Genomic DNA, 269,149 nt, shown 5'->3' on the forward strand with positions numbered 1-269,149 from the left:
AAAAATTCAAGGTAAAACAGTTCACACAAAAATAGAGAAAAAATCAATATAGCAAAGAAAAGTTATTGTTTAAGAAAAGATTTGTTTAAAGCTTCTATATCGTGTTTGTTTCTTTAAGTTTGCTCATACAGTAGAGCCATTTCTAAACTGTCTGAAAGGTGTATGTCTATTTAGAAACGGTAAAAGGGTCTTTCAGTCCATGCTAGCAGTGGGACTGTCCAAACACACACTGACTTCACTAACACACTGCATTACAGATGTAGCAAAGAGAATTCTCTCTCATATTAACCTAGAAGGGGTGAAGATTATACCATATTCAATAGCTATGAAAGAAAACTGTATTCTATTCTACTGAAGCAAACACTAGTATGAGTTTAACTTTCTAAGATTGGCTCTTACATCAGGTAAACATTGGAATATTTTTGCTATTTATTATTTTTGCTTCAAAGGTTAATTTTGAACTAAACTGTGAATGTGATGTTTTCTAAGAATTCATTTGATCAATTAAGATGAAATGAATACTTTAACCTGTGTATAACGATTGGTTTGGTCCTCTGAGTATAATTTGGAGTAGAAATCTCTGCTTGATCTGAGGAGCACACAGGAAGATAAAGAGTAGTGTGGGCCTTAACAGATTGTGCGGCTACTTCCCCCTGACTGGTGCTTTCTTGAGTACACCACAGTTCACAGACGTCTCTCACAATGCTTTGCATAAGATTGCTGTTTGAAAATCAAGGTCGGAAACTAATTTGGGTTAGATTTATCAGAGTTCATGTTTAAGAAAAATCCAACAAAAATGTGGCTGATAGTTAATTTGTGTTCTTGTGCATTTGGACAGTTTTGTGTCTTCTTCCATGGGATCCATCAGAATTGAAACTCAAAAGTCTTTCCTTTTGGTCCAAATCCATCTTCACACTGGCTCTTATAGTTTGTGTTTTTTTCATTGATAGGAGTGTCTTTTTTTTTTTTTTCTCAAACAACAAAGAGGCCTGCCATTTTCGTAAGCTGTGGTCTCTCCTAATGTTCAAATATTTTTTACAACTTGGTCTGTCCTCATTAACCTTATTTTGACTTTTTCTTGATCCTTGTAAATTTTGTGTATTGTAATATCCTCCTCATGTACTTAATCCTGTATTTCTTTCTGGTTTTACGGAAATCATTTGCTAAGTTTTGTTTTAACTGATGTAAAAGAATAATTAAAAGCAAAAACTCTAGTTCTAGTGTTGCAGGCTGGAGGAAGTAAAATTCCTTGCACTGCAGACTCTCCATGAACTCTGTCCTCAAGAAGATTATGTTTTGAATACTTTAAGAAGAACCCCTTTTAATTAAGACAAAGTGAAGCCTCCCTGTTTGTTTGACCAAAATTATTTGCACTTTGAGCTGATTCAAACGGGAAGTCTTAATCAGACACATCCTACTCTCCTCCCTGTAAGCTTAGTTTGCCTCCTTGACCATGCAGACATATTTGTTATAAATTACTTTCCCGGCAGGGTCATGCATCATTATATTTGCAAGAGTTCTGAAAAGATCTTTAGGCATGCGTTTTTTTTTTTCTTGCTTTGTGGCAGACAAATGACATTGTATGAATTGTTCCCATTTTAGGATCCTGGGTTCAAGTGGGTAATTTGTTTATTCAGGTCTGTACAACAGTGCAGATACGTCTGTATGGAAAATTCAGAAACATAGTGAATAAACAGGCTTTGTTTTGTGGTACTTGCAGGCTCAAAGCCCACTGCCACACCTTTCTGGACCCACATAATGCAAATGCACGCTTGAAGAGGGTCATGGAAAATGTAGCACATAATGCAAAGAACATTCTAGAACTTCACTATACAGGATTGATAAAAAAGTAACAGAGGGAAATTTAAATACAATCGAGAGAGAGTCTTGTAGCTCAACAACATGGAAGTCCTGATCCACTGTGCGGCAGTGTCGGAGATGCCTTGTCTGTTTGTTTCTGTGTAGAAACGAAGGAAATTAGCAAGTACCACCTCTCAAAGCTAAAAGCAAATATAAAGAAATGGTAATTCAAATTTGCCAGAGCAGCAGAGACACAAGTGAGCTTGTGTTTAGGAGGAACTGCTGTAGGCCCACTTCACTGTCTTTTTATTTATTTATTAGCCAACCCGCGGCGTAGCATACGATGCATAATCAGGCCGCTTTTTAAATGATTTTTAAGCACAGACGAAAAAATAAACATTTGAAAAATCCGTAATTTAATAAACCACCAAGAAAAGTAACATTGCAACAATGCACGCTACGAACCAACATACAATTGTCCGTGACTGAAAACCGGAGGAGCGCCGTCGCGCTTTCTTCTTCAAAGCGAAGGGCGGGGTTGAGCGGCGCTCGTTCAGTACGCACTGCCGCTTATGTGCCCGCCCCAACTCCCTACCTGAGTCGCTTTCGTCTGTGTACAGTCCACACGCACCTGTGAGTCACGTTGACTGTTAATTTTCCAAACACCGCCTCAGTCGGTTTCCATGTTGATTTTTCATTGTTCTTTGCGGTTCCGGCTGCTTTTTTTTTATATATATATAATCCACCAAGTCACCCGACCATGGGGGGCTTTACAAAGGGCAGGGACGAAATCAGTGCGAGTGTATGACCCGCACGTACTGGGAATTTCTCGTTCGTGGGGAACAATTGGAAGCCACGGTCTCCATCACGAATGGAGTTCAACGGCTTACACGCCCCGCGCGGGTAGACACACGTTGATCCATTCAGTGTAGCACGCGTGCAGTACCGGACATACAAGTGCATCACAGACCTGTTAATGCTCAATCTCACGTGGCTGAAAGCCACTTGTCCCTCTAAGAATTTGGACGCCGACCGCTGTTGGGTCGTGTAACTATTTAGCAGGCGGGAGTCTCGTTCGTTTTCGGAAATAACCAGCCAAATTGCTTCACCAACTAGGAACTGCCATGCACCACCACCCACAGAATTGAGAAAGAACTATCAATCTGTCAATCCTGTCCGTGTTTGGGCCGGGTGAGGTTTCCTGTGTTGAGTCAAATGAACCGAAAGGCTCCACACCTGGTGGTGCCCTATCGTCAATTCCTTTAAATTTCAGCTTTGTAACCATACTCCCCCCTGAACCCAAAGACTTTGGTTACCCGGTTGGCTGCCCGGCGGGTCATGGGAATGATGCCGCCGGATCGCCTGTTGCGGGGCCTGCATTGGTGAAGCAGGCGATACGGTAATGAAACAGAGGCACAGGGCTTATTGGTTTTTAAAGACTGCTTCCTTCATTGGGTTTTAACCAATGCACAGAACGAACCAACACACAATTGTCCGTGCGGCACTCAGGGTGGAACGGGAGGAGAGGAGAAGGACATCCACTCCGCTCCCTCCATCATGCTAGTCTGCTGATTTCTCGTTCAGTATGCACTGCCTGCTCATGTGCCCACCTTCAACTCGTCACTCGAGTCGTTGTCGTCTTTGTACAGTCCAGATGCACCTGTGACTCACGTAAACTTTTCATTGCTCTGTGCGGTTTTGGCTGTCTTTCTATATATAATCCACCAAGACACCCGACCACGATGGGAGGGGGTTTTGTACAAAGTGCAGGAGTATCTAAGAAGACGCATGTTTGTCGCGGATGCGAATTGCTGTATGTAGCGTGTAAAACAGTTTGCTATAGTGCACGATGCGTCGCGTCGTAACCGAAAACTCATTTTTTAAAGACTGCTCACTTAATTGTGTTTTAACCTCAGTTGTAAAGGAACGTTTTAAGGATCCCATGGGATACCCCTCGCAAACAGTTTTACGCATATGGCGATTCACCTCCGCGAGAAACATGCCTCTATTAACAGTCAACGTGGGTCGGAGCTGCATGTGACCTCTACGACAGACGAATATAAATGACGCCGGTTTTTCTGTGTTGTCGCGTCCGAGTTGGTGGGCGTGGCTCTCTGAGTTTTCGTTGTATCCAATGGTCTTGGAGTGGTGGGCGTGGCTCCTTCCTGCGTGCACCATAGGTGTCTCACTTGTCGGCGGCTTAGTGAATCCACGCCCCTTCCATGGTTGTCTTGCCTTAGTGAATTATATATATAGATTCTTTCCTGGATGGAAAAATCAGGAAGAAAGTTAATTCGCTGACCTTATAAATTGTGTTTCCTGTATTACTGAAGCACATTGTGGTGATCTGAATAATTAAGGAAAATGTTTTATTAAGGGTCTGGGATGTGGGGGATGTACAGTCATTTGAAAAAGTTTGGGAGCCCCTCTTAATTCTTTAGATTTTTGTTTCTCATTGGCTGAGCTTTCAAAGTAGCAACTTCCTTTTAATATATGACATGCCTTATGAAAACGGTAGTATTTCAGCAGTGCCTTTAAGTTTATTGGATTAACAGAAAATATGCAATATGCATCATAAGAAAATTAGTCAGGTGCATAAATTTGGGCACCCCAACAGAGATATTACATCAATACTTAGTTGAGCCTCCTTTGCAAATCTAACAGCCTCTAGACGCCTCCTATATCCTTTGATGAGTGTCTGGATTCTGGATGGAGGTTTTTTTGACCATTCTTCCATATAAAATCTCTCCAGTTCAGTTAAATTTGATGGCTGCCGAGCATGGACAGCCTGCTTCAAATTATTCTATAGATTTTAATGATATTCAAGTCAGGGGACTGTGACAGCCATTCCAGAGCATTATACTTCTCCCTCTGCATGAATGTCTTTGTAGATTTCAAACTGTGTTTTGGGTCATTGTCTTGTTGGAATATCCACCCTCTGCATAACTTCAACTTTGTGACTGATGCTTGAACATTATCCTGAAGAATTTGTTTCTATTGGGTTGAGTTCATCTGACCCTCGACTTTAACAAGGGCCCCAGTCCCTGAACTAGCCCCACAGCATGATGGAACCTCCACCAAATCTGACAGTAGGTAGCAGGTGTTTTTCTTGGAATGCGGTGTTCTTCTTCCGCCATGCAAAGCACTTTTTGCTCTGACCAAATAAGTCAATTTTTGTCTCATCAGTCCAAAGCACTTTGTTCCAAAATGAATCTGACTCGGCTAAATGAGCAGTTGCATACAACAAGCGACTCTTGTTTGTGGCGTGAGTGCAGAAAGGGCTTCTTTCTCATCACCCTGCCATACAGATGTTCTTTGTGCAAATTGCGCTGAATTGTAGAACGATGTACAGATACACCATCTGCAGCGAGATGTTCTTGCAGGTCTTTGGAGGTGATCTGTGGGTTGTCTGTAACCATTCTCACAACCCTGCACATATGCCGCTCCTGTACTTTTCATGGCCTGCCAGACCTGCTGAGTTTAACAACCACTGTGCCTGTGGCCTTCCATTTCCTGATTCCATTCCTTACAGTTGAAACTGACAGTTTAAACCTCTGAGATTGCTTTTTGTAGCCTTCCCCTAAACCAGGATACTGAACAATCTTTGTTTTTAGATCTTTTGAGAGTTGCTTTCCCATGCTGTCTGTCACTCTTCAGTGGAGAGTCAAAGGGAAGCACAACTTGCAATTGACCACTGTGGTGAGTGGCTGGGGGTGGTACCCAGCCGGGATGCCCAGAAGGACCACGAGGGGGCGACCACCCTGGTGGCTTTGGGGACCACAGGAACAGAGCTTAGACGCTCAACCCTATACGGGCCCGTGGTCTCCGCCAGGGGGCGCCCAGATGCCTGAGGAGCCCTGGCCCTCAGCACTTCCGGGTGTGGAGGAAGTGCTGGGGGGGAAGAAGACCAGGGACACCCAGAGTGCTTCCGGGTGCACAGCCGACACTTCTGCCACACCTGGAAGGTTATCAGGAGGCACCTGGAGCTCGTTCAGGTGAACATAAAAGGGGCCGTCTTCCTCAATTCGATGGCTGGAGTCGGAGAGGACAAGAGTGGATGTGGTGGTGGTGGCAGTCAGGAGAAGAGAGAGGCATTGTGTTGAGGGCCTGGACTGAGGGTGATTGGTGCTGCTGCACTGGGTTAAAAAAATTACATAAATTAAAATTAAATGTGTGTTGGGTGATAACACAATGTCTACCTGTCTGTGTCTGCGCTACTCCCCTCACCACCTTAAATACCCTTTCTCATGGTTGGACACACCTTGTCTATGAAGTTTAAGGCGTAACAAGCTAATCCAACCAAGTAATCAGTTTTGAGCAGTTCCATGCATTCAAATCAGCCGAATTACTTGGGTACCCAAATTTTTGCTCAGCCAGTTTTTCACATTTGATTTAATTTCATACAACTAAATACTGCTTCACTCGAATCTTTGTTCGGAGAACACCCCCCCAGTACTCAGATGTTCCTAGGAAATGAAAGACATACCACTGTTATTTCTTTTGTTGAAAGAAGAGTCAATTATGCAGGCTGAGAGGGGTTCCCAAACTTTTTTTATATGACTGTAATTGTTAGAACTATACACCCAACGGGGGGCGTCTTTTGATTACGGGGCATAAGTCCTGTAACCCAGGAAAAACTGATGGCCATAGTTTCTTTAGGAACCATTTGTGATCTTCTCCTTCTTCTGCATTCTCCATGATCCCAACAAGACAAACATCGCTTCTTTTATTTCTGTCTTCTAATTCTGTCCATTTAAAAGAAAGATTTGCCACTTGGTTTGAATCCTCTTGTTATGTTGGCTTACTGAACGTAGCAAACCTCCAAGATTGTAGGATGTCTGGTTTTGTTCATCTTTTATAATTGAGATATCCTGACAGATTATAGAAAAGTCTTCATATGGTTGCAGATATTTATCATGAAATCATTTTAAATCATTGTAGAACATGACCATGTTGGAATTGCCAATATCCTTAGAGTCTGTGTGGGGGGATTTTTCACTTAAAATTCACTACTAAAATGTAATCAGTTGTCCCCATGGGACTATAGAAACAACTATAGTCTTTATCATTTATCATTCCGTTTGTGAATGGAGAGTTTATTGTGTGCCTAGCAGTTAGGAGACCCGGGTTCGCTTCCCGGGTCCTCCCTGTGTGGAGTTTGCATGTTCTCCCCGTGTCTGCGTGGGTTTCCTCCCACAGTCCAAAGACATGCAGGTTAGGTGCATTAGTGATCCTAAATTGTCCTGTGTGTGTGCTTGGTGTGTTTGTGTGTGTCCTGTGGTGGGTTGGCACCCTGCCCAGGATTGGTTCCTGCCTTGTGCCCTGTGTTGGCTGGGATTGGCTCCAGTAGACCCCCGTGACCCTGTGTTCGGATTCAGCAGGTTGGAAAATGGATGTATGGAGTTTATTGTGATCTCTGTGTAGTTACAAGTACGTCGGAGTGAGAACGAATAACTGCCACACAAACAAAAAAAGAACATAAAAATTGTGTTTACTGCTCAGGAGAGAGGAACGAACAAAGGGAGTATCCACAAAAAACAGTGAAACAAAAGGCCACAAACTTCGACAAGTGTGTTTGGGTCCATCGTACTCCTTTCACTTGACATGTTTATTGGGTTGTTTTTCTCTGACTGGTGAGGCCTCACCCCAGATTGCCTCCCAAGTCCAAGCTATTGACTGCCTTGAGGCTGCGGTAAACCTGATATCACTTCTTGCCAAGCCCTATATTACTTTTTGGGGTCAAGAGTACATCTATAAAGTCTTGGTGCCAGCCTGGCCATCTTCTGACTGCCACTGAGACCTCTGTGCCCCCTTTTAGATGGTTTGGCCTTAAATTTCCTCTGTGTGTTTGTGTTTGGGTGTTTATTAAATTTGGCATTTGTGTGCCATCTAGTGGACAGCAATTGTAGTTGTTGTGTTCACTTTGTTTTATAGATAAGATGTCTGATTGTTTCATTTTTTTGGTCCACTTCTGGTTTGTGTAATTGCTGACACATTGGTGCTTTGTGCACTGGCACAAGTATAGCCCACATATTAATGAAGTGATGAGTCTGTGCTGCTCTATAAGGCACAATGCCTTTCTGTGTTTCTGTAAATGCCTTACGTAAACCAATATGTGCAGAACCTTTCTGATTTGTAAACTTCTCTCAAGAAGAGCATCACCTAAGGAGGATAAATGTTGCTAAAACGTTATAATCAAAGATTGTAGTTACTTTTGACAAGTATGAAAATAACAGCTATACTTAATGATGTAATCTGTATAGTTTTCTGAGCTTTCAAAGCTTGCCTGCTTGGTGGGCTAAGCCCCCTGATTATCGGCAGCTTGTGTCCAACAGTGGACTGACGACCACTCATTGTTTGTTCCCACCATGTTTTCCACTTGGCTGTACCATAATGTCGGCACCCATGCAACCCATAGTTTAGGAAATAAATAATGTGAATATTTTATTAAAACTGGTTTTATAAATAAAAGAATTATTTAAAATGTTTAATAAAAAAAATAAGAAAGAATTGAATGTCTGACAAGCAGGACCAGATGAACCTCATACAGCAACATATGCAACACAAACCGCTTTAGTTAAAAATCCATCCAACCATCCATCCATTTTCCAACCCGCTGAATCCGAATAGGGTCACGGGGGGTCTGCTGGAGCCAATCCCAGCCAACACAGGGCACAAGGCAGGAACCAATCCTGGGCAGGGTGCCAACCCACCACAGGACACACACAAACACACCCACACACCAATCACACACTAGAGCCAATTTAGAATCGCCAATCCACCTAACCCACGCAGACACGGGGAGAACATGCAAACTCCACGCAGGGAGGACCCAGGAAGCGAACCCGTGTCCCCTAACTGCAAGGCAGCAGCGCTACCACTGCGCCACCGTGCCGCCCTTAGTTAAAAATGACTTCTTTTTTTTCTAACTTTCAGTGCATTCAGAGCGTATTTTAGTTACAAACCAGTAACGGCACATTGCAGGATAACGTGCAGTGAATACACTTGATTTGAGCCTTCCTAGTCTTCATCCTCTTTCTCTTCATGTTTACCATTCATTTGCTCAGAGGTTGATGCGTTTGCTGCTTTCTGAGCAGCTCATCTTTTCTCCACCCTAGCGGCCCGCTTCTTCTCTTCTTTTGTTGGCATCTTTTCGCGTTAAAACTGATTAAGTCAGTGTTTGTGTTGCAATTACTTAGTACGTTTTCTTTAATTGTTCACTTAAGCTGGCACTTGAGTCTTCAATCTGCCTCAAGAATGATTTAAGATACGAAGAGGTAGTGGAAGTGACGGCGACGGTAGTAGGGATGAGAACGACGCCCGTACACCTGCGCCACATAGCCACCCTGCTGGCCGCTGCCGAGAGTTGATTCTACAATAAAATAAAAAGAGGAATAACCTTGGAGGTCAATCATCACCCCGAAAGTGGATAGTAGACGTCACGTTGTATTTGTGTACCAAATTTCAGGTCAATAGTTCAAACGGTTTGCGAGCTTCAGGTGATTTAAAATCCTGGACAGACAAACAAACAGCCACAGTAATGTATTATATATAAAGATGATAACTCCATCATGAAACAACACAACTGCTCTAAAGTATACTGTACTCCTAAACATTGAATTAAGAAAAACGACATTTTAATTTTAAATTGTACACTCATTGTAAAACAACACAAGCCAAGATTAGAATATGCAAATAACAATTCATAACTTTGCATAAAATGTTTGACCATTTCAAAAGCTCAATTTTTCATTAATCCAGCAATCAGTGCCATTTACTGAATAAAGATCTCAATCGTTGGAGACCGAGCAGTGCGGGTGCGCATTACTACGCAATGTCATTTTGTGCCACTAGGTGGCAATGTTGCCACACGGCTGCGGTACTGAATTGGCTTAATATGAACGGCTGGGTGTGCCATCCGGGGTCAGTTTCTGTTATGTGCCCAGGCTGTCCAGTCTAAGCTGCAGCTCCCCTGGTACAGTACACGAGTTTGATAGATTAGGAGATTACGTTTAATAATGTTGTGCATTAGGTACAGATGACTTTTTAATAACTTTTATTCTTATATTATTGAAGATATTTGCCTGTGGAGATGGCATTGACTGGCTCCTTTCAAGAAGATTCAGTGTTGTGCAAAATATGAAGCTAAGATTCAAGTTTGCAAAACTCAAAATTTGGAAATCGAATTGAATTATGTTTCCTTTTCTTAACTATAATGGATCTTGCCATACAGGAAGGCAGTGGGTGATGTTTGTTTTTGGGTGATGTATTCATTACTTTATTTTACAAAAACAAATTGGGTTCTTGAAACACAGGATAAGACGTTACTATCCGTTGTGTGGGCACTCACAGAGATGATCTTGGTGTTAAAGATAGTGAAGGCTGGTTGGCACAGAGGTCTTTTCAAGTGGGCATCCTCCTCCTTGATATTTTTACAATTAGCCCACCTCATGTCTGAAATTGCCCCCCTCTGTGTCTGCCTAATCTTCAGAATAACTATTTTGGAGACCACCCGACTGAGGTCATTGCCCCTTGAACCAAACCTACCGACTGCTCGTTTCTGCTGTATCTGAGACAGATTTCATAGTGTTTGATCCACAAAGCAGCCTGGTGGTAGAGGTGGTCACAAAACATCTGCGTCCCACCTGCACTGGTTTGGCTTTACTTCTCCCACCTGAATCTTGTACTTCACGTGACGTCACCCAGATGTCTTATTCACTGGTTCTTCCCAGTGTACAGCGAGCTGCCCGTATGTACTGCAGCAGAGCCGGGCACCAGGGCAGGCCATAGAGCTGTAACGCCAATTTCCAATGGAATGGTGATCAGTTTGCCAATGTATGCCGCCTTCTCCCAGTTGCAGGCTGAGTTGTAACTGGTCAATCTCTGGGGTTGAGGAGACATTTCTGGCTTTTTTCCCTCACATGGGTGAAGGTTTTTGTTTTATGGGGTTTAATTGTTCTTGGGGACAATAATTGATAGTAACTTGCTGTATTTCCAGGGCTGAAGTAAGCCACTTTTAGTTACACCGCCAAGTGTATGCCCTTTTGCAAGGCTCACCTTACCCCCTTTTAGGATGTGTTTGAGGGGTGATGGCATGGGCATGGAGTACACTTTGGATCTTCCTTTAACTGGCCAGGAGGCCAGAATGACAGGGAGGGACAGAGCAACAACATCCCCTTGTGGAAGGACGTTATGACATCCAAACACCATCAAGTGGCAAATTGGATGGACCGCACAGTGGGTGACTGCATGCTGTGGGCAGAGCGTCCCCCCAAGCACTAGGTGGCAGTATCCCATCGCTGTGGTTCCCAGTATGCACATCTGCAGGGCAGCAAGAGAGTTGTGGTCCCATAGCACTGCCCTGTTGGGTTCTGTGGGGGTAATCCATGGGGGCTTTTGGATAATGATGACACAAGGACCATTGGGGTCCTGCCTGACCCGGAAAAAAGAATAAGCATCTCAAATCCCCAAGACGAGTCCGGAGTTAAAAGAGAGTCCTCAACTCTGCTTAGGGAGTCAGAGGTGGAAGAGAAGACTCAGCTTTGGTGGGTTTCAGGAGTATGGAAGGAGCAAAGGGGGCAACTAATGTTACTTTAAACTGGACTGCCTTGTGAAGGAGCCACTGTGCCACCAAGGGAAGGACACCTGTAAATTAAACACAATATTGTATTGTTCTTGTACCCGCAGCTGCGTATCTATAGCTGTGTCTGGGATTTGGGGCTCTGCAATGCCCCCTACTGGCCCCAACATCTGTACGGCTGCATTTTGTCAGATGATGACCATGTCAGAGGTTATCACAGAGATCTGATGCCAGTCGACAGTTACAGACAAGGTGCCAGCATCCCACCCTTTGATTATTTTGTGACCTGAAAGGTGTTTTACTTTGGATGCTTTGCTTGTCGATGACGTGATTAGTTAGGTAACGTTAGAGATGTCCATACACATACTGGAAAATTCTGCTGTGGCCCCACCAAAATTTTCATGTATAATATACGCTGCCCTCCTAGAGCAGCAGCAAAGGAAAAAGAGAGAAAAGAAAATAAATAATCCGGGGTGCGAGTGACCAGCACTACTTTCCTACCACAGAGGCACACCAGTGAAAGCAGAGTTAAGTAAAAAATGATTATTGGCAGAAGATACACACACTTACTGTAACATAAAAACTCCTATATTCATGATATCACGCTGCAGCGCTTCCCGCCCAACACAAATCACGGTACAAAACACTTAAACACATACGCTACTAACACAGAAATTTGAGCAAGAGGAAAAAAAAAAAAAGAATGTATTCGTAGTCCTTTAAATATTCTCTGTACGGAATGATTATCTCAGTCTGCGGTGGGTAACGAGGTGCTGAACCATACCGCCCGTTCCAGGAAACAGATCAACAGTTCTTTGTGCTGGCCCGTCAGGTCCTCTCCTGAATATCGTCGCCAGAAAGGAAAAATAATTTGTCCTGAAGCGATCCTGGGTTCACCTGACATTTTCCATGCGGTGTCAGTCCTTTCCCTCTTGCTTTTTCCTGTGACGGCGTCCACTTCCTTCTTGGCTCTGTGCTTCTCCTCTCCTTATTCCCACCACAATTTACATACCGTTGGCTCCTCCCCTTACATACCGTTGGCTCCTCCCCTTACAGTCTGTTGGCCGTCCAAGCTCCCCTCCCCCTGTACAGTTGGCCGGCCTTACAAATTAAGCCATTCCACTAACAGGAATGGGGAGAGGTACAAACTCACAGTGACGCACACATATTCCAGACGACCGTTACAATATAACCTCATGTCGTATTAAATTTACAGCATCTGACATCAAATCACAAAAGTAACAGACTGCGTTTACTGTTGCTATAATATATACGTAGAAACAATGGAGAGATTCTTAATTTAAATCACCGGGATTCTTGCTCAAAGTTTAAAGCCTGAAGTGGATTGAGTTGATTTATTAGTAAATAGTGTGACGGGTGGGCAGACGTGAGGGAGCACCAGCTCCGTGTTTAATTGTGGGCATCTGGCCAAAGAGAGAAACAAAAAGAACGTCGGTCAGTCTTTGAGCACAACAAAGGAAAAAAAAAGGGTTCAGTCCGCAGGCTGCCATGTCTCCATTGCTGGTTGGTTCCAAAATGAGCAGCCATCTTTCCGAGGACCACCTGCTTTTATTGTGTCTTGACCAGAATAGGTGGAGCCTGCTTGGGGCTGAAGGCGGGCACTAGGCATCTAGGAAGGTGGTGTTAGAGACAGCGCGCCCCCTGTCGCTCCGGGGTGGTACCACACTTAACCTCAACAGAGCCAGGTTGGTGATCTCCAGGCACACACGTGTGTGACGACAGATAAAAATGATGACATTTGAGCCCAAAGCTTTTTGTACTCGGTGTACGTCTTCTAAAGCAGGGATGGCCACCTCCAGTCCTGGAGGGCTGCAGTGGTAGCAGACAGGATTTCATTCTAACCCTTTTCTTAATTGGTGATCAGTTTTTCCTGCTAATTAACGTCTTTTGACCCTTTCATTGTTTCTTTTTTTCATTAACCAGCAGCCAGATGATAATGAGATACAAAATGAGCCAACACATGACAAGGGAGCCAGTGTCCATCATGCAATATCTGAAAATGCAGAAAGGCGAAGGTCTTAGTAATGCTGATATGCTCAGCTCGCCAAAGCAAAAGAAAAATCAAAATCGGCCATTTCCGAAATGAGAGCAGCAGCAGGCTATAAAATTAAATTAACAACACCAAGAATCAACACTAATTAAGAAACTGGCTAGTGTCTGAGGCCCAGACGTAGCTGGTCATCTGTTGGCTCGCTTTACGGCTCATTTTTGTCTGACTGCCATTTAAGTAAAATACTAAGGACGGAATCTTACAAAACACGGTAATTAAAATGAAGGGAAAAGAAGTCGATTAACGGCATAAATGTGTCACCGATGGAGAAAGTCCAGGAAGGAAAAACCTGCAGCCATTGTGGTCTTGCAGGATCAGAATTTCGACCCCTCTGTTCTCAATTGTACTGTAGATACAACGTGATGCCACTAGAGGGCAGCCTGAGATACTTGAAATGCCCGTCACACGTCAGTTTTATTTTCTTCAGATCTAAAATAAAATATTAACAAGCTTGTCAGGTTTGAGAATGTATTGTTACTCTTTGCAGATTATTTACGAAGCTTGTGCTGTTGTATGTAGGCTGTGAGGCCTCTTAACTCCTTGTCATTCGAGTATAGTGAGACCCTGTGTCAGGCACAATTAGTCATCATTATTATAATAATAATTTTTTGGGGTTTTGAAATTATGACTTCATTTGTTCCAACAGGGAAAATTAGCCCAAACCCCATAATGTATTTATGACATAGACGCAGCTGTCTTTGTGGAGTCCTCCTGGTGCACGTGTCGGTTTTTCAGGCGTGCTCTTCATTTAGTCGCTAATTCTGAACTGGCTGTGCCTGAATGTAAGTGCGGGTGTGTGTAGGTATGTGCGTGAGAGACCCCAGCCACGGATAGGCACCCCGCTCGTCCCTACCTTGATCCCACATCCACAGACAGGTTTGGGTACGGACAGCTCAGTGGAGGCCGCAGTCAGAACAGCACATGCTGCTGATTCACGGGCCACTTAGCCTGAGCTGGTGGTCCAGCATTTTCGCTGCCCTAGGCAAAGCTGTAATTGGTGCCCCGCCACCCCGTTTGTTTTAAATGTGATCCTCATTGCCAGACCCTTACATATAAATTTGGAGCCGGGGCTGAGGAGAGCCAAATATGGAATGTCTGGATACAAAGCAGTGAATTTAGAACCTGAAAAATGTTGAGGGGATGTTTGATTACTTATTGCAAGTTCTGATTATAAAACTCTCAAGGGGGTAATAATTCAGAAGCACGGAGTTTGAATTGAATTGGGCTGTGTTAGGTTTATTTATTTACTGTAGTTTGTAATATTTCTTTAAAGAAAGAAGTCAAAGGCCTGCCCAATTAACACCGTAGGCCCCCATCCAAACATGAACCTTACAATGATGGTGACAGTCTCATTACAATTGTACCGTGCCAGTTCCCTAACATACTGTATGCATTTTAATTAAAGCAATGAAACAGACTGACAAACTGAAACAGAAGTATAGTGACAGTCCTTAACTCTTTCAGGGCTAATGTCGACTTTTGTCAAACGCAGGAGCTGACAATGGCAACTGTTATGTTTTAGTTGGACTCCCGTTGCTAGAAGGAAAGTTAACTTCATTGGTTTGACGGAGATTTCCTGCACTCATACGAGTAGCAAGGCGCAAACAACGGCACAAATGGCACTGACATCTGGCAAGAGATCAAAGTGGATGTGTAAAGCAAAATATTCAGTGGACAACGTTTTGCCTATTATCTCTGAACTAGACTATGACTTGTCGAACTCCGATTTTGATACAAGTGATCGATAACAAATGTGAGGTTCCCGGTTAATCATGGTGCTGACAATGTTTCCCAGAGAGAACTGTTACTTATCATGTAACAATGATAAGCGGTAGACACCAGATTGCAATGCATTGCGACCGTGACCGCTGCTGCTGCCCCGGCCACACGAAGACAACCTTGGCAAACTGGCAGCCACAGCATGCAGCAACAGACGTTTTATGTTGATTTCTGTGTGAAATCATTGCTTTTCAGAAACTATGTTTTTTGGAACAAATATTTAGCCCTCAAAGACTTAAACATTTACCCATGATTCCCACTTATGGTATCCATATGTATGCAAATAATGGATGCAACCATCCAATCAATGCAGGACTTCAGAATGTTGTTCCGTGACGGGCCTTCTAATTTTTCAAGTTTCTAAAAGCGGATCTCATAGACGTTGCTGGTAAGCCCATCTGGGAGACGATAAATCAACCTTTGGCGTGGCGTTCAAGAGCCGCAGGCCCGGTGACATTAAATCCTTTCATTTTGCCGTGTTCTGTGCCTTCTGGGCTATGCTAGTTTGAGAATTATTATTTTGATTATCACTATCATTACTGGTGTTGTTCATGTTTGGGTTATTATCTCTGCTGATGAAAACAAACGTAAAACTACAAACCCGCAGCACATGAAGACGCGTACGGAAGCTGAGTGCGGCACATCCTGAGATTTGAAAGACCGCAGGGAAGTCGTCAAATCTGAAGGCCAAACATCACAAGCACACGATAAAAAATATAAAACAATGTCGTCCAATAGTCGTATTGAGTCCGAGTGTTTGCAGGTCTGTTTTGTTTAAGTAACGTAACCCCAATTTTGCTACCCGGTTTGCCTAAATGGTGGAGCCGTCCCTGCACCTAACTTTAAAAAGAGAATCGGGTAGACATTACCGTGATATGATTGAGGGGGCAGCATTAGGTGTGAGGCAGGGAGCCACCTGGATGGGACACCCAATCCTTCAAGTGCTCGTGGAAGCCCCCGCATTCACGTAAGTGGGAGGAATATCCCAGCAGACTTGAGACAAACGGGATCGGTGAGGCAGTAACGCCATTAAAAGCAGAGCAACAGCTCATCATGCCGTCGTACGTTATCCTTAATATCAACAAGGACACATTGGGTTTATTAACATAGCGTCTCTCCCAGGTAGTTAGCAATGTGAAGTCTAATTTAGTGGCGCGTGGAGACGCAGTTAGCAGACTGCTGCTCCGCTCCTGTGACTTGAGTTCACTTTCAAGCCCGCTCGGTGTCCATGTGGAGTTTGCATGTTCTCTCCATACCTGGGCTTCTTCCCACATCCTAAGTATGCACACGCCACTTTTATCTGCAAGTTTAAATCAGCCTGGTGTAGAATTGCGTCCCACTCAGCCCCGACTGATTTATACCTTCGGTCTGATGCTGCCGGAAGGAGCTTTGCAGTGGAAGCATTGGGTTCAGACATGGACTTGTGGACAGCCTTCACACACACGCACAAACACATGTCAGTGGAAGCTTTACTGCGACTGCTCTGGAAATTCGTCAGCCTATTAGCACCCATCATATGCTCCTTCGGTTGAATGGAGACTCCAGGGTGCCAATGTATGAGCGAGTGTGGCTGTGCCTTGCAATGGATGGCATCTTGTTCACGTTTAGCACTGATGTTGTCGGGGAAAAAATATAGTACCACAAAATGGCCCTGCAAGCATTAGGTAAATTGTATGTCTGAACACCAATGGGAAATCAACGTTATATAGCACCTTGCTCATCAACCCCTCCAGCTCAGGACATCCATCCATTATCCAACCTGCTATATCCTAACACAGGGTCACGGGGGTCTGCTGGAGCCAATCCCAGCAAACACAGGGCGCAAGGCAGGAAACAAACCCCTGGCAGGGCGCCAGCCCACCGCAGGGCACACACTAGGGGCAATTTAGGATCGCCAATGCACCTAACCTGCATGTCTTTGGGCCGTGGGAGGAAACTCACGCAGACACGGGGAGAACATACAAACTCCACGCAGGGAGGACCCGGGAAGCGAACTTGGGTCTCCTAACTGTGAGGCAACAGCGCTACCCACTGCTGCCCACCAGCTCGGGACATTTCAATCTAAATTTGAAGTTCATGGAAAGCGTTATGGCCACTCAACCAGAAAAAAACAAACAAACCAAGGATACCCAGAAGAGAGGGGTGGCATGGCCATTCATTTCTGTCCCATTTATAGATTGTGTAATGGCCATACACAGGTATATAAAAGGGTGTAAATGATGGGATTTAATTCCACAAATGCCTCCAGGAAATCCATTTGCTGTAATTTAAAGGCCTTGGACGCGATTTAAATGGCATGGCTGACTTCACATCCCCCTTTACTCCCCACCACCCACTACCTTATCATTAGCAGCTTCAAATTCAGGAGCGTTGTGTCAGATTTAGTAAGTCCTGTCACGGTGTCAGTTTTATTGACGGAATATGCTCAGCTCAGCAATTATTACATAAAATGTTTGATTACGGTGACAGGGCCCTAACATAGCACACATCAGGAAAATTGACACTGAGTGCTGCAATTGTACATAAAATGAAATGAAGGTTTAAGTGAAATAATAAAAAGTCCTTCCAGAAGTCCTGCCAGTCTAAGGTAGTCTGAACCCCTTTGTTTTATTTATAGTGCCTTTTAAATTAACACGGCGTCTGCCGTCTGCCTCCCAGATCCAGTGTTCTGAGGCCTAGTCAGCGTCTATGGAGTTCTCCCCTTGTCCCGGGTGGGTTTCCTCCAGGTTTTCCAGTTATTGTCCCACATTCCAAACATGTGCATGTTAAGTTAATTGGTGATTCTAAACTGTGCCAGTGTGCGATGGTCGGGCATCCTGTCCAGGCTTTCTTCCTGTCTTGTGCTCCATGCTGGATATTTGACATACTAGCCACAGTACCTGGCATTGCCCAGGTATGTCTGTATAATAGGTTAAGGAAAGAAAGCTAATGTTTATACATTTTTTAAATGTTGATGCTTTTGTCACTGCTGGCTGTCCCATCGGTCATCTGCTCTCACGAGTCGACAATTTATTTATTTTTTTTTTATTTGTTTGAATTCCATAATTGCTGGGTTGGGACCATATGTGCTTCTTCTTTAGCATGCCATATTCTATCCTGCTTAATCCAGACCTTTGAATAGGCTTTGTTGGGACTCCTTGGCGCCTATAGGATGCAACGCAAGAACAAACCCTTGACAGGACGCCAGTCAATCACAGGGTTAACACCCACCAAACACTCTCACCAGGGCCGCCAATTCACTAACCTGCATGTCTTTGGACTGTGGGAGGGAACCGTCGACACAAGGAGAGAACCTCCACACGGCGAGGACCCGGGCCACAAACTCTGGTCTCCCACTGCGCCACCTGCTACTTCTTAGTATTTCCTGGTTTAGAGTTTAATCCAGTGGTTCTCAACCTGTGGGGCAGGCCTCCCTAGGGGGCGCAAAGTAACAGAAAGGGGGGCGCGAAGATGTGAAAAAAAGAAAACAAGAATCAAAAATATGAAAAATACATCTATTGAAACCAAAACAAATTAACTTAAACTACTCTGATACTAGAAAATAAATATAGAGTTAGATAAATGTCGATAAAAGTTAAGTAGGTATAATAAAATATACATCTATGATATATCATTAATTAAAAAAAAACAAATTGGTATTAGTGGGCTCCTTTGAAAAAAATGTTAGGGGGGCGCCATTAAAACTGTTATGAAAACTCGGGTCGCAAATACGTAAAGGTTGAGAAACGCTGGTTTAATCCTATGTCGAATAACTCAATCTGTGGACTGTGGAAAGCATCTACAGTAGAGGACCAGGACGTTCTGATTGGAGTTGCATTGCTGCAAGACTCTGCGTTATTACAGGTGATCTCACCAGTGGTGACATTCAATAATGTTCTAAACGTCATTCAGAATTAATTCACACAACAGTGACTTAAAATTGCTACAAATCATGACACTGTATTGACATCAAAGCCTAAAATTATCACTGAACTCATCATAAACTGAACATGACCTCCTTGGTATTAACGGGCGCAGAATTCCATGTAATCACGTTTAAGCCTGACTCAGATTTGGGGTGATGTACGATGATCTGCTTTACCATGTTAAGCCTGAGTAACTGTCGGGACTAGTCTGCTGCCGTCTAGTGGATGAAATAACATCATGCAATAAACAATCATGAATATTTCTATGCATTCTGCCACTTTATGGTAACTCATCAATATTCATGAGAGGGCGGAGCCTTTAACCAAAACCACAATGGCAAATGAAAAGCCATAAAGCTAGTTTTAGAACAAGCAGAGACTGAGCCATTGCTCAAATCGAGTGATAGTGATGTGAGTTGGTCCTCAGACGTTGACACGGACAGTGAAACTGACCCTTGTTCGGTAGATTCCGACCCGCCAAGTTCCAGTAATGTTTATGTTAGGTGACAACTTCATATTATTGCTGATAATCCTGCACCTCCTCATTGCCCGTATAGGTGACTGCGTTTTAACGATGTCAGTTGATCAATTTGTCGATAATAGTCTGATGGAGAAACAAACTGCTCTGCTGAGTAGTGTCGGAACAACTCCAGCAAACTTGCTTGTCGCAGTCACTGGCAGACAACATGTGGGTGTTTTTCAGTCTCCTGATACTGCATTGCCAGTGCAGAGATGGTAATGGTCCACAAACCCATTGATGCAGACACCCACTTTCAGCAAAGTTATGAGTATCTATTTTCACTCATTATGAAATACCTGCATTTCACTAATAACGATGACTGCCGTGAAGCCAGTCAGCCAGCACCAAACCTGTATAAATGGGGGGATACGTATCAGACGATCATCAAAAATATGCAGAAGGCGTGTGATCCCGACTGTGACGAAAGCAGGGCCGTTTGAAGGAATTTGGGGGCCCCAAGCAAAATGGACATGGAGGCCCCCCGCACGCACGCACGCACGCAAAGGAACCACAGCATAGCCATACAGTTTAAATTCACTCACACTTTATATAAATAAAAAAGGTTTACAGTGCATATACTGCTGTTGCATATAAAGTGCATAAAATTTGAACATTTTCAACAATTGAACATTTGCAAAAAACACCACTGTACCATAAAATCAAATATACATTAAAAAAGTGCACAATAACTAAATCCAACATACTTAAAAACACACACACACATACATACTCACATTAACATTTTTCAGTTCTCTCAAACATGTGCAAATTATCTAAAACTGCTGTTTGCGAGCCTTGTTTTCTGCAAAGGCAATCACAATGTCCTCCATGTCCAAAGACTGGCGAACATCCCGCTCAATTGACATAAGTGCCAGTCCTGTGAGCCTTTCTTGGCCCACCGTGGACCTCATGTAATTTTCTCTTCTTTCTTTTTTGGCTTCCTGAAGCATAATTCCGCTTCAAGACTGCCGAGGAAGTTTTGTATTTTGCCGGCAGCAGAGATCGCGTGGTTGGCTGGCTGCTGTCAGCGAGGGGGGCCCCCTTGAGGGGGATCCCGATAACAGTGTCATTGCACTTTACTGCATTCACTATCAATGGGGCGCTCACACAGTTTGTCGCTGCATTTTATTCTAAACCAGTCGTTTTCTTGGGGTCCCAGGCCAGCTCGGTTTGCTTGGTTTGCCTGCCTTGTCGTGACGGGCCTGGACGAAAGGCTATCATGAGTAACAAGGGGAGGCTGTTGTGGCTGAAGAGCATCGCATCCAAACAAACACGATTCAGAATCAAGTTCTTCGTGCTGTATGAAGCAAACTCTGGGAACATCTGGAACTCAATGTCTTACACCAGAAGATGGACCAAGTGGGCTGGAAAGCATAGTCATTAGGACTTCAACTGTGCTGTCATTAGCGGGCCGTACCTCGGCTGAACTGCTTGAGATTTTACATCAAAGGAAAACCGATGCGTACGGCACTGAACAAGCAAACCGCCATGATATGCCAGATGACTCGAGGCTCATGAATGCATCAAGCTGCTGGGTGGTGCAGTAGCCGTGAGGCAAAAAGGAAAAATGAATGTGATCAAAAGGAAGGACGAGGAAGACGTTCGCCCGCTTTGCACTCTTCACAAGGCACGCGTCAAGTGAAACGTGGAAGTCACTAAGCCTTGCAGCGTGTTAGCCTGCAGTAACACAAGGGGTGCGTCGATCAAGCGGATCAGGCAGTGATATTCTACCCTCTCATACACAAGCAACAGATAAAATATTATAAGAAAATCTTTCGACATCTGCTCAGGCACTGCCAATATGCATTTGTGACTCAAATGATGTGTCTGTGTCTCAAAATGGCACACAGAGGACATGTAGTAAATCTGCACCAGCACACCAGGGGGCACTAGACAGGCCTTTCCTACTGTGATTGTGCGGGTTTAAGAATTGTTGTGTTCTGTTCCTTTGTTATGTCACCTTTCATTGTATTCCTCAGTAGAAGGCAGAGCAGATTACTCGAATGCATTGCGTACAACACAAAGTGAATGTCATCTTTGTTTGACCATACACCTTTTCGAAATAAAGAGAACAGCTCATGAATTATACAGTATGTGAACGTGACTCCTGTCCGTTACAGAGCCCACTCACTCACAGGGGGACAATTTAGAGTCATCGGTTAACCAAACAGCCATTTCTTAGGAACATGGGAGAAGAATCCAAGTGAGTACCTCTGAGGTCCGCAGTGGCTCAAAGCCCGTGTCACAGTTACATCACAAATAATGAAGTACTAAATGGGAAATGCAATGAGCGTCTGGCTGGGAAGGATTGACGCTGCTGATCATCAAAGATGAGTTTCAGATCCCACCGCTGCCACCTGCTTTTATCGTGAGTGAGTTGTTAAATAATTACGACATTTAGTTTAGTGGAATTAGACTTGGGGGCCACATAGTCATTTAGGGGTAATATAGTTACTGCGTATGAAGTGTTTGTGGTATGCTTTTCATATTAAAAATATAGCAGTAGCATAAAAGGTTCATAAATGTCACATACTTGTTCAAGCGTATCAGGAAAACGAGATAAGGGTCAAGTGAACACCAAGAACCAAGAAGGTCCTGGGTGATGGTTTCAAAAGTGGCTGACTGTCATGTACCCCGTCAGACTGCAACAACAACAACAACATTTATTTATATAGCACATTTTCATACAAAAAGTAGCTCAAAGTGCTTTACATGATGAAGAATAGAAAAATAAAAGACACAATAAGAAAATAAAATAAGTCAACATTAATTAACATAGAATAAGAGTAAGGTTCGATGGCCAGGGTGGACAGAAACAACAAAAAAAAAAACTCCAGACGGCTGGAGAAAAAAAAAAAAATCTGTAGGGGTTCCAGACCACGAGACCACCCAGTCCCCTCTGGGCAATGTGCAGAAAACCCCATAAAAGAATAAGAACTGAATTCAGAAATTATTGGAAGGGACCGGAAAAGACAAGATTGTAGTGAAATGCGACTTTTATTTTGGGAACATATTTGGGTGTGTAAGTTAATGAATCAATCCGAGTAAATGTCAGATGTTGTGGAAACGTTAATGTCTGTCTGCTTTGGAAATTCTTTTGTCTATAAATGTGTCTCTCTGCCTTATCTCTGCCCAGGACACGGCCCTTTACTAGATTGCTTTAATAGGATGTTCCCTCTTCATGATTAGAAATTAAAGACGCATTGAACAAGTTTCCTCCTGCCTGGTTCTCGACTCAAAGAGGTCCTAGTTGAGGACACGATTTCTTTCTTTAATATATCCATCCATCCATTATCCAACCTGCTATATTCTAACTACAGGGTCACGGGAGTCTGCTGGAGCCAATCCCAGCCAACACAGGGTGCAAGGCAGGAACCAAACCCTGGGCAAGGCGCACACACACACCAAGCACACACTAGGGACAATTTAGAATCGCCAATGCACATAACCTGCATGTTTTTGGATTGTGGGAGGAAACCCACGCAGACATGGGGAGAACATGCAAATAACACAGGGAGGACCAAGGAAGCGAACTCATGCCTCCTAAGTGCAAGGCAGCAGCGCTACCCACTACACCACCCTTCTTTAATATATTTCTAATGTATTTCTTCCACAATATCAATGACAATCCATTACTATCAGCAAAGAAAGTGGACCAGAGATGACAACATTGGTTCAAGTTTGTCCGTTACCGATGCACAAATTGCAGCACATTGAAATGTGAAGCTTATAAACACATCTTAGCTGAGTAAGAACCTTTTTAAAGCCACTGAGGTCAGAGACGCAAAGATGACGAGGCGTTCATTTCAGGTCAAACAAGCGAGTAGCTTCAGACTAGAAACTGAGCTGCAACAAAGTGCAGAAGCTAATGTGGAGTTTGAAGGCCCGTGAGTGGACACTTCACTGATGACTTAACATCACTTAAAAACAGAAAAGGAGTGTAAGCCGTTTGCTGCATTAGATGAGGGGGAGTCAAGCTAGAGTTAGAAAATGGGATTTATTAGAAAATGGAGCGAACCTTCACAAAACTGCTCATGTCATTCGCCCATGTCGTCTCCTGCCTTCTCAGTGCACTTACGCCACCTGACTGGAAGTGCCGGGATTCCAGCAGAATAAAAGGTTTTGTCTCAGTCCACTCATATCTAATCTATTATATAGTGCCTCTCATATCTATCTATCTATCTATCATATATTGTCTTTACTATCTATCTATCTATCTATCTATCATATAGTGTCTTTCATATCTATCTATCTATCTATCTATCTATCTATCTATCTATCTATCTATCTATCATATAGTGTCTTTCATATCTATCTATCTATCTATCTATCTATCTATCTATCTATCTATCTATCTATCTATCATATATTGTCTTTACTATCTATCTATCTATCTATCTATCTATCTATCTATCTATCTATCTATCTATCTATCTATCATATATTGCCTTTACTATCTATCTATCTATCTATCTATCTATCTATCTATCTATTATACAGTGCCTATCTATCTATCATATAGTACCTTATCTATCTATCTATCTATCTATCTATCTCCTTCCTGTTCTTGCTGTCGCTGTGCATGCTGGGTGGTTGTCTCGAGTGTGAGCGAGTGGAACTGGTGGTGGACGCTGAGGTGAGTGTGGTGATTCTTTTTTCTTCTAATTTTCTAGTTTCTTATTTCTATCTTTTCTTTGGTGAAAACAGCTACACTTGTTTTTGTACTGAGTGGCTTAGGCCACGGCAGCCGCAATGGCTGCTAATCTTGAACGTCTGAGCCGCCGCCATGGGATTAAACTTATATCGGAGGAGTTTGTTCCTTTAGAGGCGGGGGTTTTGGCGGTAGGCGAAGTGGTCGGATGTGACAATATTAAGTCAGCTTCACGAATGAGCGGGAATATCGTGGTTTTTTTGAGCTCTGTGGATTTAGTTCCGACAGTGGTTGAGAAGGGGTGGTTATTAATGGCTCCTTTGTACAGGTTTCCCCTTTAGCCGTCCCGTCCCGTAGAGTAACAATTTCAAATGCGCCGCCTTTTCTCAAAAATGAAACTATAGCGAAAGAGTTGGAGCGGCATTGGCGTCTGGTATCGAAAATTCGGCACATTCGTTTAGGTTGTAAATCGCCTGATTTAAAACATGTCTTGTCATTTAGGAGACAAGTTTTATGGTTTTAAATAGAATGGATGACGAATTAAATGTGGCAATGAAGTTTAGAGTGGACGATTTCGATTATGTGATTTTCGTCACTTCTAACGAAATGAAATGTTTTGGGTGCGGGAGTGAAGCACATTTAATTAAACAGTGTCCTGAGAAACACCACGGGAACAAGAAAACTAGCCGTACAAATACAGAAATAGAGGGGCAGAAAGTGGAAGATCACGAAATTGTGGCTGATGGCGCAGAGGCGCAAGGTGATAAGAATATAAATGCTACTAGAGCTGAAGGGCAGGAGAATCAAGTGCCGCCCAGAGATGAGCCGAATGAAGGCGGTAGTGAAACGGTAGATCAAACAGCGACTGCAGCAGAAAGTGTGTGGGGAGACATTGATATGGATGAGGGAGGCAGCAACGAGACAGAGGAAAAAATTGAATTTAAACGTCCTGCTCAAAAAAGGCAAGGAGAAAGAGAAGATCGGGCACGAAAGAAAATTGTTTTAAGTCAGGGCTCGGGGGTCGTTGGAGAGGATCCCGCCTATGGTCCTTGTCAGGAGGATTTTTCCGTCTTCGCGGAGACGGCCGATAACGTCTCAAATGTCGGGAGTGTCGGGGAAGAAACGACGACGGTAATATCTCCGATGGGTCTGCTGCCTCGGAGCCCCCAGAGTTAAAAGCCAGGGGGGGTTACAGCGCTCAAAGTGTGAAAGAGTTTTTGGTGAATACCGCCGGAAAAAAGGGGGTGGATGTGGCCGAATTTTTCCCTGACATTGACCTCTTTCTATCGTCTGTCCGCGGGTTGCGACGAGACAAAGCAGTCTCCGCAATGTTTGATGTTAAAGAGCTCGTGAGGCTAAAGAATTTAACAAGTAAACTGAGAAAACAGTCCAATCTAAACACCACCTAATGGCTAAGCCCCCTGTTAAATCTACTCCACAGTCTTTGTGGTGGTCCCTGTGTTTCATTGTGTGTTCATCTATCTATTCTGTTACCATGGCAAGTGTACACATAGGAACCCTAAATATTAACGGTGGGAGAAGTCCAGATAAGAGGGTCGCATTGTTTGATTTTATCAGACAAAAGACTTGAATGTCACCTTTCTACAAGAAACCCACATTGATGAGCAAAATCAGTGGGAGTGGAGCAGAGATTGGAAGGGGGACATTTTATTTAGTAATGGGACAAATGTTAGTGCTGGAGTGGCCATTTTATTTCTTGGAGGACTTCAAGTAGAAGTTTGCAGCACTGATGAGCTGGTGAAAGGGACTCCTGAAAGTGACGGTGAAACTTCAAGGCAGTGTCGTCACTTTCATTAATGTGTACGCTGAATGAGGGTGAGGAGAGGCTCCACTTCTTTAACAAGTTAGGAGATCTTTTATCCAAGTGTGACCCTGAGGAAGTGGTGGTGTTAGGAGGGGATTTTAATTGTACACTTGATACCAGAATAGACAGAAATAATGGGCTGGAACGCACCCTCGCTCAGCACGAGCTTTAGGTAAAATAATTAAGGACATTGGGCTGGAAGATGTATGGAGGGCTAAAATGGGGCCTGTCGGCAATACACCTGGGGACGAGTGGAAATACGATCTCAATGGCGAGACTCGATCATTTTTATAGTTTTAAGCACCTGTTAGGTTTATTTAAGGTGTGCTCTATTGTGCCTACTGGATTCTCTGATCACAGTTTGGTGTGTTGTACACTTATTTGTAACACTTACAGACCCGTAGTCCATACTGGCATTTTAACACACTCCTCCTTAAAGATCAAACTTTAAAGAGTTATTTGTTCATTTCTGGGGAGGCTGGAAGGCTATGAAGAAGGAGTTCACCAGCTTACAACAGTGGTGGGAGGTTGGGAAGAGTCACATCCGGGCCTTGTGTCAGGAGTATACCAGAAATGTCACCCAAGTATTGCGGTCAGAAATGGCAGCTTTAGAAATTAAAATAGCTGAATTTCAACAGCTTCTAGAGAAGGGTCCAAATGAGCAGCTTCAGGCGAGCCTGACTTCTGCTAAACTGGGGTTGGCTCACCTGCTTGAGACCAGAGCTCAGGGGGCTTTAGTGAGGGCCCGGTTTCAACGACTGACTGAGATGGATGCACCAACTCAATATTTTTGGTTTAGAGAAAAAACTCGCAGAGTAAAATCTTACATTGCATAAGAACACCCGATGGCAGTGAGACACAAGAGCCCAGTGAAATAAGGCAGGTGGTCGCGAATTTTATGAACTTCTGTTTGCTGCAGATGGAGATGGTGGCAGTGAAGACCAACAGGCCTTTTGCAGGACTTACGCAGCTGCCCAATGCAGATGTGGCACAGCTAAATAGAGAGGTGACCTTTGCAGAACTCACCACAGCCCTGGGACAGCTGAAAACAGGGAAGGTCCCGGAATCGATGGAATACCAGTGGAGTTTTATAAAGAGTTCTGGGATGTCATCGGCCTGGACTTATTGGAAGTGTTCGATGGAGTTTTAAAACTGGCTTGTTACCGCAGAGCTGCCGTGAGCCGTGATCACGCTGCTGCGAAGAAGGGAGACTTGTGTCTCATTAAGAACTGGCGGCCTGTGTCTCTCTTATGCGCTGATTATAAAGTTCTCTCTAAAGCCTTAGCCAACAGGATGGTCCAAGTTTTAGGGAGAGTGGTGCATCCTGATCAGAATTACTGCGTGGCTGGCAGGTCCATCTTTAATAACATTTTTTTAATTCGGGACATTTTGGCTGCTGCAGAACTGTTTGGTTTTCAGACTGGTCTTATTTTTCTTGACCAGGAAAAAGCTTTTGACAGGGTCAGTCACTCATTTTATGGAATGCCATGAAGGCGTTTGGGTTTGGGGGGTCTTTTATTAAACATATTCGTTTACTTTATAGTGACATTTCTGGTATCATAAAGGTCAATGGTGGCTTGTGTGCACCTTTCAGTGTCAGAAGAGGAGTCAGACAGGGATGTTCTTTGTCCGGCATGTTATATGCTCTGGCGCTGGAGCCTTTCCTGGTGCACCTGAGGAAGGTGCTGACTGGTCTCTCCATCCCCAACTGCAACATGGACCCTGTGAAAGTCACTGCTTATGCAGATGATCTTGCTGTGGTCATCACAAGCCAGAAGGATTTGGACAAATTAACTGATTGTCTGAGGAATTACAGCAAAGCATCTTGGCTAAAGTGAATTGGAACAAAAGTAGTGCAGTGTTGGTTGGGAACTGGAAAGGATGTAGTCCTCCTCGACTGAAGGGGTCTGCAGTGGACAACTGGAGGCTTCCTGTACCTGGGAGTCCATCTCGGAGATGACCACTACATCCAAAAGAACTGGGAGGGTCTGTTGGACAAGGTTACAGCTCGGCTTGCCAAGTGGAAGTGGATACTCCCTCAGTTATCCTATAGAGGACGGATGCTGGTCATTAATAACCTGGTGACCTCCAGCCTGTGGCATAAGTGTATTTGTCTACAACCTCCACCTTTGCTTGTTCAGCAGATACAGAAGGCGATCATGGATTTTTTTTGGACTGGTACCCATTGGATACAGAAGGGCGTTCTATTTTTACCATTGGATGAAGGCGGACAAGGACTTATTGACATTACCAGCAGGATTGCTGCTTTCCGCCTTCAGACCATTCAAAACTGCTGTATCCTGTCGAGCAGAGCCAGTGGATGAACTTAGCCGTACTCTTCTTTAAACAAGCCAGGCATATGGGACTTGGGAAAAGTTTACTGCTGTGCCACTTAGATAAGATCAAGACTTTACAGGTGCCAGGTTTTATAAAAGCCTTCTAGCAGCGTGGCAACTGCTGTTGATAAAAAAGGACTGTGATGACCTCTCCACATTTTGGGTCCTTCATGAACCACTGTTCTACAATCCTGCTGTTGGCACTGCTACAGGACTTTCTGAAAATTGTATTAATCATTTCATAATACATGGAATAACCACAATAAAGGACATAATTGACTGGGAAAATTACACTTGGAAAAGTGCACAAGTGGTAGCAGTGGAGACAGGGGTACACTCAGTCCGCCTAATGGAGAAGTTTCTGTGGCAGGTACAATCATCAATGGACAGGGAATCCATGACACTCCTGCACGGAATTTTCTCATCACAATTGAAGCCAACTGACGAAACACCTTTTCCAACGCTTACTGTGTCTCCGGCTGTTGAACTGAGGGATGGTGAGACTAATGTTTTAGCCTTAAGTTCTCTAGAGGCGTTATCTCTACCTACAGTGCCGGGGAAACAGCTGTACAGGATTTGTGTGAAGGTGAACAACCTGGAGCAGCTGAGGACACGAAGACACGACACACCATGGAGAGACAAGCTTGGAGCCCCTCAAGGACTGAACCCCGCATGGAGGTCGTTGTACAAGCCGCCATTGGCCAGTAGGGTGGGAGACCTGCAGTGGAGGTTGGTACATGGGATACTAGCGGTGAACTCCTTCTTATCGATTATATGTCCGGGGGTCTCAGATTGCTGCCCTTTTGTGGTCTGAGGGAAAGTGTCTTTCATGCATTTATGTATTGTGAGAGGCTCCAGACCTTTTTAGTGAAATTGAAAGAATAGTAGAAGGGCTGGGGTCCGTATAATGGCACGGTGTTTGTGTTTGGGGTTAGAATTACAAAACACACCAGAGAAAATATGAACTTAATTAATTTTATTATCGGGCAAGCAAAACTGTCAATATGGAAGACCCGTAAAAACAAGATTACTGGGAGTGGAAATGAAAATGTTGTTGTATTTTTAGAAAAGTATGTGAAAGTAGGATATTAGTGGATTTTAATTTTTATAAGTCCACAAATAATTTAGCAAAGTTTAAGGAAATGTGGTGCGTGAATAATGTGCTTTGTGTATGTGATGAAGATAATTTGCAATTTGTGCTTTGACTTTGGTGTTTCATTCCTTTATAAATTGGGTGAATAAATTGAGAATAAGTGGGATTGGAGGGTGGAAACAATGGGGGGGATTAGATAAATATATACTCCAAGAACAATATGAATATGTAATGGTTTAAAAATGAATATTCATCATTAGGAAAGTGTGTACGTGTTTTTTTGTAAGACTTAAGATTTTGAGTTTTACTGTGTTTTTTTGTATTTATTCCTGTGTTTATTTAATAAAGTTTGTTTTTAAAAATAAAAAATATCTATCTATCTATCTATCTATCTATCATATAGTGCCTTTACTATCTATCTATCTATCTATCTATCTATCTATCTATCTATCTATCTATCTATCTATCTATCTATCTATCTATCATATAGTGTCTTTCATATCTATCTATCTATCTATCTATCTATCTATCTATCTATCTATCTATCTATCTATCTATCTATCTATCTATCTATCTATCTATCTATCTATCTATCTATCTATCATATAGTGTCTTTCATATCTATCTATCTATCTATCTATCTATCTATCTATCTATCTATCTATCTATCTATCTATCTATCTATCTATCTATCTATCTATCTATCTATCTATCTATCTATCTATTGGACATGTGTCTATGGGTGTGTCGTCTCCTCTACATGAAAGTCCTAATCAAAGAGATTTTCAAGGCTCAGGTGCCTCAGGTCACTGGCTAGCTGGCCTCCCCACACAGGTGGTTTGTAACCCGTCAGAGGACCACATGTCTGGCCACGCGCTGTGCCCACTGCATGCCGCCCTCTCATCTCCTCATATTTATGTTTTATTTTGGCTTTTGTGCCACGCTGACCTCTGGCCCCTAAAACACTCTACTGGTCAAGGCAGGTGAAAGTAAAGAATGAAAGTGATGGCGTGTAGTGCGCAGAGTTTGCTGTACATAACAATACATTACCGGCCCCCAATGAACGTGATCCGCAGCTAACACAAAGAAGACGTGCAGAGGATCACATCTGTGACTTGACCGCCCAGTGTCTACTGCGTCTCCCTGTTAGGCACACCAGCCAGCTGATCCCGGAGTTCTGGCTGGTGACGTCCGAGGGCTGAGATGTCCCCATCCAAATCGTCCTTTATGGGCTGCGCTTCTCCATCCCGCCATCTCCCTCCAGACCCTGGTGCTGTGCACGCTGACTTCCCTTCAGCCCGTCAAGTATATTCTCTTTCGTATTTAATATTTCCATTTTCCTTTTTTCATTCAAGATGTTAATTCCTTCTGAAATCTCCAGCAATAAGCAGTCGTGATTTCCTGTGTGCTAATTTTAGGAATTTGCTAATTAAAGGAAAATGAACAAATAACACGTGTAAGACGAGCATATGCTGCTGTGGCTCACAAGGTTCTTCTGTCATTAAATAAAGAGTCCCACACGATGCGGCAGTAAATAACATTCCATTGGCAGCTGAAGCAAACAAGGATATGCAAACCGATGAACAAATATGCGGTAGCCGACTCCATGCCCGCCGAGTGCTGAGCAAACTGCTGTATACCAGGCAGTGGGGCGGGTGTGTACAATGAAACACTGGCTACGGGTACAAGTCAATGCCACTTGAATGGTTTACCAGTTCAGCACATACCATCAAAGCCCATCCACCCATCCGTTTCAAACCCGCTGCATTCTCCACAAGGTTTCAGAGAAGCTGGAGGCAATCCCAGCAAACACAGGGCGACAAACCATAGCCGGGTGAAAACACACACAAACAAACACACATGCGCACTATGGGCTCCTCTCACAGTCCAAAGACAACTCAAGTCGCCTCAGCTTATTCAGCACTGCCTGTGGCCGAGCAGAGATGGGCGTCAGCCTGCCCACTTAGTGCCACTGCTTTCTAGAGCCCGAGTCCAATCACTTGTGCTGCCTGACTGAACACGGGTGTCCACAACGACAACATTTACGGTACTCCTGTAGCACATTTTTATATTTTTATATATTTTTATCAGTATGCTGCGCTGCTGGAGTATGTGAATTTCCCCTTGGGGATTAATAAAGTATCTATCTGTCTATCTATCCTTGCTTGTATAGTACATTTTATTATCTATCTATCTATCTATCTATCTATCTACATAGGATATAGCGCAAAGCGCTTTACAAGACCGTGACACCCATTTCAAGTGGGGTCACAATAAATAAATAAATAAATTAATTAATTAATTAATAAATAAACAATGTGTTTGCTAGGATTAGCATTCTCCTTCCCTCCCAGATTGTATATATAATATACGTATCTGTGATCTTCTTCTCGCGACTTAGAAGACATAGCGGATGTTTGCCGACTGGCAGACCAAACACACAATGTTACGTGGAAGGTAACCATCCATATAACCAGATTGCCAGTCAGACATATGAATACTGTATACCGTATATATGTACTGTATATAAAGCCACAAAGCCTTCTACCACTAGAGGGCAGGCTTCTCCTCACAGGAGATATTACACCAGGGCTATTCAATTGGCGGCCCAGAATCAACCTCCGAGTGGCCCAGCCCGTGGTTCCGCCCATAGATAATAAATTAATATATATTATTCATAAATTGTTATAATATAATATATATTATAATATAATTTAATATATATATTATATTAATATAAACATATATTGTATAATAATAAAAATATAAAGTATTTATTATGTCTATGGTCCCGCCAAAAACGCAGCATTCCTACGTAAATTACTTAGCCTGCAACGCGCAAACAATGCAGTGCGTGCCGGTAGTAGCTTAGATTACTATCAATATGTCTTTCTCAACACTGAAACGTAAAATTGCCAATGAAAACCGTACGTTTAACCCTGCCTGGACTGACAAATATTTGTTTATTTTACCGCCACATCCAAACGCCAAACCGATGTGTTTAATTTGTAATGACTGCGTTGGAGTATTTAAAGATTACAATGTGCGGAGGCATCATGTTGAGAAACACCACACTTTTCGCACCAATTTTCCAGAGGGATCTCAAGAGAAGGCTGCAAAAGTGCAGAGTTTGATTGCATCTTACAACCGGAGCAGTACTACCATGGTGCGGTCATTCACAGCCCAAGAGAGAGCTACTGCAGCTAGGGTTGCCACCCGTCCTTTAAAATACAGAATCGTCCCGTATTTAAGAATGAAATTGCGCTTGGCCCCCAAGGGATGTGGCCCCCGCTGCATTATGCGTCCCTTATTTTTTTACATTAAAAGTGGTGACCCTAACTGCAGCATCCCTTCGTGTTTCCTGGACACTGGCAAAAAAGAGAAAAGGCCATTCACAGACTCTGAAACGGTGAAGGACTGTATGCTGCCTGTCGTGGATGAGGTGATAAATGACGCTAAAATTAAAATGAGCGTGGTATCTGCTATAAAAAACGTACCCCTGTCAGATACTTCAAACATTCGTAGGGTTGAAATTCTTGCTGCAGATGTGTATGAAACGCTGTTAAGAGACCTGTTGAAAGCTGATACTATGTCTATAGCAGTAGATGAGTCCACAGACAAAACTGATACTGCTCAGTTGTGCATATATGTCCGTTTTTTTGATGGCAAATGCTTCCGAGAGGAGCTGCTCGGCCTACTGCCGTTAGAAGGACACACAACTGGCGATATAGTCTTTGGGAAAATTTCCGCCTTTTTTAAAGACAGTGGTCTGGATATGAAGCGTGTGTGCATGCTTGTGACAGATGGGGCTCCGTCCATGACAGGGAAAGTGAATGGTTTGGCAGCACGTTGGTCCGCTGTTGCACCTCAGTTGATCTCCTTACACTGCATTGTGCATCAGGCGGTGCTGTGCGCAAAACTAAGCGGGGCGCTCAAAACGACAATGGACAGCGTTATGGCTATAAATAATTTTATTCGCTCCACATCAAGCCTCCAACACCGCTTATTCCGCATGCTGCTGTCAGAAATGCCTGCTGAGCACCACGACCTTCTTTTGCATAATGACGTGAGGTGGCTGTCCAAAGGCAAAGCACTGGAGCGTTTCTGCGGTCTCAGAGAAGGGATCATAACTTTCCTCCGCGGCAGCAAGCAAAAAAAGGCAGAAACGCACTTGATTCGCATACTGGACGACAACTTCATGGCCGATGCCTGCTTTCTGAGCGACATATTCAAACACCTGAACGATCTCAATTTGGGACTACAAGGCAGAGACAAAACTGTCATCGACCTTGTGGAACAGATGCGCGCATTCCAAGTTAAACTGGACCTTTTCGCAAATGATTTGAGCACAGGCCGAATGCTGCATTTTCCGACACTCCGCAAAGGCATCTTACCCCCCGCACAAATCACGGATGTGATGACAGATTTCATTGCGATGTTGAAAAATAACTTTGCTGGTTGATTGGATGGACTTGATCTGCCCAGTTGGCTGTTTTTGTCAGAGACCCGTTCACTGTTGCAATAGAAAGGGACTTATCCGCCGGAGCTAAGAAACTGGTCCCTTCCATTGACACTCGAACTTGTTGACATGCAGTCATCTGTAACCATGGCACAGGAGCTTTCCACCAACGGGTCTGCAATGTTTTGGACTGATGTCAACGCACATCAGTTCTCTAACATTAAGAAAGTAGCGATCGTCATGCTCAGTATGTTTGAATCAACATATACATGCGAGTCAAGTTTTTCACACATGAACTCCATAAAAAGCAACTCTCGTTGCTCCCTGACTGACCATACTCTCCACCAATGGCTTCGAATTGCATTGACAACTTACGAGCCTAAAGTCACTGCTCTCGTTCAAAACAAAAAATGTCACTTCTCCCACTAAGTCAGCAGGGTAACTGTAGCCTACAATACATTAATATAATGTGGGATGCATAACAGAGGCATGCCTAATCACACATGGTGATTTAAAATATGTTCCCTCAGTGTTGTTATAGTTGTGAATACTGTGCACTTTTTATTTTATGCACTTTGAGATGTTCCTGGGTCAAATGTGTGCAAGTTGTTTATTTTGTTTCAAAAGGGAACAATGTTATTTCTAATAGCCTACTACTGTGCACTATTTTGTTTTATGCACTTTGTGATCAGATAGGTCAGATATGTAGCCTAGGTCAGGTTTTTTTTCTTTTGTAAGTGGAAAAAATAGGAGCTACCTCAGATTCTGTTAATTCAGCTCTTTTTGTATGCACCTTTTGCTCTGCAAACTGACCAATGTTAAAAGAGAAACAACGAATAAACCTTATGTTTTTCAATAAATTTGTTTGTGTTGGTTTTAAAATGTGTCATTACGAGCTGCATTGCCGCTAAAATGACTGGCCCAGCTAACCTTCTTGGTTTGACAATCTGGCCCAACTGAATTTGTAATTGAATAGCCCTGTATTACACTGTTGTGCCAGCTCGCTTTCTTAAAACTATTGGTTGAGGTGAAGTCAAGGAAGAACGCCATGCTGTGTTCCTATTAGTTATTTTCCTGTTGATTTCAGTTTATTATAGGAATACAGAGTCTGTTTGCTGGTACCTGTAACAAGATGTCAAAGTAAAAGTAACAAGAAAAGAAAAATCAAATTAGACAAGAAGAATAAAGAGTAAGTAACAAAAAATAAACCAATAAACACTTACATAACATACTGTATATATATATACACATATGCAGTATACAGTGGTGTGAAAAACTGTTTGCCCCCTTCCTGATTTCTTATTCTTTCGCATGTTTGTCACACAAAATGTTTCTGATCATCAAACACATTTAACCATTAGTCAAATATAACACAAGTAAACACAAAATGCAGTTTTTAAATGATGGTTTTATTATTTAGGGAGAAAAAAAAATCCAAACCTACATGGCCCTGTGTGAAAAAGTAATTGCCCCCTGAACCTAATAACTGGTTTAGCCACCCTTAGCAGCAATAACTGCAATCAAGCGTTTGCGATAACTTGCAATGAGTCTTTTACAGCGCTCTGGAGGAATTTTGGCCCACTCATCTTTGCAGAATTGTTGTAATTCAGCTTTATTTGAGGGTCTTCTAGCATGAACCGCCTTTTTAAGGTCATACTATAGCAGCTCAATTGGATTCAGGTCAGGACTTTGACTAGGCCACTCCAAAGTCTTCATTTTGTTTTTCTTCAGTCATTCAGAGGTGGATTTGCTTGTGTGTTTTGGGTCATTGTCCTGTTGCAGCACCCAAGATCGCTTCAGCTTGAGTTGACGAACAGATGGCCGGACATTCTCCTTCAGGATTTTTTGATAGACAGTAGAATTCATGGTTCCATCTATCACAGCAAGCCTTCCAGGTCCTGAAGCAGCAAAACAACCCCAGACCATCACACTACCACCACCATATTTTACTGTTGGTGCTTTACTTTTACTTTTTCTGAAATGCTGTGTTCCTTTTACGCCAGATGTAATGGGACATTTGCCTTCCAAAAAGTTCAACTTTTGTCTCATCAGTCCACAAGGTATTTTCCCAAAAGTCTTGGCAATCATTGAGATGTTTCTTAGCAAAATTGAGACGAGCCCTAATGTTCTTTTTGCTTAACAGTGGTTTGCGTCTTGGAAATCTGCCATGCAGGCCGTTTTGCCCAGTCTCTTTCTTATGGTGGAGTCGTGAACACTGACCTTAATTGAGGCAAGTGAGGCCTGCAGTTCTTTAGACGTTGTCCTGGGGTCTTTTGTGACCTCTCGGATGAGTCGTCTCTGCGCTCTTGGGGTAATTTTGGTTGGCCGACCACTCCTGGGAAGGTTCACCACTGTTCCATCTTTTTGCCATTTGTGGATAATGGCTCTCACTGTGGTTCGCTGGAGTCCCAAAGCTTTAGATATGGCTTTATAACCTTTACCAGACTGAGAGATCTCAATTACTTCTGTTCTCATTTGTTCCTGAATTTCTTTGGATCTTGGCATGATGTCTAGCTTCTGAGGTGCTTTTGGTCTACTTCTCTGTGTCAGGCAGCTCCTATTTAAGTGATTTCTTGATTGAAACAGGTGTGGCAGTAATCAGGCCTGGGGGTGGCTACGGAAATTGAACTCAGGTGTGATACACCAGTTAGGTTATTTTTTAACAAGGGGCAATTACTTTTTCACACAGAGCCATGTAGGTTTGGATTTTTTCTCCTAAATAATAAAACCATCATTTAAAAACTGCATTTTGTGTTTACTTGTGTTATATTTGACTAATGGTTAAATGTGTTTGATGATCAGAAACATTTTGTGTGACAAACATGCAAAAGAATAAGAAATCAGGAAGGGGGCAAATAGTTTTTCACACCACTGTATATATATATACTAAATATATATACAGTAAACCCTCGTTTATTGCAGTTAATCCGTTCCAGACTCTACTGCGATAAATTCATTTCCATGATGTAGGATTCTTTATTTATAAATCTAATATTTTCGCAGTTAGAACATAGAAAACCTGTTTACGACCTTCTAAATACATTTTTTAACATTATTAGAGCCCTCTAGACATGAAATAACACCCTTTAGTCAAACGTTTAAACTGTGCTCCATGATAAGACAGAGATGACAGTTCTGTCTCACAAACATATCTTCCTCTTCAAAGGAGTTCGCGTCAGATGCAGAGAATGTCAGAGAGAGTGAGAGAGAAAAGCAAGCAATCAAAAATCAATAGGTGCTGTTGGGCTTTCAAGTATGCGAAGCACTGCACGGGAAGCATATCGTATATCATTGAGGAGTTTTATTTAATATGTGATACGTGCTCTGATTGGGTAGCTTCTCAGCTATCCGCCAATAGCGTCCCTTGTATGAAATCAACTGAGAAACCAACTGAGGAAGCATGTACCATAAATTAAAAGATCCATTGTCCGCAGAAATCCGCAAACCAGCGAAAAATCCATGACATAATATTTAGATATGCTTACATACAAAATCCACGATGGAGTGGATCGAGGGATCACTGATATATATATATATATATATATATATACGTATATATATATACAGTATATAAAATCCTAACCCTAAATATGCAACGATTTTATGTGACTTTTTTGTCACGTTTTACCAACATATATATGTTTGTCATCATTCTTTTCAGAATTTATCGAACTTTAATGTGATGTTGTTAGATTTTCAGATTCTTATTCCATTTTTAAATTATAAACTCAAAAATATCATGAACTCACATCCCGCGAGATGAGACTTTGTGCCAAGAGATTCAGCCACGCCTGGGGCCGGAAATTAAAGACAAAGAGTAGGACACCTGCTGTACAGACATTTAAATGTTTGAAGCGTCGTGCGAGATGCAGATCGCACAGCACAGCAGCAGCAGCTGATCAAGCAAAGAGGAGGTTAAAAAACCTATTTGTTTCCCATTGTATCACCGTTTAAGAGGGGGTTTCAGAGGAGCGACCGCGTCTCCTTGGGGTGCGTTCAGCCCGCCTCTTCACAATGTGAGCGGCAGAAACGTGAAATGGCTGGCGCATAGTGCAGGCTGGGGGGTGGAGGGTTTGACAAGCGGAGTCAGCAGGGTGTGAACCCCCTAGTACTATATATATGTGTGTGTGTTTGTGTCTAATTAGTAGAAAGGTTGAGTCTTTATATATAGATATTGTATTGCATTTGTCCAAAGATGAGTGAGTACAATGATAAGGTCAGAAGGCTGGGTTAAAGCATAAAGTGCCGGGAGTTTTGTCTTCAGAACTGAGTCTTGATATTTTTAGGTCACGTTTCGATGTTTCAGTGTTTTCTTTTCTGTGAAATACTGCGGTGTCAGTGTCATTTATAGTCAGGACTGTGTCTGAATGAACGTTGCTTTTATTTGCACATCGGTATTTCTCTCCATGAGCAGAGCACACACACAGAGTCCCAGGGCTGTCTTAACATATGGGCACAATGGGCACTGGCCGGGGGACCCACGGTGTCTCTGATGCCCCCCCAGTGTGTTACTTTTCCCGAGGCCTATGATGCTGGTAAGGTGGCCCTGCACAGTCCACTAATGTCTTTGTAAACACTGAAATCTTCACTATTTCTCTGTCACACGAATCTCATAGTTTTCTAGAGTTTTAAAGTAGATTTTTTTAAAGTATTGTGTTACAGCTGTCAGTTTACAGCCTCTTTCTCTCTCATCAAGTCCAGTGTGATCAGGCAGTCGAGACTCACATACGATTGGGTAGAATATTCAAAATGAAATAACACTCGATGTGCAATCTGGATGAAGTAAACCATGAAGCGGCCTACTCGTCAATGCGCAGGCGTGTCCATGAAGTGTGGCCTGCATTATGAATATCTTCCTGGCAGCAGCAGCATTCTTTCCTCCTCTGTGCACTTAGAGCCAATAGACCCCCCTAGTAGGCCACACTGGTTATGACCCCCGAGGAGTTGCTTATGTCCTAAAATATAAACTGGAGCTCGGGGACAGAGCGCACTGAGGGCAGCCCGCTACTGAAGTTGAGATGAATCTTATTTATTAGCCTTTGAGTCGTTTGGGGGTGTAAAGAGTAAAGTGGTTAGTTTGCTCACAGCTCCAGGGGGCTGACTTTGAACCCCGGCCTGTTGGCGTCGGTGGAGTTTCCATGGCCTTTCTGTGCTCCTACATCCCAAAGAGGAGTGTGTTAGTTGAGCTGGCGCAGCATGTGTGAGTGTGACCAGCTGCGGACTCATGTCTTGGCCAGAGTTGGCACCTGCCATGTCCCTGATGCTGCCCGATTAGCCTTTGTGCTCATGTCTATACAAATGGATTAGGTGGTCTTGTAAATAGGTGGGGTGTCATGTTTAGTCTAACAGGTGCCCACAGTATGTGGCTGGCACAGCGTGGCAAAGAGAGGTCTACTGTCTGGTCTGGTCCTGCTGTTAACAGTTGTGTTGGTCACGTTAGGCCTAACAAAAATTTAGAGCAAAACACGAAGCAGTGCTTATGTCATAATTAATGTCATCCCGATTGGTGCCTGTAGAGGACACCAGGAGACTGCCAAGTATCTCTTTTTTAAATTTAGAGAATGATAAAGGCACCACATTGGCTTTATTCATTCCTGTCCATTTGAAATCTCATTCGTTATCTTCAAAGAGGCCATTGAAGCGGTGACCCTCTAAGAAAACAAGCCTGCTGACAGGTGGCCTTGCCTTCTGCCTGCCCCGTCCGGGTCTGCTGGTCCTTCTTGGTCCACAGATTACAAATGAGGCCTGAGTGGCTCCAGGATTAGAGTGCTTTGGTATGGTGGGAGTGTGCCGCTGCCAGAGATTAAGAAGACAAACTGTAGCCACGCGTCAAATCCCTCGTCTTCACTTATTAGCAAGCAGCGGTGGGGATGGAGCTCCTTGTGACCCCGAGTGGGATAACCAGCTTATCATTAGGGGCCGACAGGTGAAAAGAAAGAAACAAAAACACCAATAAGCGAGCTCTCCGAGCCTGCTGCTCATTTTCAATGAGGCTCACGAGACGGCCTGTTTCTCATTTCACTGACCTCCTCTCCGCTTTAAATGAGCTCCATTTTCACTGATGTGCACCTTTTTTAATTCTTCCGGCAGCTGCAGAGTGGGCCGATAGACTACTGCCTGTCCAAAAATTAACCAACGGACCTCGACTGAATCTGTTCATCCAAATCTACATCTGCAGCTGGGCAAAGCGGTAAAAGCACTGAGAAATAATGAGCAAGAAAAGCTGTCATTAATAAGGGAAATTCATCGGGCATTTTGAAGGTTGCTTTATTATTCAGCACAGGGTCGCCCTGCTCTGGCACAAGCTGTCCCAAGGCGGGGGTCACTTCTGAACAGATTCTTACTGCAAAATATGCATCAGTACACAGGGTGCCATTTTTAAAGCTGTGAACTTTTTCTTGTTGTCAAGTTTCTTTTCCACGTTTAGATGATGATTTATGTGAAACTTCTAGTCTTTGAAAAAGCGTTTGAAAGTGTGGGCAGGCAGTGGATATGGAGCACACTGAGCCACTATGGTGTGCCAGAAGAGGTGACAGACATCGGTCAAGAACTGTGTAATGGCTTTACTTGTCGGGCTGTCGGATGGATTCTGTCACACAAGGTTGCCTGCTGTCTCCTTTGCTCATTCTAGCTGTCTTTGACTGGATTACTCAAACAAAGTTGGAAGACCTGGAATTTACAGAGGATCTAATAAGCTCATCGTCTGCAGTGCATTCATGGAAGACTTGGATGCCCTGAGAGAAGCAGCACACCAAGTAGGGCTAAAGATAATCCAAGACAAAAAATAAAAAAACGAAACATCTGAGAATCAATACCACTGGCCAAGGAACCAACCCCACCGGAGGGAAGGCGACTGAAGATGGAAAGGAATTTGATCACCTTGGAAGTGTCATCAGTAAAGCAGGCAGATATGCTAAAATCGAAGACAGAAAGCCCTGCGGTCCTTTGCTGCTCTTCGACCAGCCTGGAAGTCGACCATCATATCCATCAGTGCTACCATTAGACTGTCTGTTCAGCTCTAATCTTATAGCGCAGACTCATTGAGATCAACTCCTCCTGGTCCTCAGGAAATTCAGACCTTTGTGAACAAATGTGTTAGACAGATACTGGGCCTGAAGGATTTCGATAAAGTCCCAAATGAAGCCCTTTGAGCCTGAACAGCACAGCAACCAGTGGAGACCCAAATAAGGATAAGAAAATGGAGATGGACAGGACATGCACTGAGGTTGAGAAAAGACCACTGAAGCATCACCAAGCAGGCACTTGAATGGAACCTCCAGGGAGAAAGGAAGAGAGAACCCCTCGGACAGAATACCCTGGGAGGGTGGAAAAACAAATTGCTAAGGACTGAAGGAAGTAGAAGACGATGGTAGAGACCCTGCGTTCCATTAGGATCTGAAAGGAGGCAGAGAATGTGACAAGGCTCTTCTTTTTCAAGTACGTGGTTCTTTGTTGTGCAGAATGGCGAAAATCCAAATTATGTGGCAGATGCTGAACATGTGACGTTTACACTGAACGTATGTGGCAAGTGTTGTGGTTCTCATGGTAGGAGTGTCATGTCATGAGTGCCTGCCCAACCAACACGCAACACGTCGCCACTCTTCTGAGCCACGGAGGACAAGAATGGATTAAAATTACCCTTACAAAAATGACATATATTGCAATATACCTCAAAAATACCTTTTAATATAAAATAAAATATTTGGGGTTCAAAATTATATTTTTACAATTATATATGAAATAAAATGAAACATTAATTTCCCATTATATACATGCATTGTGTATCAGAAACACAATATTCTGTGTGCCCAGGCGAGAGGCCAGTCATGCTGTGTCTTTCTACAAAGAAAACGTTCAACACCCAATGAATCCAATTTATTTTAAACTTCAAATAACTTGTATAAATTGTTCACGTAGGTGTTCTGTATCTGATTTGTGTGTTTTATATTTTATTGCAGTTTTTCGTAATTTTGAGTTATTATATTTTATGTTATTTTGGTTGGATTCATATATGATTTTTTTAATTGTATTCCATCATTTTAAATGCAGTTATGCTCCTTGTTTTTTGTGGGTGGAGCCCCAGGAGGCGGGGCCACCCTCAGGCTATTAAGATTGACTGAGAAGGCTCAGGAGCTGGGAATCACTTGTCTGTTGGTGTCGTCTGTATGAATTGCTGCTTCTTGTTGGAGTTCTGGATTTTTGGTTATATTATGTTTTGTTTTAAGGATTCTGATCTTTAGATATTGTATGGTTACATGTTTGCTGTGGATTGCCTTTTAGACAACTCCATTGTGCCTCTTTTTGCTCTTTTGAGGCTTTTCTTTGTATTTTTTGAAAATAAAATTGTTAACTTATCAAAGATTTTTCATTTGCCTTTTAATACAAGCCAGGGTTTATGGCTATCCCTCCTTTTGTAGGGGTCTGTTATATTTGTGGGAGATTTATAGCTGTTTTGCTAGATTCCCATTTTGGGCCTGCTCCAGACAAAGCCAGCAGATAGCTTTAGGGGCCTGGCAGTAGTCAGGTGAGCCTCTGCTGGGTAGACAAGGTGGGATTCCCGCCTGCTCGCTGGCTTGTTTTTAGAGGCTTCACACCTAATTTTTTTTTTCCAGGAGACTCCATTTCATAACAGTAGGTAGATGTGTCAGCATACTGTATTTAGGCCGTAACGTACAGTATTCCACGCTGAAACATGATCTGTAAGTTTGGTGTTTTCTAACATTTCAGGGAGAACAGTATAAAAATGAGTCAGGAATTGTAATTTATTAAATGTGTATGGTAGTTTACCAGATATGAATAACAATTTTAACTGTAAATGAGTCTGAAATATTAGAGCACCTCTTCACAACATTTCTATTTGTTGAAAGTTGTAGATCGGAATTAAAATATAAAGCAATGAGCTCCAGTCAAAATGAACACCAAGAATGTTAAAGAATCAAAAAGCTTTTTAGATGCAAGTTATTTGAAATCCATCCATCCATCCATTTCCTAACCCACTGAATCCGAATACAGGGACACGGGGGGTCTGCTGGAGCCAATCCCAGCCAACACAGGGCACAAGGCAGGAACCAATCCTGGGCAGGGTGCCAACCCACCGCAGGACACACACAAACACACCCACACACCAAGCACACACTAGGGCCAATTTAGAATCGCCAATCCACCTAACCTGCATGTCTTTGGATTGTGGGAGGAAACCGGAGCGCCCGGAGGAAACCCACGCAGACACGGGGATAACATGCAAACTCCACGCAGGGAGGACCCGGGAAGCGAACCCAGGTCTCCTAACTGCGAGGCAGCAGCGCTACCACTGCGCCACCGTGCCGCCCCTTATTTGAAATCACCTCCTTTTATTATCAAGTAGTGCACCGGTGACAGAGCACAGCAGGTGACAACCTCATTGCTTACTTGTCCTCGGCTGATGCTGGGGTCACAGTTTATGCTGGCGCAGTGCACTCGGGTCTGGGAGACGTCTCAGTCTATTAGATTGTAGTGGTCCAGCGCCACTAAGATTCACACCATCACAGGAACAGTGATTCATTTAGTTTTTTGCTGGGGACCCCAGGAGCGCACCCAACCTTGTCCCGACTCGCACGCATTCAGTCACAGACACACAGTTACACAACGGATTAAATCAATAATAGAGCGGTATATTAAATGAAAAATAGAAGGTAAAATATAACTAAATGCCAAACTAAAACAATCCCTCCTCTGAGTCCCAGCCAGTGGTCACACATATAGCAAAACCCGTAAATGACAACAAGCGCGATAAACACTGACGACAAAGTCCAAAGCACAGTCCAAATGTAGCGGCACCAGATGATGATTGGAGACCAGAAAATCATGTGAACGGTTCGTTGAAAGGAATGTGAAGTTTGTCCTACCGGGTTCCTGTAGCAGTATGGGAAGATGAAGACGTCTCCAATCCACAACTCACACGAACAGGTGGGCACGAGACAGACCACATATTCAAACAGGACCAGTAATCCACGATTAACCACAGGAAATCCAAACGGGCGAGAGCAGCAACAGAACACTTCCCAGCAGCCCCCGCGTCCTCCGCTGTCATCCAATGGAGCAACACCCTCAGGGCAGCTGGGATAGGCAGTCCTTTTGAAAGGCAGATTTAAATATTACATATGCTTTATTGCACAAGAATGATAAATATATATTAAAATGTATTGAAATATCTTTATATTCTACAAAATAGTGTATAGTATAACTAGAATGTATATTTAAACAGTATGTATACAGTATATTATTTCTAGTATTTCAAAATATACTGATTAATATATATTTTTTGTGTTTACTATTACTTGGCTGACACCTTTATACAAAGCGACTTACAACATTTTTTTGAAAATATGTTGAAAATATATTGCAATATACAAATACGGCAATAATTTACATATTTTTTACGTATTTTGTATACATATATACATATACTGTACATGTTCTTTATATATTTCAGTATAGGATATTGCAGTACATTTATCTTTGAAGTACTGCATGTTGTAACGTAATTTAAAATATATTCATATCGGTAGCAATATATTTTTTAAAAATATATTTTACACATTTAATTCTTTTGAGGGACAAAGCTTTATTTTTTTGATCAGGATAGGGTATTGTACTTGCAATTCTATGTGTGTACGTTTGCACTTGTAAAGTTGTTTTGTTCTGCGCGTATAGAACTGTTCACATGTTGAACTGACGTGTATAAAATTGTTATTTTTGCCGGCTCCTCAAGTTCAGCCCTGGCGCCCCCTATGGCTGCATGTTTTTCGTCCAGAAACGTCTCCGTTGGTGACTCATTTGTACCTCTAATTGATCTCATAATAAAATAACATAATAACAAGTAAAAATAACATTTTGAGAACCTGCATTATTTACTTCTCTGTTCTACCACTAAGTCCCACAGAGTCTGTAATGCAAATGATCAGCATTATATATCCAATGTTGGCTGTTACAGCTCCAGGGGATGATGTGCTGGCCTTGCAAAGAATTATGGGGTGCTGGGGCTGGATTATTGGTAAATAATTTGATGAACAAGGGTGAATGGGGACGCAGTAAATTCACTGCGAATAACACTTTGGCGAAATTCAGCAGCAGATCAACGCTAAATGAAACTAAAACTTGTCATAAATGAATGAAAATGCCAACGAGTTAAATATCAAATGTCATTATCAGCAAAGACTGAGTTCTAATTAGGAACGTGGCTGGATTGAAAATCTGTAGCCACTACAGCCCACCAGGACCTCTAAACAAATCAAAATATTTAGTTTCTCCACGAGTATTAGCATTAGAGTGGATTTGGCGTCGCTCTAAAAACGCACAAATTTGCTGTTATTCGGTCCTTTCTTGTTGCCACCGTGATCCTCCATGATCAAATGTTTATGAAGACGTTACTGGCCATGGACATGTGTTGGCTACAACATCCTTAACTGCAACCTGGTTAGGGGATAGATAGATAGATAGATAAGGCACTATATGATAGATAGATAGATAGAGAGAGAGAGAGAGAGAGATAGAGAGAGAGATAGATAGGAGTGGCACTATATGATAGAGAGATAGGCACTATATAATAGATAGATAGATAGACAGATAGATAGAGAGATAAGGTACTGTATAATAGATAGATAGATAGTGTGGAAGACGAATGTTCTCTTCGTTCCCTTGTACTAATTCATGTCTGAGAGGTAAGCTTTACGAAACCAAGTAACAGCATGCTTTGTTTTAGCAAACAGAAAAATGTTTGTGCAAAGGACTCAAGGTCTGAGCATTCCACACATGAGTCTGCCTTATCACGTTGTCCCTTAGCTTACATCTGAACGCCATAACAAAAGGAGCCAAGAAATCAAGTTTTACAAGGGACGTTAAAGGGGTTCAAGGTTTGTGTATAATAAATGTGTTGACTGTTGCATTTTATAATGATATTAAATCACGCATTCTAGGGGTATAAAACTGGACCCCACCCAACAGACGGGGTTCAGAAGAGCCCTGACGCTGTCATGTATATTTGATTGTCTACTTTTCTGAAACTCTTCTCACCGTGACTCTGAAAAATAAAGCTGCTTTATAACCGCACCTGCTGTGTGGTCTGAAACCTTCGTCCACAATAGACAGACAGACAGACAGATAGATAGATAAGGCACTATATGATAGATAGATAAGGCACTGTATAATAGATAGATAGATAGATAGGCACTGTAAGATAGATAGATAGATACTGTAGATAGACAGACAGATAGATAGATAGGCACTGTAAGATAGATAGATAGATAGATACTTTATTCATACCCCTCAAGGAAATTTAGACATCCACTAGCTCAAACACATCAATAAAAATTATTATAAAAGCAACAAGATCAGACATAAATAAATAAATTAATAAAGAAATAGTAAAAAACAAAGTACAAATGGTCAATTGTTACATAATCGGGTTACTTGCAGAGAAATCTTCAATGTGTTAACCCAGTTTCTCTGACCAGTATACCAAGTTTTCTAACCAGTAAGATCAACACAAGGGAGTTTGGGAAGCACACGTATCTGCAGTGACAGAGAGCGAGACGCCCGCTTAGTGCTCCTTATCAACCCACTCTGCGTTACTCCCACTGTCTGTTCTGCTGTCTGTCACGAGTGCTCCTAGTATCAGCAGTCCTGAGGATCGAGACTCTGACTTTAAAATGAGGTCATCAAGAACACGGGACGCGGTTAGGAAACCTGTTAAGGGTAAATTTCACACAAACCTTAGGAAGTCTTTCTTCACACAGAGAACCACAGACACAGACTTGCAATAAGTAATGTGGTAGACAGTAGGACTTTAGGGACTTTCAAAACTCAACTTGATGTTTTTTTAGAAGTGAGTAGGACTAGCGAGCTTTGTTGGGCTGAATGGCCTGTTCTCATCTTCATTGTTCTGATGTTCCCCTTCACCACTGATTGACCTAACTATGAAAGGAACTCAGTAAACAACTGCAAAATGCAACCAGAGGCACAGACTCAATAAATTGTATTCTTATACCAATAACTGCTGCCATAAACAAAAAGGAATCAGAGTGTGGCAATCCACATCACGCAAAGCAGACAAAGATCAGCCAAGCATTCAGCACGTATGTAGTCGTTCCAGGCAACTCTTCTCTTATAACTTTGGCAGCGGCTCTATGCATTTTTCCTTTGGCTTACCTTATTGATTGATCAGCTCATTATCTGACCTTTTTTCATTTATATTTGGATGAGGTGTGGTCCTGTTTCCCCTATGGCTTATAATGCTCACTCATCTTTCCTCCATTGCTCATGAAACTAACATCTGCCTGTCCCCGAGACGACTCACCTCTCAGTCACGAGCATATAAAGTGAAATCCTACCTGTGAACAAATACGACTCGCCTTTCATTTGAGACTAACGTACACTTCTGACTTCACACATGAGACTGCCGTAGAAAGGTGCATGTGTGTATTCATCTTCACCCTGCAATGTTTCTTATTTCTTATCGGTAAAAACTTACATAGCCAAGTAATCCAGCATCCCTAAAACAAAACTTTTTTAGACTTACAGCGCCACAGAGTCTTGACACTTTCTACTTAAACTAATTACCAAATTACTATTAGAATTTATTGCAAGATGAGTTTGAACAAAAATGTTTGGCTGTGATAAGGACCATCTTTCTTGTATCATCACAGGCTTTATTGGCACAGAAGTGACTTTGTAAGGTCCTGGTAAGGTCAGTGCCGGTCACAATTCCGCCGCGGTGCAGGTGCCTCGCTATCCTGCACAATAATTCACTCTACAAAGACACACAAAGGATGCAAGAAACTTTCTGCCCCTTCTCCGCACATTTGGGATGAGCAAGTTTTCACTATTCACAAAACTGCTGGGCTTCCAAATTATCCCAAGGCATGCCTGGTATTTTATCTTTTTTAAAGTCTTATGTCTCAACAAACCATCTAATTGGGGACGTACTTACTGTATGTTTAAAACTATTAATATTAATCTAGGCTGACATACAAACGTTATTTCATTGGTTAAAAACAACCAATGACATAGCCCTCTTTCATGACGAACCTTCAGCCTTGAGCCGTTTCCTAGAAGTCTTCTGCACATCTTCCGTGTAACATTTGTGTGGCTCTGGCTGCATTTTATGAACATGCTAATTATTTTTGTATTTCAATAAACAAATGCTCATTATTCTTAGATTTCACAGTGGGATGTAAATGGATAGGTACTTGAATAAAGGAAGAATAAAGCAATGCAAACTCCCAGCATGCAGAGGCTAGAAATTTTGGGCAGGATGCTGCAAGTCGGTCTTCTGTCTCACGTAGGCTGACGGATCAATTCAGTCTGCTTTAGACAATGAGTTGTGAATAAAAAATAATGATAAATAAGTGAAAGGATGTGTTTGAGAGCTGCCCCTGTATCTCGGTGCCACAAGCGAGGGCATTCATCTTTAAAAAATCAATTTAGACTCCTGAGTGCCCTCCAGACAGATTTGATAGACAATTCAGGCCGAGACTTCATTCTGCTCTGACAGGCGTGAGATCTTCACTGAAACAGGATGCTTACCTCTGAGAAGAGCAGGTCCAGAAGGCAGTTTGGAATAAGACTGGCGTACCCCAGTGTCAGAAGTGTGAAGGCATGACAAGGGACCATCAGTAAGCCGGCCATTTGATCAAGTCTGTTGGAACGGCACTCGACTATCACACGTTGCACGAGGCGTGCGGCAGTCTGTGTCTTAACCTCAGTTGCCATTCTAGTGGATATCTCTGTCTAGGCAGGTCCTCTCTGTCTTCTGCTCCATGTCATGGTGTAAGCATTTGAACGGAGCACAAATAAGCCGAAGACCACAGAAACAGAGCATCAAAGGCCTGCAACTCCATGGGAGTCGATTGGAATTGAAAACTACGTCCTTTACTGCGGAGTCAGGAAGTATTCAGACTTTCTGCATGCTTTATTGTGTTGCAGATTAAATTTTAAATGGATAAATTTGCCATTTTTGCTCATCAGTCTACACTCAAGAACCCATCAAGATAAAGTGAAAACAGGTTTACCGAAACGTTTGCAAATTTATTAAAAATTAAAATTGGAACTCTCTTATTCATTGAAGTACCGTATATACTCGTGTTTAAGTTCTTCTGCGTATAAGTCGGGGCTTGATTTTACCGTATAATTTCAGATACAGTAATCCCTCGCTATATCGCACTTCAACTTTCGCAGCTTCAGTCTATCGCGAATTTTATATGTAAGCATATCTAAATATATAACGCAGATTTTTCGCTGCTTAGCGGGTTTCTGTGGACAATGGGCCTTTTTACTTCTGGTACATGCTTCCTCAGTTGGTTTGCCCAGTTGATTTCATACAAGGGATGCTATTGGCGGATGGCTGAGAAGCTACCCAATCAGAGCATGCGGTTAAGTTCCTGTGGGCTGATTGGCTCAGCGATGGAACGCCGAATTCGATTGCGCTGCGTTAACCAGGAAGTCTCGTCTCACTCATTCAGCATCAACGTGTTTCGCTGTGTAAAGAGTTATCTTTTGTGCTCTTTTGTGTTTATCTTTGTGCATAGTCAAGCCCTTCATTATGGCTCCAAAACGATCTGTCTATCGTAATGGCTATAACATATGTGATATCGGAGACGCTTGATATCGTTAAAATAATATTTAGGTTTTACTGTATATAAACAGTGTGTTTGAATACATAATTTCAACGAATCTTACCTAATATCTAAGAGAATACAAAGGGTTTATGCTGGATAACTGTGCGGGAAATGTTTATAAGAGTGTGGGAGAGTTTATAAGGGCTTAAAATATATAAAAATAACCATATGAACATATAGTTTTTACTTCGCGGATTTTCACCTTTCGCGGGGGATTTTGGAACGCAACCCCCGCGATCGAGGAGGGATCACTGTATTTTATAATGTCGGCCGTATAAGTCGAATGTGGAAAACTCATGCTATTGGTCCAAGAGATTATGATATGCTAACGCCCACCTGAGAGACTAAACCATGGAGCACACTGCCTTTTTTTTCTATGTAGGTGCAGCAATACGTTGTATCAGCGTGTGCTCCTAACGTCTCTCTCTCTCTATCTCTCTCTCTTTATTGTGCCTACGTTACCACACGGTAATACCCAAACTATTGCGAAGTGACGTTTGCACTGTTTTGTGTTTTTTGTATCTCACACACTCATATACCTTTATCGTAAGAGCATCCTTTATCTACGATGGAGCGTTCGACCAGAAGAAAATATGAAGCTAGTGTTAAATTAAATGTCGTTGAAGTGGCGAAAGAAATTGGTGACTGTGCTGCTGCAACAAAATTCGATATGTCTGAGAAACTGATGCGAGATTGGAGGAGACAAGAAGATGAAAAAAAAAATTAAGTGTCGTATTTTTGAACGGGCGTATAAGTCGGGGTCTGATTTTATGATCGATTTTCGGGTTTCAAGACCCGACTTATACGCGAGTATATATGGTATTTAGAAATCAGATAATTTATCCAAAGTGAGATTTGTAGGGCATGCGGCTGGCACTTTTTTTTACCTTTTTTTTTTTCAACCATCTCTTAATGGTGTTAGGTAGCTCTTTTTGATGTTGCACTTTTCTATTCCGATTGTTTCCTTTTTTTCTCTCTTTAAAAAGTAGTAAAAAATGTTGATTACAAAAAAAATGCTTTGTGATCTGTGTAGGCCGAAAGCCTGCTTCTTGAATTTGTGTGGAAAGCTTATTTTTATGTCCTGGCTTCATTTGGAGCTTGAGGCCTAGTTTTTTTTTTGTTTTTTTTGGAGGTAAGGTCTCAGTCTTAAGTTTTTGAGTCAGGCATTGGGGGGTCCAAGCTGACCAAGTGGTCTGTGCCACTGCACCGCATGAGGTGAACTGGGACCTGTGCTTTAAATGTATCATCACTGCCATACTGTAACTCTAAAGGTGTAAGCAAGTGTTTATGGTCTTCTTCAAGTTCTGTGAATGACATTTCTGCTTTTATAATCATCCTGTCAAGTTCAATTCCAAAGAAATGTAGGGTGCAAAAATGGGAACTGACCTTAGATGGCATGCTGGTCCTTTTCTGCTCACTATGATAGGACAACATAAATATAAGATCACTGATCCCTCTTCACCGAGCGGCACATGTTAAGGTAGGTGGGATGCGTTGCCCACATGCTTTCTCCTGTTAAAACTACATTAGGGACCCTGGCGGTATTTTCCTTTAAAAATAAATAGCAAGTTAAGCACGCGGGACCCGCTGCTTAGTGGTCTGTGGCCGACTGAAGATGCTGACGCATTACTTATTGATGAGAGCTCCTGAGGCTTGTGCTTTAAGCCGATTTCCGACATCTGAATTCTGAAAGTGCTATTAACTCTGTGTTAGAGGTGAGTATTTATTTATTTGGAGCCCCCGCATGGGGCTCACGTGTTTCCATATCTTATGTGTGCCAGTCAGTGGTGTGCTTTGGTTCCTTCATGAATGTAGGAGGCTGAATTGAGTAAAAGTAAAATTCAAATAGAAAGAATATTAGAATATTATTAAAAAATATTATTAAAGAATATTATCAGAATATTACCAATGTTGTCGTTTTGGATTTGTGGGTCTTTTTACAGTCTGCAGGGTGGCAGAGCATTCTGGGGAATTGAGGTGGGTACTGAAGATGGGACAGGGTCATGTTCTGGCTCGTGTACCAGCATTAGTGTCATAGGTCAGTATGGTCTCCAAAGTGCTTATGACGCCCCACCCCATTGGTACTGAATCTGACCTCCATCCTTTGTCTTGCTGGTTCTGATGATTATCTCCATTTAGCCCTCTTTTAGCTGACTAGTCAAGTTGGGTAACATGGGGGTCTCGTTAATGAATACTCTTCTCCCATTGGCTTGACTTCCATTACCTGTGCCAGAATGACATTCCCATTTTTCCTTATATGGCCTACCATGAGGGTTTTGTTGTGGATAAGCCTTTAATGACCTCCTTGTCATCACAAAGCATTTTGGTAAATCCGGTTAGCCGCACAATTTAGATGACATCCTTTGCATTAAAATGTGAAAATCCCTTGAAAAAATCACCAGAGTAATCAGCGAGAGACGGGTGATTAAAGTAAACCTGGGCTTAGTCAGATCAACGGCTGTTTGTGGGCAGCAGAGGAGCCATCCAGGAGCTACATTCTGGGAGATCAGGCCACATTAGAGATCTGGACCCCTGACCATTCCATGGTAGCAGATTTTTCATTCTGGATGACACCTTGACTGGGCTCCTTTCGGTTTTCACCTTCTAACAGATATGCCACACAGCAACATAATATACGGTAACATTTCTTATCCTTGCCCAATCCAGCTCACCATCTTGGAGGTGCCTATCCTGGCAGCAAAAAAAAGGATGGCAACATTGGCACAGAAGATGGTATGTGAGACCTTTAAATGTATCACATCATTACGATGGGGAATATGTGATGCTTATATTGCAATGTGATGAAATGGATGAAGAAAAGCACCATGAATACATTCACATATCAGCATTTATTCACCGCATCGAACCATTCATCAAACATCAAAGCATGCAGATTTATTCTGTTGGAGTGGCATTGTGGTTGGCCCTCACATGTTAATAGCAAACAACGATGCTGACGTCATGTACCAAAAATTGAACACACACACACACCACCCATATTTTTACTGGTATTGCAACTTGCACACACATCGTGTTAATTCCTGAAGATGTGCTCAGAAGACACATCAAAAGAGCGCTGGGACACAAATCAACTGGTAAATCGACAGATTCTCCTTCTGGCTCGGCTTCTTCTTCACTGCTACAGATCGATGTAGCGACCACAAAGCTATACTCGCCACCCCTATCTGTCTGTTGATCTCACCATCCCTTTTCTTCTCACCTGTGATTAAGACCACAAGATCCTTAAACTGCTCTACCTGAGGTAACCAGTAGCGCACCTCCCACTCAGTCCACTGTTTTCCTACTAAGGACCATGGCCTCAGATTTGGAGGTGCTGAACCTCATCCTTCCACTATACACTTGGCTGGAAACCGTCCAAACACAGTTCATAGCCTGATGAAGCCAACAGGACCTAGTCATCTGCAAAAAGCAGGGACACAATTCTAAGGCCACCGAACTGGACCCCCTCCACTTCCTGACTGTACCTTAATACCCTGTCCGTGAAAAGCACAACCAGGACAGGAGACCCAGCACAGCCGCGTCTACAACTCCCAATAACCATGCAACATCGAAGAGGCGTTGTTTTGTCTTGGTAGAGTAATATATTGCTCTACTTTCCCCTTTTGTATTATTAATATGTAGCCTTTGTCAGAATGCCTCAGATATCATAGACTTACCACTGTTTATAAGGTATTATAGTATATAACTTCTCTCCAACTTCCCTCCTACATCTATAACCTCAGGCAATTAGATATAGTAAAAGACAAGCAGGAGTTAAGTTACACATAAAATAATGTATTATTGATAATATTCATAAATAATAACAATATGAAAAGTACATTTGAATATTGGCAACCATATGACCTGATAAATGGTGATGTGTAGTTTCAGGCGGCACACAGACTTGTTTGTTACTTAATGTCTCTAGTCACAAGGCATCACTTGTGGTCTGCTTTCTTCAGAACAGACCACATGCCTCTCTCAACATGGCGGCCAAGCTGTACTCTCCATTGTGTTGTCCTTTCAGTTCATCAGTTTGGTGAGAGAGAGAGATGCTCCTTCATCAGATGTTAGTAAGAGAAAGAGTGAGGTCAACCAAACAAATTTTATAGATGTTCTGTCCAACCCCTACAGCCAATAGGGTGTCGTGGTACTTAAAGGCTTCTGATACAAGCCAATTCAGACCAATGGGGGAATAGAACATCTTAACACCTGCCATCCCCCCAGAACCATTAGTTGAGGTAAAGCTTGGCAGTTAGGCGACCTGGCTTTGTGTGGGGGATGACAGAGAGACCCCACCAGAGAAACATTTGTTTCAAGCACTTCCCCAACTCTGTCGTTAAATTTCATTTTCCTGACTTAGTTACAAATAAAGACATACAAAATATTTATCAACTTATATGCAAAATTTAACATCACAACGGACATGAAACTAACGATAAAATTAAAAAAAAATGGAAGTGATTTAAAGAATAAGGGCGTCAGCTCTGAGTTTATTCGCTGTGTGTTTTTCCCAGCATTACGATTTCTCTGGTCTGCTATACTCCAATATCCCAGCATTGGTTTCCCGGCAGCTGCTTTTCATCTTACATTCAGGTTTGCTGCCATTCGCCTTTACTTAAGCCTTGAAATTCAATAAATCAAGTAAAACAAAATATTAAATCCTAATTCAATAATTAGGCCATTTATTTCGGCTTTGTAAATCTCAGAAGGACGTGGGCTTTGAGTGTTGGTGGTGCACTCTGTGTTTGAAAGCCCCTAAGTGGACACTGGGGGTGTGTGGGGGTGCCGCAGCACTGATATGCTGCTTTGTAATCCATTTTTACTTGCTGATTTTTATCCTAATTAACTTAACCTTGTCTGTCTCCCTTCGTGTGCCCCCCAACCTCGCCGCTCACATGCTGATGCAGCATTCCTCCTTGTCAGCTTATCAGGTGTGGCTTTCATTCCAATTTATGAACGCCCCGGAATTCACAGATGATGAATCGTTTGGAGTCGTAAGGTCCTTCAAGGTTGCCCAGCTAGAATTCATCGGGGAGCAGTCAATCCTCATCAAAAGGGAGAACAAGCAATTCTGACATTTCAGAAAGCGCTTGAGGTAAAAGGCAACTTTTCACGCATAGATAAGCACAGGTGAAGGTTTTACGCTGCCATTTGTGAGTTTGTCAAAGTGATTTAAATGACAACTCTTTTGTACTCTGTAGAGAGAATTCCTGCTATGAACAGCTGCTTATTATGTGATATTAGTGTCTTCAGTAAATCTGGGCTTAAATTGAACGTAAATGTTAGTCGATTTCCTTATGTCTTCACATTGAAAGGAAGGGCATGTTCTGACCGCGCCAGTCTGATTCATTTACACTGCAATGTATGACGACTGTAACTTTATATGCACTGAGTGGCCACTTTATTAGGATCATCCACTCTTAACACAAACAGCCAATCACATGCCTTACCTGTATATAAACACTCTGCACAAGTATATGGTGAATAAGACACAAGCAATCAGGGTGATGACCCTTGCTGGGGTATCTAGTAGTTCATTAACCGGGGCTGGACCAGCAGCAAGTTAGGAGACAGACAAGAAGTAAACTGCAAAAAAGAATGAAAGTGTCCATGCTGCTTCAATAAAACGAGTGTCTTCAGATGAGTAGATTACTCCATTAAAAGCAAGTGAGCAACATGAAACTGTCCGTCAGTTTAAAAGAGAGATCAATTAAAGTCAGTGCGTTAGAAAGTAATTTAAAACAGACCTCTCGTCTCTTCTGAAGTGTAATAGGGTGCTGACCCTGTGCGTCACTGAGTTCGGCCCCTCCCAGGAGTTCAGGTCGGACCCCAGGTGTCTTGCCCTTGGCCGCCATTGTCCCAAGCCCCGCCACGCTCAGCTGTGCCTTGTATGCATCCCTCAAGACTGCTCCTTTCCAATGGCTGGTCTGCTTCTGCCATCACGGCTACTTTAGAATTGATCAGCAGATTTGTGCCTCTCCTCCTAAGCGCACGTCACACTAGGCGACTTTTCCAGCCATTTTTTATCGTAGCTTTCATTTACAGTGCATAATCTTAGCCAGAGGGAGGCAGTAGGTGGTGCGCTCCTGTGAAGTCGATCGTCTAGGCTGTGATTGGCTAGTCTGAGGGGCGGGCTGTGCAGACTGAAAGCTAAATGAACCAATGAATGCTCATCCAGATGTACAATGCATAGAACATAGCGAAGAGGAATTAGGAGCATGCACGTTTTGAACCTCACAAACAGAAGTTGAAGCTCATCTGTCTGATGTCTTTTGTTTTTTTTTTTTTGTTCCATAAAAGAATAGAAAAGCGAATTTAAAGGACTGAGCTCGCTGCAGCTGTAAACGTCCATAAGGCGCTGCTCTGTCAATCAACACGCTGCTGGGTTGTCAGAAAAAGGGATGAACACGACCATGTGGGAAGATCAGTGCTCAGTCAGTAAATGTGACACGGGCAGCTGTGTAATTTGACGAGATCAGCGACTGTGACATAAACCACAACAAAACACTGCGTAATGTGACATCAGCTTTAACTGGATCGCACCGTCTTTTTCTTCTGCATACCGCGAATAGAGCTTACGCCATCTTGTTTCGCTCTTGTTTTTGTTTTGAGCTCGTGCTCACTTCCTTTTTTCCTTCCAATTTCGATTCTCCCTCCTTCTTCTTCCTTTTGAGTTAATGGGGGCTCACACCAGTCTTGAAGGTGCATTATCACCAGCTACTCTATCGGAATATGAAGCAGAATAGGTCATATTAGATTCTTCCAGATAACCCTGTATTAATTAAAAACTAGTGGTATACTCTGCTCTCCAACTCCATAGCAATTTATTTTTACTAGGCCATGCAGCCTTCTACAGACCCAACTGCATGTTGCAGACGTAACGCTGATTACCACCATCATGTAGTACACATTCAGATGGCGTGTCTCCTCTGTTCAAGGGGCAAACATGAGGGGTCTATGCCATGAGCCTGAGGTTCAACCACTCAATTTCTAGCACAGACTCTTCAGGAGTGCCGACCATCCTCTTCCTCTGTTATTTTACGGGTGGCCTCTGCAGATAAGCCTTATTGAACAGTGAGGTTAATAATCTCCTGTTCAACACGGCGAAAGCTTAGTGTAGCTCTAAAATATTTATATGAATTATGAGCAGGGCCATCTTACTCAGCTCCTCTGGTGTCTTGATCCTAATGAGCCAACTGATTTTTCTTTCTCTTTTTATGCTGATACAGTATATTGAAATTGATCATTAAATAAAAAAGGAAATACAGATAGATTATACTGTTTTCTGGAGCATTAGGGAAGGCTTATTGGAAATAATCACACTGGAAGCGAGCTTAATGCGGGAAATGGCTGTCGCTTTTATTGCCTTCCTTTAGCGAGATTATCTGCTAATTTATGAAGATGAATGTCTATCTGTCACTGTGCTCTTATTGTTGAAGCTGACCAAGCCATTCTATGTGCCGCTCTGGATTACATGAGCTCAAAGGTCTTCGTTTCGAAAAATCTAATTTCTATAGCACTTTAGGATGAACAGATGAAGGACGGACCGCCACTCTGTGTCTTTAAACTGAATGGGGGGCACATCCTGGATGGACTTACAGCGTCACTCAATCCAGGCAGTCCTTTTCAGGTGTGTGCCACATGCAGCATGCAGGATTGTGCTGTAAATCGATGAAAAAGGAGGGCTACGTTACCCCTTACAGTAGAACTGGGTGTGCGGGACAGTTGGGCACACTGGGGCTTTCTTTGAGGAAGTGAGTGAAACATAGACGGCTTCTGCTGATCTCTGAGACAAAGAATGTCCAGCACTATTTTTATATATTTTTTTCCATTATTATTTGTAACCCTTGAATGAAAGAAGAAGTGGTCAACTAATGGCTAGTCTTCTATTTTTCATTTCAGTTGCTAATGAAGAGAGAGCCCAAGGTCAACACTAGGACAGATTTAGCCGAGGGGCTTTGGGCTTTCATGGTGGGTCTGACGTGTGATCACAATACAAATAAAACTCAGTATCTTTGATTAACAACAAGATGGTGCATAAGCAATGGTTTCAAGAAAGCAGAACTTCAATCTACACAACACAACACCTCTAGTGGATCCTGTCATTCAACAAACCCACAGAACTGGGCAACCCATTAGATGACATGTACCACCATCTGTGATGTAGACGCTGTTAACTACTGGGCACCGTTTCTGAAAATAAGACTGTGCACGCTCTGTACACCAAGGGGCATATGCTCCATAAAGTCCATGGTATATACACAAAGAGGTGCCATTTGTGCTACTGAAGGGGTGTGTGCTCCAGACCCAAAGTTGGGCACCCAGCCTGGTCGTCAAACTCTGCTGATACAGAGTGGGCGCTGTTACCCGCAGGGCACCGTTTGTGTAAGTAAAAGTGCACACGCGCTATATACCAAGGGGAGCATGCACCTTAAAGTCCACAGTATATACACAAAGGGGCGTCATTTGAACTACTGGAGGCGACAAACGTTCGAGATACCGAGCGGGGAAAAACAGGTCGTCAAAGTCGAATAATATCAATGACCTGCTATGGATAATGAGGGGAGAAGTCCATCCACCCCACCTAGGGCTCCAAATGGGCCTCGAACGGCACTGAATACACTCTTCATATAATAAAACTAAATGTAAAAATGAAAGAATGACTCTTCTGTAGCTTAGCCTACTACTGCATGGTGCTAACAAGGTTACTAAAATAAAGCCATTAATGTACAGCTCCCTTAATATTAAATTACTAGCCATGTGCACCCAACTACATTACGCGTGTTAAAGTTGTCTGTCAAGGGCTCCCTGTTTAAACGCGGCTGCCAGTCGTGAACTGGGTCCTTCATCGCATAGCATTATGATTTTTTATAAGGGAAACAAAATTACAAAAGAAAACCCTTGGACATTGATTTGATAGGAACGGCCTACTCGGAATCACTGTCCGAATCGTAATTATGTGGTGGTGTAGGAGCATTTCTGCTTCTGTCCGTTCACAGTCCATCTTGTTTTCATGATGCTATCGTTTCCTCTCACAATGTCTTCTCAACCTTTCTCTAATCTCGCAGGTTGCTTTGTGGCAATCCAAAGAGTAAGGCGATATACACGGAGCAATGGTTATAAAAGGGGGACACATAGGTATCCAGGCTCTTTAAGGCATAAATAGGGATCACTTCACTGACATGTGAGCAAGCCACGGTACAACTGTGAGACACGCATCACTCGCCGCGTCCAACGTAACAATAATCATTTCCGGAACGTGTTGTTACGTTGTCATTCATTTTACCCACTGTTTTTCTTTCTTTCATATGTTACGTAGGTATGTACCTTTTATCTTCGGCAATCTCATTCTGCTCTATGTAAGAGAGGTCAGAGCAGACTATACTTTCTGAGAAGGTTGGCATCCTTCAACATCTGCAGTAAGATGCTGCAGATGTTCTACCATACGGTTGTGGCTAGTGCCCTCTTCAACGCGGTGGTGTGCTGGGGTGGCAGCATAAAGATGAGAGATGCCTCACGCCTGGACAAACTTGTTAAGAAGGCAGGCTCTATTGTAGGAGTAAAGTTGGACAGTTTGACATCTGTGGCAGAGCGACGGGCATTAAGCAAACTCCTGTCTATCATGAATAATCCACTGCATCCACTTAACAGTGTCATCTCCAGACAGAGGAGCAGCTTCAACGACAGATTGCTGTCACCATCCTGCTCCACTGACAGACTGAGGAGATCGTTCCTCCGCCACACTATGCGACTCTTCAGTTCCACCCGGGGGAGTAAATGCTAACATCATTTTTTTTTTTTTTTACTATTTAATTTAATATTGTTTCTTTGTATCAGTATACTGGAAATGTGAATTTCCCCTTGGGATTAATAAAGTATCTATCTATCTATCTATCTATCTATCTATCTATCTATCTATCTATCTATCTATCTATCTATCTATCATATAGTACCTTATCTATCTATCATATAGTACCTTATCTATCTATCTATCTATCTATCTATCTATCTATCTATCTATCTATCATATAGTACCTTATCTATCTATCTATCTATCTATCTATCTATCTATCTATCTATCTATCTATCTATCTATCTATCATATAGTACCTTATCTATCTATCTATCTATCTATCTATCTATCTATCTATCTATCTATCTATCTATCTATCTATCCTTCTCTAAGCAGGCCTCAGGAGCTGACCAGCGTAACACTGTCCACCACCCCTTTCGTTATTCCGGCACATTGTTGACATCCGTGAGTAACAACGACGTACTAAACTGGACGGTGGTCTACGAATGCGTGGAATTCGCGGACAAACAAAGATCAAGATCCAAATGAAGATTATATATAGAGATAAAAACATTTCACCTTTGATAAAGTAAAGTAAATCTGTATACCAGTCTGATGTCTGACGTTTATTGTTGGATTTGTTGTTAAACCTCAGCAATTGGAGAGTTGAACTCAGTGGGCCTGAAAACCAAATCTCTGTGCAGTGCAGAACGCACTTAGCAATGTTGAAACTTTTACGATAAGGTGAGCCATACAAACGAGGTTTTTTGAAACAAAGACCTTTGAGCTTGTCTAATCAGCGGCTGTGCATAGAATGGCTTGGTCAGCTTTCAATACACGTATAGTACAAATACCGTATAAATATCATTTCAACTATAATCTACAAGCCACTCATGAATTGTGATTTTAACACTGAATTGTTTAGAGGAAAGATGATTTTTTATTTATAACAATAAAAAATAAAGAAACTAAAATGAGGCAAAATAAAACATTAATGCAAGAAAGAACACAATATACAAGTGGATAGAAAACACAAAACTCTATAAATAAGAAGGTAACAGTACTGTGGATGTGTGATGTGGAGTGCAAACCCTCACATAAAAAGTCAAAAAGCTGCACTCATCCATTTTTTGGTGTTAACTGCCACAGGTGACAATTGACCAGGAGATGTTTTAATGTGGACACCTCTAGCTCTGGAGTGGGAGTAACCACAAGCTCTTCAAAAGCAGCAGACAAGTCACCTCAAAACTTAAAGCAAATCTTTTTTTTTTGTTGTTTTATAATTATCATCTAAATAAAATTCCTATACTTTTGTTCATAAAGGTTGTCCGTGAAAGAAAAAGCAACCAGTTAACTACATCGTTGGGGAAACAGTTTTGAATGCATTGTGGAAAATATGAATTATATATACCTGGCAGTAAAGACAAAGCGATAGCTTTAAACGTGAGCACATTTGTCACAGTGCATAGTTATTGGCATTCTTGTGCCCCACCCATGCAGTGCTGTCCAGGAACGTTGTCACAATTCACATTATTTATTTGTCAAACAGTAATTTTTATTATGAAAAACATGCATTAAGAACATATACTGTATGCTGCGATGAGCGGCCGGGACGCCCCTGCTGCATATGTTTCGGGGGAGCCGCCATGGGCAGCTCAGTACCTCCCCCAGGACTCTTGGTGGCAGCCTCCCTGGCCGACGGTGATTCCCCAGCCTCCCATATGGCTCCATGGGAGATGGAGTCCTCCACAGCCTGGCTGGGAGCTGGGGTGGCCCGTAGGGGGTGCTGCCTGGACTCAAGAGCCCGGCTGGACGAGTCTTCAGCCCCACCCGGAGGTGCAATTGGGACCAGGTGGTCAAGCACCTGGAGCACTTCCGGGTGGGCTATAAAATGGGCCTGCCTCCACCACTCGAGAGCCAGAATCGGGAGGAAGAGGATGAGGTTGCCTGAGAGGAGTGGTGGTGCCAGAGGAAGGCTTGATTTGGTCTGTGTATTGTGCTTTGGGGCTGTGTTGGGCCGGTGGGACACGGGGAAGACGTGCCCCACGGCTGAAGAAAAAAATAAAAGTTTTGTTATTTGCACACATGCCTCAGTGTGAATCTGTGCCGGGTCGGGCGCCTGTATAGCGCCTTATACACAATACATATATAAAAATATGCTTGTAATGAATGCATGTTGGATGTAGGAGTTTGGACCCTGCCAGGCCTCACTGGTACCAATTGTGAAGGGTGGAGGGCCCTGGATAGGACAGGGGATACAGACAGTTATGTATGGTAGTGGACAGGAGCTGGGCTGTCAGACACGCTGGACGAGAATGCAGTGTGTTAACGTATATTGGCTTAGGACGTTACCTAAGGTAGAGCAGAAGGGTACTTTACAATTGTTAAAGTACTTTGTTACAATTAAAGTACAATCAGGGCAAGGGACTTGCACAGCAAAGTGGAAGTGGGGGGTAAATCATCAGCCTTAAAGTTGTTAAAGTTTTAAACCCCAACCACCATCCCACACGTCCAAAGTAATTCAAGGTGCATTCATTCTTCATGGGGTATTAGGCCAGCATCCAGAGAGGTTGATGTGCTTTTTCACTGGGGTGGAGATCTGGAGATGGAGTCAGTCTGGAAACAACTATTCAAAAGACTAACAGTGCGAGGCATCAAGTAATGAGTTATGTTGTAGAAGAGCGACCTGTTATTCTGTATGTGGCTCAGTGATACCCATTAGAGTGGACAAGTTATCTGGAAGTTAAGGTACCAGGGCCTTTAAATTGGAGGTCAGTAGAACATCCATCCATTTTCTAACCCGCTGAATCCGAATACAGGGTCACGGGGGTCCGCCGGAGCCAATCCCAGCCAACACAGGGCACAAGGCAGGAACCAATCCTGGGCAGGGTGCCAACCCACCGCAGGGTCAGTAGAACAGTGGCACCTCTTAGCAATACAGTGAGCTACAGAGCATTGCATTCTCAACTAGAGTTTTAATCTCATTTAGAGTTGTGGTGTGATCAGGCTTTGTGGTGAAACAAGAAGAGGTGGGTGTTTTGGCTTCTTTAGCTCAGGTGGGCCCTCAGCTGGAGAAATGGGGTTAAGGCAGATAAAGCTCAAAAATAACCAGAAATGTACAAAAAAGAAGAAAACCATGAAACCTCAAATCCAACAAAGCTAAATAAGGTCCTTTATAATGATATAATTTATTAATGAAAAAAAAAGAAGAAATATGTAAAACCAAATGAGAACAAATCCAGTGTAAGTGCCAACTGGGATGAATGGGCATTCCGACCAGGAGAGGGGACGGTTCTTTACCCGGACACGATGTGTTTTCAGTACTTTTTCTGGCCAGGATGAAATGGAAGGACAGGGTCTCTGGGGTCTGCTTGTTCCCCCAGTACACTAGGTTGCAGCTTCCCTTGGGCAGAGATCCCATTCACACTCCCACAGGGTAACTTGGGAATGTAGTCTCAGAGAACAACCCTGTCAGGGTGTGTCGGTGCCACCAGAGAATGTTTTAAGAAAGGCGCACGTCTCCAAGGAGGTTCTGCCGGACCCAGAAGTGCTGCCAGGCTGTAATGATTTGACACTTGAAGTACTCCCAGGTCCTGAGATGAAAAGAGCCACCCAGTCTCATCCAGGCGAGCTGAATCGGTAGGAGGTGGACAAAGCTTGGCAGCTGGAGAGAGACGGAGGATTTATGGTGAAGGAAAGTCTGTTTATGGAGTATTGAGACTTGTGTAAGGTACTGGATTTAATACAATCACTTTCACTGAAGCCTTTTGACTGTGCGACAGCACTTGTGTTCTGGGTTTGAGGAGCTGCAGCGGCCCTCTAGTATCCACACCTGACAAAATTCAAAGACAGTACTTTAATCCAAGAGCCATGGGTCAAAGTCAGAAGAATCCTACAACCAAGAGTCAAAAAATGAAACACCGAAAAGAAAATGAAGCTTTTCAGAAGGAGACATAGCCCTCTACATCACCAGGTGAACCTGCCACCTTGAGCTCCACATCAAGGAGACATGGCAGATAACAAAAAACAGAAATGTGACTAGACTCACAATAGCAAAATAATTCACAATATCAAAGAAAATCATGATATTAAAATTATAAAGAATGAAACAAAAAACAAAAACAGAAGTAATAACAAAATTAGAAAAAAACAGATTTAAATAAAAACAAAAAGACTAAATGAACAAAATGCAAACTTGTGCCTGGGCAACAACCCTGGCTTACCATAATAATAACCTGCTTGCATTCGGCCCCATAATTCCAAATTTGTCACCACATTAGGAGCTCAGATATTGTCAAGTGGGCAGGCCTCTGGCATGATGGACATTGTGATGGTTGCAAGTTGACAATCACTGGCATGCCAGGCCTCAACTGAACATGCCATCCCATTCCCCTACAAGTTCCTTCAGTGAGTATTCCTCATTTTTCTTTTTTCTTTTTGTTTTCTCTTTCAAAATTTTCCTTTAAGCAAGACACAAGGAGCAGATCTTAACTTCAAAATCTACTGAAAATTAAATAACTGTAAGTGCTGGTATCGGAAGCTGGCAGTCTCTGAAGAGCCCTGCAGTGATTGAGAGAGGTTCTTACTGCCTGAAGCAATGGCGAGATCCCAGCCTTATTGCTTTATTAAACCTTTGAAAGAGTTCTTTGAAAAATGAAAGACAAAATGATTGCTTAAAGCATTTTTATGTCGTTCTTTCGAGCCGATTGAAAAGCTAGTAATGACGGCCGAGGCAGACTTGGCAGTGAGTAGCTAAGGTGAAAGTTGTTGCTGATTAGCAGAGTTTCAGTAAAACGTGAGAGTTTCATGCACTGAAGCCTCAGGATTATTCTGACCCTCAAATGAAGTCTCTGCCGCACTACGTGAAATTGTGTGTCGAGATAAGAGGCCACCAGATTGTTTCTTATTTCACCATTATTACTTAAAGCACCACACTGCCTAACACAATTGTTTCTGAGCACAGAGGGAAGTCTCCCCACGATGGAAGTGTGAAATGTGAAACTCTTTAAAAAGCTTTCGAGGGATGGAAAACAAGAAACGCTGCTCCCTGATGCGTCTTCCACTCTGCAGTGTTTCCCTGTGTAATCTGTAGCACTCGACTCGGTTTCATTACCACAATAGGGTGCAGTGTGTTATTTTGTTGCAAATTTTCCACACAAAGACACACCAACAGATACCAACCATCATGCACTTTACTGTGTTGTCTCCACAGGAGAGTCCCACCACACAGGTGGTCTCTGCTCCCAACATCACACCAGTCCCCATCTCTAACCAAGTGACCGCTTTATCCTAATTGAGGATATGCACAATTCCAGTGATTTAATTTTCTTTTTCACTATTTAAATACTAAATGACATGCAGATGCATGCAAAATGAATGTATGAAATCACTTGCAGACAGGAATTGAACATATTTCTTCTGATGTGAATGGTACAAATCTTATTGAAAGTGAAATCATTAATTTTTGTCACTTTTTTGCAAACCAAAACATTGAATTACATTGTAAATTCTGTGCAAATTAATTTGCTCATCACTACTGCCAACATAATCCAGACATATGCTGGGGTATGTACTCATGAAACCGCATCCCATTTGGTAATTCCACTGCACACGTGCATTCAAAGGTATTTCTCATTTACGTCTTATTTATTGGGTTATTTATTGTTATACAATGTAAAGGGGCACTTTACCAAATCATTAACCTATTAGTGGTTCAAAATGTAAGACTACAAATCTTGGCACTGATGAGCTAACAACTCGAAAAAAAAAACTAAAACCTTGTCGAGTTTCATATAAGAACTCCTCACTATTTTTCTCCGAATGATCGAGCACATCGACCCCACAAACAAGTGAGAGCATATGAAGAGGAAGAAGAAGATGACTCATTTTTCATTTGTAGTCTCCCAAATGATCAGTTGATTTTTGTCAAAGTGGGCCATTTGTGTGCCGTCTGCGGATTTAGAAAGCAGCAATGTCCTGTCCTCTCTTGGACATGACTTCAAGGCGCAGTCATCTAAAGCCTTGTTGACACCTGATGAGTCTGCGCCGGTTGCGAGGGCTGCGTGGTGAAAACAAGATCAGACTTCATTGACACGACTGATTGCTGAATTTTCACTGAGCATGGAATCTTTTTCTGACTGCATTCCAAAGCAGATGCTCCACCTTGCATCCAAAATGGTGAATTTAAAGGGGAGGCTGGTGGCAGACCAAGCTTAGGTGGGTGCCAGAATGATGAACAAAGAGCTGAGTTTATAATTCAACAGGTCATTAAAGCTTAAGGAAGACATGAAAAAAATATTTGAAGTGTATCTCTTCTTCATGAATGCCTCCCACTCACAAGAACATCGTATTTGCCCTCTCTTTGCGCTTTTAGTTAATGGATTTGATGCTACATCTTGTCTTTTCTTTATTTTCATAAAGTCAGTAATGATAGGCACTGTCACTACCTGATCTGCTCTACCTGCCTGCTACCATTGACATCTTTTGCTGAAAACTCATATAAACAATTCATTTCCTTTTGTGGAAACGGAGTGAGATTGCAGAGTTCCAAAGACAGTTGGGGTGCCAATCGGGTCTCCCATTTTAATATTCTTTTCAAAATCCAAAAACTGCACTGAAATAAACAGGCGCACGGGTTGGTCACTAAAACACTAAGTACAGGTTTGCTTCGTCCAACTGGGAGCTCCGTTCTGCTGTGAGTTTTGGGTCGAAGTAGGGCACCTCCTTCCGGGGGGCGGGCTCTTTTAATATGTTTCACACCAGAAGGGGCGGGACTTGAGGAAGGGATGGGGGCATGGTCAGTCAGCTTCCTGGGTGGCCTTCTCTGTGCTGTAGAGGGCAGAGACAAGTGAGTTAGACACAGTGCCACCCCTCACTCTGGTGGTGGTACCGCATACTTGATCAGAGCTGTCAAGTTGGTCCTTGGATGTGCCTGCATGACAGACTGTTATAACATTGTAACGTAAGTGACACTGAACAAACACTGTCACCAACTGGCTAGAAGGCTGTCACCAACTGCCACTAGTAGAGATGAATTTTGTTGCTGACCGCATGCGTTCAAGGTTCAAGTGATAAAACATGGCATTAGCCAATCGAGCTAAAGTGAAGCCTGTGGCCCCTTTAGGTGGGATGTGTTTCCTTTTCACAATAGGTCCTGTCCACTTCAGTATCGCTACACAGGGGGGCGCAGTTTTGTGATTTTAGATTCTTATTGTTATATATTTGACTGATTTAACCAAGGTGACTGCCAAGGTCAGGATGCGTTACGGTTACTCGCATGTAATATTAACAGCTTTAGCACAGGCAGGTTAAGTGACTTACTAAGAGGCACAGAGTGAGTCGATGGTGGGATGCGAGCCTAAGGCCTTTCGGTTTGAAGTTGAATGCCCTGGGTACTGTACTGTAGTGAGGGGCATCGACAAAGCATTTGACGTGTTAATCAGAAGAGTCCTCGTAAATCAGCCCTGTGTGCGCCAGCCTGTGTACTGCTGTGAATATTTCATCATTCCCTTATCTTGGCTACAAAAGAGACATTTGTTTGTTAGCACATTACATGACGGGTGTGATTTTAAAGTACATTAAGCACCGTATCACGCGATCTGCCTGACAAAGTAATCTTTCTTATACCTGCCCTTGAGGATACAGCCTTCCCAGTTTGAGATCATTTTAATAAGCTTCTGAGCGCTGTGTATACATTAAGGCAGAAGCTGGGCGAAATAATCTAAGCTGCAGAGGGATTAAGCACACTTACAGTATTGATGGACTGAAGCTCCAAACAGAAATGCAAGCAAACGACAATTTTGTTCAACACATCAATAACCTTCCTCCTTCAGTACACCTCTAACAGGCTTGTGAGTGACATTGACAGAGTGTGCCTCTGCCTTCCCCATAAAGTCACGCAGGATTGTATACTTCTGGCCGCACGGTTAGGCACTAAAACTTGTGGACTGTAAACCACCAGGCTGCCAAGTCAATCCCTACCACTGACTCAATGAATGGCTCACAGTTAACCATGTAAAAAGGGGCATTTCAACGCCGTAACGGAATATGAGCTATGATGAGACGTGTGGAGATGGCACGACGGAGAACGCTGCTGCCACTCAGGTTCAGAGCTCTTAGCTTGAATCTCACGCCTGCTGCCTGTTTGCATGAACTTTGCACAGACTCCATGTCTATGTGGAGGAGGATGTGCTTGATAAACGAATAGTCCACCCAAATATATGTATTATTAGATGTTGTTTACTCCATTTAGTTTGTTTTGATGGGTGAGAAAGAAATTTGAATCTCATGCTTTCATGGAGAACAGAGATCCGCCCCTGCATGTGCTCACCAAAATTCTGGAAGCAAACAGGGCCTGCCTGGTAAAATCACGGAGGATGATCCAGTTTGTCAGGCAAAGGAGGCGAAGCTCAGAGCAGCAGCAGCATGAAAGTATGGACCCCGTGTCACCTGGTGGTGAGAAGTTCTCACAAGAGATGATCACAGCCTCTTTACGGCCAGATATTGTGCTCTGGTCCATCCCTTCAAAGATGATCATTATGGTAGAACTGTCTGTTCCATGAGAAGAGAGAATGGGGTCTGCCATGGGGAAAAAGAATTAAAAGTACACCGAGCTGGCAGCTTTGTGTTCGACAGCACGATGGAGGGTTGTTACCTATAAAGTTGAAGTCGGATGCAGAGGCTATGCTGGAATATCCACACAGCGGTTCCTTGGTATCCACAGGCTCCAAACTGAGGGAGACTCTGAATAAATCTGGTGGATAAGGTGGAACAAGAGAGCTTCTTGCTTTGGAAAGGATAAGGTTTGGGGAAAGCAAGGATCTTAGGGCTGGCTGTAGGGGCTGGTGGGGAGATGTTTCCACTGCTACTTCACCACCTTGAGATGTTTCAGGACTAAAGGATCAAAACAACCCTGCAGATGGCACAATGGTATCATGGGAGTTGTGTCATGCAGAAATGCCCAGCAGATAGATTCACCTGTACTTATGTTTTGGTAGCATTGGCGTTGTAGGGAGCCTCTGTCAGGCTCAGGTATGGTAACACCTCCAGCACAAGCGCTTCAAGACATGCAGCTGCTAACCCCTCCTTCCTTTTCTAGAGTTCTATGGTGAACTTTGACATCATTCCCGGATTTATTCAGGAGGTCCCTCTGCTGCCACCCTTGGACCCACTTAGAGGGTGACAGTGCCACGAGTGGCCATTTCTAACACGTATTGAGCTCCCAGAGGAGACACTCAAACTCAAAAAGAGCAAAGGCTCAGGAAAAGCTGGCAAAGCCTCTGGATTTTAAGATAACAGACATCCAATTACTTTCTTTGGACTTTACATTCTTTATTTTCTTTTTTGATTTGTGTTAAATGACTGTGCCTGGATGGACCACTAACCTCTAACAATCCCCCATTCACTTTTTATTTCACAGCATCTATGGTGACCAACTCTGGATAACAGCAAGCAACATATAAATGTCCATGAAAAAAATCTCACGTCACATAATCCACATCAAGCCATCCAGTTGTATACTCACAAAGTATTTTTACTAAAATACAGTTAAATAAACAGCTTTCAGAAAACACTCTGTGTTTGAAACCTGAATATGATCAGAAGTTAATGAGCAGTTTGAATTGTAAACCATCCTTCCGTTGTTACATTTATATTCAAATCCACAACTGGAGTACCATGAGTTTATTTTGTGTGAATTTGAGAAACTGCATGGGTGAATGGACCACCTGCTGATTGAAGCATCTCAGACATGCACAGGTACGAGGCATATTCTCCTCCTAATAATGTCATCACTCACTTTCTTTAACTTTTAAATCTTTAGTTGTATACGCTTCTTAGTAAAGCTGGTTGATGTCCATATGGAGCCTTAGGAGTGGTTGCACGTTAATTTAGTAACCAAAACAGAGCCCCTCGGTGTCCCCAGCATGGATGAAAGGTGGAAATGTCTGGAGCACACACCACTTGAGTTACATAAATGGTGCCCCTCGGTGTGCACAGCACACTTTTAGTAATACTAGACTTTGAGGACCGCCAGGGAGTCCCCTTCTGTGTCTGTAGTGTGCGCCCCCCCAGAATAACCAAAACGATGTCCCTCAGTGTTTATAGTGTGCTTTTAGTATAATTAGACTTGAAGTCCGGTCCCCCTCGGAGTCCATACCGCATGCTCCTCACTGTCCATAGAGGAGGCATAACAAAAAGGTATGAAGGGCGCACCCCTTAAGTTACAAAAATGGCAGCCCTCAGGTTTCATAACCAGCACCCCTCAGGTCACAGCCACCTAATGGATTTACGGGTTCTGTCTCTAAGTGAAGTTTGTAATGTTGATATTATGTGGAACACAATGTTAGCCAATCAATAAATGGTTACTGGGCTGGACTCCTGACCAATGAATGAGTGAGGCGGGTCTACAATTCAAATACTCGTTTGCGTCTGAGTGTGTTCAGTTTTCAATGTTCAATCTTCTTGGTCGCACAGAGACTGTAAGCACTGCAAGCAGGGGGCTTCCTGCTTTATCAGCTGAGTTTCTCATTCACAAGAGCGCTTATTTAACAATATTTTAGTAGAAATAAATGTGTTTGCGATGTTGTGAGCACACAGCTGAACTACTTGAAATGTGAAATATGTGACACGAGAATTGTAAGATTTTTGATATTGTTTACTGCTGTCCAGCGTTGGTCACCATAGGTGTATGGAAACATTGGATTAAACATTTTTCTAAGAAATCCTTGCAAACTACATGGAATCAGTGACAAACATAAAAAATAAATTGAGTGGAGCATTTCTTTTGCATGCAAATCTTGGGAATGTGAGAGAAAAATCCACACTGACATGGGTACTGAGTACTGTGCAAATAAATACCATTTTTGGGTGGAGTAGTCCTTTAAGTACATTGGTCCTGTGCTTTGTCCTTGGGCTATGCTTTGGCTTCAAGTAGCCATGAGCTGGATGGTTAAATTTGTAGAATCTATAGTGACATGCAATGGCTTCTATGTGGGCTTAGGGACATGTAATATACACTCACCTAAAGGATTATTAGGAACACCTGTTCAATTTCTCATTAATGCAATTATCTAATCAACCAATCACATGGCAGTTGCTTCAATGCATTTAGGGGTGTGGTCCTGGTCAAGACAATCTCCTGAACTCCAAACTGAATGTCAGAATGGGAAAGAAAGGTGATTTAAGCAATTTGGAGCGTGGCATGGTTGTTGGTGCCAGACGGGCCGGTCTGAGTATTTCACAATCTGCTCAGTTACTGGGATTTTCACGCACAACCATTTCTAGGGTTTACAAAGAATGGTGTGAAAAGGGAAAAACATCCAGTATGCGGCAGTCCTGTGGGCGAAAATGCCTTGTTGATGCTAGAAGTCAGAGGAGAATGGGCCGACTGATTCAAGCTGATAGAAGAGCAACTTTGACTGAAATAACCACTCGTTACAACTGAGGTATGCAGCAAAGCATTTGTGAAGTCACAACATGCACAACCTGGAGGCGGATGGGCTACAACAGCAGAAGACCCCACTGGGTACCACTCATCTCCACTACAAATAGGAAAAAAAGGCTACAGTTTGCACAAGCTCACCACAATTGGACAGTTGAAGACTGGAAAAATGTTGCCTGGTCTGATGAGTCTCGATTTCTGTTGAGACATTCAAATGGTAGAGTCAGAATTTGGCGTAAACAGAATGAGAACATGGATCCATCATGCCTTGTTACCACTGTACAGGCTGGTGGTGGTGGTGTAATGGTGTGGGGATGTTTTCTTGGCACACTTTAGGCCCCTTAGTGCCAATTGGGCATCGTTTAAATGCCACGGGCTACCTGAGCATTGTTTCTGACCATGTCCATCCCTTCATGACCACCATGTACCCATCCTCTGATGGCTACTTCCAGCAGGATAATGCACCATGTCACAAAGCTCGAATCATTTCAAATTGGTTTCTTGAACATGACAATGAGTTCACTGTACTAAAATGGCCCCCACAGTCACCAGATCTCAACCCAATAGAACATCTTTGGGATGTGGTGGAACGGGAGCTTCATGCCCTGGATGTGCATCCCACAAATCTCCATCAACTGCAAGATGCTATCCTATCAATATGGGCCAACATTTCTAAAGAATGCTTTCAGCACCTTGTTGAATCAATGCCACGTAGAATTAAGGCAGTTCTGAAGGTGAAAGGGGGTCAAACACCATATTAGTATGGTGTTCCTAATAATCCTTTAGGTGAGTGTATACTCGCGTATAAGTCGGGTCTTGAAACCCAACAAACCAATCATAAAATCAGACCCTGACTTACAGTATATGCCCATTCAAAACTACGACACTTACATTTATTATTCTTACTTCCTCCAATCTCGCACCAGTTTCTCAGACACATTGAATTTTGTTGCAGCAGTGCAGTTACCAATTTCTTTCACCACTTCAATGACTTTTAATTTAAAACCAGCTTCATATTTTCTTCTGATCAAACGCTCTATCGCAGATAAGGAATGGTCTTACGATAAAGGTGTATGAGGGTGTGAGAAACAAAAAACACAAAACAGTGCAAACGTCACTTCGCAATAGTTTGGGTATTACCGTGTGGTCACGTAGGCACAATAAAGAGAGAGAGACGTTAGGAGCACACGCTGATACAACGTATTGCTACACCCACATAGAAAAAAAAGGCAGTGAGCTCCATGGTTTACACTCTCAGGTGGGCGTTAGCATATCATAATCTCTTGGACCAATAGCGTGAGTTTTCCACATTTGACTTATACGACTGACATTATAAAATATAGTGATCCCTCCTTTATCGCCGGGGTTGTGTTCCAGAATCCCCCGCGAAAGGTGAAAATCCGCGAAGTAAACACCATATGTTTTCCATATTTTCTTCTGATCGAATGCTCCATCGTAGATAAGGGATGCTCTTACAGTAAAGGTATATAAGAATGTGAGATACAAAAAACACAAAACAGTGCAAATGTTGCTTCAGAATAGTTTGGGTATTACTGTGTGGTCACGTAGGCACAATGCATAGGAAAAAAAGGCCGTGTGCTTTGTGGTTACTCTCTCAGGTGGGCGTTAGCGTATCATAATCTCTTGGACCAATAGCGTGAGTTTTTCGCATTCAACTTATATGGCTGACATTATAAAATACCAGAAATTATATGGTAAAATCAAGCCCCAACTTATACGCGGAAGAACTTAAACACGGGTATATACGTTACGTGAACATACAAGTGCTACCTCAGATCTATTTAGGCAGATTTTACAAACTTCACTTAACTGATAGGTGGCCAGTCCTTCTTGCTGGTTTGAAGATGAATTTATTCTCAGTCCTCAATATGGTCTCCAGTTTCAATCCACATCTCTTTAGTGCTGTAGAGTCTGGTAATCCATCACAAGGGGAAAATTAACCCGGGGGGATTCAACATACTGGAAGCTCAACTGAAGATGCAGATACTGTAATTCCTATTAAGAGAACAAGGCCGTGTAGAGCTAGTGGATGAATGGCCCCTCAAAGACACAACCTGCAGAAAGCTCACTTAATTATATCAGAGGTCCCAAGTCAATTCACTTTAGCACTTTTCAGCCATTCTTTATTTAGAGCCATGTGAAAAAATAAGCACACTCTCTTATAATTCTACATCTTATATAGTTCTTGCTGAGCGCTAAAATTAGGCGAGTCATATATCAGATGACAAGCAACGCCACACAGATTTTATTTTGCGTGTTGTCATCGGGCCACACCATGATCCATCCCAGGCTGCACATATTGCACTATGGTAACTGTCGGCGGACAGCTGCAGACCCGAAATGTCTGGATTACAAAAGCTTTCCAAAGCAGCTTGTCTACAGCAAGAAGATCTTCCATTCTTGGTCATACAGATACTGCCTGTAAGCAGTGCAAGCAGAGGGCTTCCTGGTGACGTTAGCTGAGCTCGCTCATTCGGCTCACACCTTTCTGGGCAGCACGGCCTCTACATCGTGTTATTTCTGTGTTCAACCAAACAAAAGAAAGCATGTGTTGGTACATATCTTGATTCATCAGCTTGTAGAACTTCCTGTAACAGCCAGATTGCAGGATTCCATTTTTATTTGAGGGCCCCTGAGGCAAAATAGTTTGTACCAATCCCTCAGCATCTGCTGGAAAGCCAATGCCAGCATCCTGGAATGGACACTCTTCACAAACCACACAGCAAAATTGCGGACTCTCTCTTGGATTTAGGGGACGTTAGGAGGAGTTATTTCTACTTGTGCTGATATTTGATAAATCATGCAAGCTTTCCAACCCTGTCTATATGTGCATTGTGCTCTTGGAAAAACTTCTGGCGCTGTACCCTGTGGTATTTTGTAGAATGTGAGGTTCCAGAAGGGCTACCATTGTCTGGCATTCATTCCCCTAATTTGCCAGGATGGAGTTGCATTTGCATATTTGTTAATAAGTTGAATTTGTCTGGTAAGGATGTTCAAGTATGCCAAGGTTGTGTCTTGTCTACTGTCCTTTTTTATCTTCATAGAAGGTGCAGTTTTCAAATGACACTGTAATGGCCTGATATGTCTGTGATAACCAGCATGCACTGTGAGCAGTTCTCATAGAATGTGATGCAGCAGGGATGAGAGGTCATGGTCTTCTTGTAGCTGTCCAATGTGGAGGAGTTCATGCACTCTGGGATTCCCACGTGATAGTGGAGGTGACCGTAGGGCTAACCAAAGCATTGTTCTGTCAGTTAAGAATTGAGCACACTTGACAATTTAAAGGGACCAGAAGATGAAATGTTATGTCATAATAGCCGGAAAAGTGTTCAAACTAGGAATTCAAAATAACCTTCACCAAAGCTAAAATGCAAACCAACTTAAAGCCTAAAGGGGAAATGCTAAAGTTTTCAATACCAAAAAATAACAGTTAACAAATGCACCGACACTCTTTCGTACCGTATATCTTGATGCTTACCTTAGGTCAGGGGTGCCCTCACTTTTTCAGCTTGCGAGCTACTTTTAAAGTGACCAGGTTGCCTACCTAATATATAGATATTGTGGCAGTAGGGGGCGCTAGCGCTCCCTTGAACCCTCAGGTACAACTCCAGACACCAGGTAAAAGTCCAGGACTGTTTATTTTTACCCACAGTGCACCAAGCACCTTCCACACTACTCATATACAAAACAACAATAAACCAAATCCTCCTCGCCCAGACACTTTGCTCCTCTCCCACCCAGCACAGCTCAGTGTCTGAACTGAGGCATCGTCCTTTTATAGCCCCTGACCCGGAGGTGTTCCTGTCCCAGCAGTCCACAGTTCCTTATTCCTTCCGGGTCAGGGCAATCAGTCTTTTACTTCAACCCGGGAGCACGTCGTTCCTTCCCGTCACATGACCGTGACGTACTCCCGGGTCATAAGGCACAAAAGAGCCCATAAGCCCTTCCACAGCGACTCTTGGTGGCCCCCAAGGTATCCAGCAGGGCTGTGTAAAAACATTACATAGTCCATAAGGCCCTGCTGGAACTCGGGGCACGATCCTGCTGTCGGGAGAGCTCCTCCTGGTGGCCTGGGGGTGAGGGCCGGAGCACGAGGCCGGCAGTCCTCCATAATATATATATATATATATATATATATACATACTGAGTATACTTTATACTTTATGTTGTCAAATCAGAAAAGACAGCATTAGACCGTCGTCTGCCACAACCATTTCCTGTCCACATTGCCAGAGACTATTCTGAGCACGTATCGGACTAGTAAGCCATCTAAGAGACCCACCCCATCCTTAACCAAATGACTAGATGGTCCTTGTCGATTTGATGGACGAACGAAGAAAGAAAAAAAAAACTTTACGTTGTGTACCTACCATAACTGAATAACCTTTATGGCACAATAACAATTCAATACATTTATGGTCACTACAGTATTTGGATTTAATAATCGTCATGTAGGAAAAGGCTGACTTGCATAAATAAGTAGAGCTGAATAATGCAGTCAAGGAGCTTTTGAATTCAGCCAAGTGAAAAATGACGGCTGTCCGATTAACTGCGATTTTAGTTCCCTCTCCTTTTCTTTCTCAGATCGCTTTTTGGAAGGACGTCAGTTTCGTAGTTTTTATGAACAATTCGAGAGTGCCTTTCCACATTTTCCGCCTTTGGAATAGCAATAATGGATTGAAAGATCAGACAAACGCACTTCGATTGTGACATCGTGAGAAAAAAAAATCCTCATCCAATTCCACATCCAGCCCTTACCCTCCCCACACAATTTTTTTTAAAATCCCTTCTGTAGTCGATATAAATTGGAAAGCTAACTAGATCACAGCCGGAGTTTTGCAGTAGCTCGCACGTTTGATCGTGCGTGCAGGATCACCAGTGTGTTAGAAGAGAAGAGATCTCAGACTGGCCGCCCTGTATGTCAATCAAGTGACAAATGCCATAGGGAGGATATATGATAAACCGGTGTTTAAAAAAAAATTTTTTGAATGCGACGCGATCTGCCTACACTGCTTTTGCGATCTACCGGTCGATCGCGATCAATGTCTTGGGCACCCCTGCCTTAGGTGATGGCTTTTATATCATCGCGTTTGTGATGCAAACATTGTATCTCATTTGAAGCCACACTCTAACAACAGATCATTGCGTCTTGATGATGATTGTACAAAATGGCAGCGTTTACTAGAAACAAAATGGTGGTGCAGTAAACATTTATTGAAATGAAAATAAAAATCAGCAATAATGAACAGACATTCAAGAAGGGAAATACTAAAGAGACATAAACATACGCCAACAAATCCCTAAAAAAACACCTTCAAAACCTGGGAGAAAAATGTACTTACATCAAAATAAATTTTTAAATGTCTTAGATAATAACACACAGTAGTGCAGTGCCAGTACTTTTGCAGACTGTGGACCAGATGCTGGTTGTGAACTGGTAGTTTGATTTAAAAGGTACATACCCATCTTCCCTGTGGTCACGAGCTGCTGCTGGTTCGCTCTCTACGTATGACAGATCGAGGAGCTCAGCAACGCTGGAGGGCAGCAGAGCCGAACTGAGGTAGTGTGGGCATTAGTTAGGCAGATTGTCCCCATGACTCCCCCTGCAGTGGTGTACCAGTCAGCACCCACTGGGAGAAGGCCCAAAGGTACTCAGAAATTCGTCAGGAGGTGCTGGAAAAGGCTGTCAAGAACAGGGTGGTCCAGTATGTCCAGTCTGATATGACGTTACTGGAAAAAAAAAGTGATGATGATGGGAAGATGACCCAGAAAATGACACAATACTGACTGTGCTTCAAAATATTTTACTAGAAATGCCAATAAAATAAATTATTGCGTTAAGACAATATTGGCCATATGCAGCCATAGGTTCACAGAATTACAAATCAAGAAACTCGCTATATTCACTAGCACATGTACATGATATGGACAATAACAGAAAAAAGGCGCCCTAAGTTATGAGTAATAAATTAAGAAATAGGCAATTGCTTGTTTTTTAAAGTCTTGGAAAGGCGCCGCTGCCCCAAAGCATTAACAAAGCCACTTTAGAAATGACTGTAATTTCAAAGCCTTCTAGAAGCAAAATATGTTAACATGAAAAATGAGACATGGGTACAAATTACAACAAAAAAAGATCCCAGGTTTCTTACCAAAAAATGTCTGCTTTGAGCAGCCCGACTTGTTATGGTGTCCGCACACATGGATGCCGAAATCTTTCAGCTCCGCTTTCCGAAAGTTCCATCAATGGACCAAGCGGCTGCACCGGCTTTTACAGCTGCAAACATGTACACTGCAATTTTCTTTTTGATTGTATGACAGAAATAAAAAAAACGATGATGCTTTAAAGTAAATCAGTGCCATTGTCTCTTTTTAAATGACATTTTCAGACCTGCAGTATTTAATGAAGATTTCTCATGGATTGTGAGTGTGTGTCCATCTGCCATATTTAATAGAAGCACAGGAAGAGGCAGAACCAGCCATGTTGTAGCGAGTGCTTTGAGTAGTGAGAAAAGTGCTATATAAATATAAGAATTATTTTTATGAATGAAAACAATACTGAGGAAGTAAGATTTGGAATATTTTAATTTAGGTGGAGTGCTAATTTTGGAATACAGGATTATTTAGATGAGATGCAGCTTTTAAGTGAATACATAAGAATGCAGATCTCATAAGGAAAGGCTAACAGTATATTTTATGTGTATTTTGAGCAACACTTTAAAGGATATACAGGCAGTCCCCGGGTTAGGTACGAGATAGGGACTGCAGGTTTGTACTTAAGTTGAATTTGTATGTAAGTTGGAACAGGTACATTATTTTAATAAATGCTATTGCTGACCGACTGTAACCAAGTGCTCTGCCAATGAATGATGGAGTTTCACCTCTCTCTGACCTTTTTATTATTTCTACTTTATTCTCAATGTTGATGGTCTTTCTCTTCTTTAGTGTATCACCAGCACTTGCATCAGATTCGTGTTTCAGAGACATTCTTGATGGGTGAAGACAGAAGGTTAAGATGAGCTCTTCTGCACAGCACTGTCCACGCTATCACAGCAGGAAGGCACCCGTCATCAATACGTCTGATGTACTGACGTCAGATAACTTCCTGCTATGTGCGTAACAGTACAGTACAAGCAGGCTTGCTATTGAGAATGAATGGGGGCGGCAAGGGGGGGTTCACCACCAGCCCACCACACAGTCACCTCCAGTATAGTACACTGCCTGCAGCGTCCCGCCCACCGAGAACGAACACAGTGCGGCCAAAGGCGGGTAGTGAATTGCCCAACCCCAATTCAACAGGCAGCCATCAGAGGCACACTACAATGCATCACCAGCTGTGCGTGCTGGGTGGGCAGTGAAATGCCCCCCTCCGCTCCATTCAGCCTGCGTCCAGTCAGGAGCATTAGCTGCAGCGGCGTGGTGGGCGGGCAGTGAACCATCGTCTTGCACACGAGCGATAGCTGTGGCCCCGGTGACTATGGATCATGCGTCACCGCTTGCTGCCAGGAGCCGCCCGAGGGACGCTACACTGCGTGAGCAGTGAAATCAACCCCTTCCAGCCATCTCTTGCAGCATCCACAGGCCGAAGATGACGGAGCGGCAGTAACTGAGGCGCACGCGTCGCAGCTGTGTCGTCATTCAAAAGTCGTAGGTCGGATGTGCGTATCCTGAGGACTTCCTGTATTCGGTATTTTTGAAGTTGAAGTTATTTCTTCACAAACATGGTGTATATGAATTATTGTTTCGTGAAATTGTGTTCCAAAGTCCAGCAATTTCTAGAAATTTAAAAAACATCTTGTCCAAACTGTCATTTGACATTGGAGTATATATATATTTCGTGTATAACTGGAAAACAAAAGCCTTAAAACTTACCAAATATGCCCATTTTCAAGCCAATACACTTGTTGAGCTTTGATCTGTACCTCTCCATTACATACACATTATAAAATAGCGTATAAATGTAATTTTTTCACAAACCAAAATCAATATTATGAGATTCTATCTCAGTCCTTATCTTCTTCTTCTAATCGTTCTCCCCTGCCAGGGTGTGGTTTCCTGCAAATCGGACCAATCACAGCAAACTGTTCATGGCCACGTGATTAGTTTTGTTCCCTTTTGTTGGACTATTTTGTTACCTTTGTGCGACCTGTCATTCCTGTACCTTACCACATTCCACGTTTATTGGCAAACTCATACAACCTTGACAAAAACAGCACCAGGAATATGCGTTAAAATGATTATTTTTAGATTTCTTTTGTTGTTACAAACATACGTCGGAAACACGGAAGGCAGGTTTTCTTTTATTGAAACTCAAAACGTATTTGGTAAGCTTTAGGCTTAAGGGTGATTCATGCCCCATTCTCTACACTGTAAAACGTCAATGCAGACAGATGTTTTTCAAAATTTACAGAAAATGTTGAACTCTGGAACACAATTTCGCATGGAAAATAAATACAGTATATCCCATGTTTGCGAAGAAACAACTTTGAATTGAAAAATACCAAACTTGAACCTTTAACATGGCTAGACAACCAGACAGTATGTTTAATCGGTGGCCATACTATCCACTCATCCATCCATCATCCAACCCGCTATATCCTAACACAGGGTCATGGGGGTCTGCTGGAGCCAATCTCAGCTAACACAGGGCACAAGGGAAGAAAAAACCCCAGGCAGGGCACACACACGGGACAATTTAGGATCGTCAATCCACCTAACCTGCATGTCTTTGGACTGTGGGAGGAAACTGGAGCACCCAAAAGAAACCCATGCAGACACGGGGAGAACATGCAAACTCCACCCAGGGAGGACCTGGGAAGCAAACCCTGGTCTCCTAACTACGAGGCAGCAGCGCAACCACTGCACCACTGTGCCACCCCTAGTGGCCATACTAAATATATGAAAAATAATTTGAGGGCTGATGGGAGTTACACAAAAGCAAAAGCAAATACTTGTTAAGTGACTACTGATTGTTTACTGACGTCAGTTATCACCGAGGGGTTAGCAGTCGCTTTCCTGCCTAATCCAGGCCCTGCAAGGACTCAAGGGAGCGCTCACAAAGGTGAAACACTGGGCAAAGCCAAAGGGATGGTAAAGGACTGAAAGCCACAGTCCCAGAATTATGCGGAGGTTCCCGGAGTGGGAATTGTGGGGTGTGCATGTTAACACAAAGGTGCCCATCAATTCCAAAAGAGCCTATAGGTCTTATATAGGGCCTTTCGTGATAAAATTACACATGTTAAAGAGTATTCACGATTCAACGTCTTCACTCTAAAGCTTATGTGCTTGAGTAGTATCACATTCCTGCAAAAGTAAACACGCTTTTTATTTTTTAAATCAAATGACTGCACGGACCACCAGGTGTAGTTGAAGATACTTGTCTCTTGCCCAAGTCACCACTTTTAAGGCTACATTTGCCCTGTCAATTTCACCCAAGCCACTCACATTTTTTTGGCACAAATTTTATTACTTCCCTGCTTTGTAATCTACAAAAAAAAGCCTCATGGAACTGAATCCTTCGTGACAGAATGCATATTGGCGTGCGCATCTCACTTCCAGCATAATTCCGATTCTGAGAGTGTGGCCAGGTTCAGCTCAAATTTTCAATGTTAAAACAATTTTTTTTTTCACACCCGGAGAATCTGACAGAGAAGATTGGTGTCATCAGTGGGTGCCTACAGGTGAAAAGTGACTAATATTACAGGAGGGGTGGATTTCATTTGACTTGGAGAGGCAGGCAAAAGTAGATAAATGTTACCGACATAAAAGGGGCTTTAGGAGAAATATCAACGTGAGAGATCATTACTGCAGTGCCAATAAAAAAAATGATAAGCCTTACAGGCAAGAAAAATGTAATTCTCTTTGTTAACATATCTACTGTATATATATGTTGCACTACTGATACCAAAATAATGTCACCTGTCTATGCTGTCCTTGTTGTTTCAGAGAGCTGTCTTTGCAGCACAAGGATCAGGAATGCATGTGAAAATAAGCCTGAACGGTCTGACAAAAGATGTTAAGTATTAAACACAAAATGATTGATCACATTAGAGTTCAGCCCTTTTAATAAGACACCCCTAAATCTTCACTGGTGCTCCTAATTAGTTCAATGGAGGCCTCCTGTCTGGGGTTTCAGCTGACTGCAGTATACAGTCCTATGAAAAAGTTTGGGAGTCCCTCTTAATTCTTTGGATTTTTGACATGAATCATGGAAACTGTAGGATTTCAGCAGTGACTTTAAGTTTATTGGATTAATAGAAAATATGAAATATGCATCATAACAACATTAGACCGGTGCATAAATCTGGGCACCCCAACAGAAATATGACATCAACACTTAGTTGAGCCTCCTGTTGCAAATCTAGCAGCCTCTAGACGCCTCCTATGGCCTTTGATGAGATTCTGGATGGAGGTATTTCTGACCATTCTTCCATACAAAATCTCTCCAGTTCAGTTAAATTTGATGGCTGCCGAGCATGGACAGTTTGCTTCAAATCATCCCATAGATTTTTCGATGATATTCAAGTCAGGGGACTGTGACGGCCATTCCAGAACATTGGACTTCTCCCTCTGCATGAATGCCTTTGTAGATATTGAACTGTGTTTTGGGTCATTGTCTTGTTGGAATATCCAACCCCTGCGTAACTTCAACTTTGTGACTGATGCTTGAACATTATCCTGAAGAATTTGTTGATAATGGGTTGAATTCATCCGACCCTCGACTTTAACAAGGGCCCCAGTCCCTGAACTAGCCCCACTGCATGATGGAACCTCCACCAAATCTGACAGTTGGCAGCAGGTGTTTTTCCTGGAATGCAGTGTTCTTCTTCCATGCTTCCACGCAAAGCGCTTTTTGTTATGACCAAATAACTAATTATTAAATAAACTAATTAAATAAACTAATTTTTGTCTCATTAGTCCAAAGCACTTTGTTCCAAAATGAATCTGGCTCGGCTAAATGAGCATTTGCATACAACAAGCGACTCTGTTTGTGGCGTGAGTGCAGAAAGGGCTTCTTTCTCACCACCCTGCCATACTGATGTTCTTTGTGCAAATTGCGCTGAATTGTAGAACGATGTACAGATACACCATCTGCAGCGAGATGTTCTTGCAGGTCTTTGGAGGTGATCTATGGGTTGTCTGTAACCATTCTCACAACCCTGCGCATATGCCGCTCCTGTACTTTTCTTGGCCTGCCAGACTTGCTGGGTTTAACACCAACTGTGCCTGTGGCCTTCCATTTCCTGATTCCATTCCTTACAGTTGAAACTGACAGTTTAAACCTCTGAGATAGCTTTTTGCAGCCTTCCCCTAAACCAGGAGACTCAACAATCTTTGTTTTCAGATCTTTTGAGAGTTGCTTTGAGGATCCCATGCTGTCTGTCACTCTTCAGAGGAGAGTCAAAGGGAAGCACAACTTGCAACTGACCACCTTAAATACCTTTTAGCACTCATGATTGGACACACCTGTCTATGAAGTTCAAGGCTTAACGAGTTTATCCAACCAAGTAATCAGCATTGAGCAGTGACATTCATTCAAATCAGCAAAATTACAAGGGGACCCACAGTTTTGCACAGCCAGTTTTTCACATTTGATTTAATTTCATACAACTAAATACTGCTTCACTAAAAATCTTTGTTCGGAAAACACCCTCCAGTACTCGGACGTTCCTAGGAAATGAAAGACATAGTACTGTTATCTTTTTTGTTGAAAGTAAATTATTATGCAGGCTGAGAGGGATCCCCAAACTTTTTCATATGACTGTAAATGCACCTTATCTGGAAGGTCCAACCTGTACTATGAAGACAAAAGAACCCTCCAGCAACTCCCCGAAAAGGGTACTGAAAAAGAAAAGTCAGGTGATGGGGACAAGAAAATATCCAAGTCACTGAATATCCCATGGAGTCCAGCTAAATGAAGCATTAAGAAATGTAAATAATAGGACACAGCTGTATATGTGCATAGAGTAGACCATCCACAAAAACAAGAGTGATCATGGAGGAAGACGACACTTTGACATAATCAGTGTCAAGAACCTAAATTACATCCCCAAACCCATTCAATCCAATTTCAGCTTGCAGGGGACCACCATCTTATTTAAACAGCATTAGGAACAAAGCAGGGATCAGCCCTGGATGGGGTGTCAGTCCATCATAGGGTCCATTTATATACACATCATCACTCACAAAGGCGCCAGATTTCGTCCACATGCCTCTGATATGGGTGGTAAACAGGAGTACTCTGACAAAAACCCCATTGTAAAGTAGAATATCCAGAGAAAAAAAACATTGATTTATGGCTTTGACTAGAAAAGGGCCTGACTGCTTAAAAATTACACTTGTGTATTGAAAATTCAGCTGACTTTATAACATATCAGGCTGAGCTCAACAAATTCACACAAATGTCGCTTCCATTGACTTAATTGCTTTAGTCTCAGTTTATTCTTATGCAGTGATCTTCTCTGATGACGAAGTCAGGGTCATCACACAGATTTGCAAACTTAAAACGACAACAGAAAATGACAAAAACCATGCATCATGTATGGAAGCATATTGAATGTACAGTGTTAAAGTATTAAAATGATCCATATACTTTGTCACAACTAATCCCCATGAAACATCGATCAACATTAGTTGAGCTAAATTTAGGAGTATAACTGAAATTAAGCTAACAAGAAATAAGGGCATGTGATTGCAATAGAGACGTTCCAAACATTAGAGTTTGAGGGAAATATAAACTTTGTGGATTCAGTGTTTTCTTGAATCATCAAACTCAAGATTTGACTGAACTAATTCACTCGGCTGCTTTCCTGTTCCTGGGCATCCTAAAGTATGGTAAGACACATGTCAGTTTCCATAACTATGATATTATCGTACAGTGGTCTGATGATACTGTATCTTTGCCACTATTAGTGCTAAAAGTTCCACAAACTACAATGACATTAAGCTGCATAGCCTGGAGGAGTACTTTGGTCAAAGGAGTCATGGCACCAAGCACCACAGCAAAGCACCAGGAGCAAACAGAGAATGGGAAAGGAATAATAAAAGGCGGAGAAGATGATTGCCTCAATTGTACTTTACACTTTAACTAACATATCTTTTGCAGCATGGACAGCTGGTCCGACAGCTGAAATATGGAGCTGCAATGCTACACTAATGCATGTTTAGACATCCCTCAGATATGAAGGCTCTATCTCTAAAGGCAGCCTTAATTATCCTTGGAATTTTAAGAAGGCCTGTGTCTTGGGATTGTAATGCATGCTCTTGAATACATGAATAATAGTTGACTCTACATGTTTCGTTTGCTCAGTTCTTTAACAAACAAATCAACACAGCATGAGATGTGGTGATAGCCACTTCCATCCATTCTTTGTCTACTGTACTTACTAGTCTAGGGGTTTTGAGCTACAGTAACTGTAAGTGCTAATCAAACAGATCCTCATTTTACTTAAGGCAAATAGTCAGTGATTAAGAAGTAAAAAAGAGTAAAAGATTAAAGCCACCAGAGGCCTTTTGTCCTACGCAAAGAGAAAAAATGGATTTCTGAACCCAAATGTACACTTCAAGAGCTACCGTCACGGATAACTGTACAGTCTAAAACCAGGAAAATACTGCACACCACCATTTACACATTAAACAGGTCTCAAAATTAGACATTAAGTAAGCCTTTTTAAAAAAGCATAATGTATTGCTGCAGTCACTTTATTTAATGGTCTTGACACCACCAAAGACATACTGGGGCTTGATCAGTGCAGTGCATCTTTTTCGTCTTTTCCCCCATTGACAGGTTTTATCTTGCTGCTGTCACCTTATATTGCTTTATTTTCAGTAGATGTTTGTGTTTCATTGGAATAACTCTTCTCCTCAGAGTCCTGTTTCTCTTCAGATCTGCCATTCTGCTCATCACCTGTATAGACCTGGTCATCTGTCCAACTTTCATCACTCTTCTTTGTTTCATCTCCTGTTTGCTCCTCATTGCTGGGAGCAGTTGGTGTGTTTTTTGAAGAAGAATCCTTTTCTGGCTTTGATTTCACTGACATTTTATCCACAGGGCAATTCATTTTGGCTCCAGCTTTCCTTTTTTTGGGGGGTCCCCAAATGAAATGTTCAGATGGTCGATAGTGTAGCTGTGCAAACCTCAGCAAGCTTCTCCGCTCTTTTCGTTCTCGGATGGTGTACACAAAATACTCCAGGGCACTTTGCTTCATATTGGGAACTGTCTCTTCTATAAGAGCTTCCTTCAGAAGAAACTTTACAAGAGGGGCTTTGAAACTCTCAAACCCCAGCTCCCCCAAGCTTTTTAAAATGCGGGTGATTCGTAAATAGTTGTGCTGAGACCTGTCAAAGTAAGAGGTGATGGAAGATTTGTTAGGACCTCCAAGTATACACAAGGGCAATAAAAATATATGTATTTTGTGATACAAAACAATTATTAGTAACACTTAGAAATATGTTTAAACACTATTTTATAAGAATTAGCTAATCAGAATTGCTAGGCTAACTCTTAGAGAAAACACTGTCTGCTTGCCATAAATTCTTCACTGTATTTTAAACTTTTTGCATTCCCTCTCTGCGAGTGAGCACTTGACCCAACTTACCCCCTGGCTGAAAGCTCCTGTATTCATAAAAAGCCATTTACACTCCACCCTGATATCCTCTGGAAGGTTCCTTAACACAATCCAAGCTAAATTACAGGATATCAGTTCAATTTACAAGTGGGAAGAGTGACTTAACACCCAAAGGTTTCAACTGCAAGAGATGAGACTGCTGCTTTAATACCCCCTGCTGACTCCCTGTGTAACTCCAAGAAAGTAATTTAACTAATAAAAATGTAATAAAGTTATTTTATTGTGATCTATTAAGTGTCAGATGGAAAGAGAAATGGAGCTCTATAAATGATAGATAGATAGATAGATAGATAGATAGATAGATAGATAGATAGATAGATAAGGCACTGTATGATAGATAGATAGATAGATAGATAGATAGATAGATAGATAGATAGATACCTCTTTAAAGTTCTAGGCCCATACTACAGGCTAGATGTCAGACTCCATGCCCAGAGAAGGATTCTGGTTGGTTGAATTATGTCATCAGAGAAATCTGACTTTGATTGTGACTTTGTATCTTCTAACTAGTGTTGATCGGCAAAATTTGCCAAAGCGTTTTGTGTAGCAAATTTGCTGGGTTGGCTGGTGACTTTGTTTGTTGAATTTTTAGTTAATATATAATTATCTTTTACATTTTTTAATAAGTATATATAGATATGAAGCCATCACAGAATTAATTATTAAGCATAAGGAAAAGGACTGAATGCATCTCAAGGTTAACTAAATGTAACTAAAAGCTGATAGCACATGAGATCTCATCTTACAGAAGCTACCAACATCAGTTTTCACAGTTAGAATGAGGTCAATGAGTAACAAACACCCCTCAAGAAAATGGAGATAAACTGATGGGAAAGCACATACACTCTTCTACGAAGTGGTGCTAAGATCAGTAGGACAATCTGCTAAACGGCCCTCTTAATGAAGCAGTGTTCAGAATAATGACAGCATAGTGGTGGTGTTAATTGATTGTAGGACATGATAATTTTCTACATATTAAGAGTCAGATGAAGTGAGGTATTAGATGAGGTGCAGTACAGTGCACCATAATGCTTTGATAGGCCAGTGTGATGTCTTTGAACCACAGCAGCTATTTTGGATGGGGATGGCACTACTTGATATGCGTTACCTGCCTGATTTGCGTCATGCAGACACAAAACTTTCATGTATGTGTAATGTAAGCGTACTTTATCTCGCATGTTACATCAATGCCAGATCTTTTTGCAAATGCATGGATAATTTATGGTGTAAACATTTATGCATGCTGTCACTACCCTATAGGTACTCTAGCTGGATTTGCACCCTGCATGCATTAAACAAAACAACAACAAAAAAAAAACTTGCAGTATTTTCATTTTAAGAGTACAACAGCTAACCCTAATGAGAATATAATGATAATACTACTTTGTTCCGCATAAGTTAATTGTACGTTGTGTCTTCACTGGTGGATTAAGCATGTTATGCTCCAAACTACGTAGTGCAGATTGGGTAGTCACATAGGAAGCCCTCCCAAGTATGTAATACTGATCCCTTGGATCATAGGCTTTGTGAGTGTTAGTTAGTCATAGTGATTGGGACTCAGGAGACATAGAGAAAGATAAAGGACTCAGAGTATCGTGTATGATTTTATCTCAGGGAGGTTAGCACTGCGGTCTTACAGCATTTACATTTACATTTTTGGTCACAATAATCGGTCCAGCATAGTTGGCAGATATTTCTCTAACACTCAGGGACACTTAAAAAACCCCTGCATTATCATAATGCACTCAGTTCAGTTTACTTTCTCTTTCTCCGTGGATTCTATTGGCTTCAATTCATTTTGCTGTGTTTGCTGAAATTCCCTAACATTTGTATGATTTTGACAAACGTGAGGTAAAGTGAACTTAGCAGGATTTGCCCATCAATAGTTTTAATCAACTGCAGCATGTTATGTTGTTTGTTGCCTCTCCTCCACTGTGAATTGATCATATATCAGTTATGTTGTTATTGGAGTTATGATTACTTGTGAGTTTGATATACATTTTTATGTACTATATGAAAATGCTGTATGGCTTGTAATTTGCCATTAACACATTACAGCTGTAGATATATTCAATACATACTCAGTGAACAGTGCTATGAAAAATGGAACTTGCTACAAAGCTCACTGCTGAATAAGGGGGCCAACAGAACGACAACAACATAAACAGGAGTATCTTATAGATATTTGAAAGCCCATGCCAGGTATTTGGTTGTAACAGGTTAGCTCTGTTTATTTCTGACACTTACTCATTTAAGTGCTGAAACCGTTCACACCAGTTTGAGGCTCTGGAAACACTTCCATTTTTATCAAGCAGCTTTATTCCAAAAAAATCCAGCATTACAGTGTATGCTATTATAAATCTTCTTTTGGCTTCTCGGTTGTTCTGGAACTCCTACCAGGCAGAAAAAAAAAATAAAAACAAATGTGTAAATCAAAAATTTACAATGTGAACTTTGCCCGGCTGGGGCACCCTTTTGAAGAGAGAACCGGGGGAGTAGACAGATCACCACCAGTACCTCCCCCTGGACATGAGAGGGCAGCCCCCCTGGTTTACATCGGGGCCATGGGACTGGTGCTTAGAAGCTCCACCCTGCGCGGGCCCTTGGCCACCAACAGGGGGTGTCTGGACAGTTCCGGAGCCGTGGTCTACAGCACTTCCGCCACACCCAGATGGGCTAACAGAAGAGGAACCGGATTCCATTGCAGCACTTCCGCCACACCCGGAAATACTGCCGGAACTTGATCAATGAACACCTGGAGCACTTCTGGGTGCGGTATAAAAGAGGCTGCCTCACTCCAGCAAGCAAGTCGGAGTCGGGTGGAAGTAGACGGAGCTTGCGAGTAAGGAGTGGAGGTTGCAGAAGAAAGGACTGAGAGTGGGCATATTGGAGCACTGTGTTGTGTGCAGAACATTTATAGAACTAAACATGTGTGTTCTGAACGTTGTTGGTCTGTGTGTGTCTGTAGCCGGGCTGATCTTCTACAATGTATTGTCAGAGGTGGCTGGGGTGGCAACCCGGCCGGGACGCCCAGGAGGACCGGAGGGGGGCTTGCGCCTTCCCCAGACCACCTGGGGACGACCACCCTGGTTCCTTTGGGCGCCCCCATGCCTTTGGAGCCCTGGACCTCAGCACTTCCGCCACACACTGAGCAGGGACACCCGGAGTGCTTCTGGGGATGCAGCCGGCACTTACGCCACACAGGGGCGTGTCGGTGGGTGATTGCCGGAACCCACCTGGAACACATCCGAGTGATAATAAAAGGGGCCGCCTCCCTTCATTCGAGGCAAGAGTCGGGAGCGGAGAGGACTGAGCCAGATGTAAGGAGGCTAGGAGGCAGCCTGAAGGAAGGAAGGCATTGTGTGGCTGGACTTTGGGGGTTTTGTGGTGCACTTTGTGACTGTAAATATTGTAAATAAACCTGTTTGTGGGTGACATGAACGTGTCTGTGTCTGGGCCAGCCTCCACAGTATATAAATATTTATTTTCTTTTAAATTCATAGTTGTTGGTTATCTCAGTCCAAATATCAAATTATATTAAAAACATATAACCCTAATCCTAACCCTACAAAAACAGACTGTCAAAAAGAAAGTTCTTGTTTAATTAACTTTATAAACACATTACAATATATCCATATTTATAAAAATAAACAATGAATCTATCACTTATTGAGTGCACTGCATGGGTGATTATTTTCCATTTCCATGGAGATAAACTTCAGCTCCTGCTTCCCTGGAACCCTGACTACCACACTGAAGGTTTAGAAAAAGGACATGACAACTGTTAATAAAGCCGGCTATTTCATGGACGGCTGCTCCATCTGGTAGGAGTTTCTATGCTGCTTACTGTTGCCAATCTGAGCTCATAAAATAGATTAAAAGATTAACATTATATTTACACATTTTATTTGTTTTTAAAATTTTGCTCCATTGCACGTGCTATAGACTAGTAAAACAAACGGCATAAGGACTCCGCATGTAACAGACGACACCTTTCTCCTACCCACTAAAAAAAAGCTAGAATGGGAATGATTTAACTAGGAGTAATCAATAAAAGGTTTGCATGGTTTTTACTGACACATTTTAAGAGTGTATTTAATACACATGCTTTACAGCCTACAGCACATCGGATTTCTCAGATCTGTTCTATTTGTAAATTCATCAACAGCTAAAAAAGATTACATTTAAATTATTAGCATCTATGGAGTTTTCCCTCTTCACGTTTTCACCTCCTTTACGTGTTAAACATCCTTCAATCCATCCACTACGGAACCACTTTAGAGTTGTGATGGCTGAGGACTTTCCAAGCAGTACTGGGCATAATGCAGGCGCAAACCCAGTAGGAGATGCCAGTCCACTGCAGGACATGCCCACCCTCACTCACAGAGGGCTAACACAGAATTGCCAATTACCCTGGCAGGTATAATTATGGAATGGAGAGATAATGAAACTCCACTCAGGGAATGCCCAGGCCTGTATTCTAATGCAGGCTTCTGCAGTTGGACTGCAGCATGGGTCGCTAATGTTTGGTTAGCTTGGTTAGATTGATGCCATGGCCACTCTGTAGCTTTAAGGCAGCATTTCTGACAACTGCATCGTATGCCATCCCGTGTTTAATGAATACCTTTAAATGTTCTCTACAAAACTCACATCTCCATCCTAAAGAATTCCCTTTATGCCTGTCTATATTTTTGAAGCTGTATTTAATAAGAATGCAGTTATGAAATGACTTAAAACATCATTCTGAAAAGGAGCATAATGAACTTGAGACCAATGGATTTGCTTAAATGTCACATTAAATGCCAAAATAAACACTGCAAATTGAAGCTACCTCATTTAATTTTTCCACATTAAATGCACCTTTTAATAGGTGATCATTTTTTTCCACTTGGATGGCGCTGACATGTTTTTAGGTTGACACTTTACAAACTTTTAATCTCTGAGTTAAGTCCGGGATGAAGATCTTTCCGTGTGAAGCTGACAAACCCTCCCCTTGATCATTAAGATGTCCTCCCTCGGTTAAAAGCAAGTTGACTCCTACCAAGTCCAGCTCAAGACCCCTCAACATCCTGCATAGAAAAAGCGTGGCAGAAGATAAGACACAGCAGCAACTGCAAAACTAAAGGCTGCCTGTTCAGTCCCAACCACTGACCAGCCAGGTGACTCTTATTAAGCTATTTAACCTGCCTGTGTCCCAGGCAAAGAAACATGGAAACAGTTGCATTGTGGTTGGGAGCTGCAGTGCTTAGTGCTGCCACCTCACACCTTCAGAAGAATGGAGTCAAATCCTGACCAGAACATGTGTAGAGGGTGCAGATATTCAAGTTAAGACAGGAGGTGACCCTAAGATGGCGATGTGAATGGGCTGTGGGTACCTCCAGGAATGGTTACTCCTTTGCACTCAGTCCTGCTTTGTTAGGCTCTAGCTACTCATAACCCTAGGGTGGGTTGAGAAAGGGATGGATGTATCCATTATAATTTTCAACTTACTTTGCATAAAGATTTATGTTGAAGAATTAAAAGCACTCTTCCTAATGTAAAACATAAGCACCTCTCTGTTTTGCCTGACCACACTTCAACTGCACCAAATTCAAACAATAAAACAATGTACACCTCGCAGAACATTCAGGTACAGTCAGACTTGATTAGCTGGCTTGAAAAGGGGAGCATTTGAAAAATTTCTAGTCACTTTATTAGAGTTTATAATCACAATTTTGTTTATGATATATTTTTATAACAGCAAGTCACATTCAAAAACAATAACGATAATAGAATGCATACATACAATATGTTTTTAACACAGTTTTACAGAATCGTGTGGCTGAAATTGCTTTCATAGGCAACAGATTCCAACTCGAGTGATCAAAAACGATTCATGTGCTGTTGTTAGTTGTTGGTGGATCTGGCGGGCCTGTGGTTAACTGGAGTTTAAATTTCTTAAACATACATTTTTTCAAAGTATCTGAAGATGATAAAAGGTTAGTGCTGAAGTCTCAAGCTGCAATTGCTGGCTGCATCCCAGAAGGATAGATAATGCATCATTGTGGTGCTTTGACAATACATTACAGTGTCAGAGAAACTGAATCATTATGATCTTTAGATAACGCAGCCGTGAGGGTGTTTTTGGAGTACACACTCAGTCACTGTAGCATGAAGTGTCGCTAAGCCATCTTTTTTCACATATCTCTGAATTTAAGGCAAAGTTAAGATGCTTTTCATTTTTTACTTGTACAGACATAAACGTCATGTCAAATTGATTTCAAGAAGCAGGAGAAGTGAAATTCTGTGACAGAGGTTCATGCAAGATGCCATGCAGCCTAAGAGACAAGCGTGGGATTGGACAGAGGCAGAAGGCAGATGTTAGCATATAACAAGGCATTCTAGTACAGTAAGGAGACGGTACTTACCTTGTACAGTGACGAATAAATAAACATGATCATTGATAAGTGTATTGAGTAAATAAAGAATATCACTGAATTAACAAATACACATCTAACGTCATACCTTTCTCAGCCAACTAACCCCACCCACATCCGACCCCACCCCATCCCACGTCCTGCAGTGGGGTGTTTCTGCTCCAGTGTGCTCGACCTGTCTCCAGTCAAGAGAGGGTGTCAAAAGTATAAAAGGAAAAAAATGAACTCAACAGGATGAAAGGTAAAACTGACATAGCAAAGTAAGTCATAGTTGAACCTGCACAGAATGTTGCTCTCTTTTTAGTCAAATGAGTTTGCAAAATGCTTTTAAATGGGAGATTTTGAAATTTCAAACATGTGTACAGCGTGCTGCAGTCGAGATATTTCAAATGAAAATTAAACCAACCTAACAAATGCCTTTGATGAATAAGTGTGCCAAGTTTCAAGAAAAGTGGTCCACTGGGATCCAAGGTGTTCCATGTAGACAGACAGACGGGGCTACCTCAGTATTATACGCAAACACACCTAAAACGCCATCTGCACAAAGCATGCTATTGGCGCGTGTTTTGCTCCTCTTTAATTCACTTAAAGATTTTCAGAGACAGGCATGGAGCATGGCATGGCTGCCACATGGGTGCCTGAAGCTAAGTCTTCTGCCAACAGTCAGAAATTCACTGCCCGGAGGAAGGAAGCTCTTCTCCCAACCTGATAAGCACAGATCTCAAAGTTTAGCTGTAAATATTTCGTGTGCAAATGTATTAGTACTGCTCTATCTTTACAATAGCATTTTTATGCTACATCATATCAGATACAAACCAATTTTCAAACAGAATAAAAACCGAGACTAAGATGATTACAGCAGAAACTACCTGCTCTATAAATTATTTAGTCACCACAGCTGCTAAAATTTTTTAAATTATTGATGTTTTCTGTTTTTCTCAGATCCCATGCTGTTTCTGGGTTTAAAGGGCTGTGAACAAAATGGCAGATGTCTATAATAATACCTGCATTTTTCTTTCAGTTTTCTAGTATAAACAGCCTTGATAGAATTTACGAAACGTCCGTTTTTGGATATCATTTCTCGAGAATATTAATAGCCTTTTCCTTTTGAATAAGCTGTATAGCAGAGAGAATACAATTTTGTTGTCCATTTCAATGTTTCAGTGAGGTTATAATGGCAGAGGTGTGCAGAGCTCCAAATGCCCAAAGTACTGTAGTTCCTTCTTGGTAAAGCAAAAGATGATCTATGATAATTAGCAAAAGAATTTTTATATATGTAAAGTTGTGTACATGTCATTAGGCATTTTAAACTGCTTAAGTTACACAAAGCTACCAACTGAAGTGCAAGAAAATTTATTAGCTTAATTCTTCCACGGTCAGTCAGGCCTAAGTTCATCCCTTCAGGCTTTGGCAAATCCATTTCAGAGGCTAAAATCAGCCTACACTGTCCATTTCTTCTAGTAATAACTTTACCTTTATCTCATCTTGAGTTAGCTCCTGGGCATAAAAGTTTAATCCTTGTTCCCGTAGAGGAAAAAGCCTGTAAAAGAAAGTAGGAAGAAATCAGCGCGTTGAGTCAACATATTACATTTCCCAGTTAGAAACAGTATTAGTGCTGCTGCCTCACAGCTCTGGCTTCATGGGTTCATATTCTGGCACTCTCACTGTCTGTGTGCAGTTTGCAAGTTCTCCCTGTGTCTACAGTGCATGTGGTTTTTCCAGTGGGTTACTCGTACATTGGAGATTTATGGATTAGGTGACCTGGACTCTCTAAAGCTGGCCATGTATAAGCGAGTGAGAGCAGGTGAGGTAGAGTAATGGGCTTTGATCTACAGTAGTTAAATTACAAATGTTTGACAATGGATTAATAACAATTGATAAAATAATACTCCTGCGATGGACTCCCACCCTCTCCATGGTTTGTTCCTGCCTTGCACCCTATGCTAGCTGGGATAGACCCCAGCACCCCCTGTGACCCTGTTCAGGACTAAGCCACTTAGAAAATGACTGACTGACTGACTGACTAAAAAAATATTAATAAAACATTAACTGGTTATTAAATTAGCATCAAATAATTCTTCACATTTTAATAAAATCCACATAAAACATGACACTGTATAAGAATAAAAAAATGCTGAAGTAAAACTGAATGAGATAAAAAAAAAATACAAAAGAATCCTTTGCTTAGGTAATGCTTTCATGTAAAGGCACCTGCAAATCTCATATTCTTATAAAATTCTTTCCAAATTCCTTAAGCACTGGCAGATTTACTGATCTACTCAGGATAATATGGTGAGAAAGAAGTAACATCTTGACCACAAGGAGCTCACACAGCTTACATTGGTAATAAGAAAAAGTGAAAATATACTATCAGGATTTATCAGGATCAAAGCAGTGCACTCCAGGACAGAAGCAAGGAACAGACAGAGCGAGCCTGCAAGAGTTACAGAGAAGGAAATAAAGATGTACTGTATATGAACATGCCAGTATGGCGAAAAGGGCACCACTAGGGTGTGCTAAACCCTGTAACTTTATTACGTGTCTGTGGGATTTCACATAGGACATCAGAACGGCTGAAAAAATATGGCACCCTGTGAGAAAGAAGGAGAGATTCCTTCAGTACGCTACTAAAATGAGGGAGAAGCTACAGCGCCTTCAGAAAGTATTCAGACTTCTTCACTTTTTATACATGCTGTTATGTTGCAGCCTTATGCTACAATCATTAGTACTAGGTTGTTGTACCGTGTTAGCCATTATGAATGTAGAGAAAAGCCAAGCAAAATGACACCTTTTATTGGCAAACTAAAAAGATTACAATATGCCAGCTTTCGCAGCAACTCAGGCCCTTCTTCAGACAACATGTAATTTACATCTTTTTACATCTCGCCAGAAGAAGGGGCCTGAGTTGCCTCGAAAGCTGGCATATTGTAATCTTTTTAGTTTGCCAATAAAAGGTGTCATTTTGCTTGGCTTTTCTCTACAATCATTTAAATTATTCACAATCAACACCCCAAAATGACAAAGCAAAAACAGGATTTTGAGAATTGTTGCAAAATTATTAAAATTACAAAGTTGAAATATCATTCTGACCCAAGTATTCATACCCTTTACAATGGCACAGATCAGGAGAATTTTACAAAGCAGATTCTGTAGCTTTGAAGGCTCTCTGGAGCACGGTGGGCTTCATAATTCATAAATGGAAGAGGTCTGGAACATCCACAGCACTTCCTACAGCTGGCTGCCTGACCAAACTGAGCAACTGGGGGAGAACTAAGGGCCTCAGTAAGAGAGATGACCAAGAACCAGATGGCCATGCTCGTTGAGGTCTGGAGAACCTGTCTGGTGATGGGAGAAACTTCCTGAAGGATCACCATCACTGGAACACTCTATTGATCTTTTTTTATGTCAGAGTGGCCAGACTACACATGAAAGTCTTCTTGGTGTTTGTAAAATGTCACCTAAAGGACTCTCAAACTATAAGAAACAAGATTATCTGGTTAGATGGAACCAAGATTGAACTGTTTGGCCTCAGTTCTGAGTGTCACATCTGGAGGAAACCCTGCACCACACCATTCAAGCGGTAAAGCATGATGGTGGCAGCATCCTGCTCTGGAAATATTTTTCAGCATCAGGGACTGGGAGACTAGACAGGGATGATGGAAAGGTGAATGGAGTGAAGTACATTGACATCCTAAATGAAAACCTGCTCCAGAGCACCCTTGACCTCAGACAGGGCTGAAAGTTCACTTTCCAATGGAAAGTGACCCTGAGCACAAAGCAAAGACAACATAGGAGTGACTCAGGGTCACCTCTGTGAATGTCCTTAAGTTGCCCAGCCACTGTCTGAACTTAACCCACTCAACAGAGCTTGAGAGGGTCTGCAGAGAAGAAGGGCAAAAATCCCCAAATCCAGGTGTGAGAAGATTGTCTTGTGATACCCAAGTAGCCTCGAGGGTACCATGCTGCATATTAAAATGAAGTGTGCCGGGGGGCAGAGTTCCTGGGGGAGTTCTAGTATAAATAGGAGGCCAGGTTCATGAGAAAGAAAGAGAAAGAAAGTTAGAAGGTTTGGGAAATCTAAAAGAGGGAGGAAAGCAGGCAAGCCACTCCACTGATTTTCCAAGACCTGTGGTAGCTTGGCCCAGTGGGGCAGCTAAAGTTTGGAGTAGTCGTGAACTGTTTATTTATGCAACTTACTTTGTACTTTCAGTTTTATTTTAATAATAAACATAAAATTTTTAAACCTTGAGCCTCTCCCTTGACGAAGGTCCAAGTCTTTAGAGTCCTGGTGCTTCCTGTCTTGCTATATGGTTGCGAGACATGGACATTATCTAGTGACCTGAGATGAAGATTGGACTCCTTTGGTACTGTGTCTCTCTGGAAAATCCTTGGGTACCACTGGTTTGACTTTGTGTCGAATGAGCGGTTGCTCATGGAGTCCAGAATGAGGCACATTACCTGCATTGTGAGGGAACGTCAGTTACGGCACTACGGCCATGTGGCGCGTTTCCCCGAGGGCGATGCGGCTCGTAAGATCCTCATTGTTGGGGACCCGAGTGACTGGACCAGGCCAAGGGGTCGCCCACGTAACACCTGGCTGAGGCAGATAGAGGGTCATTTCTGGAGGAGTTGGAAACCGGGATCCCGAGTAAATGCTCCCCAACTTGAGTTGACTTGACTTGTCTCTCTGGTATTATTCTAGCTATGGAAAGTCACAATCAGACATCTTCTCTTATTGCAAAGCTCAGTTTTTAAACTTTCTGAAGACAGCTGTCACGTGAGGTCATCACTATTAGACTTCTAATTGGATCTATGTTAACTCTAAGACACTCCTACTTGGTGGACCTCAAAATTAACCCTGCTAACATAGTAAGAGTAAGTAAACAAAAACAGTAAAGCCAGCAAAAATGGGTAAAACTGCAGAAATACACGCATTTCCAAAGATCTGTACACATTACAGTAAACAGCAACCAAAGGCAAACATTGTTCTCCACAATCAAATAAAATATTATGTGCAAAATCTTAAACACAGTAATATATAAAACAATTCTCAAAACACACTCAACCAAATCAAGTCATGAAAGTCACAGTCACCCATTTTAGGACAATTATTAACAAATTGACAACAGAAACTGATGCAGAAAAAATAATGTTATCAAGGGGGAAGAACATGTTGCCCCATTAATAAGGATAAACCAGTTATATTTCAATGTTTTGTAGGTTTCTCTGGATTCACCAAGAGGTAACCATGGAGACCGGACCCTTGGAGCTGATAGCGCAGGTGGATATTCAGTAATTTCCTTTGGGATATGATCTTTCTTCAAGACTTGAGTCTTGTTATTTTTCTAATCCAGCAAAAAGTGTAACTGTTAATCCTGATTATGGCCACGATACTCCCCCTCATTCTTTTTTTTTCCTTTATCAAGTATTGCAGCTCTTCCTGAAATTCTCCTGAAGCTGTGGGGGTGTCTTTGCCCCCCTGTAATCAATTTGTGCTTGTGCAGTCCTTCCAGTTAAGCTCAGCAGCTGCCATACATATGGTTTACCTATAATGGAAGTAACATGTGCGTGGCACAAAGCAAAACAAAATTGTAAGGACAGAGCAAATGATGTGCATGTTGTCACAGTGTGCTTCTGCATCAACTTTTTGTGTAAAATTAAACGTAATAATGAGAGTGGGTCTTGCTTGAGGCCAGCAGCACACAACATGACTTCAGGATCAAGAAGGATGCCAAACAATGCCTGCAGTTGATGTATCTTGTTACCTTCAAATGTCAGATTATATGACAAATAATCTCAGATGGATTACAAGACTTCCTCATGACTTCTCAGTACAGGTTCAGACTCCTAAACTATTGCGATGTCTCCTCATTTTGACAGCAAATTAACAAGCGGCCATATTGTAAGCATTACATTTCTGGGTCAGAACTCATTGGTTGTCATCATCTCTTGTACACACATAACCCTAAGAGATATAAAATGTTCACAAGTCCTAAAAAGTTAAGATGATTCAAAAAAGGTACTTCAGAAAATGTGGACTTTTATTTTATCTCAAAATATAGAACTGTTAATTTATCTAATTTCTGAAGCTGAGTTTTCAATTAAATAAATGTGTGACTTTCATCGATTTGTAAATATCCATGATATTTTTTCTGAATCCATGATGTCCTAATGAGATTTACATGAAGCTAGAACCTACTGTACCACTGAATTAGGGTAGGAAACAGCACTGGATAAGACAGCCATTCATTGCGTAGCTCACTCATATACAGTAAGGCTGACTTAGGGATGTTACAAGAAACAATACATCAGTACCAAGTCGATACCAAGGTCCTGAAAACACAAAAGTATTCGCTTTTTTACAGTATTTGTTGTAACGAGTGATAATCAGTACTGCACCCATGTGGGACTGCAAATAATATGTACATTAATACATGAGAAAAATATGAATAGATACAATATATGAAAATGGCTCCCAGTGGTGACGCTACAGCACTCCATCAACAACTGTCGAAAAGAAAAGCAGCAGAAGTCATGATTGGGAATGTTTTGTGTTCGAGGCTTAAAAATTTCAGGACGTAATTGCAGGAATTATACTTGTAATTTTTAATAAAAGCTAAAACACACACACACACAGGGTCTCATTATTGCCACTTTTACCCCATTACAGAATTAGTTCAGAAGCAGATTTCTTCATGCACTGAAAACGATGACATTGTTATTATGTGGTGTACTTGTTTAATTTGTATTGTCATGTCTTTATAAAAGGAGATGAAAAGATAACGAGATGAATCACTTTTTAATACATGGTCCTACACAGTCTCCATAAATCAACTGAGGCATTGTATTCATTCTCTGATTGTAATGAGCACTTCAACTTATTTCCATCAGTTTAAGTATCCATCCATTTTGTAACTGGTGTATCAGTTCTGGCTTGTGGGTTTGGAGACCTCACACATGTTCACAATTACATGTACTGGACTGTTAAATTTGGGAGGGCTGGCAGCTCTAACAATAATTATAGCAAGTAACCATCAACACAAGATTCAAACAAAGTAGCTATTTGACTTTTCTACACCCACAATGACATGAGCTTTTCATCGGTTAATACATAAATAACTTCTATTTAGTGTTTCAGTGCTTTAAAGGACAAGGCACATCTCTCTATTAATACAACATGTACTGTGTTAACAGAAACACATGGACAGGACAAGTGAAACAGAATATTTCATAGCTAAATATGAACATGAAATCTGAGTCATCCATTTGTTATTGAAGTCAAACTAATGTGCATAAGTATGATCCATAAGTGAAAGCACATGTCATATATATGAATGGTACATTGAAGAATTACACAGTTATAAATTTACTGAGTACAGGAAACAAACAACAGCCTAAATAAGTTTGTAATTCTGGATTTGTACACATGCATAAGCAATAACAAAGTCTCATCACTCACGTAAGAAATCTTGAAAGTAGCACGACAAAGGATGTTTAACAGGAATTCTGATTAAGTTAAAATAAATATATTTATATTCATGTATATATAGTTGTATATATATATATATATATATATATTTTCACACATGAAGCTTCAAGGTTGGGATAAATGTGAAAAAGAATGGACAGATTTGGAATATTAAAGCACCAGGAGGTTGTGGCATGTGAAACTTTGATTTTTCCATTAAATGTTACTCTTTTTTTATTACTTTTTAATCAGCTAATGATGCTAATATACATATCTTACAATAGCTGTTGTTGCAAACCTAACAGAAGGATTCTCTGACAAAGCAAATTTTAAAAGCACGTTGTCACACAGAAGCAGTTTGTTTAAATGAAAATATCCTGAATTATCTTAGAATTCACTAATTCAAAAGTACAGATAATAATGTTTGAATTTTTATTTTTGCTTTGATTTTAAGCAGTATTTCTCAATTACTGGAGAGATGATATCAGCGAATAAATTGAAAATGTGCACAACGTAACATAAATCAGGTATTATAGCCCTCTCCCCCATTTGTTGTTACACTGGGGGGATTCCCATGTCAATCACATGTCAAGTACATTAAAGCCATGCATTTTATTTTGATATTTAGGAATGCAAATACTAGTTTGCCTAAAAGCTAGTTATGTAACTACATGATGAATATTTCCACATTTTAAAGATGCTCTTACTGTTAGTATTTATAATTGTTATATTCTATTACAGAAAAAGGCACAATGCCATTCACTTAAATAATGGAGCTACTTTTGATTAAAAAGCCATTGAACTGGATTTCTGTTTTTGCCATGGTATCGAAAATGTACTGAATATCATAAACATTCAGTGGTATTGGAATTAAATATCAAAAATCTGGTAATGTGACATCTCTTGGCTGATATAACACCAAAATGAATTGAACTGTGACCATTGTAGGACAGACTCAGACAAAACACTGCAACACATTTACTTTAGATGTGTAAGGTGCCAATTAACATAATGTGTAGGAGCAGAATTGGAGTACCTAAGGATACCCACAGAGCCACAGGGAGAGTACACAAACTTCACCCAAAAGAACCCAAACCCAGACTTTAGGAGCTCTGAGGTGGCACTTCTACCATTAGATAGATAGATAGATAGATAGATAGATAGATAGATAGATAGATAGATAGATAGATAGATAGATATGAAAGGCACTATATGATAGATAGATAGATAGACAGATAGATAGATAGATAGATAGATAGATATGAAAGGCACTATATGATACATGGTTCACCGTCAAAAGCGTGATAGACATATGCGCCCAGACAAAACCGCGATGGACAAGTGAGCGCCGACAAACCCGCTAACTGGTTTTCGACAAATGCGCGCCGACAAAATCGCGAGAGAGGCCAAGAGAGTGGGACGCCCTTGCTCCAATTCTTCCTACATATGCAGGGTGTGATCTTAAAGACTATCTGCGTGCCATGCTGATGGCATGCCGCGTCTCATAATATTGACTTCTAAAATAAACATTAATATATATGCTTTAAACTAGTAATTGATATTTAATGAAACTTTTGCGATTTTGTCGGGGCAATTTTGTCGGCACGTTTTAATAGGCATTATTTTGTCGGCACGCATACGTCTATCGCGCAAATGTTGGGTCACAAAGATAGATAGATAGATAGATAGATAGATAGATAGATAGATAGATAGATAGATAGATAGATAGATAGATAGATACTTTATTAATCCAAAGGGGAAATTTACATACTCCAGCAGCAGCATACTGATAAAAAACAATATTAAAGTAAAGAATGATAAAAATGCAGGTATAACAGACAATAACTTTGTATAATGTTAATGTTTACCCCCCTGGGTGGATTATTACACATAAAACTCAATATGAAATAACTAAAACAAACATTTCACATCATGTACAGTATTGTAATACTTACTTGCACATTTTTTAAATGATTGAGGTAAAAGGTTAGGCAATATTAAACTGATTTCGTTTGCATGACTAAGCACTACAGTTGATCACAGTCCTGTCCAGGTTTGATTCTAGTCTCACAACCATCAATGTTAGTGAGATTAGCAAAATTGAATAAACAAGGTTTGGAAAATGACTGTAGAAATATTTTAGCCATTCAGTGAGTAAGAGCAATATATGAAATTGCTACCAAGAATTAATTCAGTTTTCCTAGAATAAGTCACTTTATGGTGCTCCTTACACAATCCAGAAAATGTTCAAAGCAGGCCCTATAAACTGACCCTCTCTGTGTCACATTTTTTATCTTGTGCTGTGCTTATTTTTATCAAGCAGGGGTCTGACGTTCACTGAATGCAAAATCAACCTTACCTTACCCTCTTTGACATGGTAAAATCCTTTTCTTATTTTTCTTGTACTTTTGTCATCTGTGTGACACACTCCTTGTCAGAGAATCGCATAAGATTGATGGATCTAATGGCCCATAGCTTGCACACATTAAGCCCTTATACAAGTAACAGGCTGTCCAGGTAAATGTTGTCAATAGGATGGCTGTATATTTAAAATTTCAACATCTATAATTCATGACCTCAAACACATAACGATATTAAACATGAAGGCTGGACAGAAATTTGCTTGAGCTCCAGTACATTCCAGACCATGCGTGACCTTTATTTTCTACTTTTTGCAATGTTCACTGCCCAGAAAATGTAATAAGTGAGTGCTCTGTTACTAGCTAAGCAAAAGAACTGCCAAATACAGTATATGTACTTCATCAGCTATGGTAATAAAATATTTTTTTCAATGCAAATCACTCAGTATTAAACCCCTAAATATAAGATTGCTAAGATATTTTTAATTTGACCATCTTTGTAGCACAGCACATCCTCGATGAATCATGTTAGTAAACATTATTTTCTTGGCTTTTTTGGTAAGAAGAATGATACATTTCTGTGGCTTTACAACACACAACATCAAGAAAAAAATACTTCTTGGGCAAGTGATTGCTTAGTCATTGTTCAAGTGACCTTTGATGTCCTTTATTCACAAAATGTGCCTAAACAGCACACGCCACAGCAATTTCACTCTTGGTAGCAGCAGGTCAGACTGTCATGGCGAGCAGCTCAGTGCTGATTGACAGTAACTAAGTTGTTTTTTCTCCTCACTGTTTTTTTCCTGCACCCACTTTTAACTACGCCATTTCTTTTCAAGTTCAGAGAGTGACTATAATTTTGCCATATTGAGATTTAATGCCTGTCAGCTTTTTGAGACATCGTCCAGGGCATGGAAAAAGAAAAATGCATTTAGATGAGTAAAGAAAAATAATAACAATATAATATGGAATAAAAAAAGTAATCTTCACTTATCCAACTGTATTTTTATTAAAAGTATTTTTTTCAGGAAATTGTTACCAGACTGGAAACAACCCCGGAAGGACCACCAGGCCATTCATCAAAGGGCACAGAAACAAACTTCCACCAGGGACATTTCAGGACTTCGGTCAACCTCAGTGTTTTGACTGGATGAGGAAAATGGAGCTCCCTGAGGAAATCCACACAAACAAAATATGAAGGTGCAAACTCCATAAAGTCATTTTTGTTATTTCATAGTAATTGTTATGGGCATAAGAAACAGCCTGAGGATCATCTGAGCAGGAGAAAGGAGCCCAGGAGATGATCAAGTAAGAGAAGGAAAGAAGTCAAAGCCAGTGAGTCAAAAGAGGATCAACGTGATATTAATTAAAGAGCAAAAAGAAGTTCAAGGACGAAGAAAAAAAAACTGACATTAGGCCTACTAAAAAACAAGCTAACTATCGCTAATAAAGAATCTGATTTTATTTTTTCCGGAAAGCAATATCCATCGAGGTATGCTGGCCACTAGTTTTTGTTATATTAATACCAGAACTAACTTGATTTCATGGCTGGCAAAGAATGCCTTATAATGACATCAATGAAAACAAAGAATGAGATGTGAATATACAATAAAATATAACAAATATGTTGGAAAAAATACATATCACGCAAATGGAATCTACAGAAACTCTCTTGGAAAGTCAGAATCTGCACAAAAGGCATTACAACAATCAATATGGCATTAAAAAGAAACACAATTCACAACACATATTCCTACCAATGTGCGCACGCCCAGTGGAGGTGAACGGTTACGTCATATGCTTGTTTGGTCATTTTAGTGTGGGCGGAAATATGTTCATAAACAATGTGAAAATGCTAGTGTGAATGGAGATTGTTTTCACTTAAATGAAGATGTATTAGTGTGGACGTAGCTTTATGAGCATGAACCTCCTGCATTGGTACCCAAGTACAGTTTGAGTGACTATATTTTCGTGTGCTTCTGAGTGAGTTCTTCCATCACACTCTGGTTGAAATGACCTTCATAGTCTTACATTTAATTTATAATTGTCAAATTGGAAAACAATACAGTCGACCCTTGACATACGACCGGCCTGACATGCGAACAACTTGATTTACGACCAGAATTTTTGTTTTGATTTACGACCAACATCTTGCATTACGACCCGAATGCGGTCACATGTATCCACTTGTGCGATTGTAAACAAACAGCCGAGAGCGTTCATAAGCGTCAGTCGGAGCCCAGATACATGTGTTTGTGGACGTAATTTCAGTCAGTGCAGTAATTTATCAATATATATAATTCACTAAGACCATGGCAAGCAAGACGCATAATTGCTAAGGAAGGAAGAGAAGGTAACGATGGTAAAGAAAGTAATTGTTAAGGGATGTTAGCTAGCGGGCTGGCGCGGCACATGATGATGTCATCAGGCTGAGTCAGCATCGGCTTGCTTTGGAGTGTATTATTACAGCAGTTCACAACACGGCCAGCTTTGAACTGAGTGCTCGACTACTGTCATTATTAACTTGAGAAACAGCGATCACAATCGAAACGAAGAAGGAAATTGTGTGGAAATATGAGAGTGGTGTTCGTGTGACCGATCTCGCTAATATGTACAGCATGTCGAAATCCACCATCTCGACAATTTTACAAAGAAAAGATTTGCATAAGGAGGCTCCTTCTAAACAATAACCACCTTCCGTTTCATTCTCTTCCTCCTCCTTTCCTGCAGCCCTAAAATGTCAAATTAAATGTTGAGTACAGTATGAAATTGTTGTTTCTGGTAGGCTAGGCACTTGTTATAACTTTTTGGTTAGTACATTAGAAAAATTATTGGTGTTTTGGTAATTTATGAGCATTATACAACCCTTTTTTATTATGAAAAGGTTAAGAAAGTGTTGCTGTGGGAGGTTCGGAGCGCATTATGGGTATTTCCATTATTTCTTATGGGAAAAATAGTCTTGACTTAAAACCAACTGGAGTTACAACCAGCCCTCGCAAACGAATTGAGTTCGTAAATCAAGGGTCCACTGTATTGTCTAAAATAGCCAAAACTGAAATAAACATGCATTATTATTTTTACAATAGATCTTTACATACTCTATTTGGTAGCATTTGTTTGTCATTTTGAATTAAAGGTCCCATCCATTGGCATTGTCAAGTTTAATTTCTATAGAGGAAAATATATCTACTGAAAACTCTTTTTCTAATCTTTAATTAGTGGTTTTCAAATTTAGTCCCAAGGAATATACTGTGGCTGCAGGTGTTTGTTCCAACCAACTTCTGCTTTTATTTGAATTCCTTGCCTAACTAAGCAGGCTGCTATTTCCCAGTTTCAAAGTTTTGGGGTCAAAAATAGAAGCTACCAAACAAGGGTTGGTAAATTTTGAGTAGAATGTACCAAGCATTTACCTGCGTCACATGGGGATAATTTGGTGTTTTTTTAGACTTTGTAAGATTTTCATCATTATTGTGATTTTAACTCTGTTTTTCCATATTCTTTTGGTTATTTAAAACATTACTTACTAATGAGCATGATAGTGTGTCTGATGTTGAAGTGGATTGCAGCATTCTGGCATTCATTGTGTCATTTGCACAGATCTCTGTTCTTGTTGCTGTTAGTCTCTCTAAAGCCAGACATATAATATATACATCTGGAGATAACCATGAGTGATTTTTGCTTAAAACTGTGTGGGAACAATTAGATGGCTCACTCACTGAGTGTCACATTTCTAAACCAATCCAACACCTCACAAATGTGAAGCACAAAGTAAGGGTGGTGATTTTGAACTGCAAAGATCAGGGTTGCTCTTGTTAACCTGGTCTGACAGATACCAAGCTTCAGTTTACAATAACCGTCCACAGTTGAAAAGTCTCCTAAAAAAACATGTAAAATGTATAAATGTGTGTCACATGTGCAGAGGCACATTACACGTTTTAAAAATAAACAACCTGATGCAAAGGAAAAACCTTTCTGTAGCATCAGATTATACATTGGCATTTGATGGCCTTAATTGACGAGTAGTAAACGTGAACGAAATGTTGTCACAGATGCTGTGTGTGCTCTCTGTTGTTCAGCGATACAGCAATAGTGCAGGAGTCGATGCAAGCGTGAAAGAAATGGATGATGTATTCATGAAAAAATGAACAGCACAGTTTGCATTTGAAGTAAATGGTATGTCACACTTCATGAACAGGTCTACTATTAAAAGAGCCGCAGGATATGTAGATTTCAGTACTCAAAACACCTGACTCAACAAATCTTCCAAACGACACCAGCAAAATCAGGGAGAAGGCTGCACAGCATCCACCGTCTGACTGCACAGCTAAATGAATAACTAAAGAAATTTAACATTACTGTCTATTTGAAAATGCAAACATGTCACAACAAAATCGCCACAGCATTTCACTACTTTGTATATCCATAGACCACAGTCCTTATCTAAATTCAACTTTCTGTTTTTATGCCAAATAGTGATGCAATAGTTAAAATGGCAGAAAGATATCAGAGCAAACAAAGGCTTTGCTCAAACGTGTGGAGCCCAGTAGCTTCAGCGGTCTATGTTTTTTTTCAATTTTAGCTTTTCATTTTTGCTCAGCGTCATGTCTTTTGTTCAGTATCTTTTAATCTCTCCCTGAAACCCTGGCGTCAGTTTAAAGTGCACGGACTAAATAAATTGGAAGAGGGTATTTTAGAAAGAAGCCCTGTGAGTGTAGCCTTTGCAGCAGAGGATTTTGCCACTATTCACTACACACTTTTTAAGTGTTTGACCCCAGGCATGTATTCTCGTTTGAATAACAGTCAGACTAGCTCACTGTTAACAATCATTATTAGGATACAACTAAAGAATCAAACTACGCAAGAAAAGGGCAAAGTACAAAAAAACAACAAAAGTGAGTTAAATATGTAAAACTATAAAAATACAAATATTGACAAGTGCAGAATTCCATCCATCCATCATCCAACCTGCTATATCCTAACCACAGGGTCATGGGGGTCCGCTCATGCCAATCTCAGCCAACACAGGGCGCAAGGCAGGAAACAAACCCAGGGCACACAAACACAACCACACACTAGGGACAATTTAGGATAGCCAGTGCACCTGACCTGCATGTCTTTGGACTGTGGGAGGAAACTGGAGCACCAGGGAGAACATGCAAACTCCACGCAGGGAGAACACTGGGAAATGAACTCGGGTCTCCTTACTGCGAGGCAGCAGTGCTACCACTGCACCACCATGCTGCCCGAGTGTGGAACTAGAGAAGGAAAAAACAAAGACCAGCTAATCAAATTATACTGGTTAGGCCAGTATTTCTTAAGCTGTGTTCCATATGAATTCTAGGGTTCGATGAAACCTTATAGGAGTTCAGTGAGCCATCAGTTATAATGCCTTGTATCAGCAGAAGCTACTGGAAAAATCTGTGTCAATCAATGAAACAGTAGAATTTGATGGCACACTGATCTGAGCTCACCCAAACCACAGAGCAGAGGTCCTGCTGTCTGTCATGGTAGTTACTGAACATCTTTGTTATTTGATGCATGCAGGGTTGTATTTGTCAATGCTCATCTAGTCATGCATATTAACTAATCTGAACGTATTAATATTGCTATGGTTCATTTTTATTTCTCTATTTTTTTTTTTACTAATGTGAGTAAGCAACTCAAGTTCTAGTTCTTCTCTTAATTATTATTACATGCGGATATTCGCTGGTTTTCACAAGATCAGATGTATAGACTTTGTGATGATCTGAAAGCAGAAATCATTCTATTCCTATCAAACAAAAACGGACCTTGTGCAGTTCATCAAAGGAACAAGAAGTTTACCTTGCAGACATACTCTGAAAATGTTCACCTTAAAACTTCAGGAAATGCTTAAACAATATCTTACAGCAATAATAAAATTGAAGGCCCAGAAAAAGAAAATTGTTTGGATACAAAGAATTGAAAATAATGTCTTTGGTAACTCTTAACTAACCAAATGCATGATACAGAAAAGAGAAATTAAGATTCTAGTTTTAACCAACTAAAACTGTGATCATTTACAAAATGCAATTAGTCCAATTTGAAGGGTTTTTGCGGATGTCAATGAACATGTTGGATGATTTTTCCTCTGATGTTATATTAAAAATTTTGAAGACTACTTCTTGATAGATTAAAAATGCAGCATGACACCAACATTAATCTATATTTAACAAACATTATACCGCACAACATATATGAATGACAGGTGTCATCCAATACCAGCACATCATTTTCATTTACATTCCGTGCCTGAAGCAGTTTTTAGTATTTCAGCTTCTTTCACAAATGTACTGTGTGCCGTATATGCATAGGTTTACAAATATTTCCTTGATTAACATATTTTCAAAAAACTGATTATTTTGTAATTTCATTTTTTTTCATAGTGTTTCCACAGATCAAAATTTTTTGTTTAGGGCTCCTCAGTCCCAAAAAGTTTATGAAACACTGAGTTAGATGATACATGAAACTCGCACCAACATGGGGTCCAGCAAAATGAGTTTCAGACCCACTGCTCTTTTTTACCAGTTTATCTGTCTTACCATAGTAGCAAAAAAAAAAAAAATACATGAGCCTGTCCTCCCATGTCAGGTGTGATTAAAAGGCTCTGCTTTTTAAAACCACAGCATTTGTTATGGTATCTTGTTGCATTCTGATGGTGCGTTCAGTGAAATATACATTAATCCATAAACTGTGATTAATTCATATAGCCAAAAAATGTTGAAATACATTAATGAAAGGTAATAGGACTGTATAAATATGTAGAACAGTGTCTCAGGCCAACATTTTGCCTAAATGTTGTCAGAGCTACAAGAAAACTATGTTGTATATACAGTAGCATAATATTTTCCAACCCACTTAATCCAATTCAGTGTTTTGGGGGCCATTCTGTAATATAAAATGGGCTCCTAATATTAAATAATAAGGACAAATCCATATCAAGATTTGAAAAACATAGAATTCAGTTTACCTAAGCAAATTTTTCAATTGATAAATAAAAACAGTATACAATAGAAAAAAGCATGAAAACAAATCACCAATGTATGTGTTGAATATGATTACTTGCTAAGGGCGGCACTGTGGCGCAGTGGTAGTGATGCTGCCTTGCAGTTAGGAGACCCGGGTTTGCTTCCCTGGTCCTCCCTGCGTGGAGTTTGCACGTTCTCCCCATGTCTGCTAGAGTTTCCTCCCAAAGACATGCAGGCTAGGTGGATTGGCGATTCTAAATTGGTCCTAGTGTGTTTGTGGTGGGTTGGCAACCTGCCTGAGATTGGCTCCTCCCTTGTGCCCTGTGTTGCTTGGGATTGGCTCCAGCAGACTCCCCTGACCCTGTGTTTGGATTCAGCGGGTTGGAAAATGTATGGATTACTTGCTAGGTGATTTTATTTTTATCATTTAATCTACTATAACTAACATTTTGTTGTTTAGATATATTTTTATAATTCATCAAATTAAATTGCCTTTGTTAACACTGCATGCAGATTTCTTGTTCTTCAGGTTGGATTCTTCTCATCATTCTTGTTAAGCAGCAACAAAATGTTCCAGTCTATTTCCGTCTATTTCAGTCAGGCTAATGGTTTCCATTAAACATCAAGTCTATTTCAATTCCGGATTTGAAGAGCAACTAAAAAAAAAGTGCTGTGCTGCATGGTGCTTCTCAAGAATATAAATATGAGCAAGACAAGCTTCAGCTCTTTGAACATTGTTTGGAAAGCTCTGCATGTTAATCAGGTCTTTACTGCTTGCCCACTGGATGTCAGCTCTTAAACATCCCTTTGGCCCTTCGTTAGAAACAAAAGAGGCAGAGGGCAACAGAGAAGCTGCGGGGATTAAAAACAGTCAGCAATTATAAAATTAGCTGTCCATCAGTAAACAACAAAATAGACCTAAACATCCAAGACATGCGAAGTCACATGGTGTCCACAGTCCTGTGTGCCTTGATTATCATGTCACTGCGTCCAGCCCGGTACACTGTGATTAGGTGCCAAGACTTGTCATTCATCACAAATCTAAATGTGTGCCACTAGGGAATGCATACTTCAAATAAATCAATTCAACTAATGAAAACACTGCCATAAACAAATCCCTTTGTATTTTACAGATCCAGGTAGCGAGTGAGCCCTAGATCCCTTAAGGGCTCGTTGTGCTCTCTATTTATTTTAACAAAGACAGGAAACAAGACTCTGCCCCACAAACAAAGATGTATTTCTCTTTCAGTGCTGCTTATTGTAAATGTATGTCTGTTGTGTTTTAAAGTTGTAATCCTTTTAAATTCGATCTGTGGCCATCATTACACCTTCCTATTATTGCTTTGTCATGAAATGATCACAAACATTGACTAACCATGTCTAGATGTACAATTCATATTTTTACTAATTTTCTTGTACAAAAAATCATAAGGTTGATTTAAATATAACAAAAGTAAAGAACTGTAAAAATTAATGAACTCTATTTTGAAATATTTTTTCTTTGTTTAGACCATGAATTACAAGGTATAATAAAAGCTAATGTGGAAGACAATTAAAACTTAGGGGTCACATAGCCATTTAGGGGTAATATAAGCCGCTTTTCCACTGCATAGTACGGCACGACACGGTTCAGTACAGCTCACTTTTGCGGGGCTTTCCACTGGGAACAGTACCTGGTACCTGGTCCTTTTTTTAGTACCACCTCAGCTGAGGTTCCAAGCGTGCCGAACCGTTACCAAAATGTGACGTGTAAACTCTGCTGGTCACTGATTGGCTGGAGAAAATCGTCATTACTGCGTCACTGGCTATTCTTTTCTTTAAAGGTACAGACACGCGGAAGTTTCGAAAGTTCTCCAGCCACTGAGTGTTTGTAAAACCGGGAACAATCACATCCCACCACTCTGAAGCACGGTTAAATGTCCAAACAGATGGTCTGTTGCGGCGACTTTTTGCAAAATGTGGAAGATCTGTAATATACAGAATCAGCATTTTAATGTTACACTGGCAGTTAAGTTCATTTTATGCTTTGCAACAGTGATAAAAGTTAGCTAGTGATGTGCTTTTTTAAGATGCTTAACCTTGTGCGTCAACGAGCTAAAGTGTTGTCGTTGTCTGCGTGTTGTTGTAAAAGTTCCACGGTGTCACTGCAGTAGAGGCGGCGCAACTCTAACGACACGTGAATAATCCCGCCCACTCTAAAGCAGTACTAAACTGCAGTCGAAACGCAAACCGAGCTGAACTGAGCCGAACCAAAGTGAGCTGTACTGAACCGTGTCGTGCCGTACTATGCAGTGGAAAAGCGGCTATAGTTATTGTGCATAAAGTGCTTGGGTATCCTTTCCACATTAAAAAATAGCATCTATCTTAGAAGAAGCATAAAAGGTTAACAAATGTCAGAAACATGTTCAAGCAAATAGGGAAAACCAGATAAAGGTCAAGTGAACAAAAACAACACAAAGGTTTTGGATGATGGTTTCAAAAGTGGCTGACTATCATGTACCCAGTAAGACTTGACAGATGTCACACACACAGGAATTCAAGAAGTATTGAAAAGTATTGTATGGATCAAGAATGTAGCAGAAGTGAGACTTTTATTTTGGGGTTATGTAAGCTGGTTGATGCTCTGTGTTAAAACATCTCATATATTTTAGCCAATCAGAGGTAAAGCAAGCAAGTGAACCAATCAGAGCAAGCATTAATTTAGAACTGTTATGTAAATTCAATTATCTATGAATATAGCACTCTGTCTTTACTTTGTGATCATTCCATCACAGGCTGCAGTGATGGAGTGTACCCCTCTTCATGATGACAAATAAAAATGCAATGGACAAGCTTCCTCCTGCCTGCTTCTTTGGGTTGATTATTAATATATATATTGTGAACCTCCAACACCGATCCCCCAAAGTCCAGGCCACACAGTCCTTTGTGCCTCTCTTTCTGGCCGCCTCCAGTCCTCTCTCCAGCTCTGTCTCTCTTCCACCCTACTTCGGCTACTGAATGAAGGGAGGCGGCCCCTTAAATAGGAACCTGGATGGGCTCCAGCTGCTTCCCGGCATTCCTCCGCAGACACGCCCCAGTGTGGCGGAAGTGCCGGCTGCGCCCGGAAGCCCTCCGGGTGTCCCCTGTCTTCTTCCCCCCAGCACTTCCTGGTGTGGCGGAAGTGCTGGGCTCCAGGTTTCTACAGGCACCGGGGCGTCGCCTGGTGGTGGCCACGGGTTCCTACAGGGTTGGGCTTCCAAGCCCTTTACCCGTGGCCCCCAACATAACCAGGGCGGTCGCCCCCTTGCAGTCTGGAGGAGGTACAAGCACTCCTCCGGTGTCCCTGGGCGTCCCAGCCAGGCTCCAGCCCCGGCCGGATGCTACAATTTTATTATATATATATATATTTAAGATAATGATTTCCTCTACACTAAGCATACATGCATTTCTAAATGTTACATATGATTAAATATTTATAAACTTACAATAACTCAGATTTACAACTGTGCTCTCCAAAAAACAATTCAGTGGCATGCTCCTTAAATCAAGGTGAGTACAAAACTGTGTCAAGTAAAATGTAAATAAGGTTAATAAAATGAAATTTTTCTTTGACAAAGAAGCATAAAAATGCAGGCTCTTCCATCGTCAAACTCAGCCACTGTAGTAAAACTCATAGGAGTGAGAACTGAACTGTGCCCTACTCAAAGTTTTTGGTACAAAGAAGCAAAGAAGGCAAGGTGCTAAAAATATATTTTGGAATTAGAAAACATACCTTACAAATAAAATGTCACTTACATAAGCATAAACTGAATTAGAAAAAAATAAAGTTTCCAAAATTCCACACTCTGTTGTATTACCAATTTTGGATAGACATCAGCACTATTGATGATCACAATAATTCTCTAAAGTGTTTTTTGCAGCAACTTTGCTGGGTTCACCATTGACCTTGTTCTCTGAAATGTTCTCATGTAACTGGCTTAGGTGAACCTTAGCACTCCATGATGGTTTATGAGGTCAGCATGACATCACAGAGCTGTAGCAGCCATGTTGGATAGGAACGTCACTACCTGATCTGTTCTATCTGTTTGATCTATAAATCTCACACTTTACGGCAGACCTAATCTGCATTGCACATATGTAAATAATTCATGGCCTATACGTTCATGTGTGATATCACTGCCTGTTTGGTATTGCAGCCAAACATGCACACCACAAATGTTTTAAAAAAACAACACACATGCATTATCTTCATTTTGACGTTACTCTAGCTGACCATAACAAAAATATTATGAAAATGCTTTGTTGTTTGTATAGATTCATTGTATGTTGTGCCTTCACTGCTGGGTTAAGCATGTTATGCTCCTTGCAAATGCAGACTAGGGAGCATTCATCACAATAGTCTGTTACAGAATGATCAAAAAAGTAAGGGCAGAGGTCTGTCTTACATGAACTGAATTTACATAACAGTACTGATTAAATGCATAGATTTACTCTGATTGGTTCATTGACTTACACCAAAATAATTTATTAAAATAAAAGTCTATTTTATCACATTCGTATTTTTCTTATATTTCTTATATTCAGCTAACCCTTGAAATTTCTGTGTATGTGATAACTGCCCAGTCATGCTGTTTACAGGATATCTACTGATTTCTTAATCATCTTTAAGTACATTTTGTTATGACATTAACCTTTCTCCTAGTACATTCTTCTCTTTTAGTTAGTTAGCCATTTTACTAGTTCTCTTCATGACATTTCTAAAACAAATGCTTATATATTTCACTGTGCAACTATTGTTACCTCTAAATTATTCTTGCACACAGCCCAAGTACTTAAAGAGAAATAAAGTATTGTTGTTGAAGCACTTACTGCCCAAGAAACATTTGTATGCTTCATTTTCATTATCTCACTTGTTAAGATTCCCCACCCTAATTGCTTATTTTAGTCTTAAACAGCTGCATTTCCTGTTTTAATTGTTCCTTATTCACAGCAAGGTGCAAGCAACAAAGAGACCAGCAGTTCTCAATCTAACTTGTTTCCATTTAAATCTGCCTGTAATCATTGTGAACTATCTGGTTGTAAAATATTTGAAACAAAACTGAAAAAGTGAAGGTCTGAGAACTAATCATCTGCTTCAGACTACAAATCATTTGATAATATTCCTGGAAAGGAAATAATCTGTGATACAAGAACAACATGACATTGCAGATAATAAAAATACTAAGAAGCAATAAAATTAATTAAGAGCTGTTAATGGCAAGGATTGGTTTCTAATTAAGCAATTGGGCTGAAACTAAAACCTGCAGTCACTACAGACATCCAGGACCAGGTTTTCAGACCCCTCCAGGGGAGCTCAGGAGACACTGCCACCCTCCACCAGAGCAACCTCATAAGACAGGTAGCCATAATATTTAAAAACCCATCACCCTAGAGTTGCAGCTCCCACTTTGTTTTTGGGGAGTGGGACAGATTTTTTTGGTGTTCTGTAACAGTACATTTAATTATTTGTTCTTTCGTAAATATTTGAGTGTCATCATAGTTTGCCATTCCTATTGTGGCACCAGCCGGGACGCCCCTTCTGCTTATGTTCCGGGGGAGCAGCCATGGGCTCCTCAGTATCTCCCCTGGGATGCTTGGTGACAGCCTCCCTGGTTGATGATGGTGCCTCAGTTTCCCGCAGGGTTCCATGGGAGATGGAGTTCTCCATAACCCTGTGGGGATCTGGGGTGGCTGCCAGGGGGCGCAGCATGGGCCCCTGAGCCCAGACGAACTAATCTTCAGCCCCACCTGGGAGTGCAATTGGAAACAGGTGACCTGGAGCACTTCCGGGTGGGCCATAAAAGGAACCAGTAACCACCACTCAGGGCCAGAATCAGGAGGAAGAGGATGAGATTGCCTGGAAGGAGTGGTAGTGCCAGAGGTATAGTGTGGTCTGTGAGTTGTGCTTTTAGGACTGTGTTGTGGCTGGAGGGTTCACGGGGAAGACATGCCCTCCAGCTGTAGAAGAAAAATAAAACTTTTGTGTTATTTGTACACGTGCCTCTGTGTGAGTCTATGCTGGGTTGGACGCTATACAGCGTCTACTTCCACACTGTCTAAAAAAGTTGTGAGATTTTATGAGCATGAGATTTTATGCACAGGTGTAAGTTACTGTGACCCTGAGGGGTTCTACTGCTGCATGCTAGTCGGTCCTCATATTTATGGGTGAAAGCTGCATTTGCATTCTTGGTTATATAATGAATTTCTTTAAAGTTCATGTAGGCCTCTGTCTTGGGTACATTTAGTCTCTTCTCGCATCTTTGTGATTTTCTTGGGCAAGATGTCATGGGGCAACTAAGGTTTACACCTAGACGTAACAGTGATCTCTGGCATGCTCTGGAGTGGTCTACAGCTGAGTTTGTCACATTCATAAAAAGAATCCACATCTCTGGTTCTAAGATCATGAGTCTCTAACATAAATTAGTGGCTTGGTCCATACAGAGGTTTCAACACTTTTAGGCCTTGTTAATGGAAAAATGCACAGTTAGCCCAAAGACTGACCAACAGATTGGAGTAGCGGAGCCATTAATGTGACTGTTGAAGCAAACGGAGGTGCAAAGCAGAAGCTAAGTCATCAGAAGAAAGCTCTTGATTTACCAGTCATCCATTCTGCATGCAAGTGGCTGAGATAAGATATTGCACATAAATTGCATCCTCATCCTCCATAATATAGTGATTTGCTTAGAATTCGAAAAATACCTCAGATTACAGGCAATGCAATATTACACCGAGAAAAACAGGCAAGATGAATAAGCTAGTGAGGATAACTTCTGAGCAGCATTAAGGTAAAGCATACTAGGCATGGCCTCTCTTCTAACACGCATTGTTTGACTGGCATTTTCCATAAATATCCACTAATGTGAAAATAAAGCAATTTTATAAATGCCAGCTTTACACTGTGTGAACGTAAAGTAGAAAGACAGAACGAAAGGTAAAATCTGAGAGCAATTCTGACTATGTCTTTTTAGAAGCCTAGGAAAGATAAAACTCCATGACATATTTTAATAACTTGCAGAACCGTTTTACTGGTGCAGAACAATAATATGCAGAAGACAAACACCAGTTTGCCCTCATTTAATGAAAAAGTTCAGATTGTAAAAATAATGAAACATCAACTGCATTTAAATAAGGATTACTGCCTGACTGTAAAATAAATCATCATAAAGATCGCTACATGTTTGAACTTTTATCAGTTGTTCTGTGTTTTCTTCACTTGTTTGTCACAGTTATACCAAAACTCAGAATACAGAAAGTGATGGAATTTTAGGATGTGTAACAGGAATCCTGTCTCAAACTAAATTTCAAATGTAACATGTTAAAGGCTAAATGGCTTGGTAAAATACATTATTTCAAGGTACCTGCCATTACACTAAAGTTGGAATAATGTGTGAAAATAAATAAAAACAAGTTTTAAATATTTTCATACATACAAGGCTTTCAGCTTTCTAAATTAGGCAGTGCATCAAAGAACTAATGAGGCTTAGTCACTGCCTCCCCCACCAACCCCCTACCTATTTGCAGCCTCATTACCTTTTGTCACATCTTAAGTGTGTGCCTTCCTAGATCAGCACTGTGCTGTCATCATGGGCTTTGATCAAACAATGGCTCTTGCCATCTATTTCTGTAAACAATCAAAGATTCAGAAAACATAAGGAAAGACCTAAAAGTGTACCTGTTTATGGAGATAATATAATATTTACTTTAGGGATACATACTCATCACTTCCAAATATACTAAATGCATTAAAGGACTTCAATAAAATTTCGGACAGCAGACGGTGCTAAAGTGGACGGCAAATGCTGGCATGTTAAATAATGCCACCTGCAAATAACTTCCTCTTTTGTTCACCACCATCAAAGACTTGATGATTATACTTTTCATATTATTCCCTGGTCCTGGCAAGCTAAAAATATTCTCTGTAGCTGGAAAAATGGATGTTGTGCATCAGCTGGATGGTTATGTTATGCTATTTGCAAAGGACAAAAAGAATCATGGGTAAATCTTTAAAGGTAATTGTTATACTTTGATTTAACTCAATTTTGAGGTTACAGTAGGCTACTCAATTTAGAGCATTTTACTCAGCCTAAATACAATTTATATGGTTACAGTTTATGGGGGCAGCATAGTAAAAAATTTAACAATGCTGTCACCATCACTGTAAGCTATCTGGCAGACAGGTGAGTTAAATACACAGCTGCCATACAAATATAACTTAACTTTTTCACTCAGACTTAGATTCAATCTTTTTACAGAAATGTGAAATGCAAAAAGTAAAAGCCTCCGAACACAGCCCAATTACTACATGTTTTCTACAATGTAATGCCTCGCTCTCGTAGTTTTCTGAGATGCTTGCAGACAAATTTGGCAGTCAGGAATCCACTTACAGCACCTTTGAGCACTCACCTTGTGAGCTGATATCCTGCACTGTAAACAGTTTCAAGTCAGCATATAGTTGGTATTCATGCTTGCTTATTAAGTCACATCTGTCTGATAAATTCATTTTTTATTAATTTTGCAGATTCATAATAGATAGTGGTACACTGCCACTTCAGATTTGAATCACACTTTTAACTGCAGTCTGTTTTTAGCCTCAGTAGGCTGTATAGTAAACACAGACAGTATGGATTTTTCAGCTTATTTTTACCATAACAGCTTTTCTCTAACTTCGCTTCAGCAGGTTTGTACCGTCATAGATGGCACCTATAGAGATACACACAAATCAGGAAAATGAATGCCAATACAATCTATTGACAAGTGGCTTCAAGATGTGCACACACTGTGGCTGATCAATCAGCGCATCCCTACTGTACACCGTTTGAATGCAGACAATGAAGAGACTAAAAAAAGGTACCTTTAAGCTTCAAACCTCCAATTGTGAGTTCAAGTCTAACATTTTTTACTTTGTATGTGTAACACTTTACATTTGCTTATGTTAAAATTCATCTGCCACAAACATGTCCAAATCTGAATTCTGTCCAGGTCCCTCTATAACGATTTGGCTTATTCTACATTATCTAGTATTCCACCTTATTTAGCATAATACACAAATGTAACCATCTTATTCGTATTCCTATCCTTTACATATATTCCGAAATGCATAAAGTAAAAAATAGCTGAACACAAAAACACAGGTGATATTCACAATTTAATACAATAGACCACTGACTCACTACAAAATGTAATTTAGATATTGACCTGTCTCATCGAGCAAATGAATTAACTGTCATGTAATCAACTGTTCTTTCCAACAGCTGGCTCTTTTACTATCCATTCATCAAACCCTTTTCAAATCCACTTAAACTTAAACTGTGTGGAGGTGGAACCAATGCTGGTACCACTGGAAACAAGGCAAGAGAGAATCCAAACAGTCTCTCTCACACTCACCCCCTATTACTCCAAATTAAAAGTCTATAACTGACTTAAACAATAAAAAGCTTAATTCTTCTAAAGCTCTTTTGTTTCATACTTCTCTTCGCTCCTTACCTCACTTTATCATTTTCCTCCCTGCTTCATCAGGCCAGTTTTGCCAACAGAGGAGCTGTAGTATATCAATGTGCATTTCCATTGCAATGGCATGGAAATCCATATTGTTTGCTAGTGGGCTCCACAAGTTTAATGGCACAGAACCTTGGTCTCAGTGGTCCAAAGAAGCACAACAGGGATTCTGTAGGAACAAACACATATACTGACATTTTAAATGTGACATTTGAATAAGTACAGGAAACACTTTTTGAGTGGGCAAATGTGGAAGAAACAGGCTCGGTTAAAACCAAAAAGTCACTCAAATCTGACTACTGTATTCTAGGCTTTAAAACAAATTACTAGCAACATCTACAGTGTTCTCCAAGGCATTTCTTAACCTTTAACAAAGTGGATGTGGCACTCTGATTATTAATGCAGTGGTTTCAAGTCTATGTGTGACTCTACTGTCTGCTTTAAGCTTCACATCCAGTGTCTGTCACACTCTTTGTTTTGTGGCTGGCACTGGACACACTTTCAACAAAGCTTCTGCTGTTACTACCAATCAATGAAGCCTGCTTTACCATTTCCTTACTGCTAAAGATAAAATATAAAGACAATTCGTAGTAAATATCGATTAATTAAACATAACATGACAAGCCAATATGTTGCAACAGATCTCTAAATACTAGAGGTATTGCTGTTTATTTTAAAGTGCTTCCTAAAACTAGGCAGGTAGCTGCTTTGAAGCAACACAGAGAAAATAAGCAAATAGCATGTGCAAGCAATTATTACTGTCTCTACAACAGAATGTATGCAGTGTGGCCACCAGGGGGCACCCCACAACTCCAAACAACACATGCAACTCAGCCAAATACAATTTCAGGTAAAATAACATGATGTTTAATATACAAATATTGCCTTACAAGGTTAAACCAGTCTAGCACAATAATAACATACATGACTGGTCCCCTTCCATCTCTTTCCACCATTCCTTCCTGACTGTCATCCACCTCCTCCCGACTCTGACTCCCTGATGCAGGTTAGGTTGTGTCTTTTATGCCGGAGACACAGCACTGCACATTGGAAGCACTTCCAGGCTGGGTGGAAGTCTCCCAAAGTGGAGATAGCATAACCCTGAAGCTCCGCCTGGCAGTACCCGGGTACCCCAAAGGGGCTGGCTCTCATGACTACAGCTCATAATATGCCCTGAGGGTGTACAAATGGGACTTCCACCAGAGAGATGCTGCCAACCTGTGTATAGGAGGAATACATAGCCCCAGAATGCAGTCTCCCTCTGTCCTTCTATTGTGGCATCCTGGCCAGGTCGGGAAATGAACCTCAACCATCCACTCCAATGCTTTCAGCAGAAAAAATGAAGCAAACAGTGCAGCTGTTCTGTGTGCATAAATGAAGAAGGCAAATAATTAGCTCATATTAAATTGAGATTTGATTGAAAATGTAAATTATTAGGGTAGAAGTCTGTGGCTCATTGACATCTGAGTAACACTGAAAAGGTGAGAATTTTGCCTTTTGCATCTGACGTCAGTTAAATCAAAGCTTTATTATAGTTTATTTTAATACTGAGATATTCTGTAAAGGCCATGTCACATTATATGACTTTTTCAGCGAGTTTCAGTCACAAACTTTATGTATGTAATCTTGGCAAGTGGGAGGCAGTTGTGCTACGTTCCTGTGACTATCCGTTGTACAGCCTGACATATAGTACCCAGACAGTCAATCTACAACTTGTCCCAAAAGAATTAACAAGTTCTGATTGTGCCTTGGGTTGTAAGGATGGAAATAGGAGCATATTTGTAATACTTCAAAAAAAGTGAAACAGTGCTAAAAAGTCATCACGCAGTCAACAACAACAACAACAACATTTATTTATATAGCACATTTTCATACAAAAAAATGTAGCTCAAAGTGCTTTACATAATGAAGAATAGAAAAATAAGAGACACAGTAAGAAAATAAAATAAGTCAACATTAAGTAACATAGAATAAGAGTAAGGTCCAATGGCCAGGGGGGACAGAAAAAACAAAAAAAAAAAACTCCAGACGGCCGGAGAAAAAAAATAAAATCTGCAGGGATTCCAGGCCATGAGACCGCCCAGTCCCCTCTGAAGTCATCTTCACTTGACATACCTTGCAATTTGTAGTCAAGTAATAAAGAGTTTTGTATTATACCGGTACTATAAAAGGACCAAATTTTTAAAATGGTACTATACCAGCACTATGTTAAATTCGATATTGGCTGTAAATGGTTGCATACCAATACTTCACACTCTGACCCCTAAGGTGGACCTCCATTCTTCAAAGCAATATTTGTATATTAGCAGGCTCAAACACCAAAGAAGACCCTCACCCTCTCTGATCCATGTTACAGTATACAAATGAAAGACTGAGTAAGAAAATTCTAGCCTTGGATGGACTGTGGCAGAACTGGGGGATAATGTGGGAGTTGTGTTGCCACAGACACTAGGTAAGGGTGAGTGGCAGAGTTGGGCAGCAGATGTGTGTGTGGGTGGGCCAGGGGGACGAAGTAGCTGGGAGCCAAGGGAGGTGGGGTGGGGGAGAGCTTTAATTATCATTTCATCTGTTCTGGTATCATTCTGGTACCTGAACTGAGGTGTGAAAGGTGTTATTGGTTTCAAAGTCAAAATTTTAGTATTGATGCAACACTAATGTAATATGATACACTCAGCTGACAAACTGAAGCCATCAAGTCTGACATCCCCTCCAGGTAGAAGTCATGCAATGTGATACCACCTAAGACCCCAGTCAGGGCAATTTGGGTAGTCAGGCATTGGACTGGAGAAGAAATAGTCATACTAGCTACAGTTAACATCTGTGGTGCTGTCATTAGTTTATCAGTGAAAATGTAAACAAAACTTCTTAGCAATTATGGTATTTGTTGTTATATATCATTAAGTTAAACTGGTCCCATATGTGGTGAGAAATAGTAACTGACTGATAAACAATAGATCATCTGTGAAACCCTGCTTGACCCTTCACTTCATAGGAGGTATGCAAAACACAAGAAACAGTATAGACCATGTCACATTAGATGACTTCTGCAGAGATCTTCAGTCAAAGCCTTCATTTCCATAGTCATAATCCATAGCCGGTGACGTGCTCTTGTGAAGGCCAGTCATCTAATCTAACATATTCAGCAACTCACTTCAATTAGTCCATGACTCATTCTGAAAAAATCAAACAGGTTTGATTTAGTCTTTAGTTGTAGGGACACATTCTGTGTGCATGCGAGCTGACGACCAATGAATGTTCATGCAGAAATACAATGCACAGAATGCAGTGACACAGCGTTTTGGACATCACAAAGAGAAGAAAAGCTTATCTTTCTGAGGTCTCATGTTTTGTGTACCACGACAGAAGCGAAAAAAGAAAAGGGCCAAGACTGTAAATCATTCATAAATCACTGGCTCTGTTAGGCACCACGTTATTGGCTGTCACGGAGAGAGGATTGTGCTGGAATGTGGGCAGGCAGTTGTTAAGTTTGACATGTCCAGTGAGTTTTAAGTAGTTTAAACTAACATTCGGCAAGTCTGACACAACTAATGACTTCAATCTGCGTAATATGACATTGTCTTTTAATGTCTCAGCCCCATAAAGTAAATGCAAAAGAGACAAATCAAGGATGTATTCAAAAGAGTACCTTCAGTATTGAGTTAGGGGAGAGGATATGCTCATTTATGTCATTTTTTTTTAGGATCGCTGTCAAATGAATGTATAAAACTATCAAATCTGCAGCAATATTTAGAAGCAAAGAACAAGCTATTTCAAAAGCGTATTACTGAGTATTTCTGAAAGCTGTCAAAGGCCAAGTCAGTATGCTCTTAAAGGTTCCTGTCAAAATACTGTTTACAAGCAGCGGTAGGTGCGAGGAAATATGGCAATGTAGTGAACCTGTTACCATTGTCAGAAATAACAACTACTTGCAGAAATGACAAAATAGCCTCAGATATGACAAGGGAGTCTTCTAAATGAGTGGATGAGTTAACTGAAATTTCTAAAGATGCACAAATCCTGACCTTCGTCTGTTTTTGTTGTTAGCAATAAAATGTGTAAAAAAAATACATTAAGGCACAACCTGGTCAGATATGTGTAATATGCTTAATGAATTTCTAAGAGAAAAATCAAATAGCCTTAGAAAAATATTTTGTAATGTGTACTGATGTCAAACGAACTGTGAGCAGTTAATAAAGACTTGCTTATGCTGAATTAAAGACGCTGCACTTTTAAAAGAAATGAATGCTGACTTTGCTGACGTGATTAACTTTGTATTGTATTCACCACCTGTCTTTTTTCCTTTCCTTGTGAAGTAAGAGACACAGAGAACACAGGCTCTTTTTTTTTAATTTTAGGGCAGTGTCTAAGCTGGACTGTCATTCACAAGTTTTCAATCAAATAGCACCTGAACCACTTAGTTACATAACAAATATTTCACATAGTTGAGCAACATGAAACTTTTTATTTCTAATACTCGCCTTTTCTCAGTTGTCTAAGAAACTGAACAGTACTCTAAAAAAGTAGGAGTAAAGAAAGCAAGCAAGTCTTAGAAGGAATTGTTTAAATGCTTTTATCCATTTACAGCCAATATTGCAAGCGCAGCACCTTGGCACTTGGATGCACTTCAATGTCAATGTCATGAAGCTACTTTACAAGGGCTAAGTACTGATGACAGGACAAAAATATATATTTGATGTCCATTCCAGAAAAACAAAAATCAGACAACCAACTACAGTGCACACAAATAAACTTTACTACATGCGCCATTTCACCCAGTTCACAAATGCATACCTTAGCTGGTGCACTTACATGATTTCTGAAATACCATGTAAACTGTTATTCTAATTAGAGAAACAGGTTTATTGGCCTCTCATAAACCTGATTAACAGAGGACAGGTAGGCATTTTCTCCACGAATAATCCGATTCTGTGGTCATGCAAACCCTTAATCAGGGTACTGTTAAACATTTTGTCGTCGGCACATGTCTGTTGCTCTCTGCCAGCCTGCACATGTTTTTGCAAATTATAAGCAATCATTTTGGTAATCACATTATTCCTTATGCTGGAAAAAATAATCTGCCCCAATATTTCAGAAATCACTAAATTTACATTGATGAGCTGAAAGTAAAGTGAAAAACTCAGCACAATGGCAAGAGCAGTGGGGTAACACGTTAAAAGTAACACATGTTATGTAGTCTGATTACTTTTTAAAGTAACAAGTAACCTAACACAATATTTATCTTATTGAAGTAAAAATACCTGTATTACTATTATTACAGTAGCACTTGGTGAGAGGCATGACGCACATGTACTGGTGTGCCAGTCCTTTGCAGGGCTCGATCACACAGCCAAGCATAAAAGAGTATGCTGCATGCATTCAGGCAACAGAAACCTACAAATAAAGCATCAACTTCAGGAAACATATTTATAAAACACAAGAAAATGATCACAAGTGTCATGCTTATTTTCTGATTCACAGTGGCCAATGACAACATTGAACATCTTTTTTTTTGCATGAAGATTACCTGCATGTGTATTTGTCTGTCTTCTTCACCCTCTTGCAGACTAGAACAATTATAGGCAACTCACCAGGGCAAATAATATCACTGAGGCATGGCTAATGATTAACAAAGATTACTGAACCAAGTTCAATTATTGTCTTTGTTCTGCCACAACTGGCACGGTAGGAATACTCTTTAATGGAAAAGGACCAGGAAATAGGTTGAGGTTGAGGTTAGGAGCATGCGGTGATACAGCGCGTTATCACACCCACCACTTGACAACCCACCTCAGGATCCCAGATTAGGATCAGAGTGCAACCATACAACAGATAGGAGAGACCAAAATTGCAGTAGTTAAACAAAGCAAAAGAAAGTCAAATAATCATGTACCTCAGCCTTAACACTAACCCAAACTCAAAAGTCTTAGTCCTAAATTCTACTACAACCACACAATCTCAGAAACATTTTTAAATGATTCACTATCTTGGATGGGATGGTTTAGTCTAGGGGGCAGAAGACCTCCAAATTAGAAACAAAAAGAAATCAAATGGAGCAAAATCTGGCAAATACAAACAGTGCGAAAGAGCAGCCGCATTGTTTTTGATCCAAGATTCTTTGACGGATAACACGATGTGTGCAGGTGTATTATCATGGTGTAAAATCCAGTTTTGTGTGCACCTCTGCTCCAGACATTTGTGCTTCTTGGTGCTTTCCCATAGGCACCTCAGGATGAGCAGATCGAATATTAGCCACAGTCAGTAGTTAATCCATGCAAAAAAAATTCAAACAATCATGCACCTCAGCGTTCACGCTAATCCAAACTTCAAGTCCATTACTACAAGCAAAAGTCCGAAAATCCTACTACAAGCACACAATCTCAGAAACATTTTGAAGTGATTTATAATCTCAGACAGGATGGCTTAGCCTAGGGGACATAAGACCCCCAAATTAGGTACAAAAACATCTCTAGGAGTTCCATCTTAAAAATGAACTGTGTTTGACAAAGGCTGCAAAATTGATGAAAGAAATTTCAGAAGAAAAATGTAGTGTTGAGCAGCGACATCAGTTTTCATAATGTTTAAGGCTGCAAAATTGACTTAAAACTACCATCAAGAAAGATCAGAAAGTTTAAAAAAATCTATAAATACTGAGAGATCACAGGCCTATTATTAGTCAAAGTAACTGTGTTCAGAAACAGAAAGCAGGTTTTACCTAAAACTTTTCTGAAAAAGTAGGAACAACAAGGTATTGTTACTGAAGTGAACATCAAGTTATTAAATGATACAGCTATCTCCACCTGTTATAGAAAAGCAGTGAGGTCATTTGTTTCATTTACAAAAATCAAATGATGCCTTTTGTTTCAGGAAATCCATTGGGAGTAACAAATAGGCACACAAAAATCTTCAATCTGTAAAAAAAATTTCTACCTCTTACATAAAGTTTAAAATTCTTTAAAACAAATCTGATTACACTCCATAGACATATTATGGAGTATTACTTTTATTTGTATGAATTAAAAGCACTATAGGTCTGAAAGTAGCAGATAAATATAAAATCTGTAAAAAGTGGACATCGAAATGTTCACCTCTTACAAAAGACCTAACAATCTCTAAAACAAACCTGATAAATAGACATATTATGGAGTACTGTATTATCTATGTTCCACAATGTCTATTCCTTACTTGTCATAACATTTTCTCAATATAGTAAACCAGACAAGGATCAAGCTAACACAAACGCTATGCCCTTCCTGCCATAATCAGAATGGTACTTCAAATTGACCGTAAAGTTGTTAATGGTAATTTTAAACCCTTTTTTAGCATACAGTTATAGCAAGTACACATTAGACATGGGAAATGCATTCATCTATTAACTTTAAGAGGATTACCAAATGTATAACTCTAAATAGAAAGAAGACAGCCATGGTCAATTTGAACCATTAGGTCCTTAATGCTGAAACTGCTTGTGAAAGTAAAATGATTAAAATCTTGAAAAACAGGATTGAGCTGTGAGACGTGCCAGTGTTTCTTAATAGATCTAATGACACAGTTGGAATAAACGGTGTTAAGTCAAATTAGAAACCAGATTTACAGTTTATTTCTCACTACTGTATGTTCATGAAGCCCACACTGCTGCTGCACGTGTTCTTCTACTTTTACTGTAACCAACTGAAATGAAGCCACGTGGCAGCAGCTTGCCTTGCTTATACAACGTATTCCACTCTGTAGGAATCAATTCTTCTAATATGAAAAACCTGGAATACCAGGAAATTGTTAATAAGAGTCCGTTAATGAAACATTATTATAGTATATGGTTTTTGCTGCAGTAAAATAACATTTATTCCAAATATGAATAGAAATGTTTCAAAAATGCCAATAAGAGAGTTGCTGAAATTCAAATTAAAAGAGACACTCACATCACAGGTATTTAAAAAATCATAAAACAAATATAGCAAGTCAGAGGTTCTATGCCAAGTCATGAAAACATCCTCAGTATAGAGGTCCCAGAGACTGCAGTCAGAAGAAAAATGTAGTGTTGAGCAGCGACATCAGTTTTCATAATGTTTAGACTAAAGGCTTCTGCCATTACTGCTCCTTTCAGCTGACAAAATTGTTCAAAGGAAAATATTTTCATTTCAGATCTTCCTTTGGGCTATTTATCAAGACTTAACATTTTACTAAAGAGCTGATTGTTAGCAGTTGTTATATCTCTATCAGTTTGTGACTTTTTGTTGCATATCTGTTTAACATACAATAATTATCAGGCTAGGATAAAAGTATTCTGGGCATTGTTCACATTATTTGATTTGAGCAGATAGTTTATGATAGACGAGCAAGTTAACGAAGTTTATTTAAATTTCTGGTCACTTGCATTTATTCTCTGTGATATTTAATATAAACTACTGTACACTGGCTTATGTACTAACAGTCCTGAGTAATTTTCCTAGAATATTAATCTGTGCTTTAGAAATCTGAATTTCATTCTTATTATGTCAGTCAATAAATGCAGTGAACTAAAAGGCTGCAAATGGTATCTTTAATTTTATGGTTCACCGCATACTGAAAGCGTGTGTGAATTTCCAGGAGACTCCATGTTAACTATAGAAATACCTTCTTAGTTTAAGTGACATAAATAGTACTAGTAGGGGATTCAGGCAATGATGCATTCTGTCCTAATTAAAGGTCTTCACAATAAAGGAGTGCAGTGTGTATGTCAAGCATTGCAATGTTTACTTTATGTTTACTTATTTTAATGTTATCATGTGGAATTTTCTTCCAGCATCATATTAATGTCAATTATCAGCGAGAATCACTAATTTCAACATCTAAACACCCTTTAGAGATACAAACCATACAAGGAATTGCACATTAATTCTCCACATTAATCCCATATTTCATTAATTATATTTGAGGCCTGGATGTTGTTGCAGCATGAGGACTGACAAATTTATTTAGAAGCAGCACTGACATTCCACTGATAACAAATATCTATTCAAGAGAGAGAATTTTGCTACTCTACATTATTTGTTTTTTACTTGACAGTAAATGTTAAGCATTTTAAGCTCATCTGGCCTGTTCATTAGGCTTTTAAGTCTTTAACAGTATATATGCACATCACTACAACACAAAACAGATGACAAAGTATATACAAATATGTACAGCTTAATTCATTTACAGCTAAATGAACATGTTATGCTACATTTTTACAGCTGTGCGTTTTATATATTAAATATGTCCCCATGTTTACTAGACACCCTTCAAACATTAAACATGATCTTGCTGCTATAGTTGTCAGCATTTCTAATGACACCAAAATAAAGGACAGTATTGAAGAACTAACCCCCAATTTAAAAAATGTCACAACCAACAAGCATGCTTCCAGTTCTTACTTTCTTAGCAGTGGTGCCACATATTGCTGCTTGAATGTTTTGCCTGTTTACTCACTCATTTCTTTCCTATGGGATTTCATTCCTGCACCCCACTGAGCGAGCTCTGTCTACCCAATCCCTCGCGGCCCTGCCGACTCTGAAGGTCTCTCGGATACATTTTTTGCAGTACAAAATGGCAGGGTTAAACCTACTTTTAAAAATGGCATAAAAATACACACTCCTCTAAAAACATGAAAATAATTGGCATACAGCAGATAATTTATAACAATATTATTTATATTTTGTAATATAAATATAATTAAATAACAATATTGTAACAATGTGTTGACCTGTTAAGACTCTTTTGTTGAAAAATTAAACTGATTTTATTAAATATATCAATCAATGTATCTTATTCAGCAGTCTCTTTTACAGCAGGGTGGTCTATAAATAAATAATTTAAAAGGAATACAATATTAAATCAAAGTTTCTTCAGTAAGCATAAAATATATAAATAACAGTAAGCATAAAAAAACTGCAAAAAAACTTTACTCAGGCATTCCTTTTTTTCTTTGAATGGTGTTGTTTGAGTCAGGTGTCAGTGTTCCCTTGCAACCACAGCTATGCTGACGACACACAACTGTATTTATCAACAGCGCCTGATGACCCCGACTCTCTTGTCTCACTGACACAATGTCTTACTTGTTTTTCTAAATGAATGAGTAGTAATTTTCTCAAACTAAATAATAGGAAATTGGAAATATTAGTGATTGGAAAAAATGTATTTAATTAGGTGTGGAACCGGACCCGGATACAGACAGGCGGACATCGTTTCTTCACCCAACACACGTTTTATTTACAAATATATTTACAATATTTTAATTGCACACCCAGTGCCTCCAGCACCGATCCCCCAAAGTCCAGGCCTCACAGTCACAAATTGCCTTCCTTCTGGCCACCTCCACTCCTCTCTCGAGCTCCGTCCTCTTCCACCCGACTCTTGCTGTCGACGGAAGGAGGCAGCCCCTTAAATAGCAACCCAGATGGGCTCCAGCTGCTTTCCCAGCAATCCCCCGCGGAAACACACCTGGTGTGGCGGAAGTGCTGGGCTCCAGGTTTCTTCAGGCACCGGGGCGCAGCCTGGCGGTGGCCACGGGCCCCTACAGGGTTGGGCTTCCAAGCCCTCTACCCGTGGCCCCCAACACAACCAGTGCGGTCGCCCCCTCGTGGTCTGGAGGAGGCAGAAGCCCTCCTCCGGTCCTCCTGGGCGTCCCGGCTGGGCTCCACCCCCAGCCGCATGCGACAGAGGGTATTAGAAATAAACTTGATCCATTAGGTTTAAAAGTTAACATAGAGGTACAGAATTGAGGGGTAATTATTGACTCTGACCTAAATGTTAAATCACATGTTAATCAGAGTACAAGGACAGCATTTTTTCACTTAAGAAATACAGTAAAAATTAGACCCCTTATAATTTTGCAAGATGCTGAAAAATTAGTTCACATTTTTGTTTTTAGTTGACTAGATTACTGCAACACACTCCTCTTAGGATCACCCAAAAAAGACATCAATCGATTGCAATTAGTGCAGAATGCAGCTGCCAGAATCTTAACTAGGAAAAACAAGCACATTTCTCCAGTCACTACATTGGTTACTTGTGCCATTTAGAATTAACTTTAAATTACTGCTTCTGGTTTACAAAACCTAAAATAATCTTGCTTTATCTTATATCTCGGAATGCCTTTCATCTTACACTCCAAATTGGAACCTTAGATCTTCCAAGAGCTAAATTTAAAAGAAGTGGTGAGTCGGCCTTCTGCTGTTATGCACCTAAAATCTGGAATAGTTTACCGATAGAAACTTGCCAGGCTAATACGGTGGAGAACTTTAAAAAACTGCTAAAAACCCATTACGTTAACATTGCTTTCTCATAGCTTCAATTTAGTGTAACCCTGATATTATGTATATGTATTTAATTATCTTTTTTTTTCATGGCTCCATACTAACCCCTACTTTCTCTGCTGTTCTTTTTCCGGTTTTCTGTGGTGGCGATCTGTGCCACCATTACCCAATCAAAGTACCGTGCAGTCCACATGACCATCATCATCTAATTCTTCCATGTGAAGCCTGAAAAGCATGAGAACTGACCGAGATCATTTATGTTGGGTAGAATGCCTAGTGGGGGCTGGATGGTCTCATGGTCGTGGGACCCCTGCAGATTTTTGTTTTTTTTTCTCCAGCCCTCTGAAGTTTTTTTGTTTTTTTCTGTCCTCCCTGGCTATCAGACCTTACTTTATTCTTTGTTAATTAGTATTGCCTAATTTTTATATTTTTTCTTTTCTCATCTTGTAAAGCACTTTGAGCTGCATTACTTGTATGAAAACATGCTACATAAATAAATGTTGTTGTTGTTGCTGATAAAATAGTTATGGGGTGGTCAATTAATTGCACCCTATGCCTTTTTGCCTAGCTTGAGAATCACTAATTGAAAATCATATTTGTATTGTACTCCTTAGCATCAGTACGTTCCATTTATTTGTAGTAGGTCTGTGGGTGCACCGTGAAGATTTTCTAGATGGTCGATACACTCATCTGCAGCTGCATTTGATGGAATATTGCCTGGAGGGCTACAGTCCCATGTGACAGTAGGGGGCGCTATCACGCCAGACACCAGGTAAAAGTGCTACAATTATTCGTTTTTTTATAATAATGTGCACTAAGCACCCTCCACTCCACACTAATCATAAACCAAATACAATACTCCAATAATAATAATAACAATAACCAATCCTCCAACTCCCAGACGCGTTGCCCTCCTACCACCCAGCTCAGCTCACCGTCTGGGAGCTCCCACAGTTCTTTATACTCCCTGATCCGGAGGTGTTCCTGCCCAACAGTCCACAAGTCCTTATTCCTTCCGGGTCAGGGTAAATAGTCCTTATCTTCACCCCGGAAGCACGTCGTTTCTTCCTGTCACGAGATTATGACGTACTTCCGGGTTATAGAGTATACATGAGTCCAAGAGCCTCCCTACAGCGACTCCTTGTGGTCCCCAAGGTATCCAGCAGGGCTGGGTAAAAAAACTACAGAGTCCATGATGCCCTGCTGGAACTCGGGGCACGTCCATGCTGTCGGGAGAGCTCCTCCTGGCGGCCTGGGGGTGAGGGCCGGAATATGAAGCCGGCCATCCACCACACCCACAGACCCTGAAATAAAAATTGGGTGGTCAATAAAGAAGTCTTGGCTAGAGTGGGTGGTCAGAGTAGAGGCTATATGAAAACTGCAGGACTGAAACAAATGATGTGGCTAACACAGTATGTTCAACCATTACAACTATAACCTTCTAAAAATCCTAAATCATTAAATTAACTGTAGTTCTTCTTTCGATAATTTATTCTCCAGCAGTGAGAGAGTATTATCTATTAACATAACCAGTAAGAATGGCAGACATAAAGTATAAATGTATATTGTCTTTATAATAGCCCTGCTCTGTGGTGGGTTGGCACCCTGCCCAGGATTGGTTCCTGCCTTGTGTCCTATGTTGGCTGGGATTGGCTCCAGCAGACCCCCGTGACCCTGTGTTCGGATTCAGCGGGTTGGAAAATGGATGGATGGATAATAGCCCTGCTGGTTTTGCTTTTTTTTTTGTTTTTGGGTTAAAGGATTTTTTTTGCTACATTTGCACTTCATTACTTGAAGCACATGTTCTGCATTCTGGCTTCTTGAGCTTCTTTGAAGGTTAATTTAGAGTCTGTAGCCATATATGGATGTACTGAAAATCTGATGTGAGGGAAATACTGTTTGAAATCCGTACTCAAGTAGAATGGTGTCATTTTAAGGTTTAAATTTGCTTCTCTTCTGTTACTACCTAAGTTTCAAGACAAACAGCATTCTGGTAGCTTTTTGTGTTAATGGTGACTAAGTTAAGGGCATGCTTAAATAAAAAAGGCACATAAAATGTTTTTAAGAGTTAACTGCTTCCATATTAGTGCATTTCCCAATTTCTGATTCATTTTTGTATTTTTTATTCATGATTCGGTACCTTTTTAAGTAACACAGTACAGACAGACATATGTGATGGATGCTTGTGTATGGCGGGTCTCAGCTCTCTCCAGTTCTACTTCAGTACTCCTCATTTCCATCTGAGCCAGCATATAAAACAGAGAGATTTTATACACAGTATATACCAGTACCAGTACAGGCATACCAGTACTTTCAGACCTATAGTGTTTTTAATTCATACACATAAAAGTAATACTCCATAATATGGCTATCAAATTTGTTTTAAACATTGTTTGACCTTATATAAGAGGTAAAGATTTTTTTACAGACTGAAGCATTTTGGATTCTTACGTGTTTATCTGTTATTCCCAGTGGACTTACTGCAACAAAAGGCCTCACTTGATTTTTGTTAATGAAACAAATGGCCTCACTGGTTTTCTACAAGTGGTGGAGTTAGTTGATTGATTTGATACCTTGATGTTCACTTCAATAAGAATACCTTGTTTTTCCTACATTTTCAGAAAAGTTTCAGGTAAAACCTGCTTTCTGCTTCTGGAAACATTTTGCTTTGACTAACCATGCACATATGATTTCATTTGATTCCCTTTGTTTTCATTTTATCTTCATTATTACCTTCATTTTGTCCTGAAGAAGAGACAGTGCCCTCAAAATATGTTGTCAGCTGTTGCTTCTTCACTTTCAAGAAGGAACTCCTAGAGATGTCTTTGTTATTAATTTGGAGGTCTTCTGCCCCATAGGGCTAAACCATCTTGTCCGAGATTGTGAATCATTTCAAAATGTTTCTGAGATTGTGTGCTTGTAGTAGGATTTAGGACTAAGACATTTGCTGGTAGTAATGTACTTGGAGTTTAGATTAGCATGAACACTGAGGTGCATGATTATTTGAATTTCTTCTGCATGTTTAGCTACTGCAGTTTTTGCCTCTCCCATTTTCTTATCCTGAGGTGTCTGTGGGAAAGCACCAGGAAAGACAAATGTCTGGAGCAGATGCAAAACTGAATTTTGCACCATGACAATACACCTGCACACACTGCATTATCAAAGAATTTTTCATCAAAAACAATGTGGTTGTTCTTTCACACTGCTTGTATTTGCCAGGTATTGCTCCTTGAGATTTCGTTTTGTTCAGGAAATTATAATTTAGACTGAAAGGAAGAAGATTTGCTACTGAAAGAAGAAAGAAATACAGGCTTTAGACAAGCGATGACTGCAGGAAATGTTTCCAGCAATGGGTGAAGCTCTAGGGCAAGTGTGTTGATCTCAAAAGGAATATTTTCAAGGGAATTTCTGACAGTTTTTTTTTAACAGATCCTGGGAATTCGTGGGTGCCCCCTCATATCAACAGAATATGGCTTGATTGCTTTTTCCCCTGTGCAATATGTCAAACAAGAGGCTGTAAATGAGGCCACTAAAGACAACCATTTGCCTGACATGCAATCCATCTGTGCCCTCTTCCATAAAGCCATTTCTCCTTGCTCATATTCAAAGTAATTAAGCCACACTACATGTGCAATTCTCGTGCTCATTCCGAAATTTACAATCTGCTCTTTTCTACTGCCATTCTCTTTCTAATATTCAACACCATTGTCTTTTCAAGTAGCTCTCAGTGGGTGTGCTCAGCTGGTATTTATGTATATTGGCCCCTTGGGAGGTGCTCAGTTCTGCACAATAATATCTCTCCGTTATGGTTAAATTAGGGCTGTTATTCTGACTTAAGCTTAGTGATCTTTCCTTACTTAAAAAAACCTGAACCTATTTTTGGGCAAAAACTTACCTTGAAGTTTGAGTTGAGGATAGGCAGCCTGTGGTGAGAACTACTCAGGGAAGCCAAGCCTGGGAGAAGGGTGGGCCCGGCTCATTGTTTTCCACTGCCAGTACCTATTTCTACACCTTTGTGTGACATGATCACATCAACATTCTCTATTTCTCTCTCTCTTAACATTCTGAAAGTAGCCAAAAAAGAGGCCAGCAGGTAAGCTGTGCAAGAAGGGAACATAAGAAAGTCTCATCTCGCTCATTCAGCATCAACGTGTTTCGCTATGTAAAGACTTAACTTTTGTGCTCTTTTGTGTTTATCTTTGTGCGTAGTCAAGCCCTTCATTAAGGCTCCAAAACAATCGGCTCCTGCTACTGCTTCAGGGGCCGTGCCCAAGCGCCAACAGAAGATGCTAACGATTGCCGAAAAGGTAAAAGTTTTGGATATGCTGAACGAAGGGAAAAGTAGGACGCCATTACGGCATCAATGAGGCTACGATTTTTTTTATTTAAAAAGTAGGAAAGGAATATAAGATCTATGGCCGCAGTGTCCTTTTAACCAGGGTGCAAAACGAGTTGTAAGTGGATGTAATAAGGCAGTAGCCTGGATTGAATCTGCTTTAGGGATTTGGATTGAAGAAGAACAACGGCGGTGCTACACAGTCGCCTGAAGTGGCTCCTTTAGAAGGGCTGTAACGCTCTCCTTTGTTGTGCAGTAAAACTAAACTCATCGTTATCGGACAAGTCATTGTGTCATTGTTGGCGAGAAACCATAATTAATTTTCTACTTACAGTACTTAGTACATGTACGTACGTTTAGTGTCACTGTACACACATTTACTGTATACATTTTTTCTTGCATTGTACGTATTTATTGCTGGTGGCCTGTCTATCGTAATGGCTCTAACATATGTGATATCGGAGACGCTCGATATCTTTAAAATAATATTTAGGTTTTACTGTATATAAACAGTGTGTTTACATACATAATTTCAATGAATCTTACCAAATATCTAAGAGAATACAAAGGGTTTATGCTGTATAACTCTGCGGGGAATATTTATAAACAGTGTGGGAGAGTTTATAAGGGCTTAAAATATATAAAAATAACCATACAAACATATGGTTTCTACTTCGCGGATTTTCACCTATTGCGGGGGGTTCTGGAACGCAACCCCTGCAATCGAGGAGGGATTACTGTAATTGTCAAATAATCTAATATTCAAGTCTATATTCATTAATAATATGCAAGTCTACATTAATATACTCTGAGAAAATCTTGTGAACAGGAGAAATTAAGTAAATTCTATACTGAGACTGTGGCTCAGGTCCCTGCAGCTGAGAGTCTGCATCCTTACCTACTGTGTTACAAAATAGCCATTTTGTAAAGATGGAAGAAAAAGTAGCCTGTAAAATTTCCGATCCAACAAGGCTACCACATTACTGTACACTCATTATAATATTACTAGGAACACCTGTACACCTGTTTATCCATACAGTTATCTAATCAGCCAATCATGTGGCAGCAGCACAATGAATGAATAAAATGATGCAGATAAAGGTCAGAAACCTCAGCTAATGTTTATGTCAAACATCACAATGGGGAGAAAATGTGATCTAAGTGATTTCGACCGTGACATGATTATTGGTGCCAGACGGGCTGGTTTGAGTATTTCTGTAACTGCTACTCTCTCTTTCGAGTTTACTCTGACTGGTGCAAAAACACAAAAATACATTCAGCGAGCAGCAGCTCTGCTGATGGAAATGCCTTGTTGATGAGAGAAGTCAGAGGAAAATGGCTTGAATAGTTCTAGCTAACAGAGAGTCTACGGCAACGCAGACAACCACACTGTACAACTGTGGTGAGTAGACAAACATCTCAGAATGCACAACACATTGAACCTGCAGAAGACCACGTAACGCTTCACTCCTGCCAACCAAGAATAGAAAGATGAGGCTGCTGTGGACAGCAGTTCACCAAAACTGGACAGATGGAAACTGGAAAAGCATAACCTGGCCTGATGAATCTCACAGATGGTACTTTTACAATTTGGTGCTGTCAGCAAGAGTTCATGCACCCAACCTGCCTTGTGCCAACAGTCCAGGCTGGTGTTTGTGGTGTAATGGTGTGGGGAATGTTTTCTTGACATACCTTGAGCCCACTAATAACAATCAATCATCGTTTGAATACCACAGCCTATTTGAGCATTGCTGTTGACAATGTGCATCCCTTCTTGACCACAATTTACCGATCTTCTAATGGCTACTTCCAGCATGATAATGCATCTTGCCACAAAGCAAAAGTTGTCTCAAACTGGTTTCATGAACATGACAATGAGTTCAGTGTTCTCCAGTGGCCACCCTAGTCACCAGAGCTCAATCCAACAGAACTCATTTGGGATGTGGGAGAACTGGACAGTTAAAGCATGAATGTGTGGCCGATACATCTGCAGAACATGTATGATGTAAGCACATTAAGATGGAGCACAACCTCAAAGCAATATTTCCAACATGTTGTGGAATCCATGCCATGAAGAACTGAGGCTATTTTGAGAGCAAAAGGATACCCAACACAGTATTAGTATAGTGGGCCAAATAATTTTCTCAGTGAGTGTACATTCATCATCATATTTGAAAGAGTACTTCAATGAATGAGCAGCTAAATTAGGTGCATACAATAATGCCAGCTTCATCCACCATCCACCCACCCAAATGATGCCATCCTACCTGGCAAACAGTAGAGTAAAACTAGTATTTTAAAATGCAATATGGATGCCTATTCAATACACAGACTAGATATCTGTTTAAAAATATTACATAACTCTAAATGATGGTCATTTTGTTCAGCTTTGGATTCATATTCCAGAATAATGCCTGCATATTTAGAATTTTTAATTTGTAAAATAACCAAATTGTGTTACATAATGCATTTATTATGCCATCTATTACTCTGAAAAAGTGCTCTGAGGCAGTTTTTACCTTGAGTTGTTCTATATAAGAATAAGCTACATTTTATTAATATATTGTATTATTTTGTGCTTTTTGGTTAACAAGTAAAAATGATTTATATGACTGCAGCATGATTATATGATTTCCTTTAGATAAAATAAAAAGCATAAACAAGAAAAATTACATAGCATTAATAACTTGGTTTAGTGTATTAAAATACCTAACCATTGTATATAAGTGTGGTTATGCTCCAGCTTTTCATAATCTCCTTTCCATTCATTCAGAATTTCTTCAATATAAATACCTGTTGGAAAAATGAAATAAGGAGTTGTAAATAAAACTGTTAACATCATGTTTTTACCATTTAAACCTTAATAAAACACAAACAAACCTTCTAGCCATTTTTATCAAGTAAACAGTCTATTTTATATTTAATCTTGCTCCTCTCTTATATTACCAGGCAGCAAGATCTTGGATCGAGCAACACATCTTTCCCTTGCTAATCCATTTTTTAATAATGCCAACACAACTCAGAGAAGCCTTCAAACAATGGAAATTAAGAAGTCTAAAAGAGGCTTTGATGCAAAGGAAAAGTAAGCAATGAAAGACTAATGTAAAATGTAAAGTATATTAAATTAAAATATTGCGCAATGTAACAAAAGAAAAGACTAGCAAAAGCCAAATGTGGGTTTTACAATTAATAACGTCATTACTAAGATGCGGAAAAAACAAGTTGAGGTAATAGATTTTTTATTTTAATATCCAAAATATTTCAGTCATAGTATAATATTCATCAAACCACTTCCTCCAATTCTCATTAATATCATAATGTCCGAAAAACTTGCTAACATTTACTGAATGAATCTGTTCACATTCAGAGATGTACTTCGATGTTCCCTGTTTCTTTTATATTCATTTCAGCCCTACGTTGAACATGGATGCCTTGCAGCTACAAGCTAATGTCCCATTACACCCTTTTTCACTTTCTAACACCCCTTTTCTGAAAAAGAGGTCTGCTATTAACTGGGTAAATCTCGGTATAAACATCTGCCTGTTACACCAAAAAAGACTCAAGCTAGGACCTCGTGCTCTGTCAGCACTGCACTTATGCTGCTTAAAAGTCTCAACCAAGATGTCACGCAGCTGTAGTGGATCCACAGCTTATATCTAATCCCACCATCACCCTCAGGACTAATAAACATGGACTTTGGGCCACAGCTACACTTCAATTGTGCATGACTGGCTGATGTCTCTTCCATTTTCCCTAATTTCTTTCCAAAAAGGGGTTTGGGATTTCTCACTACAAAAGATGGACTTACATCAAGAAGGAGCGCCTCAGAGCCTCTGAACATGCAGCAATGATGGGGCACATTCTATAATTTAGTCTATTTGGACTTCATGATCAATAATATATGCAGTAAATCCAGTAAGTTCAGTAAAGGCTGCCAAGTCCCTAAAGCTTTTCATTTATTGATCACAGCCCTTGTTACTGAGGTGAGAGTATCTGCTTTTACTTATCATTACTTTCATGCCCAATTGACGTTCATCAACTTCAGCCAGGTAGCAAAAGCTCAATTGCTTTAGGTAGTCAGTAGACATGGATGAATGTCTTGGGGGTTTTATTTTGTCAAAGTTACATGTAGTGTTAGTTGTTGTTGTATTTGCAGATTTTACTTGCTAATAAGCACAAAAAGATATAAAAAGTATCAATTCAGTAGGTGAAAGTGTGATTGTAAGAAAATGTGCAATTTTTCACTGAAGGATATGCCAAAGTAAAAAAGTTTAAATGCAAATTTAATTAACAAGATACGTGATGTATTTGTGTCTACTCTAAAGGGGAAAAAACTCAAACAGGCTGTATTTTAAAAGATAAAAGTAACACCCTCACAATACATTTTATGTTTTTGGATTAAGAGTTTCTTGGTCTAGTCAAATGTATTTGTCTTGTGATTTTGTTGAGTAATTGTAATACGATATGGCTAGTCTTGTGGGGCCAGACGTGTATTCTCAAACGAAAAGTCTGTAGTGAATAGCGGAGAAATCTGCCACTATAAAGGCTCCACCCACAGGGCTTCCAGAAAAACAGCCGCCCCCAATTCCTCCAGTCCATACACTTTAAACCACCGGGGTTTCAGGAAAAGAGCAAATGAAAGTCAACAGAAGACATGATGCTTAGCGAAAATAAGAAGGTAAAATTGATGTTATCATTTCAGGAGCTCAGTAGCACAAGATAACTAAAGCTTAATGATTCATTTGTATATTGTAATGGGTGCAGCAACAGAAGGGAGAGACACACAACACGCTATTTGACTCCACGCATTTGAGGTGTGCTTCAATCTGCTATGATACCTTTCTGTCATTTTGACTGTTGCATCACTATATGGCATAACAACAGCAAGCAGAGTTTAAATAAGCATTGTGGTCTAAGGATATACTATGTGTTTAAACACTGTGGCTATATTCTGGAAAGGCATGTTTGCATTTCCAGTTAGACAGTAATGTTAGCCTACTTCAGTTATTTGTTTACATGTGCAGTTGGAAGGTGGATGGTCTGTGCATCTACTGGTGTCATTAGGCAGAATTGATGAATCACGTTGTTTGAGTACTGAAGTGGCAGGGGATCTTTGTTAACAGCTCTCTTTACGGTAGTCCTTTCCACCTCACTTGACATCATTCACTTCAAATTCATATATTTTCACAAACATAGCTGCCAGTTCTTTCAAGCTTTCATTGACTCGGACACTACCGTCATTACACTGAACATCAGAGAGCACACATAGCGCCTTGTTCACTTTTACCACTAGTCCACTAATGTCTTTGAATGCTCATGTATAATCAGATTTTAAAGAAAGTTTTCTCTTGCAAAAAGTTCTTTATTTTTAATACATGCAATGTGCTCTCTTCACACACATCATGCATTTATATGCTTAATAGGGATATTTTTAAGAGACCTTTTGCCTGTAGACAATTTATTGTAATCGATGCTTGCTCTCTGTTGGACCAAAAGCTCAATGACAGAGACTAGCAATAAAGTACCGCAGAACAAGAAGCTCAATATTTTAAATAAAGATGTCACATGTTGTAGTTCACACAAAAATCTAAAGCCACTCATTGTATACCTCAAATAATAAAAATAAAAAAACTACAGACAAGAAACATTCTATTTCTCCTTTCTCAGACTCGGTCACACCAACACTGAGGATTTTCAGCCAATGAATCATTCAGCTCAAATGTGCCAAGAAACGTTATTGGGGCTCGTTTATACCAAAAGCAAAAATGTCTGTATAATGCTTCTCTGGGACAATAACTGCCAAGTCAGACGCGGCGGTCTGCACCACCACCACCTGATCAAGGGTGCAGACCGCCCTACATTGATGAATTGAAGGACAGATGTCCACATGACCATCATCATCTAATTCTTCTGTGTGAAGCCTGAAAACCATGAGGACTGATTTAGATCATTTATGGTAGGTAGAATGTCCAGTGGTGGCTGGGTGGTCTCGTGGCCTCAGAACCTCTACAGATTTCGTTTTTTTTTCTCTAGTCCTCTGGAGTTTTTTTTTTGTTTTTTCTGTCTTCCTGGCCATCAGACCTTAGTTTATTCTGTTTACTTAGTATTGTCTAATCTTATTTTTATATTTTTCTTTCTTCATCTTGTAAAGCGCTTTGAGCTAAATAATTTGTAAGAAAACGTGTTACATTAATAAATGTTGTTGTTGTTTTTTTTCTTTTATTTTCTTCTCTTTTAGCAGTTCTGGTGTGTGTACACTCTATATAGAGTGTGTATACTGTATATATCTATCTGTCTTTATAAATTTAAAGAGTTCCTGTAAAAAGCAAAAATTCCCCCTCAGAATAAATAAAGATCTGTCTATCTATATACAAATGACAAAATATAAAAACAATTAGCAAGCTGGAAAAAGAAAGATACATTGAAATCAAACTGATATAAACAGTTGTGCAGTATAAGAGAAATGGGACAACACTCTTCTGTAAAAGTGCAAGTACCTTTCTAGAGAATAGTTCTCAAGTCTTTTTTTAATAGGATATAATTTTACTGATTTTTTAGAGATGTTTTATGAAATTTAACTTATCTGATGTACTGACTGCTCACCTTCTGCTGCATATGCCTCCCACCAGTTTCTATAAGTGGGGTATTGTTGCAGGTTGTGATCACAGCAGTCAACTAGCCGTATTCAGTGGCAACATGGAAGACTGGCAGCTGGCAATCATTATAGTGGAACTGGCGAAGAGCCGATTGCTTATTCACAGAATGTAACATTGTCTCCACCAGGCAAGGAAGAGTGTAACAAAGGAATGCAAGCTAAGCCACCATTTGCACAATACACTTAATATACTGACTATAAAAAGTGCCTATAAAAAGTATTCAAACCCTGAAGATTTCTCATTTTATTGTTAAATAACAATGGAATCACAGTTGATTTAATTTGTTTTTTTAGGTAATGATGAACAGAAAAATACTGTTTAATGTAAAATTGAAAACATATCTCTGCTACTTGGTCTAAATAAATTAAAAATATACAACACAAAATAAATGACTACATAAGTATTCACCCTTGAATCTTCACTGGTGCAGCCAATTAAAGTCCCAGAAAGAATTTAATGGATATCATCTGTCTGAGTTTCCATTCTGGTAATAACTGGAAGATCCAACTTGTGGAGAACAGTATGGTGGTCTAACCTAACACTGCAAGCAGCTCCATGAAAAAGTGATTGATAAGCAGAAGTCATGGGATGGAATATATTGCAAAGAAGAATGGAGAAAAATGGCAGTGTCCAGATGTGAAAAGCTGAGAGAGAGAGACGTGCACACAGACTCTAGGCTGTCATGGCCAACATATAAATAATTTAGACCAGTTTGTAGAGATCTGTCTTCACTTTGACATTAAAGTTACACTTTTCTGCTGATTGCTGTTATAAAAACCAACACGGTCATTCAAGGGGGTAAACACTTTTTACAGGAAGTGCAATAAAACTAGTGGTGTACCAATTGATCAGTTATAGGAACTGGAAGTTTTTCATTCTTAAATAGATATACAGTAATCCCTCGCTATATCGCGCTTCGACTTTCGCGGCTTCACTCTATCGTGGATTTTATATGTAAGCATAACTAAATATATAATGCGGATTTTTCGCTGCTTCGCGGGTTCTGCGGACAATGGGTCTTTTTACTTCCTGTACATGCTTCCTCAGTTGGTTTGCCCAGTTGATTTCATACAAGGGACGCTATTGGTGGATGACTGAGAAGCTAACCAATCATAGCACGCAGTTAAGTTCTCCTGACTGAGAAGGTAACCAATTAGAGCATGCATTTAAGTTCCTGTGTGCTGAATGCAGTGTTAACCAGAAAGTCTCGTCTCGCTCATTCAACATCAACATGTTTTGCTGTGTAAAGAGTTAACTTTTGTGCATAGTCAAGCCCTTTATTATGGCTTCAAAACGATCTGCTCCTGCTACTGCTTCAATGAGGCTATGATACTTTTTATTTAAAAAGTAGGAAAGGAATACAAGATCTACGGCCGCAGTGTCCTTTTAACCAGGGTGCAAAATGAGTTGTAAGTGGATGTAATAAGGCAGTAGTCCGGATGGAATCTGCTTTAGGGATCTGGATTGAAGACTTCCGGAAGAAGAACAACGGCAGTGCTACACAATCGCCTGAAGTGGCTCCTTTACAAGGGCTGTAACGCTCTCCTTTGTTGTGCAGTAAAATAAAACTCATTGTTATCGGACAAGCCATCGTGTCATTGTTGGTGAGTAACCATAATTAATTTTCTACTTACAGAACTTACTACATGTACGTAGTTTAGTGTCACTGTACACACATTTACTGTATACAATTTTTCTTGCATTGTACGTATTTATTGCTGGTGGCCTGTCTATCGTAATGGCTATAACATATGTGATATTGGAGACACTCGATATCTTTAAAATAATATTTAGGTTTTACTGTATATAAACAGTGTGTTTATATACATAATTTCAATGAATCTTACCTAATATCTAAGAGAAAACAAAGGGTTTATGCTGTATAACTCTGCGGGGAATATTTATAAACAGTGTGGGAGAGTTTATAAGGGCTTAAAATATATAAAAATAACCATACAAACATATGGTTTCTACTTCGCGGATTTTCACCTATCGCGGGGGGGTCTGGAACGCAACCCCCGTGATCAAGGAGGGATTACTGTATGTTTATTTCTGAGTATTTAAGGCGTAATTTAAACCAAAGGCACACTCTAAATCTGCTGTTGGCACAAGAAAGCTGAGGGTTGTTGGAATTAGGTGCGTTGCAAGGTTCAAGGACATGCTGAATAAGAGCAGCTTATTAACTTCAGAGCCTTCAAGCTCCATCCATGAGATTCAGCTCCATGTAAACATTCAGCTTTAAGTCAATGTGATATTTAAAGTTAGGGAGATGTTGGCTGAGAAAAACACCTCATTGTTATCATTATTGTGTGTTATGAATAAGGACAAAGGATTTCATCCATCCATCCATCTTCTAACCTGCTGAATCCGAATACAGGGTCACGGGGGTCTGTTTGAGCCAATCCCAGCCAACACAGGGCAGGAACCAATCCTGGGCAGGGTCCCAAACCACAACAGGACACACACAAACACACCCCAAGCCCAATTTAGAATCGCCAATCCACCTAACCTGCATGTCTTTGGATTGTGGGAGGAAACCAGAGCGCCCAGAGGAAACCCACGCAGACACGGGGAGAACATGCAAACTCCACGCAGGGAGGACCCGGGAGCAGCAGTGCTACCACTGTGCCACCGTGCCACCACAAAGGAGTTCAGCAACCAATTTATCATATATAATCTCTAAAAGTTCATGTAAAATTATCATTAGCTCCTTTCCTGTAAGATCAACAAACAGCCAATATTTTAGCTAGTAATATGTACAGTAGTTAAAATATAAAATGTGATAATGACAATCTGCTTCCCAGTCGGCAGCAACCCTTCTCAAAACGTTTTCCTTTTGAGTCTTTTCACAGCCAAACCTACACTCCCCTGGTGTGATATTCATCTTGACATAACATCACTTCTTTGACTCTCATCCTCAAACAAACCTAGGCATACTTTTCTAAACGATGATAAATGTGCCAAAGACCTCACATTAAAAGGTCTTTGAATTGAAAAAAATTATTTGTGAAGCACTTCTGTTTCTTTACACATTTCTCCTTCTCCTCAAAGCTGAGCTCCAGAGTGAACTACTGCGCTGCTGCAAGTAAGAACAGATGGTGGCTGGCTAATGCAATCCATTTTTTGTAAGGAACAAATATCACCAAATTAACAAAAAAGATGACTTCACAGAACTTCCACATTCAATTTTACTTTTCTGCAGCAAATATATATTTATAGAATCCAAAATGTTTAACTCAAGAGGTATGGTAGCAACATGCAGAGGGAGGCTCTCTATTGCTGGCCATGGATGCACATTGTACAAACTAAAGAGAAAAAAGAGAGCTACCAACCAGGGTCTGGAAGAAAATTCAGGAAGGGTAACAATACAACCCCATAATGGATGAAGGCAGGAGAATAGACAGCTACATGCACTGAATCATGAAAGTGACAGTGTCAGTGATAACTAGCAATGAGTACTCAAGCTTTCAAAAATCAGTTTCAATCAATAGTTAAAACTTATTTAATAAGCAGTGAGCTCTCATTACTAATCAGATGTAGTTTGGAATCACTAACACTGCCTTTAAAATTTTGATTATATTAAAGATTCCATTATTATTTTAAGAATGTAAAATGTAATATTCATTACCTTTCTTAAATTATGTAAATTAGGAAATGATACTAGGACTATTACTACGTAACATATAATTGCATTATTAACAGTCTGAATTGGAGGGCTGTTTGAAAAATTTTGAGTTACAAAACCATCTGACATAAAGAATTTGAACTTGTAGGGCAAACTCATTACACTGCATCATTTTTTTTGCTTTAGCTATAGTGAACATTGGAGCAGATAAACAACTACTTGAAGAGCTTATCATGCCTTCTATAACATCCATTACATTTAGAATGCCAAACGCCAGCCATGCCACATTTCACCAACACTTAGATAGATAGATACGTTATTAATCCCAAGGGGAAACTTACCCATTCATGATGCATAATTTAACCTTTTAATGTATTAATTAATGTGTGACCGTCTGCATTATGGGCGTGGCTAGCCAGAAATGACTGGTAAATGGCTATCATGCTTCTTCATTTGTTACTGAAATGATTGCTTCATTTAACATCTTCCTTGTTCTTTTTAAATCCACTTAATTAATATGGTCACTTGCTCTAGTTATTTTGTAAAGTTTTAATGTGCTTGTTCTGACTACGCTAAGTTTATATACTTTTTAAAAAAGTTATAATGTTTTATACTTTCCTCTGAAAACTTGCACAAGTAAAATGTTAGATTATGTTATACAGTAACTGTTGAATATAAATCAAGAGATGTTATGCTTAGATGATATAACGCTCTACTGACACCGCATCTGGAGTATAGTGTACAGTTCTGGTCACTACGCTATAAGAAGGTCATAGCAGCACTTGAAGCTGTACAGAGAAGAACTACTAGGTGCATACAAAACAAACTCTCTTTCTGGGGATGTAAGCAGACCTTACACTGTCAGAATATATATTTTTAGCAAAATACTGTATATCTAAATGACTACAGAAATATCTGCCAGATTTAAAGATATCTGAAATATAGAAAGTGGAATGTGGTGTCATTTAAAAGTTGAAACTTCTCATTTCATAGACAATAGTCCAATTGTGTACAATTGAATCAGAACGTTCAATAAAGCCTTGGTGGGGTTGGGGGCAGGTGTTGCTGTAATATAGCAATTCGGACAACTTTGTGGGAAGAAAGAAAATCAAGTGGTATTGGGGTAAGCAATACAGCATTTTAATGGCAAAACACTGCACTTTAATTATAGTAATGAGGAAATGAATGATTTTATGCAGTTTATTTACAAATTATTTTATTTACAAAATGTACAAATTTTGTTCAATGCTGCCAGCTCAGGATTAGCAGCAAACACTAAATAGAGTTTCAACAAAAAAATTAGCAATACTATATTTCAAATAATCAAATAGCACACATGAACATAAAACGGACTAATGAACTGCACTGCAGAAGTATAAACCCATCAAAAATAGAGGCAGAGGTACACATGGGTAATGCTTCTAAATACAATAAAGAGGCATTTAAGTTGAACGAAACAAAACCAAAGGTGCCTTACAAACAGACAGTGAGCAGAACTAAGATGAATGAGCATTTGAAAAGCAGGGTAGATGCAGGGATAACAAGAAGGTTGTCTACAGAGTAACTCATGTGATTCACTCAACAACTACTTCTTCTTTTTCATAGTGTTTAGTTTCACTGGCTACTATACAATTTTGACACCTATTGTTAAAGTTTTATTCTAGAATGTATCATAGGAGGTGTTTACGCCATCACATTAAAGTGTTTTGGCCAAAGCTATTCTAACCCTTAACCATAAATTGCCCTAAAAAGGCAGAGGGTCGAGACGGTATGTTCCCAGTAATTGCAGATGGGGCACCCATGCTGCCATCTTCCTGGCTGGAAAAGTGAACATGTCCTCTAATCAGCTTTCGGAGCCTGGTATTCTCAGCCTCAGGACAGCAAGGACTGGTCAAATTCTTGTTTGGGTAACTTGCAGCTTTCCACTGTTCTGGGAGGAATGTTGCACTTTTCCACTAAGCAAAGTTTTTTTTTATTTGGCTGCTTTTGAAGAACTTACTACTACAGATCACCTTGTACCTATATGACATATTGACACCGAACCCCACACATTGTTATTGCTTTTTTATGCTCAAGCAATGTTTAAATGATAGTGTAAGCAACTTGACCTGTGTGAGAATGTGCAGGTGGAGTAGAGGGGAGTTGATGGCATGGCCAGAGCAATGGATGCAGAAGCATTTAAACAGAAGGTGAAGTGAACAGCAAAGAAGGTCAGACCCGGCAAAGGAAAGAAGTAAACAAGTATAGCTTAACACTAGAATTACCAGAGCCTACGAAAAAACTCGTAATTCCGTCCCACCTTAAATCGCTTCTTAAATCTCTTCACACCTCTCCGCCAGCGCCTTTGTCTTCTAAATGTGCTGATAAAGAGAAGCTTGGAGCAGCCGGCTATTCCATCCCCCCACCAATTTAGAACGTGCACAAACTTCTCTCAGCTCATGCCTTGATTGAGTATCTGGGAGTGAAGTGGAGTTTTAGAGTGGAAATAATAGATCGTTGTTTGGAATACACGCATTTCATGTCTCCGTGGTGCAATAGGATCAGTTCTCACCTTGGAATCAAAAGGTCACGAGTTCGATCCTGCACCACTCCGTTTTGAGAAGTAAACTGCTCTTAGTCTTACTATTTTAGAATAAAAGTATACATTTGATTTCAGTCTGTAACAGCCGGTGCAATTTATGATCCTTGTAAAGGTTAGCTTTTTTTAATTCACTTTTCATTCTCTCAGTCGCGTTCAGAATCAATCCATACAGCCCCATCTGACACGGCTGTTTTCACATAAAAACGCGCTATAGCTCTGCAGTGTACCACGATGCATGCTAACGCCCCCAAAAACCGATTTCTGACACACAAACGCTGGCAAAGCTGATTTCTTCGTATCTCACCGTCACTTGATTTTCTTTTTATTCAGTTTTATTGAGTGTTCCTGCCAGTCCCCGCATGTTGCTGTATGCGGTTTCTTTTGTAATCCAGGACATGCAAAGGAAAGAATGGTAAAGAGCAGTAACTTTGGCGCTATATGCAATAATCAGACACTCCCCATCTGCCCGTTGTTTTGTTATACTTTTACACCAACTTATGTTCCTGCGTTTGAGCATGCTCAAACGGGCATGCTCAAAAAATACACGTGTAATGCCACGAAAAGTGCACGCAGACACTGGAGTGTCTGATTATTGCATATAGCACCGAAGTTACTGCTCTTTACTATTTTCTCCTCTGCATGTCCTGGAGTACAAAAGAAAAAGCATACAGCAACATGCGGGGACTGGCAGGAACACTCAATAAAACTGAATAAAAAGAAAAGCAAGTGACGGTGAGATACGAAGAAGGCAGCTTCGCCATCGTTTGTGTGTCAGAACCCGTTTTTCGTTAGTATGCATCGTGGTACACTGCAGAGCTAGTGTATTTAAAAAAAAAGCTAACCTTTACAAGGATCATAAATTGCACCGGCTGTTACAGACTGAAATCAAATGTATACTTTTATTCTAAAATAGTAAGACTAACAGCAGTTTACTTCTCAAAACGGAGTGGCGCTGGATCGAACTCGTGACCTTTTGATTCCAAGGCGAGAACTGATCCTATTGCACCACGGAGGCAGTTATAATAAACTGCTGTCAATGTCGCATGTTAAAGCGGCTTTTTGTTTTTTAGTTATTTTTGAATAAAAGCGCAATTGTTGTGTTATATTTGAACCTTTTATGAAAATGTTTCTTTGCTATTTGGACTTCAGGCTTCATACATTATATAGTTTATGCCTACATTTTGTCATCTACTACTAGAATATAAAAAACGTTTCTGTTTTAACAATGTGTTTACACAGATTACTGTAGAAACGGAACAGACATGAAATGCGTGTGTTCCAAACAACGATCTATTATTTCCACTCTAAAACTCCACTTCACTCCCAGATACTCAATCAAGGCATTGAGCTGAGAGAAGTTCGTGCACGTTCTAAATTGGTGGGGTGATGGAATAGCCGGCTGCTCCAAGCTTCTCTTTATCAGCACATTTAGAAGACAAAGGGCGCTGGCGGAGAGGTGTGAAGAGATTTAAGAAGCGATTTAAGGTGGGACGGAATTACGAGTTTTTTCATAGGCTCTGGTAATTCTAGTGTTAAAGGCTGTTGAGGACAGTGATACCCTGAACAAGCTTTAGATTTTAGAGATGCGTCTCCTGTAGGCTACAGGAGTTAATCTGTTTATTTTCCTTAAAGAGTTAAGAAATGGTCCTTTCAAGGTGGGAAATAAAAAGAATAGCATATAGAGAACACTTTGTATGTGTATCTACTTGGGCTGCCACTGAAGACATGAGTGGGATGGCAGAAGTGGCCACTGAAGAAGCCAATGGTTCTTTTTAGGGTGACTCACCACCAGTCTGACATAAAGTGGCTGATTCCGATTCTCCATTGCTTACACCCCCTCAGGCTGTTACAATTTAATCATATCGTTTGTACAATTTATTGATTTATATGCACCAAATTACTTTAGGACTATGTTATTGTACTGTTTATTAGATACTTGATTAACATTAAGGAACATACACTATGTCATTAAATGAGGTTTGATATTAGGGCTGTCAAAGTACAAGTGTTAACGCATGCATTTCATTTCAAAGGTATTATGTGTTATTTTTCCTTAATTGCATCTAATGTGTTGTTCGATGCCCCATGCGATCTAAGCCAATGGGTTTCAAACGCAGGGCTGCCAGGCAGTGCGTGGGTAGCTGCAGCATACCTAGCAAAGTTGACTTCTTAAAAACAAATCAATTCCAATTTTAAAGACTGCCTTTAAATTCCCTCATTTTTAAATAAACACATAAGTAACTGAAAATGTTATTTAATTATTACATAAAAGAAGTTGCATATCAATAGAGTTATACATTTGAGCAGTAATCCTCAACCTATCTGGTACCCAAACAGATGTCAGGGAGGTACACAAGAAAACAGAAAAAAAATTGGGATAAAAAGAATTGAACTTGAAAGGACAAATGATTATACAGTGGTCGAACCCGAGTCTCCATGCTCAGCTATGCTTCAGTTCCACTGTTCAGTCTTCCGATGTTCCTAATGAAGCTCTGCTCCCGTCTCTCCCAACCTTGTTCTCCTCTTTTATGTTCATCACCCACGCCAAATTCAAGTCTTCCAATCCAACGTTAAATATCTCCATGAATGAAACAAAATGTGAAGCCCTACCTACTGCTATTTATTGCAAAATCGATCACATCACACTGCAGACCTCTTAATATTGTTGAGGATATGGGGCTGACAGACATTCAGTGAGGTCTGACAATTCTTACACATTGCCTTCACATGAGACAATATGTCACATCTCAAGGATTTATACGAAAGACACAAGTCTTTGCAGTTTGAGCAGCTAATGAGTTGTTGAGCAGTAAAATTTAGAGGTGACTACTGGACATCGCTGAACCACCTTAGTTAAATATGCAATTAATCACGACTAACTGACTGACATTTTGTGACTGATTGCAATTCAAATTTTTAATAATTTCACAGCCCTATTTAACATAAAATAAGCAGGTGATGCAATTATTTTGTTTGTCTGTTATGGGTGAACATTGACCATGGAGCATCATTAACACTCCTAAATATGCACTAGCTTTGACATGCATCGCCATCACACATTTTGAAATACAATTTAATGCTTCTCTGAATTAAATAGTGATAGCAGTTATTATAAAAATACCACACTCTATATGAGTTAACACCTAACCTATCAGCGTAAAATATTTAAAACTCTTATAGCGACCTCACATATGCTACGATAAATATTTTATCTACAGTAGGTGACAACTCTTTATTAAAAATAACTATTTCATCATTCCTCTATTCGTGCCACTGATTAAATTTTTGAATATGCATCACTTTTGATTTGTTTCAGAAATGAGTAAACAAAATTTAAATTACATGAATTTGCTTTTCATTAAATATGAAAGCATACATTATATCTTCTTGAACTGAGGACTCATCTGCTGAGGAATATCATTATATTAGTTATGCCATGGCCTATGGACTATGCAGTATGCCACTCTACCCAGGAAGCTTGTACCGTATCTTCCAAACATACTCATTTTCAAATGGATTTCAATTTTGTTTATTCAGCAATAATAAACACAAATATTTTATTCAACGTTTGGCCCTGACCTTTAATAAACTCATTGAACTGCTGAATTTACCTGACAATTGCAGCTCTTTAAACTTGAATAGACACCATCATTAGTAAAGCTGGGAAACAAAAACACTTTTCTCAATGGCTTTTTCAATTACCACAATCATTTCAATAACCAAATTATGATGATTTTTCATTATTAACCTAAACCATTAGAAAGTGATGAGGGATCTACATATTGTAGACTTCAACAAGTGCTCCAAGTTTTGGGATATGTTGCCTTAAAATATTTATTTATAATTGGCTCCGTTAACCACAACATAAATTATTTTATATCCTCTTAAAACTCAAAAAATATTTCTCTGGTCAGTGCACACTGATAAGATTGACATCCTAATAATTTTTTTTTTTTTTTTTATAATTATAGGCGCCTTTCATGACACTCAAGGACACCTTAAAAAACACATTAATAGCAAAAGTCACAATATAGAATAAATAAAAAATTACAGTTGCAATAAAACCAGTAAATTATAATTAAATATAACAAATAAAATTTATATCAAACAAAATAAGCAAGCTTAAAGAGGTGTGTCTTAAGGCGGGATTTAGGTAGGAAGAAAGTCAATTCTACAGCTGTCTTGTTAGAGAGAGTTCCAGAAATGAGGGGCTGCTCAGCTGAAAGTCCCAAACCCCATTGTAGTTAAGCAAGCAGGAAGTATAATAAGATTAACTAGCTAACCCGCGGCGTAGCATACGCCGCATAATCAGGCCGTTGTTTAAATGATTTTTAGGCACAGAGGAAAAAATAAACATTTGAAAAATCCGTAATTTAATAAACCACCAAGAAAAGTAACATTGCAACAATGCACGCTACGAACCAACCTACAACTGTCCGTGACTGAAAACCGGAGGAGCGCCGTCACGCCTTCTCCTTCCAAAGCAAAGGACGGGGTTGAACGCCGCTCGTTCAGTACGCACTGCCCGCTTATGTGCCCGCCCCCAACTCCCTACCTGAGTCGCTTTCGTCTGTGTACAGTCCATACGCACCTGTGAGTCACGTTGACTGTTAATTTTCCAAACACCGCCTCAGTCGGTTTCCACGTTGATTTTTCATTGTTCTTTGCGTTTCCGGCTGCTTTTTTATATATAATCCACCAAGTCACCCGACGGGGTGTTTGACGGGATTTACAAAGGGTAGGGACGTAATCAGTGCGAGCGTATGACCCGCACATACACATACACACACTGGGAATTTCTCGTTCGTGGGGAACAATTGCAAGCCACAGTCTCCATCACGAATGGGGTTCAACGGCTTACGCACGGCTCCCCGTGCCGGGTAGACACACATTGATCCATTCAGTGTAGCGCGCGTGCAGTACCGGACATACAAGTGCATCACAGACCTGTTAATGCTCAATCTCACGTGGCTGAAAGCCACTTGTCCGTCTAAGAATTTGGATGCCGACCGCTGTTGGGTCGTGTAACTATTTGGCAGGTGGGAGTCTCGCTGCTTTGGAAATAACCAGCCAAATCGCTCCACCAACTAAGAACTGCCATGCACCACAACCCACAGAATCGAGAAAGAGCTATCGATCTGTCAATCCTCTCCGTGTCCGGGCCGGGTGAGGTTTCCTGTGTTGAGTCAAATGAAGCGAAAGGCTTCACACCTGGTGGTGCCCTTCCGTCAATTCATTTAAGTTTCAGCTTTGTAACCATACTCCTCCCTGAACCCAAAGACTTTGGTTACACGGTTGGCTGCCCTATTGCGGGGCCTGCATTGGTGAAGCAGGTGAGACGGTAATGAAACAGAGGCACAGGGCTTATTGGTTTTTAAAGACTGCTTCCTTCATTGGGTTTTAACCAATGCACGGAACGAACCAACACACAATCGTCCGTGTGGTGCGGAGGGTGGAACGGGAGGAGAGGAGAAGGACATCCACTCCGTTCCCTCCGTCATGCTAGTCTGCTGATTTCTCGTTCAGTATGCACTGCTTGCTCATGTGCCCACCTTCAACTCGTCACTCGAGTCGTTGTCTTTGTACAGTCCAGATGCACCTGTGACTCATGTAGACTTTTCATTGCTCTGTGTGGTTTTGGCTGTCTTTCTATATATAATCCACCAAGACACCCGACCACGGTGGGAGGGGGGTGTGTACAAAGTGCAGGAGCATCTAAGAAGACGCATGTTTGTCGCGGATGCCAATTGCTGTATGTAGCGTGTAAAACAGTTTGCCAGGGTGCACGCGGTCGTGCGTCGTAACCGAAAACTCGTTTTTTAAAGACTGCTTACTTTATTATGTTTTAACCTCAGTTGTAAAGGAATGTTTTAAGGATCTCATGGGATACCCCTCGCAAACCGTTTTACACGCTGCATATGGCGATTCACCTCCGTGAGAAACATGCCTCTATTAACAGTCAACGTGGGTCGGAGCTGCATGTTGCCTCTGCGACAGATGAATATAAATGACGCCATTTTTTCTGTGTCATCGCGTCTGAGTTGGTGGGCGTGGCTCTGCGAGTTGTCGTCATATCCAATGGTCTTGGAGTTGGTGGGCGTGGCTCCTTCCTGCGTGCACCATAGGTTTCTAACTTGTCGGCGGCTTAGTGAATCCACACCCCTTCCGGAGTACTTTCCATGGTCGTCTTGCCTTAGTGAATTATATATATAGACAGAGAAGGATGAGGATCTAAGAATGTGGGAAGGAGAAGAGATATAAAGAAGGTCAGAGAGATACAAAAGTGCCAAACTGTGGGGCGTCTTGAAAGTAAAAAACAAAATCTTAAAATCAAGGTGGTATTAAGAATAGAATTACAATAATGAATATGAGATGTAAACAGAGCATGGCAAAGAACAGCAGTGCTATTAGCCATAAGAAATGGGCGTAGAATGCTAATATTGTACAGATGGAAATATGAAGACCAAGTGATATTATTAATATGTGCTTAAAATTTTACAGTACTATTGAGAATAACACCTAAAAACTTAACCTGAAAGGAAGAAGATATTAGAGAATTACCAGTAGTCAAAGAAATATTGTCACATTTGCCCGAAACAGTTTTAAAATTTCCTAAAACTATAACCAAGAGGCAAAAGGTGAATAATAACTAGAAGACAGAGCCCTGGGGAATACCAATAACAACTGGGCAAACTTGTGATCTGGAATTTTTTAACTGTACAAATAGGACAATCCGAGATATAAGATTTAATGTGGAATGCCAATGATACCAATTGATTTTAATCTCTCTAGGAGAATATCGTCAGAGATACACATAAGAGGCCATATAACACACTAGTTAATACACTCTTACATGGTATATATCATGGAACCCTTTAACCTTCTCTCTTTCTCTTTCTTTCCCAGGACATGAAGTGGAAGCAGAAGCAGCTGAGATTATCACAAGTCGCCTAAATTCAGCAAGTTCAACCCCATGCCATGCAGTGCACTCATTTGGCCATGTGAGTTTTACCCCTGTGCTTTTCCAAAATGACAACAATGCCAAGGGAATCGGGCTGCTTCAGCCATGCAGGCAGGAGCTCAAGTCTAGATCACCTCCATTGGCTCAGGCAAGCATTGCCATCCAGAACCACTTTGACTGTCTCCACCCTCTCACCGTGCTGCCAGTCTCTGGTGATGTATTTGTTCACAACCTTAGTATTTCTTGCCATAAAAAGGAATCTTTTGTTTCTTGTTTTCCCAGTGTTCATGCACAAGATATTACGAGAACAGCACCGACAGTCTCTGAGAAGCATAAGGACAGAGCTGTCAGGACCATTGTAATACATGCTGGAGTAAACGACATGCATACCGACAGTTAGAAGTTCTTAAAGTGGATTCCGTAACGTTCATTCTAGCCACAAAAGACAGGACCCTGGTGGCAAGACTCTTCATTTCAGACCCTGAAGGTCTGATGAATACTACAGTTGTCTGCTGGCATGAAACAACTGGCTGAGAGGCTTCTGCAAGGGACAAAACATCGGGTTCGTGAATAACAGGGATCTCTTCTGGGAGAGACTGTGTTTCTTCAGGCCAGACAAACAGATTCAGCACCTGGTTCATCTCCGAAAACATCTAGAAGGTAATCTGTCTTTCCTAACTACATAATTCTAATCCTAATGCTTTCCATAATGCCTTGCTAGGATGTGATAATTTTGTAGTGAGTTCATCTTTGGATGTGCACTGTATTAAAACTATACTAACAAATCACAGTTTAAGTAATAAACCTGGACAAAGCAGTATTTAACTACCATTTCACCTCTAGACGTGCACTGTATTATAACTATAACTACAGAGTGTCGATTAAGTAAAAAATCAACACAAAGTGGCATTAACGTGAATAACTTAAATACCATTTCAAGCTGTCATAACACTCTAATTCAGCTCTACTCTTCCGAGACCATAAATATGGCCTTACTAAATGTTAGAGCATTAACCAACAAAACATTAATAACCTTATTAGCGATAGGAAAATCGACTTTCTTACATTAAGTGAAACATGGCTTAGCTCAGATGGTGCCGTGGTTTTAACTGAAACTGTACCTCCAAATTACAGCTTTACTCATGTTGTTCACCAAGGCAAAAAAGTGGCAGTTCAGCAAATATTTATCTGAGCAAATTAAAGTTTAAAGATGTTGTGTTTGGTAAGTTTGTGTCTTTTGAGTATCTTGCCATTGTTATTCAAGGTGTGTCCCAGTCACTCCATTGTCGACTTACAGACCTCCTAAATATAATGTGTCCTTCATTAAGGAATTCTTAGACATAGTATCTACAATAGTAACTATCTTGGACATTTAATGTAGAAATGCTGATAACTACAACTAATGAGAAGTATATTGTTACAAAATGTTACTTTGATACATCTGAAGCTTCAAGGTTTTCTGATATTCTAAAAAGTCTGTCCGTTTGCAGTGATTACCTCAACAACACTAACAATGTTAGTAGCAAGGTAAAAATCTTTAAGCTAAGGTAAGAGCTGCAGCTGACATGGTCACTCCTAAAAAGACAGTTAAGAAATCCTCCAGCATTGATATACCCTGGAAAACACAAAGAGTATCTGATTTAAAGAGAACATGTCAGAGAGCTGAGCATTAAATGAAGAAAAACTAAATTGATAGTTCATTATGAAGTATTGAAGGCTAAAATAATGAAATATTACAGTGTTATATTTCTCAGTCCTATTTCTCTAAAATTATAAATCATAATGCTGGTAATCCAAGAACTTTATTCTCAACTATTGATTGTCTTCTAAGCCCAGCTCACTCAATGGAATGCCTCCTAAACACTACTAGCAAAACTTGTGAGACCTTCACTATATTTTGTAAACACAAAATGAATGACATTAGAAATAATATAGTACATCCACCCAAAGTTAATCCGACTGAACCCCACTATTCCATTTTAAGCAAGTTAAATTATTTCAAGAGAATAGACCTACCTGAACTACGTAGAATAATTTCACAACTGAAACCCTCCACCAGCATCCTTGACGCAATACCAGCCAGCTTATTCAAAGAAGTCTCTGTTGTGCTAATTTATAGTACACTTGACATGCTAAACTCATCATTAAATATGGGGGTCTTTCCTTGCTGTCTTAAGACTGCAGTTGTCAAACCCCTGATCAAGAAAAATAATCTCGACTCCTCTGTTTTTGACAGCCTAACCTGCTTTTTTTAAGTAAAAAAATGCAGTCATTACGCAGCTAAATGATTACTTGAATAAACATTCTATTCTTTACAAGTTCCGGTTAGGTTCTAGAACAAACCACAGTACAGAAACTGTACTGGTTAAAATAGTAAATGAGTTGCGGGTTAATGCGGATGGTGTTCTCTTAGGGCTCATTTATACTTCACGCTCAGAACGCGTACGCGTCCGCATCATGGCTGCCACGCGTTCCCAGCGCTCATTTCACGCGTCCTCTGAGCAGGTCCTCAGAAATTAACGCGACGCGCGCGAGTTGCAGTACCAGCAAAAGTCGGGGCGAGTGTGCTAAAAGTCGAAACGTGACGTCAGAGTCTCTGTTTACTATCTACATGTGACAGCAAGCCTCTATGGAGATCCTTCGGGATCGATGTGCACTTTGCTGTTTGATGAATGGCTCAAATACAGCGCTATACATTATGTAGCCGATGTGAAGTTGCAAAAAAAAAAAAAAAAATAGACGGCACAAAAGATGGTATGTGAGACTTTTAAAATGTATCGTGTCATTTATATATGTCTTTTTTATGTTTTAATTTTTGCAACTTAACAACAGCAACATAATGTATAGCGTTATATTTGAGCCACTGAGAAAAAAATAAAGGACACGGTGAAAACGTGTATTTTGTGATTAAAGTGGAAATTTCGCTTTAATCTCTAAATGTCCACTTTAACCTCGTAGTTTACTTTATCATTAAAGCAGACGGTCGCAAACGTCATCCCAGTTTTTAATCGCTACGAGCTTCTTGGACCTGACAGCGGGTAAAGTAAAACAATAAAAAATAGATGGCACAAAAGATGGTATGTGAGACTTTTAAAATGTATTGTGTCATTACGATCGGGAATATATGACGCTTGAATATAAAAGCACCACGAACGCATCTGTATGTCGGCATTTTGCTTCAGCAGCGGAAAGCAGCAATAGATCGCCAAACAGAACAAATTAAATGTATGATATTCCAACTCTCTGCACATTTAGAATCTTTAGATTTATACTTGATATCACTTTCATGATGAAATGCATTAAAATGTGTATGTTACATTTTACATATAATTTCGTTTAAATAATGAATACTGTTAATAAATACACACATGGGGGAATAATTACACACATGGGGGTGTCACGGTGGTGGAGCGATAGCACTGCTGTCTCGCAGGGAGTTATGTTGCTGGTATTTCCTGCTTGTATTCCACACTGTGCTCCGGTTTCTTTCCAAAGATATGCAGATTTGGGGATTTGGTGCCGCTAAAATGACGCTAGTTTATGCGAGTGCTTGTATTCACCTTGCGATGAGCTGAGGCCTCGTCAAGGGACTGTTTCTCACTTGTGCCCAATGCTTCCTGGAATGGACACATACATCCCTGGATTTATGGATTTAATCAATAAACATCCTTTTCAGAGATATTACGGTAAGGTGTTATCGGAATTTAATAGGTGTTTTAGGCAATTCACAACACAGGGAAGCCGAACATGTTCTCACCGCGATAATATCTCGCACTGCCACCTGGTGGATTCCTCCACATTTACATAAAGTACGCGCGCAAGTATAAACACTACAACGCTTGCATAGCAGGAGCGTCCGCTGCAGCATGCGTCGCGTGAAGTATAACTCCGGCCTTAGACTTAAGTGCAGCATTTCACACCATTGTTCATAGTATTCTTATAAATCACCTTAGTCAATAGGTGGACCTCTCCGACAACATCTTAAATTGGTTCCAGTCTTACTTAACAGGTAGAAAATTCTTTCTTAGTTGTGGTGGTTATATTTTCGGAGACCCATGATATTTTATATGGTGTACCACAAGGATCTATTTTTAGTCTACTGTTCTTTTCGATCTCTATGCTTCCATTAGGTCAGATTATCTCAAAGCACAAGACTAGCTACTACAGCTATGTAGGGCTGCATTGCTTAGTCGACATAGTACAAAAAATCGTCGACATGGATTTTTTATTGTTGACGCGTCATAAACAGAACCTTCAATAGAGGCTCCAGTCACAAAGAACCACATTGGTTTTTGTAACTGCAATGCACTACATGAACATCTGGGGCAGTATCGTTTGTTATTGTTTGTCAAGACTGCACATAGTCCTACCAACAAAGAAAGATTGTCTGAGGAGAAGAAGAATGTGGAGGAAAATAAACGTGGTTGCAATGGCGAGTCGAATAGAGGAGGGGGAAGAAGATGGAAAAAATTGGAGACAGAAATGTTCTAAAGTGAGGGAGCACTTCACCAGAAAACAAAAAAAAGTTGAATGCAGACTATGCAAAGTGGAGCTTTCTTTTCATGGCAGCACCACCGCGAAGCATGAGCATCTGAAACGCAAGTATCCTGGAGCTATGATGCTGCTGTCTCTTGAGAATTTCTGCTGGCGCTGTTTGTTAGTTAGTTAGTTAGTTAGGGTCAGATCTGGAGGGGAGGGAGAGAGTGAACGAGACTGAGAAAATAAAAGTGAAAAAAGCTAACTTTTACAAGTAACACATTTACACCCGATCTGTTCGTTTTCAAATAATATTGCTATTAGTGAGATGATGTTTTCTGATTGGTACTATTCAGGCCATACAATGAGTTTTTCAAAATGTCACATATATTTGTCTCTTCCTTTTTTTTTTCCCCCGGTGCTGCGCGCTGACACCAGAAAGTGTGAGCTTATTCAGTGCTAGCAGGAGCACACAGGTGGCCAGTTGCTTGTGCTATAACAAGCTTGACCTGGCGGCGATCAAAGCACATGTGCTGTGTAAGTCATGTACGGGTTCCACTGAGAAAAGAAGAGCGTTCAAGCCTCACCTTGCAGAGTAACATTCTTTCCTCTGCATGTCCTGGAGTCCTGTGCAGACTGGGCAAGGTCAGGGGAAAAAAAAAAAAACACGGTCACTGATTACAACCACAAGAAGGTACGCGAATGAATATGAATAATAGGAATAATGTTGCATCCGTGCCACAATGTTTTCCTAAATGTACTATAAGGTCATAAAATGAATAATTCTAAATATCATGTATACCTACGTCTCTGTTTTTTTGTCAGTGCGGCTTTGACATCACGGGCCAAATTTTTTTTTCCAACCTAACAGGAATTTTTTTTTGTTTCATTATTTCTGTCCTCCTGGCCATCCTACTGTACCTTTTTCTTTTTTACATACTGTATAATATTATTGTCTAATCTTGTTTGTTTGTTTTATATATTAACTTCCGTTTTATATCATCTTGTAAAGCAATTTGAGCTAAATTGTTTGTATGAAAATGTGCTATCCATCCATCGTCTAACCCGCTGAATCCGAATACAGGGTCACGGGGGTCTGCTGGAGCCAATCCCAGCCAACACAGGGCACAAGGCAGGAACCAATCCTGGGCAGGGTGCCAACCCACCGCAGGACACACACAAACATACCCACACACCAAGCACACACTAGGGCCAATTTAGAATCGCCAATCCACCTAACCTGCATGTCTTTGGATTGTGGGAGGAAACCGAGCGCCGGAGGAAACCCACACAGACACGGGAGAACATGCAAACTCCACGCAGGGAGGACCCGGGAAGCGAACCCGGGTCTCCTAACTGCGAGGCAGCAGTGCTACCACTGCGCCACCGTGCCGCCCAAAATGTGCTATATACAGTAAATAAATGTTGTTGTTGTTGTTATGGTAACAATACTAATTATATTTTTGTATGAAGATTAACATTTATACTAGATACAGTAAATATTTCAGGAAATAAATGAGTTGAAACCATTAGTTTTTATGTGTTTATTTATTCATTATTAAATCACAGCATAAATACACAAAACTGCTCACATATACTGTACTTAAAAACCTCAAATTTACTTTAGTCATATAAATGTGTATTTTTGAACATCTGAATCCACGATATCCAAATGAAAAACTTTAAAACACTGTAAGGCTCTCATAACTAACCTGTGGTAATATTCAGGAGACTTTAGTCGACTTTAGAAATGCTCGTTTTCTCCTGAACATTGTCACATAATTTCAGATTGGTATTGCCTTAATTTTCATTTTTAAGATTCACGACCATGAATTGTTTATTTTTTTCCCTTTACCAGTAGCCAAACAATAAAGAGATTCAAAGGGAGCCAACAGATGGTGAGCTAACTCAGGGGTCTCAAACTCAGTTCCTGGAAGGCCGCCATTGCTTGCTGAAACCAATTTTTATACTTTGAAGCCATTTTTTTTTTACTATCAATGAAACACGTTATTTAAATGTACTGTATGGCTTGTTAGTGCTCTCATTCTGCAACCCCAGACATTTTCTAAACTGTTGGTTTTCTTTTTTCTGAGAATGTTATTAACCGGTTTTTTGGCAACGAGCAGATTAAAATTTCATAAAGAATCATTTTTTTATTTTCAAATATTTCATTGAAATAGATATTGCATGATGGACACACAGGTGAAAGTCAGATCAGATGAGCTGGACACCTGTTGGCTGCCTTCCCTCTCATTATTCTGCCGGAAACTACTAAAGCTTCTGAATCAAAAAAGCGAGTTAACTAATGCAGAAGAAGTCTGTTCTATTAGCAGCAGTAACTAGCTACTAATTAGGAAAAGTGAATGGAATACAAACCTGCAGCCACCATGGCCGTCCAGGATCTCACCCATACACTACAATTCTTTTTAGCTCCAGATGCCCCATTTTGTAGTAGTATTTCAACTTTTTTTACTTGCCACATGCAGTTTAGATTAAACAAATATGAATTCTGTTCAGGTTCAATCATAGTGATTTTAATGATTATAGTTATAGGTCAACTGTAAGTTTTCTTGCATATTTTATTACATACATGTTAATATTTACATTAGTATATGTCAGTTTACATATGGGAAAACAGCAGCCCTTCTACTGACTCACAAAGGTCCCCAATTTGGTCTTCACTGAATTGACGAAGTTCCCTTCAAAATCACCATAACTGTGCTTAAATCAGTTCTGCAGTGCTATACACACAACAATGTTCATCCCAGCCAATGCAGCTCCATCTCTGGCTTCATCATCAGAAGTCTTTTGAAAGTCAAGAATTGGCATTGACTTGTCAGAAACTTGTAGGGGCTACAATATAAGTAATAATGATTCATTTTAGCCAATTTAGCTAAACTCAATACCCTCCTATTGGCACTAATTATTGCTTAAGTTCAGAGATTAGTCATTGGTATTGAAGCATTTAGCAGCAAGGCACTGTGCTAATATTTTTTAAAGAAGCCTTAAAAACTCCTGAGCATAGGAGGAGGCTATTCTGTGATATGCAATGGAGTGGAGGTTTTGAGTACTAGTTAAGTTTTGTTTCCATTTGTAGGAATATTTGTGCTATTTGGAATAACCACAAAATCGACATGGATTTTTTTCTTGAAACTTGTATTTTTTTAGTGTTTTTTTTTAATAAAAACACAACCACATAGCAATAATACTAATAGTGATCCTTCAACCAGAGCAGCAAATGAAATTCAGACATAGCAAAATAATCAAATAATCAACATGACAACATGACTGTAATTCTACGCTTTGAATGTCTAGAGGGAGGTTGTGTTTTACTAATATGCTGAAATTCTATGGGGCAGCAGTAAAAGAATACAATCAAAGAGGTGCACATGGCATTATTAATTTTGATTTTCAGAAGACTTTTGATGAAGTACCACAAGCTAAAAGAAGTGGGAATTCAGAATGTGGTCCATAGGTGGGTGCAGACTTGGCTCAAACACAGGAAGCACAGTGTTATGATAAGGAGAACTTTTTCAGAATTAGGTGATGTTTAAAGTGGTGTCCCTCTGGGATCAGTGCTCAATCCACTGCTCTTTTTAATGTACATAAACGATCTGGACAAGATCCATCCATCCATCCATTATTCAACACGTTATATCCTAACTACAGGGTCACGGGGGACAATCCCAGCCAACACATGGTGCAAGGCAGAAAACAAACCCTGGGCAGGGTGCCAGCCCACCGCAGGGCACACACGCACCAAGCACACACTGGGGACAATTTAGGATCGCCGATGCACCTAACCTGCATGTCTTTGGACTGTGGGAGGAAACCAGAGTACCCGGAGGAAACCCAGGCAGACACGGGGAGAACATGCAAACTCCACGCAGGGAGGACCCAGGAAGCAAACCTGGGTCTCCTAACTGCGAGGCAGAAGCGCTACCTACGTCGCTACTGTGCCACCCTCTGGACAAGATAACTAAAAAGCTGGTCAACTGGACAAATGATATTGTACACTTAGCCAGCTGTGTTAAACGTTCAATATCACCATTGTTAAGTGTACAGATGATAATGCAGAATCAGCTAAATTGTTACAGAGGGACTTGGACAGCAAACTGGCTTCAGCAGATTTGTGGCAGATGAAATGTAATGTATGTAAATGTAAAGTATTATACACAGAATGGTTAAATGTTAGATCTGAATTCACAATCAGAGGTTTGAAACTTAAAAATACACCTCAAGAAAAGGACCGGGATTCATAAGGGACTCCTCACTATCCACATCAAGACGATGTACAGAAGTGATCAAGAAAGATAATATGTCATCAAAGGCTATTTTTTAGGCTGAAGGGTCACTCCAGGTCCACTTTTGTTAGCATCCTGTGGCATCCAGAATGGACTTTTCAACCCAAAGTTACAAACATTTCTTTTCTTTAATGATACTTCAGAAATGGGGGGCAACTGGCCAAATGTCCCACCACAGACAACACCTATGTGGTCACTATATATAATGTTGTAAGCTGCACTATTATTAAATGTTTTTATTGCTTCCTAAAACAACTCTAATGTGTCAAACTGTCTCTACAAATTGAGTTTATATTTATTTGACATAGTGTATAGAACACAAAAATACTAAGTAAGGAAAGAAAAAAAATAACACAGTTGCCTCTCTGGACCTGCTTCAGTAGGTGTTGACCCAATGTCCACCACTTACTCACCTTTAAAGCCCCCACCTCTTCCTGTACATCTGTATCCTGAATATTTTTCCAGCAATCAACAAGCCCTCTGCAAAGAAGCAGCTTTAATGACCATCATATCCTAAAATAACTGTCATCTTAGCCCCTGAATCACATGTGGAGTTAGGGACAATTCTGTTTTTGCCATATGGAAACCAATAAACCAGGACCTTCTTCTTCTCCTGTAGTCACTTCACCCTTCACCATTCAAAGATCTACAGTAAGTTTCTTTGGCAGGTGTTGGGCAGTTCTTCCCAAAGATCTAACACAGTCATTCCATCCTTATTTTGTGTGCTGTCTACCAGCAGGCTGGAATTTTACCACCGGCTTTCTGGTAGTCTTACTGACCTGCATCCTTAAAAGAGGCGAAATGGCCCTATTACTCCTGACCTGGAATCGTATTCTACGCTATGTCAGTCAGGGTGTTTCTACGCTATGTCAGTCAGGGTGTATTCTATTCTGTCTTTCATGGCTTCACTTTTTCTTCATTGTAGGAGTCAGGAATCCATATTTGGGAAATCCTTGACATTTCTTTTCTTGTTACATCTCTCTCCTGTGCCAGCGCCTCTGTATATTGCAATTCTTGGGCATCCAGTGCACGCACAGAACATAAACTGCCATCCCACAGGTTTTCTTTTTTGCTAAAAATGAATACTGATTGGCATCTGCAGGTTTTTCTCTTCTCTAGATCCTTGCCCAAGACCATTAGACCTATGAAACCCTCCCGGCTTGCCTATGCGTAAACCATCACATTATAAAGTAATGATGCAGTGTAAGGATATTTCCCAAAACCTTGGTATTGTCTGTCTATTATTTGTGAATTTGTTTCTATTGAAGGCCAGAACAAAAGAGTACTTACCATCAGGAACTAATGGAATCTTGTTTAAGTAAAATCTCAAGTTTTGGAATTCACTGGCTTGTCTTGATTCTCTGTAATTCTGTTAGAGTGAAAAAAAAAATATTTTAAATTCTTATTTAATATTAGCATGCAAATGACAAAATAACTGAAACATAAAATTTCAAAAGTATACAACTGTCTAATTGATCAGATAAATATTCACACAGGTTTTGGCTCACTATGAGGAATAATGATGTAGAGAGCTGAGGAACTATCAGTTCCACCTTACAAGCGAAAGACAAGTGCAAACCTGACAAGAAAAAAAGTGATGAATAATAATGAAGGAAGCTGTGAAAGACGTTCCAAGTATTCAGTGTTGATCTTCTTCAGGGACAGTTTTATTACAGACACTGTGAACCCAACAGTCAAGAGACTGACATTTTAAAAATATGCAGCGCATTCACATTTACATAAAAGACATGTACAGCTAAAATACTCACAGGATAACTATGGCGATACTTATATAAATCTTTGGCTGCATAAAAGCTTCTTTTCAGTTTGGGTGCAGACTCCTGTGCGTCATCGCTCTGTAAACGAGAATTAAAAGCAGATTTTAAACAATGCAACAAACAAACAGGAGTCAGAATACTTTCATAACAGAGCTGATTTCTTCCTCCTACTAAGTTTTGCTTCTGCATTTCCCTTTTCTTTTTGAGGTGAAATGTTGTAATTGGTTATATTGCTTAAAATAACAAAGCAATTTTTAATCACACAAATTACTGTACTTGCTTGACTGTATTCATTGTTTTATTGGTACTCAGATTATTGTAAATACAGATATGTATGCTTTACCTACTTATACAGAAATCACTGCAATATTGAGTGACGCCTACTGCCTCTGTCTATCTATAGAAAACAAAAAAAGGTCAGGTGTCCATGCCCGAATGTAATGTTGTCCAGCTTCCACAAGAGGGCTGCAATGTCTCATGAATAATGGCAACAAGAATCACAAAGAAAGAGGGACATAAGGACTAGCATATCAGGTGAACAGAGATTCCTAAATCCATGACGTGATCGTAACAGACTCAATTCATTAGGCGACATAGGAGGCTATTTATGAAACTTAAGTGGACACAGAGGTGGTCCTCATCCTGGATCACAGAAGTCTGATAATAATGTCGGTGGCATGTACACACAGGGTGCTGTTGGTGTTTCTGAAGTTGTGTGCGCTTGGAAATCCAATAGAGGAGGGTCGTCGAACTCTGATGATACTAAGTGGTTGACGTTAATGAAAGTAAAAGTGCGGACACTCTTCACACCAAGGATCGTGCGCTCTTTGAAGACCAAGGGGGTGCCATTTGTGCTATTGTAAAGGTGTGCACTCCAGACACCAAGGGGGGACAGGTCATTGAGTCTAAGAGTACCGATTACTATGAACAACAAGGGATGACGTCCGTCAGATCTGTCTAGGGCTCCAAATGAGTTTTGACAGGCACTGTACCATTGAGCCCATTTTAATAAACAGCCATTTCATTATTCTTGTTTAAGAATAAAATGACAATTGGAACATATACAGTATATGAATTTGCCACAGCCCTGAATTGCTCAGATATGAAAATTCATGAATGAATACCTTTGCCATTTTTGCAGGTTTTATTTCTACACCATAAATTCATTGTGAACACAATCCTAGAATGTTTCATACTTTACATTTGCACATTAGAAAAATGTTGACATGAACAGGCCATTCAGTCTAACAAACCTCGCCAGTCATGTCCAAATAGCTGCTCCAAAACAACATCAGGTCTGCTTCTGAAGGCCCCTAAAGTCTTACTCTCCAACGCACTACTTGGTAGTTTATTCCACATGCCTATAATTCTCTGAATGAAAAAAAAAAACTTTAAAATGAGTTCCAGAACAACACAAGGACACGGTTGGAACCTTAAGAATAAAATTCGTACAAATGTTACAGCTTGGATCCACTAGACTAATTCCTTTCATAATTTAGAAAACTTTAATTAACTCACCGCTCAGTCTCCATTTGTTTAGACTGAAATGGTAATTTTCATTGTATCTGTTGAGGTACACAGGCAGGTGAACTGACTAAACCTGCATCACTGTGACTCTTATTCATCCTTTCATCCGTTAAACCATACTGCCTGACAGGAGGTGAACTAACCTGGTCGTTTTCCAAAGCTGCTTATTCTGATATGAGGTTGCAAGGGATAGAATCTATATATATAATTCACTAAGGCAAGACACCCATGGAAAGCACGCCGGAAGGGGCGTGGATTCACTAAGCCACCAACAATTAAGACACCTATGGCGCACACAGGAAGGAGCCACGCCCACCAAGTCCAAGACCATTGGATACGACGACAACTCGCAGAGCCACGCCCACCAACTCGGACGCGACGACACAGAAAGAACGGCGTCATTTATATTCGTCTGTCGTAGAGGCCTCATGTACCTCCGAGCCACCTTGATTGTTCATAGAGGCATATTTCTCGCTGAGGTGAATCGCCATATGCAGCGTGTAAAACGTTTGCGAGGGGTATCCCATGGGATCCTTAAAACAATCCTTTACAGCTGAGGTTAAACACAATGAAGTAAGCAGTCTTTAAAAAACGAGTTTTCGGTTACGACACACGACTGCGTGCACCCTGGCAAACTGTTTTACACGCTACATACAGCAATTCGCATCCATGACAAACATGCATCTTCTTAGATGCTCCTGCACTTTGTACACACCGCCCCCCCACCTCGCTACTACCGTGGTCGGGTGTCTTGGTTGATTATATATAGAAAGGCAGCCAAAACCGCACAGAGCAATGAAAAGTCTACGTGAGTCACAGGTGCATCTGGACTGTACAAAGACGACAACGACTCGAGTGACGAGTTGGAGGTGGGCACATGAGCAGGCAGTGCATACTGGACGAGAAATCAGCAGACTAGCATGACAGAGGAAGCGGAATGGACGTCTTTCTCCTCTCCTCCCGTTCCACCCTCCGCGCCTGAGCGCCACACGGACGATTGTGCATTGTTACAATGTTGCTTATCTTGCTGATTTATTACATTACAGATTTTTCAAATGTTAATTTTCTCCCTGTGCTTAAAAGTCATGAAAAAAATGGCGTGATTATGTGGCGTATGGTACGCCGTGGGTTGGCTAGTCAAATTTCATTTTCCATAATTACTGTTGAGGGAGCGGCAAGTATCGAGGGGTTAGTAGGCAGGAATGACCCCTGGACTGAGCGCCGGCACACACACACAAACACACATTCGGGCAAAGCCAGTTCACCTAATTTGCATGTCTTTGGACGGTGTGAGCAGACCGGAGTACCCGCCACCCTGCTCAGGATAAGCAAATATGAAAATGGATGGCAGGATGGATGGATAATTATTGTCATACTGGTACAATTATAAAGTACCTCTTGAGGCAAAACAGCACTGCAAGATGAAACAAACAACACAATTCAAGTGTATATTACTGGAATCCAGAGTAAAATTTGCAGGACTGGATACCACAAAATCAAATCTCTATATATATAAAATCTAACGTCTGTCTTTCTGTATATTTGTCCGTTTTTCACGAGAGAACTACTTTACGTATTTAGATCGGGTTTTTTTCTATAATTTGCTTGAACATTCTGGTTAATTTTGCAACTTCTCTCATCATGCTAAGAATCATAGTTTGCTTTGCCCTAATCCGAGACAGAGGCTGTGGGCTGAGGTAAGGGGAAAGCGAGACGTCAGCAGTGGGGAGCTGGGCAGGGCACAGCTAGTATAACAGAAAGATGAAGCATGACAGAGTTAACACAAGAATGCTGTTCAAAAGGCTGAAGCCAAGACTGAGTGTTTTACACAATGATGCCAGGAGCAAGAGAGAGATTCAGGAGACAAATCTAAGAAACAGCAGATAGCCTAGTGTAGTGGGTCAAATGATGAGGCACAGCAATTTCCAAATGCTTGGGGTACCAACCGGGCAAAGCCCCCTTTAATTTTAACTCTGTCATCGGGACAAGTCCTACGTTATAGTGGTCTATATAACAGGACACACTGTTTCACTCTTTCTCTCTGTCTAGTAGTCAGGTCGAAAATGAGACACCACTTTCCAGGAGCAGCTCCCTTTTATACTGAGGAGCCCAGAAGGGCCGGGGGTTCCTTGGCTTGGTTGCCTTAAACGGCAGTGTCTTAAAGCTGTGCGGGAAAAAGGAGACAACATTGCCAGTGACATTGCCCCCTCTTGTCCCAATGTGGTACCACATACCTTAGTTGAGCCTGGGAGGCGATCCTCTGGTGTACACACATGACACTTGTTATATAGATAGTTACTCTGGGTTTGAAAAAGTTTTACATTTTAGGGAGAGAGTCAAAAGCATGGTCTTTAAAAGAAATACTGGTATGGCCAGCCATCTCAGTAGCTTTGAAATCACTGCGTATGGTTAATATCAAACCACTAGCAGCAGTATTTTCAGTTAGCTAACATCAGTCAGCTGTCAAGAAAACAAGCCACCTCGGCCCACCAGCAAAGGCTTGGCCTAAGATCACTTCAACCATATAAAGCCACAAGGACAGGGTTCTCGTCGGATGGCTGCAGTTTACGTAACCTCTATGCCTCTGACGTATCATGATCTACCTCCCTGCTCGGAAATGTTTACTTCACTTTAGAATGATAAGTAGCTATGTCTGTGACCCTTTTCTAATTGTAACCAAAAATAACAATCATGAAAATGCAATTACACAGGGAAATGCACTTTCTTTAAGTATGACTACATTTTAGATATTGATATTAAATTAAGGATGAGGAAAACTGAAAGTACAGAAGATGACTGCAGTGCTATCACAAAATAATGTTAAGCAGAATGTCCTGCTAAAGCTGGGGGTGGTTAAAAACAGAAAAAAAGAATTAACAGATTTGTCTAGGATTTGATCAAAAAACACCCCGAGGACTGAATAAGTCAGACATTCCTGCTTTGAAGATGGAGGAGAAGGGCGGACTCTCGGTAACAGTGCTGCAGGATTCTAAGGTCTGCTTTCTTATTTACTTATACTTTGAATTTGTTATAAATACTGTATATTAGATAGGAAAAAAGTGCATGGTATTTTATATATAAACTTACTGTATATAATCTTTGTAATTTAATTGTGTTGTGTATCTAAATAAAACATGACAAAATGTTTTTAACATTAACAATGGCTTGAAAAATAAAGGTGTTTCTTGTCTTAGAGGTTCAGTCGGGGTTTCATTAGATACGATCGCTTGAATTGAGATTTGAAGGAACAACAACTTCAGTTCTTTAAGGTAAAATGAGACACTTTGTCATACAGAGAGACTTGAGCCTGCAAAAAGCACTGCTTAAAACAGGTGGGGGTGTGAAACTAGGAAAGTATGGAAAATTGGTATTTTTTGGATGAGACCGTGTGTGTAACTTGAATATTATATGAACAATACACAGTGGGCTGAAGAAGTTTATGCATGCACAGAGAAAGATTTGACAGAAGCAACAAGTGAAAGGCAGCAAGCAAATCTGTTTACTAAAAATATATTATATGAATACAATTTTAACACTTTCTTCAACATCCAAAGTTCTTTATAATTAAAAGTCATTCTTATAACTGCCGGGGGGTTGCATTCCAAAGGCAAAATGCTTGCAAAGAAGCAGGTGTCAGTTAAAATATTATACAGTATTTCAATAAGGCCTTCTTTGGTGACTAAGAAATTCAAATAGTAAATTAAACAACAACATAATCAAGAAAGACAAAAGAGAAATTACATTTTTGAATATACCCTGTGAAAGGATTCCACAAACACAGGAAAAGGTTTGGGGGCAGCTGCCTGTATACTTAAAATAGGCTAGCAACGATGACAGTTTGTTTCAATGAAAAACAGATCTCAACAGACTTCAGTCCAACAATAGAACAACACAGACAGACAAACATGGCGGTTTTAAAGCCGGGCAGGGGAAGTGATGTCATCAGGGCAGGGACCAGAAGTGACATCATCTAGTCCAGGCGAAATTTCCCATGGTTGGTCTGCTGATGAAAAAGAGGAAGGATCAGTGCACTCTGCCACCCCCTGGTCTGGCACTGAATTATCCCTTTGTGAGCCCTTCAGATGCACACGTGTGTGACAACACTCAGTGAGAATTTTTTTAGGAAAACCTCTACACCTGCTTATCCACACAATTATCTTATCAGCTAATGATGTGGCAGCAGTACAATCCATAAAATCCTGCAGATACAGGTCAGGAGCTTCAGTTAACCTTCACATCAAACACCAGAATGGGAAAACAATTGTGACCTCAGTGATTTGCACTGTGGCCTGATTTGTGGTGCCAAACAGACAGAGAATTTCTGTAATTTCTGATCTCCTAGGATGTTCAAACACAACAATCTCTAGAGTTTACTCAGAATGGTGCAAAACAAAAAAATGTCAAGTGAGCGCCAGTTCTGCAGAAGGAAATGCTTTGTCAGAGGAGAATGGACAGACTGGGTTGAGATGACTGAAAGTCTACGGTTACTCAGATAACCAACTGTGGTGAGCAGAAAAACATCTCAGAATGCACAACATGTTGAACCTTGAGGCAGATGGTCTGCAACAGCAGAAGACCACGTTGAGTTCCACTCCAGTCAACCAAGAACAGAAAGCTGAGGCTCCAGTGGCATACATGCTCACCAAAATTGGACACCTTAAAACTGGAAAAGCATAGCCTGGTCTGATGAACCTCAATTTCTGTTAAGGCACACAGATAATGGGGGTCAGAAGTAGGCAAGGCATGAATCTATGTACCCAAAGTGCCCTGTGTCAATAGCTCAGGCTGGTGGTGGTGGTGGAATGTTATGGGGAATCTTTACTTGGCATACTTTGGGCCTATTGATGCCAATTAAAAATTGCTTGAATGCCACAGACTATTTGAGTATTACTGATGACAATGTGAATCCCTTCATGGCCACTATTTACTCATCTTCATGGCTACTTTCAGCATGATAATGCACCAGGCCACAAAACAAGCCATCTCATCATGACAATACAACTTATTTTTTGTATAGCGCTCTTCACAGAATGTAGGCGCAGAGCAGTGTGAACAATCCTCAATAAAATACACATATAAATTATACTGATTACAAATACACTAACAATACACTAAATACATTAACAATGTGCTAACTGTTCTTCAGTGGCCTTCCTAGTCACCAGATCTGAATTCAATAGAACACTTTGGGATGTGGTAGAAGAACGGGAGAGTCACAGCATGGATGTGAAGCTGACAAATCTGCAGAACTTTTGTCACACACTCTTTCCAACATGGACCTGAGAGTCTCAAAGGAATGTTTCGAACCTCTCCATGCCATGAAGAACCGAGGCTGTTTTCAAGAGAAAATGGAGGTCCTGTCAGGTATTTGGATAGTCTTCCCAATAACTTGCTCTGTGAGTGTAAAGCTTCCTTAACCTTTAATTGACTGCCATGAGTGAATGTGATCTTCAGAAGGTGCCTTTCAGAGTCACAACTCCCAGCACGTCTTCCTTGGACTGCAACCATGGCAAGCTGTTGTCAATTCCAGAACTTCACATGTGCACCCCAACAGAAGTAACTCATCAAAATTCTTATTTATTTCATGTGTTCTCTCAGTTACAAAAAGACAAAAGAAAATAAACATATGCAGAGACTACAATTGTACAATGTACCAATCAAAACGGTATAGAAAAGCAAAGATAAAAGTATATGTAATGTAAAAAGTATTCTGTTAACTCTTTCACTATGAATGGATAGCTGAGTGGTCCAGCTGTGCAAGACACATACTGCTTAGGGGTAGAAAATATTTAGGAAGCTTCTGGTTTGTGTTTAAAGCTGCTTTGCCATCTGCCTGCCTCTGTAAGTATAATATTTTTTTTTCCCTAAAATGACTAGATTTCTGACAAATTGCAGAGTCTTTATTCTACAGCATTTGAAATGGAGATGTTAGTTAGATATGAGGAATTCTGCTTTTTATAACAATTTCACAACCATCTGGATGTCTATTATGTCTTAGGTGTTTTTTTCCTACCAGATGACATATCACAGAATGCTTACTTTTGTGTCCGATTAGTCATTCTGTATTATGCCAGTCACTTCAGACACAGAAAACAGTATTTTATTTATACAACCTTCAATAATTTAATTAAAAATGCTCCATGGGCATAACATTGAGCAAAACAAAAGACAATCTCACCTTCCTGGCAGAAAATATCAACAAAAAGACAAACGAGGAAAGTGTCTCTTCAGCAGTTTAGATGAAGTGTTTGCTTATCTAACAACAACAGAAAATGTATTCCAAGCTTTTGGTTTGCAAATTCAGCTGGTTACTTCCATGCTCTTACACACTTACTTTTCATTCATGGTCCAGTGAGCAAACCAGCATAAGAATGATTTGGAGCACAGACTGAGAGATGATCTGGAATGTTCAATGACGGCAAAACAACAAGTTTTAATTTTCTTTGCATATAATGTAACATTAGAGATGGTTTTACTCCTAATTATAATTTATAATACACTGTTCTGGATGGGCCGCAACTTTAACATGTCCTGTCAAGGATGGCAACTTAAATTATCTAAGGACCCTTAGCTGTAATTGTTCAGAGGACATTGTAAGGGACTTCTACAGGTAGAATTATGTTAGTAACCCCGGCCAGTAGATGGCAGCAGGTAATCCTGCTTTATGCCTAGACTGCTACACCTCTGCAGCACAGTCTGCCCTTTTATTCAGGACTGCAGTTCAGGTCTGCAAGGAGGCCAAAAGCTACTTAGAGTGTTCTATGATGGGTCCTAAAGGGCATCTCTGTCCCCAGAAATGGTTCAAGGCTATGACTTGAAAGCAGTTTCAGTTTATAATTAAAATCTCCTTCAATTCTCCAGCATTTCAGCTTGGAATGTGGAGCAGAGTGAGTGGCAAAGGCTTGCCTGGCATGGTGGATGGAGACTAGTGTGGTACAGGAGAGAGAAAAGGGAAACAGGCAGCAGACCTCTTGTAATTCTTGCAAGTGGACCAACCACCCCATGGGTATTCAGAAATTCCAAAACATATTATGAAAGCTCTGGATTCTTTATTTTTCTTTTAATGTGTATTGTTGTACTCATTCACTGTTTACCTACCCCCAAATATTTACCTGCCTTAATTCTCTTGGTATTATTCTTCATTCAGGGTCAACTCAGAAACATCTTCTGCACAGCACAATATGGCTTTCTTAATCTACATGGATTGGCAGGTGTTTGGGGCGGAACAATGTCCAGAACAACAGATTTATTGGGTTTGGCCTTCTTAAAGGTCCTAAATGGATTATATTCACATTCCCTTCTTATCATGTCACACCCCTTTCATTCCCTTAAAATGGCCTCCATGTGTACTGTATTTTGGTCTCTCTTTCTGAATTACCCAGTAAAATCTAACATAAGACTATCACGTGATGTGGATACTTTAGAAGAGTCTTTGTTCTTTGCCTGGATCCTTTGAAGCATTCATGTCCTTCAAGGCTCCTATCTCCGAACATAGCTTGTGACATTCTGGTGTTTTTGACACTCTTCACTGTATTTTTTGACTGCGTCCCCAGACTTATGTTTCTCTTTAGTGACAGCTTTGAATTTCTGGACTTCTGCCTGAATGTTGATTATAACCTTGCCTTCTCCTTTAAACACATTCATTTGGTTTCTGATCCTGGCTGCTGACCTTCTGTTCACAAGTAACATTTCACATGTAGCAGCTGTTAAAATCACAATATCAAACCTTACATTTTTTATTCATGGTCTCTTATCCTTTGAAATACTAACAACTTTAAAAATCTTTGAAAAGTCCACCCATTCCTTCTGAAAAAGGAAGAAAAGGAAGTAAAACTTGGTGACAGGAAGGCCAAATCTGGCAATGGCTTGACACATTTTTAAAACTTTGCTTAAAACACCTGCCAAGGCCAACTTTTGTAGCCATCTACAATACAAAGAATGTATATTTAAAATACTGTACATAAAATGCATATAAAGTGGTTTTCTTTCACATACCAGTGCACAAATGACAAAAAACTAACGTATTCAGCATTCTCAAATTTAAAAAAAATCGATTGTCATTTTAGAGAATCCGCTATCCAAGCTCAATCTCACAATTATTTGGATTGATTCAACAGTCTGAAATTACGTCCACACTACTATGTTTTCATTTAAAACAGAACTGTGTTTTTAACCGAAAACAATTTCCGTTCACTTTAGCGTTTACAAAAGAATCGCCACCCACACTAAAATGTCAGAAAACACATATGACGTAGACGTCCACCTACACTGGCCATGGGCGCATATGAAGAGGAAGTGCTCTTCTTGAAGGAGATTGTTACCCCACCGGTCAGAGGGTTTATCACAAAACCATAGCAACTAGTAAATTATTTGCCTTTGCACATGTGTGCAGCATTCAAACTGTGCAAAACATAATTTTGATGTATACAGGTAAGTAACACAACAAGCCCCCTATAAAACAATTCCTCCATGTCTGCTATCTTGATATATGGTTTTCTTTTGTGAAGGGTGATCAAACAGGGAATTGAATGTTGTTAAAAGTAGGATAGAACTGGGAAAGGGACAAATAACAAGCAGAAGCCAATCTGAGCACAATTAGAGTCTATGTTATAATATTGCACTGTGAAAACACATCCAGGTCAGTCAAAAGCCTCTCAAAGTGAGGACAGTTCTCTCGTACATCTCCCCCTGGTGGCACCCATGGTTCCCAGCTGGGTTACCCAATGGAACTACAATTCCCAACAAACCCTGCAGGCGTATTCATGGGAGTAGGCTGCCATCTAGCATATCAGGTACAATCTATGCGGTTTTCTCCCGATCCATCCATTTTACAGCTTTGTCAGAGAATAGGCCCACCCTCTTTCTCAGCCAGAACCTCACTCCAGTGCCATCTCCTATTACTATATATTTATACCAGACATTAAGCCCGTTACAATAACGGGCGCTAGAACAGTAGTGCATAAACATTAGTAGGAACAGTCTATATTAAATAGCAATGGACCTTGTATGTGGCTGTAATATGTGTCACTGTATTGTGTGCCTTTAATTTTCTCTCTCAGTAATACTGGTTTGTATTTCCGTAAAATACCTGTAATTTTCTCTGACAGTAATACAGTGGAACCTCGGTTCACGACCATAACTCGTTCCAAAACCGTGGTCGAAACCTGATTTGGTTGTGAACCAAATTAATTTCCCCCATAGGATTGTATGTAAATATAATTAATCCATTCTAGACCGTACAAACTGTATGTAAATATATATATTTATAAGTTTTTAAGCACAAATATAGTTAATTATACCATAGAATGCACAGCGTAATAGTAAACTAAATGTAAAAACATTGAATATCATTGAGAAAACCTTGAACAACAGAGAAAACTAACACTGCAATAGTTCTCGGTATAGCGCTACGAACCGCTCGCTAAAAACACTTTTTTTTAATGAGTTTTAAGCACAGGGAAAAAAATGAACATTTGAAAAATCCGTAATTTAATAAACAACCAAGAAAAGTAACATTGCAACAATGCACGCGCTGTGTGTGTGTGTGTGTCTCTCTTGCGGGCCTGCGTGTGTGTGTGTCTCTCTCGTGCGCCTGTGTGTGTGTGTGTCTCTCTCTCTCTCTCTGCACAGGGAGAGACTGAACTCGTGCGGCCCCGTGCATGCGCACTTCACCAGAAGACACACACGGACACCTGGACGCACACAGGGGTTTTATTAAAGAGGATATACTGTATATATACAGTGGTGTGAAAAACTATTTGCCCCCTTCCTGATTTCTTATTCTTTTGCATGTTTGTCACACAAAATGTTTCTGATCATCAAACACATTTAACCATTAGTCAAATATAACACAAGTAAACACAAAATGCAGTTTTTAAATGATGGTTTTTATTATTTAGGGAGAAAAAAAATCCAAACCTACATGGCCCTGTGTGAAAAAGTAATTGCCCCCTGAACCTAATAACTTGTTGGGCCACCCTTAGCAGCAATAACTGCAATCAAGCGTTTGCGATAACTTGCAATGAGTCTTTTACAGCGCTCTGGAGGAATTTTGGCCCACTCATCTTTGCAGAATTGTTGTAATTCAGCTTTATTTGAGGGTTTTCTAGCATGAACCGCCTTTTTAAGGTCATACTATAGCATCTCAATTGGATTCAGGTCAGGACTTTGACTAGGCCACTCCAAAGTCTTCATTTTGTTTTTCTTCAGCCATTCAGAGGTGGATTTGCTGGTGTGTTTTGGGTCATCGTCCTGTTGCAGCACCCAAGATCGCTTCAGCTTGAGTTGACGAACAGATGGCCGGACATTCTCCTTCAGGATTTTTTGGTAGACAGTAGAATTCATGGTTCCATCTATCACAGCAAGCCTTCCAGGTCCTGAAGCAGCAAAACAACCCCAGACCATCACACTACCACCATCATATTTTACTGTTGGTATGATGTTCTTTTTCTGAAATGCTGTGTTCCTTTTACGCCAGATGTAACGGACATTTGCCTTCCAAAAGTTCAACTTTTGTCTCATCAGTCCACAAGGTATTTTCCCAAAAGTCTCGGCAATCATTGAGATGTTTCTTAGCAAAATTGAGACGAGCCCTAATGTTCTTTTTGCTTAACAGTGGTTTGCGTCTTGGAAATCTGCCATGCAGGCCGTTTTTGCCCAGTCTCTTTCTTATGGTGGAGTCGTGAACACTGACCTTAATTGAGGCAAGTGAGGCCTGCAGTTCTTTAGACGTTGTCCTGGGGTCTTTTGTGACCTCTCAGATGAGTCGTCTCTGCGCTCTTGGGGTAATTTTGGTTGGCGCCACTCCTGGGAAGGTTCACCACTGTTCCATGTTTTTGCCATTTGTGGATAATGGCTCTCACTGTGGTTCGCTGGAGTCCCAAAGCTTTAGAAATGGCTTTATAACCTTTACCAGACTGATAGATCTCAATTACTTCTGTTCTCATTTGTTCCTGAATTTCTTTGGATCTTGGCATGATGTCTAGTTTTTGAGGTGCTTTTGGTCTACTTCTCTGTGTCAGGCAGCTCCTATTTAAGTGATTTCTTGATTGAAACAGGTGTGGCAGTAATCAGGCCTGGGGTGGCTACGGAAATTGAACTCAGGTGTGATACACCACAGTTAGGTGATTTTTAACAAGGGGCAATTACTTTTTCACACAGGGCCATGTAGGTTTGGATTTTTTCTCCTAAATAATAAAACCATCATTTAAAAACTGCATTTTGTGTTTACTTGTCTTATATTTGACTAATGGTTAAATGTGTTTGATGATCAGAAACATTTTGTGTGACAAACATGCAAAAGAATAAGAAATCAGGAAGGGGGCAAATAGTTTTTCACACCACTGTATATATATATATATATATACACTTACACTCACCCGCCACTTTATTTGGTACACCTGTTAAAACTGCCTGTTAACGCAAATATCTATTCAGCCAATCACATAGCAGCAACTCAATAACATTTAGGCATGCAGACATTGTCAAGACAACCTACTGAAGTTCAAACTAAGCATCACAATGAGGAAGAAAGGTGATTTAAGTGACTTACTTGAAATGGTTGTTGGTGCCAGACAAGCTGGTCTGAGTATTTCAGAAACTGCTGATCTATTGGGATTTTCACACACAACCATCTCTAGGGTTTACAGAGAATGGTCTGAAAAAGGGAAAATATTTAGTAAGTGGCAGTTCTCTGGACAAAAATGCCTTGTTGATGCCAGATGTCAGAAGAGAATGGCCAGACTGGTCTGAGCGGATAAAAAGGCAACAGTAACTCAAATCATCACTCGTTACAACTGAGGAATGCAGAAGAGCATCTCTGAACACAACACATCAAACCTTGAAGCAGATGGGCTACAGCAGCAGCAGACCACATTGGGTGCCACAGGCAACTGAGGCTACAATTCGCTCACTAAAATTGGAGTACAGAAGATTGGAAAAACATTGCCTGATCTGATGAGTCACTATTTCTGCTGTGACATTCAGATGGCTGGGTCAACAACATGAAAGCATAGATCTATCCTGCCTTGTATCAACGGTTCAGGCTGGTGGTGGTGTAATGGTGTGGGGGATATTTTCTTGGAACACTTTGGGCGATACCACCAGAGCATTGTTTAAATGCCACAGCCAACCTAAGTATTGTTGCTGACCATGTCCATCCCTTTATGAATGCAGTGTACCAATCTTCTGATGGCTACTTCCAACAGGATAACACGCCATGTCACAAAGATCAGATCATCTCAAAGTGGCTCCTTGAACATGACAATGAGTTCACTGGACTCAAATGGCCTCCACAGTCACCAGATCTAAAATCACCTTTGGGGTATGGTGGAATAGGAGATTAGCAACTACGTGATGCTATCATGTCAATATGGGCTAAAATCCCAGTAGAATGTTTACAGCACCTTGTTGAATCCATGTCATGACAAATTACAACTGTTCTGAGGAAAGGGGGTCCAACTCAGTTCTAGCAATGTGTACAACCTAATAAAATGTGTTTGTATATGTGTGTGCGTGTGTGTGTATGTGTAAAATAGCACTTTTCTAACTACCCAAATTGGTTCAGTGAGTGGGGAGCCACTTTAACCACCTCTAATATGTGCCATCCATCTGGATGATGTGACGGCAACCATTTTTGTGCCAGTATGCTCACCACACTAGATATTAGGTGGTGAAGGGGTGAGAGGCAGTTAGCCAATTAGAGACTGGGGATAAGTTTGTGCCGGAATGACTAGGCCATGGGGGGCAATTTCACCTGTCATCGGAATACACCCTGCTGTTTAGGAAGAATGCCAAGTGACCTTTAATGACCACAGGACCTGAATGTTACATCTCATCCGAACAACGGCACGATTTTTACAGCTCAGTGTCCCTGTCACTGCACTGGGGCATTGGCATCCATATTCCGACCACAGGGTAATTGCCCCCTGCTGGCCTCACCAACACCTCCTCTGGCAGCAACCCAAGCTTATTCTAGATGGCCCGAACATGCGTAGATTCAGAAGGATGACCTGTTCTGAAATGCACGTGGTATGGCATCAGTATATATACACACAGTATACACACACCCATGCACAATTTCCTTATGTTATAATATTTATTATTATGATTAGCTGTTCAGTAACCTTACAATCTGCGGACATAAACTATGCCAATGGTCCTGTACTGTCTCCGCTTAAATCTCGTAAATTTAAAGTTCTTCTTTAAAACTGTTAACATCTAAACAGTTTCTTGTGCAAAGCATTGTGCACACCTTAAAATAGCTAAAAGGAAGTGTGCGATATAGCACTGGGTTCAAAAGATTAATTGGTTTATTTTGCATTAAGTGTCCCTTATCTGCTAAACAAAATCATTTTCATACTTTTAAGGTTTAGCATTTATATTTAAAAATATACATGCAAAAACAGATCAATAATTATACAAAATCAGAAAGGTGTAGCTATAATAAAATGTGAATGGAATGATTTATTTTTAGAACGATAAATCAAAATGCTCTGTGCCAGCGGCTAGGGAAATGATCAAGGACTGAAGCTAATAAGAACCATCAGAATTGATAGCCCTAGATGTATGCATATTGTGAGATTTTCAATTTCTGGTACTTATTCGTGTCAGGCTTTTAAAATTAGTATTTCTGACCCTGTGTGTGACTGAAAATCACAAGCTAATTTTCTTCTTAAGGTGCATTTAATTTAATAAACATTTCAGATAGAAAAAAAAGCTGTCATCCTTGTTTTTTTATCCAGGATTAATAAATGTATAACGGGGAAAATTTTAAATCTGCTTATAAAACAAGTCAGTTAAAGTATTAACAGAGCATTCTCAGATTTATTTTAATCCAATTGCATGTGATGGAGGCTGTAGCTCATCCACGCAGCAATGAGTGCAAAGCACAAAAACACCTCTGGGCAGGTCAGTGGGGTAGCGCAGGGCCCACTAAGGCACCCACCCACACTCACATTCGCACAGGGCCTGCCAACCTAACCAGCATGCCTTTGGTGAAATTAGCAGAAAACCAGAGCACCTAAGAGAAAAAAAAAAAAAAAACACATAGACTTTGGAGAGTATGGGGAAACTCCACATGGCCAATGACTGGGCGTGGGACTCAAACACAAGGCCCTGGCTCCGTGAGATGGTAGTTGTAGCCACTATGTCAATATTTATTAACTGAACTCTTCACAATATGTAACATAAGGGAGCATTTGACTTAGATAATCAAACTTGCATTTATGGACATTTAAAGTCATTTGCTTTTGCTTGGGGTAAAGAGTACTAGGTTGTTGTACCGTGTTAGCCATTATGAATGTAGAGAAAAGCCAAGCAAAATGACACCTTTTATTGGCTAACTAAAAAGATTACAATATGCAAGCTTTCGAGGCAACTCAGGCCCCTTCTTCAGGCAAGATGTAATGATTTGAGTTGCCTCGAAAGCTTGCATATTGTAATCTTTTTAGTTAGCCAATAAAAGGTGTCATTTTGCTTGGCTTTTCTTGGGGTAAAGAGAAATCAGACGCCACCTCTAATACACAAACTTGTACTGCATTCAGCACTAAAATACGTTTCCCAAAGTGCACTTTTAGATACACTTGGATGAAAGCTGCTGACAGCCAGTATCACACATTGCAAAAATAAAAATATATATCAGTTTCCTTAAATTTATAAAAGCTAAATGCCCGTGTCAGATTATCTGCTGTATTTGAAATCATTGGAGTCCAAATTCAGCTACGGGGAGGAACTGTACATGCAACCCAGCACCGCTGAAGCCACAATGGGTGGTGTTTAGGGGTTTGTATTCCTATATAATCAAATAATTAATACCTAATTAAGGTGACCTTTAAACATTTCATCTGAGAGTATATAAAACAACATGAAGAAAATTTGACCTTTCTAATATACAAATGCAGGACAAGAGTAACAATATGTACCAAAAGAACCATATTACACATAGAATTAGGAAATATCTATCTAGGTTTTAATTCTGTCATATAATTTAAAGTGCTAATTTTTTGCTGTAGTTCATTTTAATATTAGGACATGGTGTATGGTTTCTCCTACTTAAAAAAGTTATCAGCCAGGTTCTGTACACTCACTTGCTTGCTATATAAAGCAAACTCTGCTGAAAAGAGAAAATAAATATGTGGTGGTGTTGTTTTAGTGACTGAATTGGCCACATCGTCACCAGCCAGCTATACGAGAACTTCTCAGTCTAAACAGATGTATTGCCAGGGCCTCTTACTCAGTTCGCCACCATATGCCATGTTAACACGCTAGTAACTGATACGATGTGGAGTTTCCACCAAGACAAAATAGGTGTGAGGCTTCCTAAAGCTGCTGCTCAAGCAGACCGGGATCTTCATTGAGTCCAATGATTTCTTCTGCATTTTTGTAAATGACTTCCTTATCTTTGTCCCAATATGTGGATTACATTTACATAAACAGTGCACATACCATAAATTGCTTCAAATTCTGGAATAAGAATCATAACAGTTAGCAGGCCTTTCACTGTCAAAAACATGATAACACTGCCATGAAAAGAAAAACAGTGATCCAGGGAGATGAGTTCTGATTAAATTTGCATTGTATCTAGCAAAGCTACCATCTTGAAGTTACCTGTAGTTAATTTTGATTTAGCAAACCACCATTTAAAACCTCACAGTGCCAAACAAATTTCTAAATAGTAAAATGAAACATAGTATTGTCAAACCTGTTTAATCAAATTCATGGCTAGAGAACCGTCACCTTATCGTGGTGGAGGGGTTTGCGTGTCCCAATGATCCTAGGAGCTATGTTGTCCGGGGCTTTATGCCTGGTAGAACCACCCAAGGCAAACTGGTCCTAGGTGAGGGATGAGACAAAGAGCGGTTCAACAAACCTCCAATGAAGAGCAAAAACTTTGGACGACGTTTTCCCTTGCCGGACCGGTCACGGGCCCCCTCTGGAGCCAGGCCTGGAGGTGGGGCTCGATGGCGAGCACCCATGGGGCTCGGCCGGGCACAGCCCGAAGAGGTAACGTGGGTCCTCCTCCCCATGGGCTCACCACCTATGGGAGGGGCCAAGGAGGTTGGGTGCAGTGTGAGTTGGGTGGTGGCCGAAGGCGGGAACCTTGGCGGTCTGATCCTCGGCTACAGAAACTGGCTCTTGGGGCGTGGAATGTCACCTCTCTGAAGGGAAGGAGCCTGAGCTAGTGCGCGAGGTGAGAGGTTCGGCTAGATATAGTCGGACTCACCTCGGCGCACAGCTTGGACTCTGGAACCAATCTCCTTGAGAGGGGCTGGACTCTCTACCACTCTGGAGTTGCCCCCGGTGAGAGGCGCCGAGCAGGTGTGGGCATACTTATTGCCCCGACTTGGAGCCTGTGCATTGGGGTTTACCCGGTGGGCGAGAGGGTGGCCTCCCTCCGCCGGGTGGGGAAGGGTCCTGACTGTTGTTTGTGCATATGCGCGAACAGCAGTTTGGAGTATCCACCCTTTTGGAGTCTCTGGAGGGTTGCTAGAGGGCATACCTTCTGGGGATTCCCTCGTTTTGCTGGGAGACTTCAATGCTCACGTGGGCAATGACAGTGAGACCTGGAAGGGCGTGATTGGGAGGAATGGCCCCGATCTGAACCCGGCGGTGTTTTGTTATTGGACTTCTGTGCTCGTCATGGATTGTCCATACGAACACCATGTTCAAGCATAAGGGTGTTCATATGTGCACTTGGCACCAGGACACCCTAGGCCTCAGGTCGATGATCGACTTTGTGGTCGGTCGTGGACTTGCGGCCATATGTCTTGGACACTCGGGTGAAGAGAGGGGCGGAGCTGTCAACTGATCACCACCTGGTGGTGAGTTGGCCGATGGTGGGGAAGATGCGGTCAGACCTGGTAGGCCCAAGCGTGTTGTGAGGGTCTGCTGGGAGCGGCTGGCAGAGTCCCCTGTCAGAAGTAGCTTCAACTCCCACCTCCGGCAGAACTTCAACCCGCCCCGAGGGAGGTGGGGACATTGAGTCGAATGGGCCATGTTCCGTGCCTCTATTGTTGAGGCGGCTGACGGAGCTGTGGCGCAAGGTGGTGGTGCCTGTCGTGGCGGCAATCCCGAACCCGTTGGTGGACACCGCGTGAGGGATGCCGTCAAGCTGAAGAAGGAGTCCTATAGGACTTTTTGTCCTGTGGGTCTCTGGAGGCAGCTGATAGGTACCGGCAGGCCAAGCGAAGCGGCTTCGGTTGTTGCTGAGGCAAAACTTCGGGCATGGGAGGAGTTTGAGAGGCCATGGAGAGCGACTTTGGACGGCTTCGAGGAGATTCTGGTCCACCGTCCGGCGTCTCAGGAGGGAAGCAGTGCAGTGTCAACACCGTATATGGTGGGGATGGTGCCTGCTGACCTGACTCGGGGCGTTGTGGGTCGGTGGGAGGAGTACTTCAAGACCTCCTCAATCCCACTAACATGCCTTCCAATGAGGAAGCAGAGCCTGGGGACTCTGAGGTGGGCTCTCCCATCTCTGGGACTGAAGTCACCGAGGTGGTCAAAAAACTCCTTGGTGGCAGGGCCCGGGGTGGATGAGATACCGGAGTTCCTTAAGGCTCTGGATGTTGTAGGACTGTCTTGGTTGACACGTCTCTGCAACATCGCATGGACATCGGGACAGTGCCTCTGGATTGGCAGACGGGGTGGTGGTCCCCTCTTTAAAAGGGGACGGAGGGTGTGTTCCAACTATAGAGGGATCACACTCCTCAGCCTCCCTGGAAAAGTCTATTCGGGGTTCTGGAGAGGAGGGTCCGTCGGATAGTGAACCTCGGATTCAGGAGGAACAGTGTGGTTTCGTCCTGGTCGCGGAACAGTGGACCAGCTCTTCACCCTTAGCAGAGTCCTGGAGGGTGCATGGGAGTTTGCCCGACCGGTCTACATGTGTTTTGTGGACTTGGAAAAGGCATTCGACCGTGTCCCTCGGGAATCCTGTGGGGGTGCTCGGGAGTATGGGGTACGGACCCCTGATAAGAGCTGTTGGTCTCTGTACAACCGGTGTCAGAGCTTGGTCCGCATTGCCGGCAGTAAGTCGAGCCCGTTTCCAGTGAGAGTTGGACTCCGCCAGGGCTGCCCTTTGTCACCGATTCTGTTCATAACTTTTATGGACAGAATTTCTAGGCGCAACCAGGGTGTTGAAGGGGTCGGTTTGGTGGACTCAGGATTGGGTCACTGCTTTTGCAGATGATGTTGTCCTGTTTGCTTCATCAGGCCGTGATCTTCAGCTCTCTCTGGATCGGTTCGCAGCTGAGTGTGAAGCGGCTGGGATGAGAATCAGCACCTCCAAATCCGAGAGCATGGTCCTCAGCCGGAAAAGGGTGGAGTGCCCTCTCAGGGTTGGGGAGAGATCCTGCCCCAAGTGGAGGAGTTCAAGTATCTCGGGGTCTTGTTCACGAGTGAGGGAAGAATGGAGCGTGAGATCGACAGGCGGATCGGTGCGGCATCCGCAGTGATGCGGGCTCTGCATCGGTCTGTCGTGGTGAAAAGGAGCTTAACCGTAAGGCAAAGCTCTCAATTTACCAGTCGATCTACGCTCCTACCCTCACCTATGGTCATGAGCTACGAGATCGCGAATACAAGCGGCTGAAATGAGTTTCCTCCGCAGGGTGTCTGGGCTTTCCCTTAAAGATAGGGTGAGAAGCTCAGTCATCCGGGAGGGGCTCAGAGTAGAGCCGCTGCTCCTCCGCATCGAGAGGAGTCAGATGAGGTGGCTCGGGCATCTGATCAGGATGCCTCCTGGACGCCTCCCTGGTGAGGTGTTCGGGCACGTCCAACCGGGAGGAGGCCCGGGGAAGACCCAGGACACGCTGGAGGGACTATGTCTCCCGGCTGGCCTGGGAGCTTTGGGATTCTCCGGAAGAGCTGGAAGAAGTGGCCGGGAGAGGGAAGTCTGGGCCTCTCTGCTTAAGCTGCTGCCCCCGCGACCCGACCTCGGATAAGCGGAAGAGGATGGATGGATGGATGGAGAACAGCATAAGGTGCAGAATGGGACCAACCACAGTTGAACGATGAATTAATGGACAAATACTGCTGGGCTTAATTTACGTTAAGCAGTTTCAAACCACTTTGTAAAAACAAAGTTTTGTCGTTATCTGCATATAGTATGCAAATAGTGTGAGTGCCATAAAGGGTGAACTGGCATCTCGACTGGACTGAAGGGATACTCCTTGCCTGGAATATCAGTGTGGAGGCATAACCCAGCCAGGGAGGTCTTCAATTCATATCCAAGTAAGGGTGAAAGAATAATGGGTGGACTGGGATACAATGGTTATCAAAAACAGTTCATCCCTCTGTACACGAGGTGGCAGTGTTCCTCAGGCTTGCTCCCAGTTTTGTTTGGGACTTGTCAGGGTCCTTGGGGGCCGCTAGGGAGAGGACCTCCCTACTGTGTGCAGCTTCCACGTGACCCGGATGTGCTTCCATTGTCCAATGTCATGGTACTAGAAGCATTCCTGAGTCCAAAATAAAAGAGGTCACAGTCGGAAAGAAGAAGATGACGCTCACAAGGGAGAAGGTAAGGAGAATGAAAGCACATACCGTACATGCGCTGGACTGAGAAAACCCAGTTAAAGGTACTGTCATAAAATAAAAATAACTTAATTTTATTCTGGGACTGTGCCTGTGGGAGTTGTGTCTGGTGTTCAGGGCTCTGAGGCGCCCCTCAGTGGTTATATTAGTAATTTGCAAAGTTTGTATTTATAAGTACCTGTGAAATTGTCACAGCATTGTATGTCTTCACTCTGTGAAGACCACTATCTTCTTTTTCTTCTTTTGCTGCTCCCGTTAGGAGTTGCCACAGCAGATCATCTTGTTCCATAGCTTTCTGTCCTCTGTATCTTGTTCTGTCACACCTGCATGTCCTTTCTTACCACATCCATAAACCTTTGCTTAGGCCTTCCTCTTTTCCTTTTCCCTGGCAGCTTTATCCTTAACATCCTTCTCCCAATATACTCAGCATCTCTCCTCTGCACATGTCCAAACCAACGCAATCTCGCCTCTCTGACTTTGAGCTGTCCAACTTGAGCTGAACCTCTAATCTCTTCATTTCTAATCCTGTCCATCCTCGTCACACCCAGTGGAAATCTTAGCATCTTTAACTCTGCCACCTCCAGCTCTGTCTCCTGCTTTCTGGTCAGTGCCACCGTCTCCAACCCATATCACATAGCTGGTCTCACTACCGTCCTGTAGCCCTTCCCTTTCACTCTACCCGTACCCGTCTGTCACAGATTACTCCTGACACTCTTCTCCACCTACTACACCCTGCCTGCACTCCCTTATTCACCTCTCTTCCACAATCCCCATTACTCTGTACTGTTGATCTCAAGTATTTAAACTCATCCACCTTCGCCAGCTCTACTTCCTTCATCCTCACCATTCCACTGACCTTCCTCTCATTCACATACATGTATTCTGTTTTGTTCCTACTGACCTTCATTCCTCTCCTCTCTAGAGTATATCTCCACCTCTCCAGGGTCTCCTCAACCTGCTCCTTACTATCGCTACAGATCACAATGTCATCAGCAAACATCATAGTCCACGAGGACTCCTGTCTAATCTCGTCTGTCAACCTGTGAAGAGCACTATACAAAAATTAACTGAATGAAGTCAAATTTCAAATGAAGCATGGACAGGTTTCACTTTACTGGACACACTCACACTCTACCTATTTAGAATTGGCAGTTCAGCTTTGGGGATGTGGGATTCTTATTGCTTTTCACAACATTGCAGTCATATATACGATGTCCCAGGGTAACAGTAACAACATGTAAGCAATGTCCGGCACATCTCTTTCTGTCGTTTTATGGTGCTAAGCTGGACACAGTGAACTTTTAGGATGAACGTGCATGAGTGTGTGTGTGAGCGGACTGTCACCATACCCAGGCCTGTCTCCTGCTGTATGCCCAGTACTGTTCTGTAACTCAGGATTGGATTAAGTGAGCCTAAGAGACAAGGTTATGCTATGTTGTTTTAGTAGTGGTATTGTCACATAAATAGATACAGTGACATATTTTCGCATGTCCAACAAACGTACTACACATGACCTCTTATAAAGTATCCCCACATTATTGAGGACAGGTGCCAACCTTCAGCTCTAATGTTAAGCTTACTTCCTTAATTAAAAATTTCCTCCTTAAGCTCATAAAAATGTCATTGCAATTACTTCGCAAAAAGTACTGTATTAAATATATTGCTTGACTTCATTTTTAATATATAGTTGCTCTCTTTATATTGGGTTGTTCTAAGCCTCGGACAGATAGTGAAATTGCAAAATAGCAATGAAATTATTAATGCCGAAGAATAAATATTGTAAAAGCCAAAAAGAAACAGAGGAGAGGAAAAGAAAAAAAGCTCCAGGCAGATAAGATGAGGAGAGAATAAGCTGCAGGCAATTCATAGACCCAGAAAATCAAAACTCAGAGAGATTAAGGTCAGGGTTGCCAAGCCCTTCTGTGGACATTTGAACATTATAAAGAAAGAAATACTGTGTAGCGGCATCTGATGAAGACCAAGCTGTGAACGATGAGTTTTTGTCTGAACAGCAAGTGAATGGAAAGACTATACACTGACAAGACCAAGTAAAATATTAACAGTCATGTGAAAAAGTAAGCGCCCACCCTATTAAGTGTTTTTTGTTCTTTTTTAACGTATGTGGACATATCAAAATTTGATCTTAATTTAAACAGCATCTTTAAGTAAGGGTGACATAATTAAAAAAATGAAAATTTGACTTTGCAGTAATTTATATTTTTCTTTATTCATTCTGTGGAAAAAGTCCACCCTTAGCTCTAACAGCTGGTGTTGTCCCCTCAAGTTCAGTTTCTTGTAACTGTCTAATCGTCTCTGACATTGACTAGGAGAAGGTTTTTCCTACCCCTCCATGCAGAATTCTTTCAGCTGTGCAATGTTTGAGGGGTTTCTTCCATGCATAGCTCCCCCCACCAACCCCCAGTATCTCAATGAGATTAATTTCCAGGCTTTGACTTGATCATTCTAGAACCCTCAATTTCTTTCTTTGCAGGCATTCCTTGGTGGATTTGCTGGTATGTTTAAGGTCACTGTCATATTATAAGGTCCACTTTCACATGAGCTTCAGTCTTCTGACAGATGGTCCCACATTCTCCTCAAGCACCAATTCATAGTAGAGGCAATGATGGTGAGCTGCCCAGGTCCTGATGCAGCAAAGCTTCCCCAAACCAGAACATTTCCACCACAATGCTTTCCAGTAGCATTAGGCTCTTCTGGTCAAATGCGATCTTAGTTTTTCTCCAAACACGACTTCTAGTATTGTGGACAAATAACTCAATCTTTTCCCTTGCCTGTCCAGAACACTTTGCTTAGGTGTTTATAGGCAAACTTTTGTCTTGTCCTGATATTATTTGAGGACAACAAAGGTTTTCTGCCTGGCACACTTTCATGTGGATCTCATTTGTGCAGCCTTTGTCTATGGTAGACTCATGCACTTTGACATTAACAGTGGCAGAAGCTACTTATAGGTTATGTAACAAAATTCTGGGGTACTTTGAAACTTCTTCCAGCATCTTTCATTCTGCACTTGGGCTGAACTTGCTGGAGTAGCCTGGCCTGGACAAGCTGACAGTTGTCTGAAATCTTCTCACCTTGTAGATGATCTTCCAGACAGTGGAATGGTTGTTTTCCAGTTGTTTGGAGATCTTTCTAAATCCTGATGCAGACTCTTAAGCAACTATAACCTATTTTCTCTGGTACTCAGAGAGCTCTTTGCATCTCTGCATGATGATAAAACACACTTCAACAACAAAGTGTAACCCAAACTAAATGGCTAAGGTTGAAATAAGGCAGCGTCAGACAAGATCCTCTTCAATGATGTTCTGAATATGTGCACCGGATTCTAACTGTTTGAGGTACAGTAGTGGGAAATGTTTATTGAGGTAGACTTATTTTTTCACATGTGAAATTTGCATTTATGTTTATTTAAATTACAAAATGGACTACATAATGTAAATGTGGCATGATATTTGTTATACTATAGCACCTTGATTTATCGATAGTGTTTAAATAAAGATCAAATCTTGTTATGTCTCATATGTTAAAAAAGATAAACATTTCATGGCGTGTACTTACTTTTTCACATGACTGTATAATGTGATTTTACACCAAAACTGTCGTTGACAAACAAATATTCTATGTTTAAGGTTTAAATCAGTCCTGAGTTTTCACAGTGCTGAACTTATTTTTACTTATGTTATCACTGCCCTGGTAAAGAAAATTGTCTGAGCTGTGAACATGTTAAACTGTTTTATACCTTGCCTTGGCTCAGAACAGGACAGGGAGTGCTATGGATTTAATCGTGTTACATATTCAGTTTCAATAATTAATTTGACACAGTTCCCTAAAAGAGATAAACATATTGTAAGTAAAACTACATGAATGCATAGCAATACCCCAGAGTTATTGAGCGATTAAGAGAATCCAGCGTGCCACCTCTATTCAGCCTTATATACTGTAAGTGTGCTAGTGTGCTCTGTAACATCTCTTTCAAATGAAGTTAACTGAACACCAGGTTTAGTTTAAATATAACTAATTAAAAAGGTGTATGAGTTTTTATAAATATTTATAAGATACCGTATACACATGGGTGTCTAACTTATGCAGAAATTGACAGTTTTCAGAAACTTAAATCCTAGGTATGTGGAGGAACCACTTATTTAAACATAAGAAAACCTTCTTGGCACTTACAGCTTAACTCCCACTCACAAATTGCTTTCATTTTAGTATTATCTGTCAATTGAAGGTGTTAAACAAGAAATCCATTTTTTTCAAATTTAAAGCTTGCTCTTTTTCATCTGAATTAATAAATTACAACCAAAATATTCAGGGGCTGTGGAGATGGAGTAAGAGGAACAGAGAATAGGAACTGTGGAAGGTCCCAAGACTAGCAAACAAAAGGTGAAGCTAATTAACTATCTACAAATATTAGCATATGAAGCTCTGTTCCTGTTCTTTTAGCTTTTCTTGTGAATTCACACAGTATCAGACGGTTCACCAACAAAAGCGCGATAGACATATGAGCCCCGACAAAACCGCGACGGACAAATGAGCACCGACAAACCCGCTAACTGGTTTTCGACAAATGCGCGCCGACAAAATCGCGAGAGAGGCCAAGAGAGTGGGACGCGTATGTGCGCATTACGTACACATTATGTGCTAGGTAATAACTGTTATAACTGCTGATGGCATGCCGCGAACAAATAACTCAGTCGAGGGTTGGCATAACGCATCGTATACAAAGCGGAATTACCAGCAGTCAGGCAGCCAGCAAGTCTAAATACGCTCAACTATCAAGACGTCTTGCTGCAATTCTTCCAACATATGCAGGGCGTGATCTTAAGGACTATCTGCGTGCCGTGCTGATGGCATGCCCAGTCTCATAATATTGACTTCTAAAATAAACATTATTATATATGCTTTAAACTAGTAATTCATATTTAATGAAACTTTCGTGATTTTGTCTGCGTGATTTAATCGGCGCTATTTTGTCGGCGCTCATATGTTTATCGCGCAAATGTCAGGTCACAGTATCAGACACAGCTCCTCTGAATAACTGGACCGACCCCTCATGCAGGCTTACAATATTTGTAAAGTGGATTGAAGAAAATGAAAGGGCTGCACCACTAAATAATCTGTACTGGTCAAATTACTCAAAACTCTCACAAGATAAAAATGCTCATTCAACATGACCTTTTTGAGGCCTTTTGGACCATGTACAACACATGCTTAAAAGAATTCTTCACCCAAACACGGCTTTTTGCTTCAGTGTTTCTTATGCCATGTGCTTTATGGTGACAGTTAAGAAAAAAATGTAATCTCATGTTTTCAAACAGAAAGGAAGTAATAAAGTTTATGACTCAATGGGCATAGTTTGTGACCTATGCAGGACAAAAGCAAACAATATCAAAAACATTCATGGAAAACTTTCACATTATTCATGTTGCATAATCCACAACTAAAGTCATCTTTGTATCAGTATACTGCTGCTGGAGTATGTGAATTTCCCCTTGGGATTAATAAAGTATCTATCTATCTATCTATCTATCTATCTATCTATCTATCTATCTATCTATTATATAGTGCCTTTCATATCTATCTATCTATCTATCTATCTATCTATCTATCTATCTATCTATTATATAGTGCCTTTCATATCTATCTATCTATCTATCTATCTATCTATCTATCTATCTATCTATCTATCTATTATATAGTGCCTTTCATATCTATCTATCTATCTATCTATCTATCTATCTATCTATCTATCTATCTATCTATTATATAGTGCCTTTCATATCTATCTATCTATCTATCTATCTATCTATCTATCTATCTATTATATAGTGCCTTTCATATCTATCTATCTATCTATCTATCTATCTATCTATCTATCTATCTATCTATCTATCTATCTATCTATTATATAGTGCCTTTCATATCTATCTATCTATCTATCTATCTATCTATCTATCTATCATCCACGTGTTTGCTCACAAGACACCAAACATTTATTTTTATTAAAATATATTTAAATAAACCATTTCTGGAAAACGCTCTAGTGAATGAGGAAGGAATGCGCACGCACATGCAAACAAGCAACTGAATTGAAGACCTGCCTAACTCCCTCATTTATTGGTTAAGAGCCCTGTCTTCAATTTAAAAGCTCAGAATTATGGGAATGTGCTGTACTGTTCACGAAGCATGCTGCTTTCTCCAGATATAAATAAAAATAATATTTTAGCCAAAAATGCATGCTTTTTGTACATTTTGAGCATTCGACTGGGTAATGGACATGTGGATTATATGACATGAGTAACACAAGAATTGCTCTTCTTTTTTCCATGGACGTTGTTTATTGCTGTCTGGCATTAGTAACCATTAGGTTCCATTATATGATAAATATTTTAATTCATTCTGCATGATAACAAAACTTTAAAAAAATTTCCTGGCCATTACTATGAAGTGTGGTAAGTAACATTTAAACAAAAAAATCCTTTTAGGAGTGGATTATTCCTTTAACTAGTAAGGTGTTGAAACATAAAAGTGATAAACCAAAACGTATAATTCTTTATATTCTTTTTCTAACAGAATGTCTCTAATGGGATGTATAATTGTCTACCTGACAATTTCCATTCATATCAAAGAGTACTGCATTTGTATTCTTTATAAAAGATACAAAGAAACTCCCTCCAGAGTTAATTCCATATTCCACTCAAGTAAAAAAAATATCAATGCTAATTACTGTAACTGGAGCCAAAGTTCAGTACTTAAAAGTCTGATATTACAAGTGCACATTTTCAGTGATTATTTTTAGAACATATCGCAACATTCACTTAATATGCTGTTTATTACTTCTAAGTAAGCCAGTTCCCAGCAACCCACTAACGTTGTAAATGAGATTTTAAGCTCTGTAGCAGTTTTTCAATTAAAACATATACCTTTGTTTCAGTAAGATTTTAAAATCAGTTTAAATTATCCTTTCACGTAAACAAGCAAAATCACGCGCTCTTTGGGACAGTGCAAATGGAAACATGAGTCTCCTAAAGGATCCTGAACGTTTTCTGAGGCTGTGTCGGCTCTGTGCTCCTGTGGAGAACAAAAGGTGCTAAATGTGCACAGTGCCTCGGCTTGAGCAAAAGGAAATTGCCTAGTGATGAAATATACAATTAACTGTAATTCTGCCATCTGAAAACACCATTTTAATGTTTAATTAAATCATCTTATAATTAGAAATGTTCATTTCTTGGTCTGTAACCATTCTGTTGCTTTCAGCACTCAGCCTCATGTTTCTTTGTGTTTCTTTTCCGTTTTTGTGACTGGAGTGTTGGCTACCCAGCCCCACACAAATGCAGCGTTTCATTGAGGGAGACTGCGTAGTCTGTTGATTATTTCATCCTCCAGTGAGCAAAGTTCCTAACAGCCTCTCATTTCAATTAACACATGTTCAGACTTACTGATGGAGAACTGCTAGCACGCCAGTCATTTTGCCACTGAGGCAGTGGGGTTATCACTTCTGTAATCAAAGTGTGGTTCCACAAGGGGACAATCATATTGCAAAGGCCTCTCTACATCTCAAAAATAAATACTGACAGTAAATGATTATACTGCCGTTGTCTGGGGGATGTTAGTATAAGGTAGTGTTGCTGTCAATTTTTTCATTTAAGAAATGGTTTAAATATTTTTTTACTATGCCCTAACCTGACCTGATTGCAAATGGTTGCCTATAAATAACAAATAAATAAAATGCTACAAGAGTTAGCCCCCACAGCTTAAATGGTGAAGCAGACAATGACGAAGCAAAGGATATTATTGATGTGATCGTGCGACTGCAAACTGCTTGTGTTTGAAAATTTAAAAATGACATTACCAGAAGCAATTTTGGCAAGCAACCTCATTTAAGTCTTCTGGATCTATATTATCATGGGTTTGAAACTACAATGCATCCGAACTGTATAAGTTACACTCAGCTTTAGAATAACATCTATCTTCAATGTGATTCCTTTTTATTATTCCTACCTATGGTCACTAACAAAGCAGGGTCTTTTATCCCTAGACTGAAAAACACTAGAACTGGAACTAAGACAAGAAACTGTCCAAACATCAACCATATCAGCATTATGTAATAAAACCAATGTTTGGAGCTTTGGAAAGCCTACTTCACTGATCACAATTTGCTTTCTTCAAGAGCAGGTCAACTAAAATGAATTCACAAGAAGTTAATTAGCAGCACAAACAGGGCACTCATTAAAATAAAAGGGTCAAAATGAAAACCTGCAGCCACGGTGGTCCTCCTGGGGCCTCATGTATAAACGGTGCGTACGCACAGAAATGTTGCGTAAGAACTTTTCCACGTTCAAATCGCGATGTATAAAACCTACACTTGGCGTAAAGCCACGCACTTTTCCACGGTACCTCATGCCTTGTCGTACGCAAGTTCTCCGCTCGGTTTTGCAAACTGGCGGCACCCAGCGTCAAAGCAATGCTACTGTAAGAGCAGGTGCTAAGAATCCGCTACTCTCCTTACCAGAATTCGGCGTCGGTTCTTCTTGTCTTGCGGGCGACCTCGGTAGCGTAGCCGACTGAGTCTTCGATGTGTGGAAAGGCACAAAGAGATGGTCACCCCAGTTTTGTGGACTATTTGCCAGTTATATTTATTTCTTTAAGAACACAACTGTGGACATACCGCACTGAGCTACACAAAAACCACTTCTATGTTTTTTTTTCTATCTTTATCTCTCTACTCCACCCACCAAATTTCTCCTCCCTTAAACAATCTATCAATTAACTTTATTGAAATTTCCTGATATGAACTCCTGCTTACACTACTGTTCTTGTGTGATTACTCATTATTTTCATGACGCGGCTTTATAAATACACAGAAACTAACCGCATATTGTTTATTAGTGTAATGCATCTGATTGTAATTAACTTGTAACAATATAATGGTCCAGGGAACAGCCATAGTATTCCAAATACCATAACTGCTTTAGCGTTGTTACTCTCACTGCACCTTCCTCTTCTTCTTCTTCTTTCAGCTCCTCCTGTTAGGAGTTGCCACAGCGGATCATCTTTTTCCATATTACTCTCACTGCACGACTCGGAGTATTTATATCACTGTATCTGAGTGTGAATCACAGCAGCAGCTGATCGGAAGAGAATTATCGATATACAGCTTTAAGGACACGCTGTCTCAGCCACTGCAAAACGTTTTAAAGCCTTTCCTGTACAGACCTCGCGGTTCAGAAACAGTTTAATCCCAAGAACTTTAAATGCACTCAATCAAGTGCTCCTTGTAGAACTGTTAGTACAATCACCCCACTGTAAACTTGCACTACAGTTATAATATCTCACAACCTGGGCCACTTTATAAAGCGCGTATTTACATATGATGACGATATCATTTTTAAGGTGAAATGCAGCAAAATATGTTTGTTAAGTTATACACATAAAACTTTAACTTCATTTAAATAATCTATATTCTTCACTGGGAGTGTCGTGAAGGATAGAATAATTAAACATGTACTACGAAGATATTTCAATGTTCTTTAAAGCGTTTTGAAGAATCGGGCTAAGCTTACAGATGGCTTAACTTCTATTACAGAGCTGATTGTATGGCGATCGGTTACTTGGGAAAGAAAAGCACTGACTGCAGTGACGGCTACGCCAATATATATTGAATATAAAACAGAAAGAGAAAATAACAACACAGCTAAAAAGCATGGCGACAAATTTCGACAAAGATAAATGCTTGTCATGAGCACGAGGCTCATGAAACACATGTTTAATAATGTGCTTTAGCTCCTATCATCATGAAAATGACATCACGTATACATCTCAGTATTTTAGTTATTCAGAGAGCTGTAATATCACAAATGTAATGGACTCTGTGTCCAGTTGGAGGAAGAGAGCCAGTTTAAGAAGCAAGTAGTGATTCACACACATAGATCACATACGATTAGAAGGTCAAATACAAAACAAAGCATTTAACGTGCTACTTTAATTACGATGTAATTTTGAGAAACTGGTTAATTAAACGATTTTAAGATGAAGTTTATAATGTTCTACTAAATGACAAAATAAACTACGTGATTAAAGTGGAAACGTCGAGATTGAAGTTGACATTTCGTGCTTTTTCCCCACCGTGTGCCTTTTTCTCTGTACCTAATAAACTTTCATATGACACTCAGACAGTGGGCTTACAACTCTTCTTTTCACGGCAACTTTGATATGTGACCTCTTTTTTATTTCCAGCACTGTGCGATTTTGTGAATGTGAGCTTTCAAGTTTCTCCAACACGCTATGTCACTCGATCAACTTCCTTTTGTTGATTATACCACGGCTTATTTGAACAAATAGTATGTTTTTCCTTTGCCTCCACTTGGTATTCGCTGAAATTCTTATATTTCCCCCGTGCTTTTCCCATTGTCTTTTCACAGAAGGCTGCGCTTAAGGGCGATTTATATTGATTTGCATATTCAAATAGGCGTAATTCTGGGAGGATTTGTATGGAGGAATATTTCGGACAAAATGAAATAAATAAATAAATGCGTAAATAAATAAAAGTACTGTGAAATGTGAGCATAAATAAATAAATGTGTCATGAAATGACAGCCTTAATAAATAAATATGTCATGAAATGAGAGCATAAATAAATAAATGTGTCACGAAATATGTTTTCGTTGCTTATTTATTTATTTCATTTTGTCCGTAATATTCCTGCAAACCGTCATGAAATACGGCTTGAAATAAAACTGTCACTTTCACTCATCAAAGTTGAGAGGGTGGGCTCTAACACGCCCTCTAGTTACTGATTGGTGAATCGATAGCACAAGAATTAATTAGAAACATGCTTACTACTGCCGATGAAATGGATTCTGCCGAAGATATTACGTATCTCAGAGAGAGAATTGAAGATTTATCGGAAGAAATTACAATGTTGGCGGCCCTTTTAGACTCCGATATAGATAAAACTGTTTTTGAAATTATCGAAGAACAGGTGGAACAGACTCTACTACACTCCAGTTCAGGTGATGCAGTACCCTGCTCTGGACGTCCAATCTTTGACATTCCAGCTGAGTCAATAGAACACCTTCTGTTATGCGGTTTAAAAGTACAACAGATTGCAGATCTGTATGATGTATCGGAGAAGACGATCACAAGGCGAATGAGCCAGTTTGATATCTGAAGCTGCAACGGCTCTATTAGTTTAGGTACTTTGACATGGAATGCCCAAAGCAGCTCCACCTAATATTTTGAACTGAACAACTTTACCACTGATCAGAGCTGTACAGTTGTTTGAAAACTTGACTTTCTACTCGTAAAACAAGGGTCAAATACTCAGTTCTAAAAGGGCCGCCAACATTGTAATTTCTTCCGATAAATCTTCAATTCTCTCTCTGAAATACGTAATATCTTCGGCAGAATCCATTTAATCGGCAGTAGTAAGCATTTTTCTAATTAATTCTTGTGCTATCGATTCACCAATCAGTAACTAGAGGGCGTGTTAGAGCCCACCCTCTCAACTTTGATGAGTGAAAGTGACAGTTGTATTTCAAGTCGTATTTCATGACGGTTTGCAGGAATGTTACGGACAAAATGAAATAAATAAATAAGCAACGAAAAACATATTTCGTGACACATTTATTTATTTATGCTCTCATTTCATGACATATTTATTTATTAAGGCTGTAATTTCATGACACATTTATTTATTTATGCTCACATTTCACAGTACTTTTATTTATTTACGCATTTATTTATTTATTTCATTTTGTCCGAAATATTCCTCCATAGATTTGGGGCGTTACATAATGCACGTGCACGAGCGTTAGTTTTCACGCTGGTCGGGATTTATGTAGCGGAAGAACATGGAAGTTGGAGTACGCACAGATTCCTGCATCTGGATTTTTCTGTTCGTAAGCACATTTCGGCTTTTGTGCTTACGCCATGTTATAGTGTGAGTTCTACGCACGGCGTTATACATGAGGCCCCAGGACTGGAGTTGGCGACCCATGATATAGAACACTATATAAGGTAATTATTATAGTTCTGTTTGTTGCTGTATATAAAATGTAACATTTTAAAATGATTAAGATATTAAAAAAATGTGTATTCCTTAAACAACGAAGCACACAATCTCTGATTTAGTGTTTAACTGGCTTAATTAAGGGAGATTCCTAGTTATTTATGGAAATGCAAAGTAGCATACTGTACATGTGAAACTTCCCTTCCTGTACATGCTTTATACTTTGTTCTTGCTACAATGAATGAGCACTAGGAACTTACATAAATTATACATTTCTTGTAATGACCACTAATACTTTTTAACTTACAAAAAAGTTTTCTTTTTACTTACAAAAACTACTATTTACTACTGTGTATTTTCTGAAAACATTTTATCTACTCTATATCTAAATCCTAAGTCTAAAAGTGCAACAATTTTATGTGATGTTTTAATGTGACTTTTCTGTCACACTTTAAATTGGGCTTATTTTAAAACTTACATATATATTTTTGGTATCATTCTTTTCAGAATTCATCAGACTTTAATATGATGTTAGATTTTCAGATTCTTATTCCGTTTTTAAATTATAAACTAAAAAATATCAAGAATTCACGTCCCATGAGACGAGACTTAACCAAAAGTACTCAGAGATTTAACCACACCCAGGGCAGGAAATAAAAGACAAAGAGTAGTACAGCTGCTGTACAGGTTTTTAAATGTTCAAAGCGCCGCACAAGATGAAGATCACGAGGCACGGCAGCAAGTCAGCAGCTAATCAAGCAAAAGGGAGGTAAAAAAACTATATTTGTTTCCCACTCTATCACTGTTTAAGAGAGGGTTTCAGAGGAGCGACTGCATCTCCATGGGATGCGTTCGGCCCCCCTCTTCACAATGCGAGTGGCAGACTGGCCGCTACAGGCGGTTGGGCACCAAAGGCACTGGGGGGGCTTGCCTCCCTAGTTACTATTATAAAAAAGAAACATTGAGGTGTGTTCAGCATATAACTTCCGCATAAAGCTATTGTAGACTTACATTTTATTATGTGGGTTGAAACAGAATACTTACATCTTGTCAAAAAATACATAGTATCCCTTCCTGACTATGTGGCTGTTACGGCACCTAGATGCACAAAAAAAAAAAAACAACTTATCTTTGTAAAGAAAATCCACTGAAGCAATTTTAATCAAAATCAATAGATGTCTAGTGGTTTAAAAATCTAAGAACTGTTCCAGGTTTCATTTGATTAGATTCATCTTTGATTATTGTGTCCATAGACTCACATCTTGACAAACACAGACATTGTTCAAAAAGTCATCAAATTATAATCAGGGATGGCTAAAACGCCTAAATCTACAGAAAACAGATCAAAGCTTTCACACTAGGAGTAGAGGGTATGGCCAAAAATCCGTATCATGGCATAACTAAAAATTCTGATTGTTTTGACAGATACAAGTACAATGTATTTTTCATAGTACCGTATATACTGTACTTCTCAGACTAAAACTTATTTTTTTCCTTTTAAAAATTCTTTTTTTATTTTTAAAAAAGATTCAGCTTCATGTATTTATCTCTCTTGCGACTTGTCCCAAAAAAACAAACAGGTTTGATTATTTCTTAAGTTGTAGTGGTGGGCTGCAGCGTAGAGTACTAAGGAACATGGGTGTTCTGGACCTCGCAAAACAGAAGAGAGATTCATCTGTGTGATGTCTCTTGTTTTACTGAATGGAAAAAAAAGGGCAGATTTTGCAGCTGAATTCCCTGTGTTAACCCTTTGTACAGTCAGCACATTATTGGCTGTCACAAAAAAGGCTGACCATGACTTTGCTGGAAAGTTGGTATGCAGTCACTAAATCTGACATGATATTTCAGTCATGTAAATGGACACAAACTCCAGTGACAAGATCGGCAGCTCCATTCCGCAAGTCTGACATACCCGATGACTAGAAGTCACGTAATGTGACATCAGCTTAAGCTGTTATGTTCCTATTGGGTGTTTCCTTAAAGAGAGATACAGTGGAACCTCTAGATACCTCTGTATACGAGAAATTCAAGATAAGAGGAAATTATGAGCAAAAAATTCGAATCTAAATACGAGCATTGGCTCGCGTAACGAGCCACGAGCCAGGCTGTGGTTATGTGTGACGCGTTTCCTGATCCGCCTCGACTCGGGGATTCACCCAAGCTGACGATGGCAGCCCGTCAGCTTACTCAGTGTTCCTTGTTCTCCCGTAGCGTGAGGATCTACGCGTTTGTGCGCTTGTGCTTTCATTGTTTCGCTGTAGTAGTTCGCTGTATAAGCGTATCCAAAAATATCGCGGACATGCAGACGGAGAATAGGAGACGATTGCCCGAGAGAGAGAGAGAGAGAGACGTGCGTGTGAGCGAGCGAGAGAGATAAGGAGAGAGAGAGACGCGTGCGCGAGCGAAAGAGATAAGGAGAGAGAGATGCGCACGAGAGAGAAGAACCATCTGCTCAGTTATGCTCAAATGACGCTCGGCAGACAAAATGTATCCATACTACTTGTATTGCAAGACATCGCTCATTTTATCAAGTCAAAATTAATTAAAAAATTTAGCTCATCTTGCAAAACACTCGTAAACCAAGTTACTTGCAAACCGAGGTTCCACTTGTATATATTATTTATCAGTGTTATTTGTTAGGAAAATTGATTTTTATGTTGATATTTTTGGGGGTGCGGAACGGATTAACTGGATTTCCATTATTTTCAATGGGGAAGTTTGTTCTAGATACGAAATTTGCTATACAAGCTCAGTGCTGGAACGAATTAAACTCGTATCTCGAGGTTCCACTGTATTATGGATAAGCGTTAAAAGCAAAAGCTGTCTAATACACATGCAAAGATTTCATCTGAAGAAGCTCTGATTAGAGGACATACCTAAATCTTGAGATCCAGAAGAAAACATGTATATGTATTAGATGGGTAAGAATGTATTTTTTTAATGTTGTGGTTACTTAGATGATTATTTACTTTACTATTTAAGTAAGTAACACTGATATAGCTACTCCTTTCTGAGTCACTTGCGCTGGTGTCTGCTCTGCTCATCATTAATTATCGGCACTCAGATACAATTAAGAGAGCAAATGCCACAGAAAAAGTGTATTAAAAAACACAAAACAAACATAAAAAAAGATACAGAAAAACTAAAAAAAGTCTTAATTTCCTATAAGGATCAATCTGACACTGCTGCATATTTCTAACTGCAAAATAAAAGGAAAAAATGGGTCAGCAAATCAAAGAATGTGATCAATTAAGGTAACAATGACTGACTGATTGAGAAACTAGTTGGAACAAAAACCTGAAGCAACAGGGGGCCTTGAGGACTGAACGTTGAGAATTCTTCATTCTTTTATCCTTGGTCTTTTTGTGTTCCAAGTGAACGAGGTTACAACTGCCTCCAATTCTTCATTTAACAAAATTAATTATCCTTGCTAATGTGAGATAAAGGCATGGCTAGCTGATAATAAGGTCCTGTTTAACACATTCCAACCTTTTCCTAATGTTAAATTGTTAATAGGTCTTTAATCTGTGGTGTAATAAGAATTTTACTTTACTCTATACATGTGACAATGCTGCTGCTGATTAAGGTTTCTAATTATATGAACTGCTATGACATAGTCAAATAAGACTGTTCAAATAAAAGTTGATGTGTAAGGCTGTTCATAGGAAATATGGTCTTGCTCAAATAAATCTTGAAATCTGAGCTCTGAAGAAATCCTCAGGTAGGTTTAGTGCAAATGCAAGTGACGAGTATGAAACAGAAATATAAAGGGTCAAGTCATCTGCATAAAGGAGATGCCTCCTCTTTAACTCTGTTCCTTATAATCCCCAAAATCTCTGGTAGTGTATGTAGGTAAATGTTGAAGCTATCACTCAAAGTAAAAAAATAAAATCAGGATCAGATTCTATTGAAATGAATTTAATTTATTTAAATGAACAGAAACTTCCAGACTGGAGTATAGCAGTTTAATTTATGCAGATATAATGGGTCATAATATACTGTGGTGAAAAAGTATTTGATATTATCAAAGGCTTTACGTGCATTAAAGATGATATTATGTCATGAGCCTCGATTGCTGAGGTACATACAGTACTGGCCATTCCACCCACGTAGTATTGAAATAGGACAAACTTTAAAAATCAATAAACAAAAAGGTATCGCTAGCTAGGCTAAGGCAAGTTACGCTCTAAAACGCAGAGGTAGACTGACTCCGCTCTCCTGAAGTGACACTTCACCCTGCCCTCGGCCTGCAGCCTCTGCCTCGGATTAGCGTGTATAAATCACTCCTGCAAGCGAACTATGATTCTTAGCGCAATGAGAAAAGTCGCAAAATCAACCAGAATGTTCAAGCAAATTATAGAAAAAACCTGATCTAAATCGGTTAAGTAGTTCTCTCATGAAAAGCAGACAGACATACAGATAGACAGAGGTTGGATTATATATATATACAGTATATATATATATAGAGAGAGAGAGAGATTATTCTGAAAATACACGGAAGATTTTGATACTGATTGTCTTCTGCCTTTCTCATAAAATAAAAGAAGAAAGCTCTTTCTACATTTTGTTTTTTAAGTCATCTGATGTAAGAACCTCACTGTTTGGCAGGGAATCTAGTCCAAAGGATAAAAATCTGGTAGAGAGTTTTTGGTAGAACCTTTTTCCATGGCTTTGATGAATATAGATAACAATCACTGACCTGATTTTGCATAGACTTTTTAACAAATTCAGTTGGATGGCCATCTGGGCCAGCAGATCTTTTTTTAATTCTTTTCTTTGTAAAGATTTAATAGCATCCACAATTTTTAAAAAGTGTTAAAGTTTTATCCAAATGGGTTATGCCTGATGCCTAAAGATGTAGCATTTCTTATTTTATTAACAGAATTGTAAAATTAGGACATCTTTATCATTAGTTTAAAATGAGTAAAGCAACATATGCCTTAAATATGTTGTTACTGAACAAAAAGAGGTAAACTTTGGAACTTACAGCATTGCACAATTCTATAACATTATTTTGAACATCGTATAAAAACTTTTAAAAAATGTTTTTAAATAAATGATGGAGATGAAAAGGAACATGAATGTGTGAAACCATTTTGGCAAAAACCTCCCTAACCTACAACGCCAACCATCATTCTACTCCACCACCTCCACTCCCAAGTCCTTACCAAACCCAGTCTTACTAATAATCCTGTACAAATGGCTTTACTACAGAGCCCCATAAGTATCAAGCAAAACAAAAATCCACTCATAATACATTTGAATGAATTTGTAGATAATTCAAAATAAGTTATATAATTTGCTCAAACAGATTATTTTTATTTTTTTCTTATTTCCTGGTACGCATCTTAGTGAACCAGAACCAGAAAGTATAGCCAGCCAATAGATTCACTCTATTCTATGCTGTTTAGTGCAATTATAGATTAGAGTTTAAAATTTCCTTTTTTTCTAATAATGTTTTCTCCACTGACTCTGGAGTATCACATTCTCAGAGAAAATTCCATAAATTAATTCCTGAAACTTCTCTTGTTTTTAAAACTCATTTCAGGACTCCTCAAAAGAACTGTTTCAACCGCAGTGGTCTTCTAACTAGTTCCTCTTCCAGTTCATTGATTTTAACACACACCTTACAGTTCACTTTCGGTTCACTGAACTGAATGCCAGGAAAACCGTACTGAACTCCTTAATAAAAATTGGATGCAAGGTGGAAAAAATAATGTTTTTTGTACAAACTAATACGGAACATGGCTCTGTACTACTGAAATAAGTGTTGGGGAAAAAAATAAAAATAATCTGTTCAAACGAGTTACGTAATTCATTTGAACAGATTTTCTTTTTTTTTTGCTTTACACCCACAAGGCTCCATACTTTATATGTTCAGCAATTTTAAAATAAAGGTTATGTTTTCAAAATATCGCATGGGTAATTTAGTGTGTACACAAAATCAAGATATGAATGAATATGCAGAAATAGTATCCACTTGAAAGTTGATGTTCTTATGTAAGTTTGAAGACATGTATTTCATATTTGGACCAATGTTACATCTGGCCGTTTTTTATTTTTAATAAAGTTATTAAATACCGTCCCATTTAATGCAGCAAGTTCTTGGGGCAGAGACAACAGATTGTGAAAAAACAAACCTTCCAAAATGCAGGGTTTATCTTTGCAATTGCTGGCAACATTTTTCCACAGACACAACAATTAAAACTGTCTGAATTGTGAGTGCTGCCAGCTAAGTGCTATTTTATTACAATGAGCTCAAACCCACATTGTTAGCATGTATTGAAAGAGGTGACCAAAAGGAAACATTCAATGTAAGAAATGTCACATTATGACACCAGGCAGAGAGCTAACCACAGGCAGCTGAATTACAAAAGGATCAATTCTGCATCATAATTATCTCAGAATTACATCTAAAATGAAAAAAAATAAGAGTGCAAGGCTGCTGCTTCCTTCACTACCTAATAACTGGTTTCAAACGGCTTCACAATACTTCTGCCAGAGACCCGAATCATATCAAATGTAACAAACAATTCATCCCTTAACTCGCTCAACTGTACTTGCTATGCCATGAATGGACAAACTATGGCCTGAAGCCTGGGCCCTAAAAAAATATTAAATATTCCGGCCTTCATGAGGTGGTCTTAAAAAGATAAAGCAGGAGTTAGCTGGTGTAAGTGTAGTAGCCTGTCAGCACACCAAGATCTGTAAAGTACGTTTATGTGTTGGCGTGGGAGGTTTTTGAGGAGACTGGTGTAATTAAATCATTTCTTGGAGAATGTAATTTTAAAGCTAATGCTTGTCATTAACACATGTGCTAGATTGCCGGAGTTCACAGGCACACCTAAAGAATTTAGCAGCCCACTGTGAGTCATTATTGACAATTCGGCCCACCACCAAAACTGGTTGGCCACTCCTGGTCTATACTGTGCTACTAATAAATGGGAAAACTTTACACTCCTCATCACCTGTCCTCACTGCTAAACAATTCAATTCAATTCTTTATTGTCATGTGTACAAGTACAAGTACCATGCACAATGAAATACTTGCTTGCATGTGCCCCTGCAGACAGTGAACATAAACAAAAAAAAAAAAAACAACACAATAAATAAATGAATATAAATAAGTAAATAAATAAAACCAGAATCCTAGGAATAAATAGGGACAGTGGCAGAAGTACATGTGCAGGTAGCAGTGGAGGTAACACAAGGTTGCTGATTGTTCAGGAGTCCGACTGCAGTTGGGTAGAAACTGTTCCTGAACCTGGAGGTGTGCGTCCGAATGGACTTTAGTTGCTTCCCAGATGGGAGGAGGGTGAAAAGTGACAATGCAGGGTGGCTGGGGTCCCGCCTGATACGGTTCACTTTCCTGAGACAGCGTGTAGTGTGGATGTCATGGACCACAGGGAGCTGTGTGCCCGTGATCTGCTGTGCTGTATTCACCACACACTGCAGAGCTCTGCAGTCCTGAATTGAGCAGTTTTTGTACCAGGATGTGATGCATCCTGTCAGGATGGACTCCATAGTACACCTGGAGAATCTGCACAGGGTTGTGGGGGTCATCCTGGCTTTACTCAGTCTCCTGAGGAAGTAGAGGCGTTGTTGGGCTTTCTTGACTACTGCTGCAGTGTGACTTGCCCATTTAAGGTAATCAGTGAGGGCGACTCCGAGGACCCTAAAGCTGCTGACCTGCTCCACAGCCTCACCTCCGATGTTGCCTGTTTGTGGAAATCCACAATCATCTACTTAGTTTTGCTAATGTTGAGGGTGCCACCATTCTGCCAGGAGTCTGACCTCCTCCCTGTAGGCCATCTCATCATTCTCGCTGATCTGACCTATTACAGTGGTATCATCAGCAAATTTGAGGATTCTAATTGTGGCTCTTTTAACTACTTCTAAGTTTTGAAATGCACCTATCAATAAGCACTTGTTTAGTTAAAAGTCTAATTTTATAAAATTTTCTCCTGGGTCTTTATTTAAGTCTCTGTTAAGGTCTGAATTGGTTCTTCACTCTTATGCAATTTAGATCTGATATACTAACGTGAGGTGGCATGGTGACACAGTACTACTGTGTAGTAGTAGCCTCTGCCTCACATTAAGGAGACCAGGGTTCACTTCCTGGGTCCTCCCTGCTTACAGTCTGCATGTTCTCCCAAAATCTGCGTGGGTTCCCTCCAGGTGCTCTGGTTTCTTCCCACAATCCAAAGACATTCAGGTTAGTTCGATTGGTGAGGGTAACTGGGCCCTGTGTGTATGTCTAGGAAATGTTTTGTTGGGATAGGTCCCAGCTTCCCCATGGTTCTGCCCTAGATAAAGCAGGTTTAGAAAATAAATGGATACTGATGTGACTCTTTGGAACTAACTTCTTGTGCTGTGTATCAAAAATTGTTGGTAGTCAATGTCTTCTTGTGCACATTTAGTCATTCATCTTGCAGAGCCAATGCAAGTTTGCTGCTGGGTACCAAAGCCTTCCCTGGCAGCGTTGGGTACAATGCAGAAAACAGACTTGTTATGGATCAACTAACCTAAGCTGTGGAAAAAAACCCACAAAACATGTGGAGAACATGCAAGCTCCAAATGGATTATGTATGTCTAATATGAGACTAAAGCCAAATATTTGGAGCTGTGAGCAAATTTGGCACTGTGGTGTATATTTTATTCACTTATTTAACTTTACTATGATCTACCATTTGCTTGTCATGCGTGATCACGTCTTGAATTGCTCATTTTATCTCGTCACTTTGAAATGTCTTCAAAGAAAGAACCAGCGACACGCTGAAAAATAACTACGTGGTGTGGTGGAGAGCAGCACTGTAAGGACCTTCAAAACACACGCTTGATACTTTGGACAATCTAGGAGAGTAGGATGGACTAGCTTGCGGGGCTGAATGGCCTGTTTTCGTCACAACTTTTGTAATGGTCTTTTGCGCCCTGAATGCTACTTTGTGATGGTATGCTTCATAAAGGCGCTATACAAGTTAAAGTCCGGCAGCGTGAAAGGATGAAGCCACGCCCACTCCCAGTCCAAATGCCACATGCCAGACCATGAGAACCCATAGCACATTGTCTGTTTGTTTTTTGCCGCAATCCATTGCCTCTGCTTAATACAATAAAGAGCAATATCAGCGACGTGGGGCCAATTAGCACTCAGGCGCCGCCAGGTATGGGGGTCGCGCGCACAGTCCCGTGGACGCGGACCGCGCGTGCACCCCCAGGCCACAAGTACACCTCAGGCACAACGTTGATTCGCCAGACTGACCTGACATAACTGCACTGAAGAGACGACCTAAACCGCGGACACCTGACCTCACTACATCCCAGCGGCCCGAGATATTCAAGGCTGAAGCAACTATAAGCATCCACATCGTCCTGCCCGTCCGGACAGTATTCCTAGCCCTTCTCGCCCGCCCACCTTTTACTCACCAGCTGCGGAGTGGGCGCTTCTTCCTCGTCGACGGGGCTGATGTCGCCTGCTACCTGAGGGTCGTCACTTTCCGAGTCGCTCTCCCAGGTCGAGTCACATTCCTCCACAGTGCTGGGCTCCCTGTACTTCCAGCTGCTCAGCAGATTTCCCATTTAAAAGCTCTCCTCCCGGTTCAGAACTCGCCGCGTCCTTCCTTCAGCATGCTAGCGGATCGGCGTGTCGCTCCGTCCCGCCCCCTCCCAGGGCCAAAAAAAAAGCAGAAGAAGCCAAAAGCGATAATGGCAGAGACCGAGCGATTTCTGACAGGAAGCGCCGCCGCACGTGCCCATGCACAGCAGCACTCCCCCTTCAGTGCACATTAGTCCGAAAATACAAGCGGAGGCGGAGGTGGCAGCGGCGGCGGCAAGTGGCGTCCTACTTCACTGGCTGGGTCGTAGTTGTAAGCAATAAAATGGAAATAAACAGAGGTCAGTGATCATTATTAAGAACACCAAAATGTTATATGGGCGGTATTTTGCTTTAGATTTTCTATATTTAACTTATATCTCAGGTTATTATAGCGGAGGCTGGCTTGCTTTTTTAAAGAAAAAGTGATTAAAGGACTCTGAGCGAGTGGCTAGATTATTATATTTGCAGTTATTTAATTAGATAATGTAAGTTGTCAGACTCATAACACCCATTCTTTGACAGCAGATTGATGCGCTGATGTTTACCCAGACAATTGTCAAATTCACGAATAATATGTAAAAATCCAAATAAGCATCCATAAAGTGTCTATAAAGTATTAACTCCCTTGGAAGTTTTTAGATTGTATTGTTCTACAACATTGAATCAGACTTCTGACACTGATCAAGAGGAAAAAGGCTCTTTAATGTCCATGTAGTTTTGCTTATCTAATGATGCTCTGGGCTCTGATCCAGTACTTGTATTTCTGAATGGATGAGTAGTAAATGACAAAAACGGAAATCTTAATTGTTGGTATAATTGTAAACAATAAGGTTCTTAGAAATAAACTTGAGCCTTTAGCATTAACTGGCAAGGCAGAAGTAAAGATTTTTTTGTGTAATCATGGACTCTGATCTTACTTTAAATAACACATTAACCAAATAACGAGGAGTGTATTTTTCCATTTAAGGAACATTGCAAAAGTTAGACCTCATACAGCATTGCAAGATGCTCAGAAATCAATTCACGCTTTTGTTTTTTGTCTACTAGATTACAGTAATTCACTCCTACTACCTAAGAAAGACATAAGTTGATTGAAGTTTAAAATGCAGCATCAAGAATCTTAACGAGAAAAAGAACATCTGAGTACATCTCACCGGTCTTACCATCGTTATACATTATTGCCCCATGTCCTTAGAATTGACTAAAATACTAACTATTACGGTTAGGGTTAGGCTTAGGGTAGGGAATAGGGTTAGAAATTAGGGTTAGATAAGGATTTGAATAATCTTTCTCCTTTCTATATTTTGGAATGTCTGTCCCCCTACATTCCAAGTCATAATCTTAGATCTTCTAAGCATAAAATAAGTGGTGAGGCGGCCTTTTGCTGTTATTCACCTAAAATCCACCATACTTTACCAGTAGAGATACACCAGACAAACAGTGTGAAACATTAACAAAAAAAACTCCTAAAAACGTATCATTTGTCTTTTTCATAACTACATTTTAGCTCTTCTCCTAATAGACTGCACATGCATAGACTTGTCAACTTTTTCATGGATCTGCAGTCATCAGTAATCTCACATTTGCTTTCTTTTCTGTTTTTCTTTTTTTTTCAGATCAAGCACAGTGCCACTGTGATGTTTGAAACAAAGCAGATACCCCAACTTTCCATGAGACCCTTTTGGACAAAGCCTAAAAAACAAGCAACTACTTAAGATCATTTACGTTAGGTTGACTGCCCAGGTGGGGGCTGGGTGGCCTTTTGGCCTTAGGACCCCTGCAGATTTTATTTTTTTCCAGCTGATCTGGAGTTTTTACATTTTTTTCTGTCCTCACCGGCTATCATCTTATTTTCAGACTCATCTTCAGAGACTTAAAAAGGTAATCTATGTGTAAGAACTGTAATTTTTTTTATCAATTATATATCTATTTTATTTAAGTATGTATTGATTTTTGTACATATGTTGTTTATTCATTATTATTCTTATCTGATTTTATTCTTCTTTTCTGGTAACTATTTCTTTGACATCTTATAAAGCACTTTGAGCTACAACATGTGTGTGAAAATGTGCTATAGAAATGAAAGTTGTTGTTAAATCTGTAAAGTGGTCTGAATTAATTACAAATATAAAACATAAAACAGCTCATTGCATAAGTATTCATTAATATGGCACCCCAAAAGTTGATATTAAAGAGTCTTTTTCTGTCGAGTTACGTAAAAAAAATGTCAAATTACATCCATCATGATTCAGTACTGTGTAACTAAAATATGATCACTTCCAAGGGGGAGTACAGTTTTTCGAGGCACTGAACAGCCATACACTGTCAAAGCCACTCAGTCCAGGTCAAAGATATGGGAGGCTGTTGCCCATCCTGACAGGATCAGTTATTACGTACAAACAAACCACGGATGGAGCTTCAGCACATTGGAGGGCACAGACAGGCACACTCACTAATAAGGGACACATTTACATGACAGGCACGTCTTTGAAATATCTCGTAGACATGAAGAGAATGTGCAAACTTTATATGGACATTTGAACCCAGTCTCCTGTATTTCTGAGGCAGCAGTACCAATAGCTATGCCACCCAAATCCTAAAAATGCAGGTGTAGTATCCATCTATCCATCCATTTTCCAACCCGCTGAATCCGAACACAGGGTCACGGGGGTCTGCTGGAGCCAATCCCAGCCAACACAGGGCACAAGGCAGGAACCAATCCTGGGCAGGGTGCCAACCCACCGCAGCATGTGTAGTATGTTAAACACAAAATACCTTCAAAGGAATTATCAGTTGAAACATTTATTATGTAAGCTTGCATGCAATAAAATTAAGTACTGGAAGTTAACACCTACATTCACTGCTCAACTGAATGGACTTCTTATAATAAAAATGATGTGAACAAAAAGCTGCGTCCACTCTACTACCTTGTCATTTAAAGATACAGACGTTGATCCCCATTTTTACTTTTCATCCACACTATCCCAACATTTTTAAACCCTCAAAATGGAGACTTTGAAAACCCTCTCCAGAGGTGTACATTTCTGAAAGTGATGGCTCAGTGTTGCAATATGGACTAGCAAAAATATACACTTTTAAAAATGCAGAATCTAATTGCACATCCCTGATTGGATCCTGATCATTACAACATCTCATTCCTTAAATGGTCATCCTGCATGGAAGATAATCAAATTCCCACATACCGGACAAGGAAGAGTTGCTTTCCATGCATATGTATATTGTACAGTCTGAATACTGCATACAGGCACAAGAGGCAAATAATTTACTGGTTACTATAGTTCTGTGATAAAACCGGGCTGCGGTGTTGCTGTCCCTTCGAGCATACTCAGTTAGGTAGACATTTGCGTTTTTGTATGGATGGAAATACTTTCATAAATGATGTAAAAATGCAAGTGTAGACGGTTTTCGTTTTAAAAACACTGCTTTTTAAATGAAAATGTAGTAGTGTAGATTTAGCCTAAAACTATACAAATAAATATAAAATGTCAGAGTCTGTATGTTAACAGTTGAGGAAGATGAAAGAGGAACACTTATTGAACATTAGTTGTCTTGATTCCACAATCACAGCAATTATCATCAGTTGAAGTTGAGTGGCTTTTCAGCCCAAAGCCCATATCAGTCATCCATCCATAGACTGGAAATAAATGGACTGCTGGATGTTAGCAATTGCATTATTTGTTTTCCTGAATGGGAAATAAAATATAAGTAAAAAACATGAAATGTTAGAAATATTTAAAATTGTAGAGGGCCTATGTTTTTAATTAATGAAGATGAAAGGAGACTACTGTTTTAACAGCAGGGAATCTTCCCAACAATTACTCAATGATAATAATAAATTGCATTATATAGCACATACTAAACAAATGAATCATGAAATCAAAAAGACATCTCCTTAATATATTTTTGGTTTTTTTTTCTAAAAAACAATAAAATCAGAAATAAATAAAATGGAGACATATATTTTTTTAACATGTTTCTAGAGAAAAGCCAAGCAAAATGACACCTTTTATTGGCTAACTAAAAAGATTACAATATGCAAGCTTTCGAGGCAACTCAGGCCCCTTCTTCAGGCAAGATGTAATACAGAAATATAACATGGTTTAAATAGAGTTTTATGGCCAGAAATGAGGATTTTTTGCGTCTCTCGGACTGACCCAGGCAACCTGACCACAGATCCACAGTGTATGGAAAAACTCATCAGAAACTTCTAAAGACTTTGTTGGATGGTCATCTTATCAAACGATCTTGATTATACAGTGTTCTCCTGTCTTTCTAAATGAATCTGAGCCTGGAGAGGTCTATTCATTTTTTACATCTTAGATGTCTCACTTAAAGGTTTTGCAGTGCTGTATCTGTCCTGGTGTCTATATAAACACAGGGAATTCTACATCTTGCCTGAAGAAGGGGCCTGAGTTGCCTCGAAAGCTTGCATATTGTAATCTTTTTAGTTAGCCAATAAAAGGTGTCATTTTGCTTGGCTTTTCTCTACATTCATAATGGCTAACACGGTACAACAACCTATTTAACATGTTTCTCAAATTTTTCTCCTCAGAAAAAAAACACCCCAGTGTTCTCACAAGTGTCTCCTTTTGAGTTTCAGCACAGATCTCAGCAAAGTCACACGATTAGCTCAGATCCTCCAAATCGTATCTTGACAATTTTTTTTTGCAATCTGAAAGTATTTGTATTGTGTGCTCAGTAATATATTATGAAATATATAGATAGTTGTTTGTGGTAACAAAACACTTTACTATGATTACAAAACTGTAGTCCTTGCTCCTGAATAATACCATTGATTGCTCTAATTTATATTGTTGGGCCTCAATTAGATCATACTCATTGTGGAAGAAAAGCCACAGCACAGCAGATAAGACTTTGGACTCGAAACCCTGAGGTTGTAGGGTCAAATCCTGCTACTTACACCGTGTGACCTTGAACAAGTCACTTCACCTGCCTGTGCTCCATTTGGAAGACCAAAAGCAATAACTACTCGTATCTCAATTGTTGTAAGTCACCTTGGATAAAGGCATCAGTTTAATAATATGTAAAAACATATGAAATCTTGAAGGAGATTAAAACAGGACTAGAAACAGATCTCACAAAATATAACATACTTTTCAAACCAAAGTCTCAATTTTGACTCCTATTACCTCAGTTGTATATCATGTCTCCTTTTTGTCTCAAGCTATTTCTCCAAAGGAATTTTAGGAGAAACATCTGTGAAAAAATTGATTCTTAAATGAAACATAAAGGAGAATTTCTTTTTAAGTTTCATGAACCATCAAAGATCAACCTTTGAGCAGTAAAATGTTCCTATGGGATATCATGCATTAAAAGCAGTGAGAAATACTTTGTAAAAAAGAAACGAAAATGATCATACTGATTAACATAAGAAACATAAGAAATCTGACAAACGAGAAGAGACAGTTCAGTCCATAAAGCCGTTTTTTTTTAAACTAATAGCTAAGCTGTTCCAATATCTCATCCAGATACGTCTTAGAACAGGGGTGTCAAACTCCAGTCCTGGAGGGCCGCAGTGGCTGTAGGTTTTCATTCTAACGATCTTCTTAATTAGTGACCAGTTTTTGCTGCAAATTATTTCTTTTAATTAGCTTGACTCAGGCCCCTTAGTTGTTTCTTTTTCCTTAATTAGCGGCCAAACAATAATGAGACACGAAACAAGCAGCCACATGAGCAGCTCACCTGTGCCCATCACACAGAATCTGAAAACAGAGAAAGTTGGAGGTCTCAGTACATGCTGATCTCTCAGGTCATCAAAACATCTTGATGGTATTCTTAGAAACAAAAACATAAAATCATCAGTCTTGGAAATGTCTGCTGTGACAGAATGAATAATAAAATAACAGGTTTAATTAACAGCAAGCATTGGCTTCTCATTAAGAAACTGGTTGGAGTTTGAAGCCTCAGTTTAGCTGGTTTTCTGTTGGCTCGTTTCACTTCTCATTTCTGTTTGGCTGTCATTTAACAAGGAAACAAATCAATTCAGAGGATTGAATCCTTCTAACAGGGCTATTAAAATGAAGGGAAAAAGTGAATTAGGAGTGAAAACTGGTCACTGATTAGGAAAAGGGTTAGAATGAAAACCTGTAGCCACTGTGGCCCTCCAGGCCTGGAGTTCGACACCTGTGTCTTAGAGGTTGCAAAGATGACTGCTTCAACTACAAGTTTTGGTAGTTTGTTCCATAGTCTCACAACTCTTTGCATAAAGAAGTGAATTCTGGGCTTCAGTCTTAAACACACTCCCTCTTAATATCCACTAGTACTAAGTACTGTATGTAGAAAATAAATTTGGTTACTCACCAACAATGAAACGACGACTTGTCAGATAACTAAGAGTTCAATTTTACTACACAACAAAAGAGAGCGTTACAGCTCTTCTAAAGGAGCCTCTTCAGGCGACTGTGTGGCACCGCCGTTGTTCTTCTTCCAGAAGTCTTCAATCCAAATCCCTAAAGCAGATACCTTCCAGACTACCACCTTATTACGTCCACTTACAACTCGTTTTGCGCCCTGGTTAAAGGGCACCGTGGCTGTAGATCTTATATTCTTTTCCTCCTTTTTAAATAAAAAGAATCGTGGACTCATTGATGCCAAAATGGTGTCCTACAGTGGTGGCAGTCGTTAGCATCTTCCATTGGCACTTGGGTACGGCCCCTGAAGCAGTAGCAGGAGCAGATCGTTTTGGAGACATAACGAAGGGCTTGACTATGCACAAAGATAAACATAAAAGAGCACAAAAGTTAACTCTTTACACAGCGAAACACGTTGATGCTAAATGAGCGAGACGAGACTTCCTGCTTAATGCAGTGGAATCGAATTCGGCACTCCGTCGCTGAGCCAGTCAGCACACAGGAACTTAACCGCGTGCTCTGATTGGGTAGCTTCTCAGCCATCCGCCAATAGCGTCCTTTATATGAAATCAACTGGGTAAACCAACTGAGGAAGCATGTACCAGAAGTAAAAAGACCCATTATCCGCAGAAACCCACGAAGCAGCGAAAAATCCGCATTATATATTTAGATATGCTTACATATAAAATCCGTGATAGAGTGAAGCCACGAAAGTCGAAGCGCGATATAGTGAGGGATTACTGTATACAGAAAGTCAATAGTATCCTGTATATCTACTCCATTTACTATAACAATTCCTTTTCTTACTTAGAATAATAATCTTATTTAACAGTTTGATCTTGCCACAGGAGCCCTTTTCTCGGTATCACCTGTGAAAGACAGCTACCAGTTCAGCCTGGCCAGGACACCCTGGAGATGGAAGGATGGGGAAAGGCAGCTATGTGTGGACACTGCCACCCCCAAAACGCTAGATGGCAGCTCCCCTGGAATGCAGTGGTGCCCCGGATTCCCGCAGGGCACCCTGGGACTGGGAATTCGGTTTCTCAGCCCTGTTGGGTGCCTCCAGGGGGAGCTGTGAAAGGAAATGGGGAGTCTTGCTTTCCTCATAGCCCGGAAGAAATAATGGATTACGACGACGGAACGTCTGAAGTACTTCCGGGCTGATTAAAACCTGAATTCTCCATCTGGGAAATCATGTGGGAGGAACAGCAGAAGGGTCAAGAAATATATAAAGGACAGCTGAGGACCCAGCAAGTGAGCCAGAGTTGGTTGGAGGCGGACGATGTTTGCTGGGAGGTGTGGAGGAGAGAATTGAGAATATTGTTGTGCCTATTTAATTGTCTATTGGTGGCTGTTGTGCTTGGGGAGCACTATTTTACTTCGTAGTGTTTTTAACCAGTGTCTTGCGTCTGTCTGTCGGGGTTAAAAGGGTCAACAATGACCCCTAGCATCCACTCATTTACACATCCATTATCTGCAATCATTAGTCCAGTAACATACAAAGGCTTCTTCTTCTCCATACCCCCTTTCACAATCCAGACCCACCATTCACGTCAGAGTATTCTCCTGTGACAGGTGCCAGTGCATCACTTCTCCTACATTGCTGCCAGATTCCGATCCTCTGAACATTTTTTAAAACACAAGGGACCATATGCCTATCCATTAACCTTATTTACTGTATTTCTTGTACAATGTGTCCTGCAATTTATCTTCAAGGGAGAGGAAAATAGCTTGCCAATTATTTTGGAGATGATTTCAACATTGTTTCGGAGAAAAACCTCTACAAACATGTTACAGCACATTATACCTCTCTTGATCTGTCTACTTTTATTTTATCAGAATAATTTTCTGATGCCCATCAAAAACAAACAGAAATAGCTGGATTTATTTTTAAAGCTACTGTATTGATTTTCACAGCACTCAGAGACTGTTCAAGATCTGTAAGTTCTTAGGCGGGTGACAATCATGCCTGTTCTAGCCTTCCACCCTTTGCATCTCATTTGCCCTCCCCACCTCAGTTATACAACTGGTGAAGGTTCAATAATCAAACTTTCATCTTTATAACTTTTATTTTGTCACCATGGAGCATTCACTTGCATTTCTTTACATACACTAATAATTAACAATTTACAAATTTCTGGGCACTGTGCAAGTAGCAGCCTTTTACAGAAACTCCATATTTCTATCTGGTTTTATTACTAAACTTACTTACTTTTTTACTAGTTACTAGTCTTATGTAAGATAGAATTGATCTGGCATCTGGCTTGTCACTGATGGTAGCCACTAGAAACTGGATAAATGGATTTTAAATAAACATTTGTGTAAAAAGCCAAATTTCCCCCTGGGGACAAATCAAGTTCTATCTATTGTGGTAATCAGCCTGGCTACAGACAGACACAGGACACCCAAGTACAAAAACACACACGTTTATTTTCTTTTATAGCACATAGTGCACAAATCACCAACAATGTTCTGTCCTTTTCTCTCCTTTTCTCTCTCTTTTGTCTTCTCCAGCAAGCTCTCTCCTTTGCCTCCAGACTCCCGCTTCCCAAATGGAGTGAGGCGGCCCCTTTTATATGGTACCCGGATGTGCTCCAGGTGCTCGTTGATGACCTTCCTGAAGAACTTCCTGGTGTGGCAGAACTGCTGCAGTCCATGGCTCCAGAACCAGGCGTTGCGGTGGAGCAAGGTCCACTATCGTCTGCTACATTATCTATCTACAGTGCATCCGGAAAGTATTCACAGCGTATTACTTTTTCCACATTTTGTTATGTTACAGCCTTATTCCAAAATGGATTAAATTCATTTTTTCACATTGTCATTATGGGGTGTTGTGTGTAGAATTCTGAGGAAAAAAATGAATTTAATCCATTTTGGAATAAGGCTGTAACATAACAAAATCTGGAAAAAGTGATGCGCTGTGAATACTTTCCGGATGCACTCTATCTATCTATCTATCTATCTATCTATCTATCTATCTATCTATCTATCTATCTATCTATCTATCTATCTATCTATCTATCTATCCAGTTATGAGTAAACTACAAACTATGCAATTTACAATTACAAATACAAAGTACAACTGTTTGTGTTAAGTGACTTTTTTAGGGTCACATAGCGGCAGAGTGGCATCCTTATTATTTAGGATCTTAATCTTTACCTACTCTGCCACAGTGTCAACCTACCAGTTTGTCTGTGATATATTTTTTTTTCCTGGAATTTTCAAAGCCTCTATGTCCTGGTGAAAAAAGACTGCAGGGTTTCATTTTCCTAATTACACATAAGCTACTCTGCATAGCCAGAGAGCTGTGAATCATCTCCATTTAGACAATATTTTAATTCGGCAAAGAAAACAGCTGGCAACTAATCTAGAATGGCTCTAGTGAACAGCTTGCAAAATGTATTCTGCACATACTTTATAAGCCCATCTTCAGGAAGCCATACTTGTGGATTTGTAGGCATTTAAGAGATTTAATAATAAAGAGCCAAAAGTGCGTCTTTATAATTTCAACAAAGAAAATGCATTCCAGAACTCAATAGTCTAAGGAGAGTATTTACATTACATTTATTTTTTTAGCTGGTGGTTTTATTGAAAGCAACTTGCTAATCACAAGTGTACTCTTGTACTACAGTTGTTTTCATATTTCTTCATTTGGATTACTGGCTCTCACACAGGGTCACAAAGTGACTCTCATTAAGATTTAACTACTAATCTTATGATTTACAACTTATTGTTTTAGCCACACACTAGGCAACATGAAAATGGTAATATTTCTTTGCAGGATGTGTTTTTCAAGTATTATTCACTTTAGAGTAGCTGTTCACATTGGATAGTCCTACAATTGGTCTCTTTGTGCCTCTGTGGCCATTCCTGTTTCAGATCTGCTGTTTACTTGCTCCATGAACTGAATTAACTGTTATTGTATATGTGATATAGTGGGATACTGTATAGTTATCATAAAAGCTGTAGAAGCGTAGTCACACAGGTTTCTGCCCCCTTTAAAGCAAAACAAAGGGCAGAGCAGACTCTTTTGTCTTAGAAGACTGCGTATCTTTAATGTGGATAGTGACATCCATTACATGTCCTACAACTCTGTGATGGCCAGTGTGATTTTCTTTGTTGTGGTGTTTGGGCCAGTAACATCACTTCAGGAGAGGCCTACCAAAAAAAACAAACTAACTAAAAAGGCAGACTTAGTTATGGGGTGCATTCTTAACCTGCTGGAGGTAGTAGAGTAGGACAGCACTAAGACAAAACTGATGGCCATTATGAACAATGCTACACATCCTCTCTACAACACACTAACATCGGTTACTTTTAGATAGCAAATTATTCAGCAGACGTGTGTCAAGAAATGCCAATGGGGTTCTTTTATACCAACTGCAATATACCTGCATAATGTCTCACTGTGACTGCTCTCTCTTGTCATTAACCAAGTCAGTAGTTCTTGTATTTAATAATTCTTACATGTGTCTGAGGGGTATTTTTATTGTTGTTTGTCTTAATATGTCTATATTTGTTGGCCTTCTGTGAAAGTGAAATTTCCCCTTGGGACTATCTATCTATCTATCTATCTATCTATCTATCTATCCATCTATCTATCTATTGTGACAGATAGGGGGCGCTATCGCAACCTTGAACCCTTGTCCAAGACGCCAGACACCAGATAAAAGTCCAAAAGTATGACTTTTTATTAATCAACAGTGCACAAAGCACCCTCTCCTCCACAATACTCATTAAATAAATCACTACCAATACAATAAACAATTCCTCCACTCCCAGACGCGTTGCCACCCTATTTATTTATCTATCTATCTATCTATCTATCTATCTATCTATCTATTATATAGTGCCTCTCACATCTATCTATCTATCTATCTATCATATAGTGCCTCTCACATCTATCTATCTATCTATCTATCATATAGTGCCACTCCTATCTATCTATCTATCTATCTATCTATCTATCTATCTAGCTGTTATATAGTGGCTTTCACATCTATCTATCTATCTATCTATCTATCTATCTATCTATCTATCTATCTATCTATGTATCTATCTATTGTGACAGATAGGGGGCGCTATCGCAACCTTGAACCCTTGTCCAAGACGCCAGACACCAGATAAAAGTCCAAAAGTATGACTTTTTATTAATCAACAGTGCACAAAGCACCCTCTCCTCCACAATACTCATTAAATAAATCACTACCAATACAATAAACAATTCCTCCACTCCCAGACGCGTTGCCACCCTATCTATCTATCTATCTATCTATCTATCTATCTATCTATTATATAGTGCCTCTCACATCTATCTATCTATCTATCTATCTATCTATCTATCTATCTATCTATCTATCTATCTATTCTATCTATTATATAGTGCCTCTCACATCTATCTATCTATCTATCTATCTATCTATCTATCTATCTATCTATCATATAGTGCCACTCCTATCTATCTATCTATCTATCTGTCTATCTATCTATCATATAGTGCCACTCCTATCTATCTATCTATCTATCTAGCTGTTATATAGTGGCTTTCACATCTATCTATCTATCTATCTATCTATCTATCTATCTATCTATCTATCTATTATATAGTGCCTTTCACATCTATCTATCTATCTATCTATCTATCTATCTATCTATCTATCTATCTATCTATCATCTTTTCATCCTTGGTGGACAACAGCAGGGACAGGCAGTAATGTTGGTTAATAAATACAAATAAAGTTTACAAACCTGTTTACAAATGTCAACATAGCAGAGAAAATAGAATTCTACTGGCATCTGTCCTTGGTCAGGCAGTCACCCATCATCTGTATTGGCATGGTACAATGTGCCATCAGCAGTTCAGGTAGAATGCAATACCATTCTGACACTTGGATCTATCATTTCTTGATGACATATCCACTCTAAAGTCTCTTTTCGCAGAGATTCTGTGATGAAAATGGCAATGATAGCAAGTACCAGCACAGCATACTGAGACAGAAACAAAGACTTGGAAAAGCTTAATTGAGTCATTTATTGTTATATTCATGAACATTAAAACTTTATATTAGAACAGTCTAAACAAGGACAAGACATTCAGACCAAGAAATCTCACCAGTTCTATCCATATAATTTCTCCAATATTATATCATTACCATACTACTTTATGACTTATTCCATGTGTGAAGAAAAAATTCCTAATGTTTGTTGCGAATGTTACTCTTTACAATTTCCAGCTGTGTCCCCATGTTCTTTTTGAACTCATTTTAAAGTAACAGGCAATATGTGAAGACTGAGATATCATACAATGAAAGGTTGCACCTCCTCATGATATCATTTAAAGAAACAGGGATGTAGAATATTATAAAAACAGCAAGAACTAGGAATAAAAGACACATAACTATATATACTTACAAAACCTTTAAATATGTTACTGATTCTCTAGATTATCAGGGGCAATGACAGCAGTGCCTGTGCAGTGTTGTGCAATGAAGAATCGGTAGCCACAGCAGTAAACACAGACAAAAACGACTACAAGATTGCTGTGCAAAAATAATCCTTGTGCTAGGTCATCTTATCAAGAAGTGTCAGGGGCTGCAGCAGACTGCGGTAGGTAAATGAGGTGTGTTGATGGAGAGGTAATGCATTATAGTCATTTACTTGTCTGGCTGCCTAGTGGGAAAATCTGTCTCTGAGTCTGGAGGCCCTATATCTTGCTATCTGGTGTGATTTTCCAGATTGTAAGAGTGTGAAGAGACAGTGTTAGGAGTGAGAAGAGGCTGTTGTGAGGTATAGTATGTGTCCTGCAGTTGTGTGACGATGGTCCTCATCATGTTCTACAGTAGGCTGGAGGACTTGTGAAATGTGATATTGCAGTTCCCATACCAGACTGTGATGCAGCTGGTGACAATAACTACAGATGTGCTGAGAATTCCAGGAGGCATTCTGAATTACCTCAGTCTTTTATTAAAGTGCCAGCATTGTTGTGCTTTCTTTACCAGGTGGGAGTCGTTGTCCAGATGTGGCCCTCACTGATACGAGCACCTCACAGTTGCCATTATAAAGTGGCATATTCTCCGGTGCACGATCAACCCACTTGTTTTTTGTGACAATTTGGGGACAGGTTGTTCACCTGCAACACACCACTATGTTGGATGCATCTCTTCTGTAGATTGCTGTACAGAACTATGACTGTAATGTAGTCAGCAAATATTAAGATTGCCTGGTTTTATAATAAATGAGAACTGAGGACACAACTTTTTATCATAATTCATATCAATGAGAAGCAGGCTGGAAATGAGATTCCTAATTCTGCCTGTAAGTAAGTCTAAAATCCAATGTCAGACTTACATGTTTACAATCGAGAAGATTATCACATAGTCGAAATATCCAACCATATGAAAGCACTGCCTTTACATCCAAACATTGATGTTTCTTTGAAGTCCTACTTAACAAAGTTACATCAGCAATGTGATCAATGTCAAACTGGACTTTGAAATGTTGAAAGCAAAAGAATGGGTTGCCAAAAATAGAAATGTTTCTCTTGCTCGAGATGATCCACCAGAAGTAATAAAATACACTGGAGGAACTGAAAGAAGTAACAGTAAGGTGTAAGTCCTTGGCATAAACAATGGGTAAAGAGTTTACTGTTGTTTATGTCTAGATTTTTGTAAGATTTAATTTTAGGACCATAGGTCTGTGTGTTTCACTAAAAATAATTCAAAAAATAACAGAAATAAAAATAAAAAGTAAAACAAATATAAACCAGGGAACAAACTCTGGCTGTAACATATGTCATGAAATAAAAGGATTTCCACAACGTACTGTACAAAGAATTGGGGAATGTCCCCATATATTGTCCAGTGGACAAAGCGAACAAATAATTGAAAAAACGATCAAAAACTCAAAAAAGCAATTGACAACTGGAAATAGTGACATGCCGTTTGTATACTGAAAAAATATGTCTGGCAGAAATGATGTGGCAGGGGATGATGTTGTAACGGGTGGGCGGAAGTGACATCATCATCAAGAGACCGGAAGTGGTGTCATCGTTGATGTGACGGGAGTGATGTCATCCTCGGAAGCTGGAAGTGACATCATCTTAGGAATCTGGTAGTTTATGTGGGATTATGAAAAAGAGAGAGAGGCGTTAGTACCATAAATCAACCCTTCGTCTTGTGATGTTTCACTCACCTCAGGGCTTGTTGACTGCCTCATAAGCGCATGTGTGTAACACTTTACATGATAGGTTGTCTCCAGACCTACCCCACGATATCCAAAGAGTCATTTCATGGTGGAGTAGTTACAGTCGCTCTCTTGCACAACACGTTTAGTCTGGGCTGAGGTAGTGAAGGGGAACAAAACATTCACTCACCGTCTGGTATTGTTGGCAAAACTCAATATGAGGGAATGAAAAGGAAAGCAGGAATGTAGCTGTTTGGCGTTGTGTTAGGTGCAAGTCCGTTAGCTCCGCAGAGGCTAGTGAGAGACTAAACTGCTATTTGGTGTTTGTTTTCTTTGATGTGCCGTTTTTTTTTTTTTACTACCTGTAATCGCTCCCCTCCTACTTGGGAGTCTTGAACAAATGACCTATTTGTAACAAACTGTTTGTGCATTAGGCTTCCTGTAACAATTCATACAAGTTGACTGCCACGTATTTCATTTTAGTTACTGAAGTACTTGTTTCACATTGATATGTTAAAAATACAGCAAAGCCCATCAGAAACAATCCATGGTGAGTCACAATATAATGATGCATTTTGGTGATGCTTGTACAATTGTAATATTAATCTGTCCATGCAGTCCTTTCCGTAAATAATTAAAATAATGTTTTGAAAGGTAATATTCAGCTGATTTGACCCTGGAGTATCTGGAGGCTACACAATGCTTATAAGTAACAATCTCTTTGCATTCTGGTTGTTTTTTTTTATTATTTAGCAGTTTGGCATAAGTATGGCTTTTTTGCTTTTAGTGTTAGGGGTCATCCACAAAACTCTAGGGACGACTGCCAGAAGGAATACGGCCTCTAGTGGCATCAGCTTACGCATCATGCCTGACCTACTTACATGTCAATATGTCTCAGATGCAGGATGTGAAGAAAGCACGGCCACCTTTATCAGATTGTAAACCTCCAAGATGCTGCAATATTTGCCGACATGTATTGTGAGCCTGAGCAAGGCCCTTCATTTACAGTGCCCACACTATATGAAATGTGGGAGGCTCTATAACAGCCATCACACAAATAAGTCTGTGAATAAGCCTTCTGTCTGGTTAAGTTGGAGATGCCTTTTTTTAGTAAATACACCATAGTACGCGTCAAACTCCTCTAGGAGATAACAGTTGTCATTCATAGCTCATAACCTTAAATAAGGACAGACATGGTGTCATTTGACAACTTTTTTTGGTCTTTCCCTGTCACAATGAATTTCTCTACTCAGATATAATCTGGAAGTATTAAAAAATGTCAATCAAAAGGCAAAAAAGTATATTGACTTGCTTTACCCTGCATTGCATTAATCAATAAAACATGGAGGTGTTTTTCAGTTCTTGCTTAGTGCATCACTTCCGGGTCAACAACAACAACAACAACAACATTTATTTATATAGCACATTTTCATACAAACAGTAGCTCAAAGTGCTTTACATATTAAAGAATAGAAAAATGAAAGACACAATTATAAAACAAAATAAATCAACATTAACATCGAATAAGAGTAAGGTTCAATGGCCAGGGGACAGAAAAAACAAAAAAACTCCAGACGGCTGGAGAAAAAAATAAAATCTGTAGGGATTCCAGACCATGAGACCGCCCAGTCCCCTCTGGGCATTCTACCTAACATAAATGAAACAGTCCTCTTTGGATTTAGGGTTCTCACGGAAGGACTTGAAGATGATGGTCACACAGACTTCTGCCTTTTAATCCATCCATCATTGTTGGAGCATCATGAAGCTTTGAGTAGGTGGAGGTGGCGCAGGCCACCACCACAAAGAAACCGGAAAAAGAAACAGAAGAGAGAGTAGGGGTCAGTACGGATTTTAGAGCCACCATGAATAGTTTATTATGAGGAAATTGAACATAAAGGGTCTGCCTTTTCAGACTTTATTCATTGGTTGATTTGTAGCATGTGCATCAGAGGCTCACTCACCAAGTTCCACCCAGGTATGCAGTTCCTCCCCAAGCCCCATGTCAATTCTATTTCTATAATCCCAGGACATTCTAATTTACAGATTGCATTTTTCTTTCCTGGTACTGTATTCTTAGAAGTGGCAAGGAGCTCATTTACACTAAGCTTTTTATGCTGCAGAAAGCAGGCCTGTGATACCTTGTGTTACTGAGAAGCCATCTGTATCTTACAGATGGCATTTCCTATCTTTTTAATCATTGGTTTGATTGGTAGACAACTGTTTCTGTTGTTTGAACTTGTCTTTTGGAAGTGGTCACTTTATTAGGCACACCTGTTCATTAGCACAGATTGCCTGCTCATCCAAACAGCTAATCACGTGACCGCAGCTCACTCTTTCTCTCTCTCTGTCTCTGCATATATATCCTCTTTAATAAAACCCCTGTGTGCGTCCAGGTGTCCGTGTGTGTCTTCTGGTGAAGTGTTCAGTCTCTTTCTGTGCATTCCCTGTGTGTGCAGAGAGAGACACACACAGGCACGCGCGTGAGACAGAAACACACACCCACAGACACAGGCGCGTGCGAGACACACACACACCCGCACACACACACAGGCGCGCGCAAGACAGACACACACGCAGGCGCGCGCGTGCATTGTTGCAATGTTACTTTTCTTGGTTGTTTATTAAATTACGGATTTTTCAGATGTTCATTTTTTTCCCTGTGCTTAAAACTCATTAAAAAAAAAAGTGTTTTTAGCGAGCAGGTCATAAGGCTATAGCGCGAACTCTTGCAGTGTTAGTTTTCTCTGTTGTTCAAGGTTTTCTTAGTGTTATTCAATGTTTTTACATTTAGTTTACTATTACGCTGTGCATTCAATGGTATTATTAACTATTTGTGCTTAAAAACTTAAAAATATATATTTACATACAGTTAATACGGTCAGGAACAGATTAATTGTATTTACATACAATCCTATGGTGGAAATTACTTTGGTTCAGGACCAAATCGGGTTTCAACCAGAGTTTTGGAACGAGTTATGGTCGTGAGCCGAGGTTCCACTGTATTACTGTCAGACAAAATTACAGGCATTTCACGGAAATACAAACCAGTATTACTGAGAGAGAAAATTAAAGGCACACAATACAGTGACACATATTACAGCCACATACAAGGTCCCTTGCCATTTAGTATAGACTGTTCCTACTAATGCTTAGGCACTACTGTTCTAGCGCCCGTTATTGTAACGGCCTTAATGTCTAGTATAAATATATATATATGTGTGTGTGTGTGTGTGTGTGTTTTTGCCACCAAACATTACAATAGTTATGGACTCTAAGCAGTTTTGGACCATGAAATGATTATTGGTGTTAAACATGCTGGTTCCAGAATCTTAACAACAGCGTCCCTTCTGGGACAGTGATAATTGCAGATAACCAGGAGCACAGAAAAAACAAAAAAACTCCAGTTAGGCTGGAGGAAACACTAATGATACAGCACAGATTAAACAGTTAATTGAAAAAAAAAATTCTATATTAACTTTCTCTCACTCAACACAAAACTTACCCGGAAACTTTCACTGTGGACCGACAGGCAAACCTTTCCACCAATCAGTGTTTTCCTTTTGTTTCGCCAAGGTACCTACACTTTTCGTACACTTTTACTTGACGTCAACCTTCTGATTATGAGAACGTCATCTCTAATTTTGTGCGGCACCACATTTAATTTTTAGCCTCACCTCATTTGAATGTGCGCGTTATCTTAAGTGTGTATGTCCATCCATCCATTATCCATCAATCCATCCATCCGTTATCCAACCCGCTAAATCCTAACTACAGGGTCACGGGGGTCTGCTGGAGCCAATCCCAGCCAACACAGGGCACAAGGTAGGAAACAAACCCCGGGCAGGGCGCCAGCCCACCGCAGGTGTGTATGTCTCCTTGTTCAATTCTGCGCCTCACCTTTTTTTAATTGTTACAGCACTGCATTTAATTTTGCGTTTGAATGTGCGCGTCATCTTAAGTGTGCGCGTCTCCGTGTTTAATTATGTGCATCACACCTTTAAATTTTTTGTCACTTGCCCATTCAGGGCCACTGTAAATTTGTGAGTGCCCTCCTTCAAAGTTTATTGGCATCTTCCAAGATGGAATGGTCTTTGAACAGATTGTGACTATATCTGCAGTTGTCCTAGATTGTAATCCTCTCTCTCTCTCTACTTAGCACAAGGTGGTTCCTGGAATGCCAAAGTACGCCCTTCAGGGTTTCTGGGTAGCCTTGAGCGTGCGAGTACCTAGAAGCAGTCTAATGAGCACCAAGTCGTGCCAGTCACAATTGCTGGGCACACACGTTCTCAGATTTTACACCAAAGAGTCCAGCAGGGTCTGTGCACCTGGGCTTTTCTAGAAGAGGCAAAGTAGTGATTCCTCCTCAGTGGTACTGTAGAACTGGGAGAGTCTTGTTATGCAGTATCAGTGTTTTGCATCTGATGGTGATGGTGATGTCTCTGAGGCTCCATAGGCCGTTCCTCGATCAGACCTTTACCATCTTCTGATCCCATGATTTGTCTTCCATACCAGATGCCCAGGATCTTGATAAGGTCCAGTCTGATGATGTGGGGATTTGTAAGACACATGCCACTGCCTGAAAAGCATTGCCTCTAACTGCCTATGGCTGACCTTTGTCCCAAAGCTCAGATGAAGTCTTTGCAAGTACATACAGAGCAAACACTCTGCCTCTTGTATCTCAGTGCCAATATGACTCCCAGATAGGCATCATGTATTTCAGAGGCAGTAGATGAGGCAGGTATTATTTATCATTCTTTCTTCCTTTCCTGTTTCAGATGATAGCATGTAGTAGACTGAGATTTGATTCTTTGTCACCAATTCAGCTTGCCATGAGCCAAATGACCTCCTCTCTCTTGACTGTCTCATGTTTTTTCTAAGGTCTCTTTAGGAATTTTAGGCATTTTGTGCAAATATTCAAAAACTTTTTACAGTGGTCCTCGGCTACTGATTTGCATATTCTATAAATCTAACAACTACATGAAGAGTCAGAATCACTCTTATTGTTCCTGCATTATTCATACAATTTATTTTTTATTAAAAAAAAGACAAAAAACAGAGGTGTTTGAATAACACAAATAATAAATGCACGTAGGAGTTAAGATTTACATGTATAGCAAAAAAAACTGGATGCAGCCCCCAGAAAGAAGACATTATCTGCATGAGAGCGTGAGTCATCTCTTTGAAGCCTTTAGTTTTGTTTATTTACTACAGAATTTCATTGAGGGTCTAAGAGAGTAACTTGGATGAAGTTGAAGAGGATGTAGTCTGTGGTGGTCATACTACAATAACCTAGGAGATCGGGACTTGACTGGTCATGACTGGACAAACCTATTTGGATCCTCTGTAATTTTTAAATATGCATTAATAGTTTTACCATTTGGCCCTTCAGGCTCACTAGCTAAAGGCTAGGTTCTCCCAGTATCTCATGCAAGTAATTTATTTAAAGAGATAAGGATGTCCACCTCAACTAAATCACTTAGTAGTTTGTTCCAGATTATTATGACCCAGGCACTTCCTGGTTTTTGTCCAATCTTAATTTTTTTACAGATAATTAGGAGCCACACTGGAACAATTATAAAAATGATGGTAACCAGAACAGACAAATGTGAAGACTTCTTTAGGAAAACTGAACATATGGAATTTGTAGAAGGTACTACATAATGAAAGTGAAATATTTGGTCTGTTTAGTAGAGTCTAGTAGATGATTATTATTAGTTGTGAGAAACTATGGTGGATCAAGGGCGTTTTACACTGGTACTTGATTTAACAGTTTGGTGGAGCACAGGGACCAGGAACATTTTTTTGTGTTTTCTAAAGGCTTAGTTCTTCATTATCTTTGCTGTGCATTGAAAGCAACTTGTATGTGTCTTAAAAAGACAAAAGTCTTTGACTTTCCCACAATATTTGGAAAATCAATATCCCCCACCAAGATATAAAACGCCTATAAAAAGTTATGACCCTGGTAAGTCTTCACGTTTTATTGTTATACATCACTGAATCATAGCAGATTTGGCTTTTTTTGAGACTCTTGACTTCCAAAATGAAAACTTAGTTCTGGTGTCACACACCTGCGCTTAGGAGGCAGTCAGCAAGCCCTGAGGTGAGTGAAATATCACGAGACAAGGGGTTGATATGCGGTACTAACGCCTCTCTCTCTCTTTCGTCAGACAAAAAAAAGAAAAATAACTCACCTTCCACACTTCCGGGTTCCCAAGATGGCTTCCAAATGTCACTTCCGCTTCTGACTCCTGATATCACTTCCGGCGCCCTCACCGTGGCATTGCTTCCAGCTCTATCTCGATGATGTCATTTCTGGCATCACCTCACTTCCGGCTGACAGTTATATTGTCATCTCCTGCGAACTCACTTTCACCAGCCATTTTTTCACTGACATGTACCATTGTCAATTACTGTAAAGTACTTTGATCGTATTTTTTGCCGTTTTTGCATTCATTGTCCATTGGACATTATACGGGGATGGTCCCTAACTCTTTTTTTCATTGTGGAAGATTCTTGTTTTATTACACTGGAAAGTGGTCTAAATTAACTACAAATTTAAAACACAAAATAATTATATTGCATCAGTATGCAGTAGATGCATCTTTGGCAGCCATGACAGCTTTGATTCTGTGTGCACAAGTCTATCTCAATCAGCTTTGTACATCTGGATACTGCATTTGCTCTCATTCTTCTTCTTTTCAAAGCTACTCAACCTCAGTCAGGTTACATGGAGATTCTGAGGGAACGGCCTTTTTCAAGTCCACCAACAAATTCTCAGTTGAGATCTGGACTTTGACTCGGCCACTCCAAGACATTAACATTATGATTTTTAAGGCAACTTTGGAGCTTTGGCTTTATACTAGGGGTTGTTGTCTTAGTGTAAAATAAATCTTTCAATTCACAGGTTTCTTGCAGACTGCATCAGGTTTTCTTCCAGGATTTCACCGTATTTTACTGTGCTCATTTTACCTCAGCATCCCACACCATGATGCTGCCACCACTAGACTTCATGCTGGGGATGGTATGTGTTTGGTAATGTGCAGTGTTTGGGTTATGCCAAATGTGGCATTTAGGCTGATTGTCAAAAAGCTCAATTGTGGTCTCATCAGATCATAGAACCTCCTTACTGCTGACTTCAGTGTCTCCCATGTGTGTTCCGGCAAACTCTAGCCAAGAACCTACTCCCCTATATAACTACAATTGGTAAAGCACCCAGGTGACCGTTGTTGTCTGCATTGACTCTCCAGTCAACTCTCCAGCCATTGTAGTTTGTTCTCACAGGTCTCTTGGTGGCCTCCCTCACTAGTCTTCTTTTAGTTCCTGTGGATGGCCTGATGTCTCCAGATTTACAGTTGCTCCATACTCATTCCATTTCTTTGTGGTTTATTTAACTGGACTCCAAGGGATATTCAGTGACCTAGAGATTTTCTTGTCTCCAGGCCCTGACTTGTGCTCTTTAATCACCTTTTCACAGAGTTGCATGAAGTGTTCATTTGTCTTTATTATATACGTTAACCCACCATACTAATTCAGTGCAAGTTGGACCTCCCAGATAAGATTCATTTATATTGCAATCAGTTGAAACCCCAGACAAGTGATCTCCATTGAAGCCAATTGGCTCCACCACTGATGATTTAGGGGTATCAGAGTAAACAGTGTATATACTTATGTGCTCAGTTATTTTGTGTTTCAGAGATCTGTTTTCACTTTAATATTAAAGTGCCTTTCTCAGTTTATCAGTGTCAAAAAAGCCAAATTAAATCCACTGTGATTCAATGTGAAAACTTCTAAACGAGTAGATATTTTTGAAATGCACTGTCTATACATAATCTCTGTTGAACAGGCCAATGCATCAAAATGCCCACTTCCTGTCTCCCTGCACAAGTCTACCATTCCTATCTGAGCCAATGTTATCATACTTAGGGTGGCCAGAGGAAACATTTTAAAGTCACCCTCAAGACGTACCTATAAAAGACCAAAAGAAAATTACCAGATGGGTGATTTTAATCACAGACCACCCCCTATTGTGCCTTATGATTCAACAGGCTGCTCTTTTGAGGAGACTATGTTTCTGATGAGGTGGCCGGAAGACTCAAGGACAGGAAAAGGAAGCCTAGAATTCCCAAATCCACACCCATACATAACCTCCTTCCACAATATCCCAAGGGTTTATGCCTTAAGGATTGGACACGTCAGCCATCAACAAGTACTATAATCCTGACAAATGTCTTTCTCAGTTTGAGTAACTGTCAAGAGAGAGCTTCTGATTGGTTTATCCATGGAAATTTTCCTTCACGGGAAGAAGCAGAAGATGATGGAGGGAGCTCCAAAACTAATCACCGCAAATCTGATAAGAGTTTATGGTCAAGCTGGCTTTCACTAGGAAAAGCCTAAGGACAGAGTGGCCTGCTTACCTTGAGCACTCCTTCAAAAATCCAAGTTAAATTATTGTATGGGTTCTCAACAGTAAAGGTGTAAGGTTTCACTGGGTGAATTACGAGTATGAGCTGGATGGATCTGAACAGACTATCTGCTAACTGTGGAAACTGAAACTGAAATGGGTTGTGGAACATCACTGACAAGAGGACATGTGGAGACTGTGTGCAAGAGTGCCAGCACCAGTGTGTAAGAATATCTCTAAGTACCAGCCTGATATTATTAAACTTCTCATGGTGATATCAAAGAAATCATAGGTCTTACTTAGGGTGGTCTCACTCCTTCTTCGGAGCTCCCCTTTGGGAGAAGCAGGTGTGGGGGTAATAAGAAGCCCCTGCGGTTGGGTGTTTTGTGTCTGTTGTTTACACCATTTGTGTTAATTTTCTCATTTTGTACAGTTGTGCTTGAAAGTTTGTGAACCCTTTAGAATTTTATATATTTTTGCATTAATATGACCTAAAACATCATCAGATTTTCCCTCAAGTCCTAAAAGTAGATAAAGAGAAACCAGTTAAACAAATGAGACAATAATATTATACTTGGTCATTTATTTATTAAGGAAAATTATTGAATATTATATATTTGTGAGTGACAAAAGTATGTGAACCCCCCTTTGCGGCAATAACTGCAACTAAACGTTTCTGGTAACTTTTGATCATTCCTGCACAACGGCTTGGAGGAATTTTATCCCATTCCTCCGTACAGAACAGCTTCAACTCTGGGATGTTGGTGGGTATCCTCACATTAACTGCTCATTTCAGGTCCTTCCACAATATTTTGATTGGATTAAGGTCAGGACTTTGACTTGGCCATTCCAAAACATTAACTTTATTCTTCTTTAACCATTCTTTGGTAGAACGACTCGTGTGCTTAGGGTTGTTGTCTTGCTGCATGACCCACCTTCTCTTCAGATTCAGTTCATGGACAGATGTCCTGATATTATCCTTTAGAATTCTCTGATATATTTCAGAATTCATTGTTCCATCAATGAAGGCAAGCCGTCCTGGCCCAGATGCAGCAAAACAGGCCCAAACCATGATACTACCACCACCATGTTTCACAGATGGGATAAGGTTCTTATGCTGGAATTCAGTGTTTTCCTTTCTCCAAACATAACGCTTTTCATTTAATCCAAAAAGTTCTATTTTGGTCTCATCCGTCCACAAAACATTCTTCCAATAGCCTTCTGGTTTGTCCACGTGATCTTTAGCAAACTGCAGACGAGCAGCAATGTTTTTTTTGGAGAGCAGTGGCTTTCTGCTTGCAACCCTGCCATGCACACCATTGTTGTTCAGTGTTCTCCTGATGGTGGACTCATGAACATGAACATTAGCCAATGTGAGAGAGGCCTTCAGTTGCTTAGAAGTTACCCTGGGGTCTTTTGTGACCTCGACGACTATTACACGCCTTGCTCTTGGAGTGATCTTTGTTGGTCAACCACTCCTGGGGAGGGTAACAATGGTCTTGAATTTCCTCCATTTGTACACAATCTGTCTGACTGTGGATTGGTGGAGTCCAAATTCTTTAGAGATGGTTTCGTAACCTTTTCCAGCCTGATGAGCATCAACAACTCTTTTTCTGAGATCCTCAGAAATCTCCTTTGTTCGTGCCATGATACATTTCCACAAACATGTCTTGTGAAGAGCAGACTTTGATAGATTCCTGTTCTTTAAATAACACAAGGTGCCCACTCACACCTGATTGTCATCCCATTGATTTGAAACACCTGACTCGAATTTCACCTTCAAACTAACTGATCATCCTAGAGGTTCACATACTTTTGCCACTCACAAATATGTAATATTCAATCATTTTCCTTAATAAATAAATGACCAAGTATAATATTTTTGTCTCGTTTGTTTAACTGGTTTCTCTTTATCTACTTTTAGGACTTGAGGGAAAATCTGATGATGTTTTAGGTCATATTAATGCAGAAATATAGAAAATTCTAAAGGGTTCACAAACTTTCAAGCACAACTGTACATTTTCTTAAGATTTTGATACTCGGATAATTCATTAGTTGTAATTATTTTGTGCTATGTCCGTCAGGTCTGAGGAAGTGAGAGGTGCAATACGCATGCTAGTTTAAAAAAATCAGGTGTATTGACAAGAGAAAGACTTCAGTACTGGATTGATGATTCTGTAAAGTCAATCCAGGTATAAAAACAATTTATCAACAGCAGAAACTGAAATCATTGTGCTCTTCCTTTCTCTCGCACTGCATTTTCATGCCAAGCTATAAAACGTACATTATACACATCTGTTAGCTATGCATTTTAAAGTGACATAGGGGAAAGAAACATGTAAAAGAAAAGTCAAAACTTGCCCAGAGTCATCTTCTGCCATCAACGTATTTTCAGCTCTGTAGCCACTAGGGCAGTCCTAATTGAACCATGGGATTTCTGCTTTTATCATAACTCAGCATTGGAAAGCTAATCCCAAGTCATTAATGGAGCTACTGTCTTAATTTTAGACATCTTCTTTGTTAATTTCATTCATTTGTCTTGTTAGGCAAGTCACTGGTCATTTATTTCCTCTTAAGGAGTTCTTTTGTATTTCGTTAAATGATGCTGGTAACTTGTCCTCCCTGGCCATCGGACCTTACTCTTATTCTATGTTAATTAGTGTTGTCTTATTCTAATTCTTATTTTGTCTTTTATTTCTCTTTTCTTCATCGTGTAAAGCACTTTGAGCTATATCATTTGTATGAAAATGTGCTATATCAATAAATGTTGTTGTTTTAATAAATTGCATTTTTAGTGCCTTGCCATTTGTTGTTTTAATAAATGTCATTTTTATTTCCTTTACTAAGCACACAGATGCAGTAAGTAGTGCCATTACCTTAAAGCTCCAAGGACCACCGATCAATGCCATGTCCAGTCTGAAGTCTGTGAGGAGTATGAATGTCTTTTGTGTGTCTTTGACCTTTTTTTCTTCCTCCGGATTCTTCTGTTTCATCTCACATCACAAAGAACTGCTGGTTAGGTTAACTGGCAGCTCTAAACTGAGTGCCAATATCTGTGTGTGTCTAAGAGCATTGGCATCTTATCCCAGATTCATTCCTATGTTGTGACCCTGCAATGGAATAATCAGCTAAGAAAAAAAGATGGATGGAAGAATCTTATGTTGGTACTTTCTGTGAAATACTGTATAAAATAAACATTGATTGATTAATTGATCTGAAAATTTAATACAATTAAAAATTTTCATTTTATATAATGGAAAACATAACATTGTGATTTTTGTGCTTGCAGTAACAGGTGTTTGCATAAGTGTGGCCAGTGATGAAGTGAGATCCAATTTAGGGTGTGTTTTGTCATTGCCCCCAAAGCAGCTCTAACCCCTGTGAAATGCCCGGGCACAGACAGACACGGAGACAGCCAGATGTCCAAAAGCACACACATTATTTCTCACAACACAAACACAGTACACAATTTAGCCTAAACACAGCTCATAGTCCTTTTCACCTCCGTCTGTTGCCGCCTCCACTCCACTCCTCACAAGCTCCGTCCTCTTCCACCCGACTCCAGCTCCTCGAATGGAGTGAGTTGGCCCCTTTGAAGGCCCATCCGAATTTGCTACAGGTGCTCCCTGATGATCTTCTGGCAGCACTTCCTGGTGTGACGGAAGTGCTGCAATCCATGGCTCAGGAACCATTCAGGCCTCCCCTGGTGGCGGCCATGGACCTCCACAGGGATGAGCTTCCCAGCTTTGTATCCGTGGCCCTGATTGAATCCAGGGAGGCTGTCCTCTTGTGTCCAGGGGAATATATTGCCAATTTCTCAGTCTTTCCGGATTCCAGGCGTCCCAGTGGGGCAAGATCCCTGGCTGTCTGCCACACCCTCCTATCACTCCCCACCCACCAAATACAGAATCATCCATAGTGAGTTCTTTCTTTGCACTCAAAGCAGCTCTGACCTTTCACAAACCTGAAATGGATTAAATGGGCTTGAAAATGCGTTGATGGAAGGGGTTGAAAGCCCTAAAGCTACCTCCGTTTTCTGAAGAAAAAAAAAAAACCTTAAAATGCGGAAGTAGATAAAGTTAACAATTTAAAGCATTCACCTTAATAATTTCACAGTGCCACTCACTGGCACCATCCAGAATACAGAAAGTGTGTCTTGCCATCCATGCAATGAAGGCTGTTATAATTGACAGGCGCACAGCACTTACAGCTGTAAACATCAGAGAAGGATAAGGAAATGGATAAATAACTTATACGCTTACATGCTTCAGTGTAATAGGGTGAGAAGCTCAGTCATCCGGGAGGGGCTCGGAGTAGAGCCGCTGCTCCTCCGCATCGAGAGGAGTCAGATGAGGTGGCTCGGGCATCTGATCAGGATGCCTCCTGGACGCCTCCCTGGTGAGGTGTTCCGGGCACGTCCAACCGGGAGGAGGCCCGGGGAAGACCCAGGACACGCTGGAGGGACTATGTCTCCCGGCTGGCCTGGGAACGCCTTGGGATTCTCCCGGAAGAGCTGGAAGAAGTGGCCGGGGAGAGGGAAGTCTGGGCCTCTCTGCTCAAGCTGCTGCCCCCGCGACCCGACCCCAAATAAGCAGAAGAGGATGGATGGATGGATGGATGCTTCAATGTATACATGCAATTTGTGTGCTGAAGTGCTTGTTATAGATATATTACAGTATGTGCTTGCATGTGACATTTCCATCCATCCATCCATTATCCAACCCGCTATATCCTAACTACAGGGTAACGGGGGTCGGCAGGGCGCCAGCCCACTGCAGATGTGACATTTCATTTTTTTAATCTTAATTCCAAAAATTCTGTTTTTGTTTTGTTCTTCTGGGGTATTGAGTGCTGCTTGATGAATGAGAAAATGGATTTAAATACCTTTTGTATAAATCTGCAACATAAGAAAATGTATAAAAACTGAAGGGGTCTAAAAGTTTTCTGAAAACACTGTATGTTTGGCCATGTGTGAATAATGGCGATGATGAACAAATATCAAAAATATCTAAAGTTTGCTGAGCGATGGAGATGGAGGAAATGAAACACATGCTTGCACACTGAAAATGACTACAAAAATGAATGCAGTAACACTGTTATAAACTCAAACATCTGCATCAGTCTTAAAATCAGTATTCTGTACACAGGCTGTCCAAACTGGAGCCTCTGGTGGATGTTTATTACTATTTACATATTCCTGCATTCACTTCTGCGCATTGCATAACTTTATGCTATACACTGCTTGGGAATAAACACACGAGATTTAAATTTGTGAGTTTTATCATCTGTGAGCCATACATAGATAAATTCATCATCCATTTTAACTTGGGGCAACTGTAACATACTGTATCTGTAGGCAAAGGTTTTTGATGTGCCATGCTTGGTCATGATAAATATATTTTTTTCACCTTACACAATTACTTGTATTCGGAATTTGTTAGTCTTCGCATACCCCTTGGGGTCAGCTATTGGGGTTTCAGCTATTGTACAGCGTCCCTGGAGCAATTACAGGTTAAGGGTCTTGCTCAAGGGCCCAGCAGAGTAGGATCTGTTTTGACAGTGACGGAGATTCAAACCAGCAACCTTTGGGATACCAGCACAGATCCTTAGCCTCAGAGCCACCACTCCGCCCTATTATGGCCAGGGTCATCATGGTTAACAGCTATTTCAAGGTTTCCCAAGCAAGCAACCTCTGTAGTAATTGTGCATTTTAGCAAAATGATTGTACCCCATAAAAATCAAACAACTGCATGGAACTCCAGAGCTTACTTATGGATGGATGGAGGACACTGTTCCTTTCCATGCCTAGGACACAATGCTTTTCCACGCTCTCTCTCTTGAAGACTGGACAAGCACCTATTTCAGGAAACCCCCACTGCATCAAAGCTTTGACCAAGTATAAGATCTCTTTCGATTATTCATATTATCATTTTATTGAAGCTAAAATATAATCTCCCTTTAGTATTATTGATTCTTTCTTCCTATTAGAGTCTCCACCGTACCACTAGGGACTGATATAATGCTTTATTTTATATATTTTTATGCATATTAGTAGTAGAGTAAAGGCTGTAGTCTCTAATGAACCTCAGAAATCAGTTGGCACAAGGCAATGAGAAGGATGCCAGTCCATTGTAGGATGAACACACATAAATGCATGCACTAGGGACAATTTAGCAAGTTAGGGAAAACTGTGAAAACCGAACTGGCATCAGGACATTACAGTGGCTGCACAGCAGCTGGTGCCCTAACAGCAACTGAGCGACACCTGGGATGGAGTTGAGAACCAGGAAGGACGGCACAGTGGGTGACTGCCTGCGATGGGAAGAGCCAACTCCTGTGCACTGGGTGGCAGAATCCCATCTGGCAAGCTCCATTATGGATGCCTGAAGGCAGCACTGGAGTTGTGGTGTATATACGGCAGGGGTGGGCAAAGCCAGTCATGGAGGGCTGCAGTGGCTGCAGGTTTTTGTTCCAACCCAGTTGCCTAATTAGAAAACAATTCTTGCCAATAATTTAATTTCATAGTTTGTTAGTGCGTTTAATCTGCCATGTCAGGTCTTTCTCGTATCTTAGATTTTTTTGTCCTTTCTAAGGATATCCCTCAAATGGTTTGAAGTCTAAAACTTAATTCTCAGTTCTTTACTTTTTTTCTCTTCACTTTCCTTCCAAGTTTTTAATTAAACCAAACAGGTGTAAATGAAAATAAGCTAAATGGAGAAATGATGGTTTCTTTTTATCATTTGCATCTTATTGCTAACTAGCAAAACACCCGCGCTTCGCAGCGGAGACGTAGTGTGTTAAAGAAGTTATGAAAAAGAAAAGGAAACATTTTAAAAATAACGTAACATGATTGTCAATGTAATTGTTTTGTGACTGTTATGAGTGTTGCTGTCATCAAGGATTTGATTATCATTATTTCTTTCAATCAGGTTCGTATTTGGAGGATGTGTTGTGTTCAAGTTATATTCCGTGTTTGTTAACCGCTGAAAAGATGACAGGTTTCATTCATCGAAGTGTTCACTACCCAAATCGGTACTCGTGAATCTAAGATGTTTAACAGGCATTCCCGGTATTAAGTTGTTGATTTGCCTGCGAATATTTAGTGGCAGCGTGTCTATGAACTTAATTTTAAACTTAAGCTTTACACCTTGCTTTCCTATTGATATGTCTACAAAGGTTTGTTCAGATTCAGAAGGTTGTTCCTTTCTTACTGCATCAATAAACAGCTTGTCTTCCTCTTTATGTGAGACATCACACACTGCATGCACGGGTTTACCTCTCCCAGTCGTATCTCGCGAATATCGTATTCGTCTTAGGCATGACAAACGCCAGTAGCAGCGTGTCCATGAACCTAATTTAAAGTTAAGCTTCACACCTTGTCTTCCCATTCGTTTGCATAAGCATAGTCCTTCACCAGCAATTTTAACTCCGTTACAAAGTGAGCAAAAGTGTCGGTTATACCCTGCGTCTTCTCATTAAACTTGTATCTCGCGAATATCGTATTACTCGTAGCCATGACAAACGCCAGCAGCAGCCTGTCTATAAACTTAATTTAAACTTAAGGTTTACACCGTGCTTTGTTTCCGCAGTAGCTGTACTTATGAATATGCTTGTATGCGTCACTCGCTTCATATTCTTTTGCTGCCTTCTCAATTGTGTAAAGCGTTTTTTGAACAGGTTTCATTCATCGAAGTGATCACCACCGAAATCGGTACTCGTGAATCTAAGACGTTTAACAGGCATTCCCAGTATTAAGTTGTGGATTTGCCTCCGAATATTTAGCGGTAGCGTGTCTATGAACGCAATTTAAACTTAAGCTTTACACCTTGGTTTCCTATTGATATGTGTACAAAGACTTGTTCAGATTCAGAGGGTTGTTCCTTTCTTACTGCATCAATAAGCAGCTCGTCTTCCTCTTTATCTGAGACATCACACACTGCATGCACGGGTTTACCTTTCCCAGTCCTGCAAAGTCAGTAAGTAGGTTCCAGTGATGACCGTTACGCGTAGAATTTCAAAATGAAACCTGCCTAACTTTTGTACGTAAGCTGTAAGGAATGAGCCTGCCAAATTTCAGTCTTCTACATACATGGGAAGTTGGAGAATTAGTGATGAGTTAGTCAGTGAATGAGTGAATCAGTCAGTCAGTCAGTCAGTGAGGGCTTTGCCTTTTATTAGTATAGATAAGGAGCAATTAAAAACCAAAATACAGCTGTTTAAGACAAAAATAGGCAATAATGGTTCAAAATCTAAACGAGCAAGACAACTAAAGTAAATCAGAAGTGTCACTTGAGCAATAAGTGTTTCTGGGTTGGAACAAAAACCTGCAGCCACTGCGGCCCTTCAGGAATGACTTAGCCCACACCGATATACGATATAGTTTGCTGTTTCCCAGCATTTGGTGCTCATTCTGTCAGAAAGTTTTTTATCTCCATTCTCAATGACAACATGACATTAAAAATCACTACAAACTACAAGGGGTAAGTAACATCTTTCTATTATAATAAAAAAATCTTGGGAAGAGAGACGAGACGTGCCTTTCTCAGAGAGACACTTTCACGTCCTTCGAGACGAGACTTTGTGCCAAGAGATTTAACCATGTCCAGGGCCAGAAATAAAAGACAAAGAGTAGATGACAAAGTAGAACGTCATAAAGAATTCAAAACTGTGCGATACACATGCAGAGCAGGTTAGAGATTATGGAAATATGAAAATTCTAAAGTCCCAAAAAAAGATAGTAAAGATCGCATTAGCTCAAACAAACGGAAAATATTCCTCGGTGGAATAACGGAACAGTGAAAAGAGATTGAATATGTTGTTCGGATTGCAGATCATCTAATTCATGTTGCCATGAGGGAAAAGTAGTGTTTTCCCCCAATGAAGATGCATATCCGTGAGAATTAAAAGATTTGTTGTTTGGTGAAAGTGAAATCCACATACGCTGTCACGCTTGGGTCACAGAGTTACACAGATACCCATGAGATTTTAGAGACAGAAACGTTATTCAAACACTTCAAACAAGCATAAGTCTCTTTCAGGAGTGAATCGAGCTCCATGTGTAGTTGGAGGGGACAGTTCCGTCTCTCAATTAAAACAATAGAAAATCTTCCCCTTCATAGGGGTGCGCCTCGGGAGCGGGACCCACAACAGGAGCAGAGGATATCTGCGGGAGAAAAGAGACAAGGTAGTGAGACAAAAGGACAGCTGCTGTACAGGTTTTTAAATGTTCGACGCTGCAGATCACACAGCACGGTAGCAGCAGCAAGCCAGCAGCTGATCGAGCAAAGAGGAGGTAAAAACAAACTGTATTTGATTCCCATTGTATCATTGTTTAACAGGGGTTTCGAGGAGCGACCACGTCTCCTTGGGGTGAGTTCAGCCTCCCTCTTCACAATGCGAGCAGCCGACCATGCATAACGCAGGCCTATTGGCGAGTGAAGCCCCCAGTAACATATAAAAAATCACTTTTGGGTGGAGTATCCATTTAATGCTTTGTTGCTTTTCTTCAATCATTCTTTCACACTAAAAGTTCATGTTTTCATTTTTTAAAGTCCACTAATTCCAACACCGGAGCCTATCCTGGCAGCAGCGGGGGCATCATAAGACCCAGCACAGGAGGGAATGCCAGACAAACATGGTACACAATGACTTACACACTCCCAGGCCAACAAACTCCAATTTATGTTTAGGCAGCAGCGTGTATCAAAGGCCTAAGCACATATAAGAAAAGTGAACAGAGGAATCATTTTAGAACCAAATGACTCAAACATTACTTTTCCATCACAAAATAAAAATGTGCCTTTATCTATACAACCCTCACAAGAGGAGATCCTCATTTTGCACATAATGTCAATAAAAGGGCAGTCAAATATCAGTCTTCTGCATTTCAAAGGTCACCGCCTGCTGTCATGCAACACAGCGGCCCTGGACAATGTTTGATTCTTACCTTTCTAGGGTTTCTTGATAGCACAGATAAGGCGGAAACACAAATGGTCGTGCGGTTCTGGTTGCAGGCACACAAAGCAAAGCAGAGACACATGAGTGTTAGGTTTCCCAAGTGACATTAGAAAAAAAAAAAGAAGTGCAAAAATAATGAATGACCTGACACTCAAAGCCCTGAACAGCATGGGAAAGGCAGGCGCTTGTTAGATTCTCTCTTCTGTATTCTGAAAGTCTTCTCTCAAAGGAGTAACTGGAAGCAGCTGAAGAAGAGGAATTGATTTTGGAATTTCTTCTTTTTTTCCTTTGAGAGTGTTAATAAGAGCAGAAACTTTTGAATGCTATGGTGATTTTCTTTGTAAAGTGACAAGGATGGAAGTTGCTATATCTGTTATTAAACCTGCTTATTCTAGTTTTGGATTTTGAGCACCAGGGAATACAGTACTGGTAACTTTAATGTAGAATGGTCTGCAAGATTGTCACTCTGTCTGATTTTGTCCTTTCACTTTGTCTGTTATGACTGATCATGGATCCCCAGAGGTTTACCATCTTCAGGGATGCTGTTGAGTTTACTTTTTATTTTCCTCTCCTCCGCTGTCAACTAGCCATAGTTCAAAAATAATGTTAATGGACTGATATTGTTAGGTTCCATTTATGCTAATCGGTTTCAGACTGCTTTGTTTTCCTGTCTGTTTAAACAAATATGTGTATTCATAATGTCATTCAAATTTTGTAAAGTTCATCATTTCATTTACCTATGAAACCATCACAGCGGTCTGAGCCTACACTCAGTGAAGAGTGCTAAATGAAAGTTAACTGAATTGAGTTGAGCTGTGGCAGCACAGGATTTGAGGAAGAAATCGACTTTGCATTTCAGGGCACATTCACTCAGTTGATGCCAATTTACAGTTATTCCATTTCCCTAACAGGCATATCTTTATAAGCATGTGGGATGTGTAAACTCCTGGAATTATTATGAGCAGAACGACGTGACTGAAAGACAAAAACACCCATGAAAAATGTGTCAAAAAGAAATCAAGCAGCCAAAGCTTAAGGGCTGACCAAAAATTGAAATTCAAAGTTCAAAAAGGAGTTCAAAACCCTTGACGCTAGGGCCTACTTGAAATTAAACTGTTGCTAAGATTCTTGTAATAACATTACACAAAGTAACCCATTAAAACTCATTCAGACATGGAAAGGGCATGCACACTTCACATAAATAGCAATTGAGCAATGAATTAAAATTTAGAACACTGGATCCATGAGGCCGTAGAATTAATTGTTATGCCATCAGCTGCTAACCTGAGTGACTAATTTATGGCCTTGATAGGTCAGGAGAGAAGATATGTGTGAGATTTTAGGAAACTTGACTGTTTGGTTCCAGGTAGTTTGATACTTGTTCTGTTTTTGAGATGTTCTTCTTCGTTTTTGGGATGTCTAGCATTTTGTGGAAATTTATTTCACAACTCTCTACTGGGGCTTTCCCACTGCAGGATCTTTTTTCAACAATCGGGGCTTTTCAATATTAAGGAGCTTCGTAGTAAGCATATGACAGGTGTGCCTCGAGAGGAGCTATGGTATTGTATGGGGAAGTCAGGAGTGGCAGGGAAGTATGTAAGAGTTGTACAGGATATGTACGAGGGAAGTGTAACAGAGGTGAGGACTGTGGTAGGAGTGATCGATGAATTCAACGTGGAGGTGGGATTACATCAGGGATCGGCCCTAAGCCCTTTTTTATTTGCAATGGTGATGGACCAGTTGACAGACGAGACTAGACAGGAGTCCCCGTGGACTATGATGTTTGCTGATGACATTATATATAGCGATAGTAGGGAGCAGGATGAGAAGACCCTGGAGAGGTGGAGATCTGCTCTAGAGAGGAGAGGAATGAAGGTCAGTAGGACCACCAAGACAGAATACATGTGTGTAAATGAGACGGAGGTGAGTGGAATAGTGAGGATGCAGGAAGTAGAGTTGGCGAAGTTTAAATACTTGGGATCAACAGTACAGAGTAATGGGGATTGTGGAAAAGAGATGAAAAAGAGAGTGCAGACAGGGTGGAATGGGTGGAGAAAAGTGTCAGGAGTAATTTGTGACAGACGGGTATCAGCAAGAGTGAAAGGGAAGGTCTAGAGGATGGTAGTGAGACCAGCTATGTTATATGGGTTGGAGACGGTGGCACTGACCAGAAAGCAGGAGACAGAGCTGGAGGTGGCAGAGTTAAAGGTGCTAAGATTTGCATTGGGTGTGATGAGGATGGACAGGATTAGAAATGAGGACATTAGAGGGTCAGCTCAGGTTGGAAGGTTGGGAGACAAAGTCATAGAAGCGAGATTGCGTTGATTCAAACATATGCAGAGAAGAGATGCTAGGTATATTGGGAGAAGTGGTGCTAAGGATAAAACTGCCAGGGAAGAGGAAAAGCAAAGAGCAACACTTGGCACTGTACCCTGAGTACACTGACAGAATAGCAAGAGGGGCTTGAGCTGAATTAAAGGGTTATCTGCACCTGCTGGTGGACACCTCCTCGGACTGTGGAATCCATATAGGGTAAGCCGAGGAGACATTGGTCTTAGAGAGAAGCACAGAGACTTCTGGTTTTTTAAAACATGACACATTTGCCCTTTATTTTAACCTGTTTTTATGGAATATATGTATGGAATATTTTATCCTCCACTTGGCACTTGGCTTTTATAGATTATTTATTTAGTGACTGGTTTTGGAAGGACTGCACATTTTGGACACTTTGTCTTTTTTTGTTTTTTATTAAAAGCACTGAACACTTTGCACCAACTCCTTGCTGATGGTGGGTGTTTCTTTATTTGCCCAGTTCGTCCTCAAGTATGTTACAGATGGTTCCAGGTTCAAGTGTCTTCTGGAAGGGATCTTGGAGTATGGAGCTAATCCAGACCATGACAGTACCTGCTTACAAATGTGTTAGTAGTTTGGATTTTGGAGAATTATTGGTGAGCACTGAGTGCCTTACTTTGCTCTCATAGTCGCCTCCATGGTGTGCTGCATGATGTACCACATCAAAGCAATAAGTGTGTGGGTTGATGGGTCTTCTCAATTTGCACTGCATCACTCTTCTTCACATATTTTTCATAAAGGTTACAGATCCTGCTGTACGGCGGGAACACAACAAACCAAAAAGTGGCCCTGGGCTTACATCACACAGAAACTCATTGGCTCCTGAATCCAAATTCGCTACGGTGGGAAGAGCCTTATGAGTCAACTGGCCTTTATAAAAGAGAAGATGAAAACCATGGCAATACTCTTCTCTAAAATATTGCAGGATGACTGTAAATGATTCTTGTGTGTAGTCTAGTTTGTTTTGATCAAAAAGTTACAATTTGCCCAACATGCTGTTCATGGTGTGTTAATTAATCTTCCCAGTGAGACAGTTTCAGGTCATTACCTTTCTTTTCACAGTCTGGTCTTCAAGATCCTTCTTCACAGTCTGGAGGCAACATGGCTTCATTTGTTTTGACTTCACTGTCAATACAGCACTTTTAGAAATTGTGATCCTTTGTCTGATTGCTACAGGATTTTGCTCTTAAAGAAAGACGTTTGGCTGCTTGTGTTGTGGCTGAAGTATCCATCCATGTGCTTATTTAAGGTAAGAGATTTTTTCCTTTCCAACTAGGGGGGCTCACTTTGCTCGTCAACCTCCGAGTTTGGTTATCCGGATATACCATTTAAAGAGATAGTTATTTTCATTTCATTCATTTTTATTTCTGGATATTTGCCAGTAATAAAGTTGTAGTGAATGAGTTATTCCCAAGTCGGAGCTGCATGTGCCGTGCTGCGTGATCTGCATGTTGCACTGCAAGACGATCATTTAAAAGCCCGTACAGCAGCTGCCCTTTTATCTCACTTCTTTGTCTCACGGGACGTTAAAGTGTCTCAGAGAATTTGTTTGTAAGTAGGGCGTGTCGTGCAAGTCGTGCCAGTAGTCTTGCGGGACTTCAAAGTGTCTTCCGAGAGGATCATGTCTCATCTCCCTCGTCTCCCTCCCTCCCAAGATTTTTTTTTTATGATAGAGATGTTTTATACAATATATTGTCATTTTGTATAAGTTACTCTGTGCAAGAAGAATACACAGCCTATCCACCCAACACCTACTGAGCCAGTGCCAATGAAATAGATTCTCCAAAAGGTTTTATAAAAATTATTCAGTTGAACATAAATATATCTTGAAATGGAATAGTAAAATATAAAAGAATCAATCTATTGGAATACAGTGGGAGAGTACGCAGAGATTGCTGCAGGACCCTCTACTACAAAAGACTGCATAGGAAGCCGTATAAAGAACAGCCGTGAAGAAAATTAAATGTCATTCACTCATAGCTGATTTAAAATTGCTGGGTGTCACAACTCTGTATTGATGTGAAAGCCTAAACGCAGAATTGACTTATTACATTATGAACCTGAATAATATCGACTAATTATTTTTATTCACTTGAACACACAGTCCTTAAACATTCTGTCTTTCTCTACCACATTTCTTAAAAAGTGCCACTTGCTATACGCTCTAAATAAATCACTAAATGGGACATGTTACATCATCTGTGTTTTTCTTATTTCCTCATTGCTTTTTTTATTGTGTGTGCACACACACCACCTTATAGAAAGTGTGTAAGCTGAGTGTTGGTTGGTATCACAACCCTAGCGGCAATACGCATTCGGCTGCAGGTGTTAGTTCTTTCAAATATCTAAAATCTGATTGGGCAAAAATGTAATGCAGTGTAACCAGCAGAGTTCAGATTCATTGTCACGAGCAGAGAGGACAATGAAATTCTTATTGAGCTGTCTGACCAACACACAACCCATGCCACCATTCAGCACTGCAAATCGTGCTCCTTAGGTTAAATCAAACTAGACATTAAGCCCGTTACAATAACGGGCGCTAGAACAGTAGTGCATAAACATTAGTAGGAACAGTCTGTATTAAATGGCAAGGGACCTTGACCTCGTTCTGTTTCTTGTCTTAATTTTTTTTTTTGTGTCAAAAATATTTTTGCAAGAAGCCTAAAGTAAAATAATAATAAAAATAAAATAGAAACGTATACGACAACACAGTAAGTATAATTAATATTGTCTTAGTGTAAAACTTTGTAACAATCTGTAAGACACAATATCTGAAGAAGATATTTAGGAAAAATTTTCTATTTTTGTACCTCATGAAATATTTCTATAAAATTTCATTACAGGCAACATTTCTTGTAAATATTCTGAGTTTGGCAACAGTTTGCCTTGATCAGGACCATCTACAACATTGACAACAACATCTGGAAAACTTCTAACTCTTGATAATGCAACATATAACTGACCGTGGCTGAATACTGGTTCTGGCAAGTAAATGGCAACTGTTTGTAAGGTTTGCTCTTCTGAGTCTTTCTCTTTTAGCATTTTTCTGACGCTCATTTTCTTTTTCTTCAATCGATCTATTTGCTCGTATTTTTCTTTGTCTTTCAGCCTTTCTTTTGTTGATGTTTACTTGCTGAGCTGACTGTTCTTCCAGTAGATATTGCTTATATAGGATTTGATTGTCTGTGTCTTTTGTCCTACTTGACGTGTCCTTTTTATGTTGTTAGTAGATATGTCCGTAATATTTTTTTGTTTTATTACTTTATTTTACTCTGTAGCACTTTGAGATCATTCATATAAAGTGCAGTATAAATAAAATGTATTATTATTATTATTATTATTAATATTTTCTCTTACAGTAATACTGGCTTGTATATGGCTGTAATATGCATCAGTGTATTGTATGCCTTTAATTTTCTCTTGCAGTAATACTGGTTTATATTTCCATAAAATGCCTGTAATTTTCTCTTGCAGTTATTCTGGCTTTGATGTCTGTAATATGACTTTAATTTTCTGTCACAACAGTGGGCAATCAGCAGAGTGTCCCCAGCAACTGATGTAATGTGTGGCGTGCAGTTGATAATTGTGACTGTGTCGTCTCCCCAGCAAGTACTGTGCAGTTTCCCAGCAAGTATTTTAATCTGTGCTGGCGTGTAGCTGATTATTGTATGTATGGCATCTCCCCAGCAACGGATTTTATGTGCGCGGCGGCGACTACCTAATCAGCACTCTCCCCAGCAATGATGTCTTTTATTTGCTTATCATGCGCTGCCGCAGCTAGGCCATTCACTGCGTGCCCAGCTTCCAGTGTGTGTGTGAGTCCAAGGTGCCATGCGCATGGGCGGGGCATGGTGCGATGTGCGTTGTGGCCCCACGCATGCACACTTCACCAGAAGACACACACATACGGACACCTGGACGCACACAGGACTTTTATTAAAGAGGGTGATATAACAGACAATACCATAGGCCAAACTGAGCCAAGGACCAGACCCAGGTGGGCCACCAATTCTCCCACCCAATAAAGTTCAAAACTTCATGTGTGTATTATGGCTGGGTTTGTGAGTGACGCAGTCAAGATGCAGTGGGGACATTTTGGGGCGCCTACTGAATTATCCCTTTTATTGTCCAGAAACAGCAAAATAAAAAGAAACAAACAAAAATAATGGTCATAGACTAGCATCCCTTCAGTGGGGATTTCAAAATAAACAAGGGTTGTAGTCACTGGAGTGCAGCTCCACCCGGCGGGATGCTCTGGCCAGTAATGATGCCTCCTTCTGGTGCCCGGGATTTTATAGTGACTGGACCAGAAGGAGCAGGGTTAAAGGCCTTCACCAGGCACTGTGGGAAAAGAAGGAGATGACATCACTAGCCGCAGTGGCCCCTTTCATCTTGGTGGGTTATTACATACCTGACTGAGAGTGTGAGGAGGTCCTCTGATGTGCAAGCGTGACAGTATGTATGTGAAAACTGTCAAATGTGTGAGCCTGGTGAGTGTTTTATAGAGGTTCTTTTCCCTGAACACGTGGAAGTTGGTGAAAAGGATTGCACTTCTGTAATAAGTTTACAGTATATGTTCAATATGTCACTGTGCTCTGTACAAATATTTTAAAAATCTACTTTTCTTTCTACTCACATGTACAGCTAACGCAAAGCTAGATTTAGCACACAGGAGTTCACCATGTAAGAACTGCTAGGCAAGCATTTTAAGACAAGACAAGTTAGGGACAACTGCAAAATGGGCAGTCAGACTGATGACCATTGTATACTATTTCTGTGTGTCAAACTCAGCATAAAATTGTATCCTGTTTGCCTTGTTTGGAATGGCATATTTCACATAAGTGGGGGCCTGCACATGAAGAAAGAGTATAAAGCCTTGGAACATTGCCCGGCACACCTTTGAAGCTGACAGACGGATGGGAGATAACGTCATTCAATCCGCAAAATCTTTCAAACGCAGTGCCGAAAATGGCAGACTCTATACATCGGGCCCCCACTCCCAAACTGGGTTTTTGTCATGGCTTCCTTTGTCTGTTATGCAGCGTAAACCGTAATTAAAGAAAGCTAAGTTATTTCTCCTATGTGATTTATTACCGCCGTATCACTAAGGAAGGGGTATCAACTTTTTATATTATACTGTATCTATATAGTTTCGGGTTATGTAAAATGCTGCAGTTACAAAAGAACTTATTCCAACAAGGGAGCTAACACCCCCTGCTGGATACGGCTTCCTCAACAGTAATATTTCTGCTCCTGTTCCCAGGCAAGTCCCATCCAAACAGACCAGATGTCAAACTGTCTTATTTCCTTTAAACCTACAGATTATAAATTCCTTCTGCATTGGAAGATCAGTGTCAGCTGACCAGAGCATGCTGAAGGCAGCAGCACTTCTACAACCTCAGATAGTTCCCACACAGGACAGTCCAGCCATTTATTTCTTAAAGATATTCCTCTTAGACTTCAGATTTTCAAATTAAACCAACACTTGCAACCCCAATGATTCTCTTGCTTTTCTGTTGTGTCCAGCAGGGGATACAGGATCCCTGGGAATGAGATCTTTTTAGCAAGGCAACCCATAGCTTGAACCTGTACAGTGTGTATACGTCCTCAATAACCATCCATCCATCCTCTATCCAACCTGCTATATCCTAAATACAGGGTCATGGGGCTCTGCTGGAGCCAATCCCAGTTAACACAGGGCGCAAGGTAGGAAACAAACCCCGGGCAGGATGCCAGCCCACCGCAGGACCTTAATAACCATGATGGAAATATCTAGATGAGAGAAATACAGCACAAAAGAAACGATATTTATTTAACTTGCTTTAAAAATGCAGCTTTCGCTCCTAATATACATTGCAGTATAATCTTTATATATAGAAAAACAGCCAGAAAGAAGCCATTGGAAAAGTGCAATCATTGTTCGGCTCTTCCATGGAGGTCACTGATGACTGAAGTTCAGTTCAGTAGAGCGTAGGAGACATTCATCTTGGCGGAGTCGGTTTCACATCAGTGCTGCAGTCTTCTGGCTGAACGTTCTCTGACAAGCCTTAAATACCCACACGGTTGACATATTCAGTTAGCTACAGTATTTGTGACAAACTGCCAGCTATGGGATCTACCAACTGAGCTGTTTGAATATGCTATATATGGGCTATGCTCTTCTAAGACTCCAACACAGCACATAAATTCCACTCTCTCTGCATCTATTGTAATCCGTTAAGATGCCTGCTTGAAAGAATTGTGCTTGCTTCAGCTGCAGGCTTGTTTGCTAAACATAATTAGTTTGAATTTGAGTTGTTTCAATTCTGTTTACATGTTTAGTGTTTATTCACACAGTATATATCAAAGTGATACCAGTTTTGTTCCTGGTAGTGTTCCTCCATTTTGTAGAGGGAAAAAAGGAACTCTTTAAATAACTGTTCCACTTCCGTAATTTTCCGCTGCGCACCCATCTATTGGCCAATGTAAGAGAGTCACCACTGTAATCTATACTAATAAAAGGCAAAGCCCTCACTCACTGACTCATCACTAATTCTCCAACTTCCCGTGTAGGTAGAAGGCTGAAATTTGGCAGGCTCATTATTTACAGTATACTTACAAAAGTTAGGCAGGTTTCATTTCGAAATTCTACGCGTAATGGTCATAACTGTAACCTATTTTTCTCCATATACTGTAATGGACATTAGCTCGATGGCCGTGGGGGGCGGAGCTGCGTGTGACATCATCATGCCTCCCACGTAATCACGTGAACTGACTGTGACCGCAGTACGTAGAAAAGAAGGAAGAGCTCCCAAAGAGCGCTGAAGAAAAACGCTGAATACTTTATTTGTGAGATACACGTTTAATGAGAAGACACGAGGTATAAACGAGACTTTGGATCACTTTGTAACAGAGTTAAAATTGCTGTAACGAGAAACTTTTAAGTGCCGGGTCTTAGCTAACATTAAATAAAGCCATGGACATTGCAACATCAAACAAGAGAGCAGCTCACGTGAACTGACTGAACGCAGTACGAGTGATCACTTCCATGCATCAAACCTGTTCAAAAAACGCATTACACAATTGACAAGGTAATGGCTTTATATGTCGTTCGTTTCTAAAACAGCGGAGAAGCTGTGTAAAGGCTGTTTAACAAAAAACCAGTGGAGCGTCTTATATGAGCAGGCAGTCAGCTAAAGAAGGGAATCAATAAATATCTATATAATCGTAATAAACGAGCAAAAAATAACGTACAAGCCACGGAATAAATAAAGGAAATGGGTACCTGAACAGTAAAGTAAGTCTCGAATAGCTACACAATAACTATAAGAATCGTAATAAATGAGCAATAAAACAGTACAGAACCGCGAAGCAAGGAGAAACGATGGCCTTTTATGGCGTTCGTTTATAAAGCAGCGGAGAAGCTGTGTGAAGGCAGCTACACAAAAAAACAGCAGAGCGCCGCACTCTGAATGTATTCCTGGCATCACCGTTATACCCTCTGATCTCCCATTTCAATTCAAATGCCTCAAATTTCCAGTAAGGCTCTGCTGCACGATGACAAGTAATACGTCTTAGGGACCCACCCTACAAAAGGTTGCCATTGATTTGAGGCAACATTGCTTTCCTCCTGGACAAAACTATACGTTGCATTCTCAAAAGTAATCTCGGTGCACAGCTTGGTCATATTACAACCGGACTGCTGAACTGACAACGTGCTATACAAAGAGATCCTTAACAGATAGTTATTGGTATATTTTCCCTCAGTTTAAAAAAGTTTTCTTTTCTTCTTAATAAAAATTTAAAAGCAGTTCTTCGTCGCTGCGAAGCGTGGGGATTTTGCTATATATAGTATACACTCACCTAAAGGATTATTAGGAACACCTGTTCAATTTCTCATTAATGCAATTATCTAATCAACCAATCACATGGCAGTTGCTTCAATGCATTTAGGGATGTGGTCCTGGTCAAGACAATCTCCTGAACTCCAAACTGAATTTCAGAATTGGAAAGAAAGGTGATTTAAGCAATTTTGAGCGTGGCATGGTTGTTGGTGCCAGACGGGCCAGTCTGAGTATTTCACAATCTGCTCAGTTACTGGGATTTTCATGCACAACCATTTCTAGGGTTTACAAAGAATGGTGTGAAAAGGGAAAAACATCCAGTATGCGACAGTCCTGTGGGCGAAAATGACTTGTTGATGCTAGAGGTCAGAGGAGAATGGGCCGACTGATTCAAGCTGATAGAAGAGCAACTTTGACTGAAATAACCACTCGTTACAACCGAGGTATACAGCAAAGAATTTGTGAAACCACAACACACACAACCTTGAGGCGGATGGGCTACAACAGCAGAAGACCCCACTGGGTACCACTCATCTCCACTACAAATAGGAAAAAGAGACTACAGTTTACACAAGCTCACCAAAATTGGACAGTTGAAGACTGGAAAAATGTTGCCTGGTCTGATGAGTCTCCATTTCTGTTGAGACATTCAAATGGTAGAGTCAGAATTTGGCTATTTCCAGCAGGATAATGCACCATGCCACAAAGCTCGAATCATTTCAAATTGGTTTCTTGAACATGACAATGAGTTCACTGTACTAAAATGGCCCCCATAGTCACCAGATCTCAACCCAATAGAGCATCTTAGGGATGTGGTGGAACGGGAGCTTCGTGCCCTGGATGTGCATCCCACAAATCTCCATCAACTGCAAGATGCTATCCTATCAATATGGGCCAACATTTCTAAAGAATGCTTTCAGCACCTTGTTGAATGGTAACATGGCAATGTCCTAACTACAGTTACACAAAATGGTGGAGGCTGTAATGACACAAAATGGCAGCCGAAACGTTATGAAAAATAATAACAACCTGCAGAGGAATTGAATCATCAAGGAATAAACATCAGAATTGATATCTCTAACCTCAAAAACCTCCACAATGATCACAAAATCGACCCAAACTTAGAAAATAAGAGGTTCAAAAGCAAACAAGTCCCAGCTCTCGAAACAAAATTCTAAACCATAATACTAAAACAGAGTTGAAAAAAGAAAACAGAAAATCCAATGAAAACAACGATACTCACAAAGCAGACTCAAAATTCCTCCAGAGTGAACCAGAGGGGCTCCACTTCCCAGCCTTTTTAATGGGGCTGGAGGCGGTCCCTTGCTGCAATGCAAAAGGGTGGTCCTATCTCTTGGGATTCCTCCCCAAAAAACAAGAAAATAAAGATTTAAATAAACAGTATATAAATATTCTGAAACATTACAAAAATTTAAATACACCATGATACATGGAAAGTCCCATAAAAATCCAAAGTAAAAAATTAACAAAAAAGACAAGGAAGAGGAATGTAAACATAAGTCAGGGAATGAAAACTGGCTAGAACATAACACTACTTTCAAAAGACACTGTTTCCAGTTTTATTTTACTCCTTTGCTCAATCAAATTCTTTAAATTAAATATTTAAATCTTAAAGGAAATTTATGTTGATTTTGGGCCATAGGTTTTTACTTTTCTTCTCTCCTCCTTTTTTTGGACATTTTGAACTTTAATGTCTTTGCCTTATTTTTGGACTTATGCAAGCTGTAAGCCCACATTTTGAGTTTGGAGCCAGGCTGCCTGAGGTAGTGAGGTGTGATATTTTGGTGAAGAGCTGTGGAGTGAAGAGCAGGCCTGGTTTTGGTTTTTTGATGTCTGCACCCCATTTGTGAGTGGCAAGGTCACAATTCAGTTTGTATATTTCAATCCAATATACAACCTATTGTCCTGAGGTTTTCAGATAAGGAACACAGACATTTCAAGTGCAAGTAAGAATTTCACTGTACTCCATTATGTGACAACAATGACAATATAAACCTATAAATATACTGTACATACTTACAGTTGTGGTCAACATTATTATTCACCTTGCATTTTAGATATGTTTTGCACAATATCATGAGAAATAACCGGAAGCATACCAGTTGAATATTAAAAAGTGATAATAATACTATTGTGATAGACAGCCCGGACACAACCCAGACAGACACTGGTAAGTTCTTGAAAACACACATGTTTATTACGCACAGTTCCACACAACACACGGTGCTCCCGCACCAATCACTCCCAACACGGGCCTCTCCCAATGTCCGTGGGCTGCCTTTCTTCCTCCCATCACTGGAGCTTCGTCCTGCTCCAGCTCCCGACTCTAGCTCCCCGACTGTAGGAAGGCGGCCCCTTTTATATTCACCCGGATGTGCTCCAGGTGCTTGCGGACGACCTTCTGGCGGTACTTCCTGGTGTGGCAGAAGTGCCGCACTAGTGGCCTGGAGGCACTCTGGGCATCCCTAAAAGGTTCTTCCTCCACTTGACCAGGTGTGGTGGAAGTGCAGGTTTTCCAGGCTCCGTGACGCTCGGGATGTCCCCTGGCGGTGGCTACAGGCCCCAATGGGTTTAAGCCTCCTGACTCCGTCCCCGTGGTCCCCTCCTTATCAAGGGCGGTTGCCCCCTCGTGGGAAGCGTATAAACTGTCCTTCCAGGCTTCCCGGCTGGGTCTGCCCCCAGCCTCCTGCCACACTATCTTATATATAAACATCGACATGTGGAAATGTGTCTGTCTGTCTGCCTGGCCCAGAAGTGAAAGGTGGAATCAGGGTAAGGGCACGGCCACCGAGGAAACAGAAAACTTGCTTAGCCGCTAATACCACAAGTGAGACAAACACGTCAGCAAAACAAAACCTCAGAAGAAAGATAATGTCGCTTAGCCACTAACATCAGTAAACCGGTATCCCTTTTACTTTTCCTATCGCTGCTAATGCACAAGTGAGGCGAGCACGTCAGCAAAACGAATCCTCCTAGGAGAGAGATGCCCAGAGTAGTTCCTTTCAATTACCTGACATCTGTACATTTACAGTACAGGTTTACACAGCTAGTAATATACTGTATAATAATGTTACTCTGAGTAATAGTATATTCAAAGGTTTACAACAAAAAAAAGACATCTGTGCAACTTAGATGTAGTAATTTCTGAAAAAAAAACCCAAACCCTCAGCAGTGATGACAGCATCCAAATGTTTAATGTAGCCATCTATAATTTACTCTCTATATATAAAATCCTAAGCCTAAAAGTGCAATGGTGACATTTTTATGTCACGTTTTTTGTCTCGCTTTAAATCAGGCTTATTGTAAAACCCACATATATATGTTTGGTATCATTCTTTTCAGAATTCACCAAACTTTAATGTGATGTTTTAAGATTTCCATATTCTTATTCCGTTTTTAAATTATAAACTAAAAAATATCAAGAACTTACATCTCGCGAGATGGGACTTTGTGCCTAAAGATTTAACCACGACCATGGCTAGAAATAAAACACAAAGAGTTGGACAGCTGCTGTACAGGCTTTTAAATGTTCAAAGTGCCGTGCGAGATGCAGATCACACAGCATGGCAGCAGCAGCAAGCCAGGAGCTGATCGAGCAAAGAGGAGATAAAAAAAACTATTTGTTTCCCATTGTATCACCGTTTATGAGGGGGTTTCGGAGGACTGACTGCATCTCCTTGGGGTGCGTTCAGCCCCCCTCTTTACAACATGAGTGGCAGAGACGTGAAGTGGCTGGTGAGCAAAGCAAGCAGCGGGGAACCCCATTGGATTATTATATCTGTCTGCTGGTAGACCCTTCCACTCTTTAGCTGCAATTTCTTCATGAATATTTCTAGGATTCCTTATACGAATGGCAGATTTGACCTCTTTTCAAATGTTCTCAGTTGGATTAAGATCAGGATTCACTGCTGCCCAATTTAAAACAGTCAATTTATGTACTTTTAAATACTCTTTTGTGCTTTTGGATGTATGTTTGTGGTATTGTCCTACTGGGGGGACTCATAACTTTCAACCCAGACCTCGCTTTCTCACACTAGGTAGCACATTTCACTCCAAAATGCCTCGGTAATGCTCTGACTTCATGACTCCATTAATATGTTTAAGGCCTCCAGTTACTGAGGCAGCAAAACGGCCCCACAACAATATTGAGCTACCACCATAGTTAACTGTTTTAAGGGTGTTCTTTTCTTTATATGCTTCATTACTTTAACTATACATGTATTGCTAGCCTGCATTACCAAGGAGTTTGATTTGGGTTTCAACTGGCCACAGCACTTTTTTCCTGTGGCTTCTAAAGGTAGGTTTGGGCAAAGGTTCAGGCATGCCATTTTATGTCTGTCTTTGAGCAATGGGTTCCTTTGACCTTCATTCATAAAGTTTTGCTTTGTTTAGTGTGTGATGTATGGTGCAGGTTGAAACCACCATTCTAAATTGGTCCAGGTCAGACTCATTGGATGCTGTAAATGGTTTTTATTAACAATTTGCATTAAGCTTTGAAGACTTCTCAGATTAATTCTCCTCTTCTCACCACATCCTGTGAGGTTTTTCCCAGTTCTCTGAGCACAAAACTTCTTAATAACATTGTGAACTGTAGACACAGGAATATAAAGATCTTTGGAGATGGCTTTGTACCCTTTTACACTGTGATATTTGGTAATAATGGCTTTTCAGATATTCTTAGGCAGCTCTCTTTTCTTCAGTATTGTGGAAAAGGAACAGGGAGGGAATGTAGCCTCTCTAAATATTAAAGTCATTGTTCATTGGTTAATTCAAGTCACATAAGTACCGACAATTAATCACAGGTCAGTTTAGTTTTATTTGGAATAGAATTCTTTTGTAAGTGTGCCAATAATCATGCCAAGTTTGTAATGGCCGACCTCTTCACCCAGACCGGCAGCTCCACTGCCAAGACTATTGCCTTGGCTAACCTGAGGAATCTCAAGATAATACTAAGCCATACTCCTTACAAATTGTCTTTTTTCCCCCAAACAACGAAATAACAGGCACTAAAAGTCAGCAATGTCAAATCAAGTGCAGATATATTGACAGTGGATAAATATATAAATATATACACACACAAGGACAGACAAATACTTAATACTATATATGTGCACACAATTCACCACTATCCCAAAAACACCTGTGAATAATTATATATATATATATATATATATATATATACAAGGTGTGGCAGAAAAGTAATGAGACTGATTTTTTATTTACCAAAGTTTTTATTTTTTTCAAACATCAATGTTATCCCCTTCAAAGTAGTTCCCTTGGGCAGCTACACACCGATGGAGACGTTGTTCCCACTGTTGGTAGCAGCACTGGAAGTCTTCAACCGGTATGGTCTTCAGCATGTCCGTTACACTCTTTTGGATGTTTTCTAAAGTCCCAAAATGACGTCCTTTGAGGACATTTTTCAGTTTAGGAAAAAGGAAAAAGTCACACGGACTGAGGTCAGGTGAATAAGGGGGCTGGGGAACCACAGGAATGCCTTTTGAGGTCAAAAATTCTGTTATGGAGAGGGCAGTTTTTCGGCACCATTTTGGCACAGACCTTTCGCATGTGCAAATGTTCAGTCAAAATTTGATGAACGGTAAATCTGTTCAAATTTAATTGTTCACTCAACATTCTTAATGTTAAGCGACGGTCTGATCTCACAAGAGTGTTCACACGTTCGATGTTTTCATTGGTTTTCGAAGTTGAAGCCCTCCCGAGCGGTGTTCATCTTCAACGTGTTTTCTGCCTTCCAAAATGATTTGTGCCAGCGAAAAACTTGAGCTCAGGATAAAGAATGTTCCCCGTAGGCCTGTTTTAACTTTTCAAACGTCACACTTGCCGTTTAATGACACAAATTTGCTCCAAATTCCGCTGTTCCATTTTGCGTGACGCACAACCAAAAACACAACTTCGCTAATAGCAGTCACAAAAATCACGTAGTTAACGGAAGGAGTTGAAACTCGCACTGAGCTATGGGAGGGTACTGATACACGTGCTCTATCAAGGACAACAGCGCAGCGTTGCCAGTTCGCTTGCAGTGTTGCCAGTCTCATTACTTTTCTGCCACACCTCGTGTATATATGTATATATATATATATATATATACAGTATATATATATATATATATATATATATAGTGGAGCCGACCCGGACACAGACAGGCAGACATGTTGTTTTTTCACCACCACATGTTTTATTTACAATATTTACAATAGTTAATGGTCACTAAGACCCAGTCAAAAAGTGCACAAACCCCAACACTCACAGTCCTGGCCACAAATGCCTTCTTCTCAGGCCGCCTCCATTCCCGGCATTCCCCTCTTGGCCATGCCCCAGCGTGGCGGAAGTGCCGGCTGTTCTCCCGGCAGCTCTCTGGGTATCCTTCTAATTCTTCCCCCCAGCACTTCCTGGTGTGGCAGAAGTGCTGAGGCAACAGGGCATTGGGGCGCCTCCTGGCGGTGAAAGCAACCAGGAAGGCGGCCCCCACGTGATCCAGGGTGGGCGCAGGACCCACATCCAGTCCCTCACGGCATCCCGGCTGGGTTGTTGCCCCTGGCATCCCTGACAACATATATATATATATATATATATATATATATATATATATATATATATATATATATATATATATATATATATATATATATATATATATATATATATATATATATATCCATCCATTTTCCAACCCGCTGAATCCAAACACAGGGTCACGGGGGTCTGCTGGAGCCAATCCCAGCCAACACAGGGCACAAGGCAGGAACCAATCCTGGGCAGGGTGCCAACCCATCGCAGGACACACACAAACACACCCACACACCAAGCACACACTAGGGCCAATTTAGAATCGCCAATCCACCTAACCTGCATGTCTTTGGGAGGAAACCGGAGCGCCCGGAGGAAACCCACGCAGACACGGGGAGAACATGCAAACTCCACGCAACTGCGAGGCAGCAGCGCTACCACTGCGCCACCGTGCCGCCCTTATATCATTGGATGATTAAACAGGAAATTCCTGTCACGGGATTGAGGTCTCCCTTCATCGTCCTTCCCCTGTTTGATTTACGGGGACAACATTTACTTATACACACATACATAATAGTAAACGGGACGGCGAAAACAAAATGCAACTTAGCACAGACACATAAAAAATACCTATTATTATGTAGCCCTGCTAAAAGGTTATATATTGTTAGTTCTCAGAAATTACTACATCTAGGTTGCACAGAAATCATCTTTTTTGTTGTATGCCTCTGAGAATAGTATTAAAATATCATGAGATTTAAAGTTATATTGTGGTATAGCAGGTCCACAGCTTAGAAGAAAAGGCCGTCTTTTAAATAAATAATCACCGCACTTGCAGCTTATAGAGGGGACGTGGTAGTGTGGCCGGAGCGGCTCTTGGACGCTATGTGGTGCGGGCGTTTCCTCGCTTAAGTGCATAGGTGGGAAATCGTCCATATCCGTAATTGATACCGGGAGCTGCTAATCACTGCACCTGTGCCACGTCCCCATTATGAATTAGGAAAGCGCGAGTGCGGAGGGGAAGAAGTAAGCTCAGAAAAGTTAACAGAGGTTAGAGGAGAAAGAAGAGAAAGCTGGAAACTGAAAGTCGGAGTGTGGGAGAGTGAGTGAGCGAGCGAGTGATCAAGGGCAGGCTCACTGATAAGAGCAGGCAGATGTGAGGAGAGCTCCTCAAGAGTGTTAGGCCGACACTAAGAAGTGGTCGCTCCTGTTGAGTGCTTTAGAGGAGCAGGAGTGACCAGAAGGTGGTTGGCTCACAGCAGGAGTCGGAGGCTTGGGAGGTGGAAGCCCCAGCGTGAGCACCCTGGTTGCTGGGAAACCCAAGTCTTGGTCTGGTGAGAGCCCTACAGTGCCAGGGACGGAAAGGAGACCAGACTAGAAGAAGAAGGTCAACTGCAACTAGGGCGACTCCCTTGGTGCATGGCCTGGATGGAAGAAGCAGGGGAGCTGCCAGCTGAAGAAGGCACCGGGTTTTGTTTTTAAAGGACTGCTTCCAGCCATTGTTTTAACCTCGTTTTAATGGATTTATTTATTGGATTTTAATCTCCACATTACACTTGTTTTTAATGGATTATTTATTTATGGACATTTTGATTGCACTGCAGTATTTATTTGGACACTGGTTTTGTTGTTTTAATAAAGCACTGTTTGAACTTTGAACCTTTCCCCTTACTTCGTTTGGTGTCCTCATTGTCCAGCTCATCCGGTTACATTACGTACGGTGTCGGGTTCAAAAAGGCTCCCAAAAGGAAGTGGGAGCATGGAGCAGACCCACATTATCACATATATAAATATATATATATATATATATATATATATATATATATATATATATATATATATATATATATATATATATATATATAAAATGTGTGTGTGTGTATGTGTATACATGGTATATTCCACACCCAGTCTCCATTCATCATGTTATGGACACTGAAAATTCTGAAAGCCACAACAAAGATGACGTTTTGTCTAAACAAGGCAAACATCTGGAATGCTGGACAAAGAAGCAGCTTAAGTGGAGTGAGCGTCCTCAATCTTGTAGCTGTGCAGACAGAGCTTGTCAGCAAACTTCACTAAGAAGATACATATTCATAAGGAATCAAAAGCACACAAAAAGCTTTATAAACTCAAACATGAAAGAAAACATGAAAAAAGATTAATATCATATGTTCTGTATGTTTTTTGAGTACTTATTGACTTTTTATTTTGACTTTATTTATTGAAAGAGCTGCTACAAAATGCCAAATGTCCCCCTGGAGACAAATACAGTTTTATCTATCTATATGGAAAATGGTAGAAGAAGAAGAAGAAGAAAGTTATTCATTATCTAGTAATAGTGACAAAATAATATAATTATTCAAAGAAAAGAATGAAATGTGAAAAATGCTTCAAAACACTAAAATGGCACAAGAACAAAAATACTAAAAAGAAAATAAATCCTGAAGGTGTTTTGCAGGCAACACTACTGTATGCCATGAGCCAACTCAGCTCCCCTCACTTCTAATGCCAGTGAAGAGACAGAGTAAAATAACAAGGAAAATAAACAGGAACAGGGGGCTTAACAAGAGCAGTTAGTCCAAACGCTGATCGACAACCACCGAATGGCAAAAAGTAACAAGCAAACCAATGTTTCTGTGGCCACGTTTAATTAGGGACGCTGGAGACACAGCACATTCACATGCTTTGTCAATGAATGACAGTCCCTGGTGAAAATGAAAAGGAGAAGAAAAGCCAAAGAGGGGCTTAACATTCTAAAAATAAATCAAATGCATAAAGAGACAGTTAAAAAGAACACAAAGAAAAATATATTTGAAAGAAAAAGGTAAAAATATTTATACAGTAAGCTACTTTGTGAGCTAGTGCAGATGTGCCATCTTTAACTAAGCACAAATATTACTATAAATTTTAAAGATTCTAAACTGTAAAAATTTGAGATGTCTGTGGGGAAAAAAAACCCACAAACATGGAGGAAAGATACATACTCCATCTGTTATGTCTACTAGCAAAAGGTAAGCGATCAAAAATGGAATTAGAGACTAACAGAAAATAACCACCTCAACCTGAACCATCAGGTTTGTGCACGTAAGAACATTAGAACATTAGAACACTCTGGATGAGAACAGGCCATTCAGCCCAACAAAGCTCACCAGTCCTATCCACTTGTTTCCTCAAAGAAAACATCAAGTCGAGTTTTGAAAGTCCCTAATGTCTTACTGTCTACCACACTACTTGGTCGCTTATTCCAAGTGTCTATCGTTCTTTATGTAAAGAAAAACTTCCTAATGTTTGTGCTAAATTTACCCTTAACAAGTTTCCAACTGTGTCCCCGTGTTCTTGATGAGCTCATTTTAAAATAACAGTCTCGATCCACTGTACTAATTCCCTTCATAAATTTTCAACACTTCAGTAATGTCACCTCTTAATCTTCTTTTGCTTAAACTGTAAAAGCTCAGCTCTTTTAATCTTTCCTCATAATTCAACCCCTGTAGCCGTGGAATCAGCCTAGTCGCTCTTCTCTGGACCTTTTCTAGCGCTGCTATGTCCTTTTTGTAGCCTGGAGACCAAAACTGCACACAGTACAGTAAGGAATGCTCTTAGCTGAGTCATCTGGAGTTTTGAGCTCCTGATAGGGTCTTCCTTGGCAAACAGGTTTGGACTGAAAGGTCAGACAAAAACAGTTCACAACTCCCATGATAGGACAAATTAGAAAACATTGTATGCTGTGTGAAATAGAGTTACTGGGACCCACCCCTGGAGCCAGGACTGATGGTCGGCCTGCCCATATAACGCGTCCAGGCTTAACTCGTGAAGGTGGTGTGAAGCCATCTTGTGGGCTCACCAACTGAAAGGCAAAGTGAGAGAGACAGATGCAATGCCAGTTTAATGCCATGGCATATGTGGGAAAGACCAAGACAGACTAGACCTTGGCAACGGAGACTGGTTTGGGAACTTGGAACATTATCCATCTGATAGGGAAGGAGCCTGAGCTAGTGCAGGAAGTGAAAAAGTACAGATTATATATAGCTGGTATCACCTCCATGCATAGCCCAGTTTCTAGAACCAAACTTGATGGAGGTGGGGGGGGTCCATCTTGTAATCTAGAGTTACAATGTGGGAAATGTACAGTAGACTTCTGTGGGGAAACTCACAAGCCTGGCAGTAGGCTGTGTAATTGGAATTTTCTTTGCTGGATGAGATGGTTGCCTCAAAATGACTATAATATGTGCAGAAGAAAACTCTTCTGACTGCTGTTTGTGGATATGCACCAAATACCTGTTTGGAGTATTCAGTTGTCTTAAAGAAGATGGGTGAGGTGCTTGAGAGGGTTGTGTCCACTGATTTGTTAGCCTTACTGGGTGACTCCAATGCTCATGTTAAGAATGAAAGAGATACCTGGTGGGTGTGATTGGAAGAAACAACATCCTTGACCTGAACCAGAACATCGAGCTGTTATTGGACTTCTGTCCTAGTCGTGGATTGCCAATAACAAATGGCAAGTGTGAACAGAAGGAGGCTCATAAGTGAACCTTGTACCACGGTCCCCTAAATGAAGGCTAATGATAGACTTTGTTGTTGTGTCATCAGACCTGATTCCATATTTTTTGCACACTTGAGTGAAGAGAGGGGCAGAACTATCAAATGAATACCACTTGGTAGTAAGTTGAATTTGAAGTGAGGGGTGTAGGCTGGATAGACTTGGTCCTGAGAATGTCTGACTGCTGCTTCCATTCATGATGAGGTTAACTCCTACCTTCGATAGAACTTAAGTGAGGTTGGGGACATTGAGCTCAAATGAACACTGACCTCATTTGTGCTAAAAGCTGTGGTTTTATGGCAGTTGGAGAATCTCATGAAGTCAACCTTAGGACCTCACGGTGGACAGCAGAGGTGAGGGAAGCTGTCAGACTGAAGAAGGTGGCCTTCAGTGAAATGCTCTCAGTTGGATGTCCTGACTCTGCAAAAATAAAATTCTTCTGCATGGGAAGAGTTTGAGGAGACAATAGAGAAAGACTATCAGATGGCCTTGAGGCTATTCTGGCAAACTGTTTGACGCCTCTGAAGGGGAAGGCATGACCATGCCCAAATTGTTGTTTGCAGGGATTGAGTAATCCTGACCTTTTCTGGGGAAATTTTTGAAAGGTGGAAAGAATACTTTGAGGAGCACCTCAACCTGGTGGATATGCTCTTCTATTAGGAGGCAGCATTGGACACATTTGGTGCGCGAGGGGCTTTTGTCACTGTTGCCAAATTTACTATAGTGGGCTAAAGCTTCCATTGTGGCAAGGCTGCTGGAGTAGATGAAGTCTGACTAGGGATATTGAAACTGCTGGACACTTTTGGAAAAGGGTGGTAAATCAGTCTATTAAATGGAAGGTGGGTAATGTACACTTGGACTGGCAGACTGGTGTGGTGGTCCCCATATTTAAGAAGAGGTGTGTTCTAACTACAGTGGGTTCAAACTCCTCAGCCTACCAGGTAAGGTTTATACCAAGGTGCCAGAGGGGAAACTCCATTTGATGGATGAACATAAAATACAGAAGGAACAAAGCAGATTCTGCAGCCTCAGCTTTCTGTTCTTGACTGACAGGAATGGAACTCAAAGTGGTCTTCTGCTGTTGCTGCCCATTCACATCAATATTTGGCATATTGGGAATTCTTAGATACTTTTCTGCTTCCCACGGTTGTACTGAGCGGTTATCTAAGTTATTATAGCCTTTCCGTCAGTTCAAACCAGTCTGGCCATTCTCTTGTGACCACTCTCATCAACAAGACATTTCAGTCTGCAGAACTAACGGTCACTGGATGTTTTTGTTTCTTGCACCATTCTGATTAAACTCTAGAGACTGCAGTGCGTTAAGAACTCAGAAGAGTAACATTTACAGAAATGTTCAAACCAGCCCGTCTGGTTGTAACCATCATGTCACGATTGAAATTACTAAGATCACATTTGTCCCCGGGCGGCACATTGGCGCAGTGCTATCGCTGCTGCCCCGCAGTGAAGAGACCAGAGTTCGCCTCCCAGGCCCTCCCTGCGTGGGGTTTGCATGTTCTCCCCGTGTCTGCGTGGGCTCCCTCCGGGTATTCCGGCTTCCTCCCACAGTCCAAAGACATACCAGGTAGGTGCATTGGCGATTCTAAATTCTCCCTAGTGTGTGCTTACTGTGTGGCTGTGTGTGTGTGTGTGTGCCCTGCAGTGGGTTGGTGCCCTGCCCGGGGTTTGTTCCAGCCATGCGCCATGTGTTGGAGAGGGTTGGTAATGACTGACTGACTGACTGTCATTTGTCCCCATTCTGGTGTTTGATGTGAACATGAACTGAAGTTCCTGACCTGTAACTGACTGACTGTATGCTTTGCACTGCTGCCACGTGATTGGCTGATGAGATAATTGCATAAATACACAGGTGTACAGGTGTTCTGAATGATTTGCTCAGCAAGTGTAAGTACGGACATACTTTGCAGCCCAACAACAAACCTCATCTGCTTTCAGTAGAATAAATCGGAAGGATGAATTACTAGAATTATATTATAATTAAACTGCTAAACCTTTTCCTGTACTGAGATAAAGCACACATCCTTTGCCTGAGCCTCGGAGATTTAGAACGCTTTCATTTTAAGCTTTCAATAGCATAATGACATACTGAAAAAGTAATTAAAACAGGCAAGCTAAAACATATTCCAAGCCTTTATTTCATATCCTAAACATTTTATACAGTATTTTCTCTTGTGTACTTTTTCGATTTACTAAAGAAGGGATGCACAGGCTTGCTAGGGTCATCATGAGATGCATGTGTCTGAAGCTTTTCTATGGCAAAAGCATTAGTGCTGACTTTTAAATGTGCCGAAAGTGAATTCCATTTTGAAACTGTGTAAATGGCATGGACCTTTTCAGCCTGGTACCCCTGCTGTAATGAAAATGAATTCTCTGTGGAGTTTATAAAGAGTGGCTTATATATTAAAAGCCGTTCAAAGCAGGAATCTCTTGATACCTATTCAATAACTTTTTGAAAAAGATAATAAATGGTTTAATGGATAGACTTTTTATGAAGTTTGTTTTTGACAAGCATAACCTGTACAAAATTAAAGAATTTTAATGAAATGATCCACTAATATCTTTCAAGTAGGAGCTAGCATGCTGGGAGAAGTGCAATGGATCTTCTCAGTTTTAAGACTGAATATTGAAACAGCAGCATTTGTGTAGAACATGTCCTTAAGTTACAGTGGATTCAAGAACTTCTTCATATATTTGTGGGAAGATCTAAGGCTGAGTTAAATTATATAGTTATCTTTATAAATATTTCAGAATGGCAGCACATTGACATGCACACATATTCATGGTCAGACACACAGCTGAATGTGCACTCATTGAAAAAATGCAGTCAACAGTGAAAAAGGCGTCAGTCTTAAAGTGGGCAATGTTACCATCACTCCACTGGTGCGATCTGATGTTCTTCACATATTTACATCTACCTGTTTGTCTCTGATACACGTATCTCACTGAAGCTACAATAATGAGATTAATGTATGCTGAAAAAAGCCAATAGATTTGATGGCTTTCAACAGAAGCCACAAGGGGTCAGGGTCTTCATTGATGAAACAGGATTCATTCAAGGAGGTGAATGCAAAGCTGATCCATCCATCCATCCATTAACCAACCCTCTATATCCTAACTACAGGGTCACAGGGGTCTGCTGGAGCCAATCCCAGCCAACACAGGCCGCAAGATAGGAAACAAACCCCGGGCAGGGCGCCAGCCCACCGCAGGCAAAGCTGATCATATATGGAAAGTCAAGTTGGGGAGCATGCACTGGTAAGGTGCGTTGCCGCATCCACCACATGACAAAACAACTTATGATGCCGGTTTGCAACAGTCCAGTCCCACCCTCTGGAAATGGCTCTCTATCTGCCGCAGCCAGGTGTTACGTGGGCGACCCCTTGTCCTGGTCCAGCCACTCAGGTCCCCAACAATGAGAATCTTACAAGCCGGATCACCCTCGGGGAAACGCGCCACATGGCTGTAGTGCTGTAACTGACGCTCACTCACAATCTGCGTAATGTGCCTCATTTGGGACTCCATGAGTAACTGCTCATTTGACACAAAGTCAAACCAATGGTACCCAAGGATTCTCCAGAGAGACACAGTACCAAAGGAGTCCAATCTTTGTCTCAGGTCACTGGATAGCATCCATGTCTCACAACCATATAGCAAGGCAGGAAGCACCAGGACTCTAAAGACTTGGACCTTCGTCCTTTTGCATAGATATAGGGAGCACCACACAACCCTTTCCATGACCCCCATGCTCTCCCAATCCGTCTACTGACTTCATAGGAAGAGTCACCAAAGACACGAATGTCACTGCCAAGGTAAGTAAACCTCTCAACAAGGTTGACACTCTCACCGCAAACAGACACACTGCTGATGGCTGTGCCTAAGTGGTCAATAATCTTGGATCCTGGATCTTGGTTTTTTTATATATGGAAAGGAAAAAGGAAAACTGAATCAATTATTCTGTCAAATATGAAAAATACTGGGGTTGAGACATCTATCTATCTATCTATCTATCTATCTATCTATCTATCTATCTATCTATCTATCTATCTATCTATCTATCTATCTATCTATTATAGTGCCTTTCTATCTGTCTATCTATCTATTATTGTGCCTTTCTATCTATCTATCTATCTATCTATCTATCTATCTATCTATCTATCTATCTATCTATCTATCTATCTATCTATCTATCTATCACATCACACCTGTAGACTTCCACATGGCCATAATTTTAACAAAGAAAATACCCAAAAATGGAGTTCACATGAAGGACGTCAAGCGAGAGAGAGTTAGAGCATTCACTGTACTATGCTGTACTGTACTGTTACATTTTCACAGATCAGTGGCCCAGACCATGAACCTCCAAAATCATCTACAGCAGGGGTGTCGGACTCCAGGCCTGGAGTGCCACAGTGGCTGCAGGTTTTCATTCTAACCCTTTTCCTAATCAGTTTTCACTGCTAATTACCTCCTTTTTCCCTTCATTTTAATAGCCCTGTTTTGAAGGATTTGGTCCTCTGAATTGATTTGTTTCTTCATTAAACGGCAGCCAAACAGAGATGAGATGTGAAAGAAGCCAAGAGATGACCAGCTAAACTGGGGGTTCAAACTCCAGCCAATTTCACTCCAACCACTTTTTTAATGAGAAGCCAATGCTGTTAAAGAAAGTCGTTATTGCATATCAGGACTTGTTGCTGCTCTCATTCTACCACAGCAGACTTTTGATTTTCTGTTTTTTCCAAGACCACTGTCAAGATGTTTTGATGACCTGAGCAGACCAATGTGACCGAGAAGTTCAGCTTTCTTTATTTTCAAGGTTAGCTGGTCATGTGGTGGCTTGTTTTATGTCTCATTATTGTTTGGCTGCTCATTAAGGAAACAGAAACAACAATTGAGTCACGTCAATTAAAACTAAGGCAGAACAAGTTAATCAGCAGCGGAAATGGCTCACTAATTAAGAAGATGGTTAGAATGAAAACCTGCAGCCACTGTGGCCCACCAGGACCAGAGTTGGACAACCCTGATCTACAGGGATTGTCATCACAGTGCCAGGGTTTGTAGTTCAGACATCACTGCAGGTCTCTGTATTATTATAGCAGACACCACCAGCCGCAGTATTTGATAAGGTTATAAAGATTACTCACAGTATATTCATTCAGTGATGATTTAAAATTGCTACAGTTAGTGATGCTTTATTGGCCTGAAAGCCTAAAGTGATAAGTGCCTCATCATAAAATGGACCTGTCATGACTCAGCTGGGTGGGATTCAAATTAATGTTTTATGTTCCTTTTGTTTATTTTGTATTCTTTTAATTATATTGTTTATATGTATTACTAGCCATGTGCGCCCAACTATGTTGCGTGTGTTAAAGTTGTCTGTGAAGAGCTCCCTGTTTAAACGCGGCTGCCAGTCGTGAACTGGGTCCTTCGTCGCACAGCATTATGATTTTTTATAAGGGAAACAAAATTACAAAAGAAAACCCTTGGACATTGATTTGATAGGAACTGCCTACTCGGAATCACTGTCCGAATCGTAATTATGTTGTGGTGTAGGAGCATTTCTGCTTCTGGCCGTTCACAGTCCATCTCGTTTTCATGATGCTGTCATTTCCTCTCACAACCTCTTCTCAACCTTTCTCTAATCTTGCAGGTTGCTTTGTGGCAATCCAAAGAGTAAGGCGATATACACGGAGCAATGGTTATAAAAGGGGGACACATAGGTATCCAGGCTCTTTAAAGCATAAATAGGGATCACTTCACTGACATGTGAGCAAGGCACGGTGCAACTGTGAGACGCGCAGCACTCGCCGGCTACAACGTAACAATAATAATTTCCGGAGCGTGTTGTTACGTTGTCATTCATTTTACCCACTGTTTTTCTTTCATTCATATGTTACTTAGGCGCGTACCTTTTATCTTTGGCAATCTCATTCTCTAACCAGGCCTCAGGAGCTAACCAGCGTAACACTGTCCACCACCCCTTTCGTTATTCCGGCACATTGTTGACATCTGTGAGTAACAACAACGTACTAAACTGGAAGGTGGTCTACGCATGCGTGAAATTCGCGGACAAACAAAGATCAAGATCTAAATGAAGATCTCTTTAGTTAATTTAAAGCACAACAATTTGTTTAGTTTGAATATCTGTGTTTTGAGGTGTGACTGGAGTACTACAGTCTTCAGTAGTATAAGCCTGGAGGACATTCTTAATGCAATGCCTATGTTTTAGCTGTCTCTCTACTGCCATCTAGTGCTTCTTCTTCTAATTCATTTGAGGACAAACAAAGATCAAGATCCAAATGAAGATTATATATAGAGATTCTTTATTTCTGGTTTTGTTTTTGCATATAAGCTGCCTTTGTTAGGTTCCATGTGTTTTGTGGGTGGTTCTCTAAGAGGTGGGGGCCACCTGCCAGTCACCTGCTGGAACTGCCTGGCACCCTATAAATCCAGAGGGTTTTCCAAGGTTCACTGTGAATGCCCCCTGGAGTTGGTGAGGACTTGTGCCTTTTACTGTGCTTATTGCAAATTATTTGGATTTTCAACTTCTTTGCTCTATTTTTTTTCTACCATACCTTGGATTCTGTTTTAGGACTTGGATTGCCCTTGCTGGCAAATCCTTTTTTCCTTGTGTGTTTATGGAGCTTCATATATTTACAGAGCTTTTTATGAAAAAAGCCTTTTTATTCTATTAGGTGCTTGCCCTTTTTACTCGCCAGGGTTTGTCAGCAGTTTCCCTCTCTAGTTTGCTTTATTGGAAATGTTTGGATTGCTTGCTTTAGAACTCTTCAGACCTGAATAAATGTCTACCATTAAGAAACAGTAAATTATTTATGAAGAGCAGGGCCTTGGCATTTGCTAATAAGATTGCACATTCATTGTAGCTTATCTCTGTCACACTCAGTAATGACATGCAGATGTACATCAGCAGTGGCTTTTTCAAAAATGGAAGGTTTTGCTTTGATAAAAAATGCAGTGTCACCAGTTCCTTTCAGAGTTATTAGCATGTGTACACAGTGCAATGAAATTTCTACTTGCAAACATAACCGACACTCACTACGATGCCCCCAAGTCTCATCCTGTAGGTTATTTAAAATATAACATCACCAAATATAAAATAGGTAGTGCTGAGCAAAATAGCTAAGTTTCATTTTCTGTACAGTTTTGTGAAATTGATGCTAAACATCACTTCATACATGATTTCATAACTGTGAAACTCACTAAAAAGAGTGTTTGGGACTTTTAAATAATGTTTTGGAAAAGTAAGAGTTAGGCAACACTGTATACCATTTTCAGACCAGAAGAGGGCCGAGATGAAGATGAACGAGGGAAATTATATTTTTCAATTTCAGTATATCTAAAAACACTGTATTATGAAACAAAAAGATGTACCCTTAAGACAAAATCTGAAATTATCCAAATTAAATTGAAAAGAAAATGCCATACCTTTGCTCTTAGGTCAGATTCATCTTTTGTGGGCTCTTGTGAAGGCATCCTCCCATCAGCCAAACGCAGTCCTGCTGCCTGATGGGAATTGTGGTCTTTACACAAGTACTACCACAACAGTGCAAGCAAGACGAAAATATATATATATATATATATATATATATATATATATATATATATATATATATATATATATATATATATATATATTTATATATATATAAATATTTTGAGTAGTAGTTTCACAATCTATGACCCACCTTCACAGATCTTTGGTCTGCCTACATAAGCCAATGACTGGCCACTGGTCGGCCTGCACACACTGCACAGGACAGCGAGCTAAAGCCCAGTATTGACCCACTCGGACTATCAGTACAGTCTCCCCAGGACCCCACTGCACTGCAGTTACAGCTCATCATTCTGGCACCCACATAACCAGCCTTTCTATACATGGTGGCGTGTGTACATCACTGCGCAGTTAGACAAATTGTGTGAGCAGTGCGTGCTAAAAACCCAGCATACGCCAGCCATGAGCACTGGT

The 269,149-nt window shown here is 40.6% G+C and overlaps 1 protein-coding gene and 1 long non-coding RNA gene across 2 annotated transcripts; one reads left to right on the top strand and one right to left on the bottom strand.

Annotated features, from left to right (window-relative positions):
* Window positions 1-83,344: 83,344 nt before the first annotated feature.
* Window positions 83,345-207,096, bottom strand: ogfrl1 (opioid growth factor receptor-like 1). Its single transcript, XM_039738168.1, has 7 exons — window positions 206,783-207,096; window positions 164,275-164,361; window positions 163,796-163,874; window positions 136,617-136,695; window positions 93,443-93,509; window positions 87,801-87,946; window positions 83,345-85,263 (listed from the first exon to the last, which is right to left on the bottom strand). The coding sequence occupies exons 1-7, from the start codon at window positions 206,933-206,935 to the stop codon at window positions 84,735-84,737; spliced, it is 1,140 nt and encodes a 379-aa protein (XP_039594102.1). The 5' UTR covers window positions 206,936-207,096; the 3' UTR covers window positions 83,345-84,734.
* Window positions 207,097-207,165: 69 nt separating this feature from the next.
* On the top strand, window positions 207,166-216,032 carry LOC120516479. Its single transcript, XR_005630853.1, has 3 exons — window positions 207,166-207,250; window positions 208,568-208,832; window positions 215,858-216,032. It is a non-coding gene; the product is annotated as an uncharacterized LOC120516479 (long non-coding RNA).
* Window positions 216,033-269,149: the final 53,117 nt, after the last annotated feature.

The sequence above is a fragment of the Polypterus senegalus genome, chromosome 16, assembly GCF_016835505.1.
Source record: "Polypterus senegalus isolate Bchr_013 chromosome 16, ASM1683550v1, whole genome shotgun sequence".
NCBI lineage: Eukaryota > Metazoa > Chordata > Cladistia > Polypteriformes > Polypteridae > Polypterus > Polypterus senegalus.

Bases quoted from the DNA above. Each gene is read 5' to 3' on its own strand.
- ogfrl1 (XM_039738168.1), bottom strand. From the start codon at position 206,935: ATGGGAAATCTGCTGAGCAGCTGGAAGTACAGGGAGCCCAGCACTGTG. The intron at 87,947-93,442 runs GTAAAGTTATTA...TCTGCCTGGTAG, and splicing joins TAACTCAAGATGAGATAAAG to GAGTTCCAGAACAACCGAGA. The intron at 85,264-87,800 runs GTAAGTGTCAGA...TTACTTTGACAG, and splicing joins CGGTTTCAGCACTTAAATGA to GTCTCAGCACAACTATTTAC.